The sequence below is a fragment of the Podarcis tiliguerta genome (assembly GCF_965153285.1).
Source record: "Podarcis tiliguerta genome assembly, chromosome: 14".
In the NCBI taxonomy this organism is placed as follows: domain Eukaryota; kingdom Metazoa; phylum Chordata; class Lepidosauria; order Squamata; family Lacertidae; genus Podarcis; species Podarcis tiliguerta.
In genome coordinates, this window is record NC_139547.1 from 45,695,723 (window position 1) to 45,984,080 (window position 288,358).

Genomic DNA, 288,358 nt, shown 5'->3' on the forward strand with positions numbered 1-288,358 from the left:
ATAGCAGCTTCCGTCTGTTTAATCAGTCGATTCAACCAAAAAAGCTTCCGTTGATCTGATTTTATTTGTAGGGGTCAAGCAGAATTCAATGGCGGACATTTGAATCAATGGTGCTCTGAGTTAAGGGCACATCTGTTTAATTCTTAAGCTGCTTTGGTTCTGGCATGTTACCGAAACAGGGTATGGAAATGTGAGAGTTTTCCCTCCCAGCGCTGAAGGATAGCTTGGTTATTACAAGGGCAGCGGGTAGTTCTCAGCCTCAGGGCCACAGTCACCTATCGGGCCACCTTCCAGGGGCCACGTGCCAGAGGTGCACAGGGCCAGAGGTAAAAGAAAGGTCCCATTTTACCTGTGTGCACTAGTTATGAGTCACACCTGGGCATCCTCCTTGATTCTCCTTACAGGCAGGTAAGAAGCAGGATCAGTGTTCTAGGACACATTCCAGTCAGGCAAAAACAGGGGAGGAGGGTGCAAGGCCTAGGGAGAGTGGGGTGTAGCCTGAGGGAGGCTGGAGGTTTCACACTTATGAAAGCATAAGATGGTTGGACAGTGTTCTCGAAGCTACCAGCATGAGTTTGCCCAAACTGCGGGAGGCAGTGGAAGACAGGAGTGCCTGGTGTGTTCTGGTCCATGGGGTCATGAAGAGTCGGACACGACTAAACAACAAAGCCTTCTTACCTCTATCAGCCCCTTAAAAACAAACAAACACCTACATTTGATCGACAGAATGCTCTATAACATGTTTACACTGGAAGAAGTTCTGCACAGTCCAGTGGGACTTGCTTCCATTCAAGTACTTATTAGTTATTATTATTATTTCATTTATGAATTTCTTCCCATGTGTGGCATTCCAAAGTGATTTATGTTGGATCAGACCCTAAATTATTGGCTTGGCTTGGAATTGAAATTGTTCATGTGTATTCTTTTTTAATATATATATATATATATATATATATATATATATATATATGCTTTCGTAGATTTTCACGGGTACAGGAATGCAGGTTTTGGTGTCCTCGGGTGTCTTCCCGTGTAAAAGTTGGGGTGTCTAGGCGACGTTTCGACGAGGTCTCACTCGTCATCTTCAGGCTGGTGCTTTCGGCTTCTTGTTACTGGAACAGAGCCTGTTCCAGTAACAAGAAGCCGAAAGCACCAGCCTGAAGATGACGAGTGAGACCTCGTCGAAACGTCGCCTAGACACCCCAACTTTTACACGGGAAGACACCCGAGGACACCAAAACCTGCATTCCTGTACCCGTGAAAATCTACGAAAGCAAATATCTCACCTCTAGCTCTGTTCCAGTAACAAGAAGCCGAAAGCACCAGCCTGAAGATGACGAGTGAGACCTCGTCGAAACGTCGCCTAGACACCCCAACTTTTACACGGGAAGACACCCGAGGACACCAAAACCTGCATATATATATATATATATATACTGATTGCGGTTTTGCTGCCTAACATATCCTATTAATATTTCTGATTAAAAAACTAAATAATTAAGACTGGGAGCTCCACAAGGGCAGAATTACTCATGCTTAAGGGGTGGAAGGGGGGGGGGACGAAAAGCAAACTTGCCCGTAAACCACTTTGAGCCTGTGGGGGAGAGCAGGACATCAAGGAAAGAAAACTATGGCACAGGGCAATCCAACCCCCATGAATATGATAGAATAAATAACCATTTATGCACCGGCAAAATCGAGGGCCCTCCCCTACTTTAGAATATTTTTTAAAATGCACATCTGTGCAATAGATACACTGCCTTGATAGTTAATATGAGTTGGCAGCATCCCAAATTTTGTTGCTAAAAAAACATATCTCCCACTCACCAGAGCCCTTGCAACAGCCCCCTCCCTCTTGCAAGCAAGGGAGACAGCCTGCAACTTAAACAATCAACCAGCAGCTTTACAAGGAAAAGGATATAATTATTATTATTAATAATATTAATCTATAAAGTGAACATTATCTTGCCCGAGCCCCCTTCCCTCCCCTGCTCCCCCCTTGCAACGGTGGCGGCGCGACCGGGTCCGCTCAGCCTCCCGGCCGCTCCACACCGACCTCCCGGCGGCGCGTGTGCACGTGTGGATGCGTGTGTACGCGCGCTGCTGCCGGGTCGCAGGGCGGCCACACGGCGCGCCTCTCTCCTTCGCAGCGGCTCCGCCTCCCTCCCTCCCCCCGGTTTTGGGGAGGGGGTGCTGCAGAGAAGGAGCGAGGAAGACTTTTCTCCCTCCTCCCCGCTTGGGCTGGCGCTCAAGCGCTGCGTGCGAACCGCGCTCTGCTCCAGACTGCGGCCCCGCCGCCGCCGCCCGCTCCTCCTCCGCCGCCCCGGGGCAGTGCACCAGCCGAGCCAAGCCCCTAGCAGCAGCCCAGCCAGCTCCGCTCAGCTGGGGCCTCCTCCTCCTCCTCCTCCTGCGCTCTTCAATCCCTCCAGCCGGCAGCCGCCTGCTGGCGAGTTGGCTCCACAATCCCTTTCCAGTGATGGAGAGAGAGAGAGAGAGAGAGAGAGAGAGAAGGGGGCTGCTGGTCTTTTTTTGGTGACACCCTCCCAATTCCTGCCCTGTTTGCTTCCACTGCAGCAGAGAAGCGCTCTCCAAACGTCGATGGGGACGAGTAACAAGTCTCCAGTTTGGGCAAGCGTCGCGCGCAATTAAAGCGCCTCGGGGTTTTTTTGGGGAGAGATTGGCATCTCTCTCGTTTGCAAAGCAGGGCAAACAGTTGAGGTTGTTGGACTCTGCGCGCTCTCCCTCCCTCGGCTGGGTTGGCAAACTTGGAACAGGGAGGCGGTGTATGTGTGCTTGTGCGCGCCTGTGTGCGCGCGCGCCTGTGTGTGAGTGCGTTGGATGGTTTTGGGAGCCTGAAGATGCTGCCTGGCGTGGTCCCCCCCCCCTCTCTTGCGGAAGGGCACCTGAGCTGAAATCTGGGGATTAAGCAGACGCACACGCACACAAAACACAAGCACCCCCCCACCGCACTCACCACCTACACACACACACACACACACACACACACATAAACGGAGACGCGTTTCTGACGGGTGCCAAAGGAATCCTTTTGAAATGACTTGGAGGATTTTCAGCTTGGAATTATGTGGAGGGCGAATGCAGTGAGTAACAAGCGGCGGCGAAGGCGATTAAATAATAGCAATTATGATAAATAAGAATTTTAAAAATGCGGAATGGGGAGGGGGAGGTGGGGGCTATGGATGGGTGGTCGGTGGCGATCTTTTCGCCTGGCACTGTTGCAAAGGGGGGTGGAGTTGGGTTGCCTCGACAGTAGCGTCCATCTACCCCACCCCACCCCGCGCCAACCCCCGGCCACCCGTGAGTGAAATGGACAGATTAGGGTCCCGGCCTTGCTGCCGCTTTGCATGTCAATTTCGCCTGCCAAAAAGGAGCGAGAGAGTAAAAAATAAAATAAAATAAACGTCTTACCTCGGTGCGTTTCCCCATTATTTTTTTAGCATGGAAATTAGTGCTATTAGTATTACTGGAGAGGTTTACTGAGCAGGTGGAAAAGATTTCGTTCCTCCTCGCCGCGCCATCCCATGCACCTTTACTCGGGAGTAAGCTCTTTGGCGCTTAGCTGAGTTTACTCTCGAGGAAGTGTGCGGAGGGTCGCTTCTTACCTCCATCCCAAAATGAGGCGGCTGGTCCTCTTTTAAACACCCCCCCCATCTCCAGCCTGTGCGTGTTTACTCCGAAACAAGTCCTCTTGACTTCAATGGGACTTACTTCCCAGGAAAAGATGGGAGCTAGAAACTCCTTGCGATGGATCTCTCCAGTTGGGAACTTCAAGCTGCCAGAAGGGACCTTTAACTTGGGTAAAAGAAGGACCCTCCATTAAATTGCAAAGGGTCTGGGGGTCGGTCCTTACTTTCCGAGGAGACCGATCGCAGCGGTGGTTATGGGAACGCATGTTTTGGGGGTGTTTACTCGGAAGCAAGGCCCGCCTATGCTCAGTGGGCTTTTTTACTCCCAGGTAAGGGAGTCTGCCTAGGATCCCAGCCTCTAAGGGGTGGTGTTGGGGGAGGTGGAGGGGGGGGGGCGAGGTCGCTTCATCTGTCTCTCTCCGCTCGCCCCAAACACACCGCAATCCTACGCATCCTGACCCGGGGAGGAGATTCCGTTGAACTCCGCGAGGGCTTCCTCGGGAGTAAGGACGCATAGGATCGCGTGCACGTCCTAGTGGAGAGAAATTGCGGCAGGAGGCGGGAGATGGAAGGAAGGACGGGGAACGGATTCCCAAGCAAGATCGAGGGCGAAACGCTCTCCCTGACAAATTACATGGAAGCAAATCAACTTTTCCCCCCACAGACGATCGCCTGCCCGGCCAGGATTTATTAATCCGCTGCGCCGCGAAGTTGTCGCCGTGTTATTTTGCGCTGTTCCGCCTGCGCTAACGTGGTGGTCTTTCTCTCGCCCCTCCCTTCCTTTCCCCTCCTCCCGTCTTTCCCCCCCCAAAACCCTCCCTTTTAGACCCCCTTTGCACCGATAAGCAACCCTGCCTCGCGGGGAGGCGAGGATGTGGCGCCCCGATCTCAGCACCAGCACTGGCGATCGCATCTCTGGAAAGCAGGATGTCAACCTCCCCTGACGCGCGGCGCTGAGGAGTCTTGCGAAATGCCAAACTTTGCGGCAGCGGCTACGATTTCTCACATTCCTGGTAATGCTGATTCTGATGCTGGTGGAAGGCGGCTGGAGGGGGAGGTGGATGGGAATGAGGATAAATAAATAAAAAAAAAATTTTTTTTTTGGGGGGGGGGGGGGAGAAAGTGGAGAGAAGCTCCAGCGGGATGTTAGGAACGCGGCGGAGCGCCAGGAGGCGCTGTTGCTCTTGGTTTCCCTTTCGCCCCCATGAATGGAGCGAAGAAGCTAAGAATTCCCTCTCCTACGTAGTAAAGGCTAACGGTGCAGGATTTCGCAGCTTGTGTGTGTGTGTGTGTGTGTTGTGCACGTCTTTCTAATTGGTGCAAACAACCCCCCCCCTTCTGCCAGCGTGGTGCATTTTTTTTTAACCCAGTGGTTTCTTTTTTTTTGGGGGGGGGGGGAGCATATTTCAAATAATTAATACTTCCCGATGAAGGAGGTTTAAAAGCACGGGCTAGTGGGTTATGGTTTTACTATAAAAAACCCACCCACCCTCTTTCTGTCTTTTTGCCTCTCGTGTGATCTGACTGCAGTCGGGGAAGCAGGGAAAAAAATCTGCCCTGCAACAGACAACGGCTGAGTTTGAATCCAAATGAGGTCTGGGGAAAGAGACACGCAGCTCTAGAGACCCCTCGCTCGTGCCCACCTGAAGCCTAGGGAGGGAAGAGGTTGACTCTGAGTCCCATATATCCCCCTGCTGCTGATGGAACATGATTGATGAGTGTAGATGTCAGGATGATGGGAGCCATAAGATCAGAGATGCATTTTCCCCCCAGGGTGGGTGGTGGTGGTGGTGGGGTTTGATGCAAGTCAGCAGAAGGTAGCCCCCTCCCTCCACAAGCAGCTTTGCCATGGCCTCTGTGAGAAGGAACAACAGCCCCCCCCCTTTTCACCCACCTGCCCAACGAAATCCACGAAAAGAAAGCAGCATCCAGGGTCTTGACCTGAAGCGAAGGGGACAAATATGCATGCCAGTGACTGGCTGACATCCCCGATGCCCAGCCAAAGTGGGTACATTGCCAAGGAGAGAGGGGAGTGAGGGCGGGGGGGGGGGGCGGAGAGGAAAAAAAAAGGGTTAGAATAATGCATGTCTGAATCTGTTCCAGAAATTCAGCCAGTTCTGCGTGAGCAGCCAGCCAGCCAGCTTGAAATGAGTCTTGGAATAAAATACAATTTCTGGACAGAGGCGAGGGGAGGGAGGGGGGTGGCACACCAATCATTGCTGCTTCAGCCACAGCAGGAGGGAAGAGGAAAGGAGGGCAGGAAGCAGAGAGGGCCCGGGTCACTGCATGCCTTCAAAGCCTTCAAAGATGCTTCGGAAACTCAGGCTTTCCAAAAAGGCATCCTGAGAAGCTTCAGATATCTCATCTGCGCTGTGTCCTCAGCAGAGATTGAGCTGGTTTTATTTTTCCCCCCTGTAAGGGAAGGATATGTGCAGGGCTGGCCAGCGGCCCTTCCGAGACCTCGAAGGCGATGTCAGTTTTGCTCTGGTGGGAGTTAAGTGTTGCACTGAGCCTGGGCGCTTAGCTGAGGTTGAACTTTGAGGGCCACCTTGACCCTGCAAGAGGACTCAGTTCAAGGATGCCTGTTTGCAAGGTTAAGGACCGGGTCCCTGTGGGAAGCAGGAGGCAGTGGCAGTTCATCCTCGTCTTCCGCGTGATGTGACGCCCGTCCCGGGCTCCTTGTTCTCCGCAGAGCATGGAGTTGGTGAAGATGGCGCGAGTTTGCTGGAATCTCCTGGTGCTTCAGGCTCTCCTGGCAGAGTTGGCCCTCGTCTGGGGGGCAGAGAAAAGCTACCCCATCCTGAACATCGCCGTCATCCTGGGGAGGACGCAGTACGTCACGGAAAGAGAGGTCCGAGCGCTTTGGACCAGGGATATGTCCGGCGACCTCACCGTCGACGTCAATGTGGTGCCCCTTCTGGTCAACCAGACAGACCCAAAAAGCATCATCACCAATGTCTGTGACTTGATGTCAGGCACCAAGATCCACGGTGTGGTTTTCGGGGACGACACCGACCAGGAGGCGGTTGCCCAGATTTTGGATTTTATTTCGTCACAGACCTTTATTCCGATCCTGGGGATTCATGGCGGCTCGTCAATGATCATGGCGGACAAGGTAGGCGGAGAGCACATCGTTGTGTGAAGTTGGTGCCCTGCGGGGCAATGTATGCTGCCGCCTCCCTGTTTGGGCAGAAACGGAAATGGAGCGATCCTTTCATGCAGGGGTAGCTAACATGTGCCCTCCAGATGCTGTTGGACTGCAGCTCCTGCTATCCAGCCAGCATGACCAATGGTTAGGGAAAGTGGGAGTTCCCACCCAACAACATCTGGAGGTCACTGAGTTGACTAGTCCTGCCTTAATGGGTCTGTCTTGGCTCCCTTAAGCTGTTTGTAACTTCAGTTTCTTTCGGGAGGGGAGATCTTTATTTCTGAATGATTAGACTTGTGGTTTAGCTTGGAGCGGCTTCTTCCTTGGTACCAAGACCTGCTGGTTCAGGAGCAGTTTGTGGCTATTCCATGACTTTCCCTATCAACGTTGGGCTGTGGGGTGCGAAAGATTAGGAAAATCTGTTTTTTTTGGTCTTCGGTTCACAAAGGATGCTTAGATCTCCAGCAGCTTATGCACCAAAACACACGATCTGCTTGGATGTCGCAAAGCCAAGGGTTTCACTCAGAACTGCATGTTTCCTTTGAGTTGTTGGATAAAAGTCTTCTCCAGCCACCCAACTCTGTGCCGAAAGGACCTCTACCTGTCACTGTCCACTGGCTTCAAAGGTCTGATCTGCACTGCAGACTCAAGCCAGCTGAACTGTCATTTTCTTAGGGAATTTGGGGGGGGGGACACAGCTCTGTTGGGGATGGGGGCTAAGGATATCTTTTTGCAACTCATGCACAGCTGCAGCTCTTGCAGTCCTTAAGGGGTAACAAAGATTGCAATGCATCTGTAGTGTAGACCCTGGAAGTTATTAATCCAGCAAGCATGTCAAAAGGAAGCGATGGGGAGACCTTAACTACAGCAGGGTGGCTAGGTGAATGCTGGCTTACCTACCTGGCGTTATGGAGAGCCGTTGGGATGTTGGCCAGGGCCGACCCTAGACATTTTGCCACCTGGGGCAAACCACAAAATGGTGCTCCTTCCCTGCCAGGGAAGAAGTAAACGAAGGTCTACATTAGGAACAAGGGGGGTGGGATAAAGATCTACATCGGGATCCGCTGCGCCTGCGGTTCCTGCTTTTTGAGGTGGCCTCCCCACCTTGCCTCATGTGTGGGCCGGCCCTGATTTCAGGAAAGTCGAACCAATTGTGGAGGGGAACTGTGTCGGGGTTGTGTGACGACCTGCGAGCTCAAAGACTTGGGGCTCGGGATAGGATAGGGTGCCTTTGGTGTGCAATCAAACAAAAACTTAGCAAAATGTGTGTGAGAGAGATAATAATCACCAGGGATTAGGCAACTGAGCAGTGGTGCAGTGAGACTGAATGAATCTCCAGGGCGCGATGGCAACTCTGCACATGGTACATTCGCATGATACATTTAAAGTGCTGTGATACCATTTCAAACATCCTTGGCTTCCTCTTGCTAATTCTGGCAGCTGTAGGTTCTTACTAGTTTCCTTCCCAAGCTACAATTCTCAGAGTTCCCCATGAGGAAGAAGGATCGATTGTTTAAACCACAGTGGGAACGGGCAATGGTGTCTCTAGCAACTCCCAGCACCCTTAATGAACTACAGTTCCCAGGATTCCTTTGGGGTAAGGGAGCCATGGCTGTTGAAAGTGGTATCATAGGGCATTAACTGTCTGGTGTAAATGGGGCCTGAGCCCTACATCTGTCAGCGTGCACAGCAAAACCTTGATAGTTCTCAAAGCCTGCGTGGAAAATGGTCTCTCTTTGTTTTGGCTCTGACAGAAGGTCCACGTAACCCCAGCATGATGCCAAATGAAGTACCTCTTCCTTGCAATGGATAACAAACGTACAAGAGTATTCGTCACAAGGGTGATGGGCACCGCATTTGTTGACTTCTTAAAGAAAGGGATTCTCTTTGCTTTGGGAATGTCATGCCTGGGGTGAATGTGGCCCTCCAAAGCTTTCTATCTGGCCCCTGGGATTTCCACAGGCCACGCCCCCCTCTCCCCAGGCTCTGTTTTACACCCCCCTCAAGTGCTTTTGCTTGGCTGGGATGTGTCCTTGAACTGCAGTCATGCCATTGGCCCATCCAGTTTGGTGTTGTCTACACTGACTGGTAGCAGCTTCCCAGGACTTCAGAGCAAGCTCTCTCCCCCGGCCCTACCTGGAGAAACCCAGTGTTAGAAACTGAGATATATCAGCTAGGCGCCAAATGGCTCCTTAAACCAGGGTTACAGTTGCCCAAGCGGAATGCCTGGTTGCTATTTTGGGGGCAAGATGGCTCTAAAGTCATATTTCTCAATACAAACTTTAGGGTTCCTGAAATTCATTCTGATTGTGCAGATTCTATAGGATGTGGTATTTGTGTGTTGAAACAGTTCAGATCCAAGGATCCCTGGGCATGTACCTCCAGGTGGTGGAGATGTCAGGCAGCATCCTGGCACCTGGACATCTTCACTTGGTCGCAAGTGGCCAATAGGTGCAAAATGCGCCTGGCTAATTTCTAACACTGCTGGAGATGCCATCAGGTGATTGAACCTGGAACCACCTGCAGCCCTTTCCCTCTCGCTAGCCTGGATGGAGAGGTGTGTGCAGAAACCTTTGACTTATTCTTGGCTTGAAGGTAGCTTACAGGGCAAAGGTCAGAGTTGCATCTGTTGCTCCACTTATTTTTGTCTCTGAGCCCATGCACTGTTGGAATGTGTCATAGGTTTTCTGTAGGCGGAGGTAGGGAAATATGTCCCTCCATTTGACAAATTCATTGCAGACAGAGGAGAAGATGTCCCTTAGCTGTTCTTCAATACGTCAGTGAAATGGAACCTCCATGGCAAGAGGCAGTTCACCTTTGAGTACCAGGCACTGCGAGCAAACAGATGCCGACTTGGGAAAGAAAGACCTGTCTGTCTGTCTCCTCTTGGAAGCAGTGTTCAAAACACGCTAGGTGCATTCTTCTACTGGGGTGGGTTCCATTGTGACTACGTGGAGATTTCTGGGCACCCAGTTGGCGACTGACATCTTCCTCGAACCAGCTGACTCATCTGTAGCAAAAGATGCAAGTCTTCTGCTTCTCGGCTGGCTGTGCTATATCCTTTCCACAAGCCTCCCAGATGGATCTCACAGACCACAGTTTGCAAACCTCTGCCTTAGTCCATAGTTAAGACCTTTTCCATTTCTATGGTGTGTGTTTCTCCTTCTTGCACACTGGGACGAGCGAGCTGTTGTAAGAGCAAGCTACAGTCAAGCAATGTGGCTGAGATCCTAGAATTGTAAAATTGGAAGGGATCATCTGTTCCAAGCCCCTGGCGAATAGACGTTCCATTGTGGCGACCATAACCCAGGTTTAACGTGTCATTTGGCGCCTAGCTTATATACCTGAGTTTCTAACATTGCTTGGAAGTGGAATGATGAAAGAAATGGATCATTGGTTGGCTCCAGCAGGACTCTGGGTACGTCTTGAATAGCAGCCAGTGATGGAGATGGCCACTTTGCTCTTTGTCTCCAGCATTTGCTGCTCAGAGGTAGACTGCCTTTGACTGTGAAGGCTCTCTGCTCTGCAATTCGAGATCATGATTAGCCATGAGTGGTTCTCTTAAATCTTCTTACGCAAATTGGCCCAACCCTTTTCAAAAGCTTGTGGTGGAGGAACATCTCACTGACAGCAAACTGCAGAGGTTAAAAGCATGTTTTGCGAAGCGGTCCGGCCTTTGCTTGTCCAGAAGTTGAACAGTGAACCCAAATTCCATGGGGCATACGGGTTTACAGGCTGTTATCCATTATCACAAGCCTTAAGGGACAGGGGTGGTGCTGTGGGTTAAACCACAGAGCCTAGGACTTGCTGATCAGAAGGTCGGCGGTTCAAATCCCCATGATGGGGTGAGCTCCTGTTGCTCGGTCCCTGCTCCTGCCAACCTAGCAGTTCAAAAGCACGTCCAAGTGCAAGTAGATAAATAGGTACCACTCCGGCGGGAAGGTAAACGGCGTTTCTGTGCGCTGCTCTGGTTTGCCAGAAGTGGATTGGTCATGCTAGCTACATGACCCGGAAGCTGTATGCCGGCTCCCCTGGCCAGTAAAGCGAGATGAGCACCACAACCCCAGAGTCGGTCACGACTGGACCTAAAGGTCAGGGGTCCCTTTACCTTTACTATCACAAGCCTCTTCGCTGGGACAGTGGCTTCTGGGTGCTAAGGATGGGGCACAACCTTTCTTGTGACAGTGCAGGGCCACTTCTAGGATGTGAAAGGTGATCTGGGAGCTCAACCCAGGGGTGTTGCACCCCAGGTCACTAAGCTGGATCAGGGCTTGCAGATTTCAAGAAAATGCTTCTGCTGGCAGCTGGAGCGTGGAAGCTCTGATCTGCAAAGAAATTTACACTGAAGTGGAAACGGAAGCCTCTTGTATGGCAAGAGGCTGTTTTGGTCCACACAGATATGATGCTCAAGGAAGACCTCATAGCAGCATTAAGGTTAATTGTTACCTTCCTAGCCTTGTCTCTTCTGCTCTTCCCGGTTCTCGCCTTTGCTTTCTATCCTTAGTTCTGCTTCCCTGCTTTTTTCTGTTTCTGCTTATGCCAGGGGTGGAATGTGGGCCTCCAGCCTTCTCTGTGTGGACCTCAGAACGCTACCCAAGCCACACCCCATGCACTTTCGTCTAGCTGGGATGGTCCCTTGGATTCTGATAACGCCCCTTCTTTGCCTGCATGGACGATAGAGAGGAGTGTGTTTGTGCGGAAACCAGTCTACTGCAAGAGGCAATAGCCATCGTTCTGTCTCCTTTTGCCTCTGTACCTGATCACCACTGCCATGTGGCCCTCAGAAGGCTGCCCACCAGGCCATGTGGCCCCAAGACTGCAAAATCTCCCACCCGCCGGCTTTTATTGCATGGTGCCTAATACTACTTGCTGCGTTTATTATTCGTTTTATTGTTGTGAACCGGGAATTGCAGTGAAGAGGTGAAACTGGCCCTGCCCGCCCCCCCCTGCACAGAACATTGCCGAATCTATGAATCGGAGTGGTTCTTTTTGTAGAGCTGCAGAACTCATAACGAAGCCCTTTCTTGCCTTCCCCAGCATTGTTTTTGGCCCTTTCCTGGTCTTGCCTGCTTCCCTCTCTGAACACTGGATGTAAGCAGCTGGGGTTGGGCAGCTGCTGTTGTTGCAGCGGTTGTCGCGTGGCTTTGCAGAGCAGGGACAGCCAACTTCTGCATTCTTGGGGTGTGTGCTCCGTGTCCTCCAGTGAACAGACTGGGGCCCAGCAATAAAATCCTCTGCAGAAACTGGAAGGCCAAATGCCATTTGGGCCATTTAGCATTTAAGGCTGGGTTGCAGAACCTGCCGTCCTCTAGATGTGGCTGGAGTGCATTGAATATGTGATGCCTCAAAGGTTGGGACATGTGTCTAGGACAGGGGTGGGGAACCTGGTGACTTCCAGGTGTTGCTGGACTCCAGCTCCCATAATTCCTTGCCATTGGCCATGCTGTCTGGGGCTGATGGGATTTGGAGTCCAACAGCAGCCAAAGAGCCACAGATCTCCCCCATCGCTGATGGAGGACTTTACAAGCGTGTAAGCATAGGATTATAGAATTGTAGAGTTGCAAGGGACCCTCAAATGTCATCTAGTCCAACCCCCTACAATGCAGGAATCCTGCCCACAGCCGTTCCTGGGTGGGCTTATATAAAATATTATACAACCCTGCTTAATATTTGACAGCTATCATTTACATTGCATATGCATGGGATGTTTCTTGGGTTTGGGGCACATGGGGATTCTTCGTTGTATTTCCAGAAAACTGAAAAATAAGTTTAAAAAAACCAAATCAGTCCACTGCCATCAAAATTGAATACAGTCATACCTCGGATTACAGATTCGGGTTGCGCGATTTTGGGTTACGCACCGTGCCAAACCTGGAAGCACCAGAACGGGTTATTTCTGGGTTTCGGCGCTTGCACATGCACCAAATCGCAACCCACATGTGTGCAGACATGGCACTGCGGGTTGTGGATGCTGTGAGTTGCGAATGTGCTTCCCGCACGAATCACGTTCACAACCCGAGCGTCCACTGTAGAGAGATGTTAATGATGCACAGCAGAAAGGAATATAACGTGTGTGTGATTTGCAACTGAATATCTTGTTTCCTTTCCTTTCTGGCAGGTGATTTTTTTGGTCATGTAGCGACCAAAAGATGTGAAGTGGAGGAATGAGGTGCCAGATAAATTTGCACCGGGGTGAGGAGGGCTGGGTCTGGCATAGAACCACTGATTGGCCATCTCAGCTGCAGACCCGGAAGGGTGAATCTGGGAATTTCAGTTTCTCTCCTTTCCTTGTTTTTGTGGTTGGGTTCTCCACATTTTCATGCCACTTTTGAATTTTAAAACTAACAAAATCTTCGTGTACTGGATGGTGTGCGACTAACGTTTACTCAGAATAGACCCAATATCTTTTTGGTACACATTACCGGGGCTGGAGAACAGCATTGCAAAATTCGTAGAAGTGCAAATTGTGAACAGTGACTGCGCCTTGTTCCAGTAACTGAGAATTGGGCAAGTTTGCCTTCACATGCAAACTGAACATGATTTCTCCCTCCTCCCTTGTCGACGGCACTAACCAAGATTGACCAACAGCCTGGCCTGGTACAAGGCAGTTTCTGATGTTCTTGCATATGGAGAAAGGCTGTTAGCTGAGTGGTTGAGCATCTGCTCTGCGTGAGGAAGGTCGCTGGTTCGATCCGCAATGGCCTTCCCTGGGGAAAAGGCTCCCTGTCCAAAATCCCGGAGAGCTGCTGCTAGCCAGTGCCGACAACACTGATCTAGGCAGACTGGTGGTCTGGCTCAGTGTGAGGCAGCCTCCTGTGTTTCTTCAACTCCAGGCGACATAAAACGTAGCTGAAGATGTGAAAGCTTCTTTCGCAAGGCTGAATGGCCCACCGTCACAATCCCTGCTCCTGAGATTGCCTCGTGTTTTGCCTGGGTGATGCTAGCTGCCGCTGAGGAGCCTTTGAGCCAATCTTGTTTGTCACTTATGTAAAGAGTTGATGATAATTCAGCGAGGCGTTTGCTGACTGGAGAGCCACTTATTAGCTTTTCAGCAAATAATTTCTCAGCACATCAAACCCCGAGACTGTTTCACAACAGTAGCGGAGCCGACTGAAGGCAAACCAGATATTAGAAAATAAAAATAGCTTGGGTTCTCCTCTCAATCCCCTCCTCACTCCCTATAGCTTGCCTTTTCTGTAGACGTCTTTTCGGCATTGCGGTCGGGAGATGGCGAGGTGGAATTAAGAGATTTGCACCGTTTCGGGTCAGCGATCCATGCAGCGATCCTGGGGTTGCAGGACAGAGTGGAGAACAGGCTGGCCTAGACTAGGATGCTGCATGTAAAGACTAACTGAACGATCCCCCAATGGGAGTGCTGTGTGTTTGTGTGTGTCTCAAGCATGTCCCAATAGTCTTAGCTTGTCTCTGCCTCACCTGCACCTCTCCTGCAAGCCACAGGGATTTGGCAACAAGGATGGCACAGCCACAGTCCAGTCGAGTGCTTGGAGGCAGCATAAGTACAGTGGTACCTCGGGTTACAGATGCTTCAGGTTACAGACGCTTCAGGTTACAGACTCTGCTAACCCAGAAATAGTACCTCGGGTTAAGAACTTTGCTTCAGGATGAGAACAGAAATCGTGCAGCGGCAGCAGCGGGAGGCCCCATTAGCTAAAGTGGCACTTCAGGTTAAGAACAGTTTCAGGTTAAGAACGGACCTCTGGAACGAATTAAGTTCTTAACCCGAGATACCACTGTACTGCAATGCTGAATTAGCACAAAACCAATCAAGCCCCAGTATACTGTTTCCGACAGTGGTCAGCCGCTGGGCACCCACGTGCAAGATGCAAAAGGGAAGCCTTTCCCCTGGTGCCTCTGGGCATGCCTGTTCCATTCTGGAGTCTAGGTAGCTATGAAAGCTCCATCTAGGAGTCTTGGTAGTTATCATCGCCACTTTGCAGCTGTGAATCCCACAAGACTCATACATTAGCACCCGTTCAAGTAGCCCAGAGGAAGAAGTTATGACTAAACCTCAATCTACAGCCAGTTATCGTCACCACCCTTGTTCTTAAATCAATAATAGTACATTTAATGTAAGATGCTTCTTTCAATGCTTTCCAAATACAGATATTTTCCCATGGTGTATGTGGATGAAGTTTAATCAAAATCAGAATTCTCATCTTAAATGCTGAAGCAGAAGAGGCAATAAAGCTATTTTGATTTCAAACCTGCAATCTAGTTATGTGAAAAACCAAATCCCACCTCACAGACATTCAGAAACAAGGTACAGTAGAGGAACCAACTGAAAGCAGACTGAAGCAAAAGGCTCTTCAGGGACCAACCAAAAGAAAAAGGAGGAGGGAGCCAATTATATCTCTTGGAGGAGGGAGTTCGAAGGATGGTGTCACCACCGATAAGGCCCTGTCAGTTGTACCTGCTTCTTCCACAGAGAAGGATGGAGGGTTAGCCTGTTGCCTCCCCCAACCACACAGGTGATGGTGGGAAAGGACTGGCTCATTCCTTGTTTCAATAATAATTGTCGTGCCCTCTCTTTGGTGTCAGAAGTGGGATGTGCAGGGGAGAAGGCTGATCTGTTAGGACCAATGGGACACAGGCCCACCAATCTCAGTTTGCCTTCAGACAGGTCCCATCTGCATGGGGGGGGGGGTGGCTCTGGTTGCCAGTGTTGCCCCTGTAGGACTCAGCAGGTTTTTGGAGGCCAGGGACAAAGCTAGAAATAGTTGGATCTCCCTGCCATTGGTTCCTTGGCTGCCATGCTACCAGTCTGAATAGTCACCAGCCATCATTGGGGATGTGTGCTATGAATCCTAATCTGAATGCCCCCCACCCCCAGTTCCCAAAGGCTTGAAAATATGGAGAATGGTGCAGTAAGCTTTCAGCAAGTAGATTTTCCAACTCAAGAATGGATAGAGATCAATAAAAGCGGAAGACTGACAGGGCATTTAACTTTCCCTTCTCTGATGTTCCTGGAGGTAGACTAACTCCTGTAACACCTGCGGGGTGTTTGATAATCTCTTTTTCTCTTCTTATAGCCACTGAAACTAAGACTCCATCTGCACCATGTTTCTAAAGCAGCATCATACCACTTTAAATACTCATTTTGTTGTTGTTTAGTCGTTTAGTTATCCTGTTCTCGCAGCAGCCCACATCCATGCAATACGGTTCCATTTCATCCAATAAAGCTGTTGCCTATGGTGCAGCTCCATTGTCTCATTGGCTAGGTGCACGTTGTTATTGTTGTTGAGTCGTTTAGTCGTGTCCGACTCTTCGTGACCCCATGGACCAGAGCACGCCAGGCACTCTTGTCTTCCACTGCCTCCCGCAGTTTGGTCAAACTCATGCTGGTAGCTTCGAGAACACTGTCCAACCATCTCATCCTCCATCATCCCCTTCTCCTTGTGCCCTCCATCTTTCCCAACATCAGGGTCTTTTCTAGGGAGTCTTCTCTTCTCATGAGGTGGTCAAAGAATTGGAGCCTCAGCTTCAGGATCTGTCCTTCCAGTGAGCATTCAGGGCTGATTTCCTTCAGAATGGATAGGTTTGATCTTCTTGCAGTCCATGGGACTTTCAAGAGTCTCCTCCAGCACCATAATTCAAAAGCATCAATTCTTCGGCGATCAGCCTTCTTTATGGTCCAGCTCTCACTTCCATACATCACTACTGGGAAAACCATAGCTTTTACTATACGGACCTTTGTTGGCAAGGTGATGTCTCTGCTTTTTAAGATACTCATAGCTTCCTCCAAAGTATCCTGGGAAGTGTAGTTTGTTAAGGGTGCTGATAGCCGATAGGAGACCTTGGTCCCCTTGCAGAGCTACATTTCCCCATGTATTTTAATTCTCAATCCCTCTTCCCAGGGAACTCTGGGAATCATAGCTCTCAGAGGGGACCAATGGTCTCTTAACAACTCTCAGCACCCTCAACAAACTACACTCCCCACAATACTTTGGGGGAAGACATTGCCATTTAAAGTGGCTTGATGTTCTCATGAAAATAAATGGAGAGAAGGATGGTGCATTAGATGTGATTACATACATCACAATGTTAGGGAGTATGTTGTCTTCAACTCTGTCCTTACAATAACACAAACCCCTCCAACTGAAAGATTGTCTAGAGAAAACAAGGCCAGTGTTTACATGTATGAAAATGTATTTGACCTGTCTTTGACAAGAGAAGTAGGAAACCAACAAGAGAATAAGCTCTTAGAACAATGGGCCCTCTTCAGAAGCAAAAATGCTTTCAGAGAGAGCATGTCTCTATAGCCCTGTTACTTGGGGAGAGAGAAAAGGAGATGGAGATGAAGACTGCATTCTTCTCAGATGCTCACTGAAAAGGATATTGACTAGCTGGAAGGTGTGCAGAGGATGGTGACCAAGATGATCAAGGGTCTGGAAACCAAGCTATATGAGGAATGGTTGAGGGAGTTGGGCAGGTTTAGCCTGGAGAAGTTAAAACTGAGAGGTTGTTGTTGTTGTTTAGTCGTTCAGTTGTGTCCGGCTCTTCATGACCCCATGGACTAGAGCACGCCAGGCACTCCTGTCTTCTACTGCCTCCTGCAGTTTGGTCAAACTCATGCTAGTAGCTTCGAGAACACTGTCCAACCATCTCATCCTCTGTCATCCCCTTCTCCTTGTGCCCTCCATCTTTCCCAACATAAGGGTCTTTTCCAGGGGGTCTTCTCCTCATGAGGTGGCCAGAGTATTGGAGCCTCAGCTTCAGGATCTGTCCTTCCAGTGAGCACTCAGGGCTGATTTCCTTCAGAATGGAGAGGTTTGATCTTCTTGCAGTCCATGGGACTTCTTGCAGTCCATGGGACTCTCAAGACATGGGACTTCCATACATCACTACTGGGAAAACCATAGCTTTAATTATCATAGCCACCTTCAAATATCTGAAGGGCTGTGAGATAGAAGATGGAGTAGTCTTGTTGGTAGGACTCAAACCAATGGATTCAAATGACAACAAAGAAGATTCTGACTCATTAGGAAGAACTTCCTGCTGGTTAGAGCTGTGCGACAGTGGAGGTTGGTGGGCTCTCCTTCCTTGGAGGTTTTTCAGCAGAGCTTGGCCGGCCATCTGTCAGGTCTTCTTTAGCTGCATTGCAGGGGGTTGGACTAGATGACCATTGGGGTGTCTGCCAACTCTACATTTCTGTGATTTGAAGGTAGTTTCCTCTTACCGTCCAGCTTCTGGGTCACTCAGTGCGACGACACTGGATTAACTTGATGAACATTAGGCTTATTTAAATATTTTATCATATTAAATGTCATTGTGTTAATATTTAATAGAGCTGAGCAGGTTGGAACGTATTAGGTTACCTGTATTCATGTTCTGGCTGTTCTTTGGTGATCCCAACCACCCCTTAGAGGCACTTCCACCACAGAATTGCTGCCGATGTGCCAACTGCCTTTGCAGTTTACAACTTCATAGCAGAAAAATGCCACCAGCCTAAATGGAAGCAAGTAAGAGGATATAGGGTGTAGCGTCCTGGCAACAGAACAATGGTTCTTACTTCAAATGGCCATTTCAGGACCAGGGAGAGCTCCAAAGGGTAGGAGTTGCTCCAATACAGCCCAGGATAATGCCTCACTGCCTCTCTACCAGGCAGAGTCCTAGCAGCAGCCCTAGTAACCTGGATGGTTTTTAAAGAGGATTAGGCAGCTTCCTGGAATATAAGGCTACCAATGGTTGCTAATTCATATGGCTAAGCTCTGTCGGAGGCTGCATGCCCCTGAATACTGATTGTTGGAAACTGCTCTTGTGCTCAGGTTGGACTAGATGGGCCACTGACCTGATCTAGCAGGCTCGTCTTCTGCTCTTACCTACAGGAATTAAAGAGGAGGCAACAGGTATTGATGTACCCTTCCTAAAGCCTGGGAACAGGCCTGCATATTTAGGTAATCCAATGTACCCCTTTTTGTTGTTTGGCTGATAATCAAAGAACCAGGTGACATTCCACAGGTCATCTTTGGTGCAAGAGGGTACCAGTTGCTGAACTTGAGCTTAACTCTCTCACACATGCACACACCAGCACCAAAATAAATAAGGTGCTACTTTTTGACAGGGGACCTGTGATTTGAATTTACTGGAAGGTCATTGCCATGCTTGTTGTAGTCAATTTGGGAATAGCATGTTGAATGCTATAAATAGCTGGGTTTTGCAGGCCTTGCTTGCTGCCGTGGTCTCTTTTGTTCCAGGAGTATAGGTCAGAGTGATAGAGAAAAGGGTTCCACTTAACCATGAAGCTATCAAAATCATCTAAATTGACTTGATCAACGGGGAAGTGAGGATCACAAATTCATACCTAAGCAGGCAGTCTGTAGATGTGAATGGAGGAGGCATCTCAGAGGCTCCCTGGTTCTCCTTCCTCCTTCTTTAATCCCACTCCCCGTCTCCATGATTTTGAGATATTTCTAAAGCTCAATGAAACAGTCAAGGAGGTGGTATGGATTGTGGGGGCTTCCAGGTCAGCTTACCTGCTTGTACCTGACTTGGTTGTCTGGACCAGGCAGAAGAAGGATGCATATTGTCCCTGTCAAATGCGTTTTAATTCTCCACTTCGTCATCCATTAACAGTGCTGGAGAATATGCTGGTTTTAATTGGAACTGACAGTTTAATAGCTTCTTTCTCTTTCTCTCACCTTTTTTGTTTTGCTGGTAATGTGCTTTGCCCAGTCTAATGAACAAGCATGTGGTTCTTGTGTGTGTGTGTTTTTTTTAAAGAAATACCTTCTCAAATCTGTAGCATGGTTCTGGACACAAGCTGGACTCTCTTGTTGGGGCAGATAATTGCAGAAGAACCCCCAAGCTGTGTACCTGCTCCTTTATAGGGTGGCACTGTGGGTTAAACCACAGAGCCTAGGACTTGCCGGTCAGAAGGTCGGCGGTTCGAATCCCTGCGACGGGTTGAGCTCCTGTTGCTCGGTCCCTGCTCCTGCCAACCTAGCAGTTCTAAAGCACGTCAAAGTGCAAGTAGATAAATAGGTACCACTCCGGCAGGAAGGTAAACGGCATTTCCGTGCGCTGCTCTGGTTCACCAGAAGCGGCTTAGTCATGCTGGCCACATGACCCGGAAGCTCTATGCCGGCTCCCTCGGCCAGTAAAGTGAGATGAGCGCCGCAACCCCATAGTCAGCCACGACTGGACCTAATGGTCAGGGGTCCCTTTACCTTTACCTTTAAGCCACCAAGAGCAGGGAATCTCCCATCCTTCTGGTCTAGGGAAGCACCCATTAACAGTTCTGTCTGGATTGAGCTTCAGTTTGTTGGCTGTCATCAAGTCCCTTACCAAGGCAAAACAATACTCCAAATGCATTGGCTTCCTTGACAGCCCAGCATCTGAGACAATGTCTAGAGAAGTTTCACCTTAGTCAACTGTTGCTGTAGCTTTGACAGTCAATTAGGAATGGGAGAGGGGGAAATAAATGAGATTCCGCTCCATTTAGAAGGGAATTTGCCTAGTTTAGATTTTCAGAAACAGTACGAGAACCGAAACACCGATTTCCCACCTTTCCAAATTTTGCAATTTGCAGAGAGTAAATCTGCATGTTCTCTGCAGCCGAGTCACGTGCACAGAAATGTATGCACTGGCATCAACTGTGCATAAAGATATTAGGGAAAATGACAGGAAATTAGGGGAAACCGCTCTGCAAAAAATGTGTGTATTAAGCAGAATTGCACACAGACATGTCTGTTAGGAGAAACGCACACTAAGATGCTGATGAATTTTCATTGGGACTTTTTTGGGGGGGGGAGGGGAGAATAACAAAATGATGCCAAAATGTGGAGGACTGAGATGGAAAAGGGAGAAACGGAAATGTACAAATTTGCCCATCCCTGGAGTCAATAGCTGCATCCCTTCCACACGTCCAGTTTCTTCTTCCTTTGTAAATTACAATAATCTGTTTAATTTCCTTGGAAGGTGGAGGGAGGAGCAGAACTTGCCAGGACCACCAGTATTATGTGGTAAATCTGCATGTTCTCTGCTTTAATTTCATGTGTCGTTCATCTTCCCCTGGCCCTGACAAGTGCCCTAAATACTACCCAAAGCCTGCTTTGGCTCTGAAGAAAAATGTGATGGGTGACATGTATCCCATTATGCCCTACTCAGAGTAGACCCATTGAAACCAGCCAACTTGAGACCATCATTTCAGTGGGTCTTTTCTGAGTATCTGATACTGGATAATGCCATATATATCTATATCTATATCATCTATATCTATATCTATATCATCTATATCTATATCTATATCATCTATCTCAGAATGGGGAGCCCATGACCCTTGAGATGATGTTGGACTCCCATTGGTCCAAACCAGCAGCCAGGAATAATGGGAGCTGGAGCTCAACATCTGGAGGACCACTAACCTCTAACCACTAACATCAACTAACCATTTAGTTAGTTAGTTAGTATACTACCCTGTAAAAGGTAAAGGTAAAGGACCCAGTCAAAGTCAACTATGGGGTTGCAGTGCTCATCTCGCTTTCAGGCCAAGGGAGCTGGCGTTTGTCCACAGACAGCTTTCTGGGTCATGTGACCAGCAGGACTAGACTACTTTTGGTGCAACAGTACACCGCGACGGACACCAGAGTGCACAGAAACACCATTTACCTTCCCGTCGCAGCGATACCTGCTTATCTACTTGCACTGGTGTGCTTTTGAACTGCTAGGTTGGCAGAAGCTGGGACGGAGCAACGGGAGCTCACTTTGTTATGGAGATTTGAACTGCTGACCTTCTGATCTGCAAGTCCAGGAGGCTCCGTGGTTTAGACCACAGCGCCACCCATATCCGTGTACCTGCAGGTCTCAGATAAAATCATAATATAAGAACACAAAATACATAATTGAAATAAAAACAAGAACAAGCCAATAACGTCCCCCATCCCCAACACATTTTAAAAGGGCATGAAATGTCAATCAACCAAAGGCCTGGTTAAAGAGAAATGTTTTTGCCTGGTGCCTAAAGGAAGGCACCTGGCGAGCTACCCTGGGGAGAGCATTCCACTGCATAAAAGGTCCATTCTTGTGTTACCGCCCTCTGGACGAAGAAAGGCCTCGTGAATTTGTCCAATTATCTTTTAAAGCCACCCAGGTTGGTGGCCATTGCTGCCTCCTCTGGGAATGAGTTCCCTAGCTGAACTTTGCAGTGCGTGAAAAAGTCCTTTTTAAAATCTATCCCAAATCCCCAACCTTCAGCTTCATTGGCCGTCCATGACAGTGGCGTAGCGTGGGTTGTCAGCACCCGGGGCAAGGCAAGTAATTTGCACCCCCTAATCCCCGGATTTGCGCCCCCTAACCCTAACCCCCAGATGTTGTGCCCGGTGCGGCCGGCCCCCCCTGCACCCCCACGCTACGCCACTGGTCCATGAGTTCTAGCGATAGGGGAGAGGGAGCAAGAATGTTCTCTCCACCCATTTTCTCCTTGCCATGCATAAATTTATACGTTCCCATGATGTCGCCTCTGATAAAGCTTTTCTCTAAACCAAAAGTCCCAAACGCTGTAACTTTTCTTCTCCCCGGCTGCGCATCTTGCCCTGAAATTTCTCCTCCAGGTTTGCCCGATTGTCCAATTGTTTGTGAGATGCAAAGGAGCAGTCATGTTTGAAAAGCCACAAGCGACAAAGCAGGCATGATCTAAATAAGATGACAGGGAAGCCAAACTTCTGCCAAGAGCCCGAGGCAAAGGAAGGTGCCAGGAAGACCTTTTTATAGGCCCAGACTTCCTCCTCTTTCTTTCATTTTTGGTTCAAGAGCTGCTGGTAATTCATTGCCAGCATTGAGAGTTAATAGTGAGCAAGCTTGAGCTGTGATGTGGACAAACCACAGGAGGCCTGTTCTCAAACACCTCGTGTTACTGCTTATGCGCGATGCTACCAAGGGATGCTTCTGAACCACACAGTCCGAATGCTCGGCTCCTCTGAAGTGCTCAGAAGAAACACACAGAAAAGCTCATGAAGTTTTGGGGGCTTATCCCTCCTGCGCTGTACCATTCAGGGCTGGGCTGTACCACTTAAGATGATCACGCATGAACTGATTCAGACCACTGGCTTTGACAGCTTGGGCCGGGGTCAGCAAATTTTTTCAGCAAGGGGCCGGTCCACTGTCCCTCAGACCTTGTAGGGGGCTGGACTATATTTTGAAAGAAAAAAAAACTAACGAATTCCTATGCCCCACAAATAACCCAGAGATGCATTTTAAACAAAAGGACACATTCTACTCATGTAAAAACACCAGGCAGGCCCCATAAATAACCCGGAGATGCATTTTAAATAAAAAGACACATTCTACTCATGTAAAGAGTACTACTCATGTAAATGTTGGGGACGCGGGTGGCGCTGTGGGTAAAACCTCAGCGCCTAGGACTTGCCGATCGTATGGTCAGCGGTTCGAATCCCCGCGGCGGGGTGAGCTCCCTTCGTTCGGTCCCAGCTCCTGCCCACCTAGCAGTTCGAAAGCACCCTTAAGTGCAAGTAGATAAATAGGTACCGCTTTATAGCGGGAAGGTAAACGGCGTTTCCGTGCGCTGCGCTGGTGCTGGCTCCGGACAGCGCTGGCTCCCGGCCTCTTAAGCAAGTTGAGCACGCAACCCCAGAGTCGGACACGACTGGCCCGTACGGGCAGGGGTACCTTTACCTTACTCATGTAAAAACATGCTGATTCCCGGACGGTCCGCGGGTCGGATTTAGAAGGCGATTGGGCGGGATCCGGCCCCTGGGCCTTAGTTTGCCTACCCATGGCTTAGGCTGCAGCCTTAATTGAAATTGGCTTACTGCAGTGCGCTGTCCGTGGTACTTCCCTTGACTTGATCCAGATGTTGCAGTTGTTGCAGAATAAGGTGGATCAAAGGCTGGTAGGACCGGGACTCCATCAGCATGTAATACCACAGCTCGGAAACTTGCACCCGTTGACGTTTTGCCACTGGGCCAAGTTCAAGCTATTACAATTGGCACATAAAGCCCTGGACAGCTTGGGACCGGTTTTGTAGAATTGTAGAGTTGGAAGGGGACCCTGAGGGGCATCTAGTCCAAACCGCTGCAATGCAGGAATATTCAGCAGGGATCAAACTTGCAACCTCTGCATTATTAGCAACACACTCTCATCAATCAAGGTTTCCTTTTTTATTTTATTTTTTTAAATTTGGTTTTACATATTTAAGTTTACAACCATACCACAACACAACCAAAGTTACAAGATTCTATTGAATCTCTGGACTTCCCATGAGTTTTGTTATTAAACCTTTTCTACTGCATCTTTTTTTAAATAATCCAAGTTTTTTTTTAAAATAACTCCATTATATCCATAGTTCTCATTACATTACAAGTGTTATTGCATTCCCTCTAATGTTTTCAACTTCTTACAATGGTCTTTAAGGTAAATTGTAATTTCCCCCCATTCCTTATGCCAGTTTTGGTCTTCCTTGTTCTTGAGCTTTCCAGTCAGTTTTGCCATTGCGGCATAGCCCAACCACTTCATTTGCCATTTTTCCTCTGGTAGAGACTTTTGTCTTCTTTCCTTCTCCAACTGAGCTTTCCTGGTTTGTTTATGAATCTGCCTTACCCCACGTCGTTGATTTTTTTGGTGTGAATTGTAGTAAATGAAGGCTGATCAGTTCCGACAAAACCTGTGGAGTGTTATGTGCTTCTATCAATTGTGCAGAAAAGTAAAAGTTGAACAGGGACGCTGTCAAATGACGGAATCATTGGGCGCATCATCGAGGCTTCAACTATCTGTGACATAGCCTCTCCATAAGTAAGCACGAGTGGCTGGAGGTCTTAATTTAATGTCACTTCTATTTAGACAGTCGATGTACAGACCACACCTTACCCCAGATATGTGCCCTTGTCCACTCCCATCTGCAGAACTGTCACAGGTGCCACATAACACTCTGTCTGCATTGGTAAGAAATCAATCTTTTAGTGTGGCCGCACCTGCCCTTTGGAACCCCTGCCTATTGACATTGGGCAGGTGCCGTCGCTGTTCACCCATCCCTGGCAGCCTGGCCATGTTCCCACTCAGGCTTGTCACCATGGGACCTGGATGTTGGCCCTGGATGGGTCACTGGCCTGATCTGGCAAAGTTCTCCTCATGTCCTTAAACAAAAGGTAAAGGGACCCCAGACCCTTTCCAGTTGCTGACAACTCTGGGGTTGCGGTGCTCATCTCGTTTTACTGGCCGAGGGAGCTGGCATACAGCTTCTGGGTCATGTGGCCAGCATGACTAAGCCGCTTCTGGCGAACCAGAGCAGCACACAGAAACGCCGTTTACCTTTCTGCCGGAGCGGTACCTATTTATCTGCTTTTGATGTGCTTTCGAACTGCTAGGTTGGCAGGAGCAGGGACCGAGCAACGGGAGCTCACCCCGTCCGTCGTGGGGATTTGAACTGCTGACCTTCTGATCAGCAAGTCCTAGGCTCTGTGGTTTAACTCACATCTCCACCCACGTCCCTTTGTCCTTAAAACAAACAAGCCTTCAATACCACGCAGATAAAATGAGAGTGGGAGACAGAGTGCTCCTGCATCTGAGCCTTCCAATGGTCAGATGTACTGCCCTCTTGTTCCTAGAGAGACAAGAAGTTTTGAAAGTGAGGGGAAAGACTATAGTGGCCACCCCTCACTTCTTGGTCTTCCAGGGAGGGAAACAGGCCTGGTGACATTCCTTGGTGAGGCAGACATCTGAAGGCAGCCCTGGTTAGGGAAGTTTTTAATGTATGATGTTCTACTGTGTTTTAAATATTCTGTAGGAAGCCATCCAGAGTGGCTGGGGAGACCCAGCCAGATGGATGGGGTATAAGTGATATATTATTATTATTATTATTATTATTATTATTATTATTATTATTATTATTATTTATCCCACAGAGGACCTTAAGGTCCACAAATGACAACACTTTGGAGGTCCCAAGTTGCAAGGTGGTTAGATTGGTCTCAACTAGGGCCAGGGCCTTTTCAGCTCTGGCCCTGACTTGGTGGAACACTCTGTCACAAGAGACCAGGGCCCTGCGGGACTTGACATCTTTCCGCAGGGCCTGCAAGACAGAGCTGCTCTGCCTGGCCTTTGGTTTGAACTCAGTCTGACCCTTATGTTTCCCTCCCCTTACGGTTTTGATCCATGGGCTACTTTTAAAATGAGGCTGCATTTTAAATTGCATTTTAACCTGTATTTTAAATTGTCTCCCCCCCCCCATTATGTTTTTATTGTATGGTGTTAGCCGCCCTGAGCCTGGCTCTGGCTGGGGAGTGCGGGGTATAAATAAAATTTGTTATTATTGTTATTATTATTATTATTATTATTATTATTATTATTATTATTAGGTTTGTTTGTTTGTTTGTTTATCATGATGGGTGGAATAGAGGCCTGAATCCAAGAGGCAAAGGTTTAGCTCTGGGGTGAAGGAGGAGGAGGAAGTGCAGAAAAAAAAAAAAAAGTTGCTAGCACATTTGCAAAGCTAAGCAGGGTCTGGTATGGTTTCAGACTGGATGGGGGACTCCGTGTTGAGATTTCTGCATTTCAGTGGGTTGGACGAGATGACTCTCGAGATTCATTTCTCTCTCTTTCTCCAATTCTGGGATTCTATAAAAAGCTGTGCTATACGGTGTATCGAACCACCAGCTTTGGATTTCAAAAATGCTGTGAATTAGGTGGGCCCAGGATGGAGCATGAGGCCAGTCAACTGTGGTGTAGTGGCCTGGGGTTCTGAGGACTCTAAGACCCACAGCTATTTCTGAAGCAAGGTCCACATCTCCCCTGCCCACACAGCATAGAAAGGGAGCTTTTTCGTCCCTGAATCATCTTCTCACTCATTGTACTAATCCGAGACAATCAGAGTGAAAGGAGGTGAGTCAGCCATTGGGGACGGGCTCCCAGGGTCACTGTGGAGTAGCTGTGTGGGAAGAACACGGAGGAGATTTTCCGCACGCTCCGGAGCTAAGCATTTAGGAACGCTGAGAACCCAAAGCGCTTCAGTTTCAAGAGAGCAGCGAGCAAGTTCTGTTAAGCAGAACGGATCTTCACGGGGAAAAAACACAACCTAAATCTCTCTGAAATAATATATCGGAGCACCTCAGATGATACTCCACTTAGCTGAAAGGCAACACAACAGAGATCTTCGTTGATTGCTGCATCCCTAATTATTTGTTGTTGTTGTTTAGTTGTTTAGTCGTGTCTGACTCTTCATACCCCATGGACCAGAGCACGCCAGACACTCCTGTCTTCCACTGCCTCCCACAGTTTGGTCAAACTCATGTTGGTAGCTTCGAGAACACTATCCAACCATCTCTTCCTCTGTCGTCCCCTTCTCCTTGTGCCCTCCATCTTTCCCAGCATCAGGGTCTTTTCCAGCGAGTCTTCTCTTCTCATGAGGTGGCCAAAGTATTGGAGCCTCAGCTTCACGATCTGTCCTTCTAGTGAGCACTCAGGGCTGATTTCCGTAAGAATGGATAGGTTTGATCTTCTTGCAGTCCATGGGACTCTCAAGAGTCTCCTCCAGCACCATAATTCAAAAGCATCCATTCTTTGGCGATCAGCCTTCTTTATGGTCCAGCTCTCATTTCCATACATCACTACTGGGAAAACCATAGCTTTAACCATACGGACCTTTGTTGGCAAGGTGATGTCTCTGCTTTTTAAGATGCTGTCTAGGTTTGTCATTGCTTTTCTCCCAAGAAGCAGGCGTCTTTTAATTACTGTTGTATAATTCTAAGATTATGGTGTGATCCTAGATGGGACTTTGGGGCTGCGACTAGTCATGCAGGGACCCTGCACCTCTGAATTTTGCCGCACCACTGCAGGTCAGGGGGCGTGGCGTGGCAGGCTGTGCCAGGAGCAGAGCTGGTAAGAAAAGCTTCCCCGGTTTATTTTTTCTTTTGTGGCTGTTGCTGACAGATTGGGCCACCTCTTGTGTTCCAGTGTGTGGGTGAAGTAACTGCGCAGAGCGGTGGGCAGGAGTGTGGAGCCCACAGCTGTCGCAGCCGAGTCCCCATCTTGTTCTTCCCCCACGGCCTGCCAGCCGAACTCACCCACCTCTTTTGGCTGAAGCAAAGGTTCTTAGGAGACGCGTGTGCTACAGGCAGGCACAGATCCTGCAATCTCTCTGTGTGGGATGCTGCGCGAGGGAGCATGGCAGCTGCGCATGCCTCGGCCGTGGAGCTCAGACATGTGCCCTAAGCAAAACGGACAGCGCTGACTTTTATTTCATTTTATAATGCACACTAAAAGAATGTTGGCAACTGGCTCCAATCTTGTGCCTTTACGCCAAAAAAGCACCCACCTGCACCATTTTTGTTCTTGCTGTCAGTTCGTCAGCAACCCTAATTGTTTGTGTGTTGAGAGCCACACAAAGCAAGGAATAAAAACTTCAGAAAAAGTCTGGCTGCTGGATCATGCCCAAAGTAGCATTGCCTTGTATCCGGGAAATCCTGGACATTTTCCCTTGGGGGGGGGGTCAACATGCCCACCTGGAGGGATTTTTACATTTTAAAGGAAATGTCTGGGTTTTTTTGGTGTGTGTGTGTGTGTGTGTGTGTGTGTGTATTTATTTATTTATTTATTTATTTGACTCAGGCTCAGGCACAGTTGTGAGCTGGTCTGCATGCTGCGGCTGCTGCCAGCCTGAGCTGGGGAAAAAGGTGTGCAGGAGTGGAGGCCCCGGCTCAGGCTGGCAGTGGCTCGGACAGCCCTCTCTTTTGATCTTGAAGATATGAGGTGGTTTTAGGGTAGCGTGACTGGTGTGGCTATACCGGGTGCCGCCCTGCAGGGGGCGCCACAACAGTGCTGTGGAATGGAACACAAGGGGAGGGGGGGGACTGAATTTTAGCACCTCAGAGGGTGCTGCTGAAATTTGAGAGCCCACCAACAGCACTCTCCACGCCAGTAACTCTCAGCAAATCATAGAACCGTAGAGTTGGAAGGGACCTTCAAATGCCATCTAGTCCAACCCCCTGAAATGCAGGAATCTCAGCTGAAGCATCCATGACAGATGGCCATTCAGAGGCTTGATTCCTCTGATGGCGGAGGCAGAACACAGCCATCATAAAAATCAGTGGCATAAAAATCAGAGCGGAGCCCTTGCAAAGAGAGAGAGAAAGAGAGAGAGAGAGAATGCTTGGAAGACCTGGGGTGGATCTACACACAGGAAAAAAACCCCCACCATAAATAAGTCAGAAATTAAAATCATTATAACAAAAGAAAAAAAAACCTATGTAAAAATCCTATAGAATTTTTTTTGTGCTCTCTGGCGCCATCTGGTGTTGCATGTTTACAAAGCATTTGAATCACTGCATTTTGGCTAATGAGTCCCTGGACTTAAAACAGGGTTGGCCATTTGTTTTGGGCTCCCGAGCCCCATGGGAATTTGAGAGTGTGCTATGGATGCCACCCCTTGAGGCTGCTTCTCTCTCTCGCACCCACAACAGACAGGAGGGTATGTGTGAGCCCCTGTGCTTTTCTAAGGGGCCTGGGGAGAAGCTGGATGCAGGAGAATTAACATGGATCTTATTGAGTTTGCATTGCTTTAACATAGAGACCTCATCTTATTAAAGCTTACAGCAAAAGACTGCACAGCAAGACATTATGGGTGTCAGCCCTATAGAAGCCCTGGTTCACGACACAATGATCCTTTTACACAGGATGACAACACAACCGCCAGCAGAGGGTGAGCTAGGATTTGATGGTGGTTTTGAAGGGGTACCTTGTAAAAACCATCAGGATCCGGAATGAATAAAAAGTGAATAAACCAGGAACAGTGAAAGCAGGTGGATTGCTAAGTTCCATGCTGCCCAATAGTGAGAAATACATTAGGGTGATTCAGCCTTCACCAGCTAGGTCTGCTCCAGATATTTTGGATGGCAAATCCCATCATTCTTAAGATCCGTGTTCTTCAACAGGGACCGGCACTGGACAAATCCATCTGCTTCAGTTCCTCATCTTTGTAGTCTTCAACGCGCAGTTTCTCCACATTTCCACACCACACTGTGAATTTTCCTTTAAGAGTTCCTCGTGAAAATATGTATTTTTAAAAAGCAGCATTTCGTGCCGTTTTCTCTTAACATACGCGCTTCTTGCACGCATTTTATTGCAAAGTACGCACTTCCCTCAACGCTTTCCCGTGCATTTCTCCGTAAAATGCACATCCTGCGTACTTTCCTTGCAAAAAATAGTATTTTTGTGCACACTCTGAAACAGCACCGCCAAATCCAGAGAACTGCACAATGCACCTGAGAAGCAGGTTCTGATCTGCAAGCAGCCAGCCTACTGTGAAAAGTGGCCCAAATGATTTCATCTGCCGCCAGTAAAATCAGACGGCCTTCCCTTCCTTGGATTTTCAGAGCATATTCTCTTGGAAAGGGAGACAACCACCTCTCTCTCTCTCTCTCTCTCTCTCTCTCTCTCTCTCTCTCTCCCCCTCTGACTCAACATGGTTTCTGGGTCCTCCTGACATGTCTGTGTGGACTTGGAGCAAATGCATCTGAGCCGTGCTGTCTCACTCGCAGATGCTGTGAGGTGGTGTTTGCATTTTTAAAGAGTTTCCCATGAAAGGCAGGGAAGTGTAATTATTCTGCTGCTCTGGCAGCTTCCCCCAACTGAACCCTCCGTCCGCGAACCTCTCAAAAGCACGCACATAACAGATCACTAATTGCCAAGCAGTGAGTGAGAGGAATAAGAAGCTAACCAGGTCCCCAGGCGTCTTGCTGGAGGGCAAAATGGAATGAGTTCTGGAGATAGATTTCCTCTTTTTTTTGCACTTTATTTATTTATTATTAATGTTGTAATACATATACGAAATCTTTACATATTGATACATATACATTATATTCGTGAATTCACATTTTCACATTTCATTATGTACCAACATTTATCCATTTCTTCTTTCTTGCCCTGTGTCTTCCCTCCACCCGTGAGTGACTTCCTTATTGTTATTTTGCAACTTTATTATTGAGATTGTAATTTTGTATCTTAATAATTAAACATTCAATCTTATATATCTGCTTAGCTTAGTTTAGCTTAGCTTAGCTTAACTTTGTGAAATCAGTCTATACATATCAATAAATTCTTGTTGGAGCATCTTTGGTCATGTATTCTTCTACACATTTCCATTCCTGTTTGAGATTTTGATTAGTTCTGGAGATAGAGTTCCATCCGTGTTGGAAAGGCGATGGCAGCACGTCCACTTCCACACCTCCAATCCATTAATAAGGCTTTGTGGCAGGAGTGGGGGCACTTGCGCCTGGGTGGGTCATGGTGTCAGTGAAATTAACTCTTTATTCAAAGAAATGAACAGCCCAGGAGGCCAGGCTTAGTGAGCATTGCAAGTCTTCCTGGTAGATCTTGTGCCAATGAGGCAGTTTTGGGGACTGAAGGTCCCTGCCTTCTGACAGTTGCCTAGGCACCCTCTTCTCCTGAGCCCTTCCCAAGCAACCTGAGACTCCATCAATCTGTCTGTCTCTGCTGTACCCTTTTCATACACCAGTGTGGTGTAGTGGTTAAGAGTGGTGGACTCGTAATATGGTGAACCGGGTTCGTGTCTCCGCTCCTCCACCTGCAGCTGCTGGGTGACCTTGGGCTAGTCACATTTATCTGAAGTCTCTCAGCCCCACTCACCTCACAGAGTGTTTGTTGTGGGGGAGGAAGGGAAAGGAGATGGTTAGCCACTTTGAGACTCCTTAAAAGGAGTGAAAGGCGGGATATCAAGTCCAAACAACAACAACAACTCCTCCTCCTCCTCCTCCTCCTCCTTCTTCTTCTTCTTCTTCTTCTTCTTCTTCTTCTTCTTGTCCTGGGAGACCAGGGGAGAAGAGAACTGGTCACATGTCAGGCTTGGGGAATTCTATCCCTCCCCCGGTGGCAGTAAGAAGCAGGGAAAACCAAAGAAGAGTCTTACTAACGACTTTATTCAACCATTGCAGCGAGAGACAAAGGAATGCCATCAGCCTCCCATTAATGACGTTGCTCCAACTGAGGTCCTCTCCCTTCCCTTCCTACCAACAGCACTTTCCCTTATGGTGTCCACCAGGAACCAACTGTCTCTGAGTCCTTTGCTCTTGCACTCTTAACAAACGCCGAGTTCTGGGAGAAGGAGTGGGGTCAGAAATACTCTCCAGTGACAATGTGTCAGCTGGCTGCTCTGGTTCTGCCTCCCCTCCCACTTCTTCTAACACATCCCAATTCTTCTGTTCACCTGTCCCTGAGCTGTGACCTTCCTCAAACCCCTGCTGTAAATCAATACTGCCTTCTGCTTCTCTGGGAGCTTCAGGAGAAGGGGGGTGGGGTGAGTGATCTCTACCATTCCTCCTCCAACTTGTCCCCTTCAGTCCAGTCCTTGACATCACAGCAGGAAGGAGAGACCCCCTGGCTTCTTCAGCAGCCCACCTGATCTCTGCCTCTCTGCTGAAGAAGCCAGGGGGTCTCTCCTTCCTGCTGTGACCAGCTCCTCTCTAGCCTCTGCCTCTGCTTCTGGACTTCTTTCTGCCACAGCCTCTTCCTGCTCCTTAAGCCCTGTTACCTCCTCAAACACCTCCTCCTCCCTGTCTGCTCCCTCTTCTCCCTCCCTCTTTCTTCATCGCTTCTGTCCAATTCTGAACTTCTTGAGTTAATGGTAACATCAAGGTGTACTCTGGTTCTTGTATGGTGTCAACAGTGCAGAATACATAGCAAGAAACTATTGTTTCCTCCAATGCTGAATTTTTCCACGTAGACAGTTCTTTACGATTCTATTTTTTTAAAGAAAATATTTATTAATTTTCACAGACAAATATATATAACATATAACACAAAAGACGATACAAATGAATAAAGACATTAAAGTAAGAAAAGATAGAGAAACAAACATAAACAAATACAATATATTAGACTTACATAACAAATTAAAATATGCAACTTCCAATAATTCTCATTATACTACTTATGTTATCTGTATTCCTTGCACAGATTCGTATTATTTTATTTTGTATATAGATATATAATGCACTACATTACATTTTGAATTATTCTTGGTTATCAGTCTCACTCTATTTTCTGCAAGTATCTTATTGTTCGTACAGCACATTTTCAAGCATGCTTTATATATTTCCATTCTCTAAATACCTTTTGGTTTGACATTCCTCTAAGTTTTCCAGTCAATTTGCTAGTTGCAGGTATTCTATCATAAGATTGCGATTCGAATTGCGTTTGCCTGTGAAGTAGGTTAGGCTAAGACAGTGCTTCTCAAACTTGGTTCTCCAGCTGACTACAACTCCCATCATCCCTGGCCACTGGTCCTGCTAGCTAGGGATGATGGGAGTTGTAATCCAACAACAGCTGAAGCCCTGAGTTTGAGAAACACTGGGCTAAGAAGATGGCAGCCTGGCTCAAAACCACCCGACAAGTTTCATGAATGAACATAAGCTACTGCTCCATTCACTGGTCCAAACTCTCCCGCTGTCTCGCTGGTCCTCCTCCTTGAAAGACAGGCTGTGGTACCAGGCTACTCATTAAGAACAGTACATTTCCACCATGTTTTCTGCCTAGTTTGTACTGTTCCTGGTCTGAATAAATATGATTTCTTACTTTCGAGTAAGAGGCTCTGTCTGTGTGGTGTGGACAGGGGCTAGTGGAGGCTAGTGGCTGATAGCTACCAGCCAGGGCAGGGACTACCGTAATTTTCGCTCTATAAGACACACCAGACCACAAGATCTGGAGGACGAAAACAAGAAAAAAAATATTCTGAATCTCAGAAGCCAGAACAGCAAGAGGGATCGCTACGCAGCGAAAGCAGCAATTCCTCTTGCTGTTCTGGCTTCTGGGATAGCTGCGTAGCCTGCATTCGCTCCATAAGATGCACACACATTTCCCCTTACTTTTTAGGAGGGAAAAGTGAGTCTTATAGAGCAAAAATACGGTATGTTAAATGTTTTACTTGTGTGTGTATCTAGAGAGAAACACTTTGGCTGCGTCAACTGGAAGGTGGCCAACAAGGGAGATAAAAGTCTAGGAACTTTGGTATGGAGCATGGGTAGGCAAACTAAGGCCTGGGGGCCGGATGTGGCCCAATCGCCTTCTAAATCCGGCGGGTTTTTTCCTGGCAATTCTGATCAGAGAGAGAGAGATGGACTCTTGTTAATTGAGCAAGGACCCCAGAAGCAAGCAAACATCTGGGGCAGCCGGTGCTGTCCACAAAGGACAGGATTAAAGGGGATGATTCAGGGGCACAGCGTGAGAGTCAGAGCAGCCTCCGGCATTTTGCATGAACGTCAGAACATCAAAGCCCTTCTGGATCAGGCCTCTCTAGTTCAGCATCCTGCTCCCACAGTGGCCAAGTGGGAAGCATAGAACAGGGGTAGGCAACCTGAGGCCCGGGGGCCGGATCCGGCCCATTCACCTTCTAAATCCGGCTCACGGACAGTCTGGGAATCAGCTTGTTTTTACAGGAGTAGAATGTGTCCTTTTATTTAAAATGCATCTCTGGGTTATTTGTGGGGCATAGGAATTCGTTCTTTTTTCTTTCTTTCCAAAATATAGTCCGGCCCCCCACAAGGTCTGAGGGACAGGGGACCGATCCCCTGCTGAAAAAGTTTGCCCACCCCTGGTATGGAGCAACAAGGGCATGCTATTTGCTTTGGTGTTGGGTGGGGGCTGATGCCACCCTGATACCATTTGATGGCAGGGGCGGAGAGCCTCTCTGCATGGCCCTCAAGACTCTCCCCAGCCATGCCCCCTACTGGCCTTCTTCTGCAGCACAGGTGCTTTTGTCTGGCTGGGCTGTGCCCCTTCCACGCCAACAATGCCTCTTGCTTCCCTGGATAAAGAGAGCAGGCCCAGACGGGGGGGGGGGGGCATATGGGCCACTTGGCCCGGGCCTCCGATTCCAAAGGGGGCCTCGGTCAGCATATTCACAATCACAGGGGATGCACTGGGGCGAACGTGGAGGTGCAAAGGGTGGCGGTGGGAGCAGTGGCGTAGCGTGGGTTGTCAGCACCCGGGGCAAGGCAAGTAATTTGCGCCCCCCCCCGCTGCACTGTCCCTCCCCCAGATAGTCCCTCGCTCTCTCTCCGCACCGCACCGCACCGCACCGCACCGCACGCCTGGCACCCTCCCCTCCACAGTGGGTGGCGACCCGGCGGCTTGGATTGGATTCGCACAGCCAGCACTGCAGTGAGAGAGAGTGAGTGAGCCAGGTAGGGGCAGAGAGTTGTGAGTGCGAGCGCGCCCCCCCCCAGATGTTGCGCCTGGTGCGGCCGGCCCCCCCTGCACCCCCCACACTACACCACTGTGGGGGGTGTGCAAAGGGTGGCGGTGGGAGGATTCCCTGGGGCCATGGCTGGCAGCGCGAGAGAAAAGCTTCCCCGGCGTCCTTTTCCCTAAAATAATCCTTTCCCCTCTGTAGTTTTAAAAAGCACTATTGTATATCTATATTTTCCATTTTGTCTTTATATGCAGATATGGTTCAAGCCTTGAAATAAAAGGCTTTGTCAGCATAACTTTTGTGAAAATTATTTATATACTTACTTATTTATAAGACTTCAGTTTTTCCCAGGGTAAAAAAAAAGGGGGGGAGGAACACATTATCTACCTGGCCCGGGCCTCTGCCTGGCTCTGCAAGGCCCTGAAAGAGAGGGACGTGTGAGCGTGTGTAGAAACCAGCCTGCTTTAGAAAGATAAATTTACACCCATTGCCCCACCCACCACTGGCATGTCCCCCCCGCCCAAGCTCGCCAAGAAGGGAATGTTCTCTTTCTCCTGGCTGAAAAGGGGTTTCTAGTCGTATCTGCCTGCCTGCTGGGTTTGCATACGGGTAAACAAAACCCCCCTAAAACCCCCAGTGCATTTCTCTCCGGTGATATGCGGTTCCCCCCTCCCGGCTGCCCCCCTCCCCTCCCCATCAGTTCTACCAACCCAGACTCACAATGGCTCACGATCTGCCTCCGATTTGGAAGCAGAGCAACGTCGTCGCAGTGCTTGCGAGCGTGAGGATAACCGGGCAGCGGGAATGCAAAATTAACGAACGCGTCCTATTTGTTTTCGGCGCTGCTTGGCGGTGATAAAAGGAGTCTATATAGTGCCGCTCTTTGGGGGAAAGGGGGGATGTGTTTACCCAAAATAGACTTTGAAAACATGACCTAAATCTTTGGCACTCTTCGGATGATGCTTTGAGAAAAGAGATGCAACGATCCGGGGCTGTGGAAGGAGGCTACCTTTGAGGGCGACACGTTGATGGGAGCCTTTTGGGGTGGGCAACCGAAACGTCATTCATGCCACCAGTGGGGCAGAGGCTGAAATGCTGGCTGGATCCTGCTTCTCCTTTCCGTTTCAGAACGCCAGTAATATTAACATTTGCATCATGCATCAGGCTTCTCCAGCTGTTTGGTTACTTCATTTTCTCGGGGGTGGGGTGGGGTATCCAGACAAGCCAATTATTATTTTGCTGCTCGTGTCCTTTATTGGATGTGTGAAGTCTTTTAGCCTGGAGAGTTAAATGGAAGTTCCATTTAGAGGTAGGATTGCCAGGGCAGGAGCATCCAGGTCAGGAGATTTCAGGGCCAAACCTGAGACCTAGGGGTATCCCTTGGTGATGTCACAGAGCCCCATGTAGAGTGCATTGCAGTAGTCCAAGCAGGAGATAACCAGAGCATGAACCACTCTGGTGAGACAGTCTACGGGCAAGTAGGGTCTCAGCCTGCATACCACATGGAGCTGGTAAACAGCTGCCCTGGACACAGAATTGACCTGCACCTCCATGGACAGCTGTGAGTACAAAATGACTCCCAGGCTGCACACCTGGTCCTTCAGGGGCACAGTTACCCCATTCAGGGTACCCTTCTTACTGGCCCTGCTGCCATCCCCTGAAATGGCTGGCTAGAATTGGATCATTCCACTCTGACCATGTCTCTTGCCTGCCTGCATGGAGGGCAGAGGAGAGGTGTATGTTCAAAAAGCAGTCTACTATCCAGGTAATAGTCACATACCTTGCTCTCACTACTTTTGCCTCTGGCCCCGAGGCTCCCAGAAGATCTGAGGTGGCGCTTGGGCAAAGTAACCTCCGATAGGCCGCCTCCTCTGTTGTTGGGTCCGTTTACCTGGCAACTGCGCTCACACAATGCTATAATAATCAGAACCAGGTGACTGAGTCGAGTAGCTATTTATATTACCCACAGTGCCCCAGAGTGATGCTACGTCAGACACCCTGTGGGAAATAAATATGCCAGCTAGATGGTGAAGCCTGGCATATTTTTTCATTTATATATAACGGGGTCCAGGGCCCTGATGGCAGCTGTTCCAAGTCATTGGGTGCTAGTGCCAGCCTCCCTCTGTTGCGAGTGTGGCTCTCAACCCTGCGCACAAGCACAAATATTCTCTCCGGAAAAGCAGCTCGGAAGTTCTCCTTACCGATACATTTGCAAACGGGGAAGCTTGGGTCTGCAATGCCTCACTAGGAAAATGCTCTGGAGCTTTCACAACTGCTTTCCTTGGGCCGAGGCCTGCCCAAAGCAGTTTACAATTAGAAAATAAGAGCCAAATGCACATGCCGTAAAATGATGGTAAAAGAGCCGCTCTAATAACTCAGAGCAGCCGAAATCAAACTGTAGCCTATAAAAACAAAGCATAGCAGCCATCAAATCCGAGTGAGTTTGCAATCTCATTATATGCCATATGTCATTCTAAATAAAATATAAGTTATAACTCTTTTTGTGTGTATGTCTTATGAAGGAGGGTAGAAATCTACTAAGCATCTTGGGGTAATTTAGAAGGGAGAGAGCATTCTTAAAATATTGATATCTGTCTGTCTATCTATCTATATCATCTATCTATCTATCTATCTATCTATCTATCATCTATCTATCTATCATCTATCTATCTATCTATCTATCTATCTATCTATCTATCATCTATATCTATCTATATCTACCTAACTACCTACCTGCCTACCTATCTAGTGCTTTTTCTGGGGGTATGCATACCCCTAAACATTTTGTGAATCTAAGTTTGATCTCATTGAGGGGCAGTATTTCAATATTATCTAGGGCTCACATTCCATCATACAGGATCTTGGAAGCACTCCCAGGCGACAGAGGTGGGAGGTTTCCCTGGGGCCAACCTGGGCAAACCTCCCTTCAAAAGGCAGAGATTACAAAGCTAGCCATACTTAGATTCTTTTTCACAAAGGGCAGCAAATATGTTCCAGCAGCCTTAAGGGTTTTCAACGCAAAACCCGTTTCCCAACTCCTGTATGCAGCAAATGTCTAACATAATGGGGACCTGCCAAAGCTAGATGGCTTTCAGGCAAAATTTCTACGATCTCTGCTGCAGGTACCCAACTGCGTCCCCAACTCCGTACTTCTGCTAGAAGCTGGTGAATGCCCAATGTCAACTAAAGCGTGGTGGGCTGCCCTAAAACATTGGCTCAGGATTTCAGTGTTTGATCTAGGGAAGGGTTTGTACCAACACCTGACCAATGAGGAATTTGTCAGCAAATGGCAGAAAACCATGGCTAAAAAAGCCACCTCAATTGGTCTGTCCCCCCCCCCCCACTGTATTACCTGGGTTATGAAGGCGCCCTAAAGACGTTAAAGCAAAGATTATGGGATAATGCACACAGTGACTTGCGATCTCGATCACACGCAGTCTGTAGTCCGCAGGCAGTAGGAGTACAATATGGGTATGTCTTTAAGTTAACATATTACGTTAAAAACCTGACAGTACCAAACTATCGAAGGCTTTTCACCAAAGCCAGACTAAATGTCTTTCCTTCTGCAGTGTTGGATGGCAGGTTGAGAGGAGTTCCCTACCAGGACAGACTTTGCTTGTGTGCTCAAGACATCGATTCCATAAAACATATTTTGTTGCATTGTGCAATATATGAGCAAGCCAGGGCTGAACTGATACTACCCTTGCTGGAAACCTTTCCCAGGAAAATCAGAGGCTCACTATGTCAGGTTCCTATTGGAAGACCAGACAAATGCTAGAACATTAGCAGTGGCAAAGTTTCTTTTGGTGGTTGCAAGAACAAATGATCCCTATACTCTGAACAATACGCTTGTTTAACCTGGAGGTAGGCTGTATGAATTGTGTATTGCTTTGTAATGTTTTGTTGGGTCTCTGGACCGTAATAAAGATTGATGATGATATGAGTAGGAAAAGGAATATACCCTAAACATTTTTTAAAAGAAAAAAATCACTCTTTCTTTCTATCTATCATCTCTCTCTCTCTCTCTCTCTCTCTCTCTCTCTCTCTCTCTCTCTTGTTTTTTGCAAGTTGGGTAGGCCAGCCAGGGTTGCAGAATATCAGAAACACAGAGAGAACACACAGATACACAATAAAATCTCTTTTCCAATTATGCCTAATAAAAAAAGCCTCTGGGTTTTTTTTAACAAAAGTTTTTTTTTTTTATCTCATTATAAATCATTTCCCAAAAGGCTTTTGCTGATTTACAGGTCCACCACATGTGATAAAATGTACCCTCATTCTCTTTGCACTTCCAACATACATTAGACATTTTTAAAATACATTTTTGCAAGTCTTGTAGGCGTTAAATACCATCGGTACAATGCCCTAGTTCTTTAAAGGGACAGTGTGAATGTGGCGAATATCTGGCTGGCTATCCTTGTTCTGGGAAGCAACCCAAAGCGAATGCTGGAAAAAGTGGCCCCCGCCCCCGCCAGTTTTCTTTCTCCGCATAACGGACTCCGAACCTCACTCTTGACACAGCCAGGAAAGTCATGCCTGCAAATTAAGCTGCCTTTTTACATCTCGGGCTTGCAGGAGAAGATGCTGATGTGCTCTGACGAGCGTGTAGAAAACGGGGGTACAGGAATGGATTTGTCTTGTCTTTCCTCGGGGCGGAAAAGGGAGTGGATTTCCTGACTCGGCTTCTGCTGCACCTAAAAGCCCAAGTGCCTCGCTTTACATGGGAAGGGACATTGTTTTTCAGACTCCCCTGGGGGGGGGGCAGGCTTTTCCAAACTGCCTCCGTGTACAGCCAGTAACTTTTGGGGGGAACTTGTGGGAGGTGTTTTCGCTTGTAGGTAGGTGCACTTAAAATAATGCATATCTAGAGCACAGGGAGATCCAAGATGGGGAGTCCCAAGATGCCCACTGATTTGATTGAGAGCTCTCACTATCTCATAAACTAGAACTCAGAGACCTCTAGTGAACTTTGCAGGATCCAGGATATATATTAAAAAGTCCTTCTTTATGCAGCACCTAATTAAACAGTGGAACTCGCTTCCACAGGAGGGGATGAATGGCAACCACCCTGGGCGGCTTGAAATGATGATATAGTAGTAATAATAATAATCATCCTCCTCCTCATCATCATAATTCAGTCATACCTCGGGTCACAGAGGCTTCAGGTTGTGGACCCGTCAAAACCCAGAAGTACCAGAACAGGTTACTTCTGGGTTTCGGCGGTCGCGCATGTGCAGTAGTGCTAAATCGCGCTTTGCGCATGCGCAGAAGCGCAAATTGTAACCCGCGCATGCGCAAATGCAGCGCTGTGGGTTGCGAACATGCCTCCCACACGGATCACATTCGCAACCCGAGCGTCCACTGTACTTTTATTATATATACCCCACCCATCTGGCTGGGTTTCCCCAGCCACTCTGAATGGCTCCCAACAGAATATTAAAAACGCGATAAAATTAAAAACACGGCAAAACATCCAACATTAAAAACTTCCCAAAACAGGGCCTCCTTCAGGTGTCTTCTAAAAGTCAGGTAGTTGTTTATTTCCTTGACATCTGATGGGAGGGCATTCCACAGGGCTGGCGCCACCACCTAGAAGGCCCTCTGTTCGGTTCCCTGTAACCTCACTTCTCGCAGGGAGGGAACCACCAGAAAGCCCTTGGCGCTGGACCTCAGTGTCTGGGCTGAGCGATGTGGGTGGATAAATTCATGGCGGAGTGGGCAACCGATGGCTGCTAGCCGGGATGGCTATGCTCTGCCCCAGTGAGGCAGCGATGCTTCTGAAAACTTAGGGCCCTCGTATTTATGGGACTGCCTCTCCTGGTACGCCCTGCAGAGGACCTTAAGGTCCATGAATAATCATAGTTTAGAGGTCCCGGGCCCTAAGGAAGTCAGATTATCCTCCACCAGGGCCAGGGCCTTTTCAGTGATGGCTCCGACCTGGTGGAATGCTGTCCCATGAGACCAGGGCCCTGCAGGATTTAACTTCCTTCCGCAGGGCCTGTAAGACAGAGCTATTCCACCTGGTTTTCAATTTGAACTTAGCCTGATCTTTTATTCCCCTTTCTTCCCTTCTGCTCCCCTTTTTATTCAGATTACCTGCTCTGGGATCCCACAGCTAATTCTCCCCTGGTCTCCTGGCTGGCCCAAATAGGACTAATTTAGCCAGCTAGCCCTGGCGATCATCTAATGTTTATTGGATGGATTTCCCCCTAAATTAATTTTAGAACTTTGAATTTATTGTTATTCACACTTTTATACTGTATTTTATTATTATTTTTTGTTGTATCACAATTAAATGTTTTAAATTTGTTGTTAGCCGCCTCGAGCCCAGTTTTCTGAAGGGTGGGGTATAAATAAAAAATTATTATTATTATTCTGAAAACCTTTGCTGGAAGCCTCAGGAGGGGAGAGTTGCTCTTGTGCTTGTGCCTTTATTGGAGGTTTCTCATTGGGGCATCTGGCCACAGCGAAAGCAGGATGCTGGACTAGAGAGGCCACTGGCCTGATTCTGCAGCCTCTTCTTCTGTTCCTACCTTGGGCAAGGGACCCTCCATGGGCTTTCCTTCCTCCGTAATTCTACCTCCTCCCTGCAGCAGGTCAAGCAGGATCTTGTCAGTGGGGCCCTTTACTGGGACAAGGGCTCTTTTCTTTTCTTTTCCTTTCTTAATAATAATTTTTTTTTTATTTTTTAAAATATTTTTTATTAAGGCTTTTACATAGAAAAAAGAAAAAAGAAAAGAAAAATACAAAAAATACAAAAAAGAATACAAAAACAAAAGAAATACAAATAAAAACATTTCCATTTTCATAGTTTTCCTTGCATTTACTTATTTCCCAGACTTCCTCACACCTCCCCTCGCTGTATTCCAGGTTAGAAATTTAATCAGCAAATCCCTTCCCTCTATCTTATCTTAATCTTTGTCTTAATGTTTTGGTATATCTTAATCTTTATCTTAATTCAAATTTTTCATACTTAACCACATTGTTGCTAATAACCCTTTAATCCGATGTCATTCTAACATTCATTAATCTTATAATATTTCTGTAAATAGTCTTTAAATTTCTTCCAATCTTCTTCCACCGTCTCTTCTCCCTGGTCTCTGATTCTGCCAGTCATTTTTGCCAATTCCATATAGTCCATCACCTTCATTTGCCATTCTTCCAGAGTGGGTAGTTCTTGTGTCTTCCAATACTGTGGAATAAGCATTCTTGCTGCTGTAGTAGCATACATAAAGAAAGTTCTATCCTTCTTTGGCCTTAATAATAATTTTTATTACATTTTCAGTTTTGTCATAATCACAATTTCCATACATAAATCAATAAACTCAAACATCGCTCTATCCAAGCATCGACTTCCTCCCGCCCCTCTGTCTGACTTCCCTACATATTTGCTTTATTCTTAGCATTTCTATAACCACTTGTTTTAACCTTCTCTCTTATTTTTCTATTTCCCCTTATTAAATGTAAATCAGCTCATTACAAAACATTTCAACTCAAAGCTACAAACGTTTTCAGATGTTTACAATGTTCTTTCATATATAATATGAATTTGCTCCAGTCCTTTTGAAACAGTTCGTCACGCTGATTCCGGATCTTCCCCGTCAGCTTTGCTAACTCTACATATTCCACCATCTTACTCCGCCATTCTTCCAGTGTTGGGACAAGGGCTCTTTTCAGGATAAGGACCATGCTGATAAGGAACGCCAGCCCCCGAATAATAAGTTAAGTTCATTTCTTTTTTGCAGCTTTCCAAGGCTCCATTTCGATAGCTGCTTACACTTGTTTTATTTGCCCTCCTCCGTTTTTAACGTCTTACTTTTACTTACTGTTTTTACTGCCACCTTTCTGCTGCTTGTATGCTCAGAAGCCACTCTGGAGAGAGATTTCTTTCTTAAAATGTAGCAACCAGGCAGAGGTGGTCTTAGGGTAGCACGACCAGTTCAGCTGCACTGGGTGTCGTTCTGCAGGGGGTGCCACAACAACGCTGTAGAACAGAGCATGAGGTGTGTGTGTGTGTGGGAACCGATTTTTAAAAAAATCTAATTTATTGGTTTTTCACAAAAAAACTTCACAAATTTTAACATAGACTGTAAGTTGCTTTATCTGTTGACTTCCTGTCACACCCTTCCATAGTTTCCATATTTGTCCTTGAATGCTGCGTATTTCGTCTATACTATTCAATACATCTATTTCAACCTATTTGTCTTAATAAGTCACGCTGTTGCTCATATTTCAAGTCCTGCGTTTTCATCTCGATAGAATAGTTTTTTTTAAACCACTCAATAAAATGTCTCCAGTCCTCAAGGAATTTTTCATCATTTTGGTCTCTAACCTTTGCTGTTAATCTTCCCCGTTCCAAGTACTCCATCATTTTCAAAAGCCAATCTTCCTTTCTTGGAACCTCTCCTTCGGCACCGAATTTTAGTATCGCACAGCGTGCCACTGAAATTTGAGAGCCCCAAATCCGCCACCTTATGTGGCTAGGGTTGCCAGGTCAGGAACAGCCCGGACCCTGAGATTTCAGAGTCCGAACCTGAGATGTCACAGAGGAAGCCCCTGGAGATGGAGGTTAATTGGGAGAGGAGAGTGGAAGAGGGCAGACAAAGAAGATGGAGGTTAATTGGGAGAGGAAAGTGGAAGAAGGCAGACCCCCCCTCCCTGAGTGTCTCTGCTATCATTTGCAGGCAGCTCCTCCTGTGCTGCAGCTTGCAAGCTGCATTCACAGTAATTCATATGTATAGTATATATCTCGCTCACCTGGAAATTCAAGCCCTCTACCTGCCACCTGGTGGGGGCCAGGCAAACCTGGAGACTTCAGGTCTGCCCTGGAGGGTCTGGCAGCCCTGAGAGCCAGTGTGGTGTAGTGGTTAAGAGCGGTGGACTCGTAATCTGGTGAACTGGGTTCGCGTCTCCGCTCCTCCTCATGCAGCTGCTGGTTGACCTTGGGCTAGTCACACTTCTCTGAAGTCTCTCAGCCCCACTCACCTCACAGAGTGTTTGTTGTGGGGGAGGAAGGGAAAGGAGATTGTTAGCCGCTTTGAGACTCCTTAGGGTAGTGATAAAATGGGATATCAAATCCAAACTCTTCTAAATTTGGCATAGAAATGTTTCAAATGAAAAAAGCAAATGAGTAACAAACCTGGCTTTTTCCTAGCACTGATGTTAACAGCTGCTTATGTAAACTATCATAAGGGGTTACATAGCACATTTGTGCTGCATTGTGGCTATTTTAGTAACTGAGGCCGAAGCAACAGCTTCTGCATATTTTCCTCGCAGTTACACTGCAGCATGGGGTTTGTGGTTTTGATGGCTACAAGATGGAGAACTTGCCTGTCAAGAACACAGTGGATCTAAAGGAAGACAAGCAAATTCCTGGTCTGCCCCTCCGCTCTCAAATACAGAGCATTGTTCTGCTCAAATTCTTCTTGGAATCCCATTGTAGGCAAGAACTCAGCAGGAACTCCCGATAGTCATGAACGCACATTGTGAAAACTTGCTGAGAAAGTCAGATAAGTTACCTCAAACTGCCCCGAACCGACCAACGGAGGTTTCTAATTCTGCCCTCATCTCTTAATTAAAACGATTCCTCCCCCCCTCCGCCCCAATTTAGCTGCAGAGAAGTATTCCGAGATGCAATTAGTTAGTTTTGATTAAAGGTAAATGCGCCCAGGGGTAGAGAGGGTTGGTAATGAGATGCTTATGTAACATGGCGTGAGGTCGAGAGCTCGCAATCGGAGTTCCCGCAGAAGTATATTTTGGGTCATCTTTTCTTAATTAAGAAGGCACTGAGGGTTATGGATGGCTGGGATGGAGCCTCCTGGAAGAGAGTAAATATCCTACATTGCTGCGCGGAGCTCCAGATCATTAGGATGAACCCAAATAGGTTTTTGAAGACACACACACAGTCTCTGACTTGCCTCTCAGTCTGCTTTTCTGCCCTTGTTTATCCAGAGTCCTGCTAGATCAGCCCAAAGGCCCATCGGGTCTAGCCTCCCTCTTCCAACCAGAAACCCACAAGCCAAAACATTCCTCTTCTCCCAGGCCTTGGGCTAATGAAACAACCTATGGTCTTTCAAACTCTCTCTGTGGGGTCATTGTTTTTGTCTGTTAACTATGTACACATTTTTGTGCTTTTCAAATTGCAAACTGCCTTATGATCCCTGGGTGAAGGGCAGTATAGACAATTCAACAACAACAACAACAGGGCCTGAACACAATAGCTCTTGAATGATGGTGCTGGAGGAGACTCTTGAGAGTCCCATGGACTGCAAGAAGATCAAACCATCCATTCTGAAGGAAATCAGCCCTGAGTGCTCACCGGAAGCACAGATCCTGAAGCGGAGGCTCCAATACTTTGGCCACCTCATGAGAAGAGAAGACTACCTGGAAAAGACCCTGATGCTGGGAAAGATGGAGGGCACAAGGAGAAGGGGACGGCAGAGGACGAGATGGTGGGACAGTGTTCTCGAAGCTACCAGCATGAGTTTGACCAAACTGCGGGAGGCAGTGGAAGACAGGAGTGCCTGGCGTGCTCTGGTCCATGGGGTCACGAAGAGTCGGACACAACTAAAAGACTAAACAACAACAACTCCTCATCCCCAGTAACTGGTATTCAGAAACACATTTTCCTTCTGATCCCGGAGGCAGTCTATTGCCATCATGACTAACAGCTATTAGGGATGGGGAAATTTGTCAATTTCATTTCCTCTTTGTTTTTTATTTTTCCAAGCAGCTCTCTACATTTCTGCATCAGCTTACATTTTAAAAAGTATCAATGAAAAATCACCAGCAAATTTGTGTGTAATTTTGTTCCATCTACAAATGCCTGCAAAGCAATTTTCTCTAGTATAATGCATTTTGCAGGTTCTGTTTTCCCTAATATATGCACACTTTATCAGTGCATATGCACTTTGGTACACATTACTTGGCTGGAGAACTGCATTGAAAAATTCGGAGAAGTGTGAATGTCCGAGGATAGCTGAGTTTTGCTTTGCTTGTTATTGGAAAAAGCGCAAATTAAGTGTGCTTGCCTAGACATTCCTCCCCGCCTTCCTTTGTGGCCATTGATAGTCTCATCCTTCATTTGTCTGTCTAATTCCCATTTAAAGTCATCTAAGGCTGTAGCTGCAGCCCCTGGGAGTAAGCCCCATTGAATTCCATAGGACTGACTTCGGAATTGGCATGGCTAAGACTGCTCTGTAAGTTACTGGGCCTTGCCACATGTCGTGGAGTAGCGTCACGGCAAATTCAGAAGTGCAGGGTCACAGAAGCAGACACAGTCACTAAGGTTATGCAACCATCTAAGATTATACAATAATCTTACAATTAACAATAATCAGGATTCATTGCAATGATCAGTGCAGGTCACGAGGCGTTGCCTTTCAGCGAGATCCACCATTTTCTGTGCAAGTGATTTGGAGTGCTCAAAAATCTTCTTTCAAAGTGACTTAAGCTATGTTTTCCTTGACATTCCCATACCCTCCAACATTTCTCCAATGAAAATGGGGACATCCTATTCCACACCCACCAACGTTTCTCTGATTTCCCTGATGAAAATAGGTATGTCCTGCCATACCCTCCAATATTTCTCCGATGAAAATAGGGACGTCCTAAGGCAGGCATGGTCAAACTTGGCCCTCCAGATATTTTGGGACTACAACTCCCATCATCCCTAGCTAACAGGACCAGTGGCCAGGGATGATAGGGATTGTAGTCCCAAAACATCTGGAGGGCCAAGTTTGGCCATGCCTGTCCTAAAGAAAATTGGGGTGTTTTAGGATCAAATCAGAAACCAGGGTATCTTCTGTAAATCCAGGACTGTCCCTGGAAGACAGGGACAGTTGGAGGGTCTATGTTCCGTGGTAAGGAACAGAACTTGCATGGCATTCTCTTGAAACCAAAGCACTTTGGTTTTCCATTTTCTTAAATGCTCCGTTTCGAAGCATACAGAACAACTCTTCCCACATCCCTTCTCCAGAGTGACCCCAGGAGCCGATCCTCAGTGGCTGACTCACCTCCTTTCACACCGCTTTGCTCCAGTCAGTACAGTGGTTGAGAATTTTTCTCCTCAGCATCTGAGAAGCTTCCTTTTCGTGCTGGTTGGAGGCTCTAGAACCCTGGAGACCCTGCTGCAGAAATAGCAATAGTAATAGTCTTTGACTGCCCCCCACACCTCCCTAGACCACCCTACACCTCTGGTGGTGACAGTGAATACCCTAAGTTAATGATGTGATTTGTGAAGGAGTCCTTTTGTCTGCCCTGATTAATAATAATAATAATAATAATAATAATAATAATAATAATTTATTTATACCCCGCCCATCTGGCTGGGCTTCCAACAAAATACTAAAATACGGTAATGCATCAAACATTAAAAGCTTCCCTGTTACAGGGCTGCCTTCAGATGTCTTCTAAACGTCAGATAGTTGTTAATTTCTTTGACATCTGATGGGAGGGTGTTCCACAGGGCGCGAGCCACTACTGAGAAGGCCCTCTGCCTGGTTCCCTGTAACTTGGCTTCTCGCAGTGAGGGAACTGCCAGAAGGCCCCCGGCGCTGGATCTCTGGGCTGAACGATGGCAGTGGAGATGCTCCTTCAGGTATACTGGGCCGAGGCCGTTTAGAGCTTTAAAGGACAGCACCAACACTTTGAATTGTGCTTGGAAACATACTGGGAGCCAATCTATTGTCCAGCTTCTTTAGATGATCCTGGGTTCTAGACCAGGGCTGGGGGGAACCTGTAGCACTCCAGTTATTGCTGGACTACAATTCCCATCATCCCTGACCATTGGCCATGCTGGCCAGGGAGTTGGAGCCCCAACTGCCCTCACCCCCTGGGAACCAAGCGCTTTAGGCAAGGGAGATAAGCCTGGCCCCAATCCTGAACTCTTTTTCTGGCGCCACATTAAAACCTTTTTATTAACACAGGCATTTTATAGATGGCTGAGTCAGTTTTTATTCCTCTCAGTTCCATTGTATTTTATGATGTTTCTAATACTGAATGACGGATTTAAAATGTTCATGTTCTCCACCCTCCCGGATCTTTCTTATTTTATTTTTAAATAGAGGCATGGCACACATATTCTTAAAATAATGTAACAGAATCCAATAAGCCAATTGCTTTTCCAGGTAAAGGAAATGTTCTAGCCTGCCGGTCATTTTGATAGCCCTCTCATGGCTTCTGTGGCAACCAGAATTGGATGTCAAATTCCACATGTCGCTGCACCATAGATTTGTACGAAGTTCTTACCATGCCGGCAGTTTCATTTTCATCGTTCGTGACGTGAAGTTGCGCACTCAGGTTCCTACATCCTGTAGAAGTCTATCAAATATATTTTATCTGCACAATCGGGATGAATTTCAGGAACCTAAATGCCTTTTCTGTGCAGCCTGGGCAGGAGGAGTGGACAATGTTGTACTTAATGGTTGTCACTTGTCCTAACTTATCCGCCACACCACTGCCCTGCTCACAGTTCTGAAGAATATTCTGAGGTTATGAATGGTCCCTGTCATCATTAAGAAAAAGAGGTCAGAACAGGCCAATATATATGGATCAAGTGACTTTTCTTCTTTAAGTTCTCAGAGTTCTTTTTTTAAAAAGAACCAGAGAGCCAGTGTGGTGTAGTGGTTGAGAGCGGTAGTCTTGTAATCTGGGGAACCGGGTTCGCGTCTCCGCTCCTCCACATGCAGCTGCTGGGTGACCTTGGGCTAGTCACACTTCTTTGAAGTCTCTCAGCCCCACTTACCTCACAGAGTGTTTGTTGTGGGGAAGGAAGGGAAAGGAGAATGTTAGCTGCTTTGAGACTCCTTAAAGGGAGTGAAAGGCGGGATATCAAATCCAAACTCTTCTTCTTCTTCTTAATAAACAATTTTTACTCAATTTTACAGTTTTATAAACAACATAGTCCATCAACATAAATATAGACCATCAACATAGTCCATCAACATAAATCACAAAGAAAAGATAAGCATACAGTCCCTTTTCCCTCTCCCCCACCCAACGACTTCCCTTAACCCCCCCTTCTGCTTCTTTTACTATTTTGTCATTCTGCATATTTTAGTATATCTTAACTTCATACTCTTTTACCTAAATGCTCTGATTTCTTCTAAATTTTATATCAAAGCATTGAAATCACATATTGTACTTATTTGTTTTCATGTCATCCTTCTATATCTTTAACATTCATTTTTTTTTAAAATTGCAAGTGTTTACTCAAACCCTGCTAATGAGACTACAGTGGTATCTCGGGTTACATATGCTTCAGGTTACAGACTCCGCTAACCCAGAAATAGTACCTCGGGTTAAGAACTTTGCTTCAGGATGAGAACAGAAATCGTGCTCCGGCGGCGTGGCAGCGGCAGGAGGCCCCATTAGCTAAAGTGGTGCTTCAGGTTAAGAACAGTTTCAGGTTAAGAACAGACCTCCGGAATGAATTAAGTTCTTAACTCGAGGTACCACTGTAGTTCTTTACAGTACTTCTGCAGATATACTATAAATAAGTTCCAGTCTTTTTTAAAGTCTTTGTTGTCTTTATCTCTTAATCTTGCTGTAAGTTTCGCCATTTCTGCATATTCCATCATTTTAAGTTGCTAGTCTTCTTTCGTTGGTATCTTATCATCTTTCCATCTTTGAGCCAATAGAATCCTGGAAGTTCTCAGAGTTCTTAACCCAGCTCAAGGTTGTCATCCGAACTAGCCAATCACAGCCAGTCCATGAAGAGTAAAGACTTGTCCCCAAATGGCAGCTAGACATTCTATTTGGGTGACCCCAACCTTGGTTTAAGGAGCCATTTGAGTTTCTAACGCCGGGCAGGAGGTGTATAGTTCAAAACAGACAAGCAGTTTTTGAAAGGAAACAATGAGTTGAGAAGCTACACTTCCTGTGAAGCCTGAGGCCACAGTTCCATCAAGCCAGTCGTACCTTTATTGGCTCCCCAGATCACGGCAATATACTTTCTGGCCATCATTAGGGCAGCGTTATGGAGTTGCAAGGAGCACGTCAGTGTTTCCCTGACAGCATAGAGAGTAAGGGTCCCTTCAGACTCTTGTTATCTTGCGAGAGGGATTCAAGAGCATTTTTGGAAATACAGGTTCATGCAGCTGAAGTGGATTAAAGTCCTCTTCTTTTTTGAAAGAATGACCTTTTGCATTCAGGAAAGAGACAGGGTAATGCACTGAAAGGCGTGGGGCAATCACCAGATTAACAGGAAGATGTGCAAGCACCCCACAAGCCAATCAGGATGAATATCTGTGGCTGTATGACCATCCCAGGAGCAAATCAGAATACCGTATTTTTCGCTCCATAAGACGCACTTTTTCCTCCTAAAAAATAAGGGGAAATGTCTGTGCGTCTTATGGAGTGAATGCGTGGTCCCTGGAGCCGAATTGCCCAGGGACAAAAAGCAGATTATGCTTTTTTTTTTTTTTTTGAAGGAGGGAAGGTGGTGTTGAAACAAAGCAGCTGATCGTTTGCCGATTGGGGGGAGAGATAAAGGAAGCTAAAGATAAAGGAGGCTGTCTGGGAGGGGGGAGGTAAAAGCACACGGATCCTCAGAATTTTTGCATTGGGTCACCCCAAATTCACCATCAGATCACATAGCATGTCCATGGCTATAGCCTGCACCAGAAAATCACTTATCCACTGTTTCGTGGGGCCACAATGGCGCAAAAACGTGGTTACAAAGCACAGATCCACATGGATTCTCGGGATTTTTGCATTGGGCTACCCCAAACTCACCGTCAAATCACATATCGTGTCTGTGGCCACAGCAGGAACCACAAAAATCATATATCCACTGTTTCATTCAGTATATTTTTTTTCTTGTTTTCCACCTCTAAAAACTAGGTGCATCTAATGGAGCAAAAATAGCTCAGTAAAGACTGGGCACAGTCTAACCACAGCATGAGCACTGTAGAATCAAATCAGGACAAATGCTGAAGAAACAGGGTGGCTGGGAGAACCCTATGATCTATGGGCCCTGCTAGGAGTTCCCTGGTCCAAGCCCTTAAAAAACGGTGGGTTCCCTGCAAACTCAGCTGGTGTGCCTTGACGGGTGTCCCAGAATCCCTTGCTGATTGAGAAGCCCCCCACAGCTCTGTGTTCTTCAACCTTGGTTCCTCACTTGCTATTAGACTGCACGTCCCATCATGCCCCACCACCTTTGCTAAATCATCAGTGATGATGGGAGTTGTAGTCCAACAGCTTATGCAGGTTCCCATCCTTGAAGAACACTGTGTGTAGCTGATTCAGAGGGGTCTCAAATGGTAAGTCACAGGTTTTTTGAATCCAAGAGAGAAAGAGAGAAAGAGAGAAAGAGAGAGAGAGAGAGAGAGAGAGAAAGAAAGAAAGAAAGAAAGCAAGCAAGCAAGAAAGAAAGCAAGCAAGCAAGCAAGCAAGCAATTTTCTCAGAAGCCCGATCTGTTTCTGTTGCATACAGCTGTTGTGGTTCTTTAAGATCTAAGCAAGTTGCTCCATTCTGTCTTGCTTTGCTGCCATGGACGTTGTTGACGGATGCAGCTGCAATGGCAAGCAGGTCAAGGGAAGCAGAGAATCCCAGGAGGGAACAAATGTTCTAACGAGATAAGAGTTCGACACTTGGGGAAGGGGGAGTTGGAAGTGGCATCGGTGATGTGATTAAAGGGAGCCAGAATGGAAAGAGGTGCCTTTGGCAGGTCGAGGTTTGCCAGTGGGGAAATCTAGCGCATTTGCATCCAAGCTATATCGAGGGTCTACAGCTTCCATTGTTCGATTGCAGGCAAGATCGGAGCCAGTGGAGTGACTTGGGAGCTTCTGGCGAGATCAGGTCTGGCAGGCAGACCTTGAGCTTCAGCTATCATGTTCCAGGCTTGTATACAAGTGGTGTTTCTGAATGGTGGTGCTTCATTGCTCTCTCTCTCTCTGTAATTGCAGCTGCCTTTTGGAACTGCTAGGGAGGGAGACAGGAAGGCCCCAGAGCCAAATAATTCTGGGTTCTGCACCATTCTCCTCCATGCTAAGTTCTGCAGGGACTTAGGAGGTGGAAGATGACAGCCAGTGGTACTCCCTGGGATGGCTGTTAGGAATAAGGCTGGAATAAGGCATGGATGGGTAGGGCAGAAGGTGGACTGGGGTTGGTGGGGCAGTGCCCCATTTCCCCCAGTGGACTAGCATTTCATTGTAGAGAATTTGTTTCATCCATGGATGAGAACATGCTCTCCTGCACATTTCATTGTGACACCTTCAGCTCCTTTGGATGGGAGATCCAGTGAGGTGCTCTGCTCCAAGAGTAGCCCATGAGTGTTGGCATGCAACCAAGGAAACGGGGGGCAATTGGCAGGCCCCCAGCTGGCTCCAGCCCACCGGCCGGTGTGCCTGGTGAACTCCAGTCCTTGGTGCAGCATGAATCTGCGACCTGAGCTTCAGAAGCTAGGGCACACTACTCAGCAGAGTAAACGCTGCGCAAACAGAAGTGGCAGGAGAGGAGGCTGTGTGAGTATATTTACAAGCAAATTATTCAGTGTACATCAGGACAAAAGGAAACATGTCTGATCTCCTTCGTGTCCAAAGAAAGGTAACTAAAGCAAAAGCTATACACCAATGGAAGTTCCCAGCAAGCTGTGCTGGAGTGTAAACATACATATGGTACACAACAATCATGCCTGTTCCTTAAGATGGAACGGAATATCCCAACTTTGAGATGCCCTCCAGATGTTGTGGACTACAACTCCCACCAGCCTCTGCCAGCATGGCCCAATGGTCAGGACTGATGGGAACTGCAGTCTGAGGGCACCTGGTTGATTACCCCTGCTCCACTCTGAAATAAATTCATTCATTCATTTGTTTATTTGTTTAATTTGTGTACCGCCCTTCATCCGAAGATCACAGGGTGGATTACGATGTAAAAATACGAAGACATATAGCATTATAACAAGCAACAACAAGAAGAAAAATCCCACAGTTTAAAAGGCCATAGCTTGTTGCCATAGGCCTGGGAGAAGAGGAATCTTATTGCCTGGCACCAAAGATATGTAATGGAAGTGCCAGGTGAGCGTTCCTGGAAAGAGCATTCCAAAAGTGGGGGGCCACCACAGAAAAGGCCCTTTCTCATGTTGCCGCCCTCTGGACCTCACGTGGAAGAGGCACATGAAGAAGAGCCTCAGATGATGATCACTAGTCTGGGGATATGGGGAGATGTGGTCCTTGAGATATTGCAATCTTGAGCCATTTAAGGCTTTATAGGTCAAAAGAAGCACTTTGAATTGGGCCTAGAAACTAACTGGCAATCAGTGCAGTCAGAATAATATGCTTAAACTGGCTTGTCCTGGTGAGCAACCTGGTCGCTGAATTCTGCACCAGCTGAAGTTTCCAAATTGTCTTCAGAGGTAGCCCCATGTCTAACGCTTTGCAGTAATCTATTCTAGAGGTTACCAGATTATACTGTAGGTGGCCAGATAGGGATGCAGCTGGGCCACCAGCCAAAGCTGATGGAAGGAACTCCACACCACCAAGGCCACCTGAACCTCAAGCAACAGCAATGGGGTCAGAAGTGTAGCTGCTCCTTCTGAGGGAGTGTGACCACATCAAGAGGATGGGTTGAAGGTTGTCTGCTCCTGATGGGGTTACACAACTTGGCAGCTACACAACTTGGCACACTTCTGGCCCCATTGTTATCGCTTGAGTAGTTTTTGTCCCTGTGGCTCTGAAGAAATATAATTAGTAAGCCATACCGTTTTGTTTCGTAAGGGATCTCTGGAAAGCGTTGACTGATCAAGTTGCCATTCGGCAACCCGGAAGATCATCTGCATATTGCACCTTCCTCATTCTCTCTGGTACAGAGAAGATAATTGCAGAAACTGTAGCTAAATTTCTGCTGAGACCACCGATGGCATGAGCTAAGGCACCTTCCAAATAAATGTGACCACATTTCCCTATCTGCCCATAGAGTTATGTGATCCTGTATCTCATTTTTGCCTCTAAATGAGTGCAGAAGTCTCTCCTGCGAGGCCTGTTGGCTGGTTGGGTGGATTGATCGAAATGGTCCTTCTTTACTACTCCCTAGCAACAAATAAACACTTGCAGCGTAGTCAGCAGAGCTTTTATTGACCAGCATCTGCTTGGGTGTTGTGACGTGGACACACAGCTATTTTTAAATTCCCTCTTCTCCCAGCGAAATCAGAGGGAGGGCAATTTCTTGCATCAGGTCTAGAGCTTGTGTCAAGCTGTCCTGCTAAGAGGGTCCTGGTCGCAGGCTGAAGGGCCATCGGTCCTCAGCTGTGCCCTCCTCATTCCACCCACGACTCCACTCCATCTTTGCTCTTCCGAGACAGAACATTTGCTGCTTTCCACCAGACTAAAGCATTTTCCACCAGGTGCTATGCCTCCCCTCTGGCTGACATATAATCAAAGAATCAAAGAATTGTAGAGTGGGAAGGGACCTTGGGGATCCTAGTCTAATCCAATTCCCTGCAATGCGGGAATATGCAGCCATCCCATATAGGAATCAAACCTGCAACCTTGGTGTTATCAGCACCATGCTCTAACCACCTGAGCTATCCAGGAAGCAGGCACACAGGAAGCTGCCTATACGGAGTCAAAACTCCTAGTCCATCAAACTTACTATCATTTACTAGCTGTGATCCCCCCAGGATTTCAGGAGGGAGTCTTTTCCCAGATGCTTGGAACTGAACCTGGGACCTTCCCCATGCAAAACAGGGGCTCTGCCACTCACTTATGGCCGTCCCTGTGAAAAGCAAAGGAAGGTTCTACCAGGGGCAGATTTGGGGCAGTGTAAGCTGTCACAGGGACATGGGGGCATGGGTGGCGCTGTGGGTAAAAGCCTCAGCACCTAGGGCTTGCCGATCGAAAGGTTGGCGGTTCGAATCCCCACGGCGGGGTGCGCTCCTGTTGTTCGGTCCCAGCGCCTGCCAACCTAGCAGTTCGAAAGCACTCCCAGGTGGAAGTAGATAAATAGGGACCGCTTACTAGTGGGAAGGTAAACGGCGTTTCCGTGTGCGGCTCTGGCTCGCCAGAGCCGCGAAGTCACGCTGGCCACATGACCCGGATGTGTCTCCGGACAGCGCTGGCCTCTTGAGTGAGATGGGCGCACAACCCTAGAGTCTGTCAAGACTGGCCCGTACGGGCAGGGGTACTTTTACCTTTAAGCTGTCATTGCAGTTGCATCGGGTGCCTTCTCAAAGCCCAGTATAGTTCTTGCCCAGCTTCAGGAAGGAGGTGTTAGGTCTCTGACTGGGTCCTAGAGGAATCCTTCCTCCTTCCCAAAGCTGGGCAAGCACTTATTGGGCTTTGGGAAGGAGGTAGGAAGGCTCTAGGACCCTTCCAGAGCCTCATGCCTCCTTCCCAAAGCTCGCTTAAGCTGGCACAGTACTGTGGGAGTGTATTACTAAGGTCTGCCCCTGGTTTTAGGGCTCATAAAGGGTTGGTAGGAGCATAGGGAACTGCCTTGGATTGCCATGCAATGGTCCATCTAACCTAGTACTGTTTACACTGAGTGGCAGCAGCTGTCAGAACCATCTAGCTCAAAGACCTATTTAGGCAGAGAATTGGAATATGACTTAAAAGTGCAGGAACACCTGCAAAGAACAATGTCCCCCTAAAAAAGAACGTTAACATGAGCAACAATTTCTGACCAGAAAGAAGACACCACAAAACAAATTTACATATTATGCCCCTCCCCCGTATTATCAGCATTACATCTCAAAGCCAATTTGCAGTTGGGCCTTGTGCAAAAGACCCAGGGATAGTGACCCTCCTGCCCCAGGATTCCCCTTCAAGTAGAGTGTCTGAAAATGTCCTGTTTCATGTACCGATCTGCGTGGTGAAAGGAGAGGCAAGGATCAGGGGAATGTGGAATGTGGTGCTTGCAGAGGCATGTATGGGAGAAGGTTCAAGCTGTTGTGAGTAAATGCATAGAACCTGGGTTGTGTATTCACACCAGGACAGTCTAAATCCTGCACCTTAGAGTGTATTCAGAATATTGAGACACCTCATTCTATTTGGCCTTTATTATTAACTAGGGAGGGCCCATTTCTCATTTTTCCAATCTGGAATTCAGTTCTCTACAGCACTTTATAATTTTTAAAGAAGTCCTCATAAAATTAATCAGTATTTTAGTGTGAATTTCTCCCAACAGACACACTTTTGAATGGAATGCTGCCTAATAAACACATGTTTTGCAATGCAACCTCCCCCTATTATAATGCATGTGATTATGATTATTAAATATATGTATTTATAGCTAGACTTTACATTAGGACCTGTATTTTTCTACACACGACTTGGCCTGAGAACCTTTTTGCAAGATTTGGAGAAATGCGAATTTCAAAGAATAGCTGCATTTCAGTTCGCATCTCATTTTGCAAAATGTGAGTCAGGTGTAAATGTGAACTGGATTGAACTTCTCTCCCCATCCCTGGTTCTTACTAACAGCACCCGTTCAAGGTCTCACACAAAGCTTCACTCCACTTGGGTTAAAACCAGCTAAAAGTCAAAATGGAACAGGAAATAATTCAGCTGGGCAATTTCAGCTTGGGATCAGGTCAGTTTTTCTATTATCTTATTTAAGTACAACACACACACACCAGATTATATTGCAACGCTCACTGGCAAATGCACATGTCTCTGTCACACGCCCGCCCACTGTTCTTGTGTAGGAGTGTAATGGGCTCGGAATAGACAGACAAAGGCGAAAACTCTTCCCTAAGACAGGGAACTGAACATTTTGCTCCTCTCCTAGCCACGTCATCTATGCTTCTTTGTTTTTTTTCTACTCCCCCCACCTCAAAATTCTTCAACTTCTCTGCCTTTTCCTGCCAATCTTGTTAGGCAGCTGTCAGAGTTTGCTCCTGAACCCCACATGAAAACTGATATGCCACAGCAGCTGAGTGAATGAGATGTGCGTCAGGATATTCCTGTTTTGAGTTTTACATCTACCATGAACTCACTAGGGCCACCTTCCCACCAGACATTTAAAGCACAGAGTCCAAACTTTTAAACAACCATGGTTTCCTCCAAAGAATTCTGGGAGCTGTAGTTTGTTGAGGGGGCTGGGAGTCATTAGGAAACCCCTTGTTCCTCTTACAGAGCTACAATTCATTGGATTCATCGCAAAGGGGAATGGATTATATACCTGAAAGAGCATCTCTACCCCCATTGTTCAGCCTGGACACTGAGGTCCAGCACTGAGGGCCTTCTGGTGGTTCCCTCACTGTGAGGTTACAGGAAACCAGGCAGAGGGCCTTTTTGGTAGTGGCACCCACCCTGTGGAACGCCCTCCCATCATATGTCAAGGAAATAAATGACTATCTGACTTTTAGAGGATATCTGAAGGCAACCCTGTTTAGGGAAGTTTTTAATGTTTGATGTTTTATCATGTTTTTAATATTTGTTAGGAGCTGTCCAGAATAGCTGGGGAGGCTCAGCCAGATGGGCGGGGTAAAAGTAATAAACAACAACAACAACAATAATAATAATTGTTGTTACTCTGAGAATTGTAGGTCTGGGAGGGGACTAGGAGGGTAGCAGACATATTTAAGTGGGTCCATATCTAATAGACATTTTTCCAGCATGGTCACATCAGGAAAAGTTTGGTTTTGGAGATGCAGTGGTACTTTGGTTTACAAACTTAATCCGTTCCAGAAGTCCGTTCTTAAACCAAGGCATTCTTAAACCAAGGTGTGCTTTCCCATAGCAGTGGCGGACTCAATTTACAAATGGAACACACTCAACAGGAAGCAGAACATGTTCTGCTTCCAAGGCAAAGTTCACAAGCCAAACACCTACTTCCGGATTTGCAGCGTTCTTAATCCAAGATATTCATAAACTAAGCTGTTCTTAAACCAAGGTACCACTGTAGTACTACCTGCATGGCCGTTCAAGCAGGCTTGTTCAGGACCATGGATAGCTCCCAATGAACTTTGCTGGCTGTAGTTCTCTGAAATATTGCAGACAATGGATTTTGTCCCAGTAAAATACCAACTCTCAGGATCCTTAACAAACGACAGCTCCCAGAATTCTTTTGGGGAAGCCATGACTGTTCAAAGTGGTATCATAGCACTTTGAATGTAGGGTATGAATGTAGCCAGGTGGTCATTGAAGAAGCAGCTGTAGTCAGCTCACCTATAAAGGGGGGTGGGGGTGGGTGGGAATGATGGTGATGATGCCTCCAGAGGCAATTTTGGTCCATATTGCTTTTTTTTTTTTAATGGGTCTAGTAGACCCATTTTGAGTCACGTGCCTCAAATGGATTATTTCTGTTGTTATATATATTTCAACAATCCCAAAGTTTGAGAGTCAGTAGCACAGGTGTTGCAAAGGTAGTTGCAAACAACTCCATTGGAGAAGAGAACAGTGACTACCCAGACCCCTTTGCTGGTTGTGAAGGCCCCCCAATAATCATAATAATATATTTATACCCTGCCCATCTGGCTGGGTTTCCCCAGCCACTCTGGGCAGCTCCCAACAGAATATTAAAAACATGATAAAACGTCAAACATTAAAAACTTCCCTAAACAGGGCTGCCTTCATATCTCTTCTAAAAGTCAGATAGTTGTTTATTTCCTTGACATCTGATGGGAGGGTGTTCCACAGGGTGGGTGCCACTACTGAGAAGGCCCTCTACCTGGTTCCCTGTAACTTCACTTCTCGCAGTGAGGGAACCACCAGAAGGCCCTTGGAGCTGCACCTCAGTGTCTGGGCTGAACAATGGTGGTGGAGACGCTCCATCAGGTATCCTGGGCCAAGGCCATTTAGGCTTTAAAAGGTCAGCACCAACATATTGAATTGTGCTTGGAAACGTACTGGGAGCCAATGTAGGTCTTTCAGGACCGGTGTTATGTGGTCTCAGTGGCCACTCCCAGTCACCAGTCTAGCTGCTTCATTCTGGATTAGTTGTAGGTGTTGTAAAGGTTGTTGCAAACAACCACATTGGAGAAGAGAACAGTGACTACCCAGACCTCATTTCTGGTTGCGAAGGGGCCCCCAGAACAGTTCAAGTTTCAGGAAACCAAAGATGTAGGTCCTTCACTGGTTGGAGACAATAATGGTTCTGAATGCCAGTTTTGCTGGAAGCCACAGGTGTGTGTGTGTGTGTGTGTGTGTGAGAGAGAGAGAGAGAGAGAGAGAGAGTTCTTGTGTTCCAGTCCCGCTCATGGATTTCTTACAGGCATCTGGCTGGCCACAACGAGAGCAGAATGATGGACAAGTTGGGCCACCAGCCTGATCCAGCAGTCTCTCCTTATGTTCTTATGATAGCACTCAGACACAGTGAATGGCAGCTTGCTAGGTTCCTATGCTAACCACCTGATGGCTTTTTCACCTTTGGTACCCATGAGCTGAAGAGGATCTCCAGCTTTGCATGCTTAGATTTGGGTACAATTCCTCTCCTCCTGATGCATCTCTCCTTTTGAAACCCATATTCATATACGGGAAGAAAAGGGAGCTTGGGTGTTGGAGCCTTCTCTCCCTCCACCCCCGCCGCCCCCAGCTCCCTAAAAGGACTAGCAAGAGAAAGCATTAATAGGAACAGTTCGTTCTCGCTGCCACTTTTGTTAGCTTTGGGAACTTCAGTAGGAGGGAAAGTTTCAGTAAGGACAGAGGTGCGTCATTCAGGCAAGCGCTTGAAATGGGATCCCATCTTGACAGCCAGGGCACAGCAGAGAGACTCGTGGTTCAGAAGGAAAGCGTTGGCAGGTGGGGGTCTTGAAGGCTAAGGATCAGGCAGGGGTTCAACATAAGGTATAGGAAGATGCCTTAAAGTGAGTCAGCCCATTGATCCATGCAGTATAGTGCTGCTTGCACTGGCTGGCAGGAGCTCTTCAAGGTTTCAGGAAGGGGTTTCTCCAAGCCCGATCTGGAGACACCGGGAATCGAACTTGTGACCTGCTTTATCAATAAGCTATGGCCCTGCAGTTTATTGTCAGCACATGAGGAGAACAGTGCTGGATTTACGTATAAGCTAAACAAGCTATAGCTTAGGGCCCCACTCTCTTGCCCCCCCCCCCCCAGTATACTTCTTCTTAATTGCATTTCACTGTTAATATACTTCTTCTTAACTGTGTTTCAGTTCAACAATTACTTTGATAAAATACATGTTTTGTTATGTGCAAATGACTTTAAAAACCTGTTAGGTCCATAAATTACCACATAGCAGATATTCAACACACAAAAAACAGCGACCATTTGTTGTTGACAAAGGACAGCTGGACATATAAAGGGCCCCATTACCTTCAGTTCATGACTGGACCTAACGGTCAGGGGTCCCTTTACCTTTTACCTTCAGTAGCTTAGGGCCTCACCAAACCTAAATCCGGCCCTAGGGGAGAATGTCAGAAAGAGCCACGTTCGCACCGTCTATTGGAAGTACTAGGAAGCCATGGCTTCCCCCAAAGAATTCTGGGAGTTGCAGGTTTTTTTTAAAGATTCTGGGAGTTGTCCTTCGCAGAGCTACAATTCCCAGAGTTCCCTGGGAAGAGGGGTGGTTGGTTAAACTGCTCTAGCAACTTGAGATGGCTTTGAACGGCAAAAGTGTCCCCTGCTGAGTATAAACGAACTGTGAAAAAGACTCTATGAATTGGAATGTGGAGATGATAGAGGTGCCTTTCCCTGTTTATCTGTTTTGCAACACAAAAAATCCTAGGTTTTTTGTTTTTTTTAAAAGAGGATTGGACAAATTCATAGAGAGAGGGTGATCAACGTCTAGTAGCCACAATATCTGTGCTCTGCCTGCACAGCTGGTGGCAGTCATGCTTCTGAAGACCAGTTGCTGAAAACCTCTGGAGGAGAGAGTTGTTTTTGTGTCTGGTTCCTTCTTCTATGCCAGGGGTCAGCAAACTTTTTCAGCACGGGGCCGGTCCACTGTCCCTCAGACCATGTGGTGGGCCAGACTATATTTTGAAAAATATAGGGTTATTCCTATGCCCCACAAATAACCCAGAGATGCATTTCAAATAAAAGGACACATTCTACTCATGTAAAAACTCGCTGATTCCCGGACTGTCTGCAGACCGGATTGAGAAGGCGAATGGGCCGCATCCGGCCCCCAGGCCTTAGGTTGCCTACCCCTGTTCTATGCTTCCCACTTGGCCACTGTGGGAGCAGGATGCAGAACTAGAGAAGCTGTTGGCCGGATCCAGAAGGGCTTTGATGTCCTGATGTTCATGCAAAATGCCCGAGGCTGCTCTGACTCTCATGCTGTGCCCCTGAATCATCCCCTTTAATCCTGTCCTTTATGGACAGCACCGGCTGCCCCAGATGTTTGCTTGCTTCTGGGATCCTTGCTCAACCAACAAGAGTCCATCTCTCGCTTTCTCTCTGATCAGGATTGCCAGGAAAACCCCTGCGGCAGCCATCCGCACGCTCTGGAATTATGGGTTGCCCATGCATGCCTGCTTTTCCTGTTTGTAGGACACACGCCTTAGTGGAACGATGTTAATGAATGCTGCCCCAAGGCACAGCAAGCTGGGGTCGTCACCTCGAGGGACACTAATTAACGGGTTGTGCTGCACTGCAGCACTTCTTTACCGGCTGGGACAGCTGCCAGTTTGGGTCATGGGTCCATTTCAAAATAAGGTCAATTTGCCCCCTGTCTAAAATGGCATTCAAACCATGATCGACGTGCTCTTTCTGTTGTTTGCAATCAAAATAAATAAATAAGCGAGGCAAGGGCCCCGGAGCTGGCAACACCAGGAAAACTGAGTGTCTATTGATGTGGTTGCTAGTTGCTTGTGCCAAAGCATCATTCTGCTGCGATTGGCAGAGTTGGTTTGTGGGTTTTTTTTTAAATGAACCACATGTGTTTTTCGATTATCATGCTTTATTCTCTCTCTCTCTCTCTCTGTGTACACACACAATATTTGCTCATTGGATCCTGCTTATGAATCACTTTGCAATAAAGTATCCCAAAGCGATTTAGCAGTAAAAACCTCAACAGCAAAATACAGTTAAAAACCATTTTGTTTGTAAGAAGAAATTAAAAGTGTAAAAAACGTTTTGAAAGGTTGCAAGCTGCTTGGAGATCTCGTTTGTGTGACAAGCGACCAGCAAGTTCTAACAATAGTATTGATGCTATTGACATTAGTATTAGTATTATGATTAGTATTAAACAGGGCAGCCAAAAAGATCAGCGTTATCAAAGCATTGAAGAGGAAGCCACCAGAACAAAGATGTTTAGGATCTGGATGCAAAATAAACACTGAACCGAAATCATCCTCCCCACAAAGCAAAAATTAGAGATCCAAAGAGAATTTTGCTTTGCTGGAGGTGGATAGCCACAAATCCAGAGTGTCCCAGGGAAGAAAGGAGAGTTGGCCTTTGTGCAGGAGGAAGTGAGCAATGGAAGATTAACAGGCAGCTGAATTTTGGGGCCTAAAGCCATCCTTCGGAAGAAACCTGCAAACAAAATCTGAGCAACTGAAATAAAGCTTGTTCCGAACTGGAACCAGTCCGAGTTTGAAGTGAAGGACATGAGGCAGGAGTTAATAATGCAGGTGAGCTGCGCACAGGTGAGCTGCATGCAAGCTGCCGGCCAGCTCTGTGGAGGCTCCTTTTATTGACACAATGTGCAAACCCAGGCAGATACGTTTTGGGCTGTGACCTTTACACATCTTCCAGTCCCGAGATTGTGGGGTGGTACAAAGTTATTTTGGCACCTGTTTCCACTGCGTCATTTTCCCCTTGCACAGTGTATGACGAAAGAGACAAAGGTCTCAGAGACAAAGGTTACAGACAAGACACCGCAGACTACTGAGACCCAAAAGGTTAGACAGAGGGCAAGATGTTCAGACAGCTGTGGCCTTATCTGTGAGGGGGAGTGTGCTCTGCACCCAGCAATCATTCCTACAGAGATCTATAGCCTGAGCGCTTGTTGGGGGGGAGAAGATGAGGCAAAGGCACTTTGCAACAAACCAGGCCGGTCTCCTCATCGCTCAGCCTGGCTTGACTTGCAAACCAAGTTTTCATTCATTTGTATGCTACTTTCCCACATACAAACACAAAGAAACAGTAGATGTCAGGAACACCACTTGACCTGCTCTGGCCTATTATAGAATCACAGAATTGTAGAGTTGGAAGGGACTCCCCAGGTTCATCTAGTCCAACCCCCGGCACTGCAGGAACCACAGCCTTTTGTCTGTGGACTCTCTGCAGTTCCTTCTTTTGGCCTGTGCTGCATGGTGGCGCCCAAGGGTCATTGGTCTGATACCCACTGTGAGTTTGAACTTAGACTTTGGTAGCTGGCTGCAATGTCTGTGCGCCAACACCAGGAGGCAGCATGCATCTGAAAACCAGTCACTGAGGGATGACCATGAGACAAGGTTGTCCTTTTGTGGACTTTCTGTGGGTCTTTGGTTGGCCACTATGATGGGTGGCGCTGTGGGTTAAACCACAGAGCCTCTTGGGCTTGCCAATTGGAAGGTTGGCGGTTCGAATCCCTGCAACGGGGTGAGCTCCCATTGCTCAGTCCCTGCTCCTGCCCACCTAGCAGTTCAAAAGCATGTCAAAGTGCAAGCAGATAAATAGGTACCACTCCAGTGGGAAGGTAAACGGCGGTTATGTGCGCTGCTCTGGTTCGCCAGAAGTGGCTTAGTCATGCCGGCCACATGACCCGGAAGCTGTACGCTGGCTCCCTTGGCCAGTAAAGCGAGATGAGCGCCGCAACCCCAGAGTCGTCTGCAACTGGACCTAATGGTCAGGGGTCCCTTTAACTTTACCTAGATAATAGCCCTTTGGTCTGCTCTAGCAGAGCTCGTCTGAGGTTTTCATGACAAATCTGCTCTTGTGATTTACCTCTGGGAAACGGAGAACTAGATAGTGAAACGTACACTAATAAACTTCTTGTCAAGGCACCCTCCCCTTCTTATGTTTTAAATATATATATATAAAATACTCTGGCCTATTACACACAGTCTGTGTAGTGGCGGAGCTTCATGCTCTGGCACCGGGGGGCAGAGAGCAGGCGGAGGTGGGGCTGGCGTGATGGCCCCCCACTGGGATTGATCTGCCGGGGGGCAGTGCGCTCCCCCCCCTTCCTCCACCAGTGGGTCTGTGTTTCCTGAATACTCAGCTTCCCTTCCTGCAATCCGAATATTATGAAATGAGAAAGAGAAAGGAGAGATAGAAAGAGCAGGGAGGAAGGTGGAGAGAGAAAGAAAGAGATGAGTCATGGTTTTTAAATGGCAGCTAATAAAATGTTCATTAATCGACATTAGCCACTGAACCCGAATGCAATAAATCAAACCTTTCCACAGTTTTTCTTTAACTGGATGCTGGACTCAATGGGCCAAATGACATGATCTAGCACAGGCTTCCTCAACCTTGGCCCTCCAGATCATGGGTAGGCAAACTAAGGCCCGGGGGCCAGATCTGGCCCAATCGCCTTCTAATTCTGACCGGGAATCAGTGTGTTTTTACATGAGTAGAATGCATCCTTTTATTTAAAATTCACCTCTGGGTTATTTGTGGGGCATAGGAATTTGTTCATTCTCCCCCACCCCCAAAAAATATAGTCCGGCCCCCCACGAGGTCTGAGTTACAGGACCGGCCCCCTGCTGAAAAAGTTTGCTGACCCCTGTGAGTCCAGATGTTTTTGGCCTACAACTCCCATGATCCCTAGCTAGCAGAACCAGTGGTCAGAGATGATGGGTATTGTAGTCTCAAAACATTTGGAGGGCTGCGTTTGAGGAAGCCTGATCCAGCAGGCTGTTCATGTGTATCTTACGGCATCCAGCCAACCCCATGTGGCCTGAAATCCTTCTGTGTCAGGGAAGGGTTTTCCAGATGTTGCTCAACCAAAACTCCGATTGGTCCCCAGAACTGGCCTCCACAGTCATTGTTAAAATTGTGTTTATGGAAGACAATCTTACTCGGCTATGAGGGATCGCCAAAGAAGGCATTTGCTCTGCTGCCCCAACACCTTGGTTCAATTCTGTGCAACAGTGGCCTGCAGCCATCTTGCCACCCCTTTCCTCTTCCTTTCCCCAGAATGTCTGGGAGGGCCGCCTCTGTTGAATCCGAGAGCCAAGGTTTGACGCTGAAAGGAAATCACTCAGCAAGATGTTGCTAATTGGATTCCAGTTCAATCGAGCCGACCAAGCAAAGGCGACAGCGGAGAGATCTGAGTCTTTTTAGGAATGACATGAGAACAATGAATTAATCTGGAGAAGAACAGAGAGGGGCCTCTCTCTCATTTCTGAGGATGTAATTCAGCACAGGGCTGTTGTAATGCTTCCTGGATATCGGGAACATCTTTTCGCCATTCTCTTCCTTATCTCTTTTCAGAAGCTGAGCTTGAAGATTTCCCCACCCCGGGTTTTTTCCTTTTTTAATTTCAGCTTCTCCTCCTTCTATTCAAGTCTTTCCTGCATGCTAAAAATATCCCCCGGGGCATTGGATAAGGGCACAGTCTGGCCCGGGTGTGACCCAGCAATGAGGAGGATGTCAAGAAGAGCTGAATTAGTTGTTCTGCCGACCTCTCACCCCCAATCTCCTGCTGAAGAATGAACTGAGGAGTTAAACGATAGTTAACACCAAATTATTTTTGCATGCAAAAAGCTTCGCCTCCAAGCAGGCCGCTTCTGGAGCTGTGCTTCTGCACTCAGTATGCATCTGAGTCCATGTTCCAGCTCCTTACATCTCCTTCTACACCAGGAGCCAGCAAGCTTTTTCCGCAGGGGGCCAGTCCACTGTCCCTCAGACCTTGTGGGGGGCTGGACTATACAGTGGTGCCTCGCAAGACGAAAAGAATCCGTTCCGCGGGTCTTTTCGTCTTGCGGTTTTTTCGTCTTGCGAAGCAAGCCCATTGACGGATTAGCGCTATTAGCGCTATTGACAATTTAAGGGCTAAAAACGGCTTTTTAAGGCTTGGGGGATTAGCGGTTTTGCTGCTAAAATGCTTTTAGCAGCTTAGCGCTTCAGGAAAAGGGGTTTTGGAGCGGGGAAAAAAATTCAAAATTTTTCGTCATTTTTCGTCTTGCGAAGCAAGCCCATAGGGAAATTCGTCTTGCGAAGCGCCTCTGCAAACGGAAAACCCTTTCGTCTTGCGGGTTTTCCGTCTTGCGAGGCATTCGTCTTGCGGGGCACCACTGTATTTTGAGGGGGGACCCCCCCCAACTCTCCTCTCCCTTCTCCACAGCACTGGACAAGCCCCAATGGCTGCTTACCTGTGCCTTGCGAGCAGCAGGGGCTTGCGGCGGCGGGACGATGAGCGTCGCGGAAGGGCTGGCTCCGGAGAGGGGCTGCTTAAAATGGCACTAACATAAGAACTAAATAGATTGTATATCCTGGTCAATCTGCTGGACTCTGATTTCTTATACAGTGGTACCTCGGGTTACATATGCTTCAGGTTACATACGCTTCAGGTTACAGTCTCTGCTAATGCAGAAATAGTACCTCGGGTTAAGAACTTTGTTTCAGGATGAGAACAGAAATCGTGCTCCAGCGGCAAGGCAGCAGCAGGAGGCCCCATTAGCTAAAGTGGTGCTTCAGGTTAAGAACAGTTTCAGGTTAAGAATGGACCTCCGGAATGAATTAAGTACTTAAACCAAGATACTACTGTAATATGCTTTGTTTATATGATAAGTTGGTCTACAGAACCATATATTTTGATATATGTTGAATCGTATTTAAAAAAGAATTCTATAAAAGAATTCAAATAGTTACATACAGCCTGTCACATTCTGTGGGTTGTTTACCCTTCCTCCTCTAGGCAGGGCGGAGAGAAACCAGGAGGAGGGAGGGAGGAGGCGTGTGTGGGGAAATGGTACAGCCCAAATGATCAGAATCCCCATGCCAATCCTCGCGGCGATTCCCGGACCGTCCGCAGGCTGGAACCAGAAGGCAATCAGGCTGGATCCGGCCCCCGGGCCTTAGTTTGCCGACCCATGTTCTATACAATGTAGGTTGTTATGGCTGCATTTTAAAGTGTGCTTGTGTGTGGGGAGGGCACACCTCCCCAAGAGACTTTTACGCATGCACATCCATTGCTTGTAGACTCCCAGCTGAATGTGCAAACCCAAATTTTTGAATATGCACTGGGTTTTGTTTTGTTTAAAACTGCAGAAATTGTTCCCACAAGACTCAGTGAAGGCCATCCACTTAGACGGCTTTAAAAGAAGGCTAGGGAAATTCACGAAGGAGAAGTCTATTGATGGTCACTATCCACAATGGCTGCCTTCACAGTTGGGGGCAGTGATGCTTCTTAATATCAGTTGCTGGACACTACAGGAGGGGAGAGTTGATCTTGTGTTCAGCTGCTGCTGGAGGATTTCCCATAATGAGCGCCTGGTTGGCCACTGTGAGAACAGGACATTGGTCTGGATGGGCTGATCCAGTAGGCTCTTCTTATGTTCTTAGGACATTATGGTGGGGTCCTTGGATCCTGAACACCCTGGAACTCAGACGTTTTGGCTCCTGAACATCGCAAACCCGGAAGTGATTGTTCCGGTTTGTGATCGTTCTTTTGGAACCCGAAAGTCCAGCGGGGCTTCCACGGCTTCTGATTGGCTGCAGGAGCATGCTTCAGCCAATCTGAAGCCACCGTTTGGTTTCTGAACATTTCGCAAGTCAAATGGACTTCCGGAACAGATTCCCTTCGACTTCCAAGGTACGACTGTAATAATAATTTGAAAGAAGCTCCCTGAAGAATCCTGGGAACTGTAGTTTGCCCCCACTGAACTAAAATCCTCAGCACCCTTAACAAACTGCAGTTCCCAGGATTCCTTGCAGGATGGAGGAAAAATGTGCTTCAGATGCATAGTTTGTACCCAGCCGTCGTCTCTTGGGGAGTTGTGCAGCGCAGGTGTACCCGGGGCAGAATTGTGAGTTTTCTTGCTCAACCGAGCAAGTTCTTCCTCCTTCTTCCAGGGGGAAGTGTCAAGTGCAATTCAGGTGTGTGAACGAAGAGTGCCAGAGGCGGCCTGCCACCTCCTTTTTCCTTGGGCTCCTTGCTTGAGCCGGCTCCTTAAAGGTGACACTGATTTTGCGGTCGGCTCGGAGTGTGTTTGCAAGCCCTGTTTGCTTACTCTCTGAGTCATTTGAATATGACACAGGCATCAAGCTGGAAGTGTACACCACGCAAGGCGGGCGGCCTTTGTTTCCTTTTCCAAAAAGCAGCTTCTCGCAAGGAGGCAGCTTGATTCCCGCCTCCCTCCTGCCCTCTTCTCCGTAAGCACGGAAATAAACATTTGCTCATATTCAGAATGGGGGCAACATGACTCGTGGATTCTGGAACGGGATCCGCAGAAGAGGAGAGAGCAGCTGGCTGTCCCTTAGCCAAACGCAAGCCTTGAATCATAAGAGCATCTGAAGAGGGCTGCTGGATCAGACCAATGAAACTCCAGCATCTTGTTTGGCATTATGGCCAACTTGATGCCTGTGGTAAGACCCACAAGCAAGGCATGAGGACAATATCCCATTCCCCATCAGTTAGCATCTGGAGGTAGACTACCCTCTGAATATGGCGTTCCCATAAGCCATCATGACTAAGAACTATAGAGAGACCTCTTTTCCTTGGTGTTGTTGTTGTTTAGTCGTTCAGTCGTGTCCGACTCTTCGTGCCCCCATGGACCAAAGCACGCCAGGCACTTCTGTCTTCCACTTCCTCCCGCAGTTTGGTCAAACTCATGCTGGTAGCTTCAAGAACACTGTCTAACCATCTCGTCCTCTGTCGTCCCCTTCTCCTTGTGCCCTCCATCTTTCCCAACATCAGGGTCTTTTCCAGTGAGTCTTCTCTTCTCATGAGGTGGCCAAAGTATTGGAGCCTCAGCTTCACGATCTGTCCTTCCAGTGAGCACTCAGGGCTGATTTCCTTAAGAATGGATGCGTTTGATCTTCTTGCAGTCCATGGGACTCTCAAGAGTCTCCTCCAGCACCATAATTCAAAAGCGTCAATTCTTCGGCGATCAGCCTTCTTGATGGTCCAGCTCTCACTTCCATACATCACTACTGGGAAAACCATAGCTTTTACTATACGGACCTTTGTTGGCAAGGTGGTGTCTCTACTTTTTAAGATGCTGTCTAGGTTGGTCATTGCTTTCCTCCCAAGAACCAGGCGTCTCTTAAGTTCGTGGCTGCTGTCACCATCTGCAGTGATCATGGAGCCCAAGAAAGTAAAATCTCTCACTGCCTCCATTTCTTCCCCTTCTATTTGCCAGGAGGTGATGGGACCAGTGGCCATGATCTTCGTTTTTTTGATGTTGAGTTTCAGACCATATTTTGCGCTCTCCTCTTTCACCCTCAATAAAAGGTTTTTTAATTCCTCCTCACTTTCTGCCATCAAGGTTGTGTCATCTGCATATCTGAGGTATCTCTGCATATCTCTTTTCCTTATATTGGTCCAATTCCCCTTTAAACTACATTATAGATGGGGAGCCTGTGGGCTTACAGGTGTTGTTGAACTATTGTCCAACTGTCAGATGCTGATGGTGGTTGCTCGTGAGTAACCAGGCAGGACTCCGACCTGTCTTTTACAGGTTTTATTGTGCAAACTATTTACAGTGCAGATCTACAAAGTTCATGTCCGTCTTAGTCACTTGCAGAATCAGGGAGTGGCCCCTTCCGGCTTCTACCCCAACATAAGAATTTCGGCACCCCAAGCCTCCTCCTCCCCTCCTTGCGTTTCACCCCTCTGTGCAAGTTGGGCGATGGAAGTAGTGTCTGTCCCTCCTGGCCAGCCCGGCGAGATGAGGCGCTGGGGCTCTCAGCAGCATCCTTGACCCCTTTCCTCGCTTGGCTGGCCCCTTCCCTCTCTTCTCCACTGGAGGTGTGGCTTTTCCCACCGCTGGAAGAGGAACGGCTCCTTAGGAGCTTTGGAGGCTCTCTGTATCCCAACGGCCCCCCCTGCCTCCCTCCCCTGTTCCAGTGGCAGTCCCATGACACCATCTATTGAACTACTGTCAGGAGTGTGGGGGACTCCCAAATTCTGATGGCTGCACTCTAGTTCTGGGTTTCTCCATTCAGTTCAAAGGGGCATGGTTGGTTGCCTTGTGCCTCCCGGGCTCTGTACACCCTCTATTCAGGCTCTGTGCCCCCCCCAGCACACACCTCCAGCCCAGCTACCTAGTCCACCAGGGGGTAGCAACACTTTTCCTGCCACGGACTCCAGCAACCCATGCTATGCCACTGTACTCAGCAGCCCGCTGCTGGAAGTTGGGGGATAGCACACCATTATGTGACAGCCACTGTCATGTGACTTAAAGCAGAGTGGAGGGACCTGTGGCCCTCCAGGTGCTGCTGGACTAGAATGCCCATCATCTCTCACCATCGGCCACATTGACTGGGTCTGATGGGGGTTGGAGTATATCAACATCTGGAGGATGGCAAATCCTCCATCCTCGACACAATGAATCTGGTTGCTCAGCTCACTCCCGACTCTTCTGCTTGCTGCTCAGCCATTCCTTGTCCCCATTTCACTCTGCTTGATTCTGCTTTGTCTCCTGCTCCAACCATCAGCAGTGGTTCCTGCCCCTTCTCCATCTTTTAGCTCTATCCCCAGGTGCCCGCCTGATGTTCCCACCCTATCCCTACGGCTGCACTCAGCCACAATCCCTCGCTTCACAAAACCCTGTCATCTGCATCAGGCGCCAATTTCAGGCAACAGCTTCGGCGCAGTGGACCTCGCCTTATCGACCGGACTGCAGCTCTACAGGAAAGCTACCTGCTGCAAACCCGGCTCCTGGCTCAGTTCTCACTAATGCCGCGTAGCCCAGAGGCTGGGATTCCAAAGCCGTCAAGAGCCTTCCTCTTTTCACCAGTCTTCGTTTCATTATTTTGCTGCTGCCGCCCCATTAAGCACAAGCCATTCATCGAGACGGGACCGTTTAGTCAAGAGATGTTTGCTGGCGCACTGATAGGGCTACACAGGAGGGGATAGAAACCCAGAGGTTGGGAGGTTTCCACTCTGGTCCATTTCTAGAACTCCCCATTTAGGACTGGGAGATAAATTCAGTTCAGTTTGCATTTAAAAGTGCATGCATGGTTTCTAAAACACACACACACACACATTTTCTTTATTGAAATCCTTTGCAATTACAGTTGTACCTTGGTTTTCGAACAGCTTGCCTCCCAAAAGCCACAAACCCAGAAGTGACTGTTCCGGTTTGCGAACTATTTTTCGAAGCCAAACGGGGCTTCTGTGGCTTCCGATTGGCTGCAGGAGCTTCCAAGGTAGGACTGTATATACCCAATACACAGAACCTAACAAAGGGACAATACAAATGGACTCGCTTCACCCTTACCACGGCAAAGAAAGACTGGCATTGATGAACTGGAAAAACAAAAATGTGTCTCCCTTCAGATAGAAGATTTGTATAATCTTGCAATACATGAATAAATTGTGTACAAACATAGAATTGACAGGGACAAATTTAATTATATTTGGAAATCATTTTTAATAAACCCTATATTAGGTTAAATGTAGGATGAGTCCAACAATAACCTTGCCAGTTTAAAAGTCCGCCAACCCTTTGCCTTATTTATTCAGTGCTTTTTTTCTGGAGGGACGCAGGGGTACGCATACCCCTAAACGTTTTGTGAATCTTTATACTTTTGTCCATTTACTGTATTTATTTTTCCCAATTTGAACTGTAAAACGGTGATTTTCTTGAGTCAAAATGAGAGTACCTCTAAATATTTTTATATATATATAAAACAAAAGCACTGACCATGAACATTTTGTGAATCTAAGTTTGGCCTCAGTATTGAGGGGCAATATTTCAATAAGGGTAGGAAAATGAGAGTACCCTAAACATTTTTCCCCAGAAAAAAGCACTGTATTTATTTATTTTTAAATGGGTGTATCTTACCAATTCTTATCCTTTTCATGCCTTATTATTAATTCTCCCTTTTCCTTATTTTTCAATGCTTTCTAAAACTTGGGACCAGTTTACCTACAAGATCTCAGGCCCTGAGACCATACTTCGGGACTAACATAATGTAGGGCTAAAATGGGTTCTTAATGAGGGTGAAAGAGGAGAGTACAAAATATGTTGTGAAGCTCAACATCAAAAAAACTAAGATCGTGGCCACTGGTCCCATCACCCCCGGCAAATAGAAGGGGAAGAAATGGAGGCAGTGAGAGATTTTACTTTCTTGGGCTCCATGATCACTGCAGATGGTGACAGCAGTCATGAAATTAAAAGACGCCTGCTTCTTGGGAGAAAAGCGATGACAAACCTAGACAGCATCTTAAAAAGCAGAGACATCACCTTACCAACAAAGGTCCGTATAGTAAAAGCTCTGGTTTTCCCAGTAGTGAAGTATGGAAGTGAGAGCTGGACCATAAAGAAGGCTGATCGACAAAGATTTGATGCTTTTGAATTATGGTGCTGGAGGAGACTCTTGAGAGTCCCATGGACTGCAAGAAGATCAAACGTATCCATTCTGAAAGAAATCAGTGCTCACTGGAAGGACAGATCCTGAAGCTGAGGCTCCACGACTTTGGCCACCTCCTGAGAAGAGAAGACTCCCTGGAAAAGACCCTGATGTTGGGAAAGATGGAGGGCACAAGGAGAAGGGGACGACAGAGGACGAGATGGTTGGACAGTGTTCTCGAAGCTACCAACACGAGTTTGAACAAACTGCAGGAGGCAGTGGAAGACAGGAGTGCCTGGTGTGCTCTGGTCCATGACATGACTAAAAGACTAAACAACAACAAAATGGGCTCTTTCCACACTAGGCAGACACAACTGTGTTGTTCCTAGTGAAACCATTCCTCCATCTAGCTAAGCATTGTCGGCTCTGACTGGCAGCTGCTCTCTGGGATTTCAGACAGAAGCCGATGCTCCTTCATACAGCCCCTATTCTTCTCATGCCCACTCGGACTCTTCTTATTTTAAAAGTGGATTATCTCTGTAACTGGCATACCCTTCCTCCATTTATATCACACCCAGAATAATATTGCTACTACAACTTTCGTTTGTGACGCACTGATTAGGTTCGGATGAGAGGCAGTGGCTGGCACCCAAAGTCGCACCCAGTGAGCTTTGTGCCCGGGTGGGGGACTTTAACCTTGGTCTCTCCCAGGTCCTGGTCTGAGCCTCTAACCACAGCAACACACTGTCTTGCAACGACCTTCCACTTGCTCATCACAAAACAATACGCAGGTTGTGATGAGCCTGGAAATGGGAGGGGTGGGCACCAGCTAAAGACGCTGGTGTGCTGTGGTTTAAAATACTGAGCCTCTTGGGCTTGGTGATTGGAAGGTCGGCGGTTCGAATCCCTGCGGCGGGGTGAGCTCCTGTTGCTCTGTCCCTGCTCCTGCCAACCTAGCAGTTCGAAAGCACACCAGTGCAAGTAGATAAATAGGTACCACTGTGGCGGGAAGGTAAACGACATTTCCGTACACTCTGGCACTTGTCGTGGTCCTCCGTGCACCATAATTGGTTTAGACATGCTGGCCACATGACCTGGAAAACTGTCTGTGGACAAACGCCGGCTCCCTTGGCCTGAAAGCAAGATGAGTGCCACAACCCCATAATCGCCTTTGACTGGACTTAACCGTCCAGGGGTCCTTTACCATTACCTTTTACTTTAAAGAGCCTCACCTTTGCAACTGGGGCAGAGAGGGGAGGGGGGGGGGGAACAATACCATGTCAAGGGTGCTCGTTATAGTTTGCAAGCTGGCCATTCCTGCTCTGAACCAAAACCTTGGAAGATGACTAATGAATTTTCAGGGAAGATCCCAAACAGAAGTGCGGGGAGCAGTCATGGTTTATTCTGGATCAAAAAATGCAGAATCTGCTTTCCTCCAAAAAAAAATATGGGGGAGAGGAGGGAGGGAGGAAAATTTGTGCAGGGTGAGATAAGAGTTGGCAACACCTAGAGCTCTAAATGGCCTCTCAGGATACCGTCCAACAATTAATCTTGATTTTGTTCAATATCCTGGCATTGGCCCCTTGCTCAGCACCACACTTCAGAAAATGCAGGCACTTTGTCACCCCTGTTGCTTTCATTACCTGCTACCTCTGAGACTGCCAACTCCCTGGTCGTAGAATCATAGAATTGTAGAATTGGAAGGGACCACAAGGAACATCTGGTCCAATCCACTGTAATGAAGGAATATGCAGCTGTCTCAAATGGGGAGTGAACCTGTGACCTTTCTGTTATCCCCACCATGCTCTAACCACCTGGAAGAGGTTGTAGTTCAATTGGTAGAGCAGCGAGGAGGAGGAGGAGGAAGAAGAAGAAGAAGAAGAAGAAGAAGAAGAAGAAGAAGAAGAAGAAGAAGCTCTTCTAGGCTGCATCAACAGAGATGTAGTGTCCAGGTAAAGGGAAGTATTGGTATTGCTCTCTTGTGCCTTGGTCAGACCATACCTGAAGTCCTGTGTCCATTTCTGGGTGCCGCAATTTAGAAAGGATATTGACAAGCTGGAGCATTGGGCAGAGGAGGGTGACCAAGATGACCCAGGTTCTGGAAACCAAGTCATATGAGGAATGGTTGAAGGAGCAGGGTATCTTTAGCCTGGATAAGAGGAGATTGAGAGGAGATATGAAAACCTTGTTCAAATATCTTAAGGATTGTCACATGGAAGATGGAAGAAGTTGGTTTTTCTCCTGTTCTGGACCCAAAACAATAGATTCAAGTTCCAAGAAAGGAGATTCCAACCAACCATCAGGAAGAGCTTTCTGACACCAAGAGCTGTTTGACAGCTCTTCCCTCAGGAGGCAGTGGGTTCTCCTTCCTTGGAGGTTTCTAAGCAGAGGTTGGATGTCCGTCTGTCATGGATGCTTTACCTGAGATTCCTGCATTGCAGGGGGTTGGACTGAATCAGGCTTCCTCAAACTTCACCCTCCAGCTGTTTTGAGACTACAATTCCCATCATCCCTGACCACTGGTCCTGCTAGCTAGGGATCATTGGAGTTGTAGGCCAAAAACATCTGGAGGGCTGAGTTTGAGGAAGCCTGGACTAGATGACCATTGGGGTCTCCTCCAACTCTACAATTCTATGATACTTGTCGTGTAACAAAGCTCAGGGATGAAGCTATCTCTCATCCTCTCCCTCCCCACCTTGCCCTGCTCTCCGGAGTGATTCATTGCAGCCTCTAGAGCAGCAGATGGAGGTGTTCTGCTTGTCTGCATTCCCTTTGCGGCTCGAGGGCCAGCCAGCTCACGGCAACAAGCAAATCTAGCCCATTGATCTGTGCAGGAGTTTGAGTCAATTGCAAAACGAGATGTCCCTTCATCAGCACAGGTCATCGGAAAGGCCTTTGCCGGTGTGATGCTTGGCAGCTCGGCTCCAGCTTCGAGTACGATCCCCCTGGTCGCGTGCCAATGGAAATCTTCCAGCAGACTGTGTCCCTGAGGATAAGGAGACACCCTTGGTTTTGAGTCATCTGCTATCGCTACTATATTTATTGTCAATATTACGTTTTTGAGTATACTGCTCAACCACTGCTTTTACCCCATCCCCATCTTCATCAACTTCATAGCCCACCACCTCTTTTCATTTCAAATTTTATTTCCCATGTCATACTGTATTACAAATGTAATATTAAACTAGGGTGCAAATATATAGGTAAAGGTAAAGGGACCCTTGACCATTAGGTCCAGTCGTGGCCAACTCTGGGGTTGCGGCCTCATCTCGCTTTATTGGCCGAGGGAGTCAGCATACAGCTTCTGGGTCATGTGGCCAGCATGACTAAGCCGCTTCTGGCGAACCAGAGCAGTGCACGGAAACGCCGTTTACCTTCCTGCCAGAGCGGTACCTATTTATCTACTTGCACTTTGACGTGCTTTCGAACTGCTAGGTTGGCAGGAGCAGGGACCGAGCAACGGGAGCTTTCTTCTTCACTGTGTTTATTAAAGAAACTAACTGGTAAGAATTTCCTTTTGTTTGATCTGCTTATTTACTGCCATGGGGGAGGAATCCAATTCCCCAAAGCCTGTCAGCAGTTGTCCCACATGGAGATTGAACCTGCAGCCTTGGTGTTATAAGCATCACACTCTAACTGACTGAACTATTGGTTGATTACCTGAGACATTTTTTTGCATTGAGGGCACTCTGTAGTCACCTACAACGGGCTACGCTTTGTGGTCCTGGGGGTTGGCCTTTGGGTCTGGTGGGCACGCCAGTGTGAGCAATGGCACCCGGGTGTGCCCGTCAGGTTCAATATCAAGGCGTCCTCTGCGGAGAAGGAGTACCCCCAAACTTCATGGCGTGACCATGGCATGCAGCTGTAATATGACTCCGGAGAGGTGCATCCCCTCTATTTATTACTTGGACAAATTTAATTTGTTGCAATTTGGTTTATTTGGATTGCTGAAGATCCTCCGGTAGGTTATATTTAATAAATATCCCCTGGTTGCCAAAGTTATTTGTCTCAACTCTTTCTCCAGCGGGTGGCAATTTCAGTTTCTCATTCCCCATCTCCTCCCCCCCCATCTTAAATTCAGTTCTCCACACTTTCCACATCAAATTGCTTCTTCTTCTTTTTAAATCCTCATGGCAATTCATTGGCATTTTAGTGCAAATTTATTATAATGCACTACACACTTTTGCTGTATGCCATTTTGCCCAATGTACAAATTTCAGCAAAGCAATTTCTCCTAACGTGGTGCCATTTCGGTATTTAATTATCTAATGTTTTTTATACCCTGCCTTTCCTCCAAGTTGAGATTTAAGGCAGCTCCCAGCATCTAAAAAACATCAATTATAAAATATAGAGCAATGAAAACAAACTAATTGAAAACAATAGTCAAAATTGCTGTGACTGCTGCCACAGCTGGAGGAAGCAATACTTCTGAATGCCAGGTGGGCCATTGGCCTCATCCAGAAGGCTCTTCTTGTGATCTTCTGTGCCCTCTTGAGAGGGGAAATGTCATAGACAGAGTCACCCACCTTCCCAATGGCAGAACTCATTGACTCCTGCCTCTGTTACCTTGCAACTCCCCAAGTTACCCTGCTAAGGATTCTTTCTTTCTTTCTTTCTTTCTTTCTTTCTTTCTTTCTTTCTTTCTTTGCATTAATTATTTGGTAGGCTTGTGTTTCAGGATAAAAAGGACACAATATTAGCTAATACGAGTTTATGCACTGCTAATGAATTGAAGCCTCCAGACTGCAGATAAAGGCCTATAATTTACCATTAATTTCCCTAGGTGTATGTGTGTGTAGATACATATGTGTGTGTATGCAAATATATATATATATATAGATAGATAGATAGATAGATAGATTCCTTCTCCCTATTCTCTCCCTCCCTCCCTCTCCCCCTCTCTCCAACCCACCCTTGACAATTTTCCAGAGGCTTTTAACTTATTACAACTGAGTGGTATTAAACTGGGTATTTTGAAACTTAAAGGGATTTAGAAAAAGATCTGATAAGCTTGCTTTTGCAAAAACTGGAATGCCTTATCTTGATCGCACAGAGGGCCTAATCTGTACTTCAGGGTAGCAAGCACAATAGACTGCACTATCCCCCTAGCCCCCGAACCTTAACGTCAGATCTGTTCATTATTTGTCTAGGCGATGTATCAAATGTTCATTGCTCAGTGAGTATGGTGTTTGGGGTTTTTTATGCCAAGAACCGGGCAGATGAAAGGGCGATTGCCTTGCCTTCAAGATTAGAGATTCCGCAGTGATCTGCCTACTAGTCTGCCTGGGCTGGCTTCCTCCGTTGCCTTTCCATCATAGCTGTCAACGTTTCCCCCCTTTTAAGGGAACTTCCCTTATTCCGAATAGGATTCCTCACAAGAAAAGGGAAAAGTTGAAAGCTATGCTTTCCATGCCTGTTCTTTTCTATAGAACCAAAATGGCGCAGAACCAAATGGTGAAAATGTTCTGGAAGTCTTGTAAAGGCCATCTTGGTAGGCGAAATAACCCCAGGACTTTGCAAGAATGAGCTCATATGTTTATCTGCTTTGAAGCCTTAGTTTTGGTTCAGGAGAGGTTTCTCATGCTGTCTGCAGCGCTGGATTTAGATGAAGAGAAGCCCTAGGCTATTCCATTTGTGAGGCCCCTCCCAACCCCCCACCCTCACGACGAGAAGAAAATGGAAGAGAGTGTTATAAACAAAATTGAGTGAAGCCAAGGATGATGACGGGTATAAAAAATTCTGCAATTCACAATTTCTCCTCTAAAGGACACCAGAAAACTTCATCAAAATTTGTTTTTCTCAGTTTGTCACTTTCAACGTACAGAAAGCTCAGTGCGGACAACCTCTCTTGAGACATTGTGGCCCTTAATTCATTTTTAATTCTTTTGAGTCTTGAAAAGCTCCTCTCTCCTGAGCAGTTAGTGACCATAAAGCTAAGAAATAGCTGCAAGATTGCTTCCACATTAGGAAAGGCCATATGATTTTTTTCCTTGTAAATACAGTAGTACCTCGGGTTACAAACGCTTCAGGTTACATACGCTTCAGGTTACACACGCCACTAACCCAGAAATAGTGCTTCAGGTTAAGAACTTTGCTTCAGGATAAGAACAGAAATCGGGCTCCAGCGGTGCAGCAGCAGCAGGAGGCCCCATTAGCTAAAGTGGTGCTTCAGGTTATGAACAATTTCAGGTTAAGAACGGACCTCCGGAACGAATTAAGTACTTAACCCGAGGTACTACTGTAATTTGATAAAGGTCTGTATGAGACTCTGCTGGAAGACTATGGCTTTATCTCATGTACAGGTGAAAGTGCAAAGTTCACTAAGTTTCAGGTCAACATCTTCTGGGTGTGCTTCCATCAACAGTTCAACACCTTGCTGAATTTCTTGCTTAGATGCTATCAGAATAGCAAGAATGGAAAACAATTGTGCAACATCACTGTACACAGTGCTTCTTTTTAAATTGGCTTCAAGTGCATCTAATATAGGAATAAAGGATATTATCCTAAGCTTAAGTAGATCAATCTCATCCATTCTTAAGGAAATCAGCCCTGAGTGCTCACTGGAAGGACAGATCGTGAAGCTGAGGCTCCAATACTTTGGCCACCTCATGAGAAGAGAAGACTCACTGGAAAAGACCCTGATGTTGGGAAAGATGGAGGGCACAAGGAGAAGAGGACGACAGAGGACGAGATGGTTAGACAGTGTTCTTGAAGCTACAAACATGAATCTGACCAAACTGCGGGTGGCAGTGGAAGACAGAAGTGCCTGGCGTGCTCTGGTCCATGGGGTCACGAAGAGTCGGACACGACTGAACGACTAAACAACAACAACAACAATCCTAAGCTTATCTCTTGAAGAAAGTGCATCTAAGGCCCTAGGCTTCAGATTACTTAGCCCATACATAAATCTGGCACTGTGACAACTACTCCCTTTTTGGGAGACGGGTGAGAGTTGGGACCTTTAAGCCAGGAGTGAGTTAACTGGGCTATTGATGTCAGCTTACTCTGCTCGTTTTGTGTATAAGCAAAGCTTAACCCATTAGCACTTTACGGACAAGCTGTGACCTTCTCTTGCTGTTTCAGGACCTGTCTGACTCTGTGGGCAGCATTTAAAGTTTACACCTTTCTTTAACAAACTGCAGGAACTGGCCATTCTGGTATTTTGGATATCCTGTATCCTCTTTCCAATCCACTCCCAAGGGACCTTTCTTTGGGTTTACAGATCAGGATGTTGTCGTTTAGTCGTGTCCAACTCTTCGTGACCCCATGGACCAAAGCATGCCAGGCCCTCCTGTCTTCCACTGCCTCCCACAGTTTGGTCAAACTCATGCTGGTAGCTTCGAGAACACTGTCCAACCATCTCGTCCTCTGTCGTCCCCTTCTCCTTGTGCCCTCCATCTTTCCCAACATCAGGGTCTTTTCCAGGGAGTCTTCTCTTCTCATGAGGTGGCCAAAGTATTGGAGCCTGAGCTTCAGGATCTGTCCTTCCAGTGAGCACTCATGGCTGATTTCCTTCAGAATGGGTAGGTTGGCTCTTCTTGCAGTCCATGGGACTCTCAAGAGTCTCCTCCAGCACCATAATTCAAAAGCATCAATTCTTTGGCGATCAGCCTTCTTTATGGTCCAGCTCTCACTTCCATACATCACTACTGGGAAAACCATAGCTTTAAGTATACAGACCTTTGTCATCAAGGTGATGACAAAGGATAACCCTGCCTTTTTCACCGTCAGGACTCAAGGCGGCAAACCAGCTCCTCACATCCCACATTTAGCTAGTAGCAGCAGGCATTGTCTCCTTTGGTAGCTGATGATGAGCCTTCAGGGAGACACCAGTGTCCTCAAGCAACCAGCCTCTCTAGGGCATTGTTGCCCAAGAGGGAAGGATGCAACTCTTTAGAGAAATGGCAGGTAGGAGAAGACATGGTGCATATTAAAAAAATTATACAGGACATGGAGAATGAGAACAGAGTCGTAAAATGGTAAAAGAGTATTGGGAAATAATCCATAATGAATTGAAAAAAGATGCTTAAAAGTACTTTCCCCCAGAATTATCCCCAACAAAAAGGACTCTGGTCTAGTGGCAAACTGCTTTTCACTCTGCTTTCCACCTCACTCTCTAAAGACAGGTAAATTCTGGCCCTACCTGGAGATGCCATTGGGCACCTGGAAATACCCAGGTGACAAAAAAGGTTGTTTATGTATGCTACTACTGCAGCCTGTGTTTCGTTAGCCCCAAAATGGAAAACAAGCAAGGTCCCAGCTAAAGAAGAATGGCAACTTAAGTTGACAGAATATGCACAGCTTGCAGATTTAGCATATAGAATAAGAGAACAAGAAGAACACATGTTTAGAGAAGACAGGGAAACATTTATTGAATATATGGGGCGAAGCTGTGTGCACTTGAAAATGTTGGCAGCATTAAGATAAATTCAACAGTGTAAATAAGTTTTGACGGATGTAATAATGGAATACTGAATGTTTTAGTTTGTGTAAAATATGTGGGGATTTATGATATGTAAGATGAACCATGGAAGGAGAAGGAGGGAAGTCACTGGACGCCCAACCTCTACTTAAAAACCACCAATGAAGGATTGTCCGCAACCTCCCGAGGGAATCCATTCCACTCTTGAACAACTCATACTGTCAGAAAGTCCTTCTTCACATGCCATATGGAACGCCTTCCCACAGGAGGGGGTGATGACCACCAGCTTGGATGGCTTCAAAAGAAGATTAGAGAAATTCATGGAGGAGAGGGCTATCAAGGGCTTCTACCCACGATGGCTCTGCTTTGCCTCCACAGTCAGAAGAAGTAACGCTTCTGAATGTTGCTGGAAGCCAAAGGGGGGGGGGGGAGACGGCTGTTGTGCTTGAATCCTGCTTTTTGGCTTCCTTCTTCTTCTCTGGCGATCCCTCATAGCTGAGTAAGATTGTCTTCCATAAACACGGTTTTAAGTGTGAGTCCATATGTGACTGTGGAGGCCAATTCTGGATCCACCCATCCTTCCACAGTGGGGACATAGGTTTCTGGGCGGGAGCTGATCACGGTGTGGATTTGCCAAGCATTCCTTCCTCCTAGCACGTTTCTCCCTTGCGTCCTGAGTTCAAGTGTCTTCAAAGCCCATGACACCTTTGGTCAAGGCTGTTCTCCAACTGGAGCGCTCACAGGCCAGTGTTTCCCAGTTGTCGGTGTTTATACTACATTGTTTTAGATTTGCCTTGGGAGAGTCTTTGAGCCTCTTTTGTTGACCACCAGCATTACGCTTTCCATTTTTAAGTTGGGAATAGAGTAGTTGCTTTGGAAGACGATAATCAGGCATCCACACAACATGACCAGTCCAACAAAGTTGATGTTGAAGAATCATGGCTTCAACACTGGTGATCTTTGCTTCTTCCAGTACACTGGTATTAGTTCACCTGTCTTCCCAAGTGATGTGTAAATTTATCAGGAGACACTGTTTTTTGGGCTTCCTAAAAGTCTCTAGTTAGCTGCTGTGAGAATAGGATACTGGATTGGAGGGGTCATTGGCCTGATCCAGCAAATATATTCTTGTGTTGCGGATGTACCACAAATGCTTATTGCTGGCAATTAGCGCACGCGAACACACACACACACTAGCAGGAAAGGAGTGGGGGAGGGATGTGAGGGTAGGCTAGGAGGAAGTCCCATAGCAGCAGTTAATAGCAGGAATAAAAACCCTTTTAAATGTATAAATGAGGTGGAAACGAGGGAAGCCAGCGAGAGAATGCAAGCCCCAGCCAGGAGAAATTTGCAAAGGAGCTAATGATATCAAGCAAACAAACAATTTAATAAATATGCCAGAGCCTGGAAGCTTGCCAGGGATTTAGCACCGAGCATTTTGGAACACCCCGGTGGAAACTGTTTCCTGATTGACAGGGCCTTGCAGCAAAGCTAAATGTGTTCTTGGCTTTGTTCTCCCTTGAAGAAGATCTTGCGGAGATACTTGGGACAAAACAGTGCTTTTGTGCACAGATAAATCAGGCGAAATCTGTCAGGGTTGAAGTGTTATAAAACAACTTGATAGCTTTGCTAATAGGTTAAGGCAACGTTTAAACTCCTTGTTCTTTTTTATTTTTTCAAAGTCTAGCATCCTTTAAAACTGGACTTTCCCTTTTATTAAAATATTGGCTTTTTAAAGCACTCTCCTCACTCAGTTCCAGGTACAGTGGTACCTTGGGTTAAGTACTTAATTCATTCCGGAGGTCAATCCTTAACCTGGAACTGTTCTTAACCTGAAGCACCACTTTAGCTAATGGGGCCTCCTGCTGCTGCCACGCCGCTGCTGTGCGATTTCTGTTCTCATCCTGAAGCAAAATTCTTAACCCGAGGTACTATTTCTGGGTTAGTGGAGCCTGTAACCTGAAGCGTCTGTAACCTGAAGTGTCTGTAACCTGAAGCGTCTGTAACCCGAGGTACAGCAGGTTTGGTGAGTTTCCCTGGGGGGTCCCAAAGATGGGGAAAAAAACACCCTTCCACTCACAATTCCTTCTCCAGCCTCTGACCTGTCCTCCTGCAGCTGCTTTCAATTCAGTTCCTTGATTTGGTTCCTTACATTGGCAGCTGCTGTGAAGATGACTCTGAAAATGAGCAGAGGGCATCATAGTATTTACTGCTCCCCATCCCCAAAGTGATTCTCTTAAAGGCATGAAATCCAGGGGTGCTGGCAAGCCTCCCCTATCTTCCTATGCCGCGATGCTCAAACAGCTGTTGTGTCTCATTCCTTTGGGATGAGGCTGTGTTAAAAATAATCCCCCCATCTGAGGAGCACCAAGTAAAAGTGCCACTGTATTCTGCTCTGGTCAGACCTCACCTGGAGTACTGTGGAGTACTGTGTCCAGTTCTGGGCACCACAGTTCAAGAAGGACACTGACAAACTGGAACGTGTCCAGAGGAGGGCAACCAAAATGGTCAAAGGCCTGGAAACGATGCCTTATGAGGAATGGCTAAGGGAGCTGGGCATGTTTCGCCTGGAGAAGAGGAGGTTAAGGGGTGATATGATAGCCATGTTCAAATATATAAAAGGATGTCACATAGAGGAGGGAGAAAGGTTGTTTTCTGCTGCTCCAGAGAAGTGGACAAGGAGCAATGGATCCAAACTACAAGAAAGAAGATTCCACCTAAACATTAGGAAGAACTTCCTGACAGTAAGAGCTGTTTGACAGTGGAATTTGCTGCCAAGGAGTGTGGTGGAGTCTCCTTCTTTGGAGGTCTTTAAGCAGAGGCTTGACAACCATATGTCAGGAGTGCTCTGATGGTGTTTCCTGCTTGGCAGGGGGTTGGACTCGATGGCCCTTGTGGTCTCTTCCAACTCTATGATTCTATGATTCTAAGGGTCTCCCAAACAGGGCTTGTTTTGTCCCAGGCATTGGCCGAGAGTTTCCTGACGTAGATCAATCAAGGGATTTGGTGTGGACTGCCTGCCAGGTAAGGGAACCTCCTGAAGGAATGCTTCTGGGCTGCCTCTACTTTGGTGAAAGAAACTCTCCCAGTCTTAGCTTCTGTTTAGGGGCAGAGGGAGAGGAAAAAAGACCGTGAGGATGGAGGCCAGAGAAGGTTAGAGGCATCTCTAATGAAGTGGAGAGGAACATTTTACGCTGCAGGTAGGCCCTGCTCAAGCGGGTTAATCCCATTAACCAGTTAAGAGCCTCTTAACAGGCAGACTCCGAGGCAGTCCAGCCGTGAGGAGAAGCGAGAGCTGTCCTGGTTCATGTCAGGTTCCAGTGTCAGATTTACGTATAAGCTAAACAAGCTATAGCTTAGGGCCCCACACTCTTGGGGGCCTCCAAAAAATTTAAAGGAAAGAAACTTAATTGCATTTCAGTTCAACAATTACTTTGATAAAATAAAGGGTAAGGGTAAAGGGACCCCTGACCATTAGGTCCAATCGTGGACGACTCGGGTTGTGGCGCTCATCTCGCTTTACTGGCCGAGGGAGCTGGCATGCAGCTTCCAGGTCATGTGGCCAGCATGACTAAGCCGCTTCTGACGAAACCAGAGCAGCGCACAGAAGCACTGTTTACCTTCCTGCTGGAGTGGTACCTATTTATCTACTTGCACTGCATGCTTTCAAACTGCTAGGTTGGCAGGGGCAGGGAGTGAGCAATGGGAGCTCACCCCGTTGTGGGGATTCGAACCGCCGACCTTCCGATCGGCAAGCCCTAGGCTCAGTGGTTTAACCCACAGTGCCACCCGTGTCCTACTTTGATAAAATACATATTTTATTATGTGCAAATGGCTTTAGATACCTATTAGGTCCATAAATTACCATATAGCATATATTCAATACAAAAAATAGGGACAATTTGTTGTTGACAAAGGACAGCTGGACATATAAAGGGCGCTCTTGCCATCAGTCGCTTAGGGCCTCATCAAATCTAAATCTTGCCCTTTCTCAGCCTCACTCACCTCACAGAGTGTTTGTTGTGGGGGGGGGGGGAGGGAAAGGAGAATATTGGCCGCTTTGAGACTCCTTAGGGTAGTGATAAAGTGGGATATCAAATCCAAACTCTTCTTCTCTTCTTCTTCTTCTCTGTGAGGTGAGTGGGGCTAAGAGACTTCAGAGAAGTGTGACTAGCCCAAGGTCACCCAGCAGCTGCATGTGGAGGAGCGGAGACGCAAACCCGGTTCACCAGATTACGAGTCCACCGCTCTTAACCACTACACCACACTAGCTGTCAATTAGTTGCAATTCCACCCCCCGCAGTTTCACCTGCCATTCAATCACTTGAGTGTGGCCTTTCATTTAATTTAAATTTGGGTTCCCCTTCCCATTGTATTTCAACTGGATTATTTATGTAAGTCACTTTGGGAAGCCTACCAGAAAGAGGGATAAAAATGGAAGAAACACACAAATAAATAGGAGCAAGCTGATTATCTTTGGTTGACGGAGTTCACAGTTCCACAGAGAAACATTGTGAGTTCAGCATTATGCAGGATAGCCAATGGCAGCTGGGAATCTCTGCGGAGCCACCAAGCTCCCAGTCTGTTTGAAAAGAATGCTTTCTATCATGCTTGTCAATCAAGCCCTTGGTCCCGCCTGCTTCCTGGGTGCTAATTAACTGGCAGATAGAAAATCCAATTTGTATTTATTTCCAGTCTTAGCAATAGTTGAAAGAAGGAGGTTTGCCGACCTGACGGCTGAATTTAAGGGCTATTATGCGGTGTATGGGCTCAGTGAATGTTCCTCTCGCGAGACGTTCCTCCACTCCCAAAACCTCTGTCTCCAGCGTGATGAATGCTTTCTTCAGAGCATGTGAAGATTATCCTTGAACTCCCTTACCTCAAAAGTGAGTTTTTGTAGTCAAGATTTATACCTTGGTTATCTTAATCTACGCATAATTATCTCTGCTGACGGGAGTGTCAGCAGGGGAAGATTTGCCCGCCATTTTCTCCCCAGAAGTCCTGGTTTGGTTAATGTTTTAGAAAATATGAACTAGGTAAGTTCAGCTTTAAATGTGAGCTGAATCAAAATTTCTCCCCCATTCCCACTGGGGTGCAAGAAAGAGAAAACCCACTTTTCTCAGAACCTCGCAAAATTTCATAAGTGTGCTATCAAACGACAACATCATTGAAACAGGAATATGTAACCATAATTGATGAAAGGTGCCTGAAGGTGTTATATGGAGACTCAAACCCCCTTCCTCTGGTTTTTGTGCAAAATCTGTTTTCAAGTGGGCTGTCTTCACCAGATTAAGATCTCAGTTCCATTGTACAACACAGTAACCTGTTTTTAATAAACAAATATGAATGAAGTGATTAAAAAAAAAGGTCTGAATGAGAACATGGAGGACACTGGGATTGTATTTTATGTAAGATGACTCCTCTTTTAATTAAAACTTGATTCGTAACTGGTAGTTGCTTACTGAGCAATCTATATTGCTTGCAACCAGGTTTGGAATAAATTCTTTGGACATTTTTGCTACAATAGCTGAGCAGAGAGCAGTTGGTGGAAATAAAATTACTCCCCCCCCCAACCCTTTGTTGCTTCTATCGTTCCTCATATTTCCCACACCCCTCTCTGTCTTAATTTGGGAGAAACGGCCATGAAGAATGTTGCAAGATGGAAATGATAAAAGTCAAGGAAATTACGAATGCAATGTGCCTTGATTACCAGTCTGTGTTGAATGAACAAGTGGAGGTTGGTCTTTTTGGTTGAACAGGGCGCTGTCCCACCAATCTCAACCTTCTTTCCCCTAGTGTTGCAAAACAGCAGCATCGGGACTGAAGGAAAACTCCATGCAGCAAATGAGGAATAACAAAAGGTTTATTGCTTGGCTAGCCGGCAAGCTGACTCAGAGGAATCAGTTTCTAAAGTCTGAGCCCCTTGAAAAGGGAGCAGCTCCTTCATATATACATTTCTGTTATCTCTTAAGGAACTACATATGCATAAAGGTAAAGATAAAGGGACCCCTGACCGTTAGGTCCAGTCACGGACGACTCTGGGGTTGCGGCGCTCATCTGGCTTTACTGGCCAAGGGAGGTGGTGTACAGCTTGTGGGTCATGTGGCCAGCATGACTAAGCCGCTTCTGGCGAACCAGAGCAGCACACAGAAGCGCTGTTTACCTTCCTGCCGGAGAGGTACCTATTTATCTACTTGCACTGACGTGCTTTTGAACTGCTAGGTTGGCAGGAGCAGGGACCGAGCAACGGGAGCTCACCCCGTCACAGGGATTCGAACCACCAACCTTCTGATCAGCAAGTCCTAGGCTCTGTGGTTTAACCCACAGCGGCACCTGCGTCCCATCTACATATGCATAAACTGTGGCAAAATCCTTCCTATCCTAGGCTACATCGCCCTATTAGCATACCATTTATGGTCTTTCCTTAATTGCAAATACATTAAGCAAGCACACAAAGAACTCTCTCTAAGCAGCACCTCGCTGCACAGTGATCCCTTTGTGTTCCATTCCGTATATGGGTTTACCTAAGGGAGTTTAGGACATGGAGTAAGGCACATCTCCCTTTCTTATGCAGACACTCTGGAATGTGTTTTTGCGAGACAAAGATAACAGCTCATGGTACGAGAATAGGATAGCCTGGCTAGAAGGTCTCTATATGAATCACTAGCCCCCACCTGCCTGTCTTCTTGCTCTCAACCAATCCAAGGGCTGGAAATGGCCGTGAGTTTCACCCTCCTCTTGGTATTGCCATTGAAGCATTCAGCTGGGAAGAGGATGGGGACAAGGCTAGAATTAGCTCCCTCTGATTGGTTCTGGCTCCACATGCCTCTGAATCCCACTTGCCAGGAATCATGTGGGGAGAGTTGCTGGTCCTTCTTGCTGGTTTCCAGTATGGGCATCTGGTTAGCCACTGTGAGAACAGGACACTGCATGAGATGGGCCATTGGCTTGGTCCAGAAAGGCGTCTTTTTATGTTCTTAGATGGTGCTCTGGGGGCACAGAGCTTTGTTGGCCAAGGTTTTCAGGTGGTTGCCTCATTGCGAGAAGTGAGGTTACAGGGAACCAGACAGAGGGCCTTCTCGGTAGTGGCACCCTCCCTGTGGAACGCCCTCCCTTCAGATGTGAAGGAAATAAGCAGCTATCTTATCTTTAAAAGACATCTGAAGGCAGCCCTGTTTAGGGAAGTTTTTAATATTTAATGCTGTATTGTTTTTAACATTCGATTGGGAGCCGCCCAGAGTGGCTGGGGAAACTCAGCCAGATGGATGGGATATAAATAATAAATTATGATGATGATGATGATGCACACAGGGGTGTACAAAGTGGGGGACGGAGGGGGCGGGCCACCCTGGGTGCCACTCGGGGGTGTGTGTGACAAGATGGCCCCTGCCTCCCCCCTGGCTGTAGAGCGGCTGAGGGCGTGCACAATCATTATGGGAGCCGCTTGCGCACCATCCATATGGGACTCCGTATGGGATGCTGTGCATGTGCAGTCCTTACAGATGTTGTGCGTGCGCCACCGGGTGGTTCGCTCTGGCCCTTGGCGTCCCGCCCCAGGTGCTGGAGAGGGTCTCTCTGCCATTGCATGCACACAGCCGTTTACTCTATTTCCACGACATTTCTGCATTATCATCTGAGCTTTCACACAAGGTAAAAGCCCCTTCTAGATACCAAGTGGAAGTTTTTGTGCCCATTTCCATGTCAACTGTTCCCACGCACACACAAAAAACCCACTCTGTTTGCAGCCCCCTCAATCCAGAAAATTGCACACGAGTAAAGAGATGAAATTTGGGAGCAGATGCTGGCATAACATTTCATTCCAGAGATTTTCATAGGGGAACTGGAGCATGCATGTGCAGAATGCCTGAGGGCGAAGCGACATTGTCCAATGGCGTTTGTTGTTGTGACACACCAGCGGTGTGAATGACATTTAGAGCAAATTATTAGCCACAGTTCTGCAATGCAACAGGAAATTCAGGGTGAAAGGAATGTTAGGAAAACAAGTGCTAGCGTTACAATCCAGAAAACCAACAAAATGTTCGCCATGTGTGAATTCACCCAAAGGGAAAAATCATTATTGACATTTATTTAAGACTGGAAACAGCTTACGGACTTTCTGCTTTAAGGAATAAAATGAAACTTGTAATACCTGGATTCGAAGACTGAAAAATATACTGGTTTAGAAAAGTTAGAATGGTTGGATGTTAATGAGTGAATACTATGTTTAGCTGCAGCACAGAGAACCATAAATCTTTTTATCTTTCTTTATTCTCTTGTCTCTTTCTCTCTTTCCTCTTTTCTTTTCTCTCTTTTCCTTTCTTCCTTTTTTAAAAGCATATTTTTCTGCCTCTGTTTTTTGGGGGGGAGGGTTTAAGTATTTCAGTGCATTATAAAATGATACTTTGTGATTGGTATGAATTTATATATATTTTTACAAGTATCAATACAAGTATCAATAAAAATACTATTTTTAAAAAAATGCACTTAAGTAGGACACCAGAGCCCTGCCAGCAATGGGCCCAATTTTGAGACCATGCCAACTACCTCTATCAGTTCTATTTGTACAATCAGGGCTGGTGGATGAAAACAACAGCAACAACAGCAACAACAACAACAACACATTATTTATACCCCACTCATCTGACTGGGTTGCCCCAGCCACTCTGGGTAGCTCCCAACAAATTAGAAAATCACAGTAAAACATCAAACATTAAAAGCTTCCCGATACAGGGCTGCCTTCAGATGTTGTCTAAAAGTCATATACAGTGGTACCTCAGGTTACATACGCTTCAGGTTACAGACTCTGCCAACCCAGAAATATTACCTCGGGTTAAGAACTTTGCTTCAGGATGAGAACAGAAATTGTGCAGCGGCGGCACAGCAGCAGCGGGAGGCCCCATTCGCTAAAGTGGTGCTTCAGGTTAAGAACAGTTTCAGGTTAAGAAAAGACCTCCAGAACGAATTAAGTTCTTAACCTGAGGTGCCACTGTAGCTGTTTGTTTCCTGGACATCTGATGGGAGGGCGTTCCACAGGGCGGGCGCCACTACTGAGAAAGCCCTCTCCCTTGTTACGTGTAACCTCACTTCTTGCAGGGAGGGAACTGCCAGAAGGCCCTTGGAGCTGGACCTCAGTGTCCAGGCTGAAAGATGAGGTGGAGACGCTCCTTCACGTGTACAGGACTGGAGCTGTGGGTGAAGGTGGGTTTGGAAAAGAAGGAATGGAAAATCCTAGTACAGTGGTACCTCGAGTTATAGACGCTTCAGGTTACAGACGCTTCAGGTTACAGACTCCGCTAACCCAGAAATAGTACCTTGGGTTAAGAACTTTTCTTCAGGATGAGAACAGAAATTGCGGTGTGGCGGTGGCTGGGGGCCCAATTAGCTAAAGTGGTGCTTCAGGTTAAGAACAGTTTCAGGTTAAGAACGGACCTCCGGAACGAATTAAGTTCTTAACCCGAGGTACAACTGTATTTGATCGAGCAGTGCCAATAACCTTCACAGTATTTTCCTCCCTTTTGGTGACGGAAAGCGGGAGAAGCCACTGCCGGAGTTCTGAGAGCAAAGACAGGAAGCCGGGCACCCAAAATTAATTAGACAGGCATGATAAGAGCGGAACTAGCAGCCAGGGGACAACTTTGCAAGGTTTTGCTCAGTCAAGCCTGTGACGAAGGGCAGCCTTGCGTAAGGAAAGAGGCCCAAGAGGCACGGGAAAGACGCCTCCCGGATTTCAGAAGCTCTCCGCAAAGTTTTGCGGCGGATTCACTTCTCTGCACCCTCTAAGTGTTGTGGCAGGTGTGAGCTGTGTTTTAAAGGAGGGCTGGCAGGCGTGGGATGCCTTCGCTCGGTTGTGATGGATTTTGACACATTGAGATTGAGAGGTGTGCACCTCAAGCCTGAATGTGAGAAAAGGAAATGGCTGCAAAGTTTTTCTTCTTCACCGCAGTTATACCTGGCCTTTCCGCCAAAAGCGATCTCAGAACAGCCTACGAATGTTGCTTCTAAGACGGTCACTGGCCTCAGGCTTACAATCCAAAAGGGCACGGCACGCGAGGAAAAAAGGAAGGGGAGGGAAGAGTAAAAAGCAAGCTCAAGCACGAGACATTGAAGATATTGTTCTTACACAGTGCTTCCCCCCCCAAAAAAAATGTTTAGGGGTACTCTCATTTTGACTCAAGAACACCACCATTTTATAGTTCAAATCGGGAAATATAAATAGAGTAAATGGACAAAAGTACAAAGATTCACAAAATGTGTAGGGGTATGCGTACCCATGCGTCCCCTCAGAAAGAAAGCACTGTTCTTACATATTATATACATACGTAATTTTATTTGTATGCCGCCTTCCCATAGTTGAAACCATGCTCAAGGTGGCTCACAACATGAAAAAACACATAATTATAAACGTAACAAAAGTAGTCATAAATGATAAATAAGACATCAGAAAGAAGACAACCGAATTTAGACAATTTCCACAAAAATCACAACATACCCTCCAACATTTCTTTTATGAAAATAGGGACATCCCATTCCATAAAGATAATTTAGGTCGGCGGTTCGAATCCCCACAACGGGGTGAGCTCCCGTTGCTCGGTCCCTGCTCCTGCCAACCTAGCAGTTCGAAAGCACGTCAAAGTGCAAGTAGATAAAGAGGTACCACTCTGGTGGGAAGGTAAACGGCGTTTCTGTGCACTGCTCTGGTTCGCCAGAAGCGGCTTAGTCATGCTGGCCACATGACCCGGAAGCTGTACGCCAGCTCCCTCGGCCAGTAAAGTGAGATGAGCGCCGCAACCCCAGAGTCGGCCACGACTGGACCTAACAGTCAGGGGTACCTTTACCTTTACCTTTACCTTTCCTGAATCATGCTTCCTCCCAGATCAGATCCAAGAGCCAAGCTGGTGACAACATTCAGACGCAGAGGAAGATCCAATGGTCTGGGTAGGTTCATATTTGAAGAGGCTTCCTTAAAGACTTTTGTGTGTATGCGTGTGAAATCCGTGATTTAAAATTCCAGTTTCCCTGCTAACAGCTAGAGATGGAGAGAAATTCATTTTCATTTCCATTTAAAAGCAAACGTACTTAATCTGCACTTTCGGAAAAAAGCGCATGTGGCTTGAAACACAGCCATTCTTAGAAATCTACACCCCTCTGAATTTTGCAAAACAGTTCTCCAGCCAAGCAGTGTGCACAGAAATGCATATACAAGGGTCAAATGTGTACAGAAACACATGTGCAAGTGACGACGGAAAACAAAAATGCAATACAGTGGTACCTCAGGTTACATACGCTTCAGGTTACATACACTTCAGGTTACATACGCTTTCGGTTACAGACTCCGCTAACCCAGAAATAGTGCTTCAGGTTAAGAACTTTGCTTCAGGATGAGAACAGAAATCGTGCTCCGGCGGTGCGGCAGCAGCAGGAGGCCCCATTAGCTAAAGTGGTGCTTCAGGTTAAGAACAATTTCAGATTAAGTACTGACCTCCGGAACGAATTAAATACTTAACCTGAGGTACCACTGTACGTTAGGAGAAATTGTTTTGGAGAAATGAGAATGTTAGGGAGGAATGCATACAAAAATGTGCATGGATGGGAAAAAATGAGCACTAAAATGCTGGTGGATTTTCATGAGCACTCTAATAATTCTGCATACGGATATGGGAATGTGGAAAAATGAATTTAAGATCAGAAAATGAGAAACTGAAAGGGCTGAAATTGTCCGATTCACCCATCCCTAGTTGCAACAGAAGCCTAACCATGTTTTTCAAAAGTAAGTCCTACTGAATTGATAAATTCAGCAGGACTTACTTTCGAACAGACGTGGTTAGGCTTGCAAATCTCTTTGTACACTTAAAATGTGGCTTGCAAATTCCGGGAGCTGTTCTCCTTCTGGAAGAAGCCTGAAAAACCCAACACCTCTCGTTTTAGCTGCCCTGGAAATACTGGCGTTGTGTTGTGAGCTGTTCGGCTTTGCTGCATCTCTCTGTTCCCTCCCCACCACCTTCCGTTCTCGCTGAAGCAGTTCACAAGCTGCTGCCTTCTCCTCAATCTCTCCCTTCTCCCTTCTCTCTAGGTGTATGATTCTCTGTGTTGGTGCATGTCAAGGAGGGTTCGGCCAGGCAAAATATCCCCCTTCACCCTGTAAATAAAAGCACAACAAACCGAGAGCTTCAGATTTTGCCTGTGGCTGAGCGTTCGTAGAAAACTTGTTTTTATATGGGGTGCTGCACCCTCTGATTCGTAGCATTGCAGAACTAGCAGCAAATCCTTTCCTAAATGCAGCTGGCCGGCCGTTGTCCGGAGAGGCATGAAAATGCTTCCTTTCACCTGGCACAACATGCATATGGAGGAATGGCGCAGGGCCTGATGTCCTCCTCATTATGCCCCAATGCGCTTTTGGCCATTGGTGTGCAATCTTTATCTCCCCAGGCAGATGGGAAGCCAGTAGTTCAGTGGGAACAGCAAGTTATTTACTGCTGATGCTCAGCCTTCTATTAACACACACACACACACACACACACACTTGACTCGGTTTATTTCCTAGAGGATGAGATCAGGTACTGGCAAACGGTCCTGAGATGTAGGAGGCAATAATGAATGGTTTAATTTTCAGTTGGAGCCTGGAGAGGTTGGGTCGCCTGTGATTCAGCTGGAGTGATTTCGGGCAGGCAGATAAGATGCTGGATCTTTGCCCTCTTGGCAGGTTGAGAGCCAGGAGAGTTCTGGTTGCCTAGGGATTTATGGGAAGTGTGAAGTATATTGGGGTGGACAGGGCCTCCCAAACCTGGGGCTGGAGGGGGCCTCTGCAGGAAACAAGCCAGAGCACTGCCCATCAAATGAATCTTTGTTGACTCATCATGTGGGTTTTGCTGGGTTGATCCATTCACTGGGGGTGTCTTTAGGGAGCCAGGGTGGTGTAGTGGTCCGAGTGTCAGTCTAGGACCCAAGAGAGACCTGGGTTCAAATCATTACTCAGCTGGGAAGCTCAGTCATTGATTTGGGGATAGTCACTCGAACCAATGGCTTTGTAGAATCATAGAATCATAGAGTTGGAAGAGACCACAAGGGCCATCGAGTCCAACCCCCTGCCAAGCAGGAAACACCATCAGAGCACTCCTGACATATGGTTGTCAAGCCTCTGCTTAAAGACCTCCAAAGAAGGAGACTCCACCACACTCCTTGGCAGCAAATTCCACTGTTGAACAGCTCTTACTGGCAGGAACTTCTTCCTAATGTTTAGGTGGAATCTTCTTTCTTGTAGTTTGGATCCATTGCTCCGTGTCCGCTTCTCTGGAGCAGCAGAAAACAACCTTTCTCCCTCCTCTATGTGACATCCTTTTATATATTTGAACATGGCTATCATATCACCGCTTAACCTCCTCTTCTCCAGGCTAAACATGCCCAGCTCCCTTAGCCGTTCCTCATAAGGCATCGTTTCCAGGCCTTTGACCATTTTGGTTGCCCTCTTCTGGACACGTTCCAGTTTGCCAGTGTCCTTCTTGAACTATGGTGCCCAGAACTGGACACATGTTACAAGAAAGGATGCATTTGTGTAAAGGAATATTGGCAAAATATTATAAAGTTTATTTCTGATGTATTTCAGGTTAAGATAGAATTCAACAGAGAAAAGCTTTTCTCAGGAATACTGGGGAATAGTAAAATAGAAAGAAAAGAGCGAGATTGGTATAAAATTATGATCTTAGCTGGTATGCTTGTTACGGCATTAGGATGGAAAGAAAAGGATAAATAGACTGGAAAAATGGAATGACTATATTTTTGAATATATACAATCTGATATATTTGAACAGCTAATGCCAGAAGATCCATGGGAAAACAAATGTCAAAAGATTTTGAATAAATGGACAAGTTATAGGAATTGGTTAGCACGGGGGGAAGCCAACCCAAGCATCCAAACTAGAATGAATAATCTGTGCACATGGTTAAAGATCTGAAGAGAGAACAAGTTTTGGGAGGAGTGGTAAAGGGGGAAAAATTAGGATAAATGAGTAGGGACAAAAGTATATACTGTTAGGTATATACCTAATAGGAGGATGATTTTGATGCATGTTATTGTTAGATTTCTGACTGAATGATATTTTTTTGTAAGTTATTCGACATCCCTGGATGAAAGTGTGATCATAAAGAGTGGGAAAATACCGTATTTTTCGCTCTATAAGACGCACCTGACCACAAGACGCACCTAGTTTTTGGAGGAGGAAAACAAGAAAAAAAATATTCTGAATCTCAGAAGCCAGAACAGCAAGAGGGATCGCTGCGCAGTGAAAGCAGCAATTCTTCTTGCTGTTCTGGCTTCTGGGATAGCTGCGCAGCCTGCATTCGCTCCATAAGACGCACACACATTTCCCCTTACTTTTTAGGAGGGAAAAAGTGAGTCTTATAGAGCAAAAAATACAGTAAATAAATTAACAACAACAATGAAAGAAAAAAAAAAAAGGAAAAAATGTTACAAGAAAGGAGATTCCGACTAAACACCAGGAAGAACTTTCTGACAGTAAGACCTGTTCACAGGACTTGGAATGGCCTCCTTCAGGATGTGGTGGGTTCTCCTTCCTTGGAGATTTTTAGGCAGAGGTTGGATGGCCATCTTTCATGGATGCTTTAGCTGAGATTCCTGCATTGCAGGGGGTTGGACTAGATGACCCTCGTGGTCCCTTCCAACTCTGCAATTCTATGTTTCTTAGCTTCCTAAATCTTGAGGGAATGGCCCTAATTCTGTGGTGGGGCATCTTCCTAGTAAGCAGAAGGTCTAAGGTTCAATCTGTGGAGCTCCATAGATCTGGGAAACACTCCTGGAGAACAGCTGCTGTTCAGTGTAGACAATACTCAGCCTAGTTGGACCAGTATCTAGGCAACACCATGACCATATACATACGTAATAGACAATCTTTATATTTGTATTATAGTTTATAATTTTTGTAAAGTGATATGCCATGCAGGTCATCGTCTGTAAAATCGTATTCTCAGTTTATGAAGCATTCTATATCCACCCAAAACGCTGACAAAGAATTCTGCGAAAGAGTAGTCAATATCCAGAATCACTGTTCAGTGTTGGACATTATATTTGTTGAATACACAAAGCTTCACAGCTTGTCTTTCATCGTCCAAAGTTTGGTACCTTTCATTTAAAGATTTTCAGAGACTTTGAGACTAAAGATTTCATTTTGAACTTTTTATGGTTTGAAGGAATTCTATAAAGATTGTCTATTGCATGGTCATCATGCTGCCTAGACATTGCTGATGTTCTCTTTGCAACACAGGGGTTTGTTTGGATACTAGTTGGACCAGTAGCCTGCTTCAGTATAAGGCAGCTTCCTGTGTTTCATTTTTTGGGGAAAGACCATAGCTCAGTGGGTAGAGCATACAGGGCTCCAGCTTCAATCCCTGGCATCTCCAGGCAGGGCTGGGGAAAAACTCTCCTCTCAAAACCAGAGATAGCTGCTGCCGGTCAGGTGGGCCATTGGCCTGACTCAGTATCAGTCCATTTCCTATGCCTTAAGGAATTGTGGCTCAATAGCAGAGCATCTGCACTGGACACAGAAAGTCCTGACTTCAGTTTCAAGACTGGGAAAGGCTTCAACACAGAGCTTGAGGGGGTGAGGGCCATGCATGAGGCCAGAGAGTCGTGGAGGAGGCTGTCCCTTGAGCTGCCAAGAGTATGAGCCAGGCTTCAGTCAGGTGTTAGGGAACTTTGCCTCGGGATTAACTCAGCTCTTTTAAAACCGGCCTTCTCTCTCCCCTCCCCCTTTTTTTGATGTAATGGAATATGAAAGGAGCAGTTCTCTCAGACAAAATTTTCCATCAGAAGAGCTTTTTATATTATTAAAATTGAATCAAGGCAAGGCAGAGAGATTGGGGGGGGGGGCTTGCCTGCATGCATTTTCCCCGGACCACCAGAAATGCAGAAATGTCTTTTGAACGCAGCACCTCTTTGGGCTAGATAAGTTTTTTTTCTGTTCTGTTTTATTGCTTTCTGAAAAGACCTAATGAGTCGCAGGGCTGCAGGTGAGTGGTTTCTCATGCACAGGGAGCTGGTCTTGCTCTGAGATGGTCCATCTAATTCAAGGGACAGTAATTGATCCAGGTAAATGCTCCAGGAAGACATTCTCAGCCCCCCCCCCCAGGCAGAGGACATTCCCAGTTCCACCTGGTAGAGAAGGCTGCTGTCCACTGGGCAGAAATTAGGGAGGCCAACAGCAGGTGGCGCTACAGCCTATGATAGGCAGAGCCAACCAATGCTGGTTTCACCCCCACCTTCATTCCATGTTCTACAGTGGCAGCACTGAGACTGAGGATGAAGCTGATAGCCAGCGCCATCCCCAAGACTGATTGCAAGCAAGGAGGTGGGCAGGTGTGGGCTGGCTGAGGGTAGAGTGATCTTGGTGGGGCAGTGCCCCACTTGGACCAGCCTCCACTTCTATCTGGGGGTGCTTGAGATTGGACCAGGGACCTTCTGCCAGGGTCGGCCCACCCGTGAGGCAAGGTTGAAGTGAGCACCTCAAGTGACAGAATCCACAGGAGCAGCAGATCTGCCTCTAAGGAATACATCACTCACTGCTCAGTGGCAGCAACCCTCCTTGGAGGCCGGATTTGCTTTCTCAGCAGCCCCTCTTCCCAAAGGAGGGTGTTTGAAAAAGGGTGAGGGACTGCCAGCTCTGCAGGCAAGGGGTGACATAACTGGGCTCCTAAGCCCCACAGGGGTGCTGCAGAAAGAATATCGTTGGTCAAGGGAGCTGTGGACCCCCAAAAGCTGAAAGCCTCTGGCCTAGACAAAGGGAATGGTTTGACATGCTTAGTCTCATACCCTTTACTCTGATAGATACAGGAACCCAGTAATTGGAAGGGACTTGGGGCAGCCGGATACAACCCGCACAAGCCTAAAACAATACTTTGCTGAGCCCAATTCCCAATCAAACTGTGCTTCGCTTGGTGTTTTTCTTCTGCTAATATTTGACACAAAGAAACCATGATCTCATAATGCAGGCTGGACTCTGCCTTGTCTCAGAGCAACATTTTTAAGAGCGTTTTGATTTGGGTCTGCAAGTTTGAATGATTTCTCTCCCCCCCCCCCTCCTTTGAAGGCTCCACATTTCTATTAAGACATCCATCTGTGTCTGTGCAGCTGTGACATCCTTGCGGAGTGATTCTGTCAGTCTCCTACTTTATTACTTTGAAATGACTTTGAGTATTGCTTTAACCCATCGTGGCTGAGGGCTCTTTTCTTGGCAAAATGTCCAGAAGAATTGAGAGATAAAAAGGGGGAGGCGGCTTGCTAGGGTTTCGTCCCCCCTCACCACTATTAAAAGGTGCGTAGCCCACTCTATTTCCAGGTTTTCAGAGGCGATAACATGCTTTCTACCTCTCTTTCCCCAGAGTAGTAGGGAAATTTAGGGTATCAGTTTTTGTTGTGCAGAGAGAGCATGTTCTGGAATCTTAGGCTGCCTTCTGCAATAAGCTCTTTATTGACCAGCGCCAATAGATGAGGTGGGGAGCAGATGGCAACATCTCAATAGTTTTAATGCAGCACCAGTCCCTCAAAGGCAGGGGTGGGGAACATTGTTTTTCAGCCAGTCACATTCCTTCCTGAGCAAACATCCAGGATCCAGTAATGGGTGGGACCAGAGACAAAGTGGGTGGAGCAATGAATATAGATGTTCCCTTTGAACAGTAGGCTGTTTCCTGCACACACCACACTCTTATCTTCCACCCAGGCATCATTCAGGGGTACTTCTCAGCCAGGCAAAGCCACTCAGCAGAGGTTATGGCTTTCAAGGGTCAAGTTAAGTGGCCTGGAGGGTCATTGCTGGAAGCAGCGCGTAACCCAAACTCTCCAGGTATCCAGCTACCATTGGTCTTAAGACACAACATTTTGGCTTTGGCCTTCTCCAGATGCTTTGGTACAGAAAGTCCATAGTGGCAGAGTGTCTGCTTTGCATGGAGGTATCCCCAGGTTCAATCCCTGAGCACCTCCAGGCAGCGCTGGGAAATACTCCTTGCCTGAAACTCCAGAGAACCGCTCTCCATCAGTGTTGAAGACACTGAGCTAGATGAACCAATGGTCTGAGTCTGTGTAAGGCAGTTTCCTATGCTTCTGTGGTGTGAACCAAAGGGCGTTGTTGCTTTAGCTCATGGAGGATGAGGCTGTCATTGGCTGCTTGCCACAGTGGCTTTGCCCTGTCTCCATAGTCAGAGTTAGTAATGGTTCTCAATACCAGTTGATGAAAACCATAGGAGGGAAGAATGGTCTAGTGCTCATGTCCTGCTTTGGGTTTCCCTGGGGCATCTGGTTGGCCACTGTGAGAAGAGGGTGCTGGACTAGATGGACCATTGACCTGATCCAACAGGCTCTTCTTATGTAGCCAATGTGATGCGTGTGTGTGTGTGGAGAGAGAGAGAGAGAGAGGAGATCTTTTGGGAACTAAGTCCTACATTTTGGGATGTGAGGGCGATCTGGCTGCGACATCTATCACCCCATTGATCGCCAGGGTTGATTCGGCTGTTCTGGCTGGCTAGGCGGGTGTCCCCTTCCTCCCTCACTGCTCCATGTGCATCCCTCCCGAAGCTGCGCGCTCGGTGGAAGAGGACGACCATCCCAGATAGAAGGAGTGTACCGTTCTTCGGCCAAGGGTATACGATAGCTGCGCTCCCCTGCTAGAACCTCCAAACAAGCTCAAGGTCCATTTGTAGGAGAACGTAGGGTAGTCAAGCTTCCAAGACTCCAGACACATCCAAGTAAGGCGCTGCATGTGGCAGTTTGCCATTCTTAAAAAAATAAAAAAGTCCTACATTTTGGAAGTGGGGTGCTTGTCAAACTGGGTAATTAATGTGAGCAGAAGGGATATTACAAATAATGCCAAGCCAAATAATAATAATAATAATAATAATATCTTTATTGTCATTGCCCCCTTCGGGGACAACGAAATTACTTGGCTGCTCCATAAAAACACTAATTAAAAAAATATAGTAAAATACATAAAACACCAATTTAAAAAAATATAGTAAAATACAGCAAAGGAGATTTGATGACTTTCAAAGTCCGGGCTTCCCATTCAGGGCCGAGATCGCTCTGGAGAAGAAGCTGTTCTTAAGACGGCTTGTTCTTGTCTTCATCGTCCTGTATCTCCGTCCTGACGGCAAGAGCTCGAAGAGACAGTGACCAGGATGCGATGGATCTTTTACTATGTCCAGTGCCTTCCTATGGCACCTTGTGGCGTAAATCCGCTCTAAGGTGGAGAGTGGGCAGCCAACAATGCTCTCTCTCAAACTTCGGGGTTCAGTGTTTGCTTTATCTCAAGGAAGCATTGTGCAGACAGAGATGATGCCATTCTCAGCAATGAGCTTTATAAACAACAGTAAACAGAGTGCTAAGTGTATCCCTGGAAAGGAGGCATCATTCCCCTTCACATACTCCCCCCCCCCACCCAACAAGATTACTTGAAACAAAATGCGCACACACAGAGTCACATTTCATGAATACAAATGTCTGCCGTGTTGGGTTTAGATGTTTCAGAATGCTGCTGTTTATTTCATGAGGATTTACAGGACAGGCTTTCATGGCAGAAGGGGCTGGAGTGGATTGATTAAGGAAGGTGGTGAGAAAAGAGGGCTGTGAAACCGAGTGATAATAGAGGGAGGATAGCCAATGTGGTGTCATCCAGATGTTTTTGGGTTTCGGCTCTCATCAGCCCCAGGCAGCATGGCGAATGGTCAAAGATGATGGGAGCTGGACTCCAGTAACATACAGATGGCCAAAGATTCCACATGCCTGATGCAGACTATACAAAGTCTCTTCACGACATACCCATTTCGTTTTGCATGCCACCCCTGATCAAATTTCCATTTTGGGGGTGGGGAGGCATGGAGACTGTTATCATTGGCTTACATGATTAAAGCACTAGCTGGTGAAAACCTCTTCGCCTATTCCCAGAGGAGGGGCTTCCACCTTGGAAAGGACCTGGCCTTGACAGTGTTTGGATCATGTGTAGACCAAGCCCACCCAGTGCTCCGTCTCTAAGTAAGGTTACAGACTAAAGGTTGCTCTTGGAGCTGAAATTGGAGGAGAGGAAGACCTTGCCATGGGGGCATCCTGAATCGGGACCTGTAGAAGTCATGATGCTCGAAGGAACTTGCAGAATGGGGAGCAGGCACAGCTGGACTTAACCCCCCCCCCCATATTCTGGACTCTCACAGTCAGCAACAGATCCCCATGGCAGGAGCCATGAGCTCAACAGTGAGTGCATCCTGTTGGTGCAACACAACACACCTCATGTCAAAGTCCTACTTGGGAGGAGGAAAGAAGGCCAGAAGAACATTCAGATTCAGGGCCCCATCTTGAATGGAGCAGCCAGCCTAGGTAACTCAACAATCCCACTCCCCTTTGCTCGCTGGAAACTGCTGAGGCAGCATTCTCCATGGACCGGCTGCTAGACTAGGTGCCTTCTGCTCATCTGCTCTCCTGTTCAGCACTAGGTGATGGACAGCTCCCTTGCCTGGCTTGAATGGGCCAATGCTTTTCAAAAACTCAGGCAAGAAGGCCAGAGGAATCAAAACAGGCCTTGTACCCACTTCAATCTCAAAGGAGGGGAAAATATGGTAAGCTAAAATAGTTTTTGTTAGGAGGTCTGAGTTTACCATCGCTCCATCTATGCTGAAAATCAGCTTTATCGCCCCCCCACCCTCCCAATTTGTTTTTTAAATAAGGCTTTAAAAACATTGCCGACATAATGCAGACACTGGAAGCTGAAACGTACGAGAGTTTTGCAAAGTGACATTATTGCACCTGATAGAAATGGAACAGCGAAGACTACTGCGTATGCACTAGAAGAGATTGCATTGCTCCAACAGCCCAAATTAACCTTTTCAGGGATTATCTTAAAGAATTTTCATTCCTGGCCTGCCAGAAATTTCCATTGCATTTTCATTTCTGGTCTGCCCCTTCTATGAGCTCCAGGCAGGCAACCGTTTTAAACCAAGCAAATGTATCAGATCGCTACAGAGAAAAGAAACGGATTAGAGCCTTGGTTACGGTATTGGCAGACTGATAAAGGGGGACGGGCGAGGGAGATCTGAATGGCTATCCAGACTGGGCCTTCCTTACAAAGGTCTAGTGGTGGAAATGCCACTTTTATTTGATTGATTTTGCAAAGCTTGGAAGCCATCTAGGTTTGCAAAGACTCGGGTTAGAGGGAGGGACATATGGAGAGCTGATGACATCTCTCAGGGCTTTGATATCCCCCTCGTCTTCCAAGAAGCATTTAATGGAGAGATACAAGCAACTAAGAACACAAGAACATCAGAATAGTCTTGCTGGTTGAGGCCAGTGACCCATCTAGTTCAGAATTCTGTTCTCACAGTGGCCAATAGATGCCCCAGTTGGAAACCCTTGGGCAGGTAATCCTTACAACAGCCTTATAAGGTAGGCTTGCTGTACTCTCCTCATATTACAGCTAGGAAGGCTGAGAGGGAAGGGCAAGCTATGAAGTTAATGGCAGTGCAGGGATTCAAATTGGGCACTCCCTGATTTGCAGTCCAGCCTCTTTGTTGCATGGTGGCAAACAGCTCCTTCCTTCCACACTTTCTCTCTCACCTTCTGCCAGCTGCCAGGCTTTGCCACTTGCATTCAAATCCATTCAGTCGCAAAAGCTATTTAGATTATTTTTAATATCACCCTTTCCACAGACCACAGGGTGGTCTGGAGGAAAAGCAAATTGCCAGATATGGGTTAAATCCATTAAAAATCAGAACAATCCTTTAAATTCAGAAACATAAACACAAAACACTATAATGAACAACAGCAGCAGCAATCAGATCTCTTCATCCAAACACTTGTCAGAAAAGATGACCAGTTAGAAGAGATGAGGCCCAAACTCAAATTTGAAGGAGGGGAAAAGTTCAACAGGTAATGAGCCACCACTGAAAAGGCCCTTTCTTGAGGCCCTTGCACCACATACATCATCCCATGTAGGGACCAACAGGAGGGCCTCACCTGTTGATCATAGGGTTGCCAGGTCAGGCGCATCCCTGACTTTAAGATATCAGGGTCCAAAACTGAGTCCTAGGGGCAACTCCTGGAGATGGTGGTTAATTGGGAGAGGGAATGGAGGCACTCAGACCCCTGCCCAAGTGTTTATGCCGGGGTTTCCCAAACTTGGGCCTCCATCTTGTTTTTGGACTACAACTCCCATCAACCTTAGCTAGCAGGACCCGTGGTCTAGATGATGGGAACTGTAGTCCAAAAACAGCTAGAGACCCAAGTTTGGGAAACCCTAGTCTATGCTATGATTTGCTGCCAGCTCCTTCTGCTAGGAAGCTTGCAAGCTGCATGTGCAGTTTTCTTAATAATGTCATATTTCTATCAGAGGCACTCCTGCACTGCTGGAGATTCAGGTCCTCTCCCTGTCACTTGGACTAAGCAAGCCTGGAGACTTCTGATCAGACCTAGCAAAGCTAGCTGATCACATAGTAATTGCAGGCCAATGTGGAAGAAGGTGTTCTTGCAGATATCTGGGTCCAAAGCCATTCAGGGCTTTCAGTGTCCAAGTAAATAACCTTGAATTCGGCCTGGAAAACAACGAGAACATTCCCTATCAAAATGCCCCAGATCTGGAATCCGGGAGCTCCAGCTGATTTAGAAATCAAACAGCAGAGTCCAGGATGTGAGCTGACCTGGTTTGGCTTCCTTTTTGGAACAGCCGCTCTATCTGATTCTGCCTTGAAAAAGGGCAAGTGTCCACACACTTAAGGTGGCCGCAAGTGTCTGGTTCATGAACAGGTGTTACGCTGCCTTCCCTCCCTTCGCTCCCCTCTGGTTTCTCTCTCTCTCCCTCCCTCCGATTCCTCCATGTTTGCCGCCACTCAGCGTGACATCTTCTTCCTTTCCCATTGAGGAAACGCTGTTGAGGCGGGGGGGGGAAGGCTGGAGTTTGAAAGGAAATGCGATCGGACATTCTGCAGGTAAACACCTGTGCGGAAACAGTGGCTCTGCCTGCCTGCATTCATTCTGTTAAACACACGCACGCACACACAGGAGAAGATGCCAAAAGCATCTCCGGAGAAGAAGATTCACTATGACTGCAAGCAAGTGAGGTACCACTGGGTGGCAGGTTTGGCGCTGACCTCATTCCACGATCGCACAGCTAAGTGCTAAGCCAGGCTTTTGTTTTTTTAAATTCATTCAGAAAGGGAGCTGGCACTGGATTGAGGAAGGGGAGCCCAATGCATGGCAGGGAATTTAAATTCCCCCACCCTCAGTTTGTTACTCCTACTTCATGTGGACCCGTTAAAATGAATTGTTGTGACTAACAACCATCCATTTATTTTAGTGGGTCTGCCCCGGTGGGATTTACTGTCTGGTGTATGCGTTTCTAAACCTGCTTTTGAAGCAAGTGACTATAGGGAAGTGAGCCAGGAAGGTAAGAACCAGCGTTGACCATGGCCATTGTGCTTTTAAAGAGGAATCCAGGCATCTGCTCTTTTGCACCAAGAGCTAAAATGTGCATTAGGTTTGCCAGGCCTCTGTAATGGGTCCTATGGTGACGTCAAGGAGGGGAACAGACTGGTCCTGGAGAAGAAGGGGAGGACCTCATAGTTGTTGTTGTTGTTGTTGTTGTTGTTGTTCTTCTTCTTCTTCTTCTTCTTCTTCTTCTTCTTCTTCTTCTTCCTCTTCCTCTTCCTCTTCCTCTTCCTCTTCCTCTTAATTTATTGTCTGCCCTTCACCATAAGGTGAAGTAATAGTGCCACTGTATTCTGCTCTCACCTGGAGTACTGTGTCCAGTTCTGGGCACCACAGTTCAAGAAGGACACTGACAAACTGGAACGTGTCCAGAGGAGGGCAACCAAAATGGTCAAAGGCCTGGAAACGATGCCTTATGAGGAACGGCTAAGGGAGCTGGGCATGTTTAGCCTGGAGAAGAGGAGGTTAAGGGGTGATATGATAGCCATGTTCAAATATATAAAAGGATGTCACATAGAGGAGGGAGAAAGGTTGTTTTCTGCTGCTCCTGAGAAGTGGACACGGAGCAATGGATCCAAACTACAAGAAAGAAGATTCCACCTAAACATTAGGAAGAACTTCCTGACAGTAAGAGCTGTTTGACAGTGGAATTTGCTGCCAAGGAGTGTGGTGGAGTCTCCTTCTTTGGAGGTCTTTAAGCAGAGGCTTGACAACCATATGTCAGGAGTGCTCTGATGGTGTTTCCTGCTTGGCAGGGGGTTGGACTCGATGGCCCTTGTGGTCTCTTCCAACTCTATGATTCTATGATTCTATAAGGTCTCCCCCCCCCCCCAAAAAAAACCACCAAGATTAAAAACAATGAAAAACAACTCACAACCACAAAAAGCTAGGTCTCCTAGGTCTTAATCTGACTTTCTATCTACTCAATAATATTAATTTATATTTATACCCTGCCCATCTGGTTGGGTTCCCCCAGCCACTATGGGTGGCTCTTGGCAGAATATTATTATTATTAATAATAAAGAGATTAAACATCATACATTAAAAACTTCCCTAAACAGTGCTGCCTTCAGATGTCTTCTAAAAGTCAGATAGTTGTTTATTTCCTTGGCATCTGATGGGAGGGCGTTCCACAGGGTGAGTGCCACTACCGAGAAGGCCCTCTCAGCTCTCATGTGATGTAGACATGTATAGATGACTATTTATCCAAAAATGCATTGTGATTAGTGAACGTTGCTTTGTGAAAGTGGGCATGAGAGGCAAAATTGCACCCAAAGATGTGTATATTGCACATTTATATATTATTTATATTATATTACACATTTTTGGGTAATATGCACTAAAATGTGGGCACATTTTCATGAGAATATATATATATATATACACACACACACAAGTAGAAATGATGTGGAAATGTGGTGATCTGAACATGAACAATGGGAGACAGAGAGAACTTTAAATCAACAGCTCTGCTGAAAATTGACAGATTGGCCTGACTATATTTGCAGCATGCAGGGCCCGCCAGTTATTTGGGACCACTTTGCAGCAGCCTGTGACTTCCAAGTGTGCCTTTCACATATCTCTGAGAGCAGGCATAGGCAAACTCGGCCCTCCAGATGTTTTGGGACTACAACTCCCATCATCCCAGACCACTAGTCCTGCTAGCTAGGGATGATGGGAGTTGTAGTCCCAAAACATCTGGAGGGCCAACTTTGCCTATGCCTGCCTGAGAGCATCCTCCTCCTTCCCGCTATGCCAGCATTAACCTTCCTTGCGAGCGAAACCTGGAGAGACTTTTTACTACAAGCTCAGGCCGCTGAATCGCTTCCAATTAGAGCTGATTTGATGTTAATTAGCGCGGTGCTGCTTGGTAAGCTCTTTAGCACTTATTATAGGCGAGAGATGAAAGTGCCAGGGAATTACGAGCCCTGCTTTTGAAGCAAGTGACTTTTGGGAAGGAAAGGAAGGTGAGCCAGGAAGGCAAGGACCAGCATTGACCAGGGCCATTGTTGCTTCTAAAGAGAGATCGAGGCAGCTGCCCCTTTGCATGATGAGCCTCCAGCTCTGTGTAATTCCGGAAAGTGAGACTGATCTGCAGGCTGACCACCAAACCAGTTTTAAAGGCTTGCTACTTAGGCCGCACCTGCACTTTGCCTTTAAAGCGGTATTCCACCGCTGTCACTCTTTCAAAAAAGTTTCAACTAAGGCACCAAAAAGAGACACAGAAAACAAAGAACCAAACATTTAAAACTATAAAGCGTCACAGCCTGGAAGGACAAAAATACAAAGATGCAACTCCAGCTCCAAAGGGGTACTGAAGTAGTGGGACACGGGTGGCGCTGTGGTCTAAACCACTAAGCTTCTTGGGCTTGCCGATCAGAAGGTTGGCGGCTCGAATCCTCATGACTGGGTGAGCTCCCATTGCTCTGTCCCAGCTCCTGCCAACCTAGCAGTTCGAAAGCACGCCAGTGCAAGTAGATAAATAGGTACCGCTGTGGCGGGAAGGTAAATGGCGTTTCCATGTGTTCTGGTTTCCATCATGGTGTCCCGTTGCACCAGAAGCGATTTAGTCCTGCTGGCCACATGACCCGGAAAGCTGTCTGTGGACAAACGCCAGCTCCCTTAGCCTGAAAGCGAGAGGAGCACCGCAACCCCATAGTCGCCTTTGACTGGACTTAGCCGTCCAGGAGTCCTTCACCTTTTTTCTTTACCCTTTACAGAAGTAATAACTCAAAGATTCACTTAACGAATAATGAAGATTTATGAAAAAATCAAAGTCTTCTCCACCTGTGAGCACCATCATGATTGAGAATAAAGGTTCTATATAGCCTTAAATAAGCCAGACATGGGCATATATTGATGAGACTGTATGCCTCAATATTTGTATGAGATAGGAAATCATTCTATATATAAAAACTGCCATTCAAGCTCTGCCCTTCAGATTTTCCTTATTCTTCTGTTGAGTTCTGAAAGGGGCATCCTGAGACTGAGGAGGACATAGGAGCCAACTCCTAAAGGCTGAGGTCCCTTAGCCCCCTCCCCAATTACCGTATTTTTCGCTCTATAAGATGCACCAGACCACAGGACGCACCTAGTTTTTGGAGGAGGAAAACAAGAAAAAAAAAATATTCTGAATCTCAGAAGCCAGAACAGCAAGAGGGATCGCTGCGCAGTGAAAGCAGCAATCCCTCTTGCTGTTCTGGCTTCTGGGATAGCTGCGCAGCCTGCATTCGCTCCATAAGACGCGCACACATTTCCCCTTACTTTTTAGGAGGGAAAAAGTGAGTCTTATAAAGCAAAAAATACGGTAAATAGTTGAGACCATTGCCTTCCATATGGTTGCGTGTGCCATGTCTTGTGATTGATTATGCAGGGCGGGGCTTACCAGGGCACCCCCAATATTTTATCCAGGTTGGCGCCCCTGGGGGAGGAGGAAGATGACAGCCAGGCCCCCACTCTCTGAGCAGGTTGAAAGTAAGAAGGTAGGAAGGCGAAGGGGGCTGAGTGAGATTGGTGGGGCTTTGCCCCATTGGATCTGCCTCCACTGGCATTAGCAAGCAGTGAAAGCTGACCCAAAAATGATGTTGATGGCAGAGATGATTTGGGGAAAACTTTCCAATCTTATGGTTTGAGAACTTGTTTTTTTTTTCCTGGAAATGCCTGTGTTTGGCTTCCTCTTGGGTCAATTGTGATGGCTGTCAACTATGGACAATAATAAAAGTCTGACCGACTGACTGATTTGAGACGTGGCTCGATCAACCGGTCTGATCGTGCGTTAAGGAAAAGTTGCCACTCTGCATTCTGTAACTTTGCAAAGAGATGTTCTAGCAAGTCCCTGCTCAGCCTTTAGTTGTGATCAGTGAAAATTTGGAAGCTGAGCTCTGGTATTATCAACTGGTTTTCCATTTGTAGTCTTCTTATTCCCTCCCCACCCCCGACTTCTTATTTCTGGTATTTTTATTAGAGCCTTTTATCACCTCGATCTTTCAAATGTGCCATTATAATATACCGTTCTGTCATGATGAGGTACTTTAAGTTGCATTTACATTTTATCACCATAGTGTTTGTCTGCAGGATAAGACAACGGGAGCCAACTGAGTTACAGCAAACTGGTTCCATTTGTTTCAGTGGAGCCTACTCACGAGACCAAATGGTTCAACACACAGGACAATCCTATGTGGGTCTGCTCAGATGTTTTTTATTGTTTTCAGCAGCTCTTACTCTCATTGGCTATATTCAAATGAAGGAAATCTACTGCATATCAACCTAAGCAAGCTGTGCTTCCTTTTTCTGGTTATTGGGCTATAACTTTTGAGAGCACACAGATAAACTTTGTTGCGTTACGTTCTTCGTTAAATTATCTTTCCATTGATATATAATTTCATGCAGTGGTTTTTTTTCTAAAAAAAAAAAGTACTCTCATCTTGACTCAAGAAAATCACCATTTTATAGTTCAAATCGGGAAAAATAAATACAGCAAATGGACAAAAGCACAAGGATTCACAAAATGTTTAGGGGTCTGCGTACCCCCAGAAAAAAGCACTGATTATGGTATTACTCCAAAAAAAGTGGTGTTATGAGCCATCAAACCTTGGAAATACACTTTCCCCAAAAGGTATCCACAATTTTGGCCACTAATGTACACGTATGGGGGGTGGAGGATGGGCAAGGGACGACTCATTAACCTTCACCTTCCTGGGCCATAAAATATTATGACTGCTTCTCTCCAGGGGCCTGATAAGGCATAATTAATTAAGTCATGTTTGCTGTGCACATTCAGATCCCCAGATGAAAGTATTTATGTAACTGCACTAAATTATTCGCCTTTCACAATCCCCTTCCTCCCCGCCCCCGCCACCCGAATCATAGCAGAGTAGACCACTTTCACAAATACCTTTGGAGCTTTTCTAACAACATTTGAATATTCACAACCTTGCCTTTTTTGTTGGGGTGATGGAAGAGAGGAGGGGAGCATCAAGGAAAGCCTGTAAAAATCTGTGCCTTTCTCCGACGTTCGTCTTCCGTAGAGAAGATGCATTGACATTGATGGACATGACTAATTTGGATCTATTAATCTCAGTGGAACTAGGCTGTGTGTGTTCACGTTGCAGTTTTATTCCTCCCCGCCCTGATGTTTCCTTACCTGCTAACTTCCACGTTATGTTTGAGCTTCCACATGATGTAAAAACCACTTCTGGAAATCTAGAGAAATCTTACAGAAGCTTAGTGTTCATTCCCATGTTGGTTTCCCCCAGCAAAAATCTGTTTGCAGCTCCATTAACCCGGAGAATCATGGGAGTAAATTGATGAGATTTGGGAGGATACAACAACAGACATTTCAGAGTCCTGGGGAAACAGAAGCAGGCATGTAAGGAAAACCTTTGGGAATGGAGCTACATTCTCCAATGGCATTGGTTTTTTTGTCATTCTGCGCCCACTGGAGTAGATGGAATTTAGTGTGAGTCGCCGACATACCCATTTTTCTAAAAAAAATAATAAAAATGTTTAGGGGTACTCTCATTTTGACTCAAGAAAACCACCATTTTATAGTTCAAATTGGGGAAAATAAATACAGTAAGTGGACAAAAGTACAAAGATTCACAAAATGTTTAGGGGTCTGCGTACCCCCAGAAGAAAAGCACTGAACATATCAGTAAAAAAGCCACAGTTCTGTAACACAACAGGTACTGCAATGTGAAAGGAATGTTAGAAAATAGAAAATAGACATGCTAGCGTTGTAGCCAGGAAAACTAACATAACTTCCCCCATGTCTGAATGCATGCCTACTCTCAGTAAGGGTCAGTTGGATACCACTCAATACTCCTACATTATTATTTCTTTAAGTATCAATACCTATTTTGGAAACAGTTCTTCCTCTCACAAATAGAGCGTGAAGGAGATGTCTGCTCCCCTTGTCTGTCCACAGCATCACCACTCCGTGGTATACTGCTCTTGGAGAGGGAAGTTTCATCTTCCAATTGACATTGTACAAATAATCGTTACTGTTTTGCAAACTTTTGAATCTTGATTTTTAAAAATCCCCCTCTTTCCTCCTATCTCCCTTCCATTTCCTGCACCGTATTTCACCTCTCCCTTCCCTAAGCCAACTACCTTTGTGGGAAAATTAAAAAGCACACACACACCCAGAAAACCAAATCTGTGCTACTTTGATGTATTCTTTCCATGGCCCATTCAGATTGCCTTAAGTAGGATGTCATTTTAGGGAGGCTTCAGAAGGGAGGAAAAAACACCTGCACTGGATTTGTAGCTCTGAAGAGATTGAAAGAAGCCTTAAACGTAATCTGAGCAAAGGGCATCCACTTGCTTTGAGCCTCTGACAGTGGCTCCCTTTGATTGACTGGGGGCTTAAGTTATATCTGATGCTGCCTTAAACTGAGCCGCAGCAGTGCATATGATAATGCAGTCCCCCCTTCTCAACGCTGGCTTGCCACTGGACGCATGGGGAAGAGGGATCATTTTCTCACTATTGGTGCTGAAACAGGTGCTGAGCATCACCTGTGGCATCCTCAGGACATAGGAAGCCTCCTTATACAGAGTCAGACCATTGGTCCACCTAGCTGACCCACTTGCTGGATCATCACCTGTCATGGCGAGTGGGCTTGCATGTTCCTATGATGGAATCTCGTACTCCCAGCAGGGTCACCCAAGGCGGTAAGGTCAAAGGGAAGGAGCTAGACAAAGAATGATCCAAGAAGTCCTCAACAGCAGAACAGGTGGATGATAACAAGCGGTATGTTACAATGGCTGTGAAGGCGGATGAAGGCTGCAGCAGATCGGAATCTACTGGTTTGTCGTGACCATGCCATCGAAACAGAGCCCTACTGCAGAGACTATACATTGGTCAGCATGCACTGATCTACACACATAAAACAAATTCACGCACAGGCATCTTCCCCAAAAAGAGAGACAAGGCCACCTAACTGAGTGCTGAAGGCTCATGGTTCAGTGGCAGGGCACCTGCTTTGCATGCAGAAGGTTCCTGGTGCAATCCCAAACATCTCCAGTTGGGGTGAAATTTTGCAGAGCTGCTGCTATTGAGCATGGGCAATGCTGCGCTAGGTGGACTGAGGCCTGGCTCAGTATGCGGCAACCTCCTGTGTCCACACTAAGTGGGTTACCGGTGTTAGAAACTCCAATATATAAGCTAGGTGCCAAATGCCTTCTTCAACTAGGGTTGCAGTCGCCAGAACGGAATGTCTAGTTGCCATGTTTGCGCAAGATGGCTCTCAAGTCTTATTGTTCAGATGATGGATTGACTGTGATGGATGATCAGTTAAACATCTGGCTAGTTCAGGTGACAACCTTGAGCTTGGTTAAGAACTCTGAGAACTTAAAGAAAAGTCACTTGATCCAGGGACAGCCCACCTACTATATTTTTCGCTCCATAAGATGCACCTAGTTTTTAGAGGAGGAAAGGGGGAAACCCAATTTTTGGGGGGATCAGCTCACAGTTGTACAGCTTCTTTTGCAAAGGGGGAAAGCCCCCTTTTTTGAGGATCAGCTCCAAGTTGTTGAGCTTCCTTTGCAAAGGGAAAAAAATCCTGTTTTTATGGGGTTCAACTCACAGTTCTGCAGCTTCTTTAGGAAAGGAAAGGGAGCCGTTTCTACAGTTTCCAGACAGATAATCTAATCAGGCAGTCACATGTCACTGGGGAAACAAACAGCCTCCGTCTGCAGAACATTCAACAATGGAGGCCTGGGCAAGGGGCAGGGGCTGGAAAGGGAGCCAGCGATCGACCACACATTCACTCCATAAGATGCACAGACATTTCCCCTTACTTTTTAGGAGGAAAAAAGTGCGTCTTATGGAGTGAAAAATACGGTATATATTGGCCTATTTAGACCTCTTTTTCTTAATGGTGACAAGACCATTCATAACGTCGGAATATTCTTCTCAACTATGAGCAGGACAGTGGGGTGGGGGAAGTGAAGGCAAGTGACAATCATCTACTTGGCTCACCGCTCCTGCTCAGGGGAGCCCCATGTTGGGCAGAAGATTCCTGTATTGCCGGGGGTTGGACTACATGACCCTCGTGGTCTTTTCCACCTCTACAGTTATGTGGTTCTATGGTTTACTGTTCAAGGACACATTCCAGCCATGCCAATGCCCTGGTGGTGGTCTTATCCTGGGGAGATTCCCAGGGACTGACTAGAAATGTGGGAGGCCACCTTTATCCTCTGGGTCTGTGGTTCCCAACCCCTGCTCTAACCACTGAGTGAGACAAGACTTGTCAACTGACTTTGGAACTTGACTGGAGCCTCCAGCTTTAGACACAGTCTACCCCTGACTTCCTGCTAGTAAATAGGGGAAAGGGGCCATCACTTTGCCCTCCGTGTCCTCATGGGCTTCCCAGAGGCATCTGCTGGGCTGCTGATTACCGGACACAATGGCCTGATCTGGCAAAGTGATCTTAATTAGCGCTGAAGAGCATCAGGTTCTTGTTAATTGCCTGCCAGTCAAGCTCTGCAAGAGGGCCTCCTCTAAACAAATCCTCCCGAGACCCCTGCATTTTAATATTTTTGTTCAGTATATTATGCTGAGGTTAATGCCAGTTAACAACATGGAACGGGAAGAGGAGCAGCACTGCGGGAGAGTAGGGGAATTCATTTCTTGCATCGGTAGCAAAACGCCAAGATTCTTCCTAATCATATAGCCATCCCTCCTCGCTGCTGGGTGGCAGAGAAGCGGGTCAGAAGATTTTTGGCAGCAAACGGTCTTTTTGGATGCCGGGAGCTGGAAGCCGGTTGCCTCGCCTGCTTATTTCCTGACAGCAATAAAGGAATGGGATGCGGTCCCACGGCATTGCTTGCTGAGAGCTAAGCTTTCCCCAGGACTTGCTGAGTGGGCACATTCTCTCCTCTGCTATTTTCTGCTGCAGCCTCAAAGCGACTGCAGCCCCTGACGTTTTGCAGTCGCGAAGTGCCAGCGCCTCTTGCAGTGCTACCACCAGCAGCCTGCTTTCGAGCATCCCTGTTTGCAGGCTCCGTCACTGTTTCCCAGACCGTCTCTGCAAGATGAGCCTTGCTAGTAGCCACGGATAGTCTTATCGGCCATGAATTTGCCCAGTCCTCTTTCAAAGTCATCCGAGTTGGTGGTCATTGCTACCTCTTGTAGGAGTGAATCCCACCATTTAATCACACACTGTGCAAAGATATAATCTCTCTTCTTTTTTTCAATTATATTTCATTAAGTTTCAACATTTTTAACATATACAATCAAAGCACAATTGCATCTTATTCCCCCGTTGTCTTCCCACCCTGTTTTCCACGGAGCTGTTATTTCTCCCTTTCTGCTACATCCTATCAGCTATCCATTAGATCATAACCATGATATTATAATCTAATTACTTCTGTTGCTCATAGGTCAAACCCTGCCTGCGAGTTCATCATACTATAATACTTCTTTAAATAATCTGAAAAAGGCACCCATTCTTCCACAAAACACTCATCATTAGATTCTCTTAATTTTGCTGCAAAATTCAGCATAGTCCATTATCTTATCCATTCTTCTTTGGTGGGAATGAAGACGTACTTTCTTTTCTTTATATGGTCATCTAACCCAGCAGCCTTCATCACACAGCAAATCCCATCGCCAAAGTATGCATCATACAAAATGGTACTTTTATTGTCTCTAAAGGTGAAGGCACATCAAATAACCCTCATATAGCTTGGCTAATGCTGGAGGATGGGAGTGTTGATGCTGGCCAAAGGCTCCAAAGTTGGCATGTGCTTTTAATGTATGGTGCAGATATAATGCTGTCTGTTGGCTGGGGAGGGGGGCGGGGAGGATGGGAAACTGGGGGGAAGGTTGCACAGGCACGCAATAGAGTGCCTGGAATCCAAAGCAGTCTATTTTCTTCACCCTTTCGTTCCTGTTTTGAGCTTTTGCTGGCTGTTTGAAATGCATGCCTGTGCTCCTTCGTCTTATGAAGTATGACTCTCTCAAAGATGCAACAGAAAATTGTCCCAGAAGACAATACAAAGAAGGGAAAAAAAATAAAGACAGTGGTTGGAGGGGAGCACGGGATTTTCTGTATGCCAAAAAGAAGTGTTTCTTCATTTCTAACACCTGCTGGTTTTCTTTTGGACAGTGAGGCTGCAGTCCTATCCCTACTTACCCGGGATGTTGGGATGGGTGAAGCAGTCAATTTTGATTTATTTCCATTTCTTATTTTGCAGATCTTAAGTTCAGATCTCCACATTTCTATGTTGGTTTGTGGCTTTTGCTTTTTTAAGAGTCCTTGTGAAAATTCATGAAAATTCTAGTGTGAATTTCTCTTAATATACACATTTTCGCAAATGCATTTTCCCCTAGTATGAATGCTTTTGCAAAGCAATTTGCCGTAGCATGTTTTTATATGTGATCTTTTGTGGACAGATGGTTTCTTATGCACACAGACTTTCCCCCAGTCTATGCATTTTTGTAAACATGACTTGACTGCGGAACTGCATTGTAAAATCTGGAGAGATCGCGGCCTTAAAAAATAGAAGACGACTTTTTTTGGGATGAGAGTGCAGTGCAAGACCGTGTGAGATCACAGCACCCAAAATGTCTGCCAATATCTCGTGCAAAAAAGCTCAAGTTCTTTCTCAACAGCCAGTTTCAACCTAAGTTGTGTTAGGGGCAGACAGATGTGTTCAGGTGGATTCTTGGCCCAGTATACCTGAAGGAGCATCTACTCCCCCATCGTTTAGCCTGGACACTGAGGTCCAGCTCCAAGGGCATTCTGGCGGTTCAATCACTGCAAGAAGTGAGGTTACAGGGAACCAGGCAGAGGGCCTTCTCAGTGGTGGCACCCACCCTGTGGAACGCCCTCCCAGCAGATGTCAAGGAAATAAACAACTATCTGACTTTGAGAAGACCAGATGTCTTCTAAAAGTCAGATAGATGTTTTTTCCCCTTGACATCTGATGGGACGGTGTTCTACAGGGCGTGCGCCATACTGAGAAGGCCCTGTTTAGGGAAGTTTTTATTGTTTGATGTTATATCGTGTTTTTAATATTCTCTTGGGAGCCGCCCAGAGTGGCTGAGGAAACCCAGCCGAATGGGCAGGGTATAAATAGTTGTTGTTATTATTATGCTGGACTGGATGAGCTTCTGGGTCTGCCAATACAGAGCAGGCCCCTCTATATTGTTATGAGAGTCCCAAGGGCCAAATTGAGGGGGCTGGAGGGTTGCTTTTGGTCTGTAGACATGAGGTTCCGCACCCTTGAAAGATGGCCTCACCCAGACCAACTCCAGCTCTCTTCATCCATTGGTTGCTGTGGATATTCAGGTTGACAGCAGAGGAGCGATCCATCTCCTGAAGAGTTCCATTGGCCTCTTTCCTTTCTCTTGGCAAGATCCAGGGGGATTGCTTTTTGCCTCTGTATGCTGTATTTATGAGTAAAACTTGGGGGCTGCCATCTGGCTGCTCCTGCGAGCGCTAAATCAACTTTTGAACAAAATGCAGGCATCTGGGCAGGGAGTGGGGCGGGTATGTGGGGGAATGCTGTGGGAAGTAATCTAAATCCCCAGCATTTACATTCCCAATTCCCCCAGTGCCGTTGGGATACTCCGCGGAATGCGGATCAGCCATTCGTTTAGCATAATTCAGTTGGGGCTATTGAGATAATGAATGTACATATTGCCATTGCTCTTCGTAGCATCTGTCTCTGAGGAATAATGCTCTGCCCACAGCTGTTTCTGTGTTGGGTGCGAGGGACTTGGGAATAATGTGGGGCAGGACATGCATTTTTCAGATGGTGGTAACAGAGACAGCAGCAGCAGCAGCACAACAATAGGAGCAGGAGAAGGGGCAGTGCCGCACACTGGTTAGAGCAGAGCTGGGGGAATCTTGTATATTTTTTATGTTGGTGAAAACAACATAAGCATTCATTATATCTAGTCCAGTGTTGCCTGCGCCAACCTTTCCCCAGCTGCTGACCACGTCCATTATCTTCATTCATGTGATCAATAATGTACCTGCAAAAATATACTGTATTTTTCGCTCTATAAGACGCACCAGACCACAAGACGCACCTAGTTTTTGGAGGAGGAAAACAAGAAAAAAAATATTCTGAATATCCCTCTTGCTGTTCTGGCTTCTGGGATAGCTGCGCAGCCTGCGTTTGCTCCATAAGACGCACACACATTTCCCCTTACTTTTTAGGAGGGAAAAAGTGAGTCTTATAGAGCAAAAAATACGGTAATTAAAACCCATAGAGCATCAAGCACAATGTGTAAGAATTGCTGGGGCAGGGATAGAAATCATTTAAGTCGTCCACCAAGAACGTCAGCAATTTTTGATTGATCCATGGGGGAAGAAACAACTTTGGGAATCACTGGTCTATACTGACTGACTGAGGTTCTCCAGGTCTCAGATGGTAGTCAGTCCTAGACATAGGAGTCAACTCTTAGGGGCCAAGGTCGCTTCAGCCCCACCCAAATATTTGAGGGGGCCATCTCCCAAAGTTGATGGGCATATGGCAACAGATTTATGTATAAGCTAAACAAGTTATAACTTAGGGCCCCACTCTCTTGGGGCCCCCAAAAAATGTAAAGGAAAAAAACACCTGGATGTACATTTCCAAAATATAAGATAAAAAACAAATAAAATAAAACCTACATACAGTAACAGTGGCAAATGGCTTTAGATACCTAGTAGGTTCATAAATAGGGACGTGGGTGGCGCTGTGGGTTAAACCACAGAGCCTAGGACTTGCCGATCAGAAGATTGGCGGTTCGAATTCCCGCTATGGGGTGAGCTCCCATTGCTCGGTCCCTGCTCCTGCCAACCTAGAGTTCGAAAGCACGTCGAAGTGCAAGTAGATAAATAGGTTACCTAGGACTTACCTCCAGCGGTAAGGTAAACGGTGTTTCCATGCGCTGCTCTGGTTCACCAGAAGCGTCTTAGTCCTGCTGGCCACATGACCCAGAAGCTGTACGCCGGCTCCCTCGGTCAATAAAGCAAGATGAGCGCCGCAACCCCAGAGTCGGCCACAACTGGACCTAATGGTCAGGGGTCCCTTTACCTTTACCTTTTAGGTTCCTAAATTACCACATAGCATATATTCAACACAAAAAACAATGACAATTTGTTGTTGACAAAGGACAGCTGGACATAGAAAGGGCCTCATTACCTTCAGTAGTTTAGGGCCTCATCAAACCTAAATCTGGCCCTGGACATTGCCATTAGAGTGGTGTGTGTTTGCCGTGTCTTGTGATCCATTATGTATCAGCCTGGATAGCTCAGTTGGTTAGAGACAAGGTTGCAGGTTTGATCCCTGCATGGGACAGATGCCTATTCCTGCATTGCAGGGGAGTTGGACTAGATGATCCTCAGGGTCCTTTCCAACTCTACAGTTCTAGGATTCTATGTGGATACCCTCCCCTATTTTATTCAAGTTGGCACCCCGGTTCCCAGTCATACCTGAAGATGCCAAGATTGAAACTGCTAGGTTGTGCATGCCAAGGAGATGTTCTGCAAAGCAGGTGCACTTTGCCTTTTCCCAGAATGCATACTGTCACTGAATTGCACCTGATTCCAAGCTATCCCTTGAGTTGCAAACAGGAGTGCCAACTTGGCCCTGCGACTTTGGGTGCCCGGGGCCATGGGTGCCATTTGAAGCAATGATTCTTCAACATCAACTTTGTTGGACTGGTCATGTTGTGCAGATGCCTGATGATCATCTTCCAAAGCAAATACTCTATTCCCAACTTAAAAATGGAAAGCGTGATGCTGGTGGTCAACAAAAGAGGTTCAAAGACTCTCTCAAGGCAATTTTTAAAAAACGTAGTATAAACACCAACAATTGGGAAACACTTGCCTGCGAGCGCTCCAATTGGAGAACAGCCTTTACCAAAGGTGTCATGACGCAGGGGTGAAATGTGCTAAGAGGAAGGCACGCTTGGCAAATCCACACCATGATCAACTCCCGTCAGGAAACCAGTGTCCCCACTGTGGAAGGATATGTGGATCCAGAATTGGCCTCCACAGTCACTTATGGACTCATTGTTAAAACCGTGTTTAGGGAAGACAATCTTACTACAAGTGATGGCCAAAGAAGGAGAAAGGTCCTGACCCCGAAATTTGTGGTTGCCCGGCTCCTTCATGGGGAGTTTTGTGGGTGCTTGGGCACCCAGGGCTCCAGGGAGTTGGCACCTATGATGGCAAATGTAGTCCTTGCTCTCCCTGACAAAAACCCACCCCTTTACCGTGGTGGGTGGTACGTCTTATGAAGAGTTAGGGCTGGAGTCGGCTGGTAGTCTAGACAGTCGTTCCAAACAGGAGGATTCCAGTGACAGAGTAATAGTGTAATAGCAACAAATAATACATCTTGGGCATGAGCCATTTCCGTGATCAATATCATCTAATCAGTGTCGTTTTCTCCTTAGTTGTGAAGAATAGGGAGCCCGAGGGCTCTTGTCTGCTAAGCAATTTGATTCGATTTGGCAATTTGATTCGCCTGGCGATTGATCTTTGTGACAAAATGGATGCCCTTTCGTCTCCCCACGGTTCCTTAATTAAACGCTATCTCTTTCTGTCTTCACCCGGCGAGCAACAGGTTGTATTCAACCTAATCCAAACGGGAGGGGAAGAGGGTAGAATTTGAACCTGGCTCTTCCTTTTTGAGAGAGGCTTAACCACCAGGGCGGCGGTGAGTGGAGCTCAGTAGCCAGGAAAGAAGAGTGTCAGCCTCTGAATCACAGCCAGTATTTGCTGGTAGGGTGAAAGGCAGGGAGGCCAACAGTAGGTGGCAGCAGAGTGAAGGATAGCCAGTGGGGGCAGTCTGAGAGCAGACTGAGGTCAGTGGGGCAGTGCCCCGTTTGCCCATATGGACCAAACTCCACTGCTTGCAATTGCAGAGGAGCAAAAACATGAAGCTTTCATTCCAGATTTTAAAGAGTCAGAATTAGGGATGTGTGACTCTGTCCATTTTGGTTTCTTCCAATCTTAAGATCAGCTCTCCACATTTCCACATCAAGCTTGCAATAAATAATAAAAAAAGATTCTTGTGATAATTCAACAGGATTCTAGTGTGAATTTCTCCTCATATACCCAAATTTGTATGCACTTTTGCTAACGCACAGATGTTTCCAAAGCTATTTCCCTTAATATAATGCATTCTTGCATGTTGTTTTCACTGTCACAAACATTTGTATGCACACTTGACCCTAGTATACGCATTTGTATACACATGACTTGGCTTGAGAACGGCACTGCAACATTTAAGGAAATATGGATTCTGAAGGATGGCTGTGATTCAGTCTTCATAGTATGCTGCAAAAGAGAATGAGGCAGTTTTGCTTTCAAATGTGAATTGAATAAAATTCCTTCCCTGGCCCTAGTCAGGGCACATGAGAGGTGCTCCAGGAGAGAGCCACCATGGTCTCCTGCGTAAAAGCTAATTTTACTCTTGAGTAAAATTTAGCTCAATAAAACCTTATGGGGTTGCATCCAATTCTATGGCTTTTATCAAGTTATTTGTTCATTTCATACTGCTTGATTGTAACCCCCCCCAAAAAACCCCCTCATGTGGTTTAAGAAAAGAATAAACCAGTAAAAGACAATTAAAATACTAAAAAAAAATACCAGCAATAACGCCCCCCCAAATAGCATTTTTAAAATCTGGGTAAACTCTGTTAAACTCAGAGGAGACCGATTACAATTAAATAACTCAAGTTAGTCATGCCCATTCTTGGCAGTGGGTCTACTCTGAGCAGGGCTCTAACTCCAATTTTGTTTTTCACGTTCTTATAATCTGCGAGGATGTGTGGCGGTTTTGCATGCTTCTAGATCTCTGTAATCTTTTAAGGGAGGTGCTTACTCCATAAAAAAACCCTGAAAAACCCGAACATATTCTGCACATTAGGTAAACTGAAAGTGAGGGAGCGAGGAGAGTTCGGAAAGAAGAAGTTTTATCCTTAATTGTTAGCTTCGTTAAAATCCTTCCGATTTCAACCCAAATTCCATCTCCCAACACTGTTATTTTCTTCTTCGTCTTCTAAATTTATTGGGTTTAATGATAACCTTTTGGGAACAAAGAGCCTGGGGGATTTAATGTGCCACGTGAGAGCGAAAGGAAGACAAGATTTCTCTCCAATGCGGCGGGTAATTGAAAGAGGGTCCGGATGCTGCTTGGGGGGGGGGGGGATTTGGAATTAATAGTGAGGATTTCAGCACCAAGACACTTTCAAAACATCTTAGAGAGGTAATCACCCTTAGCCTTGCCACAGGACGCCTTCCATCGATGTCCCTCAGGCATCAGCTGCCGTCGCAAGCCCTCGCTCACAATGAGCGAGTTAGCAGTGCAGAAGGAATCCTTTAATGCTTCAGGGTTTATAAAATAACCATGGTTTCCATTCAAGAGTGGAAGGGTTGGACTCCCCCCCCCCCAGCCCCCCACTTATCCTAAACTGCACCCAGGGCCAGATTTAGTTTTGATGAGGCCCTGAGCTACGGAAGGTAATGGGGCCCTCTACATGTCCAGCTGTCCTTTGCCAACAACAAATTGTCGCTGTTTTTGTGTGTTGAATATATGCTATATGGTAAATTACGGACCTAATAGGTATCTCGAGCCATTTGCACGTAACAAAATGTGTGTTTTATCAAAGTAATTGTTGAACTGAAATACAATTAAGAAGAAGTATATTAAATAGTGAAATACAATTAAGAAGAAGTATATTAATAGTGAAATAATTATTAAGCTCTAACTTAAAATGATTTTTTAAAATTCATAACAAATTTAATAATGCAAACACATTGGCATTTGGCAATAAGAAGTTCCTTTAGAAACACAATTTACAAAGACTCATTATTTTGGGGGGGGGCCCAAGAGAGTGGGGCCCTAAGCTATAGCTTGTTCAGCTTACAGTGGTAGCTCGGGTTACAGATGCTTCAGGTTACAGACTCCGCTAACCCAGAAATAGTACCTCAGGTTAAAAACTTTGCTTCAGGATGAGAACAGAAATAGTGCTCCGGCGGCACGGCAGCAGCAGGAGGCCCCATTAGCTAAAGTGGGGCTTCAGGTTAAGAACAGTTTCAGGTTAAGAATGGACCTCTGGAACGAATTAAGTTCTTAACCCGAGGTACTACTGTATATGCAAATCCAGCACTGGCTGCACCTGCAAGAACAGACGTTTGTGCGTAGTCAAGAGGTGGGGGGCATTTTTTTTTCAAACCAAGGGCCACGTATGGTGGCCGTTGTAGTGAAGCAAAAATGGGCAGAACAGCCAATGTCAATTTCAACTTTTTGTCCGGCTTCTTCCCTCTCGCAAACCCAACTCTGTCCTTGATCCAGGCTAGCGAGAGTTGAAAGGCACATTTCAACCAAGCGAACAAGTACATTCATACCTCGGGTTGAATGTGCTTCGGGATGAGCGTGTTTGAGTTGCGCTCTGCAGCAGCCCGGAAGTAACGGAGCACATTACTTCTGGGTTTCGTTGCTTGCGCATGCACAGGCGCTCAAAATGAAATCACGCATATGTGCAGAAGCGGCGAAAAGTGTCGTGCACTGGTTACATTTGCTTCTAGATGCGAACGGGGCTCCGGAACGGATGCTGTCCACATCTAGAGGTACCACTGTACCCAAGGAACATGCAAGGCACGGTTGGTGAAGGATATCTGCTGATATTCTTCCTTCCTTTTCCCAAACTTCCATGTCAATTTCATTAGAGTTTTAGAGGTACTTTACAACTCTACAATTATATAATTCCATGATTTGCAAAGCTATCATGTGTTATTTCTCTTTATTGAACTGTCTCAGGTTACAGTGGGACAGGATTGTGATGCAATCCTATGCATGTCTCTTCAGAAGCACATTATCTGGAGTGCAACTGGGCTTACCCCCAGGCAAGTGTGTACAGGATTGCACCTTCGATGGATCTGATTTTACTTTAGGAGTCCTTTGCTGCCCATCTTTTTTCTCTTTTAAAACATTAACCCGCCACTGTCAGATTTACAGAGGGGAAATCTCTCTCTTTCTCACCTTGCCTCCAGTGCTGCTTGTCGGAAAGGATGAGGGCAAAAGCGGCTTTTCTTCTTTTGTAGTGCGATGCTATTCTCAACGGGATTTCGCGCGGAAGGGAATGAAATTGGAGCGGAAGGGAGGCAATCGTGGTGGGAGGGGGGAGCCAAGGCAGAAAATGCTCATTTGTTAAATCAAAAGGTACAGGGACACATGAGTGAGTCAAATAGATGATGGGAGTTCATCTTTGTTCTGCCTCTTTCTTTCTCCACGTCTCTCTAGATTTTAATTATCTGGCCATCTGCATATTCTCTTTCTGTAACCTCAAAATGCTTTTGTCCTTAGCCTGGGGAAATCAGTGGCTTGGGGTTGGTGGGAGCCTACTTGCGGAATTTCTGACTTGCTTTCCTGTGCTTCTGAAGACCCAGTAGCCAATGTTGCAAATGCCATTGATGTGTGTGTGTGTGTGTGTGTGTGTGTGTATAATTTATTTATTTATTTCCTGCCCATCTGGTTGGGTTTCCCCAGCCACTCTGGGCGGCTCCCTACAGAATATTTCAAACACGATAAAACATCAAACATTAAAAACTTCCCTAAACAGGGCTGCCTTCAGATGTCTTCTAAAAGTCAGATAGTTGTTTATTTCCTTGACATCTGATGGGAGGGCATTCCACAGGCTGGGCGCCACTACCAAGAAGGCCCTCTGCCTGGTTCCCTGCAACCTCACTTCTTGCAGGGAGGGAACTGCCAGAAGACCCTTGGAGCCTGACCTCAGTGTCCAGGCTGAACGATAGGAGTAGAGACGCTCCTTCAGGTCCACGGGGCTGAGGCCATTTAGGGCTTTATAGGTCAGCACCAACACTTTGAATTGTGCTCAGAAACATGCTGGGAGCCAATGAAGGTCTTTCAGGATTGGTGTTATGTGGTCTTAGCAGCCGCTCCCTGTCACCAGTCTAGCTGCCGTGTTCTGGATTAGTTGTAGTTTCAGATTGTATGTGCACGCTGATATATCAGGTGTCAAGAGTGCTTCCCAGCCAAAGGATTGCACGCGCCAGATGCTTAACTCTTTTTGGTCAAAGATAACACAGTCACTTCTACAGCACTGCATACCTACTCACACCATTTAGCATCTAGGCAGCTATTTCCAGGTCCATGCTCGCTGGAGCAGTTGGAGCCACAGACTAGACTTCTGCGACCTTCCTGTTGCGTTGACTGGGAGCTCAGCTCCTTTCTGGAATTCAAAATCCTTTTACCCATTAACTGCTGTACTATCATTCTAAGCATGCATGTCTTATGCAGCTGGCTTCAGTAGACAGATCTTAGTGTTCGATTAAATCTCCAAAATATCAAGTCTATGCTGCCCTGATGTAAAATGTGGTTTTGCTTTGGGTGAATCTACAAAACAAAAACGAAACATATTTTTCCAATGGGAAGGGCTTTCTTTCATTTTCTTTTAAAAGCGGTTCTAGTTAAGCCTCTCCTTATTCATTCACAGCTTGATCAGTTTAATTTGGAAAGAGCCGGTTTGCTGGAGAATGAGGAAGCTCTCTGCTATTTAAACCTATCAGGGAATAATTATCGCCCAAGTTGCACACTGATTTGCTATTTAGTGGGAGCAAAGAGCGGCCGACTTCACCACTGGCACAAAAGACGTAAACACACACACAGAGCGAGTGAAATGGTCCCGGCTAATTGTGCCTTCCTGCCTTTGCATCAAATCCCCCATTGAATGAGAAATATTGCAGAGAGTCCCTTTGCAAACACCCTTCCCAATTTGGCAATGACCCTCAGAGGCTGAAAAGTCCTAATGCACTTACTTAATCCCAGCCCGTTTCTTGCCTATTCAGTAATTATGTACACCATATTAATTCAAGGATGGGGAATTCTGGCCTTTTGTTCTTGCTTTCTAGACTCTCCTCAACTGCACCCCTCACTGGACCTGCTGAACATCCTCCTTGGTGGTTTTTGCCTGCTTAGAATATCTCTCTGGATTCTGATAAGGCCTTTTGCTTTTCTGAATGTGGGATACTGAATGGTCTGTTAGATTAGGTAGAACCTAGGTAAAGGTAAAGGGACAACTCTGCGGTTGCGGTGCTCATCTCGCTTTACCGCCGAGGGAGCCGGCGTACAGCTTCCGAGTCATGTGGCCAGCATGACTAAACCGCTCCTGGCGAACCAGAGCAGCGCATGGAAACGCCGTTTACCTTCCCGCCAGAGCGGTTCTCTATTTCTCTACTTGCACTTCGTGCTTTCGAACTGCTAGGATGGCAGGAGCAGGGACTGAGCAATGGGAGCTCACCCCATCACAGGGGATTCGAACTGTCAACCTTCTGATCGGCCAGCTCTTGGCTCTGTGGTTCATTTTGGCCAGTTCTGCATACTCCAGGGGGTCTTTCTGATCTCAACTGGAAGGGGAGCACATGTAATTTGCCCCATGTTATTCAATGCATAGCTCCTGGTGGATCCAAGCTGTGCATCTGAGACGTGGGAGAACACTGACAGTGAGTTCCTCTAAGATCTCAATGATTCGGCAGAATATCAGGGATCTGGCAGTCACTGAGGCATCCTGGACTGAAGTTGTTAAGGACCTTGTAAATTAATACAAGAACCTCAAACCTGGCTGGTGCCGTATGAACAGCCAATGAAAGCTTTTGAGCTCCAGAGTTACATGCTGGCAAGAGTGTGTTCCCTTCAACAGTGCAGCTGCAGTATTTTGCACCAGCTGGAGCCCAATTGTCTTCCTCTGCTTGTTGAGAAAGCTCCTTCAGGCTGCCGTGAATCTCCAGAAGAAGGCTCAGCTAAAGCATCTCAGGTGGCAGTATTAGGAAAGGCCTTTGTATCTTGGAGAGCTGCTTTAAGGCAAGGAACATGATACTGGGCTCCATAGACCTAGGAATGGGGAAGAAATTTGACCCTGTTTGCATTTAAAGGCAAAGCTACCTCATTCACACTTTCTGAAACAATACGAGAACAGAAGCATCGCCAACCTCCAAAATGCACTCGTTTTTGAGTTTTGCAATGCAGTGCTCCAGCCAAATAATGTATACGAAAATACATATAATTGGTGTAAATTGTGCATCAAATTGCATGATAAATGAATGAATGATAGAATCCATAGAGTTGGAAGGGACCCTAGTAGCACCTGATTTCTCGCATCACCAGTAGATTGGACTAGATCAGCGGTGGGAACCTTTTCCAGGCTGAGGATCACTTCTGGAGGCAGCAGGACAGCAGTGGGTGGAGCCAGAGGTAAAAGTGGGTGGGAGCAGTCAAATACAACATTCCTTGGTTTCCTAGAGTGGTCATGCAGTTTGGTCCACCCAGTTGAAACTTCCTGTTCCTCCTGGGTTGGAGCATCCTTCTTTGCTCTGGTCAGACCTCACCTGGAGTACTGTGTCCAGTTCTGGGCACCACAGTTCAAGAAGGACACTGACAAACTGGAACGTGTCCAGAGGAGGGCAACCAAAATGGTCAAAGGCCTGGAAACGATGCCTTATGAGGAACGGCTAAGGGAGCTGGGCATGTTTAGCCTGGAGAAGAGGAGGTTAAGGGGTGATATGATAGCCATGTTCAAATATATGAAGGGATGTCACATGGAGGAGGGAGAAAGGTTGTTTTCTGCTGCTCCAGAGAAGCGGACACGGAGCAATGGATCCAAACTACAAGAAAGAAGATTCCACCTAAACATTAGAAAGAACTTCCTGACAGTAAGAGCTGTTCGACAGTGGAATTTGCTGCCAAGGAGTGTGGTGGAGTCTCCTTCTTTGGAGGTCTTTAAGCAGAGGCTTGACAACCATATGTCAGGAGTGCTCTGATGGTGTTTCCTGCTTGGCAGGGGGTTGGACTCGATGGCCCTTGTGGTCTCTTCCAACTCTATGATTCTATGATTCTATGATTCTATGATGTGACTAGTGGGTGGGCGTGACCTTTCCAGACCTGGTAAAAGGCCAAGGCATGCTGCCTCTCTCTCTATTTTCCATCTTCCTTTTGTCCTGCAAACTTCCCGGACTGCTAACTGCAGTCATTAGGTCAACCCACATATGGGGTAAACCTGTTTGCATATGCTTGTAACTTTAAGCCTTAAGCCTGCCTTCAGGGATCACACTGTGCTCTGCCTGAACATGAATCAACTTTCTTTTTATCGCTTATGAATAGGACTGTGGTGTCTTTAATCTTTTAGGAGGGATTCAAGGGGTCTTACCGGGAAAACATTAGAACACATTTCAATCTGGACAAGCCAGATTGAATTGAGTCTTGTCTTAAGAAACTCACACGAGTTTGCAACTAGTTTTCTGCTGTGTAAAGGGGAACGCACTCTGCTAAGTAAAGAAACTGGAGCAAGTTAGGAAGGATATTAATAAACAATATATCCCCTCCTTCCACCCTGAACATTCCCACAGCATTTACCTCTAGGAGGTGACATTCCAGCCGTGCAGAAGTCACAAGGTTTCTACATGCACAGTTCCATCCAAGGAAGCAAGAAGCATCATTTGAGGTTGAGGACACATTCCAGTTAGGCGCAAACACTTAACAAGGGTGTGGAGGAAGACTAGTAAGAAATGTGGCCTGTGGAGAGTGCCAAGGGCCAGGTGAAGAAGCCTGGAGGGCCACATCCATTCCTTAGAGCAGGGTTTCTCAAACTTGGGTCTCCAGCTGTCGTTGGACTGCAACTCCTGTCATGCCTAGCCAGCAGGACCTGTGTTCAGGGATGGTGGGAATTGTAGTCCCAAACAGCTGGAGACACAAGTTTGGGAAACTCCGTCTTAGAGCTACCCCATCCCTGGACTAGATGATTTCCCAACTCTGAGATTCTGTAAGGATGAAAGCTATCTCTCTGGTATGTTGGGCCCAGCTGGTTTCGAGCTTAGCATATTGAAGAACTGGCTGATGAGAGAGTAGGAGAGAAAACTTTTGGGAAAAGTCCTAAGCATCTCGTCCCTCTTGGGATTGGTTAATTTTCTCGGCTCTCTCTGCAATTAGTCTGCCTAGCCTTTTTCTTCTCCCTAAAAAAAGAGACAGGCGCTGATTTGTTGTTTGGGGGAAATGATGCAGAAGGCAGTGAAATAATAATAAAAACAAACCTCCGATGGGAATTCAAAGTGCAATGCCATCTGCCTTCATTATGAGCAGTCAGAGGGAATTACACGCTATCTCCCAGTGGTGGAGAAATCTGATAAACAGATAAATTTCATGGTAAAGTTGGACCCTCTGGCAGATGTTAGTTGGCCACTGCGAAGAAGGGAAAGGCAGAGATTTGAGCCACCTAGAAATGCCTTGTTGAGTGAAGGAATATTGCACATTGGGGCCATGTTTTAGCAAGGGAGAGAATGCCTCAGGTTGACTCCCTCCAGCCTGTCAAGACTTAAGATTCCTTCCTCCCCCCCAACAACCGCCATTTTTCATCCGATTATCACCAGGGCAGCAACCTTTAATCAATTGATTAAGCAGCTCTGGTTGATTAATTGTTGGAGGCTAATAAGAGCAAATTTGAACCAGTTGGGCTGCAAGCTTAAGGACATGAGAAGTGATTTGGTCCCATTGTGCTATTGCCACAAGGAATTAGAAGAAAGAATGTAATAAACGTTGCCCAAGGGTGTTGAGTCTGATGGGGCGAGCTAGCTAGCCGCTAATCTGGATGGGCCTTTTGATGTGTGATGGTCAGGTCCTGGGTCTGGCTCCTGATGAGTGGGAGCTGGTGTTTCTACCAGCCAATCAGGAGAGAGAGAGAGAGAGGGAGGGAGAGAGAGGGAGAGAGGTATTTAAGTTAGATGCTGATGGTTAAAACCACATGTTTAATCAGGGTGGGAATCTCTGCTTGGATAATTGCAGGGGGTGGACTGGATGGCTCTTGAGATTCCTTCCAACTGCCCCCACCTTTTGACAGCCCCAGATTGCTCCAGGGGAGATTTGGGGCTGCCTTGACTCACCTTGGACAAATCCTGAATCAGCTCAAATTGATTGATGATCTGGGATTTGCCCAGACAGGGTGCACAGCCTGACTGGCCTAAGATCACCTGGTAAAGTTTTCAGATGGGTGGAGGGTTAGGACAGCGAAATTAGGGACAGAATTGTTTTATTTCCAATATCTGATGTTGTGAACCGTCACAGTGCTTATCTTGCAGATATTTCAGGCCAGCCTAGAAATGTCATAAACTTTACAAACTTGTGTTTCATGGCCCCATTGTCTGCCACCTTTTTTTCTATACCATTCTCCTGTGTGTATCTGCCTTAGGTGGTGGGCTATTAATGTTCCTACCACAATAAATCTGTTCCTCCTTCAGACTCCTTTTTGCTTTTTGCTGTGAGAGATTCTGGTCCTTGTGTTGGGCTGGGGGTGGCCCATTCTTTCTCTTCTACTTTGTTGTCAAGCATGAAATTTGGGATTTTGCAGTTTCCGTCCTGTGAACAATCAGAACATTTTCAGAGCAGAAAACCCCGAAGGTGTGTGCCAATTAAAGCTAATGCACACCTGCTCAACGAGAGGAGAAAAAACCTAATTTATTTTTGGGTGAGCTGCTCTTACATTATGTTCCTTTGAGATGTCTGCTTTCATGAACTTCACACGCTAAAGCCAGAACGATTTGAGGCCTTGCGGGAACAAGTCCCAAAGAACTGCACAGCGCCTGTGCAGTTGTAAGCCTTGTAGTTAATGCAAATGATGGCAGTAGAGAATGCATTTACACACCCAGTACTTGGGCTGATATATATCTGTGGTTGGTGAGCAGCTATCCATGGCTTCTGCTTAAAAACATGCATAATCTCCACCAGGGTTCCTGCTCCTTTCCTCCCCTTTGGTTGATGTTCTACATCTTGTAATGCTTGTCTTTTGTCACTAGGTGCCGCTATAGTTCTGCCCCTAGAATGCTGGCCTTAATGCTTGCAAAGGGAAGCTGCCCATTTAGCCCCCAAAAGAGCTGGTCCTCCCAGAATTCTTCATGATTGAGAAGGACCAACTGTTGTAGTTCTTAAGCAGGAGAGCAAATGTAATAAACCAACAATTTTGGGGGTGGGAAGGAGCCAGAAAAAGTATTTGCATGAGCTGACCTTTCCACCAGCAAAGTAATGACAAAAAGTAGCAAGCTCTGTTACGATGAAAGACTCGTACAGAATGCAGATAATGGAAATGAAAATTTGTGAGGCTCTAGCCCAGGGGTCAGCAAACTTTTTCAGCAGGGGGCCGGCCCACTATCACTCAGACCTTGTGGGGGAGCAGACTATATTTTGAAGGAAAAAAATGAACTAATTCCTATGCCCCACAAATAACCCAGAGATACATTTTAAATAAAAGGACACATTCTACTCATGTAAAAACACGCTGATTCCCGGACCATCCGGGGGCCAGATTTAGAAGGCGATTGAGCAGGATCTGGCCCCCGGGCCTTAGTTTGCCTACCCATGCTCTATTTGGGCAATCAGAACCCCCATGTGGTTAAAACAGCATGAGGAGGACCACACTAGCTCTGCCCAACTGTTCCTGTCCCCCCACCACAAGTTGGAGGGTTGGAGGTATGCAGTGTGGAACTTTCTCTACTGGAGTGGGCTCCCTGCACAACCTTTGTCTTCCACAAGGAGATAGGACTTGCAGGAAGCTTTATCTTCTTAATATGTAGAAGGGGGTGAAGCCGTGAATGGGAATGCAGCAGAGAAGATGGTACCAATGGATTCCTTCCCTCCTCTCCCTTTCATAAAATGAGGCTCAGACAGCTGGGCTTTGGGCTGAATGACCAGAATATGGCTGACTTTAGCCTTCTGGCAATGAGGTGGCAAGAATTTCAGTAGGGAAACTGCCACCCACTTGGTTGTGTTATGGTTTGATGTTGGAGCCATGAGGAAAGATGCAAAGCTGGAAGACCACAAAAAGCTCTGAGGGAGCTATAGAATCCCAAAAAAGGTTGGGAGCAGGCCTTCTGTGCCTTTGTCTCTAGGCTCCACCCCTTGAGAGCCTAAGTCAACCCTCTGTCCTGAAGAAGAACATCCCTCATATGTTCCTCACATGTACCACAGCCTCCCTCCTGGTGCACTCCTGAACTGGTGATGTGCAGGGTGAGGCATCTCCTTATTCAGGGGAAGGGGGTTTCATTTAGGTCTTGCTTCTGGCCCTATAGACCTTGGTAGCCTGGTAGACCCTATAGCTTCCTCTGGAGCTTCTTGTCCAACCACCTCAGGCCCACTGGTCTCCCTGTCTTCCACAGTCACCTCTGAGCCCCAGACCCAGCTCCTTATCTGGTGCCCCTGCAGCCTCTGATTCAATGTCCAGATAAATGGGTTGTGACACCTGCTTCCCCACAAAAAAGGACCCAACATCCCCTCACCGGTTTATGTGAATCATCCTGTCAAACATTGCTCTTTTCCCAGCTGCCAAGCCTTTCACGATCTCGGATGAGTCACATAGGGGAGCCCACCCAATCAGAGATCACACATGTGTGGGAAGATGCCATGATGTCACACGGCCAATCAGACTGGGCTGCCTGATATCATCGCTGAGTGCAAGCCTGGGAAATTCTCAAAGGGAATGTTGTTTTTCATCTCTGCTGGATATTTTATGCAGGGGCCAGGGGGGAAGAGAACTAGTTTTGACTCAAATGAAGAATGAGAGAGTTGGGTATGTTTAGCATGGATAATAAAAATAATCATAATAATAATTTATTATTTGTACCCCGCCCATCTGGCTGGGCTTCCCCAGCCACTCTGGGCGACTTCCAACAAAGATTAAAAATACATTAAAATGTCACACATTAAAAACTTCCCTGAACAGGGCTGCCTTCAGATGTCTTCCAAAAGTCAGATAGTTGTTTATTTCCTTGACATGTGGTAGGAGGGTATTCCACAGAGTGGGTGCCACCACCAAGAAGGCCCTCTGCCTGGTTCCCTGTAACTTTGCTTCTCGCAGTGAGGGAACCGCCAGAAGGCCCTCGGAGCTGGACCTCAGTGTCCAGGCTGAACAATGGGAGTGAAGATGCTCCTTTGGGTATACTGGGCTTTAAAGGTCAGCACCAGCACATTAAAATGTCACACATTAAAAACTTCCCATAACAGGGCTGCCTTCAGATGTCTTTTAAATGTCAGGTAGTTGTTTATCTCTTTGACATCTGATGGGAGGGCGTTCCACAGGGCAGGTGCCACTACCAAGAAGGCCTTCTGCTTGGTTCCCTGTAGCTTTGCTTGTCACAGTGAGGGAACCACCAGAAGGCCCTCAGCGCTGGACCTCAGTGTCCGGGCAGAACCATGGGGGTGGAGACGCTCCTTCAGGTATAAGAGGAGACTAAGAGGAGATATGATAGCCAATTTCAGATATCTTAAGGACTGTCACATGGAAGTTTGAGCAAGCCTGTTTTCTCCTGCTCCAGAGGGGAGGATCAGAACCATTGGCTTCAAGTTACCTATGCCCAACACTCATATACAGATTCTGTTTTTGCTGATAAAGAGTTAATTCCAACTTGCTCCATGCAATTTACTGCTGGCTGGCTTCTGTCACATCCTGTATCATTTTAATAGTGAGAGTCATGCTCATGAACCGAGATTCATAAAGGAGCAAAACGGCTCAATCGGTGTGTAGTTTGACTCCGATTGATGTGTGTGTCATCAATGAAAGGCCTCCATCCCCCATCCGCTCAATGACATCATTAGTTGTGATTCCTGCATTGCAGGGCATGGGACTAGATGACCCTTTGGGTTCCCTTGTAGCTCTGTAGTTCTGTGATTCTGACACGGAAGCCACTTAAAGGTAATGGCTGGTTTCTATGGAAGGTTCCAAATCTCTCAAGCCATCTTGCTTCCAAGAAACTGAGAGCGAGAGCATGTAATGAGGCTATAGAACATCCCTGACCACTGGTCCTGTTAGCTAGGGGTGATGGGAGTTGTAGTCCCAAAACATCTGGAGGGCCGAGTTTGCCTATGCCTGCTTTAGAACAAGGATCTGCAGTGTACACTGAAGGAAACCTTTATACCATGCAATATCTTTTTTCTCCCTTCGAGTAGTCAGATTTCAATTTGAGAGGGCTAAACAGAGGGGCTGTGTTGTTCTGAGAAAGTTAATTGCACTCAAGACTAAATTGGCACCTGGCGTCCGATAAACGATGCAGTGTTCATTTTGTGGTGAATATTGGGAGGGACGCATTCTGCGTTTGGAGGGCTGCTAATAGAAACTTCTATTGTTGTGCGTCTTTGTGTGTTTGTGTGTATGTGAGAGTTACACTCCCAAATGTCTGCATCTTCATAGAATCACAGAATTGTAGAGTTGAAAGACATCTCCAGAGTTATCTAGTCCAAGCCCCTGAAATGCAGAAATAACAGCTAATGTTAGGATATCAGAGAACTTGGAAAAGAAAATCAACAACTAAAGTGATAAAAGCACAGAGAAACCATCCATGCAAAGAATGTCTGGAGCCTTTTTAGTGCAGGGGAGCAAGATTAAAAGGGGGTACAGTCAAACTTCCATTCTTGGACAGCTCCGATTTTGAATGTTTCAGCTCCTGAATGCGGAAAACCCGCAAGTAAATGCTCCGGTTTTTGAACACTTTTTGGAACCCGAACATCTGACGCGGCTTCCGTTTTGAGTTCCCCTATTGAATTGAGGCTTACGCTTTCAGTTTTTGGTTTCATAACGTTTTGGAAGTCGAGCAGTCTTCTGGAATGGATTACATTTGAAAACCTAGGTTCCACTGTACATGATATTCCGGCTAAACATTTAGAAGGACTTTCTGATGGTAAGAGCTGTTTGACAGTTGAATGGACTCCCTCAGAAGGTGGTGGACTCTTTCAATGGAGGCATTCAAACCCCTTGCAGGGGTTCTTTAGTTATGATCCCTTTATTGCAAGGCTTTGGACTAGATCAGCCTTTCTCAACCTGTGGGTCCCCAGATGTTGTTGAACTACAACTCCCATCACCCCTAGCTAGCAAGGCCAGAGCTCAGGGATGATGGGAGTTGTAGTCCTACAACATCTGAGGACCCATAGGTTGAGAACAGCTGGACTAGATAAACCTTGGGGGTCCCTTCAACTCTACAGTTCTCTGATTCTAAACCTTACCTACAGATCAATCTAATCAACTTCTCCCTTCCTTCCCTCCTTTGTAGGATGTGATGTCCACGTTTTTCCAGTTTGGGGCTTCCATCCAACAGGAAGCCATCATCATGCTAAAATTCATGCAATACTACGACTGGCATGTCTTCTCCTTGGTCACCAGCACTTTCCCCGGCTACCGAGACTTCATCAGCTTTATCAAGTACACTGTGGAGAACAGTTTTGTGGGCTGGGACATGCAGAACATCATCACCCTCGACACGCCCATCGGTGACGCCAAGACGACGATTCAGCTGAAGAAGATCCACTCCTCTGTCATCTTGCTTTACTGCTCGAAGGACGAAGCTGTTTACATCCTGGAGGAGGCCCGTTCCTTAGGCCTGACTGGTTACGACTTCTTCTGGATCGTTCCCAGCTTGGTTAGCGGGAACATGGAAATTACTCCCAAAGAGTTCCCTGCGGGGCTGATTTCGGTGTCCTATGACGAGTGGGACTACCGGTTGGATGCCCGGGTACGCGATGGCCTCGGGGTTATTGCTACGGCTGCATCAGCCATGTTGGAAAAGTATTCGTTCATCCCCGAGGCAAAGACGAGTTGCTACGGACAGCAGGAGAACGGAGAACGGCCATCTCACAGGCTGCACAAGTAAGGCTTCCTCTGCTCATTTGTTCTTTTAAAAATTGTGATATCTGCAGCTTTTGAGATCTGGGGGGAAATTAGCCGATCTGTGTAGATCAAGGGTGAGGAATTGGTGGCCCATCAGATGTTGCTGGACAGCAGCTGCCACCATTGGATTGTTACGTGGGGCTGCCGAGAAGGCCCTCTGCCTGGTTCCCTGTAACCTCACATCTCGCAGTGAGGGAACCGCCAGAAGGCCCTCGGCGCTGGACCTCAGTGTCCTGGCTGAACGATGGGGGTGGAGACACTCCTTCAGGAATACTGGGCTGAGGCCGTTTCAGGCTTTTGAGGTCAGCACCAACACTTTGAATTGTGCTTGGAAACACCTGCACTAGTTGCCATTGTCACCTCAATTCAAGGTGCTCACACCAGTCTTTACAGGCCTAAAGGACTCAGGCCCCAAATACCCAAAAGACCACCTCCTTCCCTACAGATCTTCTTGGCAAAAAGGGGAGAGGGTGGATATATTGGTAGCTCCTCTGCCCTCAGAACCTTTGGGAGTGGCAGCCTGGGAGAGGGTCTTCTCTGTGGTGGCCCCTCATTTGCAGAACTCCCTCCCCACATTAGACAGCTTCCAGGGAATGCTAAAGACCCCCCTCTTTACCTTGGCTTGTGACACTCAGGGTGCATATTTTAAGGATCCACTTTATATCTATAGTTGTTTGTTGCTTTAAACTTTTTCTAAGATTGTGTTTTAATTGCTGTAGCCCAGCTTGGAACCTTAGAGTGAAGGACGAGTAATAAATTGTATAGTAATAATAATAATAATCCTTGACCATTGGCAGTGGAGACTGGGGCTGATGGGAGTTGAAGTCCAGCAACATCAATAGGAGTATAGCATCTAGATCAAGGGAAGTAATAGTGCCACTGTATTCTGCTCTGGTCAGACCTCACCTGGAGTACTGTGTCCAGTTCTGGGCACCACAGTTCAAGAAGGACACTGACAAACTGGAACGTGTCCAGAGGAGGGCAACCAAAATGGTCAAAGGCCTGGAAACGATGCCTTATGAGGAACGGCTAAGGGAGCTGGGCATGTTTAGCCTGGAGAAGAGGAGGTTAAGGGGTGATATGATAGCCATGTTCAAATATATAAAAGGATGTCACATAGAGGAGGGAGAAAGGTTGTTTTCTGCTGCTCCAGAGAAGTGGACACGGAGCAATGGATCCAAACTGCAAGAAAGAAGATTCCACCTAAACATTAGGAAGAACTTCCTGACAGTAAGAGCTGTTTGACAGTGGAATTTGCTGCCAAGGAGTGGGGTGGAGTCTCCTTCTTTGGAGGTCTTTAAGCAGAGGCTTGACAACCATATGTCAGGAGTGCTCTGATGGTGTTTCCTGCTTGGCAGGGGGTTGGACTCGATGGCCCTTGTGGTCTCTTCCAACTCCATGATTTTATGATTCTAAACATCTGGAGAGCTTCAGATTCCCCAATCCTAGTGCAGATGATGATGGTGATGTTTCATGCACCTTACTTCCTGATGTGGCAGGAAGCTCTGCAGGCAGCATTTTGCAGTGTGCAAGGAGGTCAGGACCTCAGATCAGATACCCGAGCAGTGGAACTCAAGTTCTGCTACCCTTTATACCAACGAGGCAGCTTGAGGAACGAGTTACCAACCCACTGTTTGTATAGCGCCACAACTGGAGGTGGCCAAAGGGTGATATTGCAAGCCCTTATTTTAAATGTTTGCAAACCTTTCTCTTGGGGGACTGTGGGAATGCAGACTCTAACTTGGTCTGCCCTTCTATTTGCACCATAGGAGACATACAGTGGTACCTCGGGTTAAGTACTTAATTGATTCCAGAGGTCCGTTCTTAACCTGAAACTGTTCTTAAGCTGAAGCACCACTTTAGCTAATGGGGCTTCCTGCTGCCATTGCGCCGCCGGAGCACGATTTCTGTTCTCATCCTGAAGCAAAGTTCTTAACCCGAGGTACTATTTTTGGGTTAGCAGAGTCTGTAACCTGAAGCGTCTGTAACCCGAGGTACCACTATAATTGAAATAAGTCTCTCACTTTATGAAATGTTGTTAGGGGAATTTAGAGGGTTTTGTGTACAATTATTTTTAATGGCCAACTGCTCTGATAGTCAAGGATCTGTCGCTGCAGATGAAGCACATAATGAGCACATTGAGTAGCTGCTTGATGAGTCAAAGTTGCGTTCAGAACATCACAAAACTGCTAATTTAGGGCTGTTCCAAGTGACCTGTTTATTGAACATTCATTGTGATTTGTTTGTGGGGAGATTAGAGGATGTTGGCTATTTACTGAGCATTCATTGTGATGTGTTTGGAGAGAGGTTAGATGACGTGTCAAAGTAAGTGATATCCCATGCTTTCCAGCGCATTTCCCCTTCACTTTCCTTACAGCAAAAAGTCCAGTCTTTTGGGAAATAGATTTGTTTTGCAAGGCTCTAATTGTGCAACATTGACTGGGGTGTGATTGAATCCGACCCCCAAATAACAATGGCCTAGAAATGCCCTTAGTCTCAGGTCACACCACACCACATATTTAAAGCACATTTATACCACTTTAACAGTCATGACACCCTACTCGAATCATGGGAACTGTAGTTCACTCTCCAAAAAGCTATAATTCTCAGCACCCTTAATAAACTACATTTCACCAGGAAATCATGCACTTTAAATATATAATGTGGCTATCTAACCACTTAGATCCTTCTTCCCCCTCACTTTCCCTGAACGGCACATATTTTTCATAAAGTTTCATTTCTTTTCAAACAAGGAGCCTTGCTTTCCTGTTCCTACAGAGAGTCAGATATCGATCGTGCCCTTTTTCAGACTCTGCTATTATTTGCGTTGCTGAAAGGGAATGAGACCTTGAAAACGATTCTTCACATAAGTTGTGACAGTGTAAGGCAGGTTCACACAATTGTTGGGTTGATTGTTTGGCAAAGTTGTTGCGGGGGGCACCTCTGAAAACACACACAATTGACCCTACCTCTTCTCGTGACTGATAACAACAACAACAACAACAACAACAACAACACTTTATTTATACCCTGCCCATCTGGCTGGGTTTCCCAAGCCGCTCTGGGCAGCTTCCAACAAATTATTAAAAATACATTAAAACACCAGTCATTCAAAACTTCCCTAAACAGGGCTGCCTTTAGATGTCTTCTAAACATCAGTTGTTTATTTCCTTAACATCTGATGGGATGACGTTCCACAAGGTGGGCACCACCACCGAGAAGGCCCTCTGCTTGGTTCCCTGTAACTTGGCTTCTCACAGTGAGGGAACCGCCAGAAGGGCCTCAGCGCTGGACCTCAGTGTCCGGGCAGAATGACTGGGGTGGAGACGCTCCTTCACACAAATTACTCTTCAAAAGCAGAGATTTGGGACATATCCAGTGTTAGGGCAAAGTCTTACCCTTTGCCTCTCTGAGACCACAGCTACACCTGAATGCCATGTAACTGAATTTATGCATCATAGTGACCTCCACATTAAAGTCTTTTGGGGGGAAACTGTGTTGGTACTCCAAAGACTGAATCATAGAATCATAGAATCATAGAGTTGGAAGAGACCACAAGGGCCATCGAGTCCAACCCCCTGCCAAGCAGGAAACTGCATCAGAGCACTCCTGACATATGGTTGTCAAGCCTCTGCTTAAAGACCTCCAAAGAAGGAGACTCCACCACACTCCTTGGCAGCAAATTCCACTGTCGAACAGCTCTTACTGTCAGGAAGTTCTTCCTAATGTTTAGGTGGAATCTTCTTTCTTGTAGTTTGGATCCATTGCTCCGTGTCCGCTTCTCTGGAGCAGCAGAAAACAAGCTTTCTTCCTCCTCTATGTGACATCCTTTTATATATTTGAACATGGCTATCATATCACCCCTTAATCTACCCCTGCATCTACCAGTAAGAACACTTCCCCACCAGTTCCTTTCTCCTCTCTCAAGACGCCACATCAGGCTCTGTCTCCTCTTCCTCCTTTCCTCCCCTGGATTCCATGACTCTGTCAGAGGCTTATAAAATATCAGGAGGAGCCAAATGATTGCATCCCTTATCATAAGGTTACCAAATGTCCCCGTTTCCCGGGGACAGTCCCCGGATTTACAAATCAGATGACAAAATCCATCTATTTAGTAGGAAATTGAAAAGTGTCCCCAGATTCATTGAAAAAAATCTGGCAACCTTCCCTTATCAGCTGCATCCTTATTTACCTGCAGCCCCTCCTGCCTGATCACTGGCCAATCTGTCTGGTATGTTATTCCTGAATGGTTGGAATCATTCAAGGAAAAATTAAATACAGCAGAGAGGGAAACATGGGATAGACTGGGAGCAGCCGCCGAGACCACATAACACTGGTCCTGAAAGACCTACTTCCAGTACATTTCCGAGCACAATTCAAAGTGTTGGTGCTGACTTTGAAAGCCCTAAATGGCCTCGGCCCAGTATACCTGAAGGAGCGTCTCCACAATGAGGTCCAGCGCTGAAGCCCTTCTGGCAGTTCCTTCACTGTGAGAAGCGAAGTTACAGGGAACGAGGCAGAGGGCCTTCTTGGTAGTCTCGAGAGAGATAGAGGCCAGCAACAACAACAAAATTTCTCCTGAGGCCCCAGAGAAATAAATTATGAAAACCTGTATTCTCGTACATACACCACAACTTATAGCAGTGCACATCTGCAGAACACATTCTTTTTATGTGACCCACAAGTTAATTATAAACCTTTGGAACTGGTCTTTGATATTCAGAAGAATTTGCAAATGAAATGAAGCTCCTCCGTTCTCTCGCGAAGATTTCTTTATGCTTTATTCCTTTTGCCAGTCTTCATTTGTGAGTCAATTTCCCCCCGCAAGGGCAATACATCATACTGTCTTGTACCAAGCATTCGAGTTCGCAACTTTTAAGTCCTTCTGGAATGTGGCTATCGCCATACATGCAGCTATTAAGAGAAATCCAATTAGTAGTTTATCCACCAAGTCCTGGTTCTCATTTAAATACAGATTCAGTTACACAAGCTCTGGAGACTTTGTGACATGCTGGTGTGTGATTTTACTCATCTCATTAAACGCTTGTTCCCCAAAATTTACCACCTGGGGGCATGTCCACCACAAGTGCCTATAGCTGCCTCTGTCCCCACATACTCACCAGCACATAATGACATTATGTTTATGCATATATGAAAGCTGCCTGTTCCAGAAGCTGTAGTGAGTCATAGCTATCAACCGTCCCTTATTTGGCGGGAATGTCCCGCTGCTGTCCCTTATTGATGATGTCCCTTAAATTTCACAGGTTTCAAAGGAAGCAGCTCCTCTCCCTCCCTCCCTGCCGGCCGGCCAGGGAGGAGGGAGGCTCCAACTGTGTTGCTTGGCTGCGTTGCTCACCCAATAAGGAGTCTAAGAACGACTGGGGGGTGGAGCTTGCATGCCTTGTGCCGATCAAATTGGCCGCGTTGCCTGGGGACTCGCCTTTGCTCAGCGCTTCCCAGCGGAGAGGTGACGGTGGTTTCCCTTGCTGCATCCCCTTTGCCGGGTTGCTGTGCTGTGGGAACCACCGCTTGAGGCTTCATTTGGCTGCTGGCTGGGCTTTCTGCCTTTGGCTTGGAGGGGCTCAGAAGCTGAACATACCTGTGTTTGGAAAATCCCTTATTTTGGCTGCTGATCCCTTATTTTCGAGGCTGCTGGTGCCTTATTTTCAAATCTGTAAGTTGACAGCTATGCAGTGAGTGTAGAAGGAAGCAGCTAAGCTGCTCATGGGGACAGGTTACTGGCAACATGTTGCTTTTTTGCTCAGGGAGCTTCCAATTTGTTACCGGTCCGGGTTCAAAAATTATTTATTATTACATAAATGCTGTAAAATGTTATACCCGATTTCTTTCCCTATTTGTATAATAACAATAAATGCACTATATAACCACAAATAAGTTACATTTACATAGACTTTCAGTTCCTGTAGAAACATATCCGTAAATATTCACCTAATCAAAAAACCACAATATCCTACGCTCCTCAGTATGACATAGATCATCATATCGCTACGATACATTTTGTTCTTCCTATTATTAAACACCTTAATCTATGCTCCTGGATCATAACTTATTTTAAGATGTTTGGCTTCCCCCAAACTATGAATATCGGTTTGCTGAATCCTGTTCTTTGCTGTTCCAACAGGAGAAGAGCAAACTTAATTTCTCAATGCACTCGTTTTCTCATTGCTAGATGAAGCCAGAGGAGCTGGCTTGTAAAATTTTTATTTCCCTTTGAGAAATAAAACATTGCACCTTAAGATTCCACCATCACCATCTCATGAAATAGGCTTCTCTTTCTGGATAAAGTTGGAATAAGGCAGTGCCAGTTTGGAAGAAAAATGAATAACTCTCGCCATCCTTCCTAACGACACTCATTCAAACACATCCAGTGGTTTCACAGGATGAAGCTAGGAAATGGACTCTGTGGACAAACTCTCACCCTTTGCTAAAGCCATCTGAGTATGCCTCTGTTTCCACAGGCCTTGCATTACTGATTGCGCCCAAGATAGCTTTGATACGGACCACATTTCATTAATGACTTTAATCCCTTGCACCTTAAATAATTTGGTTGAGCTGGGACCGAGATCTTAATTAGAGCAACTCTCATTTCACGCATGGCTGCCTTTCGATGGGCTTACCTGCCGGAGTCGGCTCGCAACGCCACTTGCAAATATTTTGCTTCCTTTTTGCTTTGCTTTGCTTTTTTAAAAAACCCCCAAACTATAATGCTTAAAAAGGTTGATGTTGCATATTCCGGAAGCACTGGGACAGATCAGGGGGTCTGAGATGGGCACATGTGGAACCCTCCTGCCTCTTCCCCGCCCCCATGCCAGTAGCTGGCAGAGCCAGATGGGAAAGTAGGTGTGGCCATTTCACACAGTAAAAGCCAAAGAGTTCTATATACCGTATTTTTCACTCCACAAGACGCACCTAGTTTTTAGAGGAGGAAAACAAGAAAAAAATTATTCTGAACGAAACAGTGGATGTATGATTTTTGTGGTTCATGCTGTGGCCACAGACATGTGATCTGATGGTGAATTTGGGGTGACCCAATGCAAAAATCCTGAGGATCCATGGGCTTTTACCTCCCCCCTCCCAGGCAGCCTCCTAGCATCCCTTATCTCTCTTCTGATCCCACCAATCAGCTGTTTCCTTTCAACACTCCCTTCTCTCTTGTTTGCCTTAGTGTCTTTTCCTTAGCTGGAGCAGTTTTTTGCTCCTCTTTTTCTTCTAATTTCTCTCCTTATTGCTTTAGTCTTCCTGTTTCCCCCCTTTGCAAGTTTGCTGTCTTTACCACCCCCCTCTCAGGCAGCCTCCTTTATTGCTAGCACCCCTTATCTCCCTCCCGAATGCTTGCTGATCAGCGGCTTTGTTTCAACACCCACTTTCTCTTTAAAAAACAAACAAAAAAAAACATGATCTATTTTTTGCTCCTGGGCAATTCGACTCCAGGGACGCGCATTCGCTCCATAAGATGCACAGACATTTCCCCTTACTTTTTAGGAAGAAAAAATGTGTCTTATGGAGGCAAGCAAGAAGCATTACAGAGCAGGGACATGTTCCAGGCAAGCAAGAGCACTCAGGAAAGGTGTGGAGGAGTGCTGACGATGAGGAGACCCCTGAGGGCCATTTTGAGAGGTCTAGAGGGCCACATATACCCAGCCTCTGTTTTCAAGGCAATGCCACAAGGTGTAAATAAACAGTGACATTATGACGCCTTGTTTGCATACACACCATCCTTCCGGACGTCCTCATTAAAAAGCTGACTGACATGAACCTTTCTTCTACCATCTGTGACTGGATTAAAGACTTTCTGATAGATTGGACACAAACAGTGAGGATTGGACATATAACATCTAATTCCTTAAAAATCAGCACTGGCACGCCACAGGGATGTGTCCTAAGTCCCTACCTGTATCCATTGTATACATACAATTGTGTATCATCTGACCCGTCTACTGCAGTTATTAAGTTTTCAGATGACACCACCATAATGGGTTTAATAACAGGTGGAGACGAATCAGTGTATAGAGGGGAGGTCCAAAAAATATCTACATGGTGCCTAGGGTACAACTTGTACCTTAATATCAGCAAGACAAAGGAGATGGTGTTGGACTTTTGGAGGAAGAGAGGAGAACTAGCCCCACTGTACATTACGGAGGGCTGTGTGGAGAGAGTCTCTTCCTTTCAATTCCTACGAGTTTATCTCAGTGAAGACCTTACTTGGAAAATAAATACAACCCAGGTGGTACAGAAAGCCCAAAAGAGACTCTGTCTCCCCAGAGTATTGTGAAAGAACTATGTCAATCAACATTTGATGATCTCTTTCTACTGGTCAACAATAGAAAGTGTCCTTTCATCACGGTATGGTACGCTGGTTTGACAGCAATTGATAGGAAGTGCCTACAGAGGGTGGTGAATACAGCGCAATATATTATGGGCTGTCCCGTGAATCCGCTGGATGAAATAGTGGAAGAACGTTGCCTCAGGAGAGTGAGGAAAATTCTCAGGGATGATTCACACCCTGGCCAGCAATTTCTTGATCTCCTGCCCTCAGGCAGAAGATATAGAAGCATGATTAGTCGCATCAACAGTGTAAAGAACAGCTTCTATCCGTGGGCTGCTAGGCTGCTGAATGAAAAGATAACAACAGGGCAACTGACTGTCAGGTTTGGTGGCTGTGCGTCAGTAAACAAGGGGAATTAAGACTAAGAGAGCTGAGTGGGGGGTGCTCGTAATCTCACTGTATACAAGTTGTACAAGTGACAATAAAGTATTTCAATACTGGTGTTACACACAACCCAACCCAATCTCCAAGAGGTGAGAGACTCGGGGGATCTACTGAGGGTCTGGTTCCTTGGAAGGAAGGTCAGTGGAGATGTCTTTAGGATGTATGGTTTTATTTACACACATATCTACAACCTGAGCATAGGGTACAGGGGCTCACAGCATCATCACCCGATCTTGCTTCCCAATTAGGTCTCCCAGGAAGGCTTGAGCCCAGCCCAGGGCACGGCGTGGCCCTGTGTCCCCAGCTTACAGCACCAGTCCATCTCTTTCTCACAGCTTCTCCTATACAAAAGGTCCCCTTGGCTTATTGTTCGACACCCTGGGATAATGTGGCACCCAACCAAGTTAGCTGGGGAAAGGTCCACTCATTTGTCTCTATGGCAACCTTTTTGGAGATGATAAATCACAACACTTAGCTGTCCAGCCAAAGCCATTACCTTAACAAAGGAACTGGTTGGGCTGGCTTAGCAACCTCTTCAACTACATTCTAAGCAAACTTGGAAATGACCCAGACTGATTTCCCCAAACTAATAACACTATAGTCATACCTCAGGTTACAGACCCGCCGAAACCCGGAAGTACCAGAACGGGTTACTTCTGGGTTTCGGGGGTTGCGCATGCGCAGAAGCGCTGAATCGCAACCCACGTGTGTGCAGACGCACCACTGCGGATTGCAAACACTGCGGGTTGCAAATGTGCATCCTGCACGGATCACGTTCACAACCCGGGCATCCACTGTACTCTCCATACCACGTTCACAGGGCCAGCCCCACCATGATCCAGAGTGAGGCATCTGCCGCAGGCAGTGGATACTGGAGGATGGAAGCAGCCTCCCTGGCTGCTCCCGTTATTCTGAGCTGGCAGTCCCTAAGGGTGACGGCAGTTCAAAGATGGAGTTGAGTCTTTATTAGCAAAAACACGATCTCCATAGACTTGGTTGAGTGTCAGGCCTAATGAGAAGAGCACCTCATTCCCAGGAATCTTCCTCCATGAAAATCAGCTCTCTTCTGGTTCTGGGAGACAAGGCGGAGGGGGAGCTTATCACTGCAGAAAACACCCATGACTCTTCATCAGCCTGATCCATCTCTGCCTCTGGGCCAGAGGTATAGCATTGGTGGGGTGAGGGAGGGCCCTTTTCCTGGGTGCATTTTCCCCTGGGATGCATTTTGCTCCTTGCACTGCCTCTGCCAGCCTCCCGCTGCTTTGCGAGTCCGATCCCACATCCCAGTTAAAGTGCTCATTTTAACATCCTTAAAATATCAGCGACTTCCCTTCTTCTCTTTCTGTGGTTCATTTTGCATATCTTATATCCCTGCATATTTTACAAAAACTATACTATTCCTCATTCCATTATTCCACCCATCAAAACTTATTTACACTGTTGGATTTATTTTAATGCTTCCAGCCTTTTCAGCTGTACACAGTTATTTCCCATATATTCAAGAAATGTTTCCCAATCTTCTCTAAATGTATGTTCTTCTTGTTCTTTTATTCTATATGTTAAGTCTGCAAGCTGAGCATATTCTGTCAACTTAAGTTGCCATACTTTGACTGGGATCTCGCTCGTTTTCCATTTTTGGGGCTAGCAAAAAATGGGCCACAGTAGTGGCATACATAAATAACCCTTTTTGACACTGGAAATTTCAGTCTGAATTATCCCCAAAAGAAAGAACTCTGGTTTTTTGGGGGGAAAGTAATTTTAAACATTTTAAAAATTCATTATGGAAAAAAATGGATCATTCCCCAATAGCCTTTTACAAGTCTAGTTTCTGCCTCTGATTCTGAACTTCTTTCTGCCATAGACTCTCTGCGCTCACTAAGCCCTGTCACCTCTCCAGCTTCCAACACCTCCTGTTCCTAGTCTTTGTGTGTTCAGACCAAGATACCTCCCCCCTAAATAAAGACACATTTGCCTCAAATTTTAGTTTTGGTTTTTGGCAGAATTTAGGCCACAACTTTATTGATTACAGAAAGTGAGTGGTTGCCTAGGCTCTGGTTTGACTAGCTCCCTGCACTGTTGCAGGTAGTGCTGACCCAGGGCACCAGCATAGGTCAGCCAAGGGTGAACACCTGGGTAGGCGAAAAGCTGGGAACAGACTACGTTCACCCTCCAGATGCTCCCCTGGACTCAGGCACAGGCACAACCCTCTCTCGGGGGTTGACCATACCAGTTGAGTCCCTGGATTCCTTTAACGGAATACCCTTCACATAGGGATGGTGAAACCATTCTCCCATCCCTATCACCTGAACCAGAGCCTTCCCGCAATCTTACAAGTTGTGACGATTTGCTACGCGGCAGGCGAAACCCAAATGGCAACAGCCAATCAGCCAAGTGGGGAAAATTCCTGCCGTGCCCCTGTCCAATGACAGACGACACATGACGGCATAGCAAGGTCAAGCAGAAGAAGAAGAAGAGTTTGGATTTGATATTCCGCTTTATCACTACCCGAAGGAGTCTTAAAGTGGCTAACATTCTCCTTTAAATTCTCCTTTTAAAAATGCCCTAAAAGTAGGGAGAGGTGGGCGGTTGTTCTGAATGCACGAGCCGAAAGATGAAGCTCTGGGTTACATGCATGGGTATATATAGGTCCCTCAATCTGTTTGGACTGCTCCCCATTGACCAGATTAAACCCAACATCAAGGGACCTACCAATCGGGTGTTGTGGCTAGCCAATCTTACCCACCCACAACACAGGAGGTCGGTCTCCAGGTCTCACCACAACACGTGCCCTCTTTTAGGGAGGACACAATTTCCTCTCTTTTCCCTCTGACCACTCATCGTCATCTCACCACCACTCCCTGGGCTCTGAGCCTTCTTCCCTTGGAAGCTGGTTCCTTCCACCATTCCTCTGTGTCCAACTAGTCTATGATGTTGGCTTCCTCCAGGTCTAAACAATCCCATGGAGAGACCAATCATTAGCCAGACAGCAGGAGCAGACCAGAATGTGCAGGCCTAGTTTTGAGCACATCCGGAGCTGGGCCCCAAATCTTCTGCCCTTGGCTGCATGCAGAGTTTACAGTTACTAGAGGTGGCGGCTATTACAAGGTGGCTGTTGATGATTATCCCTTAATGGAGATCTCTGATTACACTTAAAACAACAGCAGCAGCAGCAACAGCAGCAACAACAGTTCATCCATCAAAATGCTTGCATGCTCTGCCATCGCAGGAAGCAGACTTAATTGCGTGTGGCTTCATTCCCCAGCATTGTGTTTTCAAGGCTGCCTTACAAGTTGTTGTTGTTATTTTGCACTGCAGAAGTCAATACATATGTCAGGGATGGGGGAAATAGCATAATGAGAGAAGGCATTTCAAAGGCTCCATTTGTGACTTTTTAAAATCTGGATAAGTAAAGGTAAAGGGACCCCTGACCATTAGGTCCAGTTGTGACCGACTCTGGGGTTACGGCGCTCATCTCGCTTTATTGGCCGAAGGAGCCGGCGTACAGCTTCCGGGTCATGTGGCCAGCATGACTAAGCCGCTTCTGGTGAACCAGAGCAGCGCACAGAAACACCGTTTACCTTCCCGCCAGAGCGGTACCTATTTATCTACTTGCACTTTGATGTGCTTTCGAACTGCTAGGTTGGCAGAGTTAAAGGAGCAGTTTGTGTTACAGATTTGTTCACTCAGTGGCTTGTTGTTGTTGTGGTTTAGTTGTTTAGTCATTTCCGACTCTTCGTGACCCCATGGACCAGAGCAAGCCAGGCACTCCTGTCTTCCACTGCCTCCCGCAATTTGGTCAGACTCATGCTGGTAGCTTCGAGAACACTGCCCAACCATCTTGTCCTCCGTCATCCCCTTCTCCTTGCACCCTCCACCTTTCCCAACATGAGGGTCTTTTCCAGGGAGTCTTCTCTTCTCATGAGGTGGCCAAAGTCTTGGAGCCTCAGCTTCAGGATCTGTCCTTCCAGTGAGCACTCAGGGCTGATTTCCTTCAGAATGGAGAGGTTTGATAAGGGACACTCAGTGGCTACTAACCCCAATCGCTGTGTTCTACCTCCACTGTCGGAGACAGTGCACTTGTGAATACTGCTTGCAGAAAACCTTGAGAGCGGAGAGCAGCCATGAGCATCCCCCTCTAGGGAGGAAGGCTGCGGCTCTGAGGTTTCTTATTTTAGAAAGAAAGGGTGAGTAAGAGGGAGCGCGATCGGAGTTTACAAAAGTATACGTGGCATGGAGGGAACGGATAGAGGAATGTTTGCCTCCCCATCTCTCATAACACAAGAATTTGGGGACATCCAGCGGAGCTGAAGTTTGGAGAGATAAAAGGAAGCACATATTTGTGTAGTATAGGGATGTGGGTGGTGCTGTGGGTTAAGCCACACAGCCTAGCACTTGCCGATCAAAAGGTCGGTGGTTCGAATGCCTGCGACAGGGTGAGCTCCCATTGTTTGGTCCCTGCTCCTGTCAACCTAGCAGTTCGAAATCACGTCAGAGTGCAAGTAGATAAATAGGTACCACTCTGGCGGGAAGGTAAACGGCATTCCCATGCACTGCTCTGGTTCACCAGAAGCGGCTTAGTCATGCTGGCCACATGACCTGGAAGCTCCCTTGGCCAGTAAAGCAAGATGAGCACCGCAACCCCAGAGTCAGGCACAAATGGACCTAATGGTCAGGGGTCCCTTTACCTTTTACCTATGTTCTTAAGTCCCCCCCCCCAAAAAAAAATGCACAGGCCTATGTGCATGATAGGAGGGTCATAGCTCTGCAGTGGAGCATCTTCAGAAGGTCTGCAGTTCAGTCCTTGGCTTCTCCAGAGTTGCTGGTTTTGTGGCCACTCTGAGTATATAATATGGAGCAGAACTAAATGGAGCATAAAATGATGCGTGGTTTTTTTGTTCATTTATTTAATTTCTACGTTGCCCTTCGTCTGAGGATCACAGCGTGGTTTGCAATATAAAAACACAAAAATGCATACCATAGTAACATGGTGTAGAGAAAGTAGACAGTTTTTCTCTAATAATACAAAAGCCCAGAGTTGTTCAATGAAGCTGAATTTTGCATGATTCAGTTCATCCAAAAAGGGCATCATTCTTGTATGTGATTTAGCAGGCAGCTCATGTAAAAACCGCGGACAGTCGGAGCTATCTTAGGCCATGTTCACACCATATATTTAAAGTGCTGTGGTGCCACTTTAAACAGCCACAGCTTCCCTTAAAGAACTCTGGGAGATGTTAAGGGTACTGAGAGTTGTTAGGAACCCCCCTATTCTTCTCACAGAGCTACAGTTCCAAGAGCACCATGCAAAGAGGGATTGGCTGTGAAACTGCTCTGGTCTCCCTATTCAGCTCTCATTTCATCACCGCTGCCCAGTCATGACCTGTGGCCATGGGGACTGGTAGGGAGGAAGGCAGGGAGCCCCACAGTAGGTGGCGCCAGAGCCAACAGCAGGCAGAGCCAACTCATTCTAGTTCTGTCTCCACCGTCCTCCCTGCTGAGTTTTACAAGGGCAACACTGAGGCTAAGGAAGTGGAGGAGGAAGCCGATAGTGAGGGCCACCTCTTGGACTGGGTGTAAGTAAGATGGCAGACAAGCGAGGAATGACTGAGGGCAGATTGTCATTGGCAGTGCCCCATTTGCCCAAATAGAGAAGCCTCCACTGTTCCTCTCCAGCCCTGCACCACTCCCTTTTTGACTGCTTTTACTTGGTCGGCATGTTTTTTGCCTCCTGGTTGCTTGATTGCCTGGGAGTCATTTTGGACTCACAGCTGTCCATGGAGGTGCAGGTCAATTCTGTGTCCAGAGCAGTTGTCTACCAGCTCCATCTGGTACGCAGGCTGAGACCCTACCTGCCTGCAGACTGTCTCGCCAGAGTGGTGCATGCTCTAGTTATATCTCACTTGGACTACTGCAATGCACTCTACGTGGGGCTACCTTTGAAGGTGACTCGGAAACTACAACTCATCCAGAATGCAGCAGCTAGACTAGTGACTGGGAGCAGTTGCCAAAAGCATATAACACTGGTCCTGAAAGACCTACATTGGCTCCCGGTATATTTCTGAGCAAAATTCAAAGTGCTGGTGCTGACCTTTAAAGCCCAGTATACCTGAAGGAGCATCTTCACTCCCATTGTTCAGCCCGGACACTGAGGTCCAGCTCCGAGGGCCTTCTAGCGGTTCCCTCACTGCGAGAAGCAAAGTTATAGGGAACCAGGCAGAGGGCCTTCTCGGTGGTGGCACCCGCCCTGTGGAACACCCTCCTACCAGATGTCAAAGAGAAGAATAACTATCTGACTTTTGGAAGACATCTGAAGGCAGCCCTGTTATGGGAAGTTTTTAATGTTAGATGTTTTATTGTGCTTTTAATATTTTGTTGGGAGCTGCCCAGAGTGGCTGGGGAAACCCAGCCAGTTGGGCAGGGTATATTTTTATTATTATTAGGTGTATGTATGTAGAAAACACTCTGGAATGTAGGAAGTTAAAAGTCCTATCTGTGGGTCCTTCCACTTCTGCCTCTGGTCCCACCAGACCCCAGAAGGTTCTCCCTGAACCAGGACCCGAAAAATCTTCCACCCTTGTTTTGTTGTTGTTGTTGTTGAGTCGTTTAGTCATGTCCAACTCTTCGTGACCCCACGGACCAGAGCACGCCAGGCACTCCTGTCTTCCACTGCCTCCCGCAGTTTGGTCAGACTCATGCTGGTAGCTTCGAGAACACTGTCCAACCATCTCGTTCTCTGCCGTCCCCTTCTCCTTGTGCCCTCCATCTTTCCCAACATCAGGGTCTTTTCCAGGGAGTCTTCTCTTCTCATGAGGTGGCCAAAGTCTTGGAGCCTCAGCTTCAGGATCTGTCCTTCCAGTGAGCACTCAGGGCTGATTTCCTTCAGAATGGAGAGGTTTGATCTTCTTGCAGTCCATGGGACTCTCAAGAGTCTCCTCCAGCACCATAATTCAAAAGCATCAATTCTTTGGCAATCAGCCTTCTTTATGGTCCAGCTCTCACTTCCATACATCATTACTGGGAAAACCATAGCTTGTTTTAGCTCATCAGAAGATGTAATGGCAATTCCTGCATCTGTTTGAGTCGTATGTTTGCAAACTGGGTCAAAAGACTCAGACTGTTTCTGGTCTCCCTGCTTCAGAGGAAATTTTCCACATTTCCACACTGACGTGCACAGAGTGGGCTGTTCTGTTTGCTTTCAACATAGGCTCTTGATGGTCTGCAAACAGCCACTTGTTTCTCCTTTGCTTTCGATTCAGCGTTCCTGCTAATCATTTTTATTGTATTACCGTAACTGGCCACAAGGTGTCTCCGTTGCTTTTCTGAATCGCCGTTGAAATCGCGCATGTTTTCAATAATCCCATTAAGAGTTTATATGGAAAAGTTTCTTTTCAACGATTGGACCTGGTTCTCTGACATCCCTCTCCAGGGCAGGCTCTGGTTCGTTTGGTGTCAAATCCAAATGTTAACACGGGGGAACAAAGCAATAGGAAGTTCAGAGGGTTGTAGGAAGCAGCCTTTTATGGAGTCCGTTCAGCTAGATCAGTATTGTCAGCGCTAAGCAGGGCGGAAACACCAGGCGCTGCTACATTACAACTCCCATAATCTCTGACTGTTGGGCCATTCTGGCTAGGGCTGATGGGAGCTGGACTCCAACAACATCTGGAGGGCCGCAGATTCTATGTCCCTGGCCTGGGTAAAGAAAGGTAAAGAGACCCCTGACCATTAGGTCCAGTCATGGCCGACTCAGGGGTTGTGGCGCTCATCTCGCTTTATTGGCCGAGGGAGCCGGCGTACAGCTTCCAGGTCATGTGGCCAGCATGACTAAGCCGCTTCTGGCGAACCAGAGCAGCGCACGGAAACGCCGTTTACCTTCCCACCGGAGCGGTACCTATTTATCTACTTGCACTTTGACGTGCTTTTGAACTGCTAGGTTGGCAGGAGCAGGGACCGAACAACGGGAGCTCGTCCCGTCACGGGGATTTGAACCTCCGACCTTCTGATCGGCAAGCCCTAGGCTCTGTGGTTTAACCAACAGCGCCACCCGTGTCCCTGTCCCTGGCCTACACAGTGGGAATTCCTGGTTGCAGATGGCAGACAAGCCAAAATTTACCTGGAGATGCCAAGAATTGTGTCTGGGGCCTTCTCTATAAGAGGAAATGCTCTGCCACTGAGCTATGCCCCTAATCTGCTGCAATCAGGGCAGGTCATTTTAGGATGTGAAACTTAATTTTTGCAAATTTATTCATTGAGGGGTCTTATTTTGGGGTGTGTGGAATTCAAATCTGCTATTATTTTTGTGACTAGACAGCATTTAGCTTGGTCAGCCTTAGACCCTCCTAGCGTCCCTATTTTCCAAGGACAGTCCCGGATTTACAGAAGCCGTCCCAGTTTCTGATCTGATTCCAGAACCTCTCTATTTCCATCAGATAAATGTTGGAGGGTATGGTAGGATGTCCCTGTTTTCTTTGGAGAAATGTTGCAGGCTATGGAGTTATGCGACCCCTGAGCTAAATAACTGTACAACCTTTAGAAGACATCTGAAGTTGACATCTAGTTGAGACTAATCTAACCACCTTGCTGCTTGGGACCTCCAAAATGTTGTTATTTGTGGACCTTAAGGTCCTCTGTGGGGCATACCAGGAGAGGCTGTCCCGTAGGTACGAGGGTCCTAGTTGCTGAGATCATGAGCGAAAGAGTGCTATTGTGTTTACATCCTGCTTGCTGGTTTCTTGGAAGCATCCAGCTGGCAATTGTGAGAACAGAATTCTGGATTAGATGGGAAGATGGAATGGTTGGTGGATTAAGAGAAGGACCAAGGCTCACTGGTAGAGCAATCTGCTTTGCACGCAGAAGGTCCCAGTTTCAATTCCCAGCATCTCTAGGTAGGACTGGGAAAGACATTTAACTGAAATCCTGGCAGGCCACTGCCAGTCTGTGCAGGCAATATTGAGCCAGATGACCCAGTAGTCTGACCCACTAAAGCGTCTTTCAATGTTCCTTTGGTTTTGATTTGATCTGGGAAAGCAATTCTTTCATTAAAATAAATAAATGCATAATCAACTATAGACTTCTTCCTGGTGCCACTGAGGCTGCTACTCATACAGCTTCGAAATAAAGTTACGGGGATATAGACCTTTGGTTAACTAGATGTTATATTCAAACTTTTTGCAGTTCTCGCCGTTTTATTGTCCTGTTACATCTGATTATGGTCTTCCAGTCCATTTTATCTTTAAATCTATTGACAGAAAGAGGAACACACTGACTGCTTTGAGATTTCAGCCCATGCCCATAGCATATTTAGAGGTGAGATTTGCTAGAATGCCTGCAAATTGTCATTGATGCATTTGTGGGCAGAGAGGGGTTGGAATATATTGTTCCCTACGTATTGTACTGTTGCCTGTATCATTCCTCTAGAGGTAGGGATTTTTTCACCTCCGCCTTTAAGAGGTTCTTGAGACAGTATCTTTCTTTCTTTTCACAGTAGGGAGGGAATCTGTTACTTCTTGGTTGATAGAGATAAATATATCCCAGGTACGCTTTCTGTGCTTGCCTTAGCAGCACACAGATCAAGCAAAACCATTTCACACAGAATGGGGTGCAACACTGGAAATCCTCTGTGCCAAAATGTATCTTTCTGCTTGACTATGGGGAAAACCCTAGGGCTGGAGCAGATCTATGGCTGAGCCATAGGCACCAACTCCATGGGGCTGAGGCAGTTTGGGGCCCCCAATGCTTTTTCTTTCTCTCTTTTTCAAAATTTTGTTCATTTGGTTTTTCATAATGTTAATGCATAACATACATAACCATTATATGGTTTTGAATTCTGGTGCTGGAGGAGACTCTTGAGAGGACTGCAAGGACTGCAAGAAGATCCAACCGATCCATTCTGAAGGAAATCAGCCCTGAGTGCTCACTGGAAGGACAGATCCTGAAGCTGAGGCTCCAATACTTTGGCCACCTCATGAGAAGAGAAGACTCCCTGGAAAAGACCCTGGTGCTGGGAAAGATGGAGGGCACAAGGAGAAGGGGACGACAGAGGACGAGACAGTGTTCTTGAAGCTACCAGCATGAGTTTGACCAAACTGTGGGAGGCAGTGGAAGACAGGAGTGCCTGGCGTGCTCTGGTCCAGGGGGTCACAAAGAGTCGGACACGACTAAACAACAACAACAGACACTAGCCCATAGGCATATGTAATGAGAGTGCCCGGTATACTCAAGCAAACCCAGTGTTTAAAAAACTGGGGATCAATGGAATGACTAAATGACTAAACAACAACAACAACAACAATAACCATTAAAAAATAAAAATAAAACAAAAGGTTCCTCAAACCTTCGGACCTCCCTCCTTCCCTCCCTGGGTTCCAAGTCAATCTTTCGTTTCTGGATCTTTTACTGTAATCTATCTAATAAGTATCCATAGTTTCCAAAGTTTGTGTTACTTTACAAGTGTCATTGTATTCCTGCTAATGATCTCATCTGTTTACGGTGGTCTCTCAAATATATTATATAGTTATTCCATTCTTTCACAAATATTTGGTCTTCCTGATTTCTCATCTTTCCCGTCATTCTTGCCGTTTCGGCATAATCCATCAACTTGGTCTGCGGTTCTTCTCTGGTTGGTACTTTATCTTCTTTCCATCCATGGGCTAAGAGCATCCGTGCTGCTGTTGTAGCATACATAAAGCACAGTCTTTTCTTTTCTTTTGGTAGTTCTGCACCTATGATTCCTGACAAAAAAACTTCTGTTTTTTAAAAAAACAAAAGTTATCTTAAACTTTTTTCAGTTCATTATATATCATTTCCCAATCCTTTTTAAAAATCTTTATTGCATTTTTAATTTTTTTTTTACAAAAAGAAATCAGTTGAACATTGCATCCAGATACCTAAAAATACAAAGAAAAAGAAAGAAGTAAAAATATAAAGAGAAAATAAATAGAAAAGAGAGGGGGAAATGCAAAAAGGAATTTGTCAAGTACACAAAATTGTTCAAAGGATACAAACACTAATTTAAATATTCTATACACCAGGTTCTCAGAAAGAAATGCATTTTCATTTCTTTCTTTCTTTCTTTCTTTCTTTCTTTCTTTCTTTCTTGTCACTTTCTTTCTGCTCTGGAAAACTACCGGTAGTTTGAATCTCTGCTATATTAGTTTGACTTCCCTCTATCTCTTTGCGGCTTCAACACTCCTCTTAAGTAACAGGTATTTTGTATTCATTTATTTACAATCCATTCCCCCCATTATATCTGCAACAGATATAATGTATAATGATATCATTCCCCAATGCTTTTTCTTAGTGGGACAGGTCCTTCCAATGTTCAGAGGGTGGAGGAGGGGGAACATGGCGCCAGGCGCGAAATGGCTTTGGTACCCGGTCGCTCCTCCTCCTGCCACATGGGGGAGGGATGGAGAAGCAGCCCCCAGCCAGTGGTTCAACAGGAAGAGGAAGAGGAAGAGGATGCCAATACTGGAGTGAAGTGCAGTGTGGCTAAGTAGTCAGAATCTCCTCCTGCTGCTGCCGCCACTGGCTGAGGGGGGGGCCGGTGTCCCCGGTCTTTCCTTTCCTCTGCATGGGGAGGGGGAGGATGGGGCCCACCGGCCTCTGGGGCTGTGATGTCCCCCTCCCGGCTCATTGCAGCATCAAGGGTATAATGTCGGGACATTGTGTCGGGTGCCCACAATCTTTTTCAGAAGTTGGTGCTTCTGGGCTGAGCCGTCTGATTCCTGGCTCAGTTGGTGTGAACTCTGCTGTTATAAGAGGCTAAAAAGTGCTCCTTTTCCCTTATGGTATATCCAAGAGCCCATATAGAGTCCATAAGTGGGTTCCCTATTGGTAGGCGAAAATAACAGAGGCCAACCAGAGTACAGGGGTACCTTTGGTTGCAAACGGGATCCTTCCAGAGGCCCATTCGCAACATGAAAAGAATTCAACCTGCAGCAGCGCATCTGCGGGTTGCGATTCGCTGCTTCTGCGCATGTGCGTGACATCATTTTGCGTGTCTGCGCATTCACGAATGGCGAAACCCAGAAGTAACCCTTTCCGGTACTTTCGGGTCACCGCAGGACACAACCTGAAAAAACTAACATGAAGCAAACGTAATATGAGGTATGACTGTACAGTGGTACCCCGCAAGACGAATGCCTCGTAAGACGAAAAACTCGCTAGACGAAAGGGTTTTTCGTTTTCTGAGGTGCTTCGCAAGACGGATTTTCCTAAGGGCTTGCTTCGCTAGACAAAACAGCCCTGCCTCTCCTGTCATGGCGACGGCCACTGCACGCACGCTCGCTTCCCTGCTCCTCCGGCTCCCTCCCACCTTCCGGCTGACGACTCCTCCGGCTCCCTCCCACCTTCCGGCTGATGGCCGACCTTCCGGCTGCCTCGCGCCACTGCCCACTGCCCTTGCGTGCTCCTCTCAGAGAGCCGTTGCCGCCAGCAGCCAGCGTTGCAGCCAGAGTCGCGCTCCTGAGCCCCGCCGCCCTCCAGCAGCCGCGTCGCGCGGTGACCACAAGGCGCGGGTGAGTCCAAGGTACTGGCTGCGGCAGCTGCCCTGCTTCTCCCCTCCCCTCCCCGCCGTTGTTAGTGTTTAACTGCAGTGGTGCTTCGTAAGACGAAAAAACTCGCTCAACGAAAAAACTCGCGGAACGAATTAATTTCGTCTTGCGAGGCACCACTGTATATTGAGAAGCAAAGCGTCTAGTAAGCCTGATTTTATTCAAGGAACTGTTGCAACAGGGTCCCCACTCACCGCACACAGGAGGGAGGAGAGAACCCAGAGCAATGGTGAGCAAGCCCTTATATAGACTTTTGAAATTGCCCACCCCGTAGCTCAAGACCACCCCCCAAAACATCATACATACATCACAGAAGGAGAAGGTCTACAGCAGAAATCCTGCCTGCCAGGATACCTGATAATGGTCACTGATTGCATTACCTGGCCAATCTGGCCATTCTTTTGTGATGGTTAATACTTTAGTTCAGGCACAGGCAAACTCAACCCTCCAGATGTTTGGGACTACAATTCCCATCATCCCTGACCACTGGTCCTGTTAGCTAGGGATGATGGAAGTTGTAGTCCCAAAACATCTGGAGGGCCGAGTTTGCCTGTGCCTGCTTTAGTTCCTGAATCCAGGTCACAGGCTCACTCTATTCATACACAAATGCAGCCTTAAGACAGGATTTGCAAGCAAAAAGACGTTGGAAAGGCTTTCCCCATTTGCCTCCCTTACTGCAGTGGAATATTTGAGGTCATTGGGAGTGTCAAAATGGCTTCAGGATTGCTCTCCCATACTATTTCTGACACATGGTTCATATATTTAGATATGTGTGCATTTCTGAATACTTATTCTATATTTAAGACCTTAGAATTTTTATAACACTGCTGAAGATGCTGAAGATGTGTGCCTGTGCTAAATCCCAAACCATTCATCTCAGCCATGTGATTTGGAAACCTGGCACAGACTACCATTTTAAAGGCTTGTTTCCCTCCCCTGCCAGGCTTGGGCAGAGTGGAAATAGCAGAACAAGGTCTAGATCCATTTTAACTTTACACCAGCTTGGTTTATGTCAGCTTCTCGTACACAGGATTGCTCCTAAAGTCTGCATTTTTTGTGATAACTAATAGCTCTTTCACTGACTGACTGATGTCATTGTGGTTCAGAAGTTTTGTTCTAAAGCGCCTCTGCCAATGACTAATTTAAAAAATATATATTGTGATCTCTTGTGGGCTGGTTGAAGCTCTCTGGGAAGAGAGAAACAATGTGCGTTTCTGAGGTGTGCTGAGAAAGCAGCTGGAACGGGAGATGTGTGTGGAGGCCAGGGAAAGAACTGTGTGTGAAAGGATGTGCTATTTGCCATCTTTTGGATCAGCCAGAAAACCCACCAAACTGAACCTGGTGAAGCGAGGAACAGTGTGTGTTGAGTATAGCTGAATGCCAGATGTTGGAGGCTGCAGGAGGGGAAAGCAGACCCTCCAAGTGTCCCTATTTTCCAGGGACAGCCTCGGATTTACAGAAGCAGTCCCAGTTTCTGATTTGATCCCAGAATATCCCACTTTTCCTTAGGACATCCTGATTTTCATCAGAGAAATGTTGAAGGGTACAGAGTTATGCAACTTCCGGGCCAAGGAGACGAGTAACTATACAACCTTTAAAAGGAATCTGAAGGCAGCCTTGTATAGGGAATTCTTAAATGTTTAATGTTTTATTATGTTTTCATATATGTTGGAAGCCTCCCAGAGTGACTGGGACAATCCAGTCAGGTGGCTGGAGTATAAATAATAGAATTATTATGATGGAATAGGACACCCCTATTTACATCAGATAAAGGTTGGAAGGTATGGGACAGTGGTCTTGTGCTTGCGTCCTGTTTGTGGGTTTCCAACAGATTCATAGGATCATAGAATTGTAGAGTTGGAAGGGGCCCTGGGGGGGTTGGCTTCTGTGAGATGTAAGGGTAAAAGGTAAAGGACCCCTGGACGGTTAAGTCCAGCCAAAGGTGACTATGGGGTTGCTGCGCTCATCTTGCTTTCAGGCCGAGGGAACCTGCGTTTGTCCACAGACAGCTTTCCGGGTCATGTAGCCAGCATGATTAAACCACTTCTGGAGCAGCGGGACACCATGACAGAAACCAGAGTACACGGAAACGCCATTTACCTTCCCGCTTCAGTGGTACCTATTTATCTACTTGCACTGGCGTGCTTTTGAACTGCTAGGTTGGCAGGAGCTGGGACAGAGCAACGGGAGCTCACCGTGTCACGGGGATTCGAACCACCGACCTTCTGATCAGCAAGCCCAAGAGGCTCAGTGGTTTAGACCACAGCGCCACCTGCTCCCCTGCTGCTGTGAGAACAGGATGCTAGACTAGATGGGCCAGTGATCTGATCCAGCAGAGCTCTTCTTATGATGGGTAGTGCTGAATGAGAAGGTTGAGGAAGCTCCATCCAGCTGGGTGCCTACACATAAAAGCAGTGAGAGACTAGGACGATGTCAGCAGGTTCCAGGAAGTGAGATTGGGGGGGGGGTGATGTGTGAGTTTTGTTGGGCACCTGGGTGAGAGCTGAGATGAAGAGCCAAGAGGCTGAGAGGGGATGTGCGCCTGCTTGCAGACTTCCCATAGAGGAATCTGGTGGACCACTGTGAAAACAGGATGCTGGACTAGATGGGATCTTCTCTTGTTCTCATAATCATAATCCAGAAGGCCTGGTGGCTGAGGGGGGGAAAGCTGTTTGGTTTAAAGGTTCAGAAACAGCATTCTAGAAATCTCCCACCAGTGTCAAAGACTTAGAACCAACACTACATTATTTGATAACATCTGTAAAGATTTATCCTGGGCACAGTGTGCTGTTTCTGCCGATCAAAACCCAGCAAATCCATTTTCCCAGTTGCTACAGAGCTAGGCAAAACATGATTGGAACAATCTATTACTAGCATAAAACCGAGCATGGACTTAATAGCTTTCCAGGCTTGAGAAATTGCTCTCCTGCTCTTTGGTAATGGGCCAGGTTCTTTTGTTTTTGCTGGCCTCATTCATACGTGCAAGTTGATGCTCCCGAGAACCAACGACTTATGCATATGCCTGAGCCAGCCCATAACGACATAGGGATGCGCATTATTTTAATGTTGCTGCGTTTTGCCTGTTAACAACTCCCAGCACCATTAACAAATGACACTTCCCAGGATTCCATTTTTGTGGGGGTGGGGGGAGCCACGATCACTTAAAGTGGCGTGATACTGCTTCAAATGTATAATGCAGATGGGCAGTTGCTTTCTTCCAAGCTAGCCCTGCCATAGCCTGCAAGCAGGCTGCCCAATGAGGAATTTGGTTGGTCTTTCAGCTCAGCCTGTGCTTGAACACATTTCTGATTTGCTGCGTAGTTGAACCAAAGCTTTGTTCGCAGGAAGAACAGCTGAATCTCTGGAATCAACAAAGAAGCAGCTTCTCTGTATCATATACCTTGCAGCATATTTCAAGAAAGGCTCTGGAAAGTGTTATGAATGAGATTTCAAGAAATAATGAAATGAAAGATTGCCTGAAAAGATATTAGAATAAACTGAAATTAACAGCCCCTTTTTCTTGCTGGTTCAGATCTGTGATCCATGAAACTAATTCCATGAGCCCTAGAAGGGAAGCCCTAGACTGGGAAGAAATGCAGGGACGGCTGGTGTTCATTGCAACTGGACTTGTGTGGAAGGCTGGGAGGCCAACAGTAGGTGGCAGCAGAGCCGATCACAGGCAGAGCTAACGTAGTTCTAGGTTTGGCGCCATCTCACTGCCTTCTTGAGTTCCGCAAGGGCAACACTGAGAGCCCAGAGGAGGAAGCTGTCAGGCAGTGCTGCCTCCTGGAGGCTGTAAGGAAGAAGGCAAGCAGATGGGGTCTGGCTGAGTGAAGTTGGTGGGGCAGCACCTCATTGGCTAATGGGCCAGCCTCTCACTGTTTCCGTATTATCAGAGAAATGTTGGAGGGTATGCATTAGCCACCTGTACAACTTTCATAATTGCTCCTCCACCAGCTTTTGCCTCTGTCCGTTCCCACCACCGACATTTGACCCCCCAAGAACATCACATGCAAAGACCTCCTGAAGCAGCAAAAAGGTTTCCCAGTCTTGTTGTCAGGAGACCTATGTGGAACTGTAGTTAAAGGCAGTTTGGAAACAGCAACTGGTCCAAAATGCACACCCTGGAGCATTGAGTGGAGCCACACAACTGGATCGAGCCATGTGGAGCTTTAGGCATCTTCATTCATTGCGTATTTGTTTGCAAGTATGATGCAAGTCCCAGTGCTATTGGCCTGAACAATCAAGGATGAGGATGTATTCTGAATCACCACCTCCCCTATGAACCAGGCCTGGGCTCCACAGTCACGTCTCTGCATCCCATCACCAGTAGAGATATATTGTTTGGGTACCAGAGACAGAGACTTTTTGGTGGTGGGACAAAACTGTGGAAGAATCCATCTAGCGTGCCCTCTCTCTTTCTCTCTCTGCTTGGCATTTGAAACTTCCTTGTTCAATGTTTAGTGGCCCGAAGCCTTCTGAAATTGCCTCTGCTCTGCTGTTGTTACAGTTATAGGTGTTGAATTGTGTTCTTTCGCATTTTGCTACAAAATCTTTGAATGAGCGATGCCTTTGACATTTGTAAGCTGTGCTGCGGTTTATGGAAAAGCCAGCTCAAGATCTAAACAGGTAATAAATTCTCATCAGATCCCACTGGGTAAACAAGCGCAACTGCAGCATAAGTTAACGGATGCTTGGCTCAAATGAATAAAGCCCGTCTTTTTACTGTCACAGCCATTTCTTCCTTTCTGTATCGCGGTATCACACTCCCGGTGGCACTTAGCTGCAAAATCACAGATGCAGGTTTTTATCAGAATCATTATTGTGTGCTTTAGGTCCGTTATTATCTGCAAAAGGCTTCGTTTCCTATCACGGCCCCTTTTCGATAGCACAGGCATCTCTCTCTTCGGGACAGAACGCAGATTGAAATCCTGGGTGTGCGCCGCATGGACTGTTAAATTAATCGCGCATCGTCTTGCACATCTGCTCACTGCTGTACTTTTCCTTGCAGGTCCAGCGATAAATGATATTTTCAATCTGGCCACAATTTGGCCACTCCTTTTCTGAAGGTCCCACAGATATTGGAAAGGGGAGAGGGGATGATCTTCTCGAATATGCTCTCTGTGCAATACACTCCGCTGCGCTGGCTAGTGCAGGGACTTTGCAGCAGCCCAGCCGAAGCAGTGGATGCTCTCCAGACCATTCATACTGGCTCATCTCTCATAGTCTAACTTATTATGTGGAGGGATAAGAAATGGCCCCTTGTTTTGCAGAATTGGGCACATCTGCATAATGGCTTGGCTGCCACTTCAAAGGAACAGCCTCTTGGTCCCTTTAGCCCTGCAGGCTTTGGCTGCAAAACCACACTTACAGAGGAATTAAGCGCCGCCGATCTTAATGGGACTAATTCCCCAGTGCGTACATGGTGGATTTGGTTTCAGCCCCCCAAAAAGAGGGGTTTTAGAGCAAAGAGAGGATTTATGGTGCATGTTTCGTCGGAGCTAATCCAATGACTGAATTAGCTTGCTCATTAACCGTTGGACAGCTCATTAATTTCCCTTTGAACGTTTCCTTTCTCTCTAGGTTTATGATGAATGTGACCTGGGAAGGCAGGGATTTATCCTTCACCGAAGATGGCTACCAGGCGCACCCCAGACTGGTGGTCATTGTGCTAAATCAAACCCGATCGTGGGAGAAGGTAAGGCAGGGCTGCCTTGGGGCTCACGAAAGAGAAGCAGAAACAATTCCATGGTTCCATTTCTTAAAATAGCTTTTGAATTTCATGCACGGAGCACAGAGCATGCACTATTTGCTTTGTGCCTTGCCGTTGCCTTCTGCATATTGGCGTCTTTCCCTGCCCTTGGTATTATCTAATGCATAGGAATGTAAGACAAGCCCTGATGGATCAGGCCAATGGCCCACCTGACAGTGGAGGTAGAACATAGCCTTCATGGCTCGCATATTCATAAAACTACAGAAAGAAGGTATTTCTTGGTGCAACCGGCTACGTGGCTAGCTCAGTGGCGGAGCAGAAACCCCCCACCTCCAGTTAAATGGACCACGTAGCAGGAAAGGACCCCTGGCTGACACCCTGGAGGTACAAAGCTGAGCCTACCATTAAAGGTAAAGGGACCCCTGAACGTTAGGTCTAGTCGTGGCCGACTCTGGGGTTGCGGCGCTCATCTCGCTTTATTGGCTGAGGGAGCCAGCATACAGCTTCCGGGTCATGTGGCCAGCATGACTAAGCCACTTCTGGTGAACCAGAGCAGTGCACGGAAACGCCGTTTACCTTCCCGCCGGAGCTGTACCTATTTATCTACTTGCACTTTGACGTGCTTTCGAACTGTTAGGTTGGCAGGAGCAGGTACCGAGCAACAGGAGCTCACCCCGCCATGGGGATTCGAACCGCAGACCTTCTGATCGGCAAGCCCTAGGCTCTGTGGTTTAACCCACAGTGCCACCCGTGTCCCTGAGCCTACCATTAGGCAGATGCTAAGAGGGAGGCACAGAGGAGACATCAGACATCTGAAGGCAGCCCTGTGTCTGGAAGTTTTTAATGTTTGATGTTTTGATATATGCTGTAAGCTGCCCAGAGTGGCTGTGGAACCCAGCCAGATGGGTGGGGTATAAATACCATCATCATCATCATCATCATCATCATCATCATCATCATCGGGTTTGCAGTGGAGAATTGTCCTTTTGGGTCAATGGAGCACCACAGTGATCAGCCAGCACTCACCTCATTGCCCTCTTATTTACAATCAGTTCAATGGGTGGCACTATCTGGCAAATAGGGCTGGAGACAGCAGAAGAACAATTGCAAATGTTACCTTTGTAATGTCAGCTGTGTTTCTGCACACATTTGCATGCCATCCAGAGAAGCAAGAGGCATTCTTGGAGTCACGACTTACACTCTATGCAAACTGCAGAATGTGACAACACCCTACATTTCTATGCATATAGGAAGACATGTAAGATGTAGCTGGCCCCTTCGTCTTCCTCTCTCTCCAAAAAAGAGAAGAAAGGTAGCCCTGGGATTTGATCTGAGGATGGTTCCAAATGACACGGAAAGGCTTGGATTTTAACTCAATTTAGCTCTCAATTAATTCACTGTTGCAGCGCGGCAGTCCCATCTGTAAAAAGCTGGCGTCCTTATTAATCTCATCTGTAACTAAACGTGGAGAGAGAGAGAGAGAGATGAAGTAGAGTGTTGCTGGTCACATTCAATCATTTCTATATAGCATTTACTGTATAATTCTTTGCCCAAGTCACATGCTCCCAGAAACCTTTTACCGTGCTGCTCAAGGGCCATTTTAACTTTGAGAGAATGGCGCGATTCTCCATATGGGCAGCAATTAAAGCCAGCGTGCATTAATTCATGGTAATCATGATTCTTGGTGCATAATAGCAGTTATGTTTAAGAATGCTGGAGAGAGAGAAAGGAAAGAAACGGATGATCGTCAAGGGCACACGGTTGCTTACGATGCCCATTAGACGAGCACGGGGAAATGTGCAGCGAGTTGAACAAAGACTGAGCCAAAATAACAAGGGGGAGCAAAAGACCTGGACTGATTTGTTGGGCCGGCCCTGACAATAGGCATCAGGGGGCTGTGGCCGATATCCCCTGCAGTCAGCTCAGCAGCTAGAAAAGGTGAAGAAAATAGCAAATGGATTGAGAGCTCAAAGAAGCAACTTCCTTGAAAGGCAAACCAAAATTGGGAGTAGCTCTCAGATGTTGTTGGACTACATATCCCAACATCCCTTGATCACTAGCCATGCTGACCGAGGCTGATGGGAGCTGGAGTTCAAGAACATCTGGAGAGCATTATGTTGTCTACCCTGGGGCTAAACGTTTGGGTATCTCTTAGTTTGGGCATGGGGTGGTGGTAGACACAAGATAAAGGTAAAGGGACCCCTGACCATTAGGTCCAGTTGCCGACAACTCTGGGGTTGCGGTGCTCATCTCTATTATTGGCCGAGGGAACCGGCATTCAGCTTCCGGGTCATGGGACCAGCATGACAAAGCCGCTTCGGCGAACCAGAGCAGTGTACAGAAATGCCGTTTACCTTCCTGCCAGAGTGGTACCTATTTATCTACTTGCACTTTGACGTGCTTTCGAACTGCTAGGTTGGCAGGAGCAGGGACAGAGCAACAGGAGCTCACCCCGTCACGGGGATTCGAACCGCCGACCTTCTGATCGGCAAGTCCTAGGCTCTGTGGTTTAACCCACAGCACCACCCCGCATACCTAGACGCAAGATAGGGGTTTATAAAAATTAGGCATGGTGGAGAATTGGTCTGAGACCATTTCTTTGTTAGGTTAGATCTCTAGTGAGAATGCATAGGAGAATGGGCAAAATAACATCTTTCCCAGAGTTCCCTGAGAAAAGGGATTGATTGTTAAACTGTTCTGGGAATTAAAGCTCCTTGGGGGGGGGGATAGGGGGTCTCCTACCAACTCTCAGCACCCCTAACAACCTTCAGCTTCCAGAATTATTTGGGGGAAGCCATGACTTGTTTAAAGTGGTATCATTGTGCTTTAAGTGTATTGTGTGAATCGCTACCATCTATGGCAGTGTAGAATTGGTTACCTGTGTTGGCTATTGTCCTTGGATAATCTTCCATGAACTGTGTTGGCGCTAACTGAGAGAAACAACAACTAGCCCAGGGCTTCGTGGCTCAGTAGGGGATTTGAACCCTTGTCTCCCAGGTCCTAGTCCAACACTCTAACCACTACACTACCACTGGCTCTGCACCCCCCACCTCAATATAGCAGAGTGCCTCCTTTAAGATCACTCATTTGGGTCCCTGAAGGCAACTGTCTCAGCAGGTTTTCCCTCATACACCGCCACTGGCCTGCCTCATCCCCAGCCCATTGTGTTAACCTGATTAACAATATACTGTTGTCTTCCTCAAAACTGTTCTGCTTCTGGTAATTGTTCCTTCCATTTCAAAATAGCAGGGAAAATGGACACCCCCTCGCCAAAGCATCCATCATCTTTCTCAGCCAAGACTTTAAATGCTCTTTTGAGAATTAGCGCCCACGCTCCCAGAGTGGAAGGATCTATGAATATCTTTTATTGTGCAATAAAGGACAATATTCATTCCCAAGGACTGATTAGCAGCTTTGCATTGTGTGGCATCCTTGAGGAGTCTCATTCCTTCATAGTTTTATATTCAGCCTCTCTCTGTTCCTTCAGATGACCGGCCAGCAAAAACCTGCTTTAATAGGTTGCCTTTTCTCTCTTTTCTGCAATTAATTCTGGTGGTTCAGTGGGGATTTAGTGGGGCAGCCTGGGCAAAGAGGGGACAGGGAGCCTTTGACAGTCCTCTGTATCTCATCAGGAGTATACATGAGGCCTTCCGTTACAGAGTATTTAGCCCAGTATTGTCTGCTTTGACCGCTGGAAATTCTCCAGGGTCTCAGGATATTTCTCATCCCCCTGCTACCGAATTCTTTTAAAACTGGGATTCTGGGAATAGAATCTTTGGCCTTCTGCATTCAAAGCAGCTGACCTACCACCCAGCTTCAGGTGCTCCTGAAGAAGATATGAGGCAGCTGCACAGTAGGGACAAGGGCTGTAGCTCAGGGGTAGAACATCTGTTTTGCATGCAGAAGGTCCTAGGTTTGATCCCTAGCATCTCCAGGTAAGGCAGGCTAAATTTCAAAAATCACATTGCCGTTATATGTTATCTTACCCCATTTATTCCAGTTCAAGGGAAACACAATGAAAATGTGGGGAGCGAGAGGTAATTGATTAGGTGTTTGCAGACTGAAAGCAACAGTAGGTATGCATTGAACTTCAATGCAAGCTGCTTATAAAAAATAAATCTGCAGACCGTTGAGGAAACAGGGCAAGCTGCCCTCAAGAATGGGGGGAAATGATACAAGCTGAAATGGCCAGCTTTGCTCATGCTTAGATCAACCGCCTCTGAGCTGTGTTCACGTCTCCCCATTGCAGGTGGGGAAATGGGAGAACAAAACGCTTCTGCATAAGCATTCGGTGTGGCCCAGGTTCAATTCCTTCAATGACAGCGAGCCGGACAACAACCACCTGAGCATCGTCACGTTGGAAGAAGCCCCTTTTGTCATTGTGGAGGACATGGACCCTTTGACGGAGACCTGCGTGAAGAACACGGTGCCCTGCCGGAAGTTTGTCATCATTAAGTAAGTCCATGATTTCCCAACCCCACTGTAATGGTTCTAGGGATTGCTCGTGCGTACGTTGCCGCCACTCCTGGCTAGGTTACCTGGTTGAGCCCTTTCTGTCTGGACAGCGTCAAGTTTCGTGGCTGCCTCAGTCGCTGGCAGCATCCATCAGTGGGCGTTTCTTGAACCTCTTCCAGCATAAAAGCTGTTTGACGCCCAGTCTTCTCCTACTCTCCCTGCGCGGAAGTCTTCCGCGCAGGGAGGGTGTGGGCAGCGGAGTACCCGTACTCTCTCCGCTGGTCTCCGGCGAGGAGTCCTGGAGCCACCTCTCCGATTCCCCCATCTGCCCCCCTTCTCCACTGGTGTTACGCTGATTTCCTTCCCCAGTGGATGGGCTGCCTCTCTCCCTACTGGGACCCTCTCCGGCATCCCTCTGGAGCCTTCTCTCCGCCTCCAGCTCCGATGGCAGGTCCCTGACACCCACCATCAAAGGGCTTTCCCCAGAGAAGTCTTTCCTGGTGTTGAAAAAGCCAAAGGGTGAAGGCTTTAAGTGTGAAGGCCAGTGGGTTGGATCTTAGCTTGCTGCTCTACAATTCCACAGCCAAACTGCATCTGGCCTCCAGTGGCTGCTGAATCCAAGCCCAGTCCCCGCTCAAAATCCACCTGTTTTCAGAGGTGGCACCACGTATGTGCGATATCCTTCCCAGAAAGCTGTGGATGTCACTGAACACTGGGCATTTTAGTAGAGGCCACAACAGATGGGTCGCAGCAATGCTGTTGCTGCCATGTTGGATTCTGGCTTAGGCTGACCAGATGGAAGGAACGTTCGACGCGTGTCTGGGCTAAGATGCGTTCTTCTGATTGAAGGTGCTTTCCATCCATTTCCATGAGTGTTGCAACGTGGCTGGAGAAAGCCATGAGACAATTTAGAACAAAGTGTGTGTTTCTACCCAACAACATGCTCCACCTTCCTATATCTGTGCCTCTGTTGAGAGAGCTCTGCATGGAGCAAGGATACTTTGTTCACTTCCTAGTTTATTCCAGGGCTTTCTAGATTTCTCCCATATTGCAAAAAGAGCTGCTTTTCAACAGCTTCTCAGCCTTTCAGTGTAACAGCCACTGCTTTTCATTTCGTAGTAATGCTAAGGCATACTACTCTGTGAATTGTCATTTTGGGATTCATTATTATTATTATTATTATTATTATTATTATTATTATTATTTTCTGTAAATAGTAAATTTTATTAGTATTTTCTACACAACAACAATGATAAATAACAATACACAAAACCAGGCATATATATAAAAAAATCCAAATCGTACAAATTAATAATATAGACACTAAAAAGGAAAACAAACATTGATTTTCACCAATCCCACAGCACCTCCTTTACCTCTCACTGTGTCTTCCTGTTTTCCTGATCATCTCTATCCTAGCACCTAGATATAAATCCCTCTTTCTTATCCTTTCACTTCACTAGGTTATTCCAGACTCAGCCAGATTTCTGTCCTCGAACCTTGGCTTTTAAGGAATTCATTTAGGCACTCCCATTCCTTTTTCACTTCACTTTTTGATTTTTCTCTTATTATAGCTGTCAATTTGGCTAATTCTAAATATTCTGAAAGCTTACATAACCAATCTCCCCTAGTGAGTAACTGATTCCCTTTCCAATACTTAACCACCAGGATTCTTGCTGCAGACGTCGTGTATAAGAAAAAAATAGTTTTGTCTTTTGGAATATCGTCATTTAAAATTCCTAAAAGGAATGCCTCTGGTCTTTTACTATATGATATTCTTAGTATTTTCTTTATTTCTTCATGGATCATGCTCCAAAATTTCCCAATTTCGGGGCATGTCCACCACATATGGTAGGAGGTTCCTCTTTGTTTCTTACATCTCCAGCACTTATTATTATATGTTTTATTCATTTTTGCCAGCCTTTCTGGTGCCAAGTACCACCTATGATGCATTTTCATATAGTTCTCTCTTCTCAGATAACATACTGTGAAATTTATATTTTTTGTCCATAGTCTTTCTCATTCATTATATTCAATTGAGTGGCCGAGATCTTGTTCCCATTTTTTAATAGCGTCATTTTGGGATTTATAATGTACATTATTAAGTTTAAATCAAATGGGTTCCATGTGGTGAGTCAGAGGTAGGTCTTGGATCTGGGCCACTGTTTTAGGAAACTCGGGAAGGTATCTGTTTATAATACCCATATAATAATGTCATATATTGATACATATAGGGTGGTATTCAGTTAGGTTTTGCTCAGAATAATGAATGGACATGACTAGTTATTAGGTCATAGTGTGACAGAAAATGTAAGAAGAGCTGTGCTGATCAAATTGCAGGTGTTTCTCGTCCAACATTCTCTTCCACACCCAGGCGATGACTTCCTGAATGCCCAAAGCAGCACATGCAGCCAGCAGGCATTTCCTGTTATTTCCTTGTGCAATTGATATTGAGATACACTGCGCCTGAACATGGAGGTTTTGCATAGGCATCCTGACTAGAAATACTCATGCACAGACCTGCCCTCCTAACCCAAGTATTTGCCTACCCCTTTTAAAAGCCAAGAGGTCCCTTTGGGTTTCTTAGTTAGTTAGCTTTTGTTTGCTTGCCTCATCAGCAACATCACCAAGGAAGGAAAGAACGTGAAGAAATGTTGCAAGGGCTTCTGTATCGACATCCTGAAGAAGCTCTCCAAAGCCATCAAGTTCACCTACGACCTCTACCTGGTGACCAATGGCAAGCATGGGAAGAAGATCAACAACGAGTGGAACGGAATGATTGGGGAAGTAAGTTATGTTAGGTAAAAGAGCTCTTAAGTCGAAAGTTGGCCACGCACAAACGTTCTGATTTTGCCTGAGACGGGACAGACCTCCCTTGGTGGACTGACCTTGTCTGTCTTTTCTCTTTCTCTCTTTCTTCTCTTTGGGCATCAGGTGGTCAAAAAGCAAGCCGTGATGGCCGTGGGATCCCTCACCATCAATGGTGAGCGTTCGGAGGTGGTTGATTTTTCTGTGCCCTTTGTAGAAACGGGAATAAGCGTCATGGTGTCACGGAGTAACGGCACGGTGTCTCCATCTGCTTTTTTAGGTAAGCTCCCTCCCGTTCTCCTGTTTCTACAGACTGATTCAGCTTTATCTTCCTCCTTCCCATATACTTTGACAGCTTTCATTCTCCCCCCACCCCCACCCCCAAAACCTGCACAGTACGCATAGCAGTTCCATGACACATTTCTGTCACTCTTTTAAAAATTGCACATTTAAAAGTTTGGAGAACAGACTCGTCTGCTTAATATAGTGCTGAAGACGGGGGCCTACTTTCAGCCAGGGAGCTAGAAACTTCTTCTGCCACGTTTGACGTGCTCTCGGTGCAGTTCTTTGGATGCTAGGTGGTCACAAGCGCCAGCGAAATATACACAGAGTCGAGAGTGGATTTCATGCTCTTTATTCAGCTCATAGTGGTGAGGAGGAATGGAAGTTCCCCCAGAATGTCTGCTTTATATACATTATTTACACAATGGGCCCCACGTGATTGGCTAATTCTGGGATTCACCTGTAGGCCAATCAGGTTGCAGATTCACTTCCACCTGGAGCTGGATTGGGTGGCTTCTGTGGATCAATCAGACTGCTGCATTCTGGACCCTATTGTTCTAGGACCAATCAGACTGCTGCATTCTGAATCCTATTGTTCTAGGACCAATCAGACTGCTGCATTCTGAATCCTATTGTTCTAGGACCAATCAGACTGCTGCATTCTGAATCCTATTGTTCTAGGACCAATCAGACTGCTGCATTCTGAATCCTATTGTTCTAGGACCAATCAGACTGCTGCCTTTTGGATCCTATTCAACTCAGTACATAACAGCCAGCCTGCTCTGTGAAATCCCCCAGGGGCAGGGTGAGGATTGAGAGATTAAATGGTGAGGATGGCAGATCTGCAGTCCTGAAAGGAATACGGATGTGCCTTCAGACGCTGCAGCAGAAGCAATGGACTTGCATTGTTATTACAGCGTGTTTATTTCTTTTGTTCATTTCTTTATTATTTATCATGTTTACATCCCACCTTCTTTTCTCCAAGGAGTTCAAGGTGGTGCAAGCCGTTCCCCCCCTTTTGCTGCAGGTTCTTCTTACTTTATTGCCTTACGCCTCCCTCTCTGTTTTGTACTTGCCTTGGTTTCCATGAAGCCGGATTTTTGTTTGCTTTTACTTTAGCCTATTTGGTGTTATTGCATTATGGTTTGCTAGGGTTGTTGCCCCTTTTAAGTTTCAGAAATACGAAGCATTAAAATAAAATCATAAAAGCCAGAGGTACACACATCTTGGAAACCAAGCCCTATGAGGAACGGTTGAAGGAGCTGGGTATGTGTAGCCTGGAAAAGAGGAGACTAAAAGGGGATATGATAGCCATCTTCAAATATCTGAAGGGATGCCATATGGAAGATGGAGCCCAGATCTCCTGTCCCTCCCCTTCTGTTGTTTTAACTTTGAGAACTTTTTTTTAAAAAAAATTAATTAAAAAAAATATCTTTGCTTTCAAGCTGCCTCTCTTTCTGAAAACTGGCGTGCATTGGCACCTACAGATATACATTAGCTCAGTGGTCCCCAAAGTGGGTGGTACCACCCACAGGAGGAGGAGGGATTAGCTAGCAGGATGCTAAGAGGCAAGGGGGTGTTGGAAACGTAGATGACTATTAGCCTTTGAAAAGCTGATATCCTTGGATCAAGTTAATCAGTTCTGTTAAATCAATTAAACTAAATCGTTTTAAATGGCTTTTGAATAAATGTGCAATTGATTGCTATTTTATTGTGTTATTATCTTCCTTAGTGGCTTGTGCAAACCACTATTCTGATTATTATTATTATTATTTAGGGTAGGGGACGTGGGGGATGAATTTATGGAACTATGGGGCCCCCCAGAGTTTGGGGTCTGCATTGGCTCATACAGTTTTCTGCAAATTTGTGCTTGCCCTCCAAGTCTTCCGGTGGCATTGGGTGCTTGCAAACTGTGCTCTCCTCCCAAGAGTTGCTAAACCTTTGCCTTCCACCCCCAACCGAAATAGAACCTTGATCTGGACGTGCCCTAATTACGGAGGCAAAATCCCAGGAGAGAAATGGCAGTGAAGCGAGATTGTCGTCTCCCCCCGCCCCCCTCTCTAATCAATTTAACCTAACCTAACATCTTTCCATGTGCTAGCTATGCATCCAACTGCAGCACAGATCTTGGGGACCCTGAGCAAAGTTGCAAGGTGGGGGGGGGGGGCTTTTGTTTCTATTATACCTCTTCTCCACCCCTCGGGCTTTCTTCCCAGGCCAGATCCCTGCATGGGACCCGCCTCCTGACACTCGCAGCTCGAGATGCATTGCTGGGGGGGTCTCTCTCTCTCTCTCTCTCTCTCTCTCTCCAGCCTGCATTGCGACTCTGGGGAGACGTAGCCGCCTAGTCAGATTACCTGCTGCTATTTTGGTTCTTAAAACACACACAAAATCTCCGGCGAGCAAGCAACCGCTTCCTTCCCCTCTCCCCGCAGAAGGCTGTTTGTTGCAACTCACGCTCTCCTCTTTCCGCAGAGCCCTTCAGCGCTTCGGTCTGGGTGATGATGTTTGTGATGTTGCTGATTGTGTCGGCCATCGCCGTCTTTGTGTTTGAGTACTTCAGCCCTGTGGGCTACAACCGGAACCTGGCACAAGGGAAAGGTACGACTCCGTGTTCAGGGAACGACTCACCAGAAGTTTCCTTCTGTCTCCTCTCTTGCCTTTCCCACTGCTTTGCACCTCCTTAACCCCGTTTTGGCTTCCTGGGAAACAGTTAGACAGCACACAATGGAAGTGGTCAGAGAGTCTCATTTAATATGTGGCCTACAATGGACTAGTTCTTTGTGGGCAACTCTCACAGTCCTTGGCTGAGATGGGCACGTTCTTTTGCACACATAGGGGGCCCTGAGATCAGCCCCTGAAAGTCCGTCTCAAAGAAAGGACTTCTTCAGGCAGGGCACAGTTAAACTATGGAGCTCATTCCTGCAGGAGGCAGCCATGACTGCCAACCTAGATGGCTTTCAAAGAGAATTGGACAGATTCACGGAGGAGAGGGCTGTTGAGAGTGTTGGGCTTTCGGAGGAAGAGAGGAGAACTAGCCCCGCTGTACATCAGGGAGGGCTGTGTGGAGAGAGTCTCTTCCTTTAAATTCCTAGGAGTTTATCTCAGTGAAGACCTTACTTGGAAAATAAATACAACCCAGGTGGTACAGACAGCCCAACAGAGACTCCATCTCCTCAGAGTATTGCAGAAGAATGATGTCAATCAACATTTGATGATATCCTTCTACCGGTCCACAATAGAAAGTGTCCTTTCATACTGCATCACGGTGTGGTACGCTGGTTTGACATCAACTGATAGGAAGTGCCTACAGAGGGTGGTGAATACAGCACCAGATATTATGCGCTGTCCAGTGAATCCGCTGGATGAAATAGCAGAAGAACGTTGCCTCAGGAGAGTGAGGAAAATTCTCAGGGATGATTCACACCCTGGCCGGCACTTTCTTGATCTCCTGCCCTCAGGCAGAAGATATAGAAGCATGATTAGTCGCACCAACAGGGTAAAGAACAGCTTCTCTCTGTGGGCTGTTAGGCTGCTGAATGAAAAGACAACAACAGGGCAACTGACTTTCGGGTTTGGTGGGTGTGCGGCAGTAAACGAGGGGAATTAAGACTAAGAGAGCTGAGTGGGCGGTGCTTGTGTAATCTCACTGTATACGAGATGGACTAAGATGGGCCATTGGCCTTATTCAGCAGCCTGTTGTTGTATTCTTAGCCCGCTGCCCCCACAAAGCCTTGGGGGAGGGTTGTTCCAAATTTGTTGGCACTAGAGATGGGCAGATATATGAGTTTCTCTGCATTCTTCGTTTTCCCAACCTGAAGCCCAATTCTCTGCGTTTCCAGACCAGTTTGTGGTTGTTATATTTCATAGTTCCCTGGGATGAAAGAGGTCCACCCTGGGAACTGTAGATCTGGGAAGTGAATGTAGAAGTCTTGCAACAACTCTCAGTACCCTTTAAAAGCTACAGCACCAAGAATTCTTTGAGGGAAGCCATTGCTGTTTACAATGACACCATAGAGCTGCAAATGTATGCCATACCCTCCAACATTTCTCCGATGAAAATAGAGACATCCCATTCCATTATGATAATTTTACTACTATTCGTACCTCACACATCTTACTGGGTTTTCCCCAGCCACTCTGAGCAGCTTCCAACATATATACAATCATAGGAAAACATTGAACATTAAAAACAATTTCCCTGTACAGGATTGCCTTCTGGTGGCTCGGAGGTCAGATACCCTCCAACATTTCTCCGATGAAAATAGGGTGGCACTGTGGGTTAAACCACAGATCCTAGGACTTGCGGATCAGAAGGTCGGCAGTTGGAATCCCCGCAACGGGGTGAGCTCCCATTGCTCGGTCCCTGCTCCTGCCAACCTAGCAGTTCGAAAGCACCTCAAAGTGCCAGTAGATAAATAGGCCCCACTCCGGCGGGAAGGTAAATGGAGTTTCCGTGCACTGCTCTGGTTCGCCAGAAGTGGCTTAGTCATGCTGGCCACATGACCTGGAAGCTGTACGCTGGCTCCCTTGGCCGATAAAGCTAGATGAGCGCCACAACCCTAGAGTCGGCCACAACTGGACCTAATGGTCAGGAGTCCCTTTACCCTTTTTAAGGAAAAGTGGGACATTCTGGGATCAAATCAGAAACTGCGATGACTTACCTAAATCAGGGATGTCCATGGAAAATAGGGAGACTTGGAGGGTCTGGTTTGGTGAGAATGTGGCCTAAATCATACTTAGAACAGACCCAGTGAAACCAGTTGACTAAAAATAGTTTAACTGAATCCCTTCGATTTTTTTGACTCTGAGTAGGACTTGGTCAGCTGCAACTTGCTACAACAGTAGTACCATTACGGTGAAGACCTCAGGAACCCTTTCCTTGCAATGGATGCCTTATCCTAACGTCGGTTCTTTGTGACTTGCAGATCCGCATGGACCATCTTTCACAATTGGGAAAGCCGTGTGGCTGTTGTGGGGCCTGGTGTTTAACAACTCTGTGCCAGTTCAGAATCCAAAAGGGACCACCAGTAAGATCATGGTGTCCGTCTGGGCTTTCTTTGCTGTCATATTCCTGGCAAGCTACACAGCCAACTTGGCTGCATTCATGATCCAGGAGGAATTTGTTGACCAGGTGACCGGCCTCAGTGATAAGAAGGTGAGTTTCATTTCTTGCTTCTCTCCCCATTGCTCAGGCTTGTTGCATTAGCGGTAAGAGATGGGGTGGATAGGAGAGGGAAGAAATTTGCTTCGGTTCTCATGTAAAGGCATACCTACCTAACCCACGCGTTATGAAACAAGATGCAAACCGAATTGCAGTCATCCTTTGAAATCTGCATTTCCCTGGATTTTGCAAAGCTGTTCTGCAGCCAAGTCATGCGGTTTAGAAAGTGTACATTTAGGTAAAGTGCGTGTAAAAATGCATATATTAGTGAAAACAGGATACAAAAAAATGCATTATATTAGGGGAATTGCTTTGCAAAAATGTGTATGGCAAGCAAAATTTCAGGCAAAAGTGTATGAATTAGGAGAAAACCACCTTAAAATGCTGGTGAATTTTTAAGAAACTTTTTTTTTAAAAAAATGCACACTGGTATGGAAATAGTGCTTTTCTCTTTTGCAATCTGAATTTTAATACATATGTTTTAATTCTTTTATACTATAATTACTTTTTAATGATTATCCTTTACAAGTTTTTAGCCTTCTATATTTTAGCTGCGTTGGTTTTAATTTGAGTAAGACACCTTGAGTCCCAGTCTGCGGAAGATGCAGGCTATGAAAGTGGAGAACTGAATTTAGGATTGGGAAACTGAGAAACTAATCTGACAGCTTTAACATGGAGTACATGATTTGAGATCTGATTCTTACACTGAACCTGCCCCAACCGCACTGGCTCCCAATTTATTTTCTGGAGTCATTTCAAAGTACTACTGGTTTTGACCTATCAAGCCTTACTTGGCTCAGGACCTCAGAGACTGCCTCTCCTCACATGAGCCAATCCAGAATCTTTTGTTTTCATTAGGGGCTCTCTCCATGGAAGGTGTGAAGGATGGAGACTCAAGAACACACTTTCTCAGGCCCACTGTTTGTGGAAAGCTCTTCCCAACACCAAAACTGTCAGTTTTTGGGTGTTCCAGACCTTTGGTAGCTAAGTCTATATCTAATGTGACACATCACTTTTAGAGGGGTAGGACAGGACTGTGTGGTTAGATAAACGTTTTAGGAATCTTGTGCATTGCTCTTTATATTTTGCCTTTCAATTGATTCTATCCATTTGCATTTTTCTGCTTAAGTTGCTTTGAGACTTTGTATGAAAGTGATTGACGCATATATTAAAATCATCATCCTCTCCAGAATTTTAGTCAATACGCTGTCTGGGAACAAGTATTGAGGACACCCCCCCCCCTCTCTCTGCCTGAGGGAAAGTTGTTCCCAGTCAAAAGTTGTCAACATGCCAAGCTAGATGGAGCGGTGCTTTGATTTGGTGGGATGCATTTTCCCATTTCCTTCTGCAAATAAGTTTCTGAGCACAAACAATCCCAAATGGTCTGATTCTGTAGAAGGCATCTTCCACTGATGAGGCTACAGCTCAGTGAGATAACATCTTCTTTACACATAGAAGGTTGCAAGTCAATTCCTTAGCATCTCTAGTTGGGCTGGCAAATAGCATTCTTCACCAGAGATCCTAGAACAGGCATAGGCAAACTCAGCCCTCCAGATGTTTTGGGGCTACAATTCCCACCATCCCTGACCACTGGTCCTGTTAGCTAGGGATCATGGGGGTTGTAGTCCCAAAACATCTGGAGGGCCGAGTTTGCCCATGTCTGTCCTAGAGAGCTGCTGCTCAGTGGTAGAACATTCATGCAAAAGGCACCAGGTTCAACCACTGAGCCTCTTTGGCTTGCCGATCAGAAGATCGGTGGTTTGAATCCCCATGATGGGGTGAGCTCCTATTGCTCTGTCCCAGCTCCTGCCAACCTAGCAGTTCAAAAGCACGCCAGTGCAAGTAGATAAATAGGTACCGCTGTGGTGGTAAGATATGCGGCGTTTCTGTGCGCTGCGAATCAGTACAGATCAAGAGTAGTCAATGTGGTGCCTTTCAGATGTTGTTGAACTCGAACTCCCATCATCCCCAGCTGGTGTGGCCAGTGTTCAGGGAAAATGGGACTCACAGTCCAGCAACCTACGGAGCGCACCATGTCCCAGCTTCAGTAACCAATGGCATCTCCGGACAGGACTGGGAAAGACCCCTGCTTCTGAGACTCTGGAGAGCTGTTGCCATTCAGTGTAGACCAATGTTCTTCCAGGTTGGGTTCCCAGATGTGAATGGACTCCAACTCCTATAATCCTTAGATCGTTCAGCTAAGCAGGCTGTGGATGATGGGAATTGGAGTCCATCCACATCTTGGGACTCAATAACACTGGTTTAGACAATGCTGAGCTAAATGGACCAATGACATCACTTGACCTAAGGCAAACTTACTGTGCAGCTGAGTGGCTCATACTTGGGCTTAATGGACCAATGGCCTTTGTTAACTTCATTAATTCATCAAGTCCATGGTGAGACAAAAACCCATTCTTCCATGTGTTCAAAGACGGCTTTCTTAGTTTGTCTTTCTCCTACCTCCTCCTTTCCAGTTTCAACAACCATACGCCTATTCACCTCCTTTTCGGTTCGGGACTGTCCCAAATGGGAGCACGGAGAGAAATATCAGGAATAACTATAAAGAGATGCATGCCTACATGGTGAAATATAACCAGAAAGGAGTGGAGGATGCCTTGGTCAGTCTGAAAACTGGGTAAGTGGGGTTTTATTTTTATTTTGAACCATGGGTGCTCCACTTTTCTGATGTCCAAAGCGGTCAACCCAAAAGAGTGAAAAATGGACAGGTATTTGTTTTATTGAATGTCCCGGATCTGCTTCAAACATTCCCAGATTTAGGATATTGGGTAGCAGGATTGGGAAATGCATGATGGGAGAGTAGCTTGATGGTCGGACCCCACGTATTTGCTCTGTATCTGGCCCGCACGCTTCTCCCCATACCACAGCCCTTCCTCACATTATGCCCCTACTGGGCCTGCTTGTCTCCCTCCTTGAATGTTTCTGCCTGCCTAGAAATGTGTCCTTGAAATCTGACCGTGCCTCTTGTTTTCCTGGTTGGAGAATAGGGAAGGTTGTGTTTGACTGAGTAGAGACTAGCCTTCTACACAAAGGCAAGATTTCACAGAAGATTTACGTTCATTACTCCTCCCACTTTAGCCTCTGGCCACTCCCACCACTGGCATGGCCCTTCGAGGGTTGCTCAGAAGGGAATTTGGCCCCTAAGGTTGACAGCGGGTCCTTATCTCCGAGTTAAGCCATTCTTTTTATTATTATTATTAACATTCTTATGTATACATTATCATATTGCATTACAGGGCATATTATAATATAATTTCCAACATGTATTCAAAGTTTATATACCAAATTTATGTACCTATAGAAAGAAAAAACAAAAAACAAAGACATAAAGCCATTTCAAAATAATATGTGTACCAACACTTCCTGTCAATCTCGTTGTATATTCTTTTTTTACTAATGAATGTACTCTTGTTATTGTATATTTCTTTACATTTTATCTAATACATTCCTATATCAATATGTACCCTTAATCAATTTCTCTCCAACGTCAATCGAATGCTAGCATAGATAGTGAACCTTTACTATATTTTTGAACAAGTTAAGCCATTCTGATGATTCTCCCCAGCAAATGCTGCGCTTCCTTTGTTAGACCTGCTTTGACGGAGATACACATGGAATGAGCATATGGAAATACAATGAAATATCTACTGCTGCGGCTTTTGACTACACACTGGCATTTGGCCTTTCTGCCCAGTGCTTAGCATTCTGACATAATTGATTTAATTCTTATATGTCCAGGCCACTTTTCTGATATCGAGGAGGTTCACAAGGACTGTGGCTAGTGTAAGAGATAGATCTGGCAGCCAGTGGCGTAGCGTGGGGGGTGCAGGGGGGGGCCGTCCGCACCGGGCGCAACATCTGGGGGGGGGGGCGCTCGCACTCACAGCTCTCTGCCCCTACCTGGCTCACTCACTCTCTCTCACTGCAGTGCTGGCTGTGCGAATCCGATCCGAGCCGCCGGGTCACCGCCCACTGTGGAGGGGAGGGTGCCAGGCGTGCGGTGCGGTGCGGAGAGAGAGCGAGGGACTATCTGGGGGAGGGACAGTGCAGCGGGGGGGGGGAGCAAATTACTTGCCTTGCCCCGGGTTAGGGGGCGCAAATTACTTGCCTTGCCCCGGGTGCTGACAACCCACGCTACGCCACTGCTGGCAGCAGAGTGGGCAGAAATTCAGTCCCAGCCAGGTTGATGGAAGGGGCCTTGTGGTCCCGCCTCTTCCTCTGATGCAGCCAGTAAAGGCTGTGGGTGGAGTCAATTCTGGGAGAGGAGGAGCCCAGTGGTCTCAGCAAGGCTGACAGAAGGGGCCGCGCTCTCTCACCTCTCCCTCTGTTGCAGTCAGGTGAAATCTCACAGTAGAACAGCATCACTATACCCTCCAATGGCCCTGAAAGCCCCAGGATCGTCATGGAAACTCTTAAGCCATCACGGCTTCTCCCTTTCCTATGCAGAGTCCCGAATTCCTATGGGACCTTCCTTTCCGTTCAGTGTTTCAACGTGTTACTGGAAGTTCAGACCCGTACATCCCTCTAATACATTTCTCAGATCTATGCCTCCCGCTCCCTTTCCCCGCTCCACTCAATATGGCGCCACTTCCTGTTTTGACGAAAACAAGGTCTGGGTGGCTTGAATGCCCCTAGAATGGTTTTTCACCGTTTCCCCACTACTCGGTTGGTTGGTCTCCCATAAAGAAAGCAGGGAGTGGGGGAGTGAAAGGGGACAGGGCCTGTCCGCAAAGCCATGGCCATGGCTGTGAGGGGTGCTGAGGGGTCATGGGTGCTGAAGAGCGGCCATTACACTCACTTGGCTCTGGTTTGCTTTGTTTGGCTGCTGAGTCTGTGTTGCTGCCCTAGCCTATGAGGAGGAGGGACATGGGGAGGTGTGATAGTGGTGGAGACAACATAGATGTAGAAAATGTCCCTATTTTCATCTGAGGAATGATGGAGGGTATGCGATCCTTAGGATCAGGCTTGAAAGAGGTTCTTGTGAACCCTCAGTAACAACAACAACAACAACAACAACAACAACAATTTATTATTTGTACCTCGCCCATCTGGCTGGGTTTCCCCAGCCACTCTGGGTGGCTTCCAACGAAAATTAAAAATACATTAAAATGTCACACATTAAAAACTTCCCTGAACATCCTTCAGATGTCTTCTAAATGTCAGGTAGTTGTTTATCTCTTTGACATCTGATTGGAGGGCGTTCCACAGGGTGGGCGCCACTACTGAGAAGGCCTGGTTCCCTGTAGTTTTGCTTCTCGCAATGAGGGAACCGCCAGAAGGCCCACAGCGCTGGACTTCAGCATCCGGGCAGAACGATGGGGGTGGGGACGCTCCTTCAGTGTGACGTTCCAGGGCAACCAGGACCACCTTTTGGAAAATCCACTTGGTTCCAGCTGTGGCAGCTGCTTTTACCTCCCGTCCTCTTGACAGCGTGAGCCATTCATTGCCATTGACGGATCTCCTCGGCTGTGACTTCCTTTTCTTAAGTGATTTTTCAGCGTGGGCATCCCAAGGTGTCTGCGCCGGTTTCTTTGACAGACACCTTCTGCAGCAGATGGTGCAAATCGCCTGTCATGTACGGTCTTTTCATGATCAATACACAACAACTGCTACATACTCCTAAGGGGATGAGCTTTGGTCTCAGGGAACTTAAGGAAGGATTGTGAGGTGAGAGAAAAGCTCTCCATCAGGGGCTTCAGCGTTCGGGCACAGCTGTCTGGCATTTATCAGAACTTCTGCTGTTTTTAGTTTTGTTTTCTAAAAGCCAGTTCTACAGTTCTTAATATTGGACAAATGCCTTCATTGTAGAGTTTTCAACACTTGCCGCATGCTTATTTTTTTAGGCAAGCTTGTTCAGATATATAACTTTATAGGGTTGACCCCAACTAAGTCCTGTGTAGAGAAGATTCATTACAGTTAACGGAGCCAAGTTAGTCAGGTCTCTTAATTTTTGCTGGGTCTACTTAGAGTAGAACTGACATTGAATCTCACCCACTATGCGTATTCAAAAAATCATAGAATGGTAGAGTTGGAAGGGAATCCGAGGGTCCGACCCCCCGCAATGCAGGATTTGTTTTTAAAATCGTGGTTTTTAATCTATATTTTGATAATTTCAGTATGTCTGTTTGTTGTTTTTTAAGTCTGTTTTCATTTTTTGGGTACTATTTTATGTAAAATGCTCAGATAATTTTTTAAAATGGCATGTCTAGAACTTGCTAAATAAAAATAAATAAATAGAAATAGAATTTGTAAGTACCACAGCACTATAACAAACAAGGTAAAAGGTAAAGGTAAAGGTACCCTTGCCCGTCAGGGCCAGTCATGACCGACTCTAGGGTTGCGCGCTCATCTCACTCAAGAGGCCGGGAGCCGGCGCTGTCCAAAGACACTTCCGGGTCACGTGGCTAGCGTGACAAAGCTGCATCTGGCGAGCCACCACCAGCGCCGCACACAGAAACGGCGTTTACCTTTCCGCTAGAAAGCGGTCCCTATCTATCTATTTGCACTTAGGAGTGCTTTCGAACTGCTAGGTAGGCAGGAGCTGGGACCGAACGATGGGAGCTCACCCCGCCGCAGGGATTCGAACCGCCAACCTTTCGATCAGCAAGTCCAAGGCTCTGTGGTTCAACCCACAGCGCCACCCGCGTCCCATAACAAACAAGCAAACAAACAAACAAACAAACATGGGAGTATAAGTAGAGTCCCACCAGGAAAGGTTGGAAGATTCACCTGATCTGCACCATTGCAGACCATTGCACAAATCTGATGCTGGTCCATTTTGGAATCCACTCTTCTGCTCTCTGCCTTCAGGAAGGATAGAGACAAAATGTGCAACACTATAGTTAACAGGGAGGAACACGATAAGACGAACGAGCCTGGCTCCTGGATCAAACCAAAGGCCCATCTAGTCTAGCCAGAAATCATCTTTTTCACAGTTCACTTTTTAAAAATTATTCCTTAAAGGAGAGTAATGTTGACGTTTCTTCTTTCCTTGCGTCAACTATTACCATATCAAAGAATTGCCTCACGATGACTGGTCCACGATAAAAACAATGCCAGACCTTAAGAAGGCGTATGTGGTCTTTATCGACTTTCTATTCATTGCTCACAATAGTTTGGGATTCAGCCTAATCCCTGGTGCTGAATAACGTATCGGGGCATTGAGCCAGGAATGAGCAGGAAGAAATATTACGAGTTTGGCAAGATGATCCATGACCCATTGATGTTGTGGGCTTCCATGGGTCCATTCCAGTTTTCGTCCCGGCATTTTGAATTACTAGGCTACACTTGAGGATGACAAAACACCCCAATACTAAGAAGAGCCCTGCAGGTTTAGGCCCACCTGATCCTGCAGAATGTTCTCATAGTGGCTATCAAGATGCCCATGAGAAGGCCACAAACAGATTCTGAGAACCACAGCACACTTTCCACCTGTGATTCCCAGCTACCAGTACATAAAAGCCATACTACTTCCCACAATTCAGGTGGTTGTTGTTGTTTAATCGATTAGTCGTGTCCGACTCTTCATGACCCCATGGACCAGAGCATGCCAGGCACTCCTGTCTTCCACTGCCTCCCACAGTTTGGTCAAACTCTTGTTCGTAGCTTCAAGAACACTGTCCAACCATCTCATCCTCTGTCATCCCCTTCTCCTTGTGCCCTCCATCTTTCCCAGCATCAGGGTCTTTTCCAGGGAGTCTTCTCTTCTCATGAGGAGGCCAAAGTATTGGAGCCTCAGTTTCAGGATCTGTCCTTCCAGTGAGCACTCAGGGCTGATTTCCTTCAGAATGGATCAGTGTGATCTTCTTGCAGTCCATGGGACACTCAAGAGTCTCCTCCAGCACCATAATTCAAAAGCATCAGTTCTTCAGCGATCAGCCTTCTTGATGGTCCAGCTCTCACTTCCATACATCACTACTGGGAAAACCATAGCTTTACCTATAAGGACCTTCGTTGGCAAGGTGATGTCTCTGCTTTTTAAGATGCTGTCTAGGTTTGTCATTGCTTTCCCCTAAGAAGCAGGCATATTTTAATTTCATGACTGCTGTCACCATCTGCAGTGATCATGGAGCCCAAGAAAGTAAAATCTCTCACTGCCTCCATTTCTTCCCCTTCTATTTGCCAGGAGGTGATGGGCCCAGTGGCCATGATCTTAGTTTTTTTGATATTGAGCTTTAGACCATATTTTGCGCTTTCCTCTTTCACCCTCATTAAAAGGTTCTTTAATTCCTCCTCACTTTCTGCCATCAAGGTTGTGTCATCTGCATATCTGAGGTTGTTGATATTTCTTCTGGCAATATTAATTCTGGTTTGGGATTCATCCAGCCCAGCCTTTCGCATAATGAATTCTGCATATAAGTTAAATAAGCAGGGAGACAATATACAGCCTCGTCATACTCCTTTTCCAATTTTGAACCAATCAGTTGTTCCATATCCAGTTCTAACTGTAGCTTCTTGTCCCACATAGAGATTTCTCAGGAGACAGATGAGGTGATCAGGCACTAGGACGTAGCAATCCTGGCTAGTAGCCATTGATAGCCCAATCCTCCATCAAGTTGTCTAATCCACTTTGTTTTTTATATATATAATTTTTATTTATTTTCCATTTAATTATATACATTCACATCATCATTATTTACTTTATGCCCTGGCTCTTTAGAGCCTATCAATTTCCTTCCCTCCCGCCTCTTGGCTTTCAGAATTAACCCTTATATCATTGCATTATGTACATTTTCCAATTCTAATTGCACTCATTATAAAATGACTCAAAATTTAAACAAAGGTAGAAAGGTAGAAAATTTCTCATGACAAGTCTTCAGACAACCCTGCTGGTGGTGTTAATTGCTTATAATGATCTTTCAGATATCGTATAAATTTACTCCAGTCTTTTTGGAATACTTGATCTTGCTGGTTTTGGATTTTTCCTGTCAGCTTTGCCAGTTTTGCAAAGTCCATCATCTTCACCTGCCACTCTTCTTTCATTGGTAGTTCTTGTTGTTTCCATTTTAGGGCTAAAAGAATTCTTGCTGCCGTTGTTGCATACATGAACAGGCTTTTATCTTCCCTTGGTATCTCTTCACCCACTAAACCCAACAGAAAGGCTTCTGGTTTTTTAACAAAAATATTTTTTAAACATTTTCTTTTACTCATTATATACCATTTCCAAGAAAGCCTTTACCTCTTTGCAAGTCCACCACATGTGGAAGAAGATACCTCCCCTTTCTTTACATTTCCAACACTCAATGGTTCTTGTCTTGCACATTTTAGCCAGTTTAGCTGGTGTTGAATACTGTCTATACATAATTTTCATAACATTTTCTTTAAGTGCACTGCATGCAGTAAAGTTAATACCTTCCTTCCACAAACTTTCCCAGGATTCTAGCTGAATATTATATCCAGTATTGATAACCATCCAAGTTGGTGGCCATCACTACCTCTCCAGCACCAAATTCCATAGTTCACCTACGAGCTCTGCAAAAAAAAATGCTTCCTTTTTGTCTGTCCCGAATTTTCCAATATTCAGCATCGTTAGGTGCTCCTGAGTGTTGCCCTTCCAAAATGGCCGCATTCCCTGAAGAAGAAGAAAAAGCATATGTGTTTCAGCTGATGCTCCCAGGTGCCCTGCAAGACGAGTTAAATATGGACACAGTGTTTAATAGATTAGATTATTATAGCAAATTTCTTCAGGGGTTGCAGGGAGCAGGCATCTCAGAGCCTGCGGACACAGATCCAATCTATACTCAATCAGATTTGCTGCCTGTGGAAAGAATAATGCAATGAAGGCTATTGCAAGGTGTCACTTTGAACTTCGCCCTGACTGATGTTTCTTATCAATGACATGATGAGCCCCTGGAAAGGGAGGGAGGGAGGGAGGAAGATGCCTCCCCTCCCTGAAGACTGAACCAGTTTCTCCTTCATCCCCAGTAACCTCTGATATGGAGAGAGTACCGGGTACCAATGAGGGAGTGCCAGAAGGTCACATTTGGTTCCTGGTTCTGAGGTTCCTCACCCCTGTGATAAAGGAATGAAATAGGAGCTGGAAGGAATTCTCCCTTCCTTAAATCAAAGAATTGTAGAGTTGGAAGTGACCTCAAGGAAGCCCAACCCCTTGCAATGCAGTCTTCACAACTAAAGTATCCTGACAGGTGGCCATCCAATCTCTATTTTTGAACCTTCCAAGGTAGTCCATCCGACTGTCAAACAGCTCTTATTGTTCCTAATGTTTAAGTGGAATCTCCTTTCTTGTAATTTGCATCCATTGCTTCAGGTCCAACCTCCGGAGGAGGAGAAAACTAGCTTGCTCCATCTTCCATGTGACAGCCCTTAAGACACAGAGGCTCAGGTGGCCTCAGTGGCCCAGAGTGCCTTCCATCAGCTTTGGCAGGTGGCTCAGCTATGCTCCTATCTGGACAGGGATAGCCCAATTACTCTTGTCACAACACGGGTGGCACTGTGGGTTAAACCACAGAGCCTAGGGCTTTCCGATCAGAAGGTTGGCGGTTCGAATCCCTGCGACAGGGTGAGCTCCCATTGCTTGGTCCCTGCTCCTGCCAACCTAGCAGTTCGAAAGCACACCAGTGCAAGTAGATAAATAGGTACCGCTCTGGTGGGAAGGTAAACGGCGTTTCCGTGTGCTGCTCTGGTTCGCCAGAAGCGGCTTAGTCATGCTGGCCACATGACCTGGAAGCTGTACGCCGGCTCCCTCGGCCAATAAAGCGAGATGAGCGCTGCAACCCCAGAGTCGTCCGTGACTGGACCTAACGGTCAGGGGTCGCTTTACCTTTTATGCTCTGGTAACCTCAAGGTTAGATTACTACAATGCGTTCTACCTCTGAAGACGGTTCGAAAACTTCAACTAGTGCAGAATTCAGCAGCCAGGTTGGCTACCAGTTAGTTTCTGGGCCCAATTCAAAGTGCTGGTTTTGACCTTTAAAGCCTTAAATGAGAGGCCCAAAGGGTGGCAAAATGAGAATGGGTCTTCTCTGCAGTGGCTCCCCATCTGTGGATATCTCTACCTAGGGAAGTTCGCCAGGTGCCGGGCAAAAACATTCCTTTTTAACCAGACCCTTGGTTGATTTGTTTGACATCCTATGCCCTTTTAAAATGTGTGAGGGTTTTTTTGGGGGGTGGGTGGGTATTGAGTTGTTCTATTTTGAGTATATATTTTGTAGTTTTATATTTTGATTTTGTTCTGTGAACCGCCCTGAGACCTCCAGACATGGGGCATTGTATAAATTCAACAAATAATAAATAATAATAATATTTGAAGATTGCTATTAAATCTCCTCTTAGTCTCCTCTTATCCAGGCTAAATATATCCAACTCCCTCAGCCATTCCTCCTAAAGCTTGGTTTCCAGACCCTTTATCATTTTGGTTGCCCTCCTCTGCACACGTTTCAGCTTGTCAATTTCTTTCTTAAATTGTGGTGCCCAGAACTGGACACAGAATTCCAGGTGGGGTCTGACCAAGGCAGAATAGAGTGCTCTTCTTACTTCCCTTGATCTAGACATTATACTTCTGTTGATGAAGCCTAGAATAGCATTTGATTTTGATTTTTGCTGCTGCTGCAACACATACTGTCAGAGTAAGCCACCAGTAAATCACACTGTGTAAGTTGCAGTTAACTCTTTACTAGTAAGAACATGATCTGCACACTTAGTGGAGTGTCAGGCCTAATGACCACAGTAGGTCTTGTCCCATGGATCACTTGCCGAGACTGAAAGTCCCTGCCTCCCCACAGCCAGCCCTCTTCTCCAGGGCTTTCCCCAGCATTCGGAGACTGGGCATGTATGAAGCCAATCTCTCCTCCACCCTCTTCATACCTCTTCTGGTTCTAGAAGACTCTTCACCAGCCAGACTCATCTCTGCCTCTTGACCTCCCTCCTTTTCTGCTTCAGCTTCTGCCTTTGATTCTGGGCTTCTCTCTGCCACAGACTCTCCCTGCTCACTAAGCCCGGTTACCTCTTCAGCTTCTGACACCTCTTTCTCCCATTCATCTTCTTCTTCTCCCTCTGACCACTCCCTTTGACCCACCACCACTCCCTGGGCTCTGATCTTTCTTTCCATGGTGGTTCCCCAGCTGGTTCCTTCCGCCATTCCTCTGCATCCAACCAGTTCAGGACACATACCTGGTTCTTTGCTGGCCGCTTTTTAATTCGGCAAAGGTGCCATTTAGCCCGAAGACAGCTTCTCCCGGCACAGCGAGCCATAGAATAGGGAGCTTTGCATAGACAAATGAGGGGATGTGTTTTGTCAAATGAATTGCATTGGAAAAATGTCCCTTTTCTTGGCTTCTTGATGAAAAGGGAGGGGGAGGAAGGCGAATCCCACTAAGAAATAACAAATCGCTCTTTCAAACATCCACGGTTCAGGCTCCTGCTATGTCAGTTCAGCTCCCAACTGCTTCCTTTTCTGGCAAATGAGAAAGGAAACCGTCTTCACCAGGCAGAAAGGAGGCACGAGGAAGCGGCTGAAAGCCTTTGCAGAATCTGTGGGATCTGGCAATTGCAGTGGGGAGCTTTTGATGGTGCTTGTAGCCTTCTCTCTCTCTCTCTCCCCACACCCTGTTGTTGCCTCGCATGTCGCTGTGCGAGAATGTGAAGTTTTGACAGATGAGGCTGGTAAGGGGAGAATAGAAACAGTGTGGGAACGCTTTGTCTTCCCTGAAGTTTGGATTCCCCCTCCTGCACTGTTCCCTCCTTCTTAAGCATGTGAGGAGAAGGTGCTCTCGTACCGATGATGATTTCAGTCAGGGGCTGTTAATTTGAGGAGGATGAGGAAGAAAGAATGGTGAACTATGAGGGGTGTCAGACTAGGATCTGGAAGAGACCAGGGTTCAAATCACCAACGAAGAAACTCACTAGGTGACCAGGGGAGCCAGTCACTGCCTCTTGGCCTAACCTACCTCAAAGGCTTGTTGTGGGTTTTAATTGAGAAGGACGGAAACCATGTAAGTCACCTTGAGCTCCATGCCTATGCCAGTGGGACCTTGGGCTTACTCTGTGGGCAGCACGGCATGATGGGAAGTTTATACAAGGTTTGACCCGAAAGTTTGGTGAATGGTCACAGAAATCACACAGCGAGAAATATTCGAACATACAATCGGCATCGGAAACCCACAAAAAGCTCACAATTGTGCACGGAGATGAAGCTGTAACTCGAAAGACAGTGTATGAGTGGTTTAAGCGTTTCTGTGAAGGGTGGCAAACCATTGATGATGACCCTCAGTCTGGCGGCGAGCAGAACAGCGGCAAATTTCGAGAGAGTTCATGGATTGGTGTCTGTCCATCCGAATGATGGTGGAAGAGTTGCATATTCTGCGTGAGATTGTTACTGAGGTTACTGAGTTGTCCCACCCTCCATATTCTCCTGATCTGGCCCCACTGGATTCCCAAAACATCTGGACTGAAAGGGCCCAGATTTTCCAACATTTCACACATCCAAGCTGCTGTGACAAGGGAACTGAAAGCAGTATGAAAAGAGGACTTCTCCAGAAGCTTCCAACAGTTCTACAAATGTTGTCAATGGTGCATTATATCAGAGGGGGCCTACTTTGAAGGCCTGTAAGGTTGTATGTTCACATATTTCTTGCTGTCCGATTTCTGTGATCATTCACCGAGCCTTCTGGTCACACCTTGTAAAAAAAGTACTGGTGGTGTGGAAGGAAATGAGTTTTTTTCCTCCCTTCCATAATTTTACAATTCGACATCCAATGAAACTGATTTGTGGGATGTTCAGGTCAGCCAAAGAAAGAAAGACTTCACACACAGAGATACTTAATGGAATGTGCTATCTTGAGATGCTGCCTGTTTGGGTGACCTTACAAAAGGGGAGGACAGATTCATTGGATAGGTCCATGGCTAAATAGTGCATCTATGTTCAGGAGCAATATATCAGTTGCTCTGAATATCAGTTGATGGGGAGCAACAACAGAATATAAACATTGCTCCACCTGTGGGCTTCCCAGAAGCATCTGACTGGTTTCCTGTTGTGAACCAGGTGCTGGAGGAGAAATTTGTTAGGTCTACATTGTAAAGTTCACAGGACACATCCCAGACGTGTATACTGGGTCAGAATTCAGCTTTCTCTAGGATTGCACAAATGCCCGATTTTCGCAATGCAGTTTTGGTTTAAGAAGGCATGAGAAAGAAAGAAAGAAAGAAAGAAAGAAAGAAAGAAAGAAAGAAAGAAAGAAAGAAAGAAAGGAAGGAAGGAAGGAAGGAGGGAAGGTTGGTTTCGGGGGGAAATGTGTATGGAGATACATATTTTTGGAGAAAATGTAGTGGAAAGTATACAAAAATATTACATATTTTGGGGGAGAATACATATAAAATGCTTATAAAGTATGCACAGTTTAAAGGCAAAATTTTGAATTTTTAAAAAATCCACAAAAATGATTATGGAATGGATGTACGATTGAGTCTGTGCAGAACTGATGTGAAAAGGAAGTTGCCTGACTCCTCCATTGCTAGACTGATCTAGATGGGTGGTTCTTATGGAGAAGAGGTACTGGTTGCTCCATTTTTTACTGCACCAACAGAAAAGTGCTAACAGCTGCTATTTAGATTAGGACTGGTGGGAAGAGCAAAATTTGGCAACCATTTGTCACATAGAGTAACTACGAAAGTTATTTCTATACCATCTACTTAGTTATATCAGACAGAATGAGTTCAGATCAATAGATCAGGCATAAAAAAACCACATGGTACAGAAAGATAGATTGCAAAAAAAGATTTTTCTGGGGACAGTATTTCTAAATCTGAGACTGGCAGAGTGCTCTCAGTAAACCATATTCTAGGGTAGAGGTTCTTGATTTATGTTGCAGGCCCGGGAGCTGAACGAATCCATTTCCTGTGATTTGTATATGTGTGCGTAAGAAAGCAGCCTTGCAAATTGGCATACGAAAGCTACTAACCTGTCCAAATGTTTACTTCCCAATCAGCCTACGTAAGCCAGTGTAAGCCATTGGGAATAGTTTCACAACCTGAAGTATAGTGATAGAGCAGCAAGAGGCTTCGAGGGGTTCCAACCTCTTTATACTGGGTTCAGTTTCCTTGGAATGAAGTTCAGTGGAGGCTGTGGTGTCTTTAGGATAAATGGTTTTATTTACATATCTATTCAATCTGAGCATAGGATGGAGGGGCTCATGGCATGAGCACCCCAACAGATTTCCCCATTCGGTTTCCAAGAAAGCTCCAAAGTCTAGCTTGGGTTCAGCACAGAGCAAGACATGTCTCTGTCTCCAGCTTCCAGCATCAGCCAAACACACCCACACAACTCTGGCTATTGTTCTTCTATCCACTAGCCAGGTGAGGTGGAAGGGAGAAAGGCCCGTCCATTTGTTTCTATGGAAACAGAGCTCAGTGTTTTAAGATGCAGGGTACTTAACAGAGTGGCTAAGGTTAAAAGACTAGTTTGACCTGTTCACCTAGTTCCTTCTTATACATCCTAGCTTCAAAGCTACAGGGTCACAGATTTGGAATGGACCCAGGGCATCATCAAAACCAGACATGTTCAACTGGTCGACCGCGATCGACAGGTAGATCCCCGGGGTGTTTATGGTCGATCGCGGCTAGGTTAAGAACGGACCTCCGGAACGAATTAAGTACTTAAACTGAGGTACCGCTGTACATACAAACACCTTCCACTTTGCAAACAGGGACCCTCTTGATGCAAAAGAAACTCTTTGCCACGGGGCAGCAATCCCTCCTCAAAGGCCCTTCTCAATTAGGGATGTTGGAGAATCCTGATGAAAATGGGCTCACGAACAGAAGTTGCCATTGTTTGCCGATTTGCCCCACATCTGGAACAGAAGTCAGCCCAGAGATCGTGATCAGTATCTGCTGCTGCTGCTGTTGCTTTCCTTACTCAAACAATGCCTTGCAGGTTCCCCCCTCGCCATCCCCATTTTCATTGTGTTTCCCTTGTGGTGGAATGAATGGGGTGGAATAACATAATGCCAAGGTGATTTTTGTAATTTACCCGGCCTTCCTGGAGACGATGGGGGATAGAAATTGGGACCCTCTGCATGCAAAGCAGACGCTCTACTTCTGAGCTACAACTCTTGCACCTGAATGTAAAGCCCTGTGTACATTAATGGAACGACAACAACAATAATTGCACACTTGTAACCACATCATAACAGACTCCCCGTGTAGCAAAGCTAAATAGCTTTGCACGCAACTTTTCCGTGTGCCCCTCTGACAGAGAAAAGACAATTTTCTAAGCTGGCACACAGAGGAGTGAGGGTGACATCAGAGGGAGCCTGACAGATGTGAGTGTGTCAGTTTGACTTACTATGGACAAGCAATGCAGAACACTTGGTAGGTTTATTTTTATTTTTTAGCCTGCCTGAAAGGTGCCATGAAGCTCCATTTGTCAAACTGCATTAAGGGCACTGCAAAAGCTCATCTCTTTCTTCTTCCTTCAGCCGCCCAGCACAAACGCTGGGTTCCTTTGCAGCGCAGGGTTGACATCCACTCTTAGCAAATGCATGGTTGCACGCCACCCCAATTTCTGAGTGGCGACAGATTCCTGGGGTTCCAGTGCTCACCTGGGGCTCGATCTCCCTGGAATGAAGGTCAGCAGAGACTGTGGTGTCTTTAGGTTATATGGCTTTATTTGCACATATTTGCAACCTGAGCATAGGATGGGAGGGCCCACGGCATCAACACACCAATGCATCTTGCTTCTCCCTTAGTCCAGCACAGATCCAGCATGTGTCTGTGTCTCTAGCTTTTCCAACCTGCATCCAGCTCAGCTCACACAACAAACTATTGTTGTCCTATAAGCCAGGTGAAGGGGTGAAAAGCACCCATCCTAGGTCAGGAAACCAAGCCGTATGAGGAATGGTTGAAGGAGCTGGGTATGTTTAGCCTGGAGAAGAGGAAACAGAGAGGCGACATGATAGCCATCTTCAAACATCTGAATGGCTGTCACATGGAAGATGGAGCAAGCTTGTTTTCTCCTTCTCCAGAGGGAGGACCTGAACCTGTGATGGCCTGGGACTCAGGCTTGGACTCGGAGCCAGAGGAGTCTCAGTCCGCACTGGATCCTTTGCCTCAGGCAGCAGCTGAACCTAGTCTGGGGCCTGATTCTGAAGAGCCCCAGTCTGCACAGGTTCCTCTGCAACAAGCACCAGCTGGGCCGAGTCAGGGGCCTGAGCCTGCCCTGGCTCCAGATGCGGGGATTACCTCATTGCCTTCAGCTGGGCCATCACTTACAGCTGCTCCACTACTGGTTGGGTCAGGGGAGGCTGAGGCGGCCCCTGGGTCTAGTAACCCACCGAAGTCTCCCGAGCTGCAGAGACTGAGGTCCGAGAGAAGGAGATCTGAGTACTTGCAGGAGGAGTGCTCGCCTTCGGGCGAGACAGGGAGGTGAGTCGCTGGGGGATCAGGACCGGCCGTTACCCCGTCAGAGATAAAAGGCTGCCGGACCCCGCCCCAGGTTGCGGGAGCAACATTGCTGCTACCTGGAACCTGCCTGTTACACTGTGCCTGACCTAGCCTGGTCTCCTGCCTTTGTGTTCTGCCTTGGTCCTTTCGGACTGACTCCTTGTGGAATCCTTGGATTTGGGACCAGACCTGGACCGTTTTGCTCTGGTTACCCCTGGGCCCAGCACAGAAGGTCTCCACCACTCCTCCTCATCCACCCAGTGCCTGACATCTGGAATGTGTTTCTACTTGCGTTGAGACAATGCCCTTTTCTCTCCTGTGACCATTTGCATTGGAACCAGGTGTTCCACCACAGCCTCTCCTCCCTTGAGCGACGCCACCAGCAGCTCTTCATCTTTACGAGAGAGACTTTTGCTAGTCTTGTTGATTTCCCACTTTGAAAACTTTGCCTGAAAGACATGTAATGAACACCGGGATTGTATCAAGCGCCGAAGCCATTTGTTTCTACTTTCTCTCTCAACGAGTCTTTTTATAAAGAGAGTTAAGCAGCGCGGCCCTGTCAGCGAAATCTTATTTCCTAGACCGGTGATGGATGGCTGTGCACTACTCAGGCAACAGGGGCGATAACACAGAGTTATGTAACAGTGGTAATAACGGGATGCAATCTTCAGGGGACAATGTTGCTCTCGGGGAGATTCTGTCCGTGATTCAGTGCTGTGTACACTCAGAGGATTTTGGTGATGGGTCATGGAGAGGCTCCAGGTGGAGCCAGTGGAATCTGAAACTCAGGAAGATAATGTTTGCTTTGCATGATGAAAGGCCCAGGCTCAACGTTCTGCCCGGACACTGAGGTCCAGCACCGAGGGCCTTGTGGCGGTTCCCTCACTGCGAGAAGCCAAGTTACAGGGAACCAGGCAGAGGGCCTTCTCGGTAGTGGCACCCGCCCTGTGGAACAGCCTCCCACCAGATGTCAAAGAGAAGAACAACTACCAGACTTTTAGAAGACATCTGAAGGCAGCCCTGTTTAAGGAAGCTTTTAATGTTTAACAGACTACTGTATTTTAATAGTTTGTTGGAAGTCACCCAGAGTGGCTGGGGAAACCCAGCCAGATGGGCGGGGTATAAATAATAAATCATCATCATCATCATCATCATCATCATCATCAACAACAACAACAACATCTGGTATCTCCAGGTACAGCCAGAAGAAACTCCCTTTCTGACACACCAGAGAGCTGCTGCCAATCAGTGTTGGAAGTATTTAGCTGGGTGGACCAATGGTTTGACTTTTTAACTAGGGACCTCTGCTCCTGCTTGTTGCTCACCAACTGTTAGGGGTTGGACTGAGGAGGAATGATGGGAACTGCCCCGCCCTTTCCCCCTGAACCTTCTCAAGAACAGGAGAACAGTATAGATTTAGAACAGTGGTTTGCAGAAGGGCATAGTTCAGAGGCTGCAGATGGCAGAGGCTGGGAAATATTGGAGGAGGAACAGCAGGAAGAAGAAGAAGCCCCACCAGGGGAGTGACAGCTGAAAGGCTCAGTGTCCTTGGAGAGCATTCCTGACCCACCCCCTCTCCCAGGACCAGGCAGGCATTGAGGGTAGTAGAACAGAGAGATCAGCGACAGAAAGCTCAGATTAACCAATAGGGAAGATGGGGTGGGACTTTACTTGGAGCAATGCCATTATTAGGGAAGGCTGCATTCCTTCGTCGCTCTCTGTGTATGATTGAATAAATTGCTTGGTAAGAACTTCTATTGTTTCTCTGATTCTTGGCTGCCACCGTGGGAGAGATCTGATTCCCCAAAGCCGGATACCAACACTGCCAATGTTCCGGTCCCTTGCTAACCTTTCACCCCCTCGCATCTCCATCCTTTCCAACCCCCCCATCGCCTTCTACCCCCCATCCCTTCTCAGCTCCTTTTGTCCACCTCCCTGACACCCCCTTGCCAATCCCTATCCTCCACCCGCCTGCTCAGACCACGAGCTTCTAGCACCCTGTCATGTGCACGTGCGAGTGAACAAATGGGTCGGTGGAGGGTGGTGGCGGTGGCAATTATGACACGGGGAACATGGGAAGACCAGCCTAGGCCACTCACCAACCTGCTTGTTAGCTCTCTCTCTCTCTCTCTCTCTCTCTCTCTCTCTCTCTCCCTCCCTCCCTCCATCTTTATGATAATTTTTATTAGTTTTACATATAATCACATTACATAGCATCATATCACTTTATTATATCTCTTTGGCTCAACTGAGCCTATCGACTTCCCTCCCTCCTGCCTAATGGTTTACAAAATTAAATTTTGCATTCTTGCATTTCACTTCCTCTCCTATTCAAATCTACGCTTCCAGGTGCCATAAGAAAGCTGCAGAGATAGCTCAGGATAGTGTGCACCCCAGAAATGATCTCTTTCAGCTTCTGCCTTCTGGAAGAAGGTACAGGGCTACAAAGGCTAGGACTAGCCGCCTGAGAAACAATTTCTATTCAAATGTGATTTTGGTTTTAAAAGCAGTGTAGGGAGTCTCTATGGGAGCCCAGTGGTACCTCGGGTTACAGACGCTTCAGGTTACAGACTCCGCTAACCCAGAAATATTACCTCGGGTAAAGAACTTTACTTCAGGATGAGAACAGAAATCGTGCAGCAGCGGCGCAGCGGCAGCAGGAGGTCCTATTAGCTAAAGTGGTGCTTCAGGTTAAGAACAGTTTCAGGTTAGGAACAGACCTCCAGAACGAATTAAGTTCTTAACCCGACGTACCACTGTATTTTAAAAATGGGGTATCAGAGTTTTTAGGGGGCTAACCAGGTTGGGATAGCTGGGATAACAGGCTTGTTGGTTTTGAATGTCTTATGTACATCCCCCCCCCCCCCCAATTTTGTTGTTCTGTATGGGACAATGACAATAAAGATTATCATGCTATCGTACTATTCTTGTTATATCATTACCTGGGGTGTTAAGTTATTCAACCCGAATAAGTAATAACTTCATCTTACACCTCTTCAACTAACCCTGCTAGTGATGTTAACTGCTCACAGTTGTCTTTCAAATATAGTAAAGGTAAAGGGGTAAAGGGGCCCCTGACCATTAGGTCCAGTCATGGCCGACTGTGGGGTTGTGGCGCTCATCTCACTTTATTGGCCGAGGGAGCTGGCATACAGCTTCCGGGTCATGTGGCCAGCATGACTAAGCCACTTCTGGCGAACCAGAGCAGCGCATGGAAACGCAGTTTACCTTCCCGCCGGAGCGGTACCTATTTATCTACTTGCAATTTGACGTTCTTTTGAACTGCTAGGTTGGCAGGAGCAGGCCCTAGGCTCTGTGGTTTAACCCACAGCGCCACCCGCGTCCCAACTGTAATATAAATTTATTCTGGTCTTTTTGGAATGCCTGATCTCACTGGTTACAGATTCTTCCCATCAGTTTCACCAGTTTTGCAAAGTCCATCAGTTTCATCTGCCACTCTTCTTTTGTTGGTACTTCATGTTGCTTCCATTTTTGGGCTAACAAAGTTCTTGCTGCACTTGTTGCATATAAGAACAATTTTTTATCTTGTCTCGGTATCTCTTTACCCACTATACCCAATAAGAAAGCTTCTGGTTGTTGTTTTTTATAACAAAGGTGTTTTCGAACATCTTCTTTAACTTATTATATATCATTTCCCAGAAAGCTTTTACGTCTTTACATGTCCTCCACGTATGATAAAAAGTAACTTCCTTTTCCTTACATTTCCAACATTCAATTTTTTGTTCTGTACATTTTAACTGGTGTTAAATACCACCTAGACATCATTTTCATTACATTTTCTTTAAGCACACTGCATGCAGTAAAATTAAGATCTCTCTCTCTCTGCTGGCCTGGTCACTCATGCTATGCTCTCCATCTGAAGAAAAACCAGGGCACTTCTGGCCTTCATCTTTCATGACAGAGCCTGAAAGCAACACTTTCTCTTGCCTATGTGCTTCTAATGCATTTGGAGGAATCGTCCTAGCTTCTCACTTGCGTTTGTTATGCGAACTAAGCATAGGTGTGCCATCGTGCCTGCTTCATTTACATAGTAACACGGGGAAGCTGCCTTCTGATGAATCAGACCAACGATCCATGCAGCTCAGTATTGTCTAACAGGGATCAGCAAACCTTTTCAGCAGGAGGCCGGTCCACTACCCCTCAGACCTTGTGGGGGGCCAGACTATATTTTGAAGGGGGGAAATGAACTAATTCCTGTGCCCCACAAATAAAAGGACACATTCTACTCATGTAAAAACACTCTGATTCCCAGACCGTCCATGGGCTGGAAATAGAAGGCAATTGGGCCTGATCCGGCCCCAGGCCTTAATTTGCCTACCCATGGTCTACAATGACGGACAACAGCTCAGGATTTTTAACTGGGCTCCTTTCGTTGAGATTGAAAGTGTGACCCTCTCCTGCTGTGCTGCAATTCTCCTTGTAGGTTGCAGAGTTCTTGGTGCAGAACTTTGGATTACTCTTATAGCAAAAGTAGCAGCAACACACGCCAGCTGTTGTGGTCCCTGCTGATTTTATCAAGCAAGGCTATTCCCATAGTGTGTGTGTGTGTGTGCGCACACACGCAGAAGCAGTTACTTTATTTGGAATACAGTGGTACCTCGGGTTACATACGCTTCAGGTTACATACGCTTCAGGTTACAGACTCCGCTAACGCAGAAACAGTGCTTCAGGTTAAGAACTTTGCTTCAGGATGAGAACAGAAATCTTGCTCCGGCAGCGCGGCAGCAGCAGGAGGCCCCATTAGCTAAAGTGGTGCTTCAGGTTAAGAACAGTTTCAGGTTAAGTACAGACCTCCGGAACGAATTAAGTACTTAACCTGAGGTACCACTGTAAATGGGAAAAGGGCTGTAGATCAATGGTAGAGCATCTGTCTTGCAGTCAGAAGGTCCCAGGTTCAATACTGAGCTAGATGCACCAGCGATCTGACTCTGTATAGCGCAGTTGCCTATGTGTTGTCCACAGCTATGAGTCACCACCTATGTATTTGGGGTAGCTGAGTGGGAGAGCACCTGCTTTGCATGCAAAAGATGCGAGGTTCAATCCCTGACATCTCCAAGTAGAGCTGAGATGGACCATCTCCTGAAAGCCTGGCGAACCCCTGCCAGTCAGTGAAGACATTACTGAACTACCAACTCCACCTGGTACGCAGGCTGAGACCCTACCTGCCTGTGGACTGTCTTGCCAGAGTGGTGCATGCTCTGGTTATCTCCCGCTTGGACTACTGCAATGCGCTCTACGTGGGGCTACCTTTGAAGGTGACCCGGAAACTACAACTAATCCAGAATGCGACAGCTAGACTGGTGACTGGGAGCAGCCGCCGAGACAACATAACACCGGTCCTGAAAGACTTACATTGCCTCCCAGTATGTTTCCGAGCACAATTCAAAGTGTTGGTGTTGACCTTTAAAGCCCTAAATGGCCTCGGCCCAGTATACCTGAAGAAGCGTCTCCACCCCCATCGTTCTGCCCGGACACTGAGGTCCAGCGCCGAGGGCCTTCTGGCGGTTCCCTCATTGTGAGAAGCATAGCTACAGGGAACCAGGCAGAGGGCCTTCTTGGTAGTGGCCCCGGCCCTGTGGAACGCCCTCCCATCAGATGTCAAAGCGAAAAACAACTACCTGACATTCAGAAGACATCTTAAGGCAGCCCTGTTCAGGGAAGTTTTTAATGTGTGACATTTTAGTGTATTTTTGGTCTCTGTGGAAGCCGCCCAGAGTGGCTGGGGAAACCCAGCCAGATGGGCGGGGTACAAATAATAAATTATTATTATTAAGAATAAATCATTATTAACTGTATGGACCACATTTCTGACTCTGTATAAGGCAGCGACCTATGTAGCGATTGTCTTTTCGCTGCAGCCTTTTTGTAAAGTGGAACTGCCCTGACTAATTTTTTATTTTAAATGTTCCACATGTTCACTCCCCCCCCCCTTGCTTCTGTTGAAAAGTAGAAATAATGAGGGCAGGGACTGTGAACCTTGAAAGAAGATTTCTGTGTCTATTTTAAAAACAGATCCTTTACACGGTTACATCTGATAGCCTCGGAAAGGCCTTCCACTGTCTCAAAGAGGATTGAATTTCTACCTTCTTTTTCTATAATCCACCTGGCGCTTTATTTCATTTTATTATTTGGGGCTGATAATAGTATTATGATGACCATTACATGATAAGGTTGTGTCAGAAAGATGGATTTAATCATAGAATGGCATACTTGAAATAATTTCTGATTGACGACAGTATATTGGGTACAATATTCCTTCCTTCCTTCCTTCCTTCCTTCCTTCCTTCCTTCTTTCCTTCCTTCCTTCCTTCCTTCCTCCCTCCCTCCGTCCCTCCCTCCCCCCCCCTGTTATGTACTGAGTTGAATAGGATCCAAACTGCAGAAGTCTGATTGGTCCTAGAACAATAGGATCCAAATTGCAGCAGTCTGATTGGTCCTAGAACAATGCAGCAGTATGATTGGTTGGCAGGAACCACCCAATCATGCTCAAGATATAAGTGAATCCACAACCTGATTGGCTACAGTAGAATTCCAGAATTAGCCAATCATGTGCAGCCCATTGTATAAATAATGTATATAAAGCAGATACTTTGAGGGGACTTTCATTCATTCCTCCTCACCACTATGAGCTGAATAAAGAGCATGAAATCACTTTGCGACTCTGAGTATATTTCACCCCCCTTCAAGACTGAAATTCCCAGTTGTCAAAAAAGGTTATTTATGTATGCCACTACTGTGGCCCATGTTTTGTTAGCCCCAAAACAGAAAACGAGCGAGGTTCCAACTAAAGAAGAATGGCAACTTAAACTGATGGAATATGCTCAGCTTGAAGACTTAATATATAAAATAAGAGAACAAGAAGAACGTATGTTTAGAGAAGACAAGAAAACGTTTATTGAGTATATGGAAAATAACTGTGTACAGCTGAAAACGCTGGCAGCATTAAGATAAATTTAACAGTGCAAATAAGTTATGATGGTTGTAATAATAGAAGACTGAATGGTATAGTTTCTGTAAAATATGCAGGGATTTATGATATGTAAAATGAACCATGGAAAGAGAAGAAGGGAAGTCATTGATATCTTAAGGATGTATAAATGAGTACTTTAAATTGTAAAACAGAAATATATATATATATATATATATATATATATATGAAAGAGTGTGTGAAATGATGTGTATTTAAGCTTTGGGTAGGCAGGCAGAAGGAGATTTATAAATGCATGTGTGTGTGTGTGGTGAGCCAGTGTGGTGTAGTGGTTAAGAGCGGTAGTCTCGTAATCTGGGGAACCGGGTTCGCGTCTCCGCTCCTCCACATGCAGCTGCTGGGTGACCTTGGGCCAGTCACACTTCTCTGAAGTCTCTCAGCCTCACTCACCACACAGAATGTTTGTTGTGGGGGAGGAAGGGAAAGGAGAATGTTAGCCGCTTTGAGACTCCTTAAAGGGAGTGAAAGGCGTGATATCAAATCCAAACTCCTCCTCCTCTTCTTCTTCTTCTTCTTCTTCTTCTTCTTCTTCTTCTTCTTTGTGTGTTTGTGTATTTGTGTGTGTGTGACAAATTCCAGAGGGGCCATCCTGTTAGACAGCAATAGATTGCGGTGGATTGCTTTGAAGTCTCTTCAGCCCCTTCCCTGTCCTGTATTTTGTATTTTGCCAGAACAAAGGGGGCAGCCCTACTGTAGCCCATGGCAGTTAACTCCTTAAATTTGTAAGATTATTCTTTTCTCTCCTGGTCATTGTTTGAAAGTGCAGAAGCCTCTTAACCTTGCTGGAGAATCCTTCTGAGTGCCGCTAGGCCACCAACGCCAATCGTGAGCTCACTTGCCTGCTGTCTTGAATGTGTCTTGTAAAACACCACTTTTTATTTCAGGAAGTTGGATGCTTTCATCTATGATGCAGCGGTGCTGAACTACAAGGCCGGGCGGGATGAGGGGTGCAAGCTGGTCACCATCGGCAGTGGGTACATCTTTGCCACGACGGGCTATGGGATCGCTCTCCAGAAGGGGTCGCCGTGGAAAAGGGCCATCGATCTTGCATTGCTGCAATTTGTCGGCGATGGTAAGTCCGGAGGACTTTTTCTCCCTGCTCGAGGTGTTCTTGCAAGAGAGGCAATTTCATTTATTCATTCTTTCCATTTCATTCGTGCGTTGCCTCCCATCAAACAACCCAGAGCGATCAGCAATTAAAGCATCAGTACAAATATTCGCAATAAAAACAATTAAGGAAACCATTTCAGATCTGATATAGAAAGAGACTAGGATAAGAAATCTCCACGGAACGTCCTCAGTAGGTGCTGAAAAATCCAGCAGGGAGTTCCAAAGGATACCACCACTCCTAAAGTATTAAGAATTAAGTATTTATGTTATTGGGACGCGGGTGGCGCTGTGGGTAAAAGCCTCAGTGCCTAGGGCTTGCCGATCGAAAGGTCGGTGGTTCGAATCCCCGCGGCGGGGTGCGCTCCCGTTGTTCGGTCCCAGCGCCTGCCAACCTAGCAGTTCGAAAGCACCTCCGGGTGCAAGTAGATAAATAGGGACCGCTTACTAGCGGGAAGGTAAACGGCGTTTCCGTGTGCGGCTCTGGCCGCGATGTCACGCTGGCCATGTGACCCGGAAGTGTCTTCGGACAGCGCTGGCCCCCGGCCTCTTGAGTGAGATGGGCGCACAACCCTAGAGTCTGTCAAGACTGGCCTGTACGGGCAGGGGTACCTTTACCTTTACCTTTTATTTATGTTATTCAATTATTAACATTAATTGCTATTAGTTGATATTAACCATTATCTATTATTATTATTATTATTATTATTAACCAAATTATTAGGTCACCCCATAACAAAGTTCCCTGAGCCACCTAAAATATAATTCATTTGTAAAGTTCTGCTTTTCATTTCAGGATGATGAGCATAGTTCAACTTCCTCTTTTCATAAGTTTATTCTTCATGTATTTATATATCACCTTTTGCATGTATGTCAGGGTGATTTCTAAACACCATAAAAGCGCCTTAAAATATCTTTGAAAACAGTCCAAAATAAATGAGGAAGGAAGGTAGATTGAAGAACAACACAAAACGAACAGCTAAGACAGAGATCTTTTCATCCAGGTGGAAAAGCTTGTCAAAACAATGTTGCCCTTGTAGTATTCAGAAGGAGGAGAAAACTAGGAGGAGTTGGCAGTGCCTTTCATTGGCTCTGGCGCCACCTGCTGTTGGCCTCCCTGCCTTCTACCCAATGGGCCTCAGCTCCTACTGGCAACAGCACCTTCTGAGCACGAAGCTCCAGTCTTCCTAAACTGGAGAAATTGACAGAAGGCTTAAATATTTCATCATGGAACCCTGAGGAGCACAGCACGTCCACCGAGTCTGCCGAGATACTGTCCTGTCAACAAAATCCGGAACAATGGAATCAGATGGGAGATTCCAATTCTGCCCTCTTTGTAACAAGTGCCCCATCAAACTGCCCATTCATTCATCTGGGAGAAATGTCATTTATGATAATGTTGGAGGCTGAGCCTGCTTCCTACCTGGAGGGTGAACTGTGGTGCTGAGGATTGCAGCCAGCGGCATTGTAAATCATCCTTTCTTTCCTTTCCTCTCCCCCAACCAGTCTGAACTTTTTCTGCAAAGCATTCCCAGTGCGGTGTTCCCACTGTTTCCTTTGGAGTAGAGAGGGGATATAGCTGGGGGAATGGGAAGTGGTGGGAATATGTGGGAAATTATGCTTTGCCTGGCATGATATGAGAGAGAGAGAGAGAGAGAGAGAGAGAGAGAGAGAGAGAGAGAGAAATATCAGACATTCTGTTTAACAATCCAAAGCCTACTGAGCTTTGAAGAACAGGGTCATGGCAGACTATAGATAGCTATTAGCTTGCAAATAGCCTTGATAGCTATTACTCAGTCATCTCTGTTCCAAGGAGAGGTTGCTTGTTGTTTTGAAGCCGGTCAACTTTTTCATCCTCAAATGGCCTCTCAGCACAGGGTGATTGCATTATTTGGAAAGCTCTTGTGTGTATCATGCTGTGCTTCATTTGACTCTAGGGTGACCGTGTGGATGTGGGAATGTTGAGGGGGGCAGGAGAGGAAATATTGATTCTTAATACCCTTCCTAACTCGTGCTAGCAAGTTTCTTTATATAGCAGAGTGCATTCCCCCTTTTATGCAGCACAAAGCTGTCTGCAAACTCGCGTGAGACAACAAACAATTCAATCTGGCTTGCCCAGATTGAGATATGTCCTATTATTCCTGGTAAGACCCCTTGGAGCCCTCCTAAAAGAATGAAGACACAACAGTCTTATTCATAAGTAACAAAAAGTAGTTTTTCCTCACGACCAGGCAGAGCACAGTGTGATCCCTGAAGGCAGGTTTTTAGGCTTAAAGTTACAAACATGTACAAACAGGTTTACCCCATATGGGAGATAACCTGGGGGACTGCTTGGCTGGCAGCCAGCAGTCCAGTCCAGGTGAATCAGGAAGTTTGAAAAAGAAGATCAGAGAGAGGGAAGAAGTGGCTGCTTGACTTGGCCTTTTACCAGGTCTGGAAAGGTCTCACCCACCTACCAGTCACATGCAAGAAAGGATGCTCCAGGCCAGGAAGAACAGGAAGTTCAACTGACTGAACCAACATGCCCTGCATGACCACTCTAGCAAAACAAGGAATGCTGAACTTGACTGCTCCCAGTGGATTACATGTTCCGTTGAGAGTCCATCAAGGCTGCGAACAGCGGGACTGTAGCTTCAAGAACACTATCCAACCATCTCATCCTCTGTCATCCCCTTCTCCTTGTGCCCTCCATCTTTCCCAACATCAGGGTCTTTTCCATCTGCAAGGCTCACCAGGCTGTGTGATCCTGTCCCTTTACTGGAAACAGGGCGGCACAGCCGATGCAGGATTAAACCCTGTCCTCTAGCCCATCAGCTGCCATCACCAGTGACATCAGTTAAATGGTGGGTGGGCATGATCTGGGGGAAATGGCTTAGTGGGCCAAGTTGGACCCCTTGACCGGCTACGATTGACCCATGATTGACTCAGCCATCTTTCCATATTTTTTTTTCTTTTTTTAATATTATGGCGGCAGAGGAAAAATTTGAAGCGCAAAATAAACATTTTTTTAAAGTCGCGGAGGCCAGAAGGCACCTTGAAAGTGGGTAGGTGGGTGGTGGGAGAATCCTTAATGATTTTGCTAATTTCTTTTTAAGAAAGCTGCAAGACATTTCTCTCTCCCTCCACCCCCACTTTGCTTTCATTCAGGATGTCTCCTCGTCTTAACTTTAGTCCTCACCGCCTTAGATGGGAAGCCCTCCGGCATTCACAGAAGCTGAAAGCATTTAGGTGGGAGTGATGTGCAATGCATCAGTCTGGTGCGATTTGCAGTGACTTATTCAACGATTTCTTTTAAAGTTCTCCTGGATCGTGATTTTCTCTCTCCACAAGCCTCCCCCCAACAACCCCACAAGCCATGAGAGATTTACTCTTTGTCCTGCCTTGAATAGCCACTTTCCCTTCTCTAATTACATCAGCTTTGTAACAAAAGGAGACGTCTTCTTATCACAGCAGTTCTTAACAGCTATACAGAAACAGCAACAAAAAGCCATCAGGGTTTTTTTTGGGGGGGGGGGGATGAGGGGAACCGAGAATACTGTACTGGCTTTGGTATATGCACAATGTTGCTTAATTGCATAATTATTCCTCTCTCTTATTAGCATTGCAAACGGGCTGAAAGAAGTTCCATTCTGCCCCGCTCCACACCAGTACAAATCAATAGGGACAGGCAGATACCAGTGAAGTGAGTTATGTTCACAGTTGTCTCTCAGAAGTGCTGGGCAGGAATCACCAATATTGTGTAGCAATACTACAGATAGGACTGAATAAATTTTTCTGTTCCAGTTTCTCATTTTACCCAATCTGAAGTGTGTGATTTGGTGGGTTTTTTTTTAAATCAAATCAGATCTTTATTATTAATGATCAAAGACCAGCATTCAGAAACTGTGATTAGAAGCCCATAGGATACATTTACAGATGTGAAGAAGAATAAGAATAAAGATAATAATTTTGAAAGGAATATTAGAAAGGAATAAAGTAAATAAAAGTAGCATAAAATAAGTAGGATAGGCGCCAACATTTATGAAAACTAGAGTCATAGCACAAACTTCAAAAAAGGAAGTTACAGAATGTCTGAAGTAAGTTCTTGGGGAGTTTATTTTATTTTATTTCTCATGGACATTCCCCTTCTAGCACCATATTGCTTTTAGGAACAGGACATAACATGTTACACTATCCCTTTCCCAAGTCCAAGAAGGCAGGAGTTTGGAACTACAGTCATACCTCAGGTTGCGAATGCTGTGGGTTGCAGATTTTCAGGTTCACAGATTTTCAGGTTCGCCCCATTGGTTCAGGAGCCAATGGGGCGAAGCTACCATCTGTGGGATTATCACTGAATGCCTCTAAGTCAGAATCCCCCCTAAACGTAACGATACCGCAGCACCGCGGAGCCTCGGTTGGCCTCGGAGAGCCGGTTTGCGCGGCCTCCCGGTGCGGAGAGCCGTCCGTCCGGGGAGCGGCCGGAAGGGGGCTGCCTCTCGCCCTTGGCGCACCGCACGTTCGTGGGGAACCCGGTGCTAAATAATTTGTAGACGACCTGATTCTGGGTCAGGGTTTCGTACGTAGCAGAGCAGCTCCCTCGCTGCGATCTATTGAAAGTCATCCCTCAACACAAGCTTTTTTTAAAAAAAAACAAAAAACCCCCACAGATTTTCAGGTTACGGACACACCGAACCCAGAAGTACCGGAATGGATTACTTCCGGGTTTCGGCGCTTGCACATGCGCAGAAGCACTAAATTGTGCTTTGCACATGCGCAGAAGCACCGAATTGCGTCACGCGTGTGCACAGATGTGGCGCTGCGGGTTGCGAACGTGCCTCCCACATGGATCACGTTTGCAACCCGAGGTTCCACTGTATTAGGCAGCTGTGGCTTCAGCAGCTCAGACTGGGAGCTTGTGGTATAAACACCGACAACTGGGAAACACTGGCTTGCGAGCGCTCCAGTTGGACAACAGCCTTTACCAAAGGTGCCATGGGCTTTGAAAATGCTCGAACTCAGGACGCAAGGGAGAAATGCGCTTAGAAGAAGACACACTTGGCAAACCCTCACCATGATCAACTTCTGCTCGGAAACCAATGTCCCCACTGTGGAAGGATGTGTGGATCCAGAATCAGCCTCCACAGTCACTTACGGACTTACTTTTAAAACTGTGTTTATGGAAGACAATCTTACTCAGCTACGAGTGATCGCAAAAGAAAAAGAAGATACGAGCTGGAAGCTCCATCTCTTCCTGGATCCATAAGACTCTGGGGAGGTGCTTCCAAGGCATCCCCATTCTCTTGAGTAGCCTCGTGTGCAGTTTATGGGCATGTTTAATATGATTTATTTACACAAAAAAGAGGCACCTCAAAGAGACTTAGCAAGATAAAACACAATCAATAGAAGCAGTTTAAAAACAGGAAAAAACACACATGAAATGATGAAGACTGAAATGCTCATCCAATAATATATCAAAAACGAGTCCTACTCAGTGCCGTTAGAAATAACTTAAGAGGAATGGACAATGTTTGCAGCGTATCTGGAAAATAATTGTGAACAAGTGAAAACGGTAGCAGGATTAGCGTAAATTCAACAGTATAATTTTATGTTGTGGTAATATGCAAAGGAGGGGGGAAATGAGAATGTTTGAATAGAATATGCAGCAATAATGGAAAACTAAAAAGAACCATGGAAAGGGAGGAAGGGAAGTTGGCAATTGATTTATTTCTGGGGATTGTATAAATGTGGAAAATGCGTAACTGAAATCTTTAAATAAAAAATATATAGTAACTTAATTAGTCAAGGCCTGACTGAAGGAAAAGGTCTTAGTCTGGTGCCTACAGACTGTCAGTGATGGTGCCAGGCACATCTCTGTGGGGAGAACATTCCACAGATCGGGGGCCACCACTGAAAAGACCTGTTCTTGTGCAGACACCCTCCACATCTCCCTCAGATGGGGCACATGGAGAAAGGTCTCTGATGGAAGTCACAGGCTAGTTTGTGCATGGTGAGGCAGTCCTTGACACTCCTGTGTGTCTTGTTGTCTACTCTGCCCCTGTGGCCTTGATGGAGATTGTGGGGAGGGAAACTGAGAACCAGCCAGGAACCCAGGCAGCTGGCATGAGAACCTCAATTCCTGGGACAGGGATATCCATCTCCAACGCCTCTTCAGGAACATTGGCGTTGTGGAGAGCTGCCGGTGGCGGCTTTGATCCTTCTCTGAGACCTCTGATTCCAGGTCTGGGCAGGGCTGAGCCCTAATGCCCATGCAGCATAGAAACATCTCACTGGTTTTCACCCCTGAGATCTTCTTGGATTTCCATACCCTAACCATTAGGACCTCATTATTATTTTGTTCTCCTGTTTTCCAGGTGAAATGGAGGAACTGGAAACTCTGTGGCTGACAGGCATTTGCCACAACGAGAAGAACGAGGTCATGAGCAGCCAGCTGGACATTGACAACATGGCAGGTGTCTTTTACATGCTTGCTGCTGCCATGGCCCTCAGCCTCATCACATTCATCTGGGAGCACCTGTTTTATTGGAAGCTGAGGTTCTGCTTCACTGGAGTTTGCTCTGACAGGCCAGGACTGCTTTATTCCATCAGCAGGGTAAGCTTCTCTGTGTGTTTCAATTAGTATTATGCTCACCCATAAGGCCTCCACATCAGAGACCAGGAAGAGCATTAGAAAGGAAGGAACGTCTTCCATGGCTCATGGAAGGAGAACAGGGAGGTGATCTAGTGGGCCTTTCTGGCCAAGGTGTTCCAAAGAGTTGGTGTTGTCAAAGAAGGAATCCTTCCTCTGTCTTAGTTCATAGAATTGTAGAGTTGGAAGGAACCACGAGGGTAGTTGAATACAACTTCCAGCAATGCAGGACTCATTTTGCCCAGTTTGGGGCTCAAACCCACAACCCTGGGGTTAAGAGTATCATGCCCTACCAACTGAGCCACCAAGAAGGTGTCATCTGAATTATTCTCAGCATCCCCATGATGGCTGTGTTCTATCTCAACCATCAGTGACAGTGTGCTTTGGAATGGTAGCTGCTAGGAATCACAGATGGGGAGAAGGTTGCTGTGCTCAGGTCCTGCTTTTGGGCTTCCCATAAGCACCTGTGAGAACACAGACCTGGTCTATATGAGCCACTGGTCTGATCCAGCAAGCTCTTCTCTGTTTCTTATGTCCAGTAAAAGAACAGCAATGGAGCTAGAGCTCTCAGGTATTCAGCCGATGAGGAAGTGTACATGAGAAGAGATTGTTCCGCTTTCCAAGGGACGGAGCTGAAACTCAGTGGTAGAACTTCTCCCTGGCTTGCAGAAGATCCCAGGTTCCATCTCCAGCATCTTCAGGCAGGACTGGGAGAGGCTCTTGTCTGAAACCCTACTCTGACAGCCAGTGTAGGCAATACTGATGTACATAGACCAGTAATCAGACTTAGTATAAGGCAACTTCCTGTTTTTGTGGAAGGAGCAGGGGCATTGGAAGGGGGAGCGGGGGGTGGGTTGCCCCGGGTGCCACCATGGAGGGGGGGTGACAAATTATCAAGGAACAATTACTGCCCTACTAGGGTAGTTCATAAAAACTTTTTTTAAAAAAAGAAATGCCTGCTCCAAAGGTCTTATCTTACTACTATAGGGCTTATAGAGCTATATATGAAATGTTGTGCATATCAGTTAATATCTTGCCCCTCCTCCATGAAAATAGCTGTTTACTTGGCCGTTTCCCTATGTCACAAAGGCTGAAATTTCAATTTTGTGGAGCAGGGTCAAGGTATGAACTGATATGCATGAAATTTCAGATATAGCTATATAACCGCTAGTTTAGTAAAATAAGAACTTTGGAGCAGGCATTTTTTTAAAAAAAGTTTTTTATGAACCGCCCTACTGCCCAGCCCTCCGCTGGGCTTCCCGGGTCCTGGAAAGTCAGTCTATGTGAATAAAATGAGACTAGGCTGAGTAGATTAGGCCTTGCCTTGCCCTCTCCTTTTGCAGGCAAAAAAAAAAAAAAAAATCAATGCTGGGGGGTGGGGTGGTGACAAGAAATTTTCCACACTGGGTACCACCTGACCTTCCTATGCCTCTGGGAAGGAGCAAAGCCTGAAAAAATTCAGGACAGAAAGGGAACTAGAAACACATTTTGGGGGGAAAGATATATCAGCATACAGAAGATGTAATGCAAAAGTTTCATGCACACATGGTGCAGAGTTGTGTGATGTCTGTCCCTCCCCCTTTACTTTCATAACTCAAAACATTAAATCTGCCTGAGCTTATATTTTGTAGCATTAAATGGCAAAGCACAACATCTCAGGCACAATGTCCCTCATTAATTGCTCTCCTTGAATAAGTGCAATTAGCCTTCTGCATGAAGTAATTTGTCTACAAGAGATGAAGCCATTTTTTTTAAAAGAAAAATTGTAATAGTAATAATAATGCAACTAGTAGCAAAAGTGAAATTTTAATTACCAAATAAGCTATTTGTTTAAACAAACAGCTGTAAACATGCTTAGCCTTAATCTCTGGCAACTTACAGTGGTGTGTGTTTTAATTAGTTAATTGACTCTGATTCTGTGTTTGCCAAAAATGTTCAGAAAATAGTTGGATGGAACCGCTGAGCTCATATCTAATTCTGTGCATGAGAGAGAGAGAGAGAGAGAGAGAGAGAGAGAGAGAGAGAGCACGCAATTGAGGGTGGAATCACACTAGGGTTTTCTCGAAAGGATTGTATTCTGGCTCAAACGCACAAATCTCCCTGCACACTTTCTGGCTTGCAGGACCTGTTAGTATGCAGCCTACACTGGCATACCCAAATTGCTTTGCTGTCCATAAAAATGGTTTGCTGGCTCCAGCCAAGATCCATCCAGTCCAGCAAATCTGTTTATAGCTTCAGCCAGATGTTCACAAGCTGGTGGACAGGAAGGTTGATTGGCTTCTCCTCTGCATCTCCTCTACTCAGAATCCTCTGGAACACAAACACTCCATTTGGCTGTTCTGGCTAACAGCTGTTGACATGTCCATCTTCCATTAATTCCCCCCTGTTTGGGGTGAGGAAGCAGCCAAGGTGGTTGCCCTCCAGATGTTTTTGGATTCCATTTCCCATTAGATCAGAGGTAGCCAATGTGGTTGGCCTTCAGATGTCATTGGAGTCCAGTTCCCACTGCATCAGAGATAGCCAACATGGCTGCCATCCAGCCATGATTCTGGTCCAGGGATTCTGGACTTTTGCGTAGCAGGCTATATTCCAGCCACGCAAAAACCAGAGGTGTCTCCATCCATGGAGAATAAGAATACACTTGCACATATCTCCATCTCAGTCATCTATCCAGGCAAGCAAGGACACATTCTAGCCAGTAAAAAATACTCAAGGAGGACTTTGCATGAGGATAGTCCCGAGGGAGGGACAGAGAGCCCGGGGGGCGGGCGCATATTTGACCTACAGGCTGGAGGCTCCCTACCCCCTGCTTTGAAGTGTTGACGATTTGAAACTTTATCTGTTTTGTGTTGCTTCTCATTCAGGGTATTTACAGCTGCATCCATGGGGTCCACATAGAAGAAAAGAAGAAGTCTCCCGACTTCACCCTGACGAGTTCTCAAACGAATATGTTGAAGCTCCTGCGGTCGGCGAAAAACATAACCAACATCAACCCCTCCCGGATAAACTCCCCCAAAAGAACAGCCGATTTTATCCACCGGGGGTCCTTGATAATGGACATGATGATGGACAAGGGGAATTTGATCTTCTCCGACAACAACAGGCCCTTTCCCCCAAAGGAGAACATTTTCAGCGACAACATAGGTGACCTACAGACATTCATGGGCAACCGCCACAAGGACAGCCTCAACAACTACGTTTTCCAAGGGCAGCACCCGCTCACGCTGAACGAATCCAATCCCAACACGGTGGAAGTCGCCGTTGCGGCAGAAGCCAAAGGGAACTCGCGCCCGAGACAGCTGTGGAGGAAATCGGTCGAATCTTTGCGCCAAGAATCTCTGCGGCAGGGCTCTCTCCAGCGAGAAAACGATTCTGACGAGAACCGGCAGCATTCGTTGAAAGGCCCAAGGTACCTCCCCGAAGAGATCATCCGCTCAGACGTTTCAGATACCTCGAGCCGGGCCACCTGCCACATGGAGCCTGAAAACAACAACAAGCACCACAAGTCAAAGGACAATGTTAAAAAACGGCCTGTAGCGAAATACCCGAAGGACTGTAGCGAAGTCGAGCTGACATATCTGAAAAACAAGTCTCTGCCTCGGGATAAAATTTACATTATAGATGCAGATAAAGAGTGTGGCTTTCACCTGGACACGCCCCAGTATATCGAGAACATTATCCTTCCGGAGACAATGGAGTTCTCCGACGTTTATCAGGACCACAACGACAACTACCGGAAGTCGGAGCAGAGTAACAGGACTCCTTTGCCGAACGAGGAAAGTCTTCCAAGCAACGACCAGTACAAGCTGTACCCAAAGCACTACGGCACAAAAGATAAGAACGCCACCTTCTGCGAAGCCAACGACCGCTACAGGCAGAACGCTACCCACTGCAGAAGCTGCCTTTCCAGTCTGCCCAGCTACGCTGGACACCATTTGAGCCGCTCGCCCTACAAGTGCGACGCCTGCGTGCGGATGGGGAACCTGTATGACATCGACGAAGACCAGATGTTGCAGGACACCGGCAACTCGGCCCAGCGGGAGGAAGAGGTGTACCGGCACGACTGGGTCCAGAACAACAAAACCCAGCCCCCCAAGAAAAGCAGGCTGAGGATCAGCCGGCAACACTCTTTCGACAACCTTCTGGACAACAAGCCCAGGGAAGTGGACGTTGGGAGGCCGGCACGGAGCATCAGCCTGAAAGACAAAGAGAAGTTTCTGGAAGGCAGCCCTTATGCAAACCTGTTTAACGCCCCCCAAAGCAAACTCTTGAGCAGCAAGGCTCCGCTTTTCACACGCACCTTGGACGACGGTAAGAGGATCAAGTCCCTGTATTCCGACCGTTCCGCGGAGAACCCTTTTCTGCACTCTTATTACGACGACCAGCACTTGGTTCTGGGGCGGAGCCCCGCGGGCCTTTATAAACACTCCTTGCCCACAAAAGCGAGAAATGATAGTTACTCAAGGTCGTCGATAAAATCGACCGCCTCGTACTGTTCCAGAGACGGCCGGGTCCACAACGACATGTACATTTCGGAGCATGGGATGCCTTATGTTGCAAATAAGAATAGCGTGTACTCAGCTCCAAGAGTTTTAAATTCCTGCAGCAATAGACGCGTGTATAAGAAGATGCCTAGCATTGAATCAGATGTTTAGCTTTTTTTCCATTCACATATTTTTATCTAGAGGGAAAAACATAGTTGCCAGCATCCGAGAGCCAAACGGGGTGCTCCTTAGCAGTCCTCCGGGAACTGAGGGTCTGCGATGCCTTCCATTGATTGATCTCGCATGTTGAACCAAAAAGAAAAAAGGAAAGGGAAGAGGGAGTAGGAAGAACGATAGGAAAAAAACCCCATCCCTCCAAGGGCATATCTATACTACAAACATATATTGTTTTATTTGACTGCAGTGTCTTTCCCCAGAGCATCCTGGGAAACCGCAGTTTGGTGATAGTGCCTCAGATCCCATGGTTACAACCACACCAGACATTTAAAGCACTATTTTACCACTTTGAACAGCCATGGCTCCCCCAAAAGAATCCTGGGAACCGTAGTCTGTTAAGGGTGCTGAGAGTTGTTAAGAAACCCCCTCTACCCCCCTGGCAGAGCTACGATTGTTCCCTGGGAAGAGGGATTGACTGTTAAACCACTCTGGCAATTGTAGCTCTCTGAAGGGACAAGGGGTCTCCAAGCAACTCATGGCGCCAATAACAAACTACAGTTCCCAGAATCCTTAAGGGGTGACACTGTGACTGTTCAAATGGTATTGTAGCTATTTACCTATACAGTGGGCATGTGGCCCATATTAGCAACCCACAGCTTTGTTTGGAAGGCTACCATCCCCTAGGAAGAGGGAGAAACCATCAACTCACTTCCCGCCTTGCAGTGTAAATACACCCTTAGGGATCAGTTCAAGTCCGGTCAGAAATGGGCACCATTTCTGGTCTGTCCATTTTGGAATCCTGCTGGGATATGTTGGCAACTATGTTATTTTTTATATTAGGATGGTTCTTTTTCCCCTTGTCCATCAGACTTGAGTCCTTCTCGCACTTTCCACTGGCGTATTTATGTCCTCCCAGACGTTTATTTTTTAGTAGAGAATAAGCAATATGGTATGCATGTACTTTGACACAGAACAAAGAAAAAAAATTGTTAAGAATGCATTTGTACACTGACAAAGGTAAGACTTGTCAAAGAGATTAGAGTTAGTCTTTTTTTTTAAGAAACAGACAAAATGAAAAACTATATATATATATATATATAGCTATATCTATACGATTTAGTTTCATCTTTGTTTTTAAACACAGTCAAACAAAAGCAAAAAATAATTATATATCTATCTATATCTATATATCTATATATATCTATATATCTATCTATATATACATATATATAAATATTTGCTTTCGTAGATTTTCACGGGTACAGGAATGCAGGTTTTGGTGTCCTCGGGTGTCTTCCCGTGTAAAAGTTGGGGTGTCTAGGCGACGTTTCGACGAGGTCTCACTCGTCATCTTCAGGCTGGTGCTTTCGGCTTCTTGTTACTGGAACAGAGCAGGATCTCAGTGTTTGAGTTCCTATAAATACTGTTGAGGAGGTGTGGTGTATAGCCTCCAATGTTCTGGGCAGAGAGGAGGTTCCCAGGCTAGTGTGCCTTTTCTTCTTTTGTTCCTTAATTACTTGAGGGATAAGACACAGAAGAAAACAATGGCATAGCCCTCCTTCCTTATATCAAGGGCACTACAGATAAAATTAGCAAAATCCTCCATAAACACAATATCAAAACAGCCTTTTGCACCAACCAAAAAATAGCCAATATCCTCAGAAACCCCAAGGATAAAATTCAGTTGGAAAACCAAGGGGTCTATGAAATACCCTGCAAAGTCTGCCCAGCCACGTACATTGGACAAACAAACAGACGAATAAATGCACGGATCGCAGAACACAAGAATGCCGTCAAAAAAGAAGAAAAAAACTTCCTCTCTTTTCCAACACATGAAAGAAACAGGACACGAAATTAATTTTGCAGATTCCAAATTGCTCTTTAACATGGAACATCACCACAAGAGAATAATCATGGAAGCCATCGAGATAGAGAAACACCCTCACAACATGAACAAGCGTGACGACACATCCCGCTTGCCAGACATCTGGAAATTAGCCCTCCCCACAAAATCTGACACCAGATCCAGAGGCACACAGAACGCCATCACCAATCAACCACACCAGACCCAAACCCAGACCCTCTCCACAGATAAATTACAGACACCATCCAGTAGCCAAACCAGGGTGGCACCTCCGGATGCTGCACCCCCCTGCAATACCTACACAGATCTGGCTGGCACAGGCCACAAAACCACAGCTCGCCCCTATACACGAAGCCAAGCCAGAGCACAACCAAGTGCAGTACAGCCATCTTCTCAGAAAAACTCTTCACAAAGTTCAAGAGTTCAAGACACGAAAGCTTTAGCAACTAATCCACACCTAATGACCCACCTAAGTGGGATTCAGGAAATCACTCAAGAAATCACTCAAGATATCCCTCAAGTAATTAAGGAACAAAAGAAGAAAAGGCACACTAGCCTGGGAACCTCCTCTCTGCCCAGAACATTGGAGGCTATACACCACACCTCCTCAACAGTATTTATAGGAACTCAAACACTGAGATCCTGCTCTGTTCCAGTAACAAGAAGCCGAAAGCACCAGCCTGAAGATGACGAGTGAGACCTCGTCGAAACGTCGCCTAGACACCCCAACTTTTACACGGGAAGACACCCGAGGACACCAAAACCTGCATATATAAATATATATATATACATCCTCAGGGCCCATGAATGGAAACAATATTGTGTTCATCTTTGTCTGTCTTACAGAGACCAAGGCTGCAATCCACAGAGGACTTCTCCTCCGCCAAGCCCCATTGAAAGGAATGGAAGTTTCATAATTGCTAATAGAGGTCCCACACGTTCAGATAGCAGCTCCAAGCTGGGCGATGTGGTGGTGCAACCAGGAAGGGGTGGGAACCTCTCCCAGGAAAGGCAGGGAGCTTCTTTCCCCGTCTCCCCATCTAAGACTGAACAGACAAACCACGCTAGTCCCTGCCGAGGCCAGGCTGGGCTGTGGTGGGCGTGACCTTACCCGGGACGAAGTCTGGGGAGAGCTGGGAGGCTGGGCGAGGAACAGAAAGACAAGACCACACAGTCTCCTGGCATTACTATGGCTTAACCAAACCTGGAGACTTCTTAACTTCCAACCTCCGAGCTATCCAAGGGGCTGACCTTAGGGTGACTTTGATTCTCTGCCAGTCTGAAGAGGGGCACTGAGGTCTATGCTCGCAAGAGTTCCAGCTACTCCAACCTGCCTGGGGAACCAAACGGCCTCACATGCTGAGGTGTCTTGTCTCCCCTAACAGTCCCGGTGGGTGTACCAGTGGGGGACAATACATGTCAGATGTTTGAGCTCCTGATCTTTCCCAAGGTAGAGTTGCTTGGCTGCTCCCTACACTGAACAAGCACAAAAATCCAAGTCCAATGTCCTTGGACAACTCCCATTCTTTTTAATGGTCCTTGGGGGTCAGTTTCACATAGAATCATAGAACTGCCGGGTTCGAAGGGACCCTAGGATGTTATGGCCCTCATTCTCAACACAGGGTTGCCTCCTTCTCTTACAGGCCCTGCACCCGCCTACCTTTCCCAGGCATTTAGCAGGTGCTCCATGCTTTTCCTGGTGTGGAGATGAGTGCTAGGGAAAGGTTCAACTGTGACATTTCTCTGTGCCAGGGCTGAGCCTAGAGCAGGGTTCCCCCAAACTTGGGTCTTTAGCTGCTTTTTGGACTACAGTTTCCATCATTCCTGACCACCGGTCCTGCTAGCTAGGGATGATGGGAGTTGTAGTCCAAAAACAGCTGGAGATCCGAGTGGGGAAACCCTGGCCTAGACAGTAGGGCTGGTAAGCCTGTTTTGAGGATGTTTCAAAACCGTTCCATGGCAACACGTGGAGATGTGAGCAAAAGGTGTCCCCACCTGAGGTTGGCGGGCCTCTGCACACAATTAACTTGCCACCAGGAGACAGCCACCACATGGAGAGACTTTAAATGGCCTCTTTCTGGTCACAGTAATGTGCCTGGTGGCCCCAGACACAGGAGGAGAAGTTCCTGGGAGATTGTGCCCATCTAGTTAACAACCCACACAATTCTGCTCCAGCGTAAATTCCATGAAAATATTGATATTGCTGCATAAGGAAAGCAGACCTCAAAGGATAGCACTTTACTGTTGACATTTGTAAAACAAACAAACAAACACTTTAGTCTTGAAGGAGTCTCGTTGCTTATGGGACAGCTTAGGGTGGATTCAGACATTACGAATGCAGCGCAGGCTGTTTGTGGGAAACATACACACAATCATATTCTTGAGTTGGGCACCATCTTATATCCATCAGATGATATCCAACTGCCATGCTCAAACTTGACCTACTGAAATCTGAGTTGGGTATTATTTTATATCCATTGGGGGATATCCAGCTAAGTCATGCTTGAAGTAGAGCTACTTGAATCCATTGATTTAAGTAGGTCTGTTCTTAAGTATGACTAATGAATATCACCCATCATGTTTGTAAGAAACAACCATGAAGATCAGATGAAAAACACACACCCTAGGGGTGCTCTTCGTATCATGGGAACATGCTACATATGCATCAAGTTGTGTGTTGAAGTTTCAGCTGCAGCATGGGGCCCTCAATCACTGCAAAGGTGCATCTGTATCTGTGTGTTTTTCAAGAACAGCCTTGCGTCGTCTAAATCCACCATAAGGTCCAGGGAGGAGATTCTGGAGAGACCGATTTGGGGAGTGAAGCCAAATATATATATATAATAATGCGGGGAAGGGGAAGAAAAAAAAAACATAGGCCCAACTCATTGCACTTGTAAGACGATGGTTTCTGTTGGTGTCCAAATGCTTTCATTCTCTTTCATAGACACTCGTTTTGTAATGAAATTGGTTTGTAGAAAACTCCACAGTCCAACTTCTCAGCTGGAAGATCTCTGCAGCTGGAAACATAGATATTTCTAAGTCTTGGTGTATGGAGCTTACATCTGTAAAGCTGTAGACCTCATAATCTAACTTGAAACCTAAATGTGTACACAAGTATGTGTCTCTTCCTTGTTGGTGATGATAACTCAGGGCTGTATAGTATCTCTCTTCGCCTTGTTCCTTCACATTGTTCCAAAAGAAAAAAGAAAAAGAAAAAAAGAGAACCCAACAACACTGGCACCAATATAACCGTTGCTCATTTGTTTACAACCCAGTAGTGGTCCCATTCTGATTAACCGTATGTTAATGTTAACTGCAGTTGTTAATGTACGACACCAACAGCCATATATGTCGAATGGACTCAACCTGGAATGCAGTACCAAATGTCTGACTGTAGTCTGGAAGTGTAGCATTTCTCAGTAGTGACTTGCTTTCCTTCTAGAGCTCCCGTGTATGTATGTTTGTACGTATGTTGGAACATTGTTATTTTTTTACTTCTTTAATCCGATCCATCTTAAATACTCAATATATGCACATGACATGTGTAAATTAGGTAGCTGCAGAACACGCTAGGGAGATAACAACCTCCCAATGCTCATGTCAAATAACACTGGAGTAAGGAGGATGAAAGCATTTTCCTGAAATAGGGACACACTCCAGGTTTGGTTTCTGAGTTACTTCACACACACACACACACACAAACACACATATATAGATATATATATACACACACAATGCCATGATGAAAAAATGTGCACTATGTGGATACATGTCACTTTAAGGGAAAAAAACAAACCAAGGAGAGAAGGGAAACACAGACCTGAATTAATATGTTTTAGCATCTGTTTAATGATCCTGCCGCAACATGGGGTGGAGACGGATGGTGGTTAAAATTAAATGGCCCTGCTGAGTGCCAAATGTAATATTTAGACCAGCTTTGCCCAATGTGGCAACCTCCACTTGTTTGAGATCACGAGTCCCATCAACTGATGGGAGTTGTAGTCCAAACCACCTAGGGGTCACCAGGTGGAGAAAACTTGGTGTAGACAATGTTGCTGTCCAACCTGGGAAGAAAAGAAGGTTGGACTCTCTTGATTGTGGAATGTGCAGGGAAGTACTTCACAAGTTCTTTCATTAGAACAGGGCTGAGATACCTGTGTTCCTGGACTAAAGCGCCCATCGGCAATAGCCAGCTGCCAAGGATGAAGGAAGTTGTAGCCTAGCAAGTGCTGGAGAGCCTCGGCTTCCCCATGGCTGCTTAAAAATGTTACAAAGCTTCAGTTTAAAAGTGTAGAAAATGAGGACAAGTATGGCCCAGTCCCAACTATGCCTACTGGGACGTAAGCATGACTTGGTTCTCTAGGTTTCTTCCCAAGTAAGCATGTATAAAATGTTGCTTTAGAAGAATACCTATTATTCTGGGGCAGTGGGGTTCTCAAATCTTCCACACCACGGACCACTTGAAAATTGCAGAGGGTTGTCATGATTTTTCTGCTTGTTGTAGCAATTGCAGTGGGCTGTGCTCAGCGCTGCGTGATTGGTAACTATATATATTTTTATTCCTTTTATTTCTCATGGTGTTGGATTGTGTTGCAGTCTGCATTCCACAGACTGCAGCTTGCAATGCGATTAAAATACGAAATAAAAGAAGCAATAAAAAAACAACAGGAATATTTAATGGGGGCATGCCATGGACCACCGGTGGTCTATGGACCTTAGTTTGAGGACTTCTTTCCTCAGGAAACCTGCTTATCAAGGAGAAAATTGGACACTTCCCCCCCCCACTCCAAATGCTATCTGGCAATTCCATATTTCCAAGGCAGTGACTGTCAAGGCATTTATTCTGAAATCACCCCACAATATGCACATGCCACCTACAATAGCTTTCTCCAACTTGATGCTCTCCAGATACTTGAGACTACAATTCCCATCAGCCCCAGCCAGCATGGCTGATGGTCAGTGATGATGCCATTGAGTAGCATCTGGGAAAGCTGGTCTGCAATTCAATTAAACTGCAATACTTGGCCTTGTGCTTAGGGGTAAGCAGATAGGGCACTGCAAGTCAAAGCACATTAGAACATTGGAAGCATTTCAAAAGCAGGTTATGATGTCTCTTGAGAGCAGAGGAGACCTGTTGCTTGAAAACATCACCCCTCCGTTGAGATCCTTGCTTCTTGCACTGAAGCTGATTTCACATTTTAAATAGGAGTCACTTTCGGCCAAAAGCATAGGAGGTGATGGTTCATGTGCTCTTTCTGAAACATGGGTTGGAACCCTCAGGTGCTGGTAGTCAGAGTTGCATCCATCACTGTTCAGAATGGCTGATTCTTTGGGAGGAGAGAAAAGTGGACCAACCATTGCTGGTCACTGCCCCACATCTACCCACCGCCCTCAACTGTTGAGGTTTCCCTCTTGAAATAAGCCATTTCTCATTTGTTTCCACCATTGGCTGGTCTTGCTTGCCTAGGCAAAAGCAGCAGGTAATAGACATGCAGGCATCTTCTCCTAAGTGGGTTGGTCAACTAGAGTTGATCAACTCTAATGGAAACTTGGCCTTCTGTAGGTTGTAGCAAACTACACCCATGGCTTCATAAGAAAACCAGGCCTCCAGAAGGCAACTCTGTGCTGCTATTTATTTAACATTTATTATATATATATGCGGCTGAAATAAGGAAATTGCACTATGCGAAACTGTAGATTTTGATATGGAACCTTACTGCAGTTTTAAATACGAGTGTTTACAGCTTTTTTAAAATATATATATATAGAAAAATGGGTATCCAGATGAGCTTTTAAAAGTGTGATTCTTAGTCTGCGTTTTGCACTGGAAACGCCAGCCTGATTTTTAAGTAGCAGTCTGGTCCATGTGGATGTTTGGTGCTCTAGAACAAAAACCATTCAATGTGGACATCCAAACCTAATGTGGGGATGGGGGAGATCTCAAATATGGTGCAGGAGTTTTGGGTTGTGCTTATGACTGTTGGCCATGATTCCTAAAATCTCCCATATGGATGAACAGGTAGTCCTTCCATAAGGGTTGTGCTTAGATGCTGTGGGTGGTGAGGATCTGGTGGAGGTGAGTGGATCACCTCCAACTAGAAGTCTAGCTTCACAAGTTACTTTCCTACTCTTCCCAATGCTTCTTGTTGGTGAGATGCCATTGCCTTGAAAAGAACATGCACATCCTAGAAACCAGTTCTTCTCTAATGTACAAAACCTGAATAGGTGTGTTCACACATTACACCATACCCAGGTGTTTGCATGAAAAAGTGCTCACTTGTGGATTTGGGATGCACAACTGCCGTGTATGCTTGCTGAACATTACATGTGAATAATGGCATGAGTGTATAGCTCCATTCTTTGAATACACAGGTACAAGGTTCCAATGTAATGTGTGAACACCCCTAATGTGGTTTTTCACCCCCTCGGATGGTGACCAGTCAAGAGACGATTCCCAAACCAATGATGATGTTGGGTGTCATGTTTTGCCAGGATGTTGTACCAGTTTGTGCCTGTTTCGATCCCAGAAGCTCACATGCTCTAGCAATTCGATGCAGAACTTATATGCCTGTAAGCCAAAGAATTCATTCAGTAGTTAGATCCAGATAAATCAACCATGCTTTACTCTTGACTGTTCCATGGGCAAAGCGAAATTGCTAATAGTGCCCACCTTTTATACTATCCAACGGGCACAAAGTCCACTGATTTGATCTCCTGCAAAAAAACCCAACAAAAATGGGAGGCAGAATTGCACCTCCAGCTCAGCTATTGTGGTTGTGGTCAGTATAAGCATTGGCTATAGCTTGATGGTAGTTGGGATGGGAGAGATGTGACTCAGTTTTCATCCAAAAGAGGAAAGGAGGGAGATCAGGGCAGGGTATAGAGCTGAAAGCATGCAAGTATGCCTAGATCAAGTCTCTAGAACCTTCACAACGCTCTGCAATGACATTGCTGCCAATATTGCTTTGGGCACAATCTACCATGGGTTTCTTGGGCATTAACGCCACTGAAGTGAGCAGCATTTACTGGTGGATTTCCCCCAGAAAATCAGAATCCCTCTAAAGATTACTGGGGTGGGCAGGAACCTTTTAGGCAAAAATGCATGCCAAATCATACATGGAGGAGAAATGTCCACTAAAAATGCAGATGAGTTATTTTAAAATGGGGTGAACTGAATTTAAGATAGGGAAAAAGAGAAACTGAGGTTGACTGTTTTGTCCAGATCTAGTGCGGACACCTGTAGATTGCACTGTAAATCTGGACACACAAAATGGGAAAGGGGGGGGCACCTCCCCAGATAAGATTAACATAAATCCATTTGCATACAAGGTCTTCCAATATAAATGCATTGCTTCTCAGACATGCCCAAATGCATTAAAAGCTTGATTTTATTTCTATAAAAAAAGATCAAAATACAAGTCATCATGACTGTACACAGAGGCTGGTGCTTGCCAAATTGCAAATGCAAGTTGCACAGTGCCACAAGGAAATCAAATCACGAAGAACTGCCAGTCAGCTCCTCCATTTTTGTATTTCCTTGCAAGCTATACATTCAGACGCCAACGTATCATACCGTATGTGATTACAATTTATACTCTTAATGCACAGAGCATTGACATCATGTCATCTCCTTGTGGCTCTAAACGGGTCTTCCAGGATGTGTTCTGCTGAATTTACACATTTATTAATAAGATGGCTTCCTCCAACATGCATAATAGGACCCACTGGGGTTGCCGTGGTTTAAGCTTTCTTACAATACCTGCTGCACTGAGGGCTTATCTCAGTTAGCTTCCCCCCACTCTTTCCAGAGGTCTTCATTTTAAAGCTCCATGCCCAAACACTCTTTCCCTGCAAAGACTTATCCAAGCATGCTTTCCCTATGAAGACATGCTCTTTAGCGCTCAATTGGAGCAAACAGCAATTTGGGTTTTCCACCAAGTGCTGTTTGCTCCGATTGAACTTTAAAGAGCAGGTTTTCATGGGGAAAACTCCAGAGCAAATAAAGGGTGCTCACTCATGGAGCTTGAAAGCATGGACCATGCCTGGAAAGTGCAGATGAGAGTTAAGTGTGACTATGTCCCAACTGTGATGTATACATACAGTGTTGGATGCAGTTACGATGCATTGTATTTTCAAGAGTGATTGCATTTTTTTTTTTTTTTGGAGATAAGAAAATAGGACATTAATAGCTGTCAGCTTTGTGTATGGATATGGGGCTTTTGTGGGGGGAGGTTATACAGCGGCAGCTTCTGCAAATCTTTTTCTCCCCGTGAGCGTTCCTGCATGAGATCCAACTTTTCAAGCACCTGTTTGCCTCATTCACATCACAATTCCTCCCACCCCATGGAGCTGTAACTTTTAAAACAGAGCTTAGCCTTCACTGTCCTTCTTTCATGGTGCAGATCTGAAGGTGGATTAATCACCATACCCAAAGCTTTTCCAGACTTTCATTGGCAGGGCAGAAGTGCTTTTGTGCTCCTGTGGTTTTTCTCTGCACCCCTCATTTTTCCTCCTGTGGGAAAGATTTAGGCCAACTCCTCAGCTGCCCTATACCCCCAGTCTAGGCCCCCCCCCCGGGGTGTTGAGAAGGTTGTGGATCTCTCAGATCTGTGCTTTTTCCTGATTCTCCCCTGAACATCAAATCACCTCAGCATTGGTCTCCTTGGCCCCAACATCTTATGGCCACAGTAGCAAGGAGAAGGACTCTGACATGGTTTATCCTAGGCCCATTTAGATTCCCTCCCTGTGGTGATAGGATTGCAGCCATGGGTGTCAACCCCCCCCCCCATATATATATTAAAAATCTTAATGTATGAAGAGGCCCTTAATAGATCTCTGTTGAGAGAGCAAGTGGATATGGAGGTTCTGAACGCAGCTGTCCATTTGTGATGGGGGTTCACCAATGGAAGTCAAAACCTAGCACTGGCTTTGTCAAGTAACCGAACCTGTATTGTGTGAACGCGCCATCAGAAATGGAGCACTGGGATGTTCATCGAGAAGACTCAAGGTTTTGAATCATTGAAAAACCAAGCTCAACAATTTTAAGACGTGCACATACACACTCAAGAGTCACCAAATACACAAGTTACGTCCGTACACACTCTTAGAGACTTCTTTAAAACTGGTAGTTGGATATGATGTCCTGATAACACAGTGGGATGCAAGTAATTTGTGATCCAGGAATCTTTTTTTCCCATTTGTTTGTTTGTTTCTCTGTTGACCTGTTCTGTCTAAACAGTCGTTTACCCCTCCAGCATATTTAAATCCAAATGCATGACTTAAGTGCTAATACTGTATAAATAATATTTTTCAGACATATCTACAAAAAACAAAACAAAAACCCACAAATGTTTGCTTCAAACTTTTGATGATAGAAAAGGGGGGGTGGGGAGAGTATATAATGAACATGGTTGTCTTCAAGGTGTATTGTATTTTTCATTTTTGTTAAATATGTAGGAGGGGGAAAAGAAAGAGAGAAAGAGAGAGAGAGAGAGAAAGAGAGAGAGAGAGAGATGGAAGATAGGAAGAGAGCGGGGAAGACGTGAATGTTTGCGTATATTGAAATGTATATACCTGTGAGAGAAAACACATGTGCCAAGTAAAACAAGATGTACAAAATGTAAATACATGAAAATTTCATTTTTCTAATAAAGATAATTTCTGCCAATTGATATGAAAATGGGAAAAAAGAAAACCTCTGTCATTTTGCTTCCCTCTGTTCATTAGTATAGTGATTTTCAAAATGTGTTCTTTGGGTGCAACCAGATGTGGGGAATATTGCCTTAATTTTTCCTATTATAATGCTGGTGCCTCTGTCTCATATCCTAATGTTCCTTTCACGCCGCAGTAGCTTGTATCATGGAACTGTGGCTTTTTGACTGATATGCCACCATCCTGTGCTAAATTTCATTCGTACTGGTGGATGTGATGTGACACAACAACCAGTGGCGATGGACAACATCGCTATGCCCTCAACATTTCCACACGTGTTTGCTTCTGTCTCCCCACACCCCTGATTCCCCCATGAAAACTGCAGGAAAGAACCAGTACAGCTCCCCAAATTTTGTCACTTTGCTCCCACAATTTTCTGGGCTAATGAAATTGCAAAGAGGGTTTTTTTTAAAAAAGCAATTAGCATTTCTAGTGCTGAATTTCCACTAGATTCCACTAGTGTGAAAGCTCAAATATAACACGGAAAATAACAGAAAATGTCAGGAAGCAGAATAAACAAGTGGTTCCCAGTTAGAGGTCCACAGAATGCACCCAGGGGGTCTGCGGCCCCAAGCCTTGCCTCCCTCCAACTTTCTTTCTTTCTTTCTGGTCATTTTTGCATGGTAATACAGTCATACCTTGATTCTTGAATGCCTTGTGACTCAAACGTTTTGGCTCCTGAATGCCACAAACCTGGAAGTGAGTGTTCTGGTATGCGAATGTTTTTGGGAAGCCGAACATCCAACATGGCTTCCATGGCTTCCAATTGAGTGCAGGAAGCTCCTGCAGTCAATCGGAAGCTGTGCCTTGGATTTTGGAAGTCGAACGGACTTCCAGAACAGATTCCATTTGAGAACCAAGGTACGACTGTATCATGAATTTTATGGTCGGTTTTAGCACTGTAATTTTTCAATGTATTGGCCAAAATTGGTTTTGAAATCACACCACAATAATGATTTTGACCTGGCAATACGCAGCAATATATCGCTTCTCACATGAGGGAGAGCAGGGCCGCCAATTTCAAGGGACCACCGAAATCGTACGATGATCTTGGCCGATAACACCGTTGGTCTGCATTGCCTTTTCTCATGCTGAAGGAAAACAGGACAGCCATTAGTGAGGTGCTTCCTTCCCCTCATGCTGACAAAGAACAGGGCAACTGATCGCCCTCACTTCAAGGCACTACGGCACTAGAGTAAAAAGGTAAAGGACCCCTGGATGGTTAAATCCAGTCAAAGGCGACTATGGGGTTGCAGCGCTCATCTCACTTCAGGCCGAGGGAGCCAGCGTTTGTCCACAGACAGCTTTCTGGGTCATGTGGCCAGCATGACCAAACCGCTTCTGGCGCAATGGAACACCGTGACAGAAGTCAGAGCGCACGGAAATGCCGTTTACCTTCCCGCACAGCGGTACCTATTTATCTACTTGCATTGGTGTGCTTTCAAATTGCTAGGTTGGCAGGAGCTGGGACAGAGCAACGGGAGCTCACCCCGTCGCGGGGATTCAAACCATCGATGTTCCGATCTGCAAGTCCAAGAGGTTCAGTGGTTTAGACCACAGCGCCACCTGCGCCACCTGAGAGCCAGTGTGGTGTAGTGGTTAAGAGCGGTAGTCACGTAATCTGGGTAACCGGGTTCGCGTCTCCGCTCCTCCACATGCAGCTGCTGGGTGACTTTGGGCCAGTCACAGTCTCTCAGCCCCACTCACCTCACAGAGTGTTTGTTGTGGGGGAGGAAGGGAAAGGAGAATGTTAGCCGCTTTGAGACTCCTTAAAGGGAGTGAAAGGCGGGATATCAAATCCAAACTCTTCTTCTTCTTCTGCGTCCCTTCCCCTACCTATCCCTGGCACTGAGGCAGAGCAGCTTTTCTCAGCCAGCAGGAAAGCAGCGCAGTCATGGTGGACTGCATCTTTGCTGGCTGCCACCACTGACGTTGCCTTGAGGCACCCCCCCATCCCCACCCACCCGATCTCTGTGGCTGCTCCTTCCCTCACGCCCACACCTGATCTTCAGTTTCAGACATTGTGATATATCGGAATATCATGGTGTTTAGCTGCTGATATATCACAATAGCGCTCAGCCCTAGTCCATTTTTAGTCTGTTTAGCCCTAGTCTAAAACCCTTTGCTTATTCGGGGCTGTGCTACGTTTTGTTCCAAAAAATGCTTTGCAGAGGTAGCTACCACAGAGTTATAAAAATTCTCAAAAGTAGGGGGTCTGTAACTTGGATTTTGAAAAACAGGGGGGTCCTCTGTAATTAGCTAATTGGGAACCACTGGAACAAACTGTTGTGTGAATGCAGCCATTGACACAATCATGGTGCATTAGTGGTGGATTTGTGCTGGACTGTCTACACATCATTCTGGTTTATTACTTGCCATGCCATGCCACAATACTGCCCCAAATTTCATCACTTTGCCCCCACAGTTTTCTGGGTTAAGGGGGCTGCAATTCCCACACCCGCCCAAAAAATCAAATAACACAGAAACCAGAGCTAAACATGCACTATTTGTTGTTGTTGTTTAGTCGTGCCCGACTCTTCGTGACCCCATGGACCAGAGCATGCCAGGCACGTCTGTCTTCCACTGCCTCCCACAGTTTGGTCAAACTCAAGCTGGTAGCTTTGAGAACACTGTCCAACCATCTCGTCCTCTGTCGTCTCCTTCTCCTTGTGCCCTCCATCTTTCCCAACATCAGGGTCTTTTCCGGGGAGTCTTCTCTTCTCATGAGGTGGCCAAAGTATTGGCGCCTCAGCTTCACGATCTGTCCTTCCAGTGAGCACTCAGGGCTGATTTCCTTCAGAATGGATAGGTTTGATCTTCTTGCAGTCCATGGGACTCTCAAGGGTCTCCTCCAGCACCATAATTAAAAAACGTCAATTCTTCGGCGATCAGCCTTCTTTATGGTCCAGCTCTCACTTTCTAGAAGCGGCTTTTACGTTGTGTGAAAGCTCAAATATAATGTGGAAATTAGCAGTTAGGGAAACATCAGGGAAATGGAATTAGCTGCCACATGAGCACATCCTTCATTAGATCAGAAATGGGGAATTGACCATTCTGTGTTGCTTTGTCTCAGGAGTTTTGTGGAGAGCTCAGAACCCCCACTATGGCACGTATTACTCTCAGGAATTCCTCATCTGAGGAATACCATTTCTGAGCAGCAATATATGGGGTGAGGCAGTTCCTTGGGGAGAACTGAACTGGAGACCTTCTGCATGCAAAGCAGATGTTCTCCCACTGGGATATAGCCTGTTCTTTCTGTACTCCCAGGGGTGGGGTTCTGGGTGGGCTAGGAAAAGCTATGTGCACTCACTTCCTTTCATGCCATGCCCAGACTGGAGAGAAGCATTGTGCAATCTTGGCCAAGCATTTTGAAAGATGTAAAACCCTAACTGTGGATACAAGACAGCAAATCTCCAGAATCCTTTTTGTGCGGCCCTCATTGTAGCAGACATAAGAGGGAATGATCTGTGGAGAGAGAGAACTTTCATTTTTCTGAGGGCTTCCTTTCCTTCTTCCTCTGGATATTCTCCACGAATCCTTAATGAAAGGTTCTCTGCCAAGTGTATTGGAAGAGGGAAGAAATATCTAAATCTCAAGGTGGCTTGTAAAAAATGTAATAGTTATAATTTGGAGGATGAAACGATAAAATGAATGGTTACTTGATCAGGAATTGGCAGCATATACATCCAGCCACTGAATAGTTTTGACAGTTGAAGTTTAGATTGCCAGACCTCCAAGTCTGACTTGAAGTCTCCAGGTCTGCTTGGCCCCCTCCAGGTGGCCGGTGGAGGGCTTGAATTGCCAGGCGATTGAATTAATTTTTTTAATGAAAAAGAATTAAGAAGATTGAGCACGCAGCTTGCAAACTTCAGCCTGGCAGACACTCTGGGGGCATCTGCTTTCTTCAGCTCCCCTCTCCCAATTAACCTCCATCTCCAGGGCCCATCTGATGACATCATCAGGGCCTGCTCCTGGGTTTCAGGTTTGCCCCCTGAAATCTCAGGGTCCAGTATGCTCCTCATCTGGCAAACCTAATAAAACTCAAATTTTAAAATCTGAGCTCTTTGTAAGGGAAATGTGTTGTTGTTGTTTTAAAGTTACTTGCTGTGCAATCTTCTACACATTCATGCTGCTTTTGATTTTATGGTTTCATGTCCCATTTTGTACTTACAGTTGACATTGTAAGCTACCCAGATAACTTGATGTTCTCTGGCTGGCTTGATAAATGTCATAAACAAGAAAAAACATCAATCAAATGTTTGCTTGGAAGAGAAGTCCCATCATGAGCAACGGAACTCACCCCCAAGATTTCTAAATCATTGTCAGTGTTAAGAGAATACAAAAGTCTCCACTGTAAACTACTAAGTGTAGAATAGATGAGAAAGAAAGAAAATTAGCAGAGATACGTAAATTATCACCATATTCTGCCCCCTCTCTGGAAGAATTGTTTTAGACATTGCAAGCTGTTAAACATTTGTTACCAAATAAATAATACTGATACAAACAGTATACAAAAGTCGGAGGACGTACCGTATATATAAAACTGCTTGGAGTCATGCTGTAAAAAGGAAGAATAAAGAAAAACAGAATGGCTTTCATTACTTCTCCATCCAAACAAGTGTTATATCCTGTAATCCTTGAATCCTAGAATCATAGAGTTGGAAGAGACCACAAGGGCCATCGAGTCCAACCCCCTGCCAAGCAGGAAACACCATCAGAGCACTCCTGACATATGGTTGTCAAGCCTCTGCTTAAAGACCTCCAAAGAAGGAGACTCCACCACACTCCTTGGCAGCAAATTCCACTGTCGAACAGCTCTTACTGTCAGGAAGTTCTTCCTAATGTTTAGGTGGAATCTTCTTTCTTGTAGTTTGGATCCATTGCTCCATGTCCGCTTCTCTGGAGCAGCAGAAAACAACCTTTCTCCCTCCTATATGTGACATCCTTTTATATATTTGAACATGGCTATCATCCTCTGGCCCCTGGGAGGGAATTCCATTCGGTTGCCATGGGAAACATTGGGTTTCCTTCTGCAAAGGCAATGAGTGAGTGATCTCCACTCTTGGAGAGAGAGAGATCTGGCGCTCGATTCCTCACCCACTTCAAGCTGGCATATCCCACAATCCTTGGCAACTGACATCGGAGCACTAACGTTGGTAGTGTGCTGGGTGGGGAAGAGGAAATTCTGGAATGGACTGTGGAGGTACCATGGGAAGAGCCTTTTGCCCTGACACAACCTCAAACTGGAGAATAAACTACTCCGGTCCTTTGTTATGGAGGGCAAATGTAAAGAAAATAAAACAAGAGGTAGATGGGAAAATGGAAGAGGGACGTAAAAGGCAGAGGGACCAATTGTAGATGGCACTAAAACCAATGACAGGCAGAGCTTTGCCCCCATCCTCTTCCCCGTTAAGTTCTACAGGGGGCAACCACCCCCTGGGCTGTTGGTAAATAAGAAGGCAGGTAGGTGAAGGCAGTCTGAGGGCAGACCGACACTTGTGGGGCAGTGCCCCACTCACCAAAATGGACCGGCATCCATTGCTTGTTAAGACAGGTGGGGAGAGCATCATTCTGTTCACCTCCTTCTTGCAAACTTCCCATAGGCATCAGTTTGGCCACAGTGAGAACAAGATGCTGGAATAGATGAGTCATTGGCCTGAATAGTAGCTGGGCTCTTCTTAGATAGTTACGTTAACCCTCCCCTACAGAAACATAACTAAGTCCAATATTGTTCACGGAATTTGGCACGTTTCACCTAGAATTATTTGTATTTGAATAGTTTTCTTATATACAAAAAAGATGTCTTAACATGTTATATCATTGTGCAGTTTCTGCCCTGGGCTCCTTTGGGAACAAGAGCAGGATATAAATTGAATAAATGAAAAGAATAATAAAAAGAGGCAAATGCAGGGACGCATCAGTCAAAGAAACGACTTGCCTTCATCTCCCGGTTGTGAACTTCCCATTTGGGCATCTGGTTGGTCACTGTGGAAAACAGGGCATTGGACTAGATAGACCATTGGCCTGACAAAAAAGAGATGCTCTTCTGTCCTTTTAATTCTTGATCCCCTGTTCTGGGACTGTGGAACCTGTGGTCTTCCAGATATTGCTGGACACCAACTGCCATGATCCCTGAGGATTGGGGCTGTAAGAGTTGGGAATCCAAAAACATGAGAGACACACATTGACTACACCTGCTCTAAGTTTCCATCTGTTGGCGCATGGGGTGGGGAGTGGCGTGGAGATGGCTGGTCCAAGCAGGCAGTCCCAATAGTTTCTGCCCGGGAGCCAGGCTAATCAGCAAAGCTTTATAAAGTCTGATAGTGCCCCATTTACTCTTTGTGTCCCTGCTGTGTTTGAAGCATCGTGCCACCTTCTGACCAGCCAGCAGTTCCATCTGCCTTCAGTTCTCTATAGTTATCCAAGGACAGGCATGCTAGGCACCACAGCCCAAGTCCCTAGTTTGAGATCCCAGCAGAGCACATTAAGCATGTAAACATGTACTCTTGCTGTCTTGCCTTTTAGCTAAGCCTCAGGGCTTCCAGATGTCAAATATACACCTTTCTCCAACCCTACACACATCTCTTTCTCCATCCCAAAGACAGGCAAATCTGGATCAATTAGGGCTGTGTACCCACTCCAGCCCACTCCCAGATCCTAAGCCAAGTCTGGCCAATTTGGGATTGACTAACTCTGTTTAGAAAGGGACGCGGGTGGCGCTGTGGGTTAAACCACAGAGCCTAGGACTTGCCGATCAGAAGGTCGGCGGTTCAAATCCCCACAACGGGGTGAGCTCCTGTTCCTCGGTCCCTGCTCCTGCCAACCTAGCAGTTCGAAAGCATGTCAAAGTGCAAGTAGATAAATAGGTACCTCTCCGGTGGGAATGTAAACGGCATTTCCATGCGCTGCTCTGGTTCGCCAGAAACGGCTTAGTCATGCTGGCCACATGACCTGGAAGCTGTACGTCAGCTCCCTCGGCCAATAAAGCGAGATGAGCACCGCAACCCCAGAGTCGGCCACGACTGGACCTAATGGTCAGGGGTCCCTTTACCTTTAACTCTGTATAAGATTGCTTCCTATGTTTCTGGTGTCACACGACACCCCAGTCTCTGCTGAGTGGTAGCAAGGGATTCCAGGGGTCTTGGTGCTCACCAAAGGTCGTGTTTCTGTTGGAAAGTCAAGGCACAGTGGCTCTGCAGTGTCCTGGAAGTATGGCTTATTTGCACAGTGTCTCTCGTTGACCATCTCATAGCTTCAGCAAGCTTACGTCCAAAGCATCAGCCAGTCTCTCGGTGGAACCTCTTCCAGCCAGCATTGCACGTTCTCCCTACCTCCTTTTTTTCACTTCCCAGCAGCCTTTGCACCCTCTTGTCACCCTGGCAAACTGTTTCACAAGCCTCCTGCCCAAAGGCAGCTTTTCCTGGGGTGACACCCCATGTCATATGATCCTGGCAGCTCCTCCTTTCTTATCCAATGCTGAATGTCTCACCATTTGCCAGGGTAATGATGCTGCTATCACTTGCCTTTGTTCTTGCATGGCACCTCTCCAAGCCCAGCTCCCAAGCTGGCTTGACGTCAAACCCCACATTTGCTAATTTCAGAAATTATGGGGAGAAACTGGCCCCCAGGAAATTTAGGAGATCCTTGCCCCTTGCAAACCCAAAAGATGCATGAGGAAAGACCATAGCTTGGTGGTAGAACATCTACTGTGCATGGCTTGGAGAGACCCTGGTCTGAAATCTAGGAGAACCACTGCCAGTCAGTGTAGACCATATTCAGTGGATAGACCCAACTGGTTGCCTCAGCAAAGGGTCTCTTCTTCTGCTCCTCATCTTCCTAAATGCTTCTGAAGACAGGATCAGTCTGTTACCAGCAGCTGCACATTGTTGCAAAAATATGCCCTTTGTTTGTTCCTGGATAGGCAGAACCCAATTACCCACCAAGAGCTGGGGAGTCAGGAACAACGAGAGTAGGCACAGCTAGACTTTATTTCTAAAACAGTGCTGAGTGGTCAGTTCCCCGGGCTATCGCTCCAAGAGGACTGACCAAGAGCTTTGGGCGATGCTCATCTCTTATACACAAGGCTACACAAATACCTGACACAGGTCCAGAAAACTACATACTATATTGGCAAAAAAGCAGTTAGAAGCAGTCTGAGCACACCAGGCAGGTATAAGGAGTTCAAACAGGTTTTGGCCAGTTATATGATGGTCAAGGTAAGAAAGATTGTATTACCATACCATGTATAGGCATTTCTGTCTAAAACATTCCTTAAGGGTTCAAGTGCAGTTCTCACTTCTCCAATAAAAATAGGGACGTCCCATTCCATAATGATAATTTTACTATTTATATCCCACATATCTTACTGGGTTGCCCCAGCCACTCTGGGCGGCTTCCCACATATGTAAAAACAGAATAAAACATTAAACATTAAAAAAACAACACCTTCCCTATACAGGATTGCCTTCAGATGGCTTGGGGTTTGGATAATTCCATACCCTTCAGTGTTTCTTGAATAGGGACATCCTAAGGAAAAGTGGGACATTCCAGGATCAAATCAGAAACTGGGACGGCTTCTCTAAATCAGGGATGCCCCTGGAAAATAGGGACACTTGGAGGGTCTGATGTCATGGCTGTACTTCAGCTAAGTAGGGACATGGGTGGTGCTGTGGTCTAAACCACTCAGCCTCTTGGGCTTGCCGATCGGAAGGTCGGCGGTTCGAATCCGCGCAATGGAGTGAGCTCCTGTAGCTCTGTGCCAGCTTCTGCCAACCTAGCAGTTCGAAAGCACGCCAGTGCAAGTAGATAAATAGGTACCGTTGCGGCATTTCCATGCGCTCTGGTTTCTGTCACGGTGTTCGGTTGCACCAGAAGCGGTTTAGTCCTGCTGGCCACATGACCCAGAAAGCTGTCTGCGGACAAACGTCGGCTCCCTCAGCCTGAAAGCAAGATGAGCGCCGCAACCCCATAGTCGCCTTTGACTGGATTTAACCATCCAGGGGTCCTTTACCTTTTACCTTTACTTCAGGTAAGCAAACAAGATTAGATGCAGAAAGGCAAAGGCTAGTGGATACAGATACACAAGTAGAACTACAAAGATCCATTTTTATTCAGCAACATTCTGTGTTGTGGGTTGTGAGGGGAGAGTCCACTCCCACCCACTCACCCCCAAGCTCCTATCTTGAGACTGCCCCCTTGGGCATGAGTCTCGATGAGATCTCCTGTCTCTCTTTGCTCAGTGGCTCAGAGCAGATGCTTCCAATGGGGGAAAGGAACAAGTGCAGCGTGAATTCTGGAGGCCGACGTCCCCTGTCATTTGCTCTCAGCTCCCGGCAATACAAGCTGCTGCTGCAGAGCACATTTTATTTAGAGCATGTTACATAAAAACAAAGAAAGACAAAACAAAGACGGGGGGAGGGGGGCGTATTGGGAGGGCTGCGCCATGCACTGCTTCAGAACCCTGTGCAACTTGCCATAAGGAAATGCGGTATAATCAGAAACTACTTGGTGCAGACGTAATTTTCAAGAGCTGCCGGTTTCTCGTGCTTTTGCAGTTTTGATCCAAATGCAGAACAACACACACACACATAAGCCACGATGCAACAGCAAAAGCCAGCCTGCTGGATGCAAGGGAAGTATGCTTTACAGCCCCTTTCCCCCATAATGCAGCTTGGGCTGTGGAAAAGCAAGGCTGCCTTTTAGCAAATAATGTGCATATGTGTGTTTCTGCATGCCGTGGAAGCAAGTCAGAATATGTGACCCCGAATGGGAGGATTGCCTCATTGAGCCACTGGCAGTATGTCCTGCTAGCATCAGACACACAACCGTTATCCTACACCTGGGACATAAAGCCATAAAGGCCTCCTCCTGCTGGACTTCCTGTTATTTCTCTTAGGTTGCTTTGCTTTCTATATTGCAATGTCCTTGGGGCAGGGGCCTGCGCATTTTCTTAAAATCCCCAATGTTTCACCATATATGATCACAAAGCAGTTTACGCACCGATCCAATCCAGCAATCCAGCAATCAGAAAATAATACTGTTATGAGTATTTTTTGGGGGGGAAGTCTACTTGATGCCCTGAGTCAATTCCAGTTCTTGTGATCCTGCATCTATAAGGGTAGAACTATGAGATGATGGGAAGGGGCCCAACAGGGCCCGCCACAGCCCTGAGAGGGCACCAATGGGCCCATTGCAGCTTTGGGAACATTGACAGCATCTGTCGCAGCTACAGGTAGGCCCAACAGGCCCATTGCGGCCGCAGGAGGGCCCAGTGGGGCCCATCGCTGCCTCAGGAAGGCCCGACAGGGCTCACCTGACTGTGGAATATTGAGGGGGCCCAGTCCCCCTTTAATTTTTTGTGGGGGCTTGGTCCCCCATCTGCTCCTGGATGGCACCCCTGCCTGTGGCCTTACTCACCATTGGCATGTTGCAAAGAAGGGAGTGTGGCCCTCAGACCAGGTGTAGTGGTTAAGAGCAGTAGACTCGTAATCTGGTGAACTGGGTTCGCGTCTCCGCTCCTCCACATGCAGCTTCTTGGGCTAGTAACATTTATTTGAAGTCTCTCAGCCTCACTCACCTCACAGAGTGTTTGTTGTGGGGGAGGAAGGGAAAGGAGAATGTTAGCCGCTTTGAGACTCCTTCGGGTAGTGATAAAGCAGGATATCAAATCCAAAGAAGTTTCCTCATCCTGTATTTGACAGAGTCGTCAATAGATATTTGCCAGTAGATCAGCTTGCAGGTGTGAAACCCTTCGCGAGATCCTCTCTTCATTGGGCCGGCAGCAACGAGAGGATTCACCCGCACCCTCCTGATGAGTAAGGTACAAGAACATCAGAAGGCACAATATTTGTCGAAGTTGTTGCCTCTTGCTGCATTTGACAGTGCCGAAGCAATCTTCTCGCGCTGATTGTCTCAGCTGTCAAGCATCTACAGACTCCAGGCACCGTTCGTATTTTTCTCCGTATGCAAAGAAACGCGCACAGCTGCGACAGTCTTTGCAAAACAGCCATTTCCCTTTTGTAACCTCGGATTTAACAACCCGGTGAAAGAAAGGAAGAAAGAAGCACCGGGACATTACATTTTTGCACGTGTGCCTTTGAAAAACTTGATCATAAACTCCGAGGCGCAGCCAAACACTTAGGAATGATTGAAAGTCTTCCCCGAACCCACTTTCTCTTTGAATGTCTGGAACTCAATTGAACCTGATAAGATCAGTCGCTACAGTTTTCAGCTGGCATTTAATCAGTTCCAGAGCAATTTTCCATTACAGTTCTGTATGTCTCACATTCTACCTCCGTCCCCTCCTTCCTCCCCCCCCCCCAAAATCCGCCATTGTTCCTTGTGGTTGGGTAATTGTCGTGCTTTCAGATACATGTTTTCTCTTATTCATCTGTTTCCTCTGGAGAACTCCACAATAGGCTTTTGACAGATTTTTTTCATACATTAGCAAAAAGGGAGTCAGCTGCTCGATTATTTCGGATGGGCATAAATCCATTTAACACAAACCTGGCTAACAGACATGCCTGCTTCCCATGACTCGCTGGCTTGCTGGCTGCATCTCTGCTTGAACACAAATCCAATTTGCAACCTAAAGATGGATCCGTCCTGTGGGCAGTCATATGTACCCTCAGTCTAGACCTGCAGGGTATTCTCTAATTGAGGCTCATCTGCATGTCTGCCTCGGGAGCTGGTGGGGTCGTCAAGGCCAGGCATGCAGCTTGCAGGATAGCCTTCCCTCAGCCTTGGGACCCTCAATAAATGATAATGGGAGTTGTAGTCTAACAGCATTTTCTTGGAAGCCGAAGGTTGACCCAACAAGAGCAGAAGACCTGGCTTTTACAATCAGGCTTGGCCAAGTCCAAAGACTTCATACTGCTTATGAAATAAAGGACCTATTTTGCATGGTAGAGGTAAAGGACCCCGGATCGTTAAGTCTAATCAAAGGCAACTATAGGGTTGCGGCACTCATCTCGCTTTCAGGCTGAGGGAGCCGGCGTTTGTCCACAGACAGCTTTCCAGGTCACATGGCCAGGATGACTAAACCGCTTCTGGTGCAACGGAACACCGTGATGGAAACCAGAGCGCATGGAAACGCCATTTACCTTCCCACCGCAGCGGTACATATTTGCACACTGGCATGCTTTTGAACTGCTAGGTTGGCAAGAGCTGGGGCACAGTAACAGGAGCTCACCCTGTCGTGGGGATTCAAACTCCCGACCTTCTGATCAGCAAGGCCATGAGGCTCAGTGGTTTAGACCACAGCTCCACCTGCGTCCCTTGTTGTTTTGAATGACCCCATTCTGATCTGGAATGGAAATGGAAATGTAAGAGGGGTCTAAGGTCTCATCATAGACCCCTCCAAGTGGCTCACTTGGCTAGGCTTTGTGGGATAACCAGTCTCACATTACCAACAAGCTTAAGTCTAATTAATGTGTGAAGGGGTTAAGACCATAGAGTAAGCTGTCCTGCCAGGCTTAGCTCACCTTGGGAGGGAGTAGGTAATCAAGCCTTTGTTCCTCCTCAATCTAGCTTACTATCTCAACATGTGAGGAGGTCTGAGGTGTTGCTCCAAGTTCAGACTGAATGGCTCTCACAAGCCATTCTTGTGTTCCTATACCAATAATTTAGGAACTTCCGCCACTGTAACTATGCAAAGTTTACTGCCTGGACAACTTTTTCTGAATGTTGTATGGAAAAGCAGATGAATCAGACATTTGAAGGGTTTGTAGGTAAGCCAATTTTTAACTTACCAAACACCTGGTCTTTTCCTGTGCTGGGCGAAGCGAGAAGTTTTTGAACTCACAAGGGTTTATTTTATAGATCTAACAGTCTATGTTTCCATGCGCTACTTTGCTGCATATTTTGTGGCTTTAAATCTCTGCTGAGATTCTCTCATCCAAGAGTACTTGCCCCGAACTTTGATCTTGGCATCCAGGAATTTTCCTTTCTATACCTATTTCTTTTCTTGCACCAAGAGGCTTCAGTCTGAAGGCCATGAGATTTCTGGTTCAAGCCCTGGAGTCATCCAACTATCAAGGCTACCATAGCTTTTGGTACAGCCTTAATATTACAAAGTCCATTTTGCATGGGGACCGTTAAGTGAAATATGCATGCATAAGAGTACTACTTAATCGGACATCAACAGAGCCCTGCTGGTTCAGACCAAAAGTCCATCAGTCCAGCATCCTATTCCTCACAGTGACCAATCACTTGCCTCCAGGAAGTCCACATGTTGGGAAAAGAAGAAATAGACTTTTGCCGCTGTTGTTCTTCAGTGACTGGTATTCCAGCCCTTAAAATGATGCAATGCAGCTGCAAAGCAAAATGTCGATGTGCAGAAACCAAAGTCTGTAACTGAAGAAAGAAATTGCTAATTTATAAGTATGATGGCACAACCGCAGCTGGCTGAACTTCAAAACGCAGACTGATTTTGCACGGAGATTCATTGTGTTGGGCTAGGAAGAATGGAATCCAGTATATACAGTGCCTCTTGGAAGCTTCGCAAATCCCTTGTAGGTATTGCCAGCCTGCTCCTTAGTGCTATCTGGCTGCAAATGTGTATCCTGAGATGTCTTATATGCCTTCTGGCCCTGCAGTTCTGCAAGCCAAGCTACACAAATATCAGAACCATGCGATGGAGCTGGATTTCACCACTTTGGAACAGATTGTGGGGATGGAATGCTCTTGTGCTTCCTATATAAAGGATGTTACACCCATAGGAAATGAACGTGCCATAGAGAAGGATTTCAGCCTTCCTTGCCTACACAAAGGGAGGGATTTTTGGTCTGGGGGAGCACAGCAGAGAAAAATCCACTCTCTCCCCCTCTTCCCCCTCACCTGCAGTATGAATTGGTGCAGTCCAGTTATGCCTGCATCATGTGCTTGCCCTCCTGGACTATATAGCCAAAGGGACAGGTTCTGGAAAGGAAGCTACCTGCACCAGCAAGAATGTCTCATTGCCATTGCCAGCTCCTGAAATTTTTACACGTTAAACTGTAGCCAGATCTGAGCCTAAACTCTCTTCTTTCCTGCAGGGCAGGTAAGTAACAATTGACAATGCTGTTGAAAGGGTGAAAGTTCCCTAACACATACTAGGATTCCTGCAGTTTCCTTCTTGCTTCCTTCTGTTGTGTCACTGTGCATCTTAACAAGAGCTGTCAAAAGATGCACCCTGTTCTTATTTGATCTTGGATAAATATTTTACCTTTGGAATATGTTGCACTCCGAACCTCTCGTCTTGGCTGGCTGCATTATGCAATTGTCTTCTGTCTATTGTAATTAAATAAAAATAAAAATCTTCAGGCAAGTCCATATATTCGCTGCGCTTCCTCATTAGGAAACTCATACAAGATAGCAACCCCTTGATCAAATCGGACAGATCCCTCGTTTGCAGAGGCGGGGGGAATCACCACTAGGGACTCTGTGGTTTTGGTCGAGTTCAGCTTATATATGTAAAAAGTAAGCTGGGAAAACACTGCCAGGACTTTTCTGCCAGTTCAGCAACTCTGACTCAAGCTTGAACTGTATTAACCTTCATATAATTGTCCCGGTTTCCGGAAAGGTTTTGTGACTCTTTTAAGGTTCACCTTCACAACTAAGAAACTGTGGACCTGGTAGCTGAGTGGCAGAGTGCTTGTCTTGCATGCAGAATGTCCCAGGCACCATCCCCATCACCTCCAGTTAGAAGGACCAGGAAACAAGGACTAGGTAAGGTAAAAAGGTAAAGGACCCCTGGACGGTTAAGTCCAGTCAAAGGCAACTCTGGGGTAGCGGTGCTCATCTCGCTTTAAGGCTGAGGGAGCTGGCGTTTGTCCACAGACAAACGTTTGACCCGGTTTTCTGGGTCATGTGGCCAGCATGACTAAACCACTTGTGGCACAATGCAACACTGTGACAGAAACCAGAGTGCACGGAAATGCTGTTTACCTTCCTGCCACAGTGGTACCTATTTATCTACTTGCACTGGTGTGCTTTGGAACTGCTAGGTTGGCAGGAGCTGGGATAGAGCAACAGGAGCCCACCCCATTGTGTGGATTCGAACCACCGACCTTCCAATCGGCAAGCCCAAGAGGCTCAGTGGTTTAGACCACAGCACCACCTGCATCCCTAAACAAGGACTATAGGAGAATGGTCCTACAGGAAGTCTGATTCCCACGTGCCAATTTAGGAAAACACAATGGAAAGGCAGATAAAGACTAGATACACGAAGAACTTGTTTCACAGATGATAACAAGGGGTGTGGGTCTTATGGCCACTGGTTCATATTTTTCACCTTCCCTGCTGCTTTGGTGATAATCATTTGTCTTTATTTTCCTTCTACCAACTCTTTCCCAGGAAAGTAATCAAGAAAGGAGAATGCTAGGAGCAACATTTTGCTTCATCCATAGCTTTGCAATTTCCAAGGCTGTTAACAAAGACTAACACAACGGATTTGTCCGGAGGGAGCAATGACATCTGGTCTTTGTTATTGCAACAGAGCAAACAAAGGAGAAAGACAGGTGAAGCATGTCTAATTTTCTACCTTTGGTGCAACGTTCATTTTGTGGAAGTAGTGCATGAGGGAGACATCCCTCCTACGTTGTCAGTTTCTATGGTCTTATATTAACAGTCCGGCAAAATGTCCAACAAAATCACCTGGTTGGGGAGGCAAGCTCTTTCTCTCTCCCTCTGCACAGAGCAGGGGTGGAGAACCTCTGGCCCGGCCATTGGACTCTCAGCTCCCATCAGCTCCAGCTAGCATAGCAAATGAGCAGGGTGGGTGGGAGTTAGAGACCAATGTCACCTGGAGGATCATAGATGTTCCCCATCCCAGATTTATGGGTTCATTTGGGAAGATGGAGCCAGATAAAATTGGGATCAATTGTGATGGAAGGAAGTCAGAGAGTGACATATTTTGTTGTTGCTGTTTAGTCGGTCAGTCGTGTCTGACTCTTCGTGACCCCATGGACCAGAGCGTGCCAGGCACTCCTGTCTTCCACTGCCTCCTGCAGTTTGGTCAAACTCATGTTCGTAGCTTCAAGAACACTGTCCAACCATCTTGTCCTCTCATGGTTGAGAGGCAAGAAAAAGACAAGCCCCTGAGCTTTGGTCAGATGGCTATGGGGTTCAGAAACACCCCAGAATTTAAGAAGACCTCCAGGATTGACAAAGGCTCAACTGCAACAGGAAGACTTGCTATATTCCTTGCTACCAAGGAGGACACCGCAGTCAGCCTTGGTGGGTGGATCTGACTGGAGCCAGGCTGTCAGCTGCGTTTCAGTGGTTCACCACATGGGGCAGCCATGCACAGATTTCAGCAGCTCCTAACAGAGACTGAGCAGGGAACCAGCAAAATTCCAGTTCAGGTCTTGCCATGAATGAGTCTACCATGTGGCCCTGGTAAGTCTCTCTCTCTCTCTCTCTCTCTCTCTCTCTCTCTCTCTCTCTCTCTCTGCCAGTTCTGCAACACTTGGGTGATGTTGTCATTGTTTAGTTGTGTCCAACTCTTTTTGACACCATGGACCGGAGCAATCCAGGCACTCCTGTCTTCACTGCCTCCCACAGTTTGGTCAAACTCATTCTGGTAGCTTCGAGAACACTGTCCAACCATCTCGTCCTCTGTCGTCCCCTTCTCCTTGTGCCCTCCATCTTTTCCAGCATCAGGGTCTTTTCCAGGGAGTCTTCTCTTCTCATGAGGTGGCCAAAGTGTTGGAGTCTCAGCTTCAGGATCTGTCCTTCCAGTAAGCACTCAGGGTTGAATTCCTTAAGAATGGATAGGTTTGATCTTCTTGCAGTCCATGGGACTCTCAAGAGTCTCCTCCAGCACCATAATTCAAAAGCATCAATCGGGATGCTAACAGTGTCCTATTCTTCAGGGCTGTTGTAAGGGGGAGAATCAAGGCTGTATCTATGGGCAGATGGAAAGTGAGAAAGCATTAAGATAAATTCAACAGTGTAAATAAGTTTGGATGGATGCAAAAATGGAAAACCGATGAGTATTTTTGTAAAATATGCAGGGATTTAAGATATGTAAAATGAACCATGGAATGAGAAGAAGGGAAGTCATTGATATCTTAAGGATGTTAAAATGTGTAGTTGAAATTGTAAAACAGAAAGTTTAATATTTTTTTTTTTTAAAAAAAAAGCGAGAAGGCATATGGGAAGACTGGAGAACATAAATTCAGGGTTGAGGGAGAGGTCAGAAGTGCACTTCGATCTTACTGACATTGCTTTGGGGGTGGGGTAATTTGTCCTAAAGCATAACTCATTAGAATATCTCCCATGCATTCACTGTTTGAAAACCGCAGACAAACGACCTCAAATCTTCCATGTATTGCTACTCGGCAAACAAAAAAGAAGGAAAGGAAAGGAAAGCTATAGCTATTTAATTGTAACCTTTCTTTACCTTGGTTTTTAAAAAAGAACTGCCTGCCTTTCCACATTGTTGTCTATTTTTACTTAGCCAGTTCAACTAGAGCGTTAAGTAAGAGCGTGTAATTAATCACTGCAATCCCAGTCTTGGCCCTCTGCAAAACTGCCATTAATTAAGATAACAAATCAGCGAAAGAAAGCCAGAACGGGTGCATATTGAAAAGCAGGGGGAGCAGAGGAGAGATGGGAGCAGTTTCAATATACAGTAGGCTCTGGAAGCTTTGGGAAACAGCTAGCAGGCTATTTTCCTTTAAAGCAGGGTTAGGGAGCTGGGATGGTTCAAATTCTTTGAGGCCGCAATTCCCTTCATCCCTGACCAGCTGGCAATGGCTGATGGAGGATGGAGCCCATCCCGATTTGGAGGGCCACATGTCCCTCACCCCTGATTTGTAGGGTTTACATGGTGGGAGGGTAGGGGAATTATATAAGGCAAATGTTATTTTTACATTTATTTATTTATTTCCTAATTTCAACATCATGGAACCACAATTTTTGAGCATGTATTTTTATGCTGTGAATCACCCTGAGATCTACAGATGAAAGGCGGTACACAAGTTTAACAAATATAATGATAATTAAAATACAATACACACGGTTCTGGGATCCCATTGTCTCACATATTGGGCAAATGATAACTTGCTGAACCCCAAAAGGCACTTCTAAAAAGATACACTAAATGTATCTTACCTTACCTTACTGTATGCTTGTGAAACATGGACCACTTATAAACGGCATCTCCAAGTCCTTGAAAGATTCCATCAATGGTGTCTCGGAAAATGTTTACACTGTTGAAATGTCACTGTTGAAATCCCAACATCCACATCACTTGGGAAGACAGGCAAACTAATGCCAGTGTACTGGAAGAAGCAAAGATCACCAGTGTCGAAGCAAGGATTCTTCAACATCAACTTCATTGGACTGGTCATGTTGTGCAAATGCCTGATTGTCGTCTTCCAAAGCAACTATTCCAAACTTTACAATGGAAAGCTGGTCAGCAAAAGAGGTTTAAAGACTCTCTCAAGGCAAATCTTAAAAAATGCAGTATAAATACCGACAACTGGGAAACAGTGTCCTGCGAGCACTTCAACTGGAGAACAGCCTTTACCAAAGGTGTCATGGGCTTTGAAGATGCTCAAAATCAGGATGCAAGGGAGAAATGTGCTAAGAGGAAGGCACACTTGGCAAATCCACACCGTGATCAACTCCCACCCGGAAACCAATGTCCCCACTGTGGAAGGATGTGTGGATCCAGAATTGGCCTCCACAGTCACTTACAGAACTCACTGTTAAAACTGTGTTTAGGGAAGACAATCTTACTCAGCTATGAGTGATCACCAAAGAAGAGGAAGAAAACACTAAATGAAATATTGATTTGTCTTTTGGGAGAAAAGCCTTCTGGATCAGGCCAATGGCTCATCTAGTTTAGTTGCCATTGATGCCCTGATCCTCCATTGAGTTTGGAAGAGCCTCTATGGACTTTGATACAGTTCAGAGGAAACAGAAGGCTTTCTGTGTTTACTGTCAATCTCCTTCCATGCCTTCCATTAGCCTTCTCCAACTTGCGTCCTTTCCCAAGATTCTTGGGGTGCAACTCCTATCAGCCCCACCAGCTTGGATGTTCTAACTGTGGATGGTGGAAGCTGCTGCCCAGAACATCTGGAGAGCACCAGTTTGGGGAAGGCCAGCTTAGGTCTTTTGGTCCTTTAATTCTATTAAGTATCTAAGGATAGTAATGAGTACCAAGCATTATGTTCCCTGTTTTTTAAAAAAATCCTCTGACTCAGACACGCAGGCTCATATCCTCTTATCAAACTTCTCATCAGAAACAGACAGGATTACTGTAATACGCTCACTGAAAGTCACAGTTTCTGGGGGCAGGGGGTGAGTGACAGAGGTTGGCACTGTGGGTCTCTCCCCCCTCCCCCCATAAATGAAATCTTTTGCAAATCACAGCATTGGCAGATGGCAATTCTTGCTGTAATGGGAACAAAATGCTGAGCTCACAACTTGGTATTTGTTTGTTGAGGGTGAATTTATCCAGCATTTTAAGCCTTGTCGAAGAAGGGAACAAGCTGTCTAAAGTGTGTACGTCTGTGTTTTCTCCTTTATATAACAAAGAAATAGCGAGTTACGAGCAGAGAAAGAATAATGCAAAATTATTGATCCTATATCACGAGGAGGAAAGCCTAACTCCCAACTTTAAATGAAAAGAAGTAATGAACCACAGTTCAAGAAGGACACTGACAAACTGGAACGTGTCCAGAGGAGGGCAACAAAATGGTCAAAGGCCTGGAAACGATGCCTTATGAGGAACGGCTAAGGGAGCTGGGCATGTTTAGCCTGGAGAAGAGGAGGTTAAGGGGTGATATGATAGCCATGTTCAAATATATGAAAGGATGTCACATAGAGGAGGGAGAAAGGTTGTTTTCTGCTGCTCCAGAGAAGCGAACACGGAGCAATGGATCCAAACTACAAGAAAGAAGATTCCACCTAAACATTAGGAAGAACTTCCTGACAGTAAGAGCTGTTCAACAGTGGAATTTGCTGCCAAGGAGTGTGGTGGAGTCTCCTTCTTTGGAGGTCTTTAAGCAGAGGCTTGACAACCATATGTCAGGAGTGCTCTGATGGTGTTTCCTGCTTGGCAGGGGTTTGGACTCGATGGCCCTTGTGGTCTCTTCCAACTCTATGATTCTATTCTATGATTCTATGAATATGGTCTAACATCTCAGTTTAATTTCTCCTTCTGGAAGGAAATAAAAAGTGTTCCTGTTTCTACACGTTCCTTTACAATGGTTGCTTCAAAGTTCCCAATAGGGGGAAGACAACATCTCCTGCCCCCAGCATTCACTAAGAACTAGGGGGAAGCTATCCTTTGTCTTTGAAGGAGATCCCATCTAGCTCTGCCTCTAACGCTGTTTTGACTCTTCTGTTCTATTTACGAATATACAAGCAGAGGCTGTTGGAAGCAAGTGGCCCCTACAGCAGGCAGCAAAACCACCCTGTCCTGCATCAACTACTCTCTCAGTAATTGTTGCAGACCCTGCAAGGCTGCAACTCAGATTAGCTAAGCGAAGGGCCATGGCTCATGGGCTTTCTGCAGAAGGCCTCAGGTTCAATCCCTGGCACATCTGATGCATTGGAGAGCTACTGCCAGTCAGTGTAGACAATACTGAGCTACATAGACGAATGCTCTGACTCAGGGTGGATCTACACACAGGAAAAATTGCTACGAATAAATCAGAAGTTAGAAAAAAGAAAAAAAAGCCCTGTGGAATATCGCGTATAAAAATTTCCTGCTCTCTGGTGCCATCTGGTGGTGATTGCTTATAATAAATTCAAATTACTTTTTTTTTACTAATGTAGCTGCGTCCTCAGTATAAGGCAGCTTCCCATGTTCCTAAATCTTCTGCTCTCTTTTCTCTCCTTACAACTCTGAGAGCAAACTTCTCTCTGTGTGTGTGCTACTCCAGCTAGCTCTCAGCAGTGCCACCTTCCCAAACATTGAGTTACATTGCATTTCAAAAATCTGGGAAGAGATCTCCAGCTATCAAAGGATAAAACTCCAGGTCTTTAAGGACCATTATGCCTCAATCGCTAAAATCTTTAGCCGCTCATTCAGGGCACTCCAGATGGCCAAGCTCATGGCAACACAGAGTCAATAGTTTCAGGTGCTAGATGTTATAATTGGAAAATGCAAATGTTTCCATCTTTGGTGGAGCTCGAAGAATAGAATACATTTTGAGTGGAATTTCCCAAAGGACAGCTGTGTCAGTCTCTTGCAGAATAACCCAAGAATTTACAACACGGAGACAGAAAGAAAATCATAATTTTTTCCTTGAGGCAGGAGCATACTGGAAGCGAGGAAACCCAGATTCTTCCTTGTTGCCCAAATTCTATTAGTGCTAAAGTCTTGTGCCAGCCAGCTGTTTCTCTTTAAAGGCTATCACCACAACTCAAATCCCCCTTAATCTGGACAGAGATTCAACTAAGTCTTCTTGATGCTCTAAATAGCAGATAACTAATAGTGGAGAAAAGCTGTTTCTTGCCATATGGGAGCATGATAAAACAGAGTTGCTGTATAATTCTCCCCATTGTGACTCAATTGTCCTGAATGTAGGCTTCTTCTTCTTCTTCTCTTCCTTTTAATGTGCGGATTTTAATCAAGTCTACTGGTCAGACTTAAGGTCAGGAGAAAATGGGCCCACGTTTTCATTAGTAGGGTTTTATGTACACCAGATTCGTTGTCATTTGCTAGACACACATCAAATCATTGGCAAGGCAGGGTGCCTCCCTGTGGCTCATGAGTGCGGTGGAAATAAATCAAGCTGGGCACCAGTCTTGGGTGAAATCAGGCCACAACTATGTTGACTAAACAGCAGGTAAGAGGGGGTTTGGCATGGCACCAGGGCAAGGAACAATTCCTTAATAGCATTCTGCTCAGGGTTGGGGTGTGTCCAAAACCCCACCATGGGAGTCAACCAGCTTGGAGTCCCAGCATGGTGCAAAACAAGTTTTCTCTGGGCAACTGTGGGAAGAGATTCCAGCCAGGAAGAGGTCTTATCTGAGCTGAGGGCATGCCTTGAGTCAAAACTCTCCCAAGAGAGTTTTCTTTCCCAAGGCCACCCCCATTGTTCTGCCCGGATGTTGAGGTCCAGTGCCGAGGGCCTTCTGGCAGTTCCCTCATTGTGAGAAGCAAAGCTACAGGGAACCAGGCAGAGGGCCTTCTCGATAGTGGCACCCACCCTGTGGAACACCCTTCCATCAGATGTCAAGGAGAACAACAACTACCAGACTTTCAGAAGACATCTGAAGGCAGCCCTGTGTGACATTTTAATGTATTTTTTATCTTTGTTGGAAGCTGCCCAGAGTGGCTGGGGAAGCCCAGCCAGATGGGCGGGGTACACATAATAAATTATTATTATTATTATTATTATTATTATTATTATTATTATTATTATTACTATTATTATTATTTTTACGAGACCCCTTACCCTGCCCAATGTCATTCCTTTTTTTATATATATATAATATTTTATTAAGATTTTCACACAAAAATAGAAAAAGCAAAGAAAAGAAAAGAAAAGAAAAGAAAAAATACAAATAAATAAATAAACAGCAATTAAAAACAATTCAATCTTTCAAAACATATCTTACGTTTGCTTGTTTCTCGGACCTCCCCACACCTCCCCTCTTTGTATTCCAGTTCAGTTTGTTTGTTCATCAAATCCTTTCCCTCTTTACCTTTGTCTTAATCTTGATCTTAATATATTTTAACTTTAACTTTCCATCTGTTAACATTCCATTTTTACATATTCTTTCATAACATTATTGCTAAAAACCCCATAACCTCAATCCAACATCATTCCAATGTCATTCCTGCCCAAAATTGTATCAAAATGTTTGATGCCTTCCTGACACGACTAAACAACAACAAAAACATAATGAAGCAAGACAGGAAAAAACCCAGCCAAGGGTCAACTGGTGTTGGGGGAGAAATTCCTTTCCAGCCCTCTCAACTGGGGACCAAGTAGTCCAGTGATACTCAAATACTGAGGGTGGGTGGGAATGAGATCTCACGAGATCTTGATGACGTCTCACTGGAAACTAGCAGTGATGCCAGTACCACTTTGCCAACAGCAGTGGCAGCGGGGCAGAAAGCTAAGGCCACAGAGGAAGCGGGGCAAGATCTGAAGGAAAGGCTTTTGAACATGAGTAAAGCCCTGCTGGATGAGGCCACTGGCTCATCTAACTTAGCATCTGGTGCGAAGGCAATCATAAGCAGCTAGGGATGCGGACACAGAAATTTGGTTCGGTTTGCATTTAAGGCAAACCTGCCAAATTTGCAAACCAAATTTGGAAGCCGCCCTTCAAAATCTGCAGCGTTCCCAATTTTGCAATGCAGCTCTTCAGCAGGCAGAGGGACCCTGACAAAAAAAATATGCAATTTGCAGAGGAAAGCAGACCTAAAAATAAGTACCGCATTTTTCCCCCTATAGGACGCACCGTCCCATAAGGCGCACCTAGTTTTTTTGGGGGGGGGGGGAATAAAGGGGGAAAAAATTATTTCCCCCCCCCCAGGCGTGGGGCTGGGGAAGCCCGAGCTTCCCCTGACCCCAGCCCCCAGAACAGGCAATTCTCCGCAAGCCGTGGGAGCCCAGCGCCGGGCTCCCGCGCTTTGCGGAGAGTTGCACGAAGTCTGGGCACGCTGAGCTCAGCGCGCCCAAGCTTCAGCATGCAGGCAACTCTTCACAAACCGTGGGAGCCCGGTGCAGGCTCCCACGGCTTGAGGAGAGCTGCATGAAGCCTGGAGAGCGAGAGGGGTCGGTGCGCACTGACCCCTCTCGCTCTCCAGGCTTCAGCAAAAGCCTGCATTCACCCCATAGGACGCACACACATTTCCCCTTCATTTTTGGAGGGGGAAAAGTGCGTCCTATAGGGCGAAAAATACAGTAAGTAAATAAACAAACAAGCAAATAAATAAATAAATACGGTTTAGAGGAACATGTGGGTCAAAATGCACACCTAGTGAAAATAACACACAAGCATTTATTTATTTCATTGACTGAGATGATTTTGGATGCCTTGCAGAATGCCCCAGTTCCTGCCGAGTTCAGCAAAAGCTGCTGTGTTCTTGCATGTAGCATTGGCACTCACCCTCCCCAGCCCTGGGGTGGAAAAAGATGAGCACCAACGCCATGAAGAATGCCATGGCTATCACTGAGTTTGGTGAGGGGGGGGGGCATTCCTATGGAAGCAGAAGTGGGGTGCAGAGGGTGGCACATTCCTGTTTTGCTAGGCTACCCACAATGGCTTTGCTGTGCCTCCACTGATGTTGCCTTCCTTGGTTGCTTTTGCCTGGCTGAAGCATGGAATGCCAACATGGCTCCACCCACTTCATGGCTCCACCCACATGCAGCCCCTGGAAAGTTCCCCTCAATGGAAGGTGGCTTTCCACAAAATAAAAGGTTTCCAACCGCAGGCAAGTTTCCCAGAACTCCGCGATTCCTTAATCATCACATCTTGCGCTGCCAAAGTGTTCTGATCTCGTGAGGTGGGTGCCCAAGCTTACTTGTCTAGAACAAAACCGCTGTTGTTGTGATCAATTGTTGGAAGGGGGTGGAAAGGGGAGAAGTGAATTTGAATAATGTTAATGTACTTTACAGGTAATTTATTTCGTTTCGCCCCAGAGATTGCAGATGGCCAGCAGTGGTAATGAATATATAATATCTTCATTGCTTGCTGTAAAAGCTTTATAGGTTATTGGGAATATAGGTCATAGAATCTTTTTCAGAAAATCTTGGTCATGGTAGTTTGGAGTCATTATAATTAAGTTTAAGTTATGCTGTATTAGTTTTTTAATTTTAAGTGATTTTTTTCTTTTAAAAAATGGTTAGAACTTAAAAAGATAAAGATAAAGGGACTCCTGTCCATTAGGTCCAGTTGTGGCCGACTCTGGGGTTGCGGTGCTCATCTCGCTTTACTGACTGAGGGAGCCAGTGTACAGCTTCCAGGTCATGTGGCCAGCATGACTAAGCCGCTTCTGGCGAACCAGAGCAGTGCACGGAAACACCGTTTACCTTCCCGCCGGAGCAGTATCTATTTATCTACTTGCACTTTGAGGTGCTTTCAAACTGCTAGGTTGGCAGGAGCAGGGACCGGTGAACAGGAGCTCACCCCGTCATGGGGATTCGAACCGTTGACCTTCTGATCAGCAAGTCCTAGGCTCAGTGGTTTAATCCTCAGCGCCACCCGTGGTTGCCATATTCCCAAAACTGAAAATCTGGACAAAGTTGTTGAACTGCTGCTGCTACTTCTTTTCTCCCGAGGTGCACTTATTCCTCATATATGCGCTCTTCTCTTTGTTTATTTTGTTGTCCACACTGTTCAATTGGAGAACTGCATTACAAAATGTAGAGAAGTGGCAAATTCAAAAGATACTCTTTTTCGCTTCATGCATTGGTTTGGGAAGGGTGAATTTGTGTTAAAATGCAGACTGAACAAATTCCCCTTGCATCCCTATTTTGGACAGACAGAAGACTTTGCAGTGTTGTGCGTCCCATGGAGATATCTTGGCAGGGCTGGTCAGAGGCAGAGGAGGAATGAGACGACAGTGTGGAATATTTTCCTGGAGGGGTGCCCAGCGGTCTTGTGGGTGTTAATTTGGAAGCTGAGGAGGGGACTGAGTTGGTTGTCGAGGAGGTAACCCTGCTTAGGTATCATCAGATCTCCGAAACATTGAGGGAGAGCCACCCCAATTGGCCCCAGCTCCACCTCTTGCGAGTGGGGTGCTCCCCAGTCACAGGGAGGCACTGGAGCCTAGATCAGACAATGAACATATAGCCTCCACCTGATGGATGCAACATCAGTTGTGCTCGCTTGAGCAGACTGAGTCTACCCATAGATGTGCTCACTCTCTTGCCCAGTGTCAGGCTTCAGGCAATCGTCTTCCTCCCCCTTTGGCTGTAGATAAGCAGAAGGGGAAGAAATGGAGGCAGTGAGAGATTTTACTTTCTTGGGCTCCATGATCACTGCAGATGGTGACAGCAGTCACGAAATTAAAAGACGCCTGCTTCTTGGGAGAAAAGTGATGACAAACCTAGACAGCATCTTAAAAAGCAGAGACATCACCTTGCCGACAAAGGTCCATATAGTTAAAGCTATGGTTTTCCCAGTAGAGATGTATGGAAATGTGAGTTGGACCATAAAGAAGGCTGATGCTATTGAATTATGGTGCTGGAGGAGACTCTTGAGAGTCCCATGGACTGCAAGAAGATCAAACCTATCCATTCTGAAGGAAATCAGCCCTGAGTGCTCACTGGAAGGACAGATCCTGAAGCTGAGGCTCCAGTACTTTGGCCACCTCATGAAAAGAGAAGACTCCCTGATGTTGGAAAAGATGGAGGGCACAAGGAGAAGGGGACGACAGAGGATGAGATGGTTGGACAGTGTTCTCAAAGCTACTAGCATGAGTTTGACCAAACTGCGGGAGGCAGTGGAAGACAGGAGTGCCTGGCGTGCTCTGGTCCATGGGGTCATGAAGAGTCGGACACGACTAAACGACTAAACAACAACAACAACAAGCAGAACCAAGGAAAGGTGACTTCTTAGCAGATAGAAACTTTAATGATCACAGTGAGAGAACAAAGAATCCATTCCTAGGAACGACGGTGCTCTCAATCTTGTAACCTGATCTCATAATCACTGTGTTTTCTGCGCTCTCTCTCCCAGTGCTCCTTCTCCATCCAGTATTTCCCAGCTTCTGCCTTCTGAACTATGTCCCTCTGCAAACCACTGTTCTAAGTCTATCCTGTTCTCCTGGGACGATTCAGGATCCTGATCAGGAGCAGGCGAAGGAGGAGGCTCCTACCATTCCTCCTCAGAGCAGCCCTCCTCAGCACGGGTCCCTGACACCCAGTCCTGTGGCTTGGCTGTGCCTGTCCTGCTCTTCAGAAGTGGAGCTCAGGGTGTGTGTCAAGTGTTGGGCCACCCTCTTGACCATGGGTAGGCAAACTAAGGCCCAGGGGTTGGATCCGGCCCAATCACCTTCTAAATCCGGCCCGTGGACAGTCCGGGAATCAGCGTGTTTTTACATTAGTAGAATGTGCCCTTTTATTTAAAATGCATCTCTGGGTTACTTGTGGGACCTGCTTGGTGCTTTTTTACATGAGTAGAATGTGTGCTTTTATTTAAAATGCATCTCTGGGTTATTTGTGGGGCATAGGAATTTGTTAATCCCCCCCCAAAAAATATGGTCTGGGCCCCCACAAAGTCTGAGGGACAGTAGACCGCCCCCCTGCTGAAAAAGTTTGCTGATCCCTGGTCTTGACTTATGCCTAGCCATGAATTCTAGTGTTCTGTTTTAACCACCGATCTGCACACCTGGGAGGCTGAAGTGTGTCTGGGCATTGTAGGGAATCCCAGGAGGAAGTTTTTGGAAATGATTATGCTGGGGTTCTGAATAATGTACCCACAAATGGGAGCCCAGGTGCTGAGTGAAAAAGAGACTGCTAAGTGGATCAGTCCTTTCGGACAAACCTAGTCTGGCAAATTGCATTTTGCTGTGTGGATTGTCATTGACAGGTTTGAATGGCTGTCCTTTGAGGAGGTAAAGAAATGGCTAGAGATATCTTCTGGAAGCAGGACATCTCTCCCCCCCCCCATACATCTTCCCCAACCCTGCAGGGAGTGATACCATCAAGCTGTTACCTCTCCCATACCCAAGGACAAAGCAAAATTGCTACGCAAAATTCTGTACTCCAAATAATGCGTTCAAAGAAAGATACAATACTGATTTGCAAGTTAGTGATATTTGTTCTTATATGATTGAAATTGAATTTTGGTATTCCCCCTCCTAATAATAACCTCAATAAACCCCTTCCCCAAGCCCCCTAACTCATTAATCTGTGATTGCTTCCCACATACCTCTGTCCTGATATGGTTAGCCTCTATTCATAATGTTCTAATGGGTTCTATAGTCAATTTAATATTGTGTACATTTCCTAATTAGTGGAATGTACAACTGAAGATTACTCCTCAAATTTAATGCTACTGGCACCTATGGAACTAATTTATATCACTTTTCTCCCCACCCCCCCCCCGGTAACATTCTACAGTCCATCACTGATTTAATATTCCTTTTAATATGCCAAGCTCACAAACTAAAATCACAGGCATCCTATTTAGGAAGCACAGCCCCAATTTTCTGATAAACTTCTCCAACAAAATTACTATCCCTATTCTGCCATTTTGGGGTATATATAATTATGCAATATGTGGAAAAAAGCATACAGGGAGATGTTTTCGCCTGTAGCTCTGTGGTATTATTATTAATTTCATTCTATACCGCTTTATATTTTAAAGGGGGGGGGGACTCAAAGTGTTGTTTTACCTGCAGAAATCTCAGGTTTCTGCAGGTAAAACAACCTGCAGAATCAGGTTGGCATCACCAGATAGAAATGGGAATGTCCGCTGCTTGGAACACTGTATAGCTGCTGTCAGTCAGTGTAGACAATATTCAGCTAGAATGATCTGAGGTCTGACTCGGTATAAGGCTGCTTTCCATGTTCCTCATAATATTAGAACCTGGAGTCACCAGTGAAGTTGAATGTAGTAGTGAAGGTGCAATGATGGCCACCAACTTGGACATCATTCAAGAGGGCATTAGGCAAAATCATGGAGGATAAGCCTATCAGAGCCAGTGTGGTGTAGTGGTTAAGAGCGGTGGACTCGTAACCTGGTGAACCGGGTTCGCGTCTCCGCTCCTCCACATGCAGCTGCTGGGTGACCTTGGGCTAGTCACACTTCTCCAAAGTCTCTCAGCCTCACTCACCTCACAGAGTGTTTGTTGTGGGGGAGGAAGGGAAAGGAGATTGTTAGCCGCTTTGAGACTCCTTAGGGTAGTGATAAAGCAGGATATCAAATCTTCTTCTCTTCTTCTATCATGGTGGCTATATGCTACCTCCAGAGGTTTCCTGCCTTTGATCCTGAATCCCGACTGCTGTGGGTCATGTGCAGAGAGGGCTATTGCGCTCATATCCTGCTGCGTATGGACTTTCTGGAAACATCTGGTTAACCACTGTATGAATGGAATGCTGAACTAGATGGTCCTTTGGTTGGATCCAGCAAAGCTCATCTTACGCTCTTATCAACTTTCTAACCATTCCCTGCTCAACTAATGAGAAAATTGGTTTGAAAATTATCAGACAAGAGATCAGCGAATAGTGAAATTATCATGGGGGCAGGTGCAGGGATTGGCTGAGGGGTTTGGTGGGAGTCCTCTCATTCTGCAAATCATCTCACCAATGGGCTCCATTCTACGTTCTTCCCACAAGCCCATGCTTCCTGGAAACTGCCTCCCGTGTGCTTGAGAGCCATTCATTCCCACCCTGTGGAACGTCTTCCCATCAGATGTCAAGGAAATACACAACTATCTGACTTTTAGAAGACATCTGAAGGCAGCCCCATTTAGGGAAGTTTTTAATGTCTGGTGTTTTATTGTATTTTTAATATTTTGTTGGAAGCTGCCCAGAATGGCTGGGGAAACCCAGCCAGATGGGCGGGGTATAAATAATAAATGATGGTGATGGTGTTGTTGTTGTTGTTTTATGTTCAGTTGTTTTATGTCAAAGGTAAAGGTAAAGGGACCCCTGACCATTAGGTCCAGTTGTGACTGACTCTGGGGTTGCGGCGCTCATCTCGCTTTATTGGCCGAGGGAGCCAGCGTACAGCTTTCGGGTCATGTGGCCAGCATAACTACGCCACTTCTGGTGAACCAGAGCAGTGCACGGAAACGCCGTTTACCTTCCCACTGGAGTGATACCTATTTATCTACTTGCACTGGCGTGCTTTTGAACTGCTAGGTTGGCAGGAGGAGGGACCGAGGAACGGGAGCTCACGCCGTCGCGGGGATTCGAACTGCCAACCTTCTGATCGGCAAGTCCTAGGCTCTGTGGTTTAACCCACAGCGCCACCCGCGTCCCTTATGTCAAAGAGATTTACCTTAAAAACAAAATTAGTAAGCGCACCAATCTCGAGTGCTCAGTAGCAAATAAGGCTGTACAAGGGCCTGCCTTATCCAATTGGGAGGCTGATTCAGTGATTTGGATGGGACTTTGATGGATCTGGACATGACACAATCCAATCGGGACCCCCCAAATCCATATTGTGATCAAGAAATGTAGATCTTTGGTACTCCAACTCACTTGCATTTGGAAATCAAAGCAGCCATAGCCTTCAACATCCCACACATAGGTGAACAGAATTTGCAAACCTGGTAGCCCCTCCAGAAGTGATTAACTGGGCAATTTCAGACATGTCACTCTACTTTTCATTTTTATAAAAGTAAAGCATCCATAAATTTCTTGTTGTGCTACGTAAGCGCATGTAACTTGGAGACAGAGTACCCCCTCAATCTCAAGAGGAGATTAGTCTCACCAAACTTCAGACAGGTAGGTCCAGGTTTTCTTGCTCCAGCCACCTTAAAATTTGCTTTTTTCTTGCACTATGTTTGAAAAGTGTTTGGTAAGATTCTAGCCCTGGTGAGCAAAGTCCAGCTTCCCTTCTCCCACAGCACGTTGGAGACTGTCTGTCTGTCTCTGAAAGAGTTTTCTGTTGTGGATCACTCTGTGTGGACCCAGCTCAACCCAATCAGGAGGGGTCCTGATTTGGCTAAAATTGGGTTGGTTCATTTTGGGATTTGGTTGGATTGCTTGTACATTCCTAAGTAGATAGCATCCCCAGCTTTCTGTGTTTCAATTAAAGCTCAGGGGAAGACACAATGAAGCAATTACTCCTGAATGCCCTCTTTCTTTTCTTTTCTTTTTTTTGATCAGGAAACAATGGGCAGCTGGGGAGGCTGCAAAGCACTGGAAAAATGTTTAGGGGAAAGGAAGACATTCACTCAACAACAAGGAAAGCTCAACCCCATACCTACTGAAATTATGAAGGAAGCACTGTGTTAACGAGACAGAAGGATGGAAACACCTTGGAAATTGGAGGACAGGTTTCAGCACAGCAGCAGTATGATCAGAGGAGAGCAATCCTTGGCATAAGGATAGCGTGTCCCTATTTTCATTTGTGAAAAGTTGGAGGGTATGTAAATTTAGAATATGAGCAGAAAGGAATGAGAGACTCATGAATCATTCCCTGACAGGTCTTAGCTAATTAACGTCCTTTCGGTAGCAGGCAATATCTCTGCCTGACGGTGCTTAATTGGAAATTATCATGAGAGTATCAAGTGCTGTATGTTAATCCGATTAGGGGGCTTTTCTGTGCTGTTGAACTGGGTATAGAACTTCCTTGGAGTTGAAACTGAACTTATTTGACTTGGTGCACCACTGGGTTGATGTTTGATGACAAGATATGGAAAGGAAGGGTAAGGGATGAAACTGCTGGATGGACCATATGGTCAGAGATGAAAGATCCCATTGCTTTATTGTTTCACCAGTAATGTAGGGCCTTCACAGAATTTTGGTTCTTTCTTGGTCTGGTCTTATGGAGGAACCCACTGGACAAAATTAAAAGGTGGGGTTGTCATTTCAGCACAATGGAGAGCTCCTAGTGAGCAATGTGTAGCAACAAGAGTTGGAAATGAATTGAGCCTTTTGAGCCTCTGCCTCCAGTCCACCAATTCTAGGCTCTGACCCTTTGGTGGACAACTGCAGACTCTTAAAGAGAGAACCCTCTGGCATATCTGGCTTGGATACGCCTTAGGGCAGGGAGGAAGGGTATGATATAAACTACATGGAGAAAGGGGATAGAGAATAGTCTTTCTCCTTCTCCCATAACACTCAACTTTGTAGACATCCAATGGCACATTCAGGACAGAAAAAAGGGTGTCCTTCTGGATGCAGTGCAGAGTTACCGTAAATTATGGAACAGGAGGCAATGATGACCACCAGCTTAGATGGCTTTGAAAGAGGATTAGACAAATTCATGGTGGAGGGGGCTATTGAAGGCGACTAGCCATGATGGCTGTGCTCTGTCTGCACAGTTGAAGGAAGCAATGCTTCTGGAAGCCAGTTGCTGGACAAAACACAGGAGGGGAGAGTGGTCTTCTGCTCAGAACCTGGTGGTGGGTTTCCCATGGGGATCTGGTTGGTCACTGTGAGAACAGGATGGTGGACTAGATGAGTGCATTGGCTTGATCCTGCCATCTCTTCTTATGTTCTTACCACTAGGGTAAAGGGACCCCTAACCATTAGGTCCAGTCGTGGCCGACTCTGGGGTTACGGCGCTCATCTAGCTTTATTGGCCGAGCTTCTGGGTCATGTGGCTAGCATGACTAAGCCACTTCTGGCGAACCAGAGCAGCATGGAAACACTGTTTACCTTCCCGTCAGAGTGGTACCTATTTATCTACTTGCACTTTGACATGCTTTCAAACTGCTAGGTGGGCAGGAGCTGGGACCAAGCAACGGGAGCTCACCCCGTTGCAGGGATTCAAACCGCCGACCTTCTGATCGGCAAGTCCTAGGCTCTGTGATTTAACCCACAGCGCCACCCTTGTCCCTGTGGTTTTTACCACTACTGATCAGTAAATGCCCACCAGTAATGAAACACATGAAATACACTGGTGTTGTGCAGTATTCTTACTGAGAGAGATATGCCAGCTGTTTTGTCTCCACCTGCAGATAATGTCAAATAAAAAGGAAGATTTGATGTGTGTTGTTGCTCGGCATTTTGTTCTTGTTGGCAAATATATATCCGTCTCACACATGTGCTGAAATCCATGTCTGAATCCCAATGGGAAGTGTGGATTGCTCTCCAGCTAATAAGTCTTGTCGAACCTACATGCTCTTTAATTGGATCGCTGCAGCAAGTGGAGACGAAGCCTCGTCCTTCTCAATGTCACTGGGATGCTGCCAAAGAAGACCCCCACTTCCCTACACACGCTCCACTCAAGAGAAGCATCAGCTGATGGCTGTCATAAATTTTCTTCTGCCAAGCCAGAATCTAGCGGGCGTCTTGAGGGGTTACTGCCATGTAGGTCAAATTAAAAGCTTGTTAGAGGCTCCAGGTGGGACCTTAGTGTGGTGTGGTGGCTAGGGTGCTGGACTAGGACCTAGAATTGTAGAATTGTAGAGTGGGAAGGGACCCAAGTGTCATCTAGTCCAACCCCCTGTAATGCAGGAATCTCAACTAAAGAATCTATGGCAGATCATCATCATCATCATCATCATCATCATCATCATCATCATTTGTATGCTGCCTTTCCACAGTTAAAAACAATGCTCAATGCAGCTTAAAACATGATAAGATTTACATAATTACAAAAGTCATAAACAATAAATAAACCACATAAAAAAATACACAACCAAATGGAAAACAATTTCCACATAAATCAAAATCTAAAACTAAGAATACAGCATTAATTGTTGTTGTTTAGTCATTTAGTTATGTCCGACTCTTCGTGACCCCATGGACCAGAGCACGCCAGGCACTCCTGTCTTCCACTGCCTCCCGCAGTTTGGTCAAACTCATGCTGGTAGCTTTGAGAACACTGTCCAACCATCTCGTCCTCTGTTGTCCCCTTCTCCTTGTGCCTTAATATCACAATTTAAAATGACATAGGTAAAAAATAACAGCAATTTTTTTAAAAAAAACCCAAAACCCGAAACAAACAAAATGGAGCCCTCCCTGCCCAGCAGCAGTGGTGGTGGCAGTCCTTTATGGAGCCTTTATGGCAGTCCTTTATGGGGCCTGTCAGGCCCCACCCTAGGCCAGGTGGTGAGTGGCAGGACCGGGGCCCTCAGGAGCTCAGCAGGGGAGTCCTCCTGGGTGGAGGCCATCCAACCTCTGCTTTAAAACTTCCAGTGAAGGAGAGTGCACAACCTCCCACTGTTGAACAGCTCTTACTGTCAGAGAGAAGAAGAAGAAGAAGAAGAAGAAGAAGAAGAAAAAGAAAAGAAGAAGAGGGGGGAGGAGGAGGAGGAGGAGGAGGATGATGATTTTGGATTTGATCTCCAGCTTTATCACTACCCTAAGGAGTCTCAAAGCGGCTAACATTCTCCTTTCCCTTCCTCCCCCACAACAAACACTCTGTGAGGTGAGTGGGGCTGAGAGACTTCAGAGAAGGGTGACTGGCCCAAGGTCACCCAGCAGCTGCATGTGGAAAAGCGGGGAATCGAACCCAGTTCACCAGATTGCGAGTCTACCGCTCTTAACCACTACACCACACTGGATGTTTAGGCGGTACCCCCTTTCTTGAGTCTGTTGGTTCAAGTCCTGCCCTCTGGAGCAGGTGAAAACAAGCATGCTCCATCTTCCATGGATCCGGGAGAGAGGTGTGTCTGGCACTTTTATTATACAGTTTTTTGGGAATTGCTGAAGATGCACCTTTTAACCCTGGCTTTTGACACCTGAGATGAATATTTTCTGGGCCCACCCTGTTTTATTTGTGACTGTGTTTTTTTAATTTCAAGTTTCAGAACTGTTTGAACCTGTATTTTAAATGATCGTAACCTGCCCTGAGACCTCAGGGTGAAGGGTGGGTAATAAGTTAGAATAACAACATTCACTGCCATCACTGGAAGACCGAAGGAAGCTTTGGATTGGCTAGGCCTAGCTAAGTGGCTGCCTGCCCTTGTCTAATCAGCAGAGTAGACCTTTCAATCTGATCTGCTACACTTCTTAAATTCACACTCTGGCAACTGATCTCAGGGTCCCAATCTGGAGAATACACATTCCCTCAGGCTGGGTTAAGGTACATCGAACCACTATGGTTACAAGATGTCCCTGTTTCCTGGGGATAGTCCCCGGATTTACAAATCTGTCCCCGGACAAAATCCATCCCCGGAACGTCCCTGGATTTCATTTAATGTCCCCAGATTTATATTTTAAGTGTTCTAGATTTATTATTAGGGAATGAATGTTGCATGATTGGTTCAATGGCACATGACACATCATATGGGGACTCCGTCAAGGCAACATGGTGGGCGCTACCAGGCTGGCTTGGGCTGCTGAGGCTACTCCTGCTGCTGCCACTGCCGAGGGGGAACCGGGGACACCTGGTGCGTCAACTGGGGGAGCCACTACGCGCCCCCATGACCCAAATCGAGCCAGGAGCAAGAGTGCCCGGTCACCTGGCTGACTGCCCAGTGGCTCTCTGGGGCCAGGAAAACCCCAGAGCCGACACAGGGAGAAGGAGGAGAGGGGAAGGAGAAGGAAGAGAGAGAAAGAGGAAGGAGAAAAAAAAGGGGAGCCCTGACCTGGCCATGCCGCCTCCGCCGCCAAAGAGTAGAGGTTGGAGAGCACTGGGAGGGCACGGACACATGGCCGAGCCCAGGCCAGACCTGAGCTCCACAATGGCTAGCGCTCCAAGAGATCAGGCCGGGACCCAGAGGAAGGCTGTGTGACAGAGGAGACCACAGAAGAGAAGATATTACTTCTTAATTATTATTTTTAAATAACTTTTTTAAAAAATAACTCCGCCTCCCTTTTTTTTAAAAAAAGGTGTCCCTGGATTCTTTGAAAAAAATCTGGTAACCTTACCTATGGCCCCACCTGGTCCAGACACCACCAGCATTTATGGAATTGTGTCTACAGACTCCCCCCCCCCCCTTGATTCAGACTTACCACCCTCATCTTTTCTTTTCTTTTTTGCAGGTGGGGGGCATTAATCATTAATGGAAAGCAGAATCTGTTGCACGCTCAAGTATCTTGAAGACAGAGAGACAGAGATCAGTATAATGGATGCCACATGGAGGTGCCCAGGTCGAGAGAAGATGTTTTGAGGGTGCCAGAGACATTGTCATGTTTGAAAGCTGAGAAGAAGCAAGCAGAGAAATGTGAGGTTGATGATGTACAACAGGCAGATGAGGCAACCACAGGAATAAATATTTGAAGATGAAAGAGGTTAGGTCAGGGGGGCTATCAGAAAGATGGATGGGGTGGAATGAGGAAGGAGATTCTGAAGAAGGGAAGTATGAGATGACCCCTTGCCAGAAATCCATCTGTTCCTGTTGCAAATAGAAGTAGTTCAGAAATGAGCAGCATGTGTTTCTGAATGCCGTCAACTTGAGTTGTGTTTGTGGCTGGCCTTCCCAGCCTAGGAGAAGGAGCTGAGCAACAGCTGTTAAGAGAGTGCAAAACTGCTTCCCAACTAGTGCTTTGCAGCCCGAGCATTACATCAGTCAGGCAGGAATGGCTTAAACGGAATAGAAAAAACCAGGAGAAGACCTCTCCCCTGGGTGCTGAGCAGATGCCTCTGGGATGGACGGATGGCTGCAGTTCTGAATGCATGACTGACATCAATCCACCAAGTTGAAAGCAGAGTGGGTCAAAGGGAGGACAACACTGTGTCTAAGTCACTCCTGACACAAAGTTGAGGGATCTCTGGCTTTTAATGGAGTTAAAGATGAAATTACAAACCTCTGCAAGAGGCGTCTGACACCACTCTCCATCCAAGACTGCGTGGAGGAATTTTGGCTACAGCAACAGTTTGGAACGCTCATATAAGAATGGAAGTCTGAGAGCCTTTTTGGCTAAAGGATGGAGTATAAATGCCTTAAATAAATCTGTAACATGATTTAGAGATGCCAGGTTGAAACTTGGTTATTCCATCAAGATGGCCTATGCTGAATTTATGCAAACCAGCTGCATTTCATGTTTTCCATATTGATTGGTCTATTCCTGTGGTTCCCAGTGTGGGGCATACGCCCCACAGGGGGGCAATTTGATTTTTAAGGGGGGCAATTCGAGAATGAGTTATTAACAGTGAATGGCATTTTAGCCTTCCTCCACGTGAATAGAAGTTCACTTTTTGAAAAATAAGAATTATATGTCACGGGGGGGGGGGGGGAGGAGGGAGGCATCAGCATTTTAGAGATGCTTAGGTGGGGCATGGCCAAAAAAAAGGTTGGGAACCACTGGTCTATTTCATAATGGTTTTGCAGTTTGTATACTCACACACACTATATATATGTTGGGCACTGGATCCATCCGAGGCTTGAACTAGATTGTGCATATTCAGAGTGACTCTGGTGTTAGGTACAAATAGCTACGGTTTGCTACAGGTCATATTGGATGATCCAGAATTATCCGTGGCTGTCAGAGGGCAGGGCATCAGGCAGGGAGGAGAGGTAGGCATTGGGTAGGCAAGCCCTGCAGAAAGGCTGAGACCTACCCTGACTCCCTGGCCTGGTAAAGCAGAAAAGTGTGGGGGGAGGGGTTGGCTGAGGTCGGACTGAAGTTAGTGTGGCAGCATCCCATTTGCCCTAATAGACCAGCCTGCACTGTGTTAGAATTCCTGCTCCATGGTTGCAGTCATGGGATTTTTGTCTATCACATGACGGTATATGTTTTGACTCCACAAAGTGGGAAGTGACAGAGACAGGATGTTTGTGTTACTGTGTTCCATGAAGTGGGACTATTGTCATAGAATCATAGAATCATAGAATCATAGAGTCATAGAATCATAGAGTTGGAAGAGACCACAAGGGCCATCGAGTCCAACCCCCTGCCAAGCAGGAAACACCATCAGAGCACTCCTGACATATGGTTGTCAAGCCTCTGCTTAAAGACCTCCAAAGAAGGAGACTCCACCACACTCCTTGGCAGCAAATTCCACTGTTGAACAGCTCTTACTGTCCTTTGTTCTTTCTCTTTGCTGTCTGATGCTAGAGAGAGAGGGAGCCATGGTGCAGTGCTCCGTTTGTGTTTATATGTAAATAAAGTAGATTAGCCCAAATGCTGAGTTGCTGAGGTCTGTTACACAAACTGCGAACACTCTGTGGATCCCTAAGTGCACCGGTGTCTGTTGGCATCAGTTGCTGTGATGTTTGGACAGAAGAAAGCTTTTGAAGCTCCTGAACGAACGACCAGGAGGGAGAGAACATGCCAGTCCGGCATGTGTCTCTACCAGGGTCCTATTCGAGTGTAGGACAAGCTCCTGACACACTGTTCCCCTCCCCTGTGCTAAATAAACTGGGGGGTGGATGGGAAATGAATTCGTGTCCCTAATTTCGCTGAACCTACAGTTCTTTGTTTAAAAAAAGATCAACATATGTAGAGGTTGCTGCTGGATGTGTCGTGAGGAAAGAGGAATGTAATGGAAGGTGACCTATGAAGGTTCTGTTGAAGGTCACTCAGAGATGAAGCATAGTGTCCAGAACAGGGGAATAATAGTAGTACTATATTCTGTCTTTGTCAAGACCCCACTTGGAGTCCTGTTTCCAGCTCTGGACACCCCAGTTTGAGAAGGGTATTGATAAGCTGGAAGATGTACAGAGGATGGCAACCAAGATGATCAAGGATCTGGAAACCAAGCCTTATGTCAGAGACCAGGCTGCGGAGTACGGCTCTGATGAGGAATGGTGGGAGCCTCCCCCTCCCCCTGCTTCTGACCAGGATCCCGAAGCTGCCCAGGAGCAGTGGAGCAGTATAGATTTGGAACAGTGGTTTGCAGAGGGGCATAGTTCTGAAGACAAAAGTTGGGATGAACTAGGGCAGCCTTTCTCAGCCTGTGGGTCCCCAGATGTTGTTGAACTACATCTACTATCACCCTTAGCTAGAAAGGCCAGAGCTCAGGGATGATGGGAGTTGTAGTCCAACAACATCTGGGGACCCACAGGTTGAGAAACACTGAACTAGAGGGTGAACAGCAAAGTGAAGAATAACTGGAAGAGAGAGAGCTAACAGACTCTCTCTCGCTGGAAAGTGCCCAGCCTATCAGTCCAAGGTCACGTAGAGCAGATAAGGTGGCTACACAAAAAGCACAGTGGTTGCGAGATCAGGTTGCAAGGCGCTGAAGTGACTAGGAGGGAAGTGGGTGGAAACCTTAACTGGGAACACCTTCCTCCTGAGAATGGATGCTTTTTTTTTTTTGCTGTGATCATTAAAGACTCTTTAAATGGTAAGCAACTCTTTTTGCTTTGTCCTGCTTGTCTACAGCCAAAGGGGGTGGGGAGGAAGCTGAGTCCCCAAAGCCTGACACCTTATGAGGAATGGATGAGGGACTCGGGTATGTTTAGTTCGGAAAAGAGGAGAGTGAAAGGAGGTGGCCATCTTCAAATATCTAAGGGGCCATCACATGGAAGATGGAGCAAGCTTGTTTTCTCCTGCTGTGAAGACCCAAACCAATGGATTCAAATGGTAAGAAAGAAGATTCCAACTAGAAATTGGGAAGAAATACCTGACAGTGAGAGCTGTTTGACAGTGCTGCTGACTCCGTCAGAAGGTGGTGGACTGTCCTTCATCGGAGGCTGGATGACCATCCTTCAGGGAACCTTTTGCTGTCATTCCTGCATTGCAGGGGGTTGGAATAAATGGGTCCTTTCCAACTCTACAATTTTATGATGTGCATGAGCTCTCTAAATGCTGCCAGGAAGGCTGTTTTACTCCCCAGGGTCCCCAATCAGATAGAAAGAGAGAGCTGTGCATACCCCGGCTCTGGTCTGATCTTCAGTAGAATCTGCGTGGGTTGCCTTGTGCCAAAAATCCTGCTCCTCCACCCCATGCTGCTTGCTCTACACGTTTTGAAGGTCTGAGTGTGGCTAATGAATACCTTGATTCCGCAGTTAGGCTGGCAGCGAGCAAACAGCAGTAAGCTGCTAATGTAATTGGGAGGTATGTGTTAAGCAGAAATCTGGTAATTGCTACATTTCACAGTTCTCCAAGCAGCTTCCTTGTTATCTGGAGTGGGGTGGGGGTGGGGGTTATGGTCCCAAATCACAACAGCGTAAGTGATCATTTGGGAGCATCAACAGGAAAAGCAGGACCTCTCCTTATTCAGGTGTCACAGAGGAACCCATAGCTGTCAAGTGTCCCTTATTTGAAGGGACAGTCCCTTATTCCAGCGCCATGTCCCGCTGCTGTCCCTTATTGATGGATGTCCCTTAAATGTCCCTTAAATTATGTCCCTTAAATTTCAAAGGAAGCAGCTCCTCTCCCTCTCTCTCTGTCGGCCAGGGAGGAGGGAGGCTCCAACTGTGTTGCTTGGCTGTGTTGCTCACCCAATAAGAAGTCTAAGAACGACTGGGGGTGGAGCTTGAATGCCTTGTGTGTGGCTAGTTAATGCAAGCTGAGGAGGTTTTTGAATGCTGGACGCCATTTTGTTGCACGTGCTGCTGCAAACTTTGTAGTGCAAAGCCAGGCCAGGGAGCCATCTTAAGTTGAGGCTGCATAGGCCTTGTGGTGAATGTGATTCAGATTCTATTCAGTTGAACCTCTGGTTACAAAGTTGGTTGGACAGTGTTCTCAAAGCTACCAGCATGAGTTTGACCAGACTGCAGGAGGACAGGAAGACTGGAGTGCCTGGAACAGGTGAGGCTGCAGGCCCCTTATTTTGGCTGCTGGTCCCTTATTTTCAAGGCTGCTGGTCCCTTATTTTCAAATCTGTAAGTTGACAGCTATGGAGGAACCTATAACAGAACATAGGGCCATCAGACAATTGGGGCCTACACTGACTAGCATAAGCTCTCCATTTTTCCAGGAAGGGCGTCTTTCCCAGCACTACCTGGATGTCAAGGAGCTGTCAAGCATGCCCAGGTCAACCACAGGGCACAGAAGCACAGGAAGCACAGAATGCAATTAGCTTTTTATTAACAGAAAATAACACAGCAGAGTTCTCTGGTTCATCTTAATGCAGCTGAAACATTGCTGAAGCTGACCACCAGCCCCGCCCTTCCCCTACTGCCTCTCACTCTGGATCCTTCCCAAGCAGTCAAAGGCTGCATCAAAGGGGGCGAGATCCTTCTCTGGGCCTGTCTAGCCCATTGCTCAGCAATGTACAGGGCTCTCCTCTAGCTGGGTGTCCGAGTGGTGGGAAAACTCCCACCCAGGAGCCCCCAGGAAGGAGAGGGAAAACGAGGACTTAGACTCTGGTTCTTGGTGGTGGGACAACGGGGAAGAGGCTGGGGAAGGGAAGAGCTGGGAGGTCCTGGAGGTAGGAGGTTGGAGTGATCAGGGGGTGGTTGGGTCAGAAGAAGAAGAAGGCCAAAGTGGGTGGCTTCCAAAGCTTTTTAGAGCTTTCATGGAAAATGCCTCTTGGCAGCCATGATGGCTGTGCTCTACAGTGGTACCTTGGGTTACAAACGCTTCAGGTTACAGACGCTTCAGGTTACAGACTCCGCTAACCCAGAAATAGTACCTTGCTTTGCTTCAGGATGAGAACAGAAATCGTGCTCCGGCAGCACAGTGGCAGAGGGAGGCCCCATTAGCTAAAGTGGTGCTTCAGGTTAAGAACAGTTTCAGGTTAGGAACGGACCTCCAGAATGAATTAAGTTCTTAACCTGAGGTACCACTGTACTTTTAGTACCAGAGGTGGTATTGTGCTCATGTCTTCTTTGTGTTTGGGGCTTCCATGAGCATGATGTGGACAGGGTGCTGGACTTGATGAGTCTCTGGTCTGATCCAGCAGAGAGCCAGTGTGGTGTAGTGGTTAAGAGCGGTAGACTCGTAATCTGGGGAACCGGGTTCGTGTCTCCGCTCCTCCACATGCAGCTGCTGGGTGACCTTGGGCCAGTCACACTTCTTCGAAGTCTCTCAGCCCCACTCACCTCACAGAGTGTTTGTTGTGGGGGAGGAAGGGAAAGGAGAATGTTAGCCGCTTTGAGACTCCTTAAAAAAGGGAGTGAAAGGCGGGATATCAAATCCAAACTCCTCCTCCTCCTCCTCCTCCTCCTCCTCTTCTTCTTCTTCTTCTTCTTCTTCTTCTTCTTCTTCTTCTTCTTCTTCTTCTTTTGATGTGCTTATGGAGCACCCTGAAGCACTTCAAAGCATGAAACCAACACATCATTTGTTGGTTGGTTGCTGTAGCAGTAACAGCAGCAGCAGCAGCAGTGATGTTCTTATTATTATCGTTACCATCCACTGGAACTCCGAAATCCAGGGAGAAATGGAAATGAGGAGAAATGCAGATGCATTTTGGTTCACTGATCGAAGCTGGCCAGGATGTCGCAATGACGAAATTCAGGTGCACACTTGGGCCCCTCCCTGCGTCGCTGTGCCTAATGCGATACAATCATCTTTAATTTCCCTCTGGGAACAGTTTGCCCATCTGTTTCTTTCTATCATTTCAAAAAGGAGAAGAAGAAAAAGAAGAAGAAAGCATTGCTCTCAGGAATAATTGAAGTGAAAGAAATATGAGTTTCTTGCTGCCACAATCTCTCCCCCCCCCCCTCGATTCCCTCCCTCTTCCTTGCTGCGGTGAGCTTTTTGGACGGATGGCTGAAAAGATAGAGGACAAATAGGTGATAACAAAACAGAGATTAGTGGGATCTCACAGGGTAGACACCGAGGGAGAAAATATATGAGCTTTGTCCCTATAGCTCAACCTTGCTTAGCCGAGATCACGCAAGCGTTTGACTGTTGGGACTGTCTGCCAGCTGCAGGTATAAACCAAGATTTATCAGTTTGCTAGCCTGTGTGTGTGTGTGTGTATTTAGGTCCAGAAGGTTGTGATTCCTAATACTAATTATAAAAGCAGCACCGTACCTTAGAGATAAGAGAGGAATCTGGTCGTTTCACTGTACCTGTCCAGCTGGAGGCATTTAGACACACATCTGAAAGAAATGAATGGGAATGGCTCCCTCGGTCAAGGCACGCAGCTCATGCCATTTCCATCCAAAAGAGAGAGAGCGAGCAAGAAGCCATCACAAGCCCTCCCAGGTATCTGCACAGCCTCTGCATCTTTTTAATCGCAAGCGCCGTTTCCTTGACAGTTTGTGTGTCTGGCATAATGAGTCGTGGTTATTGGTGGCCTATTTTCAAACTCAATCCCTTTTGAGAGAAAGGCATTTTATTCAAATGCTCAGAATTTTCCCTCTATGCACATCAAGCAGAATGTTTTGCCAGGAGACTTAATGCAGTCATTTATTTAACATTACCTAAATTGCATTTGTGGGCCCGTCTCTTTCCTTAGAGCTATGTTCAGGAATTGGCTGGATGTCACCAGGACTAGATGCATCCATCACAGTTCTATTTCCTCTCCTCTCTTTCCCTCTTTCTCTTTCTCCCTCTCTCTGCAAAGCAAAACACAACACAGGGACTTGCTTTCTGGGGTGCAGGTAGGGATGGGATAGGATTTTGTTCACTCTGCATTTGGGGGGTGAAGTCATCCAGTTTTCCCCTGCCTGGACCTGTACACTGGATCAGCTGCATGCAATAAATCTGAATCCTTTCCACACACTGTATGTCTTCATTTGGTTTGGGGAACCAGTGTGAACTAAAACTCCCTTTGTAGGGTTATAGCATGATAGTTTTGCAGAGTAGACTGCAGACCATGCATGGGGAAGTTCTTTCAGACCATATTCCCTTCTGGACAACCTTCTAAAGGCCACATGTCCATGGTGGGCAGAACAACTACTGTAACTTTAATCTTTGTACAGTTGGCTAGTTTCTACATACACTCACATGATCTTCTCTATCCTCCAACTAGGCAAGCAACAGACATTATCAGAGCTGTCAATCAGTCATAGAATCATAGAACTTACTAAAATCAAGATACATTATGTCTACAGCATTCCCCTGATCCACCAAATTTGTAACTCCTTCAAAAAAAAGATGTTTTGTCTGGCACGACTTATTTCTGAGAAACCCATGCTGGGTTTTAGTAATCCCAGAATCCTTTTCTAAATGCTCTCAGACTGACTGTTGAATTATCTGTTCTAGGACCTTTCCTGTTATCAATGTCAAGCTCAATCCGATCAAGCAGTAACATGAGATGATTTAAAATATAATTTAATGGGGCAACTCTGAGTAAGTGTCAATTGGTTATAACCTCAGTTATCCTGTTTCCACATTAGAGCCCTTTTTTGTGCTGCTAACATTGCATTTCTACAGCCAGCAGGAATTAAGTGAAATTAAGTGTTTCCACACAGCTCTTAATATAGTGCTATATTATACAACAGTGCTGTTCTATAATGTTCGCTCACAAATAAGTCCTGTTCAACAAAGGTTCCTTAATTACCATTGCAAAAGTAATTGCTGTTTCCTCCTGTCAGTTTCTGCCATTTGAATTGCTTTCTGCTCAATGTGACTATGGGGAGTTCATGATCAACACCAACCCCTTTAGAAAGTAGTTTTCTACCTCCCAAGGAAGGGGAGGACTTTAATTGCTGGTTTTCTTGCACTGTTGTTTTCCAATCCTTTCTAATAATAGTGAACCACTATTAATAAGTAAGAATATTAATTGGGTCTGGCTAGGCTTTGGTGGGGATGCAAGTGGTGCTGTAGTGTAAACCACTGAGCCTTGGGCTTGCTGATCAGAAGGTCGGCAGTTTGAATCCCCACGACGGGGTGAGCTCGCGTTGCTCGGTCCCTGCTCCTGCCAACCTAGCAGTTTGAAAGCGCACCAGTGCAAGTAGATAAATAGGTACCGCTCCTGTGGGAAGATAAACAGCATTTCCGTGCGCTGCTCTGGTTTCGCCAGAAGTGGCTTAGTCTTGCTGGCCACATGACCTGGAAAAACTATCTGCGGACAAACACCGGCTGCCTCAGCCAGTAAAGCGAGATGAGCACCGCAACCCCAGAGTCGTTTGCGATTGGACTTAACAGTCAGGGGTTCTTTGCCTTTACCTTTAGGCTTTGCGGAGAAATTTGATTCAGTTCATATTTAAAGGTGGACCTACCTAATTGGACTAATAGACTCATAGTAGTCTAGAGGTGGAAGAGACCCCAAGCGTCATCTTGTTCAACCCCCTGCAATGCAGGAATTACACCCAAACAAACCCTGACACCTGACCATCCAAACTCTGCTTAAAAACCTCCGATGAAAGAGAGTCCACCACATTCAGAGGTCGTCTACTCCACTGTCAAACAACCCTTACCATCCAGAAGTTCTTCCTAATGTTTAGTCAGAATCTCCTTTCTTGAAATTTGAATCCATTGGTTTGGGTCCTACTTTCTGGAGCAGCTGAGAACAATCAGATCACCTCTCAGATCACCTCTCAATCTTCTCTTCTCCAGGCTAAACACACCCAGCTCCCTCAACCATACCTCATAGGGCTTGGTTTCATTTCCTTACTTGTATTCATCCCTCATCATAGTTAACATCAGCTTTCACCAGGTCCCATTTAAAGCAAACATCACGACCAATTTTAGCTCGATCAGCTTTTTTCTTTTTTTGGAAAAAGAAATGGTGGAAGGAAAGCAAATTAAAAATGTGTTATGGCAGTTTGGGCCATCGGGATGGATTAGGATGATGTTAACGAAAGTCTTTTGCTGAGCCGCATGACCTTTTCGAATTGCGTCCAATGGTTTTCTTAACTGCTCCTCAGAGCTTGGCAGCATTTCAACATTGGCTTAGGGAAGCCGTTAATTGAATTAAGTTTCTAAGTATTTGGAAGCAGCAGCAAACTGTTTTCTCTTCTTCTTCCAGAATGGCTTGGAGGTTATGCTGGCAGAGTTCCTCTTTCCTTCTCGAAATGGAATAGTTGACAATTATTCAAGACATTCTGTCTGTTTGCTAACATTCCTTTAGACGGAGAGAGCTGTCCTCTGGGTGCTTGTTTGGGAAGCTACTGGGTGCCCCCTCCTCATGCAAGCATAAGGACATAGGTAGATCCCAGCTGGATTAGATCCAGGTGCTGTTCGAGGAAACTGATTTTCTAGATGCATTTCAATCAGGGTTTAGGCCTGGTTTTGGTACAGAAACCGCTTTGGTCCCCCTGTATGATGACCTGTGTCAGGACAGAGACAAGGGAAATGTGTCCTCGTGGATTCTCCTTGACCTCTCAGCAGCTTTTGATACCACTGAGCATGACATCACTCTGGAGTGCTGTCCAAGTTATGGGCGGGTGGCATTGCTTTGTGGTGGTAATGGGACAATGATGAATGGTCAGAGGGAGAAGAGGGAGCAGACTGGAAGAGGTTTTGGAAACAGAGGTAACAGGGTTTAATGAGCAGGAAGAGGCTGTGGCAGAGAGCTTCTTCATGCCTAGGAAACACCACAATATGTAGAATGAGAACATATGAGGCTGCCTTATAGGATAAAAAGAGCACTGCTGGATCAAGCCAAAGGTCCACCTAGACCAATAGTCTGTTCTCATAGTGGCCATCAAGATGCCCATGGGAGTCTCACAAGCAGAACCTGAGTATCATAGCACACTTCCCACCTGTGACTCCCAGCTATTGGTACAAACAGAAGCCATACTACCTTTGACGATGGAGGTAGAACATAGCCATCACGTCCAGTTATCATCAATAGCCTCATCCTCTGTGAAGTTGGTGGCCATCACTAGATCTTCTGGGAGTGAATTCTCTAGTCTAACTATGCACTTTGTGAAGAATGACTTCCTTTTGTCCTGTCCTGAACCTTCCAACTCTCTATTTCATTGCATGGCCCCAAGTTCTAGTCTTATGCCATGAATCAATAGCTTTCTTGGCTATGAATGATAGAAGAAGAAGAAGAAGAAGAAGAAGAAGAAGAAGAAGAAGAAGAAGAAGAAGAAGAAGAAGATGATAGCTGGGAGTCACAGGTGGGAAGAATGTGATAGTGCTCAGATTCTGCTTGTGGGATTCTCTTGGACATCTTGATGGCCACTATGAGAAGAAACTGCTGGACCAGGTGGGCCTTTCACCTGATCCAGCAAAGCTCTCCTAATGTTCTAAGGCAGCTTCCTATTCTCTGATTCTAAATGTTGGTCTATTTATCTTAGCCATAGCCCAATAATTCAAAATGTCGGGATGGAAACTGGCATTGACCCACCTAAGCCCATGGCATGAATGGGTCATGGATGATCTTGCCCAACTCGTAATATTTCTTCATGCTAATTGGCTTGATGCCTAATACATTATTCAGCACCCGGCATTAGGCTGAATTCCAATCTATTGTGAGCAATTAATAGAAAGTGTACAAAGACCACACAGGCCTTCAAAAGGTCTGGGGTTTTTTTTTTATCACGAACAAGTCATCACAAGGCAGTTCTTTGATATGGTAATAGTCAACGCAAGAAAAGCAGAAATGTCAAATTAATCTTCTTTAAGTAATAAAAAAAATGAACTTGGGGGAAAATGACTTTTTTCTTCCTGCAGCCTCATGGGACTACAGGAAATTAAGTAACTTTTAAAAGCAGGTTTATCTATCTTGGGGAAAATGATAAAAAGCTTCTGCACCAGGCAGGTAAGGCAACGGGGGGAGGGGGCGAACAGAATTCCAGTGAAATCACATGGCTGGTGCTTGATAAAAAGCTGGAATCAGTCTGCTGTATGAATCAGCAATAGAGCAACTGGAAGAAAAAGGGATGGGGAGTATTTTTTTTTTTAACATTTTACAAAGGAAGGGGGATGTTTTTCCCAATTCATGCAACAGACTGATTTCAGATTGTTCCTAACAAACTCCAATAACTCAAGTTATTCATGGTCATTAATCACAATGGGTCTGAGCAGGACTAACATTGGCTGTGACCTCTCTATTAGTGATGGGCACATGGGTAGACTTCACCGAGCCAAAGTTCTTTCCTACTCCACATAGAGGCTGGGGATCTCCATGTCTTCTTCAGGTTCCTTCTATATTTCATGCCAGTGCTCTGGTGGCCAGCCACCAGAGCTGATTGGCCCAGGGCACAGCACGGTGGATTTCTATTTTATTTTATTGCCAAATGGCATTGAGGAAGATGACCTCCACCTTCCAAGCTCTCCCACCCTCTCCTCCACAACAGGCAGAAATGCTCCCCTCCAGGACAGGAATCCTGTGCATATGCAACCATCTCTGTCATGGCCATGTCAACATTTCTGGAGTCTTTCCACACCAGCCCCAAAGCTGAAACTAGGTATGTAATATACAACACACACACTATAACAGTGTTCAGTGGTGGTGGGGGGGGGGGGGATGGAGACGCTTTAGAGAGTGGGGAGAGGCTGGAACAAGCTATGAGGAGAGATGCTAGAATGAGCTGTGAGGGGAGGGACTGGGGTGAACGGAGAAGGAACGAGTGGGGTGAGTGTTTAGTTGTGAGAGGAGTGATCTGTGAGAAGAGGGGTGGGTGATCTGGGAGGGGTGGGTGGGGAGCTAGGTGGGGTGGGGTGGGTGAGCTGGGAGGGGAGAGTGAGCTGGGAGAGAAGCGGAGGGGTGATCTATGAGAGGAGGGGTGGGTGATCTGGGAGGGGAGGGTGGGGTGAGCTGGGAGGGGAGGAGTGGGTGAACTGGGAGGAGAGAAGGGGGTGAACTGGGAGTGGAGGGGAGCAGTGATCTGTGAGAGGAGTTGGGAGGGGAGGGGTGAGCTGGGAAGGGAGGGACTGGGCTCAGTGGGGAAGTGTGGGGTGAGCTGGGAGAGGATGCATGGGTGAGTGACGTGTAAGGGGAGGGGGTTTGGTCAGGAGCGGTAGATTTGGGATTGGCAAAGGAGTTGGTGAGGGGTTTAGTGAGCAGAGCAAGCTGGGGCAAAAGCCTCTCCCTCTTAATGTATTTCATAGCTGTTTTGGCCGGGAGAGAAAATGAATTGGGGAGAGCTGCTTTCAGCAGAGCCTTAATGATGAATAATAACTCAAGCAGCTCATTTGTTCTGCAACTTGTTTGAAGATCCCTAGCTCTTCCTCCCCTCTTTCTAGTACAAATAGGAACATATGGCGAGAAAAGGAAAAGAAAGCTAGGCATTCTAATCAGGCTGTGCTGGCTTAACATTGCAATCCATTGCATTCCGACAATCAAGAATCCCATTAAAGGTAATAGAGCCACACGGAACCTACGGCAGGTGATCAAGAACACTCTCCTTACTCCTGTGTTGGTTCTGCCCTGGGTAACAGAGAAACTCTGCTAATTTAGGCATTCAGATTTGAGTGGAGCCAGAACCACAAACAGGTCCATGGAATCAGAGTCGGGAGGGGGCTCAAAAATAATCTAGCCCACCCCCTGGCAATGCAGTAGATCCATAACCACAGCAAGTACTATTAGCACAGGTAATATTTTGAATATTTTCAACATGGTTGATCAACGCTGCCCTTTTTGAATTTCCTGGAAATGGCTCTCTTTCCTGGAAATTTCCTGGAAATGGCTCTCTTTCCCAAGGTGGGATGATAACTCAGTGGTAGAACATGTGCTTTGCATGCATAAGTTCTCAAGTTTGATCTTTTCCTAACTCGGGTGGTACAGCTATGCCCAATGCCCAATCACAAGAACAATAACTGGTGGCAAGCGTACAATCTTTCTAGCTTTGCAATGTAGATTGAATCACCACCTATAGTGGGAGGGAAACAAAAACACCAGTCTTGATTCAGGCCCAGATATATTGAAACAAACTGCTGGCTAAGTCCTGGTTCAGCCATTCCACACTGGGGTCTCCTTATGAAGTCCTTGTGCTTGAAGAATAGCAACTTTCAGGTCAAAAGCAAAGTGTTGCAGAATATTGAGGTGTTGCCCCACTTCTTTCTGAGTGACTGTTGATATTGACCAACTGGGAAGTCTCCTTCATGCACCTGATGAAATGCTGGGAATTGTAGCTCTTTGAGAGGGAAACTACAGTTAACCATATGATTTGGGGAAAGCTACAGGTATGTACTTTATATGTGTGTTGGGTGTGCATTAAATAGGTGGCTGTGGACCAGCCTTAGTTGTTCATGATACAAGGGCTCAGTTCCTCTGGAACAGCCTAGCCAACCTAATGTGCTCCTGGTCTTTTGGACCATCACCACCGGCCAAGTGTGGTTAATGCCCAAGGGAATTATAGTCCCCCTGCAGTTCCCAGCAACTGGTATTTAGAAGCATACTGCAGACATGTTCAGGAAGGGAACCTGTGGCATCTCTCATCCACTCTGACCATTGGCCATGCTGGCTGGGGCTGATTGGAGTTGGAGTCCAAAATATCTGGAGGGAAACAGGTTGAGGAAGGGTGCTCTAAATTAAAAATCTGGGGTGTACTATCCTTTCCTTATAATGGCAATAGCCATCTCTGAAAATTCAGTTTCCCTTTTCTGGTAAATCAGCTGAATAAATTTTGGAGTTGCAGATGGAACTCCCACCACCTCTTTGGTGCCCTGAGATGCCCACCAGTCTTCTTCTTCTTTGGCGATCACTCGTAGCCAAGTAAGATTGTCTTCCATAAACACGGTTTTAACAATGAGTCCGTAAGTGACTGTGGAGGCCAATTCTGGATCCACACAACCTTCCACAGTGGGGACATTGGTTTCTGGGTGGGAGCTGATCACGGTGTGGATTTGCCTTCCTCCTAGCACATTTCTCCCTTGCGTCCTGAGTTCGAGTGTCTTCAAAGCCCATGACACCTTTGGTAAAGGCTGTTCTCCAACTGGAGCGCTCGCAGGCCAGTGTTTCCCAGTTGTCAGTGTTTATACTACATTTTTTAAGATTTGCCTTGAGTATAATCTAGGCCAGCCTTCATCAACTTGTTCCTCTCCGGTTGTTTTGGATGACCACTCCCACCAAGTTAAGGTTGCCCCATAATGGAAGTTGTCATCCAAAACTTCTAGAGGTCAACAGGTTTGGGGAGGTTGCTCTGGAGGTTCAAAACAGGATTGCACCTGCATTCTAGAAAGCTACGCAAAAATGAAAACAAACAGAGTTGGCAATTTTTGTTTGCATTGTAATTTCAATGCTTTAATGCATTTGGGGAGACAGATTTTAATTCAGTGTTAGGTGTGACAGACAAGTGCCCCTTGATCTGTGAAATATTGCGGTGTGTGAATATCCCTCCCCAAATTCTGTTTCCTTGATCTCACCATGCTTGATGAAATGTCAATGCAGCCTCGGAGTGTATCTTTTTCCCCAACACTGAAATTGTACTCACGGGAATCATTTGCAAATCCCATGTGTTAAAAAGTGCAAGCAGCTCTTGAAAATTCGACAAAACTGCCTGGAAAGGAGCTCCCCTCAATCTTCTAATTTGCTTGCATAAGCGCTGAGATCATCTTTTCAGCGGAGGAAGTCAGAATTTCTCTGTAGAACTAAAATGCCAAGTTCTTTTCTCCTACCTTCAAAACAATGTGCATTGCAAAGTCATTCCCCCCTCCCCAGCTCATGTTGCGCTGGAATCAGCGGCTCTTGTCATTTCCATACAATTTATGTTGAATATATTACAATCCCTCTGTTTTAAAAGAGAAAGAGTTCTGTCCCTGCTCTGTGTCGTCTCAGTGTGTGGCAAACCAGCTCTATAAAAGATTGAAATATATCTGACCTAATATAATTTAAAAATAAAACGGAAGACAGTCTTAGCCAAAAAATATAGGGCACAATTTAGCAAGTTCTTGTGTGATTTGGGTCTGGGCAGGAGAACTTTTTGTTGGGCTCTGCACAGCACATAAACTGTGGCATTTACACCCATGAGAGGTAGTGATGAAGAAGAGCCTGTTCGATCAGGCCCATCTATGTCCACCACTGGGTTCTCACAGTGGCCAGCCAGAGCAGGGATCAGCAAACCTTTTCAGAAGTGGGCCGGTCCACTGTCCCTCAGACCTTGTGGGGGGCCAGACTATATTTTTTTGGGGGGAATGAACGAATTCCTATGCCCCACAAATAACCCAGAGATGCCACAAATAACCCAGAGATGCTTTTTAAATAAAAGGACACATTCTACTCATGTCAAAACACACTGATTCCCAGACCGTTCGCGGGCCGGATTGAGGAGGCGATTGGGCCGGATCCGGCCCCCGGGCCTTTGTTTGCCTACCTATGAGCCAGAGGGCTGTGGGAAGTCTGTGAGCGGGATCTGAGCACAAGAGCCCTCTCACCTCCTGTGGTTTCCAGCAAGTGGTATTCAAAAGCATTTATTGCCTCTGATGGTGGAGTTAGAACATAGCCTAGTAGCCACAGATAGACCTTTCCTCCATGAATTTGCCTAGCCCTCATTTAAAGTCACCCAAGTTGGCCATCGTAGAATCATAGAAATATAGTTGGAAGGGACTCCAAGAGCAATCTAGTCCAACCCCCTGCAATGCTGGAATCTTAGCCAAAGCATCCATGACAGATGGCCATCCAACCTCTGCTTAGAAACCTCCAAGGAAGGAGAGTCCACCACCTTCCGAGGGAGTCTATCCTACTGTCAAACAGCTCTTACCAGCAGAAAGTTCTTAATGTTGAGTTGGAATCTCCTTTCTTGTAACTTGAAGCCATTGGTTCGAGTCCCACCCTCCAGAGCAGCAGAAAACAAGCTTTCTCCATCCTCCATGTGACAGCCCTTTAGATATTTGAAGAGGGCTATCCTGTCACCTCTCAGTCTCCTCTTATCCAGGCTAAGCTCCTTCAACCATTCTTCATAAAGCTTGATTAGCAGACCCTTGATCATCTGGGCCACCATCCTCTGCCCATGTTCCAGCTTGTCAATATCCTTAAATTGTGGTGCCCAGAACTAGACACAGTACTCTATGTGTGGCCTGACCAAGGCAGAATAGAGTGGTACTGCTACTTCCCTTGATCTGGACACTTCCTCTCCTCCTTTTGACTAGGAGATTCTTTTCATTTATTATATAGCCCCTGCATAGGAGTTATTAGGGTGGTTCATGAAGTGGAGAAACTCTGTGCCAGGCTTGCATTCAGGGCCTTGCAAGGGGAACCATGTATATAAGCCTTGCCTACCGAGCTTCTTTGGAACGCAGGTGGCGCTGTGGTTTAAACCACTGAGCCTAGGGCTTGCTGATCGGAAGGTCGGCGGTTCGAATCCCCTCAACAGGGTGAGCTCCCGTTGCTCAGTCCTGGCTCCTGCCAACCTAGCAGTTTGAAAGCACGTCAAAGTGCAAGTAGATAAAGAGGTACTGCTCCAGCGGGAAGATAAATGGCGTTTCCATGTGCTGCTTTGGTTTCGCCAGAGGCGGCTTAGTCATGCTGGCACATGACCCGGAAAAGCTGTCTGCAGACAAATGTCGGCTCCCTCGGCCAGTAAAGTGAGATGAGCGCCGCAACCCCAGAGTCATTCACAACTGGATTTAACTGTCAGGCGTCCTTTACCTTTACCTTTTTACTGAGCTTCTTTCATTGTGGGCACTTGCACGAAGCCTGAACGTCGTGAAAGTTCGGCAGATAGCAGGTGATCCAGAGAGAAGTGCCCTTTTTTGCACCCACTGGAGAGAAATAAGCTCGGGCTTGGCTTCTCTGTCAATGTCAAGAGGGCTCAGGAGGAGGAGCCAAACTCTGGGCTGGATCGTGCCCATTCTTTGTGCCATTCACGCGCACCCTTGCGATGGATTGGGACACATGCATAATGCAGAAGGGAACTGTCACGGCGGAAGCAGAGTAATTTATAAAACTTTAATGGGATGCTCTGAATAATTCAGCCCTGTACCATCCACAAACACCACCCAGTCACCCAGCTCCGAGGGCCGGAGACGTGAGCCACAATGGCATCTTAATTCACACTGGGAACTCACAGTCCAGTCTCCCAACAGACCCAGCGCTGCGGATAAGGCATTTGAGTGCAAGGGAGAGAGATGCCTTGGTGGATGTTTTTTCCAGCTCCTGCAGGGTTTGGGAAAAGAAATCTTTGTGCCATTTGCTTTTGCAAAACTTGGCAGAGATGCCAATCGGGCGTAGAGACTTTTGGAGGAAAGATTGGTGTGTGTGTCACTATTAACTTCTTCAAACTCGGCATAAATGCCAGCTTTGTTTAGAGATTTGCAACAACAAATAGAATCAAATATTTAACTGTATCAATTATACAGAGGAACAAGGCAGCTCGACAAAAGTGCCTAATGCTACTCTTGGCTCCAATTCAGCACTTCTCCTCCAGGCTGAAGCTTGCAGGAATGCAGAACCCGGGATCAAGCAGGCCGGTCTTCCTGGGGTCACTGCAAGCCATATTTGCTAGAACAAATTAGCTATTAAAAATAAAATAAAATTATACAGATGCAAACATTACAGCTTTTATCCAGACCATAGGAACACAGGCCACTGTCATACAGAGTCTGATCTTTGGTCCATCCGGCAGTTTTCACATGATGATGATGATGATGATAATGTGACTGACTGGGTTGCATCCCTTAAGGTGATGTCAGGCTGCAGGGCTTGACTTCTGTTTTGACCATAGATAAGCAGTACAAAGAGAAAGCAGTCTTTTACCGGTAACAGAAATGTTTAATGAATGCAGTGAAAGAACAAGCGACCATTCTGGGAGTGCAGGTGCTCCTCTCCTGGTATGCTCTGCAAAGGAACTTAAGGTCCATGAATAACCATAGTTTAGAGGTCCCAGGCCCTAAGGAAGTCAGACTATCCTCCACCAGGGCCGGGGTCTTTTCAGTGATGGCTCTGACCTGGTGGAATGCTCTGTTCCATGAGACTAGGGCCCTTCAGGATTTAACCTCCTTCCGTCGGGCCTGTAAGACAGAGCTATTCCACCTGGCCTTTAATTTGAATTCAGCCTGAACTTTTATTTCCCTTCTCTTCCTCCCCCCTCCCCTTTTATGAAGATCACCCGCTCTGAGACCCCGCAGCTAATTCTCCCCTGGCCTCCTCGCTGGCCCAAGTAGGACCAATTCAGCCAGCTAGCCCTGGGGATCATCTAATTGATTTTTGATTTTTATTATTTTATTGCTATTCATGTTTTTATACTGTATTTTATGCTGCTTTTATAATTAAGGGTTTTAAAGTGTTTTGAATTTGCTGTTAGCCACCCTGAGTCCAGTATTTGAACTGGGAAGGGTGGGGTATAAATAAAAATTTGTTGTTGTTGTTAAGTTCCGCCCACTTCCCTCTAGTCACTTCCGTCCTCTCGTCTCCTAGCCACCTGATCTCTCAACCACTGAACCTTTTGCAAAGCTACCTTATCTAATCCCCTAGCCTTGGGACTGAGAGGCTGTATATTTTCCAGTGATAGAGTCACCTAGCTCTCTCTCTTGCTGTTTTTCTTCTTGTTGTTCACCTCCCAGTTCTCAGGGCTGTCTTAAGCATATGCGGCACCAGGGTGCAAAAATCCACCCGGTGTCCCCCCGCCTTCTGGACAGAGCTGCTGCGGCCGGAGCTCAGTCGGATGCCAGGTGTTGGCGACAGGGAGGGAGTTACAAATCAAATAAAATGGCCAGGGACTCCGCCGAGCTGATTTCTTTGTCACCTGCCTTGTCCTCCCTGCTCACATGTTGCCCTCCATCTCCAGCAAGTCGCCCAAAATTTGGGAGGCAGAGAAAGGGAAGGAGGAAAATTAAGGGTAGCAGCCACCAGGCACCCAAATGGCAAGCCTCTGCAGGTGGCTCGTGAAAGCCTGTCCGGGGACCTGGAGTGCCTGCTCGCTGTGGTCCCTTGGCACCATGGCACATTAAGACTTTTACGACAATTCCACCATCAGACGCTGGGCAGGAGGGCAGGGGGGGGGTGTTGGGGGGCTGACGGGGTCTTCCTCGAACCCAACTCTTGGGCGCCGGACTCTTGGCCTGGCGCCCTTGAGAGCCCGGTGCCCGGATGCCCTGCACCCCTAGCACCTATGGGTAAGACGGCCTTGCCAGTTCTGCCCAACCATCGTCTTTTGAACTACAGTGGTACCTCGGGTTACAGACGCTTCAGGTTACAGACTCCGCGAACCCAGAAATAGTAGCTCCGGTTAAGAACTTTGCTTCAGGATGAGAACAGAAATCGTGCTCTGGCGGCACGGTGGCAGCGGGAGGCCCCATTAGCTAAAGTGGTACCTCAGGTTATGAACGGTTTCAGGTTAAGAACGGACCTCCAGAAAGAATTAAGTTCTTAACCCGAGGTACCACTGTATGTCCCTCAGCAAACCACTGTTCCAGGTCAATACTACTCCCCTGCTCCTATGGAGTTTCAGGATCCTGACCATGAGCAAGGGGAGGCTCCCAACATTCCTCATCAGAGTAGTACTCCTCAGCCTGACCTCTGAAAGGTGAGGAGGGAGACCTTCCTGACTCATGCCCCCTAGGAGACCCCAGCTCAGAGTGAGCGGCACAGGTTAGCCTCAAAAGTGAGCCATACATTGCTCCATGGGTCCTACAGTCCTGGGTGCGAGTCTCCAGAATGACTATTCACCTGAAAAGTGCCTCAGGCTCCCACACAGACTTGCCAAGTGACCAAACCAGCCAACCTATTCAGCCAGCTCCCAGCACCAATTGTATTCCACAAAATGGCACGGGCAAATGATAATGACTCCTCTCCCAGTAGAATGTGTCATTTTAGGGGGTGAAACACTCTTTCTTTGGAAATTTATTTAGTGAGGAGTCTTAAAAGTATGTATTTGGATGTGAGAAATTCAAAGCTGCTATTATTTTTGTGACTGGACAACATTTAGCTTCGTAAAACTATGTTTGATTCAAAAGCACACAAAAAACCCCTGCTCTTGGAAAAGTAAAGAATTATAATTTTACCTTCTGAAAATGTCAGGTCATGCTAAATAATAATAATCATAATAAAAGTAATTATAATATAATAGAACTGCAAGTACTTGTCAATCATTTTTAATGATTCCTATGCAACTGAACACACATTTTACTTACCAGTCAAAACTAAATTATATTAATTGAACCAACATATCTTTTGAATTCCCAAGTCACATTACAACTTTGCAGCACACCTTATTTTTGGAATTTGAAAAAATTAATCGCACCTTACTCTACCAGCTATAGATGGGAATAAAACATTCCTACTCTTCCTCACTGATTAATTCCACATTCTTCCGGGTGGGATGGGTGGTGGCTGCAAATTGAAGGATCTGGGTAGGGCTTCCTGATATACACACCCACTCCTCCCCATCCCTGGCTAATATTCACAGAGGAGACCAGGAAGTGGCTATGTGCCCTTCTTCCCATCTCACCACAAAGATGCTCTAGACCAGACTCTTCCTTTTTATGGGGAGCCTCTGTGGAGTAGTGGCTAGAGTGTTGAACTAGGACCTGGGAGACCAGGGTTCAAGTCCCCACTCATCCTTGAAATTCACTGTGCAACGTCGGGCCAGTTGCTGCCTCTCAGCCAAACCTACCTCACAGGGCTGTTGTGTAGCATAAATGAGAAGAGGGAGGACCACATACACTACCTTGAGCTTCTTGAAAGAAAAGGTGGACCCAGGCAGAGGGCCTTCTCAGTAGTGGCACCCGCCCTGTGGAATGCTCTCCCATCAGATGTCAAGGAAATAAGCAACTATCTGACTTTTAGAAGACATCTGAAGGCAGCCCTGTTTAGGGAAGTTTTTAATGTTTGATGTTTTATTGTATTTTTAATATTTTGTTGGAAGCCGCCCAGAGTTGCTGTGGAAACCCAAAATCTGATGGATTTGAATTGCGGTTTACATAGAGGGAGCTTATTGTGTACAGTGTTTACTTAACTGAAGTAAAATTGGTTTTATATGGGTGTTTTAACTTGGAACTGTTTAAATAGTATTGTTTATGGATAAATTTTGATGTATTGTTTTAGATATGGGCCAATGACCGCAAATCAAAGAATTTCAATTTCAATGCAGGCGATCTAGTGCAACCCCCTGCAACACAGAAATTTTTCGCCTAAGGTAAGACTCGAACCCACAACCCTGAGATTAAAAGTCTCATGAATAAACGGAGGAGCTATATTGGCACAACTCTACCCCCGAAAGCATCTGGTTGGCAACCATGGGGGAAAAGGCTGCTGGACCAGATCTAACAGGGATCCACTTTTGTTCTTATGCTCCCACCCACGAACAGTAAGAAAGAGTGCAATTTCCCCAATAAAGCATTTACGGTGGCAGTGAACTGCAATGCCACTAGAGGCAGCCGGGGCAGGCTGCCCAATTAACTTTGCCCTTTGATGAGTCAGCCAGCCCATTGCCTCCAAGGCAGAATCTCCTCTTGAAATGGATCTTGGTGGAAGTGGGGGAGAGAGAAGAGGCACTTATTTCAGCTGTCTCTGCCGCGCTATCCGTGCCTTTGAGGCTGCCCGGCAACATTCGCTGCGATATCGTTCATGGCCCCTTTGCCTTTTTGAGTTGGCCGGCTGCTGCAATGTCGTCGGGGAGAGCTGGGTGTGGAAGCAAACGGAGCGGAAGCCCTGTGACTCACACCGAGGCCCGGAGGAAACCAGAGGCACGCTGACGGTGGCAGATTATGCACAGAGCCTTATTAAGGACGTGATTAGCGAGACTGATCTGAAATTAGCAAACTGGTTTTTTGTGACGTTCGCCGGCTTTTAATACCAGCTAGCCTGGCAACTTCCCTTCTTTTCTTTGCCCCAATTAACCATGCAGATTCGCCCCCCAGGAGACACCAGAATGGGACTGAAACATATCTCCCGCTTTTGCCTCCGAACGTCTGATCCTCAGCTCTACGAATGGAAGCAGCTTCCAATTTCCGCTCTGCATGTGCTCAGCTGAAGATTTGCGCCACCCCATTTTGTTTTTCAAACTGGGGTTTGATTTGTGCACATTTTTTCCTGCATTCCCTTCTTCCCCTAAAGAAGATTTCATTTTATTTGTTGGCTTTCTTGCTCATTCTTCATCATAAGTTCCCAGGGCAGGCTAAGACAATATCAATATTGAATATTAACATTAAAAAGTAACAATATTAACATCAAGTTAAGCCCCCAAACAGATGTGAAGAACTCTGAGGGGGCTTTTCGTCATTTATATGATCAAACAATGTCATGGGTGGCACTAAATATGATTTTTTTCAGGCGATGTTTATGAATACCGGTACTTGATATATTTTGTATCTATACGAACCTTGCATCCCACCATGGAATATATTTTACACTGTTTTATCTTATGCTGTTACTCTCTTTGCTTTTATTGTCTTTTTTATGACGGATCTTAGCTCGTCGTTTCATTGGAGCTCCTTGGAAAAAAATGGTGAGATATAAATGCAATCAGACACGGCTCTACCATTAGGCAGACTGAGGTGGCTGTCTCAGGTGGCAGAAGAGCCCAAGGCAGCAGTCCAATATGCACCTTGCCTGCCGTGCCACCTCTGTCGCAAGATGCAATGCCAACATCAGTGCCCGTTTCAGCTGAAATCGTGTGAGATCTTGTGGAGCCAGCAAGGTATTGCACTATTTCGGTGAAAACTTGCTCCAGACAGGTGAAATCTCACATGAAATTGGCGCTGATGCCAGCACCATTTCTCTCCCAGTGGTGGAGATGGCAGGGCAAGCATAGAATGGTAGAATTGCAGAGTTGGAAGGGACCCTAAGAGTCATCTGGTCCAACCCCTGCAATGCAGGAATCTCAACTCAAGCATTGTCATCGTCATCATCATCATCATCATCATATATTATTTATACCCTGCCCATCTGGCTGGGTTTCCCCACCCACTCTGGGCGGCTTTCAACAGAATATTAAAATACAATAACCTATTAAACATTAATAGGTTAACAGGGCTGCCTTCAGATGTCTTCTAAAAGTTTGGTAGTTGTTGTTCTCTTCGACATCTGGTGGGAGGGCTTTCCACAGGGCAGGTGCCACCACTGAGAAGGCCCTCTGCCTGGTTCCCTGTAACTTGGCTTCTCGCAGCGAGGGAAGTGCCAGAAGGCCCTCGGAGCTGGACCTCAGTGTCCGGGCAGAACGATGGGGGTGGAGACGCTCCTTCAGATATACTGGACCGAGGCCGTTTAGGGCTTTAAAGGTCAGCACCAACACTTTGAATTGTGCTCAGAAACGTAGTCTTTAGTCTTTTCTTCCTTGTAATGGGGTGGGTGGGTGTGAAGTGGTGATTCACCCCCCTGCGGTGGCGATTCCAGGGTCACCTCTTAAAGGGGTTACATAAATGGATGTCACTGGCCATACACTGAAAGGTTGTCAGTGAACTACCCTGCATGTGGGGATATGGGCTCAGCTGCCTGCCTACACTTACATCGCGCAGAGCACCCCCATATCGCATTTACCGTGATGTGCCCCAGTTCCCCAGCTGGGGGGCTGGGAGGGATACACGCCCAAGGCCTAAGCCAAGATCCTCCTACATTCAGAAGTTTCATAAAGTTGTGGCCTAATTTTAATTCTGTAACATGGTCAGAGTCTTTATTTTCTTTCCCACATTCCCTGGGGGCTGGGGCTGTTGCGCCTGGTCATGCAATAAATAGCAAATCAACAAATGCTCCACAAAAAGTGGACCTTGCCTACCTTCTGACTCCTCAATAAGCAGGCCATCTATAAAAGCCCTTCAGGAAGAAGTACAACACACACTCCACACAGACACCAGCACCTCATCTCTCACCCTGTACTTGCACGCTCATGTTCACACATTGTAAAGGCATCATTTTTGTGTGTGTTGTTGTTTTGCTAGCTCTTTCCTTTCAGTCTCTCCACTTCTTTGACGCTCCTGAGGATTTGAAAGCATATGCCGTTTCCAGACCCCAGCCACCAAGAAACAGTAGGATCACGAAGAGCCCGGTTCGTGTCTGCACTGCCTAATCAATCTTGAAGTTAATTTAGCACTTGCACTATAAGTCTATAACCTTCTTATAGGCATGTTGAGTAATGAAAGGATGAAGCTTCGGCTGGCGTACAATGAGGGCTTCGTGCCAGATGTTAGCAGTAACAAGCGCAGGCAGTCTACAGTGATATCCGTGGTGTAAAGAATATTATCAAAGGGGATAGCTGTCAAATCTAATGAAGTCAGGTTATGCAGATTTTTTTTTTTAAAAAAAGAAATATACAGGTAAGTAGAACAGAGGGTTTTGTGTGTGCGTCGTTGCCGCGGCTCAGAATTAATTAGCCGGAATTAGTATGGCACAATGAGACTCCCCCCAAAGTCATTGTTAATGCAGGCTCTGTCAAATTACCAGAGCCACGGCCAACATTTTCACAAACAAGGCTCTACTAGAATCAAGACAATTAAAAACGAGTCAACAAATCCATAGAGCGTAATGATAGATCGCACTGAAAGCAATCATGGAACCTCCATATTCGGAGGCATAATACCTGCAATGTAGATCTAGTCACCTTCGCACACTGCTTGTGAACGTCCAGACATCAGTAGCTGCTAGAAACACCAAGCTGGTTCAGATGGTGTGCAAATCCTCCTCCTCATGATCATCATCATCATCATTCCCATAAAAATATTGGAGTGAGCTGAGGGCATCCTGATTTTATGGGCATTGCCATTCAAGTGTTTCTGTGCACTGCAACGTGCAATTGATTATGCAGGACATGGCTTACTTGTCCCCCCCCCCAAAAAAAATATTCAAGTTAGCACCCCTGGATGGGGGTGTGTGATTGGGTTCCACACATTTGGGATGGAGAATGTGCCAGCTGCCACCTGATAGGAGCAAAGAAGCCACCGCCCCATGAAACTGGCACATTCAATCACCCCCAAACACCAGGAATCCTTCTCAAAAGACTATGGAATTTACAGGGTTTGTGTGAGTGTGGAAGCTGCATCAGTTGGGGAAATGAACTTCCCTCTGCCATTAACCAGGCCACACCTACTGGTATGCCTTCTCTTACTTACAACCCATCATAGGAGCATCACTGCCTGTCAGCTCCCCACCCCCCGCCCCTGATCTTAAATTTGCCCATTGTAGAAATCAGCAGCAAAGAGAATTTAGCTTGCTCTGCCTGCCATTGGCTTCTGTGCTGTCTGTCATTGGCTCAGGCCTCATCTGATGTTAGCCTCCCTGCCAATAGCAGTCCCGTGGGCACCAACAACTCTTGAGTTCATCATCATCATCATCATCATCATCATCATCATCTACATCATCTATTATTTATACCCCGTCCATCTGGCTGGGTTTCCCCAGCCACTCTGGGCAGCTCCCAACAGTATATTAAAAACACGATAAAACATCAAACAATAAAAACTTCCTCAAACAGTTACAGGCAGGTAGCTGTGTTGGTCTGCCGTAGTTGAAACAAAATAAAAAATTTCCTTCCAGTAGTACCTTAGAGACCAACTAAGTTTGTTATTGGTACAAGCTTTCGTGTGCTCATACCAATAACAATCTTAGTTGGTCTCTAAGGTGCTACAGGAAGGATTTTTTTTATTTTGTTCCCCAAACAGAGCTGCCTTCAGATGTCTTCTAAAAGTCAAATAGTTGTTTATCTCCTTGACATCTGATGGGAGGGCCTTCTACAGGCCGGGCGCCACCACCAAGAAAGCCCTCTGCTTGGTTCCCTATAACCTCACTTCTTGCAGTGAGGGAACCACCAGAAGGCCCTCAGAGCTGGACCTCAGTGTCTGGGCTTCAGGTATTCTGGGCAGAGGCCATTTAGGGCTTCCAAGGTCAGCATCAACACTTTGAATTGTGCTTAGAAATGTACTGGGAGCCAATGTAGGTCTTTCAGGACCAGTGTTATATGGTCTTGGTGGCCACTCCCAGTCACCAGTCTAGCTGCTGCATTCTAGATTACAGTGGTACCACTGGATGCGAACGGGATTCGTTCCAGAGCCCTGTTTGCACCCTGAAGCAAACACAACCTGCATCTGTGTGTGCACGGGTCGCGATTCACTGCTTCCGCATGTGCATGTGACATCATTTTGAGCATCTGCACATGCGTGAATGGTGAAGTAACACGCTCTGTTACTTCTGGGTCACCGCAAAGCATAACCCTGTGCTTCAGGTTGAGCACTTTTGGGTTACGCTCCGCTGCAACCTGGAAGTAACGGAGCGCGTTACTTCCTGGTTTCGCCACTCATGCATGTGCAGACGCTCAAAATGACATCACGTGCATGCGCGGAAGCAGCAAAATGCGACCCGTGCATGCGCAGACGCGTCGTTGCATCTTACATTCCATTCAGGATGTGAACAGGGCTCTGGAACGGATCCCGTTCGCATCCCGAGGAACCACTGTAGTTGTAGTTTCCAGGTCACCCTCAATGGTAGCCCCACGTAGCCTTAACTTAAACCTGGGTCTCCCTAGTCCTTGTCTGCCACTCTCTTGCATGCATCACATCCATTCAGCAAATAGCTGCTGTGACATCAAGAGTCAAAGTTACGCAATCTTCTCCTTTCACCCATTGCCCAATTTGTACTTTCTGAGATCCTGAGCTCACACAGGCACAAGCTGGACCTTGCATGATTAACCTCCCCACCTGGTGGGCAGCTAGCTAGTAAACATTAATGGTCTTTCATTGAGGTCCTCAGTGCATCGATCATTTCCACTCTCCTGGACGTAGATGTCAAAAGCTCAGTGTCCATAAGCAATTAATAGCTTTGGTGCAGAAGAAAGGCAGGTGCTTTTGGCTGATCTCCAGTGGTTGAGCTGGCTGGTCGTTCTCCACAGGAATAACTCAACATTTTGGACAGGAAGCTGAGGGAAGGCGCAGTTGCAGCTGGGAGGGGGGAAATTTCTCTGCACCAAGCTGCCAGCTTATCTGTTTCCATATTTCAAATGCTGGTGTGCATTAGAGCATAACTGAAGTAGCTCCCATCTTTTAATGCTTTGCACATAGAATCATAGAATTATAGAGTTGGCAGGAACCATGAGAGTCATCTAGTCCAGCCTCCTGCAATGCGGGAATCTTTTGCCCGGTATGGGGCTCAAACCCATGACCATGACATTGAGATTCTTATGTTCTACCAACTCAGCACCACCACCTCCAAACCTCTGAGTAGGGGTATGTGAATCTGTCAGTTTTAGTCTCTTTCAGTTTCCTTCTCTTTTTTCAGACTTAAATTCAGTTTTCCATACACCCAAATCAGTCTATGATGATGATTACTATATTACAAAATGAATCATCACAAAAAATCATCTGCATGCTGGTGCAAATTTCTCCCAATTTATAATGTTTTGGTGCAATTTCAACCAATAAGCACATGCCTGCCATGCAATTCCCTCTAAACATTCAATTTTGTATGGTCTTTCCCCAAATATATGCATTTCTCTGTGTGCCCACATGTAGCTTTTGTATTTTTTATTTTTTGGTACACATTACCTGGCTGGAGAACTGCACTACAAAATTCAGAGAAGTGTGAATTTTCAAAGACGGATGCATTTCAGTTTGCATATTGTTTATTGTACATTCGTTTTGGGGAGTTGTCCTTTGGGACAAAAATCTTTGGGGTCCAGCGATGGAGATTTTTAGGGAAGTTTATCAAGATGTTAGGTTTTATGAACAATTATAATTGAGGGTTAATAGTGTGATAGCCAGTAGGTGGCAGCTATAGGAACCCTCTGATGGCCTTGCAACACCATTACATTCCTAAAAGAAGAACTCTCTGAGGTCCTTGCCAGCTATCTTCTGCCTTGCCTTGGATCTGGCCTCACCTGCCTTGACTGAATGACTGGATTTCATCTTACCCCTGGACCTGATGTGGACCATGAGACTTGCCTTGCCTTGTCCCTACTGTTGGAGACCTACTCCCCAACAAGATGCTCCCTGCTTTCAACCCAGCATCCCCTGGGAGCCCACTTGAGTAGAAGGCACCATCTCACCCAAATCTTCTTGTTCTCTTAATATCAAAGAAACAATGAACTTTGTAAACGATGCAACCAAGAGGAGACCAGAGGGTGCAAAGGAAAAGATCTTGACTAACAATTGAAATGGTTGCTGGCCTACATTTCCAATCCTTGACCATTGCTTCCCAGAATTGCTTTCGTTAGGGCAGCAACACCACACACGCACATTTATAGCACATGGCTTCTCACAAAGAATCCTGGGAATCATAGAATTGCGGACAGGAATCACAGCTTAAAGAATCCCTGACCTCTGCTTAGAAACCTCCAACAAAAGATAATCCATCACCTTCCGAGTAGTCCATTTCACTTTCAAACAGCTCTTACTGTCAGAAAGTTCTTTCTAATGTTTAGTTGAACCTTGTCATTTGAATCCATTGGTTTGAGTCCTTCCCTCTGCAGTGGCAGAAAACAAACTTGCTTCAGATTCCATGTGTTGTGCCTTCAGATATTTTCTTAGATGACTGTCATGACACCTCTTGGCCTCCTCTTATCCAGGCTGAAAATACCCAGCTCCCTCAACCATTCCTCGCGAGGCTTTGTTTCCAAGCTGTAATTGGGAGCTGTAGTTTGTTAAGTAGGCTGCGCATTGCTGCTATGTGAGGGGAAACTACAGTTCTCATGACTCTTTGGGGGAAGTCATGAACTTTCAGTGTGTGTTGGGTGTGCTTGAAAAGTATGCTGTGGATCTGCCCTTTGCTTCCAAAACTAGCGGGACATTTGGGTTCCTCATCGCTTTCATATTCTGACAGATGGAAAAAGGCAAGGGGAAAGAAAGAGAAAGGCCCACTCTAGCATTTAAGGTAAGAGTTGGAGAGTTTCTCCAGCAAATTCCTCTCTGTGTGCAAAAAAAGGAGTCGCTTTCTGGAACAAAAGTTCTCCCCAGACTTTTGTGCAGAACAGGTGTTGTTATGCACTAATTATGCAAACCGGGAGCAAAAAAACCCACAAATGAACAAGCCCGTCAGCACAATTGACAATTAAGCCCACCTGTGCACCCTTCCAGTTAGTAGGAGTTGGAGCGACTTGCAGTTTGGCAGACAAAGGGAGGGGGAGGGGGCGTTCATGGCAACTACTTTGTCATTTCACAGATGGAACTTGGTGCATCTCTGTAAAATCCTCCCGTTGTCATCCCACTCTGTGAGACCCATTCCTCGCACCATGGCATGTTTCTGAAGACTCTCCCCTACATGGACTGGGGAACCAGTAGCCCAACAGTGGGCAGTGTAGAGGGTGGCATTGGTCCCCTGACTTCACAACAGCTGAGTTGCTGTTGCTTATTGCCATGGAAAGTTGGTTGACACTGTTGGACTCCAGCTCCCATCAGCCTGATCCAGCATGGGCATTGGTCAGATGATGGTATTTGTAGTCCAAGAACTTCTGGTGGGCCAGTGGTGCTCACTTGACCTTGCAACAGCTGAATTGCAGCTGTTGATAAGGAAGGATAGCTGAGGGGTGAGGTGGTGAGGTCAACACTGTGAAGATGCTCTGGTGGAGCCAAACTAGTGCTATTGCACAGCACAACCTCCCCATCATCGCTCCTTCAGAGACTCAGCTGTTGCAAGGTCAAGTAAGAACCACTGCCCCACTACTGCTGCAGCCCTCCAAGATGTTGTTGGTCTACAATGCTCATCATCCCGGCCATTGGCCATGTTGGCTGGGGCTGATGAGAACAGGAGTCCAAAAACATCCAGAGGGCACCAGGCTCCCCATTCTTGATGCACACTACTATTTATTTACATTGCAACAGACTGTCCTCTGTCAAGGAACAGTTGAGGGAGCTGGGTATGTTTAGGCTGGAAAAGAAGAGATGGAAAGGAGATGAGATGAGATGTGATAGCCATCTTCAAATATCTTAAGAGCTGTCACATGGAAGATGGAGCAAGCTTGTTTTCTCCTGCTCTGGAGAGTAGGACTCGAACCAATGGCTTCAAGTTACAAGAAAGGAGATTCCGACTCAACATCAGGAAGAACTTTGTGACAGTAAGAGATGTTCAACGGTGGGAAGGACATCCTTGGAAGGTGGTGGACTCTCCTTCCTTGGAGGTTTTTCAGCAGAGGTTAGATGGCCATCTGTCATGGATGCTTTAGCTGAGATTCCTGCATTGCAGCGGGTTGGGCTTGGAGTCCCTTCCAATCTACAGTGGTCCCTCAGTTATTACAGACGTTTCAAGTTACAGACACTTCAGGTTACAGTCTCTGCTAACCCAGAAATAGTACCTCGGGTTAAGAACTTTGCTTCAGGATGAGAACAGAAATCGTGCTCCGGCGGCTCGGCAGCAGCAGGAGGCTCCATTAGCTAAAGTGGTGCTTCAGGTTAAGAACAGTTTCAGGTTAAGAAAAGACCACCAGAACGAATTAAGTTCTTAAGCTGAGGTACCACCGT

General features: G+C 46.4%; 1 protein-coding gene across 2 annotated transcripts; it reads left to right on the forward strand.

Annotated features, from left to right (window-relative positions):
* The first annotated feature begins 2,028 nt into the window (after positions 1–2,028).
* GRIN2A (glutamate ionotropic receptor NMDA type subunit 2A) lies at positions 2,029–221,857 on the forward strand. Of its 2 annotated transcripts, XM_083413336.1 has the most exons (15): positions 2,029–3,101; positions 4,474–4,660; positions 6,340–6,762; positions 133,194–133,786; positions 160,670–160,784; positions 165,049–165,254; positions 167,873–168,041; positions 168,189–168,342; positions 170,820–170,945; positions 173,273–173,502; positions 175,983–176,143; positions 198,814–199,001; positions 205,387–205,625; positions 208,526–209,972; positions 213,033–221,857. In XM_083413336.1, the coding sequence occupies exons 3-15, from the start codon at positions 6,343–6,345 to the stop codon at positions 213,101–213,103; spliced, it is 4,119 nt and encodes a 1,372-aa protein (XP_083269462.1). In that variant the 5' UTR covers positions 2,029–3,101; positions 4,474–4,660; positions 6,340–6,342; the 3' UTR covers positions 213,104–221,857. The 2 variants fall into 2 exon arrangements, with proteins under 2 accessions (XP_083269462.1, XP_083269461.1); XM_083413335.1 differs by lacking the exon at positions 213,033–221,857 and having other exon boundaries at positions 2,353–3,101; positions 208,526–211,432.
* The last annotated feature ends 66,501 nt before the right edge of the window (positions 221,858–288,358 follow it).

Bases quoted from the DNA above. Each gene is read 5' to 3' on its own strand.
- GRIN2A (XM_083413335.1), top strand. From the start codon at position 6,343: ATGGAGTTGGTGAAGATGGCGCGAGTTTGCTGGAATCTCCTGGTGCTT. The intron at 176,144-198,813 runs GTAAGTGGGGTT...TTTTTATTTCAG, and splicing joins TTGGTCAGTCTGAAAACTGG to GAAGTTGGATGCTTTCATCT. The intron at 205,626-208,525 runs GTAAGCTTCTCT...CTTCTCATTCAG, and splicing joins TGCTTTATTCCATCAGCAGG to GGTATTTACAGCTGCATCCA.